At 40.6% G+C, this 264373-nt stretch overlaps 1 protein-coding gene across 2 annotated transcripts; it reads left to right on the plus strand.

The window, feature by feature from the left end:
- Window positions 1-89798: 89798 nt before the first annotated feature.
- Window positions 89799-228738, plus strand: LOC126253250 (origin recognition complex subunit 1). Of its 2 annotated transcripts, none has more exons than XM_049954453.1 (10): window positions 89799-89926; window positions 109199-110214; window positions 114698-114900; window positions 136597-136705; window positions 155059-155229; window positions 161315-161464; window positions 172655-172770; window positions 175227-175421; window positions 206764-206888; window positions 228453-228738. In XM_049954453.1, exons 2-10 carry the CDS (start codon window positions 109357-109359, stop codon window positions 228611-228613), a joined length of 2088 nt encoding a protein of 695 aa, XP_049810410.1. In that variant the 5' UTR covers window positions 89799-89926; window positions 109199-109356; the 3' UTR covers window positions 228614-228738. The 2 variants fall into 2 exon arrangements, with proteins under 2 accessions (XP_049810410.1, XP_049810409.1); XM_049954452.1 differs by lacking the exon at window positions 89799-89926 and adding an exon at window positions 102773-103235.
- Window positions 228739-264373: the final 35635 nt, after the last annotated feature.

Consider the following 264373-nt stretch of genomic DNA (forward strand, 5'->3'; position numbering starts at 1 on the left):
TGACTAAACTTCTCAACTTGTTTTGTATGCACTTTCTTACGTACACCAACAGCAGTTTCCCGGTGTCCTGCCAGTTAATCGACGTCTGCAATTTGGTATATAGTCTGTTCACAAGTAGATGAACAAATTCAGAAGTGGTGCAAGAAGTAGACAAAGCAAGCTCCACCAATTGACTGCCAGCACATTAGCTGCAGAGAGGTGGTTTCATCATGCAGTGCTGGCACTACACTTGTGATCACATATCAATCTATGCCGCAAGCAACGACAGGTTCTGATGTTTTCCCAGAATTGTCTTGGCAAAAATTGTGAATTACTCTCACACGACTGAAGATTGTCCTTTTGTATGTATCTGCTTTTCTCATTGGCTGAGAGAATGGGTTGAAGGACTCTTTCTTCAGCTCGCAGCAGTCAGCTACATCATTATTTTTCTAGCTCCAACCCATTAAGTACTTCTCCAAGGAGTGGAAAGATTATCTGTCCCTGCCTTTGATAGGCCAGGATCTTCTTCGCCACTCATTGACAGATGTATCATTTCGTGACACAAGACAAATACGCCTGAGCTATCACTTCACAGTGGCTACATACACAAAATTCTGTATTAGATAGCTGTCATTAGCAGTGGCCAGACACAAAATATGAGCAGCCTGAAGTCAATCAACTTTTACAGACCCAGAACTAGGTTTTCTCGTTCATCTCTTTGTGAACAGACTATACCATCAACTTAGCCTATATAAAATTCCGTTTGTAACTCAAGTGAATCTGTATGATATGAACGATTCCAGTCATATTAATAATATAGTCTAAGGCTACTACATTTTTACGTTTCGTGGAGTACATAACTTTCGTTTCATCTACACGTAGTTGCCAATCGTTGCATTTCGTGAAAATTAGTCTGTGTATTGATGATGATGAGTCCCATACTTCTTTACAGAGCGTAGGGGAGCGACGCGGGAGAACCGCGCCGCCTTACTAGGCAAGGTCCTAGTGGGGGTGGTTTGCCATTGCCTTCCTCCGACCGTAATGGGGATGAATGTTAATGATGAAGACGACACAATAACACCCAGTCATCTCGAGGGAGGAAAAATTCCTGACCCCGCCGGGAATCGAACCCGGGACCTCGTGCTCGGGAAGCGAGAACGCTACTGTGAGACCACGAGGGGCGGACAGTCTGTGTATTACCACATTACGTTACCTGAGCTACTTGCAAATGCTTAAGGGTGGGTGAACCATTTAAAAAAAAAAAAAAAAAAAAAAAAAAAAAAAAAAAAAAAAAAAAAAAAAAAAAAAACTGTTTCAGTGACTCGAATGGGTTAGTTGCAATGTCATATATTTGATAGATGATATGGTTCTTTATGAAAAAGTGCTACCAAATTTAGAATGTGGTAATACACAGACATTCTAAATTTGGTAGCACTTTTTCATAAAGAACTATATCATCTATCAAATATATGACATTGCAACTAATCCATTCGAGTCACTGAAACAGAAATTACTTTTTTTATTTTTTTTATTTATGGTTCACCCACCCTTAAGCATTTGCATGTAGCTCATGTAACGTAATTTTTAAAACAACTTTTACATTGGGGACTGGCATGTTAGAGAAAACATGGTTACCAGTTTATAGCAAAACATACTAATACTACGCTATTACTGTGTCGTTCATGACATATGGCTGGATAGACTGCACCAAAAATTACCAAACTGATATATGTAAATAATATTTAACAATACAAAAAATTATAACATTAAGCATTTTACTATACAGACATTTAATCTGCTATTGACCATTGGCCTTTCTGAAAGAGTCACTAGTTTTGGAGATAGTTCTGTAAATCCATTCATTGTCTTCACAGCAAAAAAATTCCTGTATGGAGTAGAGCAGACTTAATTTTAAATCCCTTGAAATTTTGTTCTTGAATCTCTCCCATGGCTGGACCTGCACTTCTATGGCTAGAGATCCAAACATTTTCAGGGCAATGATCAGAAAGCTACCTCTCATTTTGTACACTCAGTAGGTTGGTATGTTTATGCTCTCTTTGTTGCAGGTGTTGTTATCATGTCTGTCATGTCCCTTGCTGAAGGAATCTAGATTTTTCTTCATGTAAAGGAGACACAAAAATACATAATGACTACAAAAGTTATTATTTCCAATTTTCCGAATAATGGCCTGTAGTTCTCATGTCTCCTACTCGATGTTATGATCTTTATTGCTTTTTACTTTTCTTCTTTTTTTGAGTAATAATGCTTTCTTGCAGCTTATGGAGTGACCCCAGAGTAACAAGCCATGGCCAACTTGGCTGTGAAACAATGAATAATATGCAGTTAAGAGATACTGATTAGTTATCACGTTTCAATTTTCTAAGTGGGGAACTGGGAGGCTATTTAGGCTAGAGGCTCTCAGGAAACTACTGAAAGGGCGTCACTCTAAAAGGACGCAGGAAAAACACAAGAAAGAAGACATAGTATTGCAGTTGTAAATTGTTGAAGGTGTGTTGGAAAAGAACCAGAGCTCCAGTCGCTAATAAAATGCACTGAAGCTCAAGTTGTTATAGGTATGGAAAGCTGCCTAAAGCTGGAAACAAGTTCATCCGAAAATTTTATAAAGGTCCTAACCAGGTTCAGAAAGGATAGATTAAACACAGTTGATGGTGGTGTGTTTATTGGTGTCAGAAGTAGCTAACCTTGCAGTGAAATTGAAGAAGATAATTCCTGTGAGTTAGTAGGGTAGAGGTTATACTTGGCAACTGGAATAAACTAATAACTGGTTCCTTTTAGCAAGTTTCCCATCTCAGATGATAGTTACTGAGTAGTTCAAAGAAAACTTGGGTCTCTTTGAAAGTAAGTTACTGAGTAGTTCAAAGAAAACTTGGGTCTCTTTGAAAGTAAGTACCCCACTCATATAATTATAGTTGGTGGTGACTGCAATCTGCTGTCAATATGTTGGCGACAATACATGTTTAAAGTCTGAAGTACGCACAAAACGTTGCTTGGAATAGTTCTGAATGGGTTCTCAGAAAATTATTTTGAACAACTAATTCAGAAGCCCACTCGAAATCCAAATGATTGCAAAAACATACTTGACCCATTATCAACAAATAATCCTGAACAAATAGGAAGCATCATGATGGACACAGAGATTAGTGACCACAAGGTTGTTGTGGCGAAACTGAATACCATAAAATCCAAATTCACCAAAATGAAATGCAAAATACATACATTTAAAAAAAGTAGATAAAAATTCGCTCAACACCTTCCTAAGAGACAGTCTCCACCCTTCCAATCTAAATATGTAAGTGTAGACCAGATGTGGTTTAAACTCAAAGTAATAGTATTGACAGCTATTGAGAGACAAGTACAATTTAATAAGAGACAGTACTGATCCCTCACAGTACATAAAACAAGTCACAACACTGTTGCAGAAGCAACAGAAAAAGCATGCCAAATTAAACGCAAAATCCCAAGACTGGAGAAGCTTTGCAGAAGCTCGAAATGTAGTATGAACTCAAATGCGACATGTTTTTAGTACCTTCCACATTGAAATTCTGTCTCGAAATCTGGTAGAAAATCCAAACAGATTCTGGTTGAATGTGAAGTACACCAGCGGAAAGACACAATCAATCTCTTCACAGCGCGATAACAGTGATGGTGCTACTGATGACAGCTTCCCTAAAACATAGTTGCTAAGTACGGTTTCCCAAAATTCTTTCACGAAAAAAGATAAAGGAAATATTCCAGTATTCGAACCAAGAACAGCTGCCAACATAACTAACCTAGAAGTACATATTCTGAGTGTAGCAAAGCAGCTTAAACCATTTAATAAAGGCAAGGGCCCCAGCCCTGATTGTACACCAGTCAGGTTGCTCTCAGATATGCAACAGCTCCATATTTAGCGATCATATACAACCACTAACTCGTCAAAAGATCTGTACCTAAAGACTGGAAAGTTGCAGAAATCAGACCAATACCCAGAAAGGAAACATGAGTAACACACTAAATTACAGATCCATATCGCTAACGTCTATTTGCTATAGGATTTTGGAATATATTCTGTGTTTGAACATTATGAGTTCAACATTATGAGCCATAAAAAGCTTAACAAACAATGAAATTCAGTTGAAGAGAAGCCTAAAGGATTTATTGGTGGCCAACTCCTTCTACGCCATTGATGAATTTCTCAGTAGAACCAACTGCTTTGTGTATTTGTACACACACACACACACAGCAATTCTGTTATATGTTTATGACCTTATAAATAAAAAACAGATTTTTTATTTTAAATTCAGTGCATTACGACGATCTTAGTGAATGAGTGTTTGTAAAATGATTCTTTCATATAGTGTTCATTGAAAAAAAGACGATCATTCCACTTGGGACCTGTGAAAGGTACATTAGCTTATTTGTTTCAGTTCTAAATATTTGTCATATATTATTGTTTTTCTGACATGTTCTACATCCTGGAGGACCTCCTCACTACGGATCAGTTGGAATGGAAGTAAATCTAATCTAATCTCTAAAAAAAAAAAAAAACACAACTAGATCTTTATTCTCATGAAGTGATGGGTGCTTTAGACAGGGGATATCAAATTGGTTCTACATTTTTATATTTCCAGAAGGCTTTAGACACTGTACGTCACAAGCGATTTCTAATCAAATTGCATGTACATGGAGTATCTGTGGCTCGAGTCTCAATAATGCAACTGGATTCGTGATTCCATGTCAGAAAGGTCACAATTTTTAGCAATTGATGGAAAGTTATTGAGTAAAAGAGAACTAATATCTGGCGTTCCCCAAGGAAGTGTTACAGGCCCTTGGCTGTTCCTGATACACTTAAACATAGGCCTCATAGACTGTCATTTAATGTATTATAAAGTCATCAAACGATCAAAATAACTTGTGAAACGATGTAGACTAGATATCTGTATGTTGCAAAAAGTGGCAATTGACTCTAAATAATGTCAAGTGTGAAGTCATCCACATGAGCACTAAAATAAATCCGCTAAATTTCGGATACATGATAAAACACACAAATCTAAAGGCTGTAAATTCAATTAAATACTTATGGATTACAACTACGAATAACTTCAGTTGGAACGATTATGTAGATAATGTTGTGGATAAATAAAACAAAAGACTACAATTTACTGGTGGAACAGTTAGAATGTGTAACAGGCCTAATAAAAAGACTGCTTACTCTGTGCTTGTACTTCCTCTTCTGGAATATTGCTGTGCAGTGTGGGAGCACATCAGACAGGGTCGACAAAGGACATTGATAAAGTTCAGAGAAGGCCAGCTCGCTTGGTACTATCGCGAAATAGAGGAGATAGCGCCACAGATATGATATGTGGGTTGGGGTGGCTATCATGAAAACAAAGACTTTTTCATTGTGGCAGGATCTTCTCATAAAATTTCAATCACCAGCCTTCTCCTCAGAGTGTGAAAATATTTTGTTGGTGCCCACCTACGTAGGAAGGGATGATCATCATAATAAAATAACAGAAACCAGGACTCGCACAGAAAAAGTTATGTCTTCGTTTTTTCTTCCTGCTATTCGATAGTGGAACAGTAGAGAAATAGTTTGAAGGTGGTTCAATGGACCCCATGCTACACACTTAACTGTGAATTGCAGAGTATTCACGTAGTCTTAGATGCAGATGTATATGACTCACTACAGTTTTCCATACACGTGCATGTGTGGTATTGCCAAGGGAGTTTGCTGTACACTATGAACCACAGAAGTTTCAAGACACCTACACAGTTTAGGTGCCCTTTGTCACTGGGACTCATATCAATGTTTGCGTTTTTTGTCCATTTATTTTCATTTTATTTATAACAAACCATTCTTTTGTCACATCAAATAAGGCATCTGCTTCTTCTTGAATAAAAAGTTGCGCCAACCGCAAACTGCAAGAGCTGTCCATGAGAGATTAGGTCATTTACAAAATTTAGGGACAGGAGGGGACCGGTAACTGTCTCTGAGGCACGCCGTATTCCAACTTCCATTCACATGGTAGCCTTCCTTGGACTGGTATAATCTGCTTTCTGGTAAGATTTGAGTGTTGCCAGAACAGTGCCTCCAAATCCATAACTTATGAGGAATGCAGTCACACACCTTACTCATGCCACCAGGTCACAGCTAAAGATTTTTTTCCTTCAAAAATGTGCCTTATCCCAGTAACCAGATCTAGTGTTGTCGCTGTTGTAGATTTCCCTTTCCAGAAACCATGCTATACATCTGAGAAGATTTCATTAATTGCAACATAGTTTGAGATTCGTTCTTTCACTACAATCTCAATGGCTTTAGCAAAAATTGGAGTTATTGGGATTAGTCTGAAGCTTGCTACCACGCTTGGGTCATTTTTATTATCTGGTACTGTCCTTGCAAGTTTCAGAAAGTCCAGAAATACTGTGGTTAATGGTTCAGCAACATCAGGGATAGTTTCCTTGAGGATGTTAGCAGATATCCCGTATAAATCCTGACTTTCAGAAGGCCTATAAGATTTTGCTATCTTTATTATTTCATTCTTTTTATAATTTCCTCCAGTTCATCATGTTGTGCCTTTTCTCATTTCTTACATCAGCTGCACAGTCTATATTCAAGTCAGGGATTTCACTTATTGTGTTTCTCACAATACCAATAAAATAATTGTTGAAGCCATCTGGACTACACAGGCTTAATAAGGAGGTGGGTTTTTTCCTGTGTTTGTTGACCAGGAACCAGGCTGACTTGCATGGGTTGTCAGTTCCTTCAATGAACCTATAACTGCTTTTCTTACTAAACTATACGCAGCCAAATAAACAAATTCATACATATAAATCAAAGAAGACTACCCAAGAACAAACATATAATTTCTCAAAATAGGGTAAGTAACCTCTGCTGTTTTTCAATCACTTGGAATAGTTCTCTGTTAAAGAGATCAATGATAAATTATTAAAATTCGTTAACAAAATCTAATGGAAGACAACAGAACTTTCTTTGTATCTAGAGATTTTGATTAGTTTCATTAATTTCCACTGCTTTATTGTAACTCAGTTTTGTCATGCCACAACGAAATAATAATGGCAATATTCGTTCATTTTCTTTGGTTGATCGCTCTTAGTTCTAGTGATATCTACTGTTTTATCATAATAGATGTAGATGTAAGATACTCATTTTTGTAATGGCATAACAAAATAATTGTGGCAATATTCTTTAATTTTCTTTTGTTGATCACTCTTAGTTCTAGATTCAAAATACTAATAATGCTCAGTCAATGAGTACATTTTATAGTGGTTAATTGTGTTACTTTCCTATTCTGTATTATCTGTTGTTCATTTAGGACACTCTCTTTCCAAGCATTTATCCCAGCTTGTTGGGTCTGCTGTGTTATCAACAGATTTGGCGGGGTTAGTTTGTAGGGTGGCCGGTTATCCTTCCTGTCACCACCCACAAATGATGATGGTGATGACAATGATGAGGAAATGATGAGAACACCAGAAAAACAAACACCGTGTCATCTCAAGGCAGGTGAAAATCCCTGACCCCGCAGGGAATCGAACATAGGACCCCATGCTTGGGGAGTGATAACGTTACTGCAAGACCACAAGCTACGGTCTGCTGTTCATCTAAGACTATACTGAGAAAATTAAACTTTCAGTGCACTTAAATTAAATGTAGTTTTATTTGATTCAGTTCGAATAGTCACTGTAGACACTCATCCAGAGAAGAAACTGAAGATTTTACAGAGAGCCACTTATTACAGTAATGGATATTTACCAGTAACTCTTCAGTACTTAGAGAAAAATTTCAACTATTCAGCAACATATCACCGATATTGCAGTTGCATTAGTGATGAGCAAGACAAAACTTCCTACACATCACTTCTAAAATTGTATTCAGGAAAATATTTCCTCTTTTGGTTATAAGCAAACCATACTGCCATGAAGAATATCACACAATAAACAGTGTGGTTGGTCATGATTCAGTTGTGAATCTTAACAGCCACTCTACAAAATGTTACTGAAATGAGATATCAGCACTACTGTAAAATGGATTCACAGATGAATCTGCCATACAAAAGGTAAAAGAATTTGATCTTGATCAGAAACATGATAGAGCATAATGTTTTGGATGCTGGCGAAAAATTGATCAAAATTTGGAAAATCTGTACTCAGCAAAACAGTTGCTCTTCTAGTCATAATCTGTAATGCAGATCTGAAGCATTTCTACATCCCTGTCACTTGGCCTCGCTTTCAATATAACTGCAGCATCCCATATGTCCATATGTTGGACAACCTGTCTTATACACTTCTGTTTAGGCATGCTTCTCAATTTATTTGCTTCCCCACGATTTTCAGCAGTAATTGGCCAAAAAAACATCTATAGAACCAGTGGCTGTTACACTGTCTCTCTGGAATACAACTTTGTGTCAAAAGCATACAGGCTTCAAAACTAAAAAAACACTTTTTAAAAATTTCAAGAAATTTTCACTATTTTTTAAGACTGCCAAAACTTGTTCATGAAACAGCGAAATGAACATCGCACTGGTAATGCTCACAGTATACTACCGGGGAAAAAAATCGCAACACCAAGATGATGTCTATTCAAATTTCACTCCAGTCGCATAAGAGTGGCACTAGTAATGCCATTATGAGGATGCAAATCAGGGCTACTTTAAATCTATCCTGTAGCGATTGTGAGAATCAGTACCTTGAACTTGGATATGGTGAGTTAACGTTAGTCACGAATGTCTTGAAGGCGACAAAGACCTGAAAATCAACACCTCACTAAGTTTGAGCACCTTCAAATCAACACACTGGCACCAAGGCAGACTCAATTTTTCATCAGAAAACAAACATACCTCCATCCGGCCCTCCAATGGGTTCTCACTTGACATCACTAAAGTCGCAGATATCAGTGGTTTGGGGTCAGTGGAATGTATGCTACGTGATGGCTGGCTCAAAGCTAACCTTGAAGAACCGGTTTGTAATAGTTGTGTCGCTGCTGCTCAAATTGCTGCTCCACATGCAGTGTGATGCCCCAGAGCCATACGTAGAACACCCTCTTGGTAGTGCCATGTGGCCGTCTGGAGCCCAGTCTTCTTGCGACTGTACATTCTTGTGAACATGGCTGCCAGCAATCATGTGCAGTGGCAGCATTCCTGATAAGTCTTTCTACAGTATCAGAGAAGGAACACCCAGGTTCTCACAGCGCCATTACATGACACAGCTTAGCCTGTTTCTACATGGGTTGCAGAAGGTGGTAGATATATTTCCCTTCAACTCCTACTCAGTTCTGACTTAAATTGGAACGATCACATGCGTAAAGCCGGAGAAATAGCAGCAGTTGCAAGATGCTATCTAAAACGAGGTTGGAATTTTACTGTAGCAGATAGGTTCGAGAAAGGTAACTCGTTTCGAGGTATGAAAGTGCCGGAAATATGATTCACTAGTGGCTGTGATCAATAAAGGACTAATCCATAGGATCCAACACAGGTATGTACTTGAATGGGAGGACTTGGTTCCAAATCCCAGACAGCAATTCTAGCGAATAGTGTAGCACTAGAGCTCTGAAAAGCTAGTGTACATTTCTTACAACCTCAATCAGCACACCATCCACTGTTTGTGATCCTTCTCAATCAAACATCGCCTATAGCCCAGTCGATATATCACCGAACCTTTGACATGGCATCGAGACAGAATGCATTCCAAATACTGGAGAAATATCTAGCGGCAGTGGCATGATGGAGTTGCAAATACCGGTTTCATACCACATGCCTTAGCAGAATCACTTTCTAAGTTGTGTAATTTTATTATGAGGTTGCACCATCGCCAATGTGTAAGCACACTGTTGGTCTGATACTATATATTCCAGCGATCACCGTCTATATTCAGAGTTACGGTATTTGTCTGGACAAAAAATCAGCTCATTCAGAGGAAATGTTGTACCTCGATTTGTAAAGTGGGTATAGCTTTTAACATGGATTCTTGTATGCACCTGTAGAACCAAGACCGCTTGTGATGGTAATATGATTATGCTTTTTAACATCTTGCTGTTTGTAAGACGATTACGCGTCTCTTTCTAGGACAAAGCGATACCACTCACAAGAAAACTTATTGGACATGTCCACCCTTGGTTGATTTTCGGTCAGTATTATTTCGTATCGCCGGCAACCAGATATTGACGACGTATTATACTTAGTAGTAGGGCATCAGGCCTATAAAGTATGTTTAGACATGTGCAAAGGAAATGACTATGTCCAGTCGTAAGGAAGGTATGGATTTGACGTGGAATACAGTGATGGCGAAGAGAGGTGACTGTCAAGTCGTATGAATGGTACAGATATTTCTATTCCCAGAGCCATAACCGTCAGCAGGGCGTACTTCCGATACTTCGCTCATTGTCGAATGTCATTCAACTGACCGCAATCCTAACATTTAATTGTAAGCATAGCGATCAAATATATATGTGACCGATTTCGTAGGATGATTCTGTCTATGCACAGCCTGTGGTGGGAATGACACACGTTTCCAGCTAACGGTAGGGACCGTCCAAATGGAGAGGGCTGTTGCAGTGCAGGAATGTAGTTGACTTTACTGTCTTGTGCTCTAGATGGGCGAATAGCGAACTGATACTTAGTATGTGTTGGACAGCTTTCGTGGTCAAGAGGAAATTTGACGAGATTCAATATGGACGTGTATTTGCACTGGGCCATTATTCCCTCCTATGTAAATTGTTCCATTGACTGCTTCTTCGCATTTGCATTCTTTATTTAGTTGAGAGAAATTCCATTGTGGTGTGTGCATCTAGCAGGTGGAAGACACGTTTGTCAGTTCTCTAGATATGAGAAACACCTTATTTGACTTTGTAAATTATACAGATAAATCGGAATCTGTTACATCATTGACATCAGTATTCGCAAGTGGAAATATCAGATTGCTCTATTTTCGTTTTTCGAGTTTCCACGTAAAGGTCTTCGCAGATGGGATAAGTTTCTAGTTACTCTATGGTTTACAGCACGCTCTACCTAGCTAAAGTTTAGGGTTTGTAGAAAATTGTAAATGTAAATGCGGTGTAACTATGGCCTCTGTAATATTATTGGATTTAAGATATTTTGCATATGATATATTCGTCATAAAAGAAAAGGACAGCCAACGAGCTGTAGTTCATAAAGATGCTCAGCATCACAGGGCGAGAGTAAAGAGATGAAATATTTTTTTTTAATGTGCGCCTATACCATGACGCGTGTCCAGCATTTAAATACTCTAAATAAACACTATGACCCTCTGGGGGCAGATCTTAAAATCATTGCCACAGCGCTTGATAGCAAGAAGCTGCGAAACAGAAGAAAGAACAATCTATCTTTTGTCAAGAAATATTCTAGGGACTTCATTGCCCTTGTACTTTTGGTCGCCGACATGTTAAGACGTACCAAATAGCATTGCTATAATAAGTGTAATTTTATTTTGTCTAAAAGCTATGTGAAACGACGAATAAACGTTTTGGTAACTCGGGTGAAGATATAATGTACTTATGCACATGCAAGGACATTTAATTTTAAGAAGGAACGGACTGACCAAGCAGTGATTATTGGACTTCACCATGTACAAAAGAAATATCAGATGTAAGTCATGTATTTATTGTGTAGTTGTCAATGTCTAGAAGTTTAAAGCCCATTTGTTCACAATATATTAATATCTTATGATGCAGTAATTTTCATCTTATTCTTTTATTTCACTAACCAAAAATGATGTTCAAGTTGTATATGAGCTTTGTTACAGGTTCGTTCCTTATCGCAGTGTCTCGATTGTGTTTGGGAGACCACTAATGTGTTCACCTTCCGATCTATTAATCTTTCTCTTACGCAATTCCACTAATTTGCTTTCAATACCTTTTTTATATTCAAATAGGTCCCTTAGGTATTTTCATCAAAGATTCTGATTGCATGAAGGTAATCTGGGTCAAAAGGTCAATTAAGAAAACCCCTTCACATAATCAACCCGTACATCTCCTGAACACAATCGAGAATCGACGCATCAGTGATCAATTAATAATCTCTCTCTTTTTTTAATTCCTACTGCAAAACGGCCACACAGAATAGACATAAGTACGCAGTCTGGTGTTAGGTTGCATTTTGCCAGTAAATATTACCAACCAACAGTGACAGCATCACTATTATTATTTAGTAGTAGTAGTAGGACTAAGTATGTGTCAGTTCACTCTGCATTGTTGCCAATCATATTCAATATGGCGGCGATGGCGTCATCCAATATGGCGGCATGTAGACTTGGCAACAGCGAATGACGTCATTCAAGACGGCCGATTTCGGTGGGAAGATAGGCCAATTGTGCTATGTCCACTAATCTAACCCCAGAAAAAAATGGCGGTATTTTCAATTTTGGCGCGAAAATAGGTCAATTGTGCTATGTCCACCAACCTAACCCTCCAGAAGAAATTGGCGCCAAATTCAAATTCCAACAAGATAATGCATACAAAACTGTACTTGTCTTTATTATTATTCATTATTATTGACTATCATTTATTAACATTCATTATCATTTATTATTATTGGCCTAACTCCACTAGAAAATCTGCACCAATTTCAAATTCCAGCAGGATAATGTCTACAAAACCGTACTTCTCTTTATTATTATTATTATTATTATTATTATTATTATTATTATTATTATTATTGATTATCATTCATCATTTATTATTATGTATTATTATTATTGGTCTACCTACACTAGAAAATTGTGTCAAATTTAAATTCCAACACGATAATATCTCGAAAACTGTACTTCTATTTTTATTATTTATTATCATTTATTATTATTATTTATTCAAGATGTCCGATTTTCTCGGTGAGAAAGCCATTTGCGTTACATCCATAACAAAAATCTATCACAAGTACAAATGCCAACGCCATATTCGATCACATGTACGAGCTTTCGCGGTCACTTATCTTTTTTCACTGGTAACCTATCAAAATCGCGTCAAATAATAAAGTGCACTTATAGTAACCTAAGCCACGCCCTTTGATTTTGCAGGGGGAAAGGACTGAAGTCTTTTTATTTCAAGCAGGACAGTCATCACTTGTTCTCCAACACATTCAGTACACATCTTCGAGATCGCAGCAACGCCCAATGCAGTCGCCACGACGTCCACACTCCAACTGAATTAGTTCAAATCGCCGCCACCCCCTGGCCCCACCGGCCAGCGCGCGGACCACTGCCGACGCCTGTCACGTGCGGTGGGCGCTCGCGCTGGGCTGGCGGCGCGCTCCAGCGGCCGGTACGCTGGACCTGCGTCTCGCGACCCGCTGGTCGCGATGCTGATTGGCTGACAGTTACATTCATGACGTCATATACAGTAGCGAATTAGAAGCGCAGCATTGCAACCAGCGGGTCGCAAGACTCTAGTCGAGACGAAAGTAAATAACAGCCGCCATCTTAATTTCAAGGTTTCCGAAGTTGTTGACGTATTCGGTGTTTCTCGTATTGAAGCCTGCGATTTTGCGTATTACGAAAGTAATGATCCATCGTATTAAAGATCTCTCCAGAAAGTGCCATTTTTAATTCGGTCTTTCATTTGTGTATGAGGAAGCTAGTATTATTGAGTGATTATTGATAGATAAATTGTAGTTGCACATTCTACAAATGATTAAATTAATGCAGTGCTGGCGTTAGATTATATTCTCGTACTGGCATCTTCAGTGATCTTAAATAAAACACTTGGCAGGTGGTTTTCCGAAAGGAAGTAACAAGGTTTCTAGTAACAGTATAATTCCAGTCAGACTGTATCCCTAAATAAAAGAGATCGAATATATTACAATGTCTTATAGTGTATTTGTACGAAACATAACTCCAATATCTGTAATTGAGTAACTTTAACATTAAAGATCTCACACGACTTCACATTTTGATATACCAGGCCATATTACGTTGGGTGTATTGATAGAGAATGGTATTATTGTTTTACGTGACAGTTTGTCATATTATTTCCAAACACAGATTGTATATGCGAGATTACTGCGTTATTAACAGATGCAACGCCAGGCACATGTAACACAAAAAAATACGATGTTTGATAACCAACAAGAATAACGTTTACGTTTATGTCTCCCTAGATCATCTTACATGATGCCAGGTATGACAGCTTGAAACAAGCAAGAAAATCAGAGTTTTAAGTTACAGAACTGATAAGAATCGTACATATTTTTGGATACATATTATCAACATAATTTTCCCAGATTTATCACCACACCCAAATACTTAAATATAGCTACTTGTCTGTTGTAGGTATGTGTTCCCATATTTTAGGCTGATATTTTCAGTATAGGTATTTCTGCTGGGTTGGAGCTGCATGTACATTGTGTGTGTACCAATTATGAACAAACTGTTACTACTGAAATACTGGTTTGCATTTTCTATGTTCAGAGTAAATTTTTTTCTCCAGGTCATTGTAAGTGCTATCACTAGCTACAAAATATGTATTATCTGGATTACAGAAGCGTCCGATTCCACTCGCCTGCTTTGATTCTCACTAATATGGTGGAAACTGCCATTCTCAATATCTCCAATATAGCGCCTATAACGTCATTACATAAACACAAAAATAGATATAAAACCAACAAACACATCTTCCTCCAAAAATATTATCAAACTAACGAGATCAGTGCGGGAAATTTGGGGTTTATGGATGGGGACAAACTAAATATAAACACATACAGGCACACACAACGATCCCAAACCACACAAAACGACTACATAAAAACACCACAAAATAACAAATTCCACTACACTCACAATATCGACAGGCATTGGTCACTTCCCTTCACCTACATAGCTCAACTGCAGTTGTCAATACCACAAAATTAAAACCAACTACTCCAAAAATTATAATCACACCGCAACTATTAATACCACAAAACCAACACATGAAACAACGGGAATCGCACGCTTTCCTTGACCTATATAGGTCAACAGCAGCTTACAATACCAAAACAGCTATGACGACACATTGGAATCGGACACTTCCTTTGACCTATATAAGTCAACAGCAGCTCACAATACCAAAACTCACATAGCTACGATGACAAATTGGAATCAGACACTTCCCACGACCTATATGGCTCAAATACAACTGACGATGCCAAAAAACTTTGAATTGAGTTCTTCCCCTAAGATACATAAATCAACCAAGTGCCGATACCAAAACCTTAACTACCAACACATGCAGTAAATAACACCAACCGAACAACATATAAAAACTCCACCAAACATCATAACACGTTCGCAATAGACCCAAAACAAAGACTATTTACCCCAAAAAAGTTCTGGCACTACAAACTAGGTCAGCCACCCCAATCTCTCTCTCTCTCTCTCTCTCTCTCTCTCTCTCTCTCTCTCTCTCTATCTCTCTCTCTCTCACACACACACACACACACACACACACACACACACACACACACACACACACAAACCAACTCCCAACCCACCTACAACCAACCAACACCCCTCACCCAACCTTCACCCTCCCCCCAAAAACAAAAACCCACCAACAGTCCCGTGTCTGAGATGCCAGTACTCTGGATAATCACATATTCAGCTTGCATACGCCGCATTTCACTATCTCCACCACAAGCCCAAATAGTTGCAGAATCTTAATAAAGGACAATATGTCGTCCCGCATTTTAGGCCGCAGACGCACGCTATTAAACCTAGAAGTCATATCCATACCTAACAATAGAAGGCACAAATAATCATAAACACAACAGAAACTTAATTCTTAACGCACTGAAATCAATTTTCATTCCTCTATAGAAGTCATGACTGATAAAAGCACACTTCCAGCACCTTGTCCCAAATGAACCCAGTGTACACCACATAACATGCGGACCATACACACACTCATAAACTAAACCCAGCACCATAATACGTCACACACAACACCTTTACGTCATGGGCCAAAGCTGACGGGTGGGATTGGCCACCTCCATTGACCCATGTCATCAGCATATATAATGACATTCGGACCCTTTAGTGTACTCATATCGTTTATATAGAGAATGAAAAGCAGTTGACCCAATACTGTGTTGGCTTTGAAGCTCAGAAATTCTTTCCTACACTTGTTTATTAGAAACGTCAGTGGCTCCACTGGAAGCTCTGAACAATAATTAACTACTCTTGTACATATGTCATCGGGCCCAATTAACTACTCTTGTACATATGTCATCGGGCCCTATGGCATTTTTTTCTTTATTTTCATTTTGCAGATTATTTTTTATATTTACAGATCATTTGTGAGAAAAAGAAATAAACACTCTGCTACATTTACAATGCTTAAAGAAATATATTATTCTTTTTGTTTTGTTTTGTGGGATTTTGTCATATGAGATTTATGTTTTCATTATTGTTGGCACGTATTTCTTTTCTAACTGTGCTAATCAAAGTCCAGACAGTCTTTGCCATATTAAGTGGGTAATTGATTTCTTTCCCTCCCCCCCCCCCCATAAACCATGGACCTTGCCGTTGGTGGGGAGGCTTGAATGCCTCAGCGATACAGATGGCCGTACCCTAGGTGCAACCACAATGGAGGGGTATCTGTTGAGACGCCAGACAAACATGTGGTTCCTGAAGAGGGGCAGCAGCCTTTTCAGTAGTTGCAGGGGCAACAGTCTGGATGATTGACTGATCTGGCCCTGTAACAATAACCAAAACGGCCTTACTGTGCTGGTACTGAGAATGGTTGAAAGCAAGGAGAAACTACAGCCGTAATTTTTCCTGAGGGCATGCAGCTACTGTATTGGTAAATGATGATGGCGTCCTCTTCGGTAAAATATTCTGGAGGTAAAATAGTCCCCCATTCGGATCTCTGGGCAGGGACTACTCAAGAGGGCGTCGTTATCAGGAGAAAGAAAACTGGCGTTCTATGGATCGGAGCGTGGAATGTCAGATCCCTTAATCGAGCAAGTAGGTTAGAAAATTTAAAAAGGGAAATGGATAGGTTAAAGTTAGATATAGAGGGAAATAGTGAAATTTGGTGGCAGGAGGAGCAAGACTTTTGGTCAGGTGAATACAGGGTTATAAATACAAAATCAAATAGGGGTAATGCAGGAGTAACTTTAATAATGAATAAAAAAATAGGAGTACAGGTAAGCTACTACAAACAGCATAGTGAACGCATTATTGCGGCCAAGATAGACACAAAGCCCACGCCTACTACAGTATGCCAACTATCTTTGCAGAAGATGAAGAAATTGATGAAATGTATGATGAGATAAAAGAAATTATTCAGGTAGTCAAGGGGGATGAAAATTTAATAGTCATGGGTGACTGGAATTCGAGAGTACAAAAAGGGAGAGAAAGAAACATAGTAGGTGAATATGAATTGGGGCTAAGAAATGAAAGAGGAGGCCGTCTGGTAGAATTTTGCACAGAGCATAGCTTAATCATAGCTAACACTTGGTTCAAGAATCATAAAAGAAGGTTGTATACATGGAAGAATCCCAGAGATACTAAAAGGTATCAGATAGATTATATAATGGTAAGACAGAGATTTAGGAACCATGTTTTAAATTGTAAGACATTTCCAGGGGCAGATGCCTCTCACCTCTCCGATGTTTTTCCCATCCCAGATGATCCCCACTTTGATTATTCCCTCTTCCCTGACGTCATGGACCGTACGAATACCTCTGTTCCTCCCCTTGCTCCTAGCTTCGAGTACTTGGGCCACACACCACCATCTGAACTTAACACTCCCATCACTACACAGGACATCAGCCTCACACTCCGCACTAAATGCAACACTGCTCCCGGCCACAACTGCATTACCTACCTCCACCTCAAACACTGCCCTCCCTCCTTCCTTTCAATCCTTGCCACCCTCTACAATGTCATCCTTGCCACTGGCTTCTATCCCGACCTGTGGACAACCTCCCGTATCCTGATGTTCTCCAAACCCAACAAGCCTCCATCTGATGCCTCTTCCTATCGTCCTATCTGTCTCACATCGGTGTTCAGCAAGCTCTTGGAATCCATCCTTTCCCGGCGCATCCATCACCACCTCCGCCAAAACCACCTCCTCCCCAACACCCAATGATGCTTTCGACCTTCCTTCTCTGCTGATGACCAACTCCTCCGCCTCACTCATCTCTTCTCCCTCCATCTTAACTCCTGTCGCTCCGCCATTTTTGTCTCTCTTGACCTCGAAAAGGCCTACGACCGTGTCTGGCATCCCGGTCTCCTGTTTAAACTCCAAACCTCCGCCCTTCCTACCAACTACATCCGTGTGATGGCCTCCTTCCTCTCCCACCACCCCTCCTATTTTACCATCCAAAATGCCAATTCCCACACCTTCCACCCCTCTGCAGGTGTGCCCCAGGGCTCTGTCCTCCCCCTCTCCTCTACCTCCTGTACACGGCAGATATTCCCCAACCCCACCCCCTCCAGTACACCTCTTGCAATATGCTGATGACACCACATTCCTCGCCCTCGTTCCTACCCTCCAACGGTCCCAACGCCTTCTCCAGCATCACCTTGACCTTTTTGCTGCATGGTGTAACCAATGGCTCCTGAAAATCAATCCTTCCGAGACCCAGGCAACCATCGTAGTTCATACCACTCGCTCCTTCCGGCTCCTGGATTTCTCCCTTACTGTCTGCACCCGTCCTGTTCGCCTCACCCCCACCTACCTTGGCCTCACCATTGACCATCACCTCACCTGGATCCCTCATCTCCGCTCTATCCAATCCAAAGCCCACAACCGCCTCCGACTCCTCAAACTCCTCTCTGGCCAGACATGGGGGTTGCACCCCTCTACCATCCTCCACACCTACAAATCCTTAATCCATCCCATCCTCTGTTATGCCAGTCCTGCCTGGATATCTGACCCCCCACCCCCCAAATTCTATAAGTCCCTCCAGATCCTTGAGCGTCATGCACTCCGCCTCGCCTTCCGTATATGCCTCCCGTCCCCCACGCGGATCCTCTATGATCTCATTCCTTTCCCCCATCTGCTCCTATTCCTCGGACATATCCGCATCCTCTACACCTCCCGCCGCCTTGAACCCCCTCACCCCCTGGTTGCTCCTCTCCTCTCCCATCCCCGCCCCCTGCCACGTCTTCACTGTTGTGTCCCCCCCTACCCTCCATCTCTACACCCTACATCTCCTTTCCCAAGGTGGCTTCCATCAACTCCCCCTCCCGGATGATGCCCTCTCTCCCTCCATTTATCCCTCCTATCAACTCTGATCCTCACTCACCTTCCTTTCCTCTGCCCTTTTCCCGGGCTCCCTCCCCCCTTCCATCCTCTTTCTTCCCCACGTCCCCTCTCTTTCTTCCCCACCTCCCCTCTCTTTGCCCCCCTTCTCTCCCCTGAGTCCTTTTACATTTTCCTCCTCTGCCTCCTCTCATTCCCTCTCGCATCTGCCCTTCCCCCCCCTTTATTAGTCCTCTCCCTCCGTGGTTCCCCCCCTTTTTCGTTTTTTTCCTTCCTCCCTCGTTGTTCTTCCCCCTCCTCCAGGTCCCCCTCCCTCAATCTGCCTTTGGCTCGGGAGTGTCATCTTTGTGCCGTCACTTTCGTGCAGTGTTCTACAGTGACTGTTCTACAGTGCGTGTCTTACAGTGAGTGTTCCGTGTTGTGTTTTTTGGGTAGTGTTGCGCACGGCCATCATACTGTCGCTGGGTGTGCCTTTTATCTCTTGCGAACAGAAACCAGACTTTCGCCGTGTTTTTTAATTGTGTGTGTACTATGTTACTTATCTCATTCCTGTGTCGTTTATTAACGTTGCCAACCCCTTTTGCTTTCTGTTTTAACTGTCTGCCATTTTACACTTGACGTCACCGTTTTATCGCCTGTTTTTCTTGTTTCTTTTCTTTGTCCGTTCTTTAAAATAAAAGTCTGTAGGCTGTAGAGCAGCGTACTAAGCTGCTGCCAGCCCGGCCCCTTCGGGGGGGGGGGGGGGGGGGAATTTGAATATCAATAAAGGGAAAAAAAGGGCAGATGTGGACTCTGACCACAATCTGTTGGTTATGAACTGTAGATTAAAACTGAAGACACTGCAAAAAAGGTGGGAATTTAAAGAGATGGGACCTGGATAAACTGACTAAACCAGAGGTTTTACACAGTTTCAGGGAGAGCATAAGGGAACAATTGACAGCACTGGGGGAAAGAGGTAGAGTACAAGAAGAATGGGTAGCTCTGAGGGATGAAGTAGTGAAGGCAGCAGAGGATCAAGTAGGTAAAAAGACGAGGGCTAGTAGAACTCCTTGGGTAACAGAAGAAATATTGAATTTAATTGATGAAAGGAGAAAATATAAAAATTCAGTAAATGAAGCAGGCAAAAAGGAATAGAAACATCTCAAAAATGAGATAGACAGGAAGTGCAAAATGGCTAAGCAGGGATGGCTAGAGGACAAATGTAAGGATGTAGAGGCTTATCTCACTAGGGGTAAGATAGATACAGCCTACAGGAAAATTAACGAGACCTTTGGAGAAAAGAGAGCCACTTCTATGAATATCAAGAGCTCAGATGGAAACCTATTTCTAACCAAAGAAGGGAAAGCAGAAAGGTGGAAGGGGTATATAGATGGTCTATATACGGGCGATGTACTTGAGGACAATATTATGGAAATGGAAGAGAATGTAGATGAAGATGAAATGGGAGATACGATACTACGTGAAGAGTTTGACAGAGCACTGAAAGACCAAAGTCGAAACAAGGCCCCGGGAGTAGACAACATTCCATTAGAACTACTGACGGTCTTGGGAGAGCCAGTCCTGATAAAACTCTACCATCTGGTGAGCAAGATGTATGAGACAGGCGAAATACCCTCAGACTTCAAGAAGAATATAATAATTCCAATCCCAAAGAAAGCAGGTGTTGACAGATGTGAAAATTACCGAACTATCAGTTTAATAAGTCACAGCTGCAAAATACTAACGCGAATTCTTTACAGACGAATGGAAAAACTGGTAGAAGAGGCCCTCAGAGAAGATCAGTTTGGATTCCGTAGAAATGTTGTAACACGTGAGACAATACTAACCTTACGACTTATCTTAGAAGAAAGATTAAGAAAAGGCAAACCTACGTTTCTAGCATTTGTAGACTTCGAGAAAGCTTTTGACAATGTTAACTGGAATACTCTCTTTCAAATTCTGAAGGTGGCAGGGGTAAAACAGGGGGAGCGAAAGGCTATTTACAATTTGTACAGAAACCAGATGGCAGTTGTAAGAGAAAAGGGGCATGAAATGGAAGCAGTGGTTGGGAAAGGAGTGAGACGGGGTTGTAGCCTCTCCCCGATGTTATTCAATCTGTATATTGAACAAGCAGTAAAGGAAACAAAAGAAAAATTCGGAGTAGGCATTAAAATTCATGGAGAAGAAGTAAAAACTTTGAGGTTCGCCGATGACATTGTAATTCTGTCAGAGACAGCAAAAGACTTGGAAGAGCAGTTGAACGGAATGGACAGTGTCTTGAAAGAAGGATATAAGATGAACATCAACAAAAGCAAAACGAGGATAATGGAATGTAGTCGAATTAAGTCGGGTGATGCTGAGGGAATTAGATTGGGAAATGAGACACTTAAAGTAGTAAAGGTGTTTTGCTATTTAGGGAGCAAAATAACTGATGATGGTCGAAGTAGAGAGGATATAAAATGTAGACTGGCAATGGCAAGGAAAGCGTTTCAGAAGAAGAAAAATTTGTTAACATCGAGTATAGATTTAAGTGTCAGGAAGTCGTTTCTGAAAGTATTCGTATGGATTGTAGCCATTTATGGAAGTGAAACATGGACGATAAATAGTTTGGACAGGAAGAGAATAGAAGCTTTCGAAATGTGGTGCTACAGAAGAATGCTGAAGATTAGATGGGTAGATCACATAACTAATGAGGAGGTATTGAATAGAATTGGGGAGAAGAGGAGTTTGTGGCACAACTTGACAAGAAGAAGGGATCGGTTGGTAGGACATGTTCTGAGGCATCAAGGGATCACAAATTTAGCATTGGTGGGCAGCATGGAGAGTAAAAATCGTAGAGGGAGATCAAAAGATGAATACACTAAGCAGATTCAGAAGGATGTAGGTTGCAGTAGGTACTGGGAGATGAAGAAACTTGCACAGGATAGAGTAGCATGGAGAGCTGCATCAAACCAGTCTCAGGACTGAAGATCACAACAACAACAATTGATTTTCTTGAAGTACATTGTCTTTATTTCTTTTAGCAATCTGCGGTAATCTCTCTCTCTCTCACTCTCTCTCTGTTCGTGCAGTCTTCATTACTGGTTTGATTTTTAACATTTTTTGTGCCTCTCATATGGATGTTTCAGGTCCCCTCCTCCCTATGGAATGACTGGTGTGATCCATTTCTTTCTCATTATATTTTTGCTTTTCTTACAGCATGCAATATTTTTGCAGTAGCTTAAAGATGAATAGAAAGTTTCTCAATGTTTATCCATGGATTTTCTATAACCATGTTACTATTATGCTATGTTCTGGACTGTACTAAACTGGTAAATCAGAAGTGTATAAAGAATTGTATGGTAGAGCTAAGTGTAAGTATAAACAGGCAATCAATGAAGCAAAGAAACTACATAATATACTAAACATTGAAAAGTAAAAAAATAAATAAATAAATAAAATAATAACAGAAAAAATGCACATAACACTGCGCATCCTAAGTGGTAATAGGTGCTCCCATGTTTAAGAAGTTACTGGCCTCTAGGTTATTAAATCGGCAGCTGAAACTGCAACTATATAAGGTCATGATCAGGCCAGCTGTAACCTATGGATGCGAAACATGGACACTAACCAGTGTTGATGAGCAACAGCTCAGAATATTTGATCTACCTTTATTCACAAATTCTCACACAATACTGTATGCTGATGACACAACTTTTTGAAATAAAAGCACAGATCTAGCCATACTGAAAACATTGACCAAAAATTCCCTTACTTAATCTTCATTACGGTTCAGAGCAAATGGTTTCTTGCTAAAAGTAAAACCCAGGAACTTTACATTAGCTCGGAGATCCTTAAGCACCATGAACTAGAAACTGTTGAAATTTTAGGTGTTACAACTGATAACAAATTGAAATATATCAGGTAGACTTTCAAGAGTTATTTATTTAATTAGGAATTTAAAAAGATATGTTCCAGAGAACTATGTAAGATCAGCATATTTTGATTTCTTACAAGCATTTTATCATGTGGAATTTTATTGTGGGGTAGTAATTGTCACATAAATGATATTTTGCTTTTGCAGAAGAAAGTATTGAGAATAATTACTGATTCCAGTAAATCAGAACACTGTAAACCTTATTAAATTGCAATGTGTAACAGTAGTAAAACTATTCATTTATAATCTTCTGTTGTACATTAGTAACGATGTTTCAAAATTTGTATTGAGAAGTGATATTTATAGCTGTAGTACTAGAAACAGAACATGTGTAGACATGCCATGTCATAGACTATGTAAATCACAGAACTCCAATCTAGTCCTTGGACTAACGACATTTAACAGACTAAGCAAAGATTTTAAAGAATTACCTGTAAACGTTTTTAAAGTCAAATTGTATAAGCTATTAGTAATTGTTCCTTTTTACACTGTTGTTGAATTTTTTGAGGAAGGTACTGCTTGGTAACATGCGGTTTCTACTTTTGTCCATTTCACGCAAACTAAAATACAAGCTGAACGACAAAATTTTATTATTATTACTCCATTTTTCTGAGCTAAATGTAACATATTTATTTATTTTTACTGTGTGTTACATCCATAAATGTAAATGCATTGTGTTTTGATTTGTCAATTATTTCTATCAACAACTTGCAATGGTCTGAAATTAATATTTAATACATGAACTTTTTGCATAGACTGATGACATGATTTACCAGTGTTGCTAATGGTGGAACAGCAGCATGCCGTATAGTAGTATCTCCCCCCCCCCCCCATCAATTTAGGTTGTGAAGATCTGATAAGATCATATAAGTCTCTTGAATGAGAACTGCCTTCTAGTGTTTTTATACTATCACCTACTACTATTATTTAAGGGAATTCTCTGGTATCCTTTTCTAGTAGTACATGCGGTTACTTGAGAAAATGTCTTACCTGACGACTTGGAGATCAGTACTGCCCTAGTATTAAGCTCTTCTTCCTTTCTCTGTATGCTATACAAGACAATTTCTGTATGTTTCTGTCTGTCCACAAAGTGGTATCCTTTACCTTTCTGTTTAAATATATAGCAACTCTGCCTCCATTATGTCCCTGTCCACTGAAACATTGCAAGTCTCTTGTATCCAAAAATGTGGCTGGAATATTTACATTGTATTGTGTATTATAAAAGCTATGTCTTGGTTTGTCTCAATCTTTGACATCAATGCCATCTGGTGCAAGTTAAAAACAATACAATCCTCAAGTCTGCTGTCTTCAGTCCGACATGAAGCTCGCAGATAATATCTTCTGTTCCAAATGTTGCCTACCGGCAATTGCGTATGAGACGGTGTGTTTTTCTTGTATTTCTAACTCATATGAACCTGCCTAAGCATATTGTAGGTACTTGTACCCAGTATGTATTTTCATTCCTGATACTTTTGCCTCATAATTATTATGTATTAGCTTTCATAATTCGTCTTTAGTGTAAATTTGCCACAATTATCTGATGACGACTCAAAACCCATAAAGTTTTTAGCAATTAAGGCATTTCCATGGAATTACTACATGGAAAGTCTGAATGGTCACATACCTTACAAATAGAAGAATGTTGTACATCTTGATTACATTTTCTTCCAGTCCACTTTCACACAATCTCTGGTGTCTCAGAATCAATTATTACTTCTATTGCTCTCAATATACTAGCAGCATAGTGTCAATTTTGAAGTAAAATACTTACATTTGAAGCATATCATGTTGAGAAATATGTGTAGCTAAAAAAAGGAGGTAAGTGACAAGCATAGCAAATTCCACTTTCACTCTGGAAAATGTTCTAAAACTGCAAAAACAGGAATGAGGTGTTCTCATCAGTGAAGTGTGAACAAAAAAACAGGTGAAACATCTTTACTGTAAGTACAGTTACTGCAGCTCATACACATTTATTGTCTATTTAAAAAAAAGCCACTGACAACTTGTAAAGAATATTCAGTGAAAGAAAGCGCACAATTAAGATCCATGAAAATAGGATTACCTTTATGCAGTAATGATGAAATTCTTCTCTACATTACTGTAAAGTCTCTTAAAGGCCAACTTATAACAAATGCTGTAGTGACTAGAAAGAATCAGTTACAGCTTCTTCTGTACCAATAAAAATTGTGCGAATGACTCCAAAATAGTTTAGTTTTCCTCTTTGCTATCTAGTGGTTGGTAAATTCTGCCAACCAAGCATTGCACAGTATCAATCTACATAAAAACTCCTATTCTGAAAGATGAATCTCAAAAGGTACTGAAGACAAGTAAAGGTATATAAATCTAAAAATATAATTGCTAGATGTAAAGCACGAGACTGCAAACCCTAAAAATAATTCTAAAGCAGCTTGGAATGATACTGAAAAGGAAATTATTAATTGTTGTAAAGAAAATAGTGTCCCACTTGTCTTTACAATTCTCAGTATTCTGTAAATCATACTAACAGCACCACCCTGCTCAGTAATTGCACCTGTTTCCTCAGACTGAACACTGTAATTCTTTACCACAAATTTCCTTGGTCAATAATTACTGTAGGAAAGCACATACAAAATTTTTCAGGAAGTTGCTACATTCAGAGCCTTTAAATAAATATAAGGGAGTATCAGATACTTAGCTTAAGTGCACTGAATTTTATTCTGCTGAACTCTTAGTAATGAACCAAATTGAAATGTGATTCAGAAGTGAAAAATATCTTTTTAATTTTTATGCAAGCAATTTTATTTTGCAATGTATTGTTACAACAGACTTCAGTACATCATGTGATAAGGGGCTTCAAATTCATGCCACACAAGCTCTGCAGACGTCAATTTTCCCCACTAGTTAAACAGCAATTCATTTTAATGTAATCAAGTAGTATTTCAAATAAGGGTTTTAATTGCACATGCAAATAAAAGGATAAAGGTATCAACTGAAAGACAACACTGCAAAAAGTTTTTATTTTCTTTATTAATATCACTTGGGTTTCCACATCACCAACAGGGGTACCAAGCACGATGCGTTACTCTTTGTTTTACATGGAGAGTTTCCCCAGTAGACCCACAAACCATGGAATGTACAGAAGCACATACACATCTAAAACTTAGTACCGACAGTAATTATGGTCAGAATCTATGTGAACATTTAATATTTCACTTTCAGGCTGCCTCAGTGCCAAAACAATATTTGCTTTTTCAGCAAGAGTTGGTTTCTTCAAATTGCCCTTTGGCTGTTTGTTACATTTACCCGGTCTTCGTTGCACTTTTACCTTCTCGTTGCTGGGGCGTCGTGGAGCTTCCCTGCAGTCTGATTGAAAAAGTGACAGCGAATGAGCTGCATCCTTCTGTAGTGACTTCAGGATTTCTGTGGACACTTTACCTGAACCAACACGGTTAATCAAAATTTGGTATGTGGACACAGTTCTCGGGCCAGAGATGTGTTCTCGTGATCATCAGTATTTGTTTGCAGTGAACACAAAATGGCAGAAACCTCTTCTGTCACCGTTGCTTCACTTGGTGTAAATGTGGCACTTGAATGTAATGCATACGTCATTGACACTGCATGAATGTGCTTGCATATATTCAAATGAATTAAACTGTCCGCACAAGAACAACTGAAAGCATGTATACATATATTACATTTGGAGCACTTCAACTTGCACCCCAATTTACATTCAATGTTATTTAAAATCACAGTATGTGTTACACCACAATGTGTTTGGGATTTCACATGAAACTTTGTACCATCAGTATTGACTGTAATGTCATTCTCCTTAATACTGCATGAAGCTTTATGACTAGCCTCAATAAGATTGATTCTATATGAATGGCCACCCTTATACAGTTTAACCATTCGAGCACAGTTTGTGACGCACCAATTTCATCAACACAACAAGTAGTCTGTCAAGTCCATTGTTTGTTTTTCCCTCTAGATAACAATATTTTAAAACTCTATGCATTGCTTCAAGGTGCATATTTGTATTTATACCCAGATTGCGACGGTGGCAGTATGCCCACTGCTGAGGCCGGAATAAGTAATTTGACGAGAAATACACACCAAAGTCTCTTGTACCTTCATCTGCTTGAAGCTGCCCGACGAACGATTCCAGCAGCTCATTAAAATTGTCTATGTCCACTTCTTCTAGCAATGTACGAAGAGCTTTGTACACAAGTGCTTTCTTTTCTTCATTGCCATGGACTTTCTTCAAATTATTCTGCCAGCTGCGGTCTATGTGCCAAGCACACAGTAGATCATTTTCTGCAGGTCCCATGACTCGTGACCATGCACTACGGAAAGTATTAGTGTCGTTGGACATGAATACAGATGTTTTTATGATGCCAGCTCTGTCTTTCACAGCACTAAAGAAATGAGTCATTATGGAAGCAGTCTCCCGATTTGAAACACAGAATGCTACAGGCATACCTGAAAACACTATTCAGAAAGGACACTGTAGTTAACCACCCACAATAAAATAAATTCATGCAATATAACAGTTGCTAAGTACTTATAAACTAGATAGTTTAACAAATGGCTTAACAGTATATTCAGTGTACCCTTCCAACAGTACTGAAGATGCTATTAACACACTGAGGATGGGAGAATAAACAGGCCTGATAAAAGCACCTGTTGCAATGTGATATTGCCCAGTTTCAGCTACCAAGGCTATTTTCAAACGGTTACGAGGTCTACAAGTACATGTCAGAGAATTGTAACTGGTGTTTTTGTCTAGTCTCAAATCCATTATTGTAGTTGCAAATGCCCTGATCCACCATGTTTAACATGCTGGACAAAAAACAATAAATGTACTGCCTTTAGTCTACCCAGATGCATTAATGATCTATTCTTAAATAGATTACTATGACGCAAGCAATAACACAGGGCAACACATAAGTATTTCAGAACTTATTTCCACAATTGCATTACTGTAATGCATTACACCTGCTCACACACACACACACACACACACACACACACCTAAGTACATGGCATTACAGTCACCAATATTGTGGTCAATATGGATCACAACATCTCGTCTTTTACAACTGCTTTCATGCTACCATCACAAACTGTATTCATATGAACTGCCAATCGATATATTCACACCTTTTACTCCAGATCACATATCCATAACAATATTAATTTCTCAGCAGTAAAAATAAAAGTCAACTATATATAACTAAAAGCAAGCCTGACAATGGATCCTGAAACTTTCACGCCATATTTACTTGGGGATCACTGAAAGGCCAGCAAAATTCTACAATTAAGGTAATACTCACCAGCGATGGCTTCTCTATCAGAACCACTGAGATGCAGAAAAGCAATGTTCTGGTCGTGGCCGAAATGTGTTCTGTAGTAAATGACACTACAGATTCCACTTTATTCTTCGTGAAGCTCTATGGCAGCAATGCAATGGTTTCCCATCTTGCAAGTGCCCTGGGACTTACACAACCTTTTGCCACCTGACTTCGAAGAAAATGTACCACTTCTGTGGCATACAAAGGTGGTTTTTGCAGTGCCATCCTTTAAACGCTTAGTGCCATAACTAGAGAAAAAACTACTTTTTGTTTTTCTCTCCTCCTCAGACTTCCACTTCATAAAGTCTAAAACAAAAGCATCGATGAAAGACGGTTGCATACAGATTCAACAAGTGCAAAGTACACAGTAGGAGTAAAAAAAAAAAGGCTTGCACTGTTGGATACCCTCACGAGTTACTGGTGTGATTTTACTCATTTTAATTTGCAACAATTTAACCTATACTTAATGTAACGGACAGTAAGTTTATAGTTAATGTGAAATGCGTCTTTTCAGGCTTTCAAATAAGCACATGTTCTATTGACCAACAAAAACAAGATCAAATGGCCACGGGTCAGTAATGGTAATGGACGATATTAATTTAAGTAGGCAGTGTACACTTAACTTACCGTCCTTCGTTTGAAATTCACTAATTTCTTTTACCATCTCAACCATGTGCTCCTGCTCCACATCTAGGCGCAACTTAGTCAAAAAATTGCATTTAAAGCTGCAGTCACTTTTTGAGCACTTTATCGTACCTTCTTCACCTGGCTGAATTTTATGCACATTTCTCAAATGAGCATTCAAATGCTTCCTTGCTGAATATTCTCTATCACATACATAACGCGCAACAGAACCAGCCATTCCAACGAAATAACTCACTCTCACAAGGTGCAAGGATATTCGCTCACATCAACTGTGAATCAGATGTCACATATGCTTCTGATTGGCTACTGTATATGACGTCGTCAATTTAACTGTCAGCCAATCAGCATCGCGACCAGCGGGTCGCGAGACGCAAGTGTGCGCTGGGGGCGGCTCGCACTAGCCGCGGGCCCAGCAATCGCTCTCACGTCGTAAACATGTTTTCGCCGGACACTCTGGTACCTCCCAATGCAGACGTCACACAACGGTCGGTTCTCTGTTCACCACGTGTTCGACATAGAATGCACTGCCACACTTTTGGCGCCAAATTTATTTTCCTGGACAGGTTCGAACGTGTCGATGCTGACGTCACACAACGGTCGGTCAGTTGCCGATCCAGCACGTTGCCGACATAGAACGCACTACCACATGTTTGTCTTAAACATGTTTTGCTGCACAGGTTGGAACCAGCCCACGCCTACGTCACAACAGGTGGTCCAGCACGTGTGTTCGCCACGAAGTCCGTCTCTAAGTTAACAGGTCACGCGAGTCTCATTATTCAATCGACATAGTGCTATTACCTAATCCAAATTCGTCCCAAAAACACACGCGCGTATGCGTGAACCATCGCTTGCCCCAACCTACATACCTCCGCAATTTAACCTAACACAAAGTTCACGTCATATAGGTACGAAAAGGGGTTTGCTATGCTTTCAACTACCTAGTTTTAACTACTTTCCAAGGTCATCCAATGACCTATTTCCTCCATTCGAAATACAGATGACCTTGAAAAGTAGTTGAAACTAGGTAGTTGAAAGCTTAGCGAACCCCTTTTTGTACCTATATGAATGACGTGGGGTTCGCTGGCTGGGGGAGAGACACTGTTTACATGTCGAGTTGGAGATGAATGGGAGGATAGAGATCTGCGCTATTCAGGAATCCATTTGTGCTGTGTATGTCGTTAGACAATAGCTGGAGAGCAGGTATAGAGAGAGCCCACTTCGGCATGCTGGTCCTGGGACTGAGTGGACGGCTGATTAGATGGACAGATATGTGGCTTTGACATGCCGCCGCCGGCACTCGCATTTCCGCGAATGGTCAAGACAAGGTCCTGTTGCAGTAACTCAGGTCGTTCTGTTTCTAGACAGGCTGTAGAAGGAAATGGCTATGTCTTTCTCTGACTTAAACTGCAGATATCAGATGCACAAAGATCTGGAAATGGGATCAGTTGAACGATGTGTATGATGTGACTAAAGCCAAGTTGGAATTTTACTGTGGCATGCAGGTTCGGGAAAGGTGACACATTTCGCACTGGGTGCAGCCATCTTGAATAATGGCAATTGCGTAATCAACTGACGTGATGACAGAGCGCTCTGGTGGTTGTGATAGGAGCTAAACACAGTTGAACTTGGAGCCATTTTTGTTAGGTAAACGAATTGTATGATCTTCCACCAAAATTCAAACTCCCTACCAAAATTGGACATCTTGAATGAAGCCCTCTGCTGGTGGTATTGTGTACTAATCCAGTTGGACTCCAGACCTTATGGCGAACACATGCGCATGATATAAATAATAATAAGTAATAAATTATAATAAATAGTAATAAATGATCATAAATGATAATAAATAACTGGATCAGCTGTCCGAATGCAGAGACCTGTTGGAGTGTATCAATCTGTAAGAGTTAACTTTGATGTCCTCTCGACGACCGAATAGCGAAGTAATAGTATGTGTTGGGCAGCTTTGGTGATCAAGTCAGAATTTGAGAAGATGATTGATTTGGGTTGGAGTCTTATTCGATGGGATGAAGATTGTTCGGTTGACTACTTCTGCACATTTGCTTCCTTTATTTAGTTGAGTGAAGATCGATTTTGGTGTGTTGGATACATGGTTGTCTGTTCTCTAGACCTGGAACAGACCTTAGTTGACGTGTAAATTATAGCCAAGATCTCGTATATGTTACATGACTGAGACCGGTATTCGAGAGTGGAAATATAATATGCGTATGTTTGTTTCTAGTTAGTCAGTGTTTTACAGCATGCTGCACATAGATAAAGTTCGGCGTTTGTAGAGAATTAATATGAAGTCTATATCTTGAGAATTATGATGAACTAGTGATTGGTAGGGTGTAGTCTAGTGCATGATATTGAGAAGTACAGCTAAAATGGTGTAATACTATGGAGAAAGTACATGTGTTCTTGCAGTCTATGAGTCTGAGGATGTTTGTAGAAAAGCGAACAGACAAGGAAGGAGAGACAGTAAGGCGTTTGTGCTGAGAAGGGACAATACCGAATTTGTAAAAAGAGTTCTGAGGGTGACTTAGGTCCGCTGATGTAAGAGGGAAGATTAGCTCTGAGTGTCTGGTCTGTACAGAGGAAGAGCAGGTTGACGGTGCTTTCCTATGATTGGAGAGCATTGTGGTATATAGACACTGTAGGAATAGGGTATTTTTTTCGCATGCTGTAGAGATATACTGGATAAGTGCACTGTTTTGTGTCAAATGTGTATATACCGTATTGTAAAGTTAATGTGGTTTACATTGTGTAACGTTTGTATATATTGCATTGTAAAGTTACCGTTGTTTATGTTATGTGATGAGTAGAGAGGAAGTCATAAGGACGGTAGAGATATTTCCAGAGTAACAGGGTCAAGAGAGTGTATTTCCGATACTTAGCTCATTGTCGAATGCCAATCCATTGAGACCGCGATCGTAACATTTAACTGTAAGTATAATGACATCAACGACTTCGGTATTCGAGAGTGCCAATATAATTTTGTGGTCTTTTTGTTTCTATTTACTCAGTGGTACTGCTGTACTTCGAAAAATTTTGGTGTGTTCTTGCAGTCTACGAGTCTGGAGATGTTTGTAGAAAAAATGCGAGAAGTCAAGGAAGAAGATACAGTAACGCATTTGTGTTGAGGGGAAGCAATCACCGAATTTGTGGAACAGTTCTTAGAGGCACTTCCGTCCGTTGATGTAGAAGAGCTGATTACCGCTGAGTGTCGCGTGTGTAGAAAGAAAGAGCAGGTTCACAGTGCTTCCTTAGGGATGGAGAGCATTGGGGCATGTAGTCGGTATTGTCAAAGTTACTGTGGCTTACATTGTGTAGGCTTTGTATATATTGGATTGTAAAGTTACTATTGCTGATGTTCTGGGATGAGTAGAGAGGATGACCGTGTGTGTGTGTGTGTGTGTGTGTGTGTGTGTGTGTGTCAACACACCTTGCATTCAACAGCAGAGACGAGCGGCACCTGGAGATGTTTCGAATATGACACTGGTGTGCACGCTGTTGGAATGCAACTTTCACCGGTGTTCGCGGTGGCGGCTGGCGGGTGCGAGCTGTAGCTCCCTCACTTTGCGGGGATTGTAGCGCGGTGAAGCGTCAGTCAATCGTCACTTATGGTCCGTTAGAATCTCTAAGGGGGGACAGCAGGTTCTTCTATTGTGGAATGGAATTCTGAAGCGTCTTCGCCGGACCGCAGTTAGAGTGAGGAAGGGCGAACGCGCGCGGCTCTGCTTGGAGTGCATGTTGTGTGTGTAAATAAACGCTCGGTCATTAAGGGCGCCTACATACAACTTTGGCCTGCGTTCGGCTGAAGCTCGGGGTTGCACTCCCGCCCGATCACATCAGCACGTGTATGTAGGTGAGCACGTACTTGGATAGGAATTTCACAGGTGTTACGTATGAGGGAGGTGCTACCACTTCATGTTTGTGGAAGCCGAGCAGGGGCTGTGCGTGTTTCGAGATCTTAGGTATATGTTAGTTATCGCTGCCTCCTGTGTACTCAATGGACTGTGCTTTCGTGTGTTGATTGCATTATTTCGGGATCGGGTCGGTAGGCCTTCATATGCGCTATTTGAATAGTTTACGAGTACTTAGCGTGTCTACACATCATTGTGGTGTATTATTTAGGAGCAGTTTGCAGGTCTGCACTGAAATTAATTGCGAAAATTAGGAGTTGATTGGGTTCAAAAATGGCTCTGAGCACTATGGGACTTAACATCTGTGGTCATCAGTCCCCTAGAACTTAGAACTACTTAAACCTAACTAACCTAAGGACATCACACACATCCATGCCCGAGGCAGGATTCGAACCTGGGACCGTAGCAGTCGCACAGTTCCGGACTGAGCACCTAGAACCGCGAGACCACCACGGCCGGCCAGTTAATTGGTTGGGTATTTGGAAGTAAATGTCTTGCATTATTTATGAGCGGTTCGCATGTCTGTAGGCTGTGCTATGATGATTTTTAACTGTTTACAATTAACAAGCCTGTGTGTAGAGCGTTATACATGAGTTATGTGGGAGTGGTTTGCAGGTCTGTATGGTGTGGGGCATGTCAGATCGTGTGTTCTGTGATACATATACTCCATCTGCAAATAAATTGCTACCAAATAAATAAAGTAAACTCCTTCCTCCCTCCATCAGCCTAGTTTGGGCTGAGTCCTTTTACCAATTGCCCCCTAGGAAGTGGTGGTGGTGGTACGCATCGTTTTCAGCAATTTTCTTACATTGGTAGCGAAGATGCAAGTGAGCTTTGTTTACTGGCAGATTTCACACTTGGCGCCTGATGGTAGGAGGAAGTGGTGATCGGGTGGGTCAGGTTAGTACAAGTGACCTTTCTTTACACGCAATTTTCTTAGATCGGTCGTGAAAGCGTAAGCGACCTGTCTTTATCGCCAGAATTCAAACTCGGCGAGGGTTCCTAGGGGGAAGTGGCGGTCAGGTGTCTGAGGTTAGTAGAAGTGCCCTTTCTTCACGCGCAATTTTCTTAGGTTGGTAACGAAAGCGCAAGTGTGGTTTCTTTACTGACACAATTCAAACTTGGTGAGGGTTCCGAGGAAGAGGCGGCGGTCCTCTAAAAGTAGTTGAAAGTAGGTAGTTGAACACCTTTGCATACGTATATGAAATTGTAAATTGAATTATTTAATATGATTAAAACTGAAATGGAATTAAGTGCTCAGGTAATTGATAGGTTAGATGGGCGATGTGGGTGTTAGCATATTTACAGAAGACTATGTCCGCCGCGTGTATTGAGGGGGCTATCGAGGGTGTGTGACGTAAGCGGTTGGACGTCTTTGGGGCGCGTGTCTGGTTATAACATGCCCGCGAGAGAGAGTCAACTAACTTAGCGAGGAAATGTGCTCTTGTACAGTCATGGCAGATTGAACTGTTGAGCAAACTTTGGCGCCAAAAGTATAGCAGGGCGTTCGTGGTTGGATAATAATAATAATAATGAATGATAATGAATGATGATAAATGATAATGAGTAATGATGAATAAGAATTATAATAGATAATGAATAATAATGAATAATAATAAAGAATAGCTTTTTGTGGGTCATGTGATAGAACTTAACTTTGGAGCTTGTAGTAAACATCTCGGACTGCTGTGTGACATCAGGAAGATTGCAGTGTCCCGAGAAACAACTTTGGCGAGAAAAGTGATCTTTTGTCCGTGACTGAGACAAGTAGTGGAACGCGGACCAATTGGCGGGTGTCTGACATGAATATGGACCTGTTCGAACCTGTCCAGAAAAACAACTTTGCCGCCAAAAGCGCGAGAGTGCGTTCTCTGTCCATCAAACGGCTGGCCATTGTGACGTCAACCTCGGCAAGTTCCAGCGTGTCCAGTGATAACATATTTACTTAAGGTGAGCGGTGGGGGGGGGGGGGGGGGGGGGCTCTGTGACGCCGGTAGCCAGGGGCTAAAGTGGGCCGGGCCGAGCGTGCCGTCTCACATCCCCGCCGTAGGCAAGAGCCCACATGCTGGGGTCCGGTGGTGACGACGATTTGAACTTACTCAGTTGGAGTGCGGATGTCATGGTGACTGCATTGGGCGTTGCTGCGATCTTGAAGATGTATACTGATTGTGTTGGAGAACAAGTGATGACCATACTGTTTGAAATAAAGACTTCAGTCCTTTCCCCCTGCAAAATCAAAGGACATGACTTCGGTTAATGTAAGTGCACCTTATTATTTGAGGCGATTTTGATAGGTTACCAGTGAAAAAAGATAAGTGACCGCAAAAGTTCGTACATGTGATAGATTATGGTGTTTGGATTTGAACTTGTGATAGATTTTTGTTATGGATGTAAGGCAAATGGCTTTCTCGCTGAGAAAATCGGGCATCATGGATAAATAATAATAATAAAAAATAAAAAATAGAAGTACATTTTTCGAGACATTATTGTGTTTGGATTTGGCGCAATTTTCTAGTGGGGGTAGGCCAATAATAATAATAAATAATAATAAATGATGAATGATAAAGAATAATAATAATAAAGAGAAGTATGGTTTTGCAGTCATTATCGTGCTGGAATTTGAAATTGGCGCTAATTTTCTAGTGGAGGCAGCCCAATAATAATAATAAATTATAATAGTAATAACAATAAATAATAATAAATGATAATGTATGTCAATAAATGATAATCAATAATAATGAATAATAATAAAGACAAGTACAATTTTGCATGCATTATCTTGTTGGAATTTGAATTTGGCGCCAATTTCTTCTAAAGGCTTAGGTTAGTGGACATAGGCCAAAAGCCGCCATCTTTGATGACGTCATGCACTGTTGCTAAGTCTACAAGCCGCTGTCTTGGATGACGTCATCGCCGCCATCTTGAATAAATTTGGCAATGATGCAGAGTGAGCTGGCATGAAGGTTGCTCTACTACTACTACTGTTTCTTATCCAGAATAAGCAAGTTCCTAACGCCAGATGTGGCACCTGAACAGGGACTGTGACTAAAAACTACTCTGTTCTTTTTATTTTTCATGCTACCATCTGGAGGAAATTTGGAAGCACACGACAAAAGAACCAGTAAAAAAGGACGTATGTGCAGATAACCGCAGTACTAATCCAAAACAGCAGTAAATAGCAGCACGCAAAACAACTAAAGTGAGTACGACTTTTCATTACATTTGAAGCTTTGCGTACCGAGCATTCAATTGGCTAGTGGCCGGCCGCGGTGGTCTCGCGGTTCTAGGCGCGCAGTCCGGAACCGTGCGACTGCTACGGTCGCAGGTTCGAATCCTGCCTCGGGCATGGATGTGTGTGATGTCCTTAGGTTAGTTAGGTTTAAGTAGTTCTGAGTTCTAGGGGACTGATGACCACAGCAGTTGAGTCCCATAAAAAAAAAAAAAAAAAAAAAAAAAATGGCTAGTGAACATTCACTCTCTACGCTTCTTTCCTTTTCCTCACGCTATTTAATTCCCAATTTTCTCTTTTGTTTTGCTGTTACATCAGCCTCTTTTGCATCATTTCTCTTAAGATAGAAATAGTCAAAATTACCATTGTTGTAAATTTTAATGGTACAAAACGGCCGCTATCTACACCAGTTTCACTGCTGTATGGGTGTTTTTCATTTATTTTATCTCTCCAGTTGCCATATTGGCATCTTCGTGTGCTAGAATTTCAATTGTTCATAACGCGCAAGCAACATCTGAGAAATCAGGACGCGAAATCATTGGCGCGCCTGATAAGTTAAAATCATAATTATAGATTATCTTTTCTGGCTCGTGTGGTGTAACCAAGGAGGTATATAAACTTATATATAGGTCGTTGGGTGTAACTACGCTAAATTTAAGATGGTAGATGAGCAATCCAGACAACTTAGACCGCGCGCAGGTGTAAACAAACTTGAATCTCACAGTGAAGGAACAACAGACGACGAAGCGACACGCGAGGTGTCGGCGCCACAGTCCGCGTCGCAACCACGTGAATGCTCGTTGTCAGATGTACTAAAATTGTTTGCTGATATGAAAACAAGTTTTGAAGCACACATGGGACAGTTAACAAACAAAAGTGAGAACATTGAGGTTCACATAGGTAATCTTACAAGGGAACCTCCCCATCGCACCCCCTCAGATTTAGTTATAAGTTGGCACAGTGGATAGGCCTTGAAAAACTGAACACAGATCAATCGAGAAAACAGGAAGAAGATATGTGGAACTATGAAAAAATAAGCAAAATATACAAACTGAGTAGTTCATGCGCAAGATAAGCAATATCAAGGATAACATACGATTAGGAGCGCCATGGTCCCGTGGTTAGCGTGAGTAGCTACAGAGCGAGAGGTCTTACAGTACATGAAGATTTTACTTTCTTTATTTTCGTAAAGCTATGATCTGCCCGTTCGTTCATTGACGTCTCTGTTCACTGTAGTAAGTTTAGTGTCTGTGTTTTGCGACCGCAGCGCAAAACCGTGCGATTAGTAAACGAAAGGACGTACCTCTTCAATGGGAACCGAAAACATTTGATCGCAAGGTCATAGGTCAACCGATTCCTCCACAGGAAAACACATCTGATATATTGTATACGACACTGGTGACGGCATGTGCGTCACATGACAGGAATATGTTGTCGACCCACCTAACTTGTACACTTGGCGAATGGGTAAAAAGATTCTTCTACCTTGCCCGATTTAGGTTTTCTTGTGGATGTGATTATCACTCCCAAAAAAGTGATGAAAACATGAGAGTTTGTCACATAAACTGAAAATAAAAAATGTTGATACCAGATTACAGGATGTTGATCCCAGATTAGAGGATGTTGATGTCAGATTACAGGAACAGAACAGAGCTGTAGACAGCAGGTTCAACAGTTCAGAACTGAGAATAGAGGACACTCAAGTGCGTATGACCAATATAAATTCTGTTATTACCGACATCCAAACACAAATCAAAAGTTCGAATGACACCATGGAGGAAAAAATTAAAACCATTACCACTGCTTACGCAAGCAAGCTGAACGCAAGCGTACATGCAAAAATAGACAGTTTTCTTTCCATGGTGGATTCCGCCGATACCAACATTGGTAGAAAGCTTACAGATTTGCAGACCCAAGTCGATGTGTGTAAATCAACAGCGAGTGACTCTTTGAAACATTACAATGACGTTTCAAAGAGAGTAGGTCAATTGACAGAAGGTGTCAGCCACATTGGCGGGCAAGTAGAAGACCTTGCTCAGCGAATATCCGATGTCAATATTGACAAATGATCGAAGATGTCACCGCAGGAATAAGCACTACACTTAATGGGTAATTTGAAGAGTGGATACAAACCAAGGAACAGTACATTGAGAGTAAGGTACACTCTGATCTAAAAGGTGCAGTTAAATCCGCCACAGTAGAAATCCTAACCACTCCCAGTACTTCTGGAGACACTTTAACCAGTGAATTAGGCGAAATCAGACGAGCATTCAGTCACGATCTTCCGGAATGGAAGTAACGGCTGACCAATGACATAGATCAGCTGACAAGGCAAGTTATAGAATTGCAAGGTGACAATCAAAGCGATTATTCACTACCGCCAGAACAAGGTACTCGTCAATATCCCGAGTATCAGGTACAGTTCTCACCAACGGTAAATAATACGCGTGACAAAGCTTCAACGTCACGTAGTCATACCGATCAATTGACACTCGTTGAACTAATATGCGATGAGAGTGAGCTGAAGCACAGAGTTTTCCAGCCTGTTATATCTTCAAAACGAAATATACATCCCATGGTATTTCTAAAATCATTCACAGGTGCTTTTCCAGAATCATGGAACGACAGACAGCGAATATAGTTCACATTAGGATATGTACACGGCGAAGGATCAATTTTGAGTACTGAACTAATAGACAAATGTCACACCTATGCTGATTTCGAAAGGCATTTTTTGAATAAATTATGGACTTCTGGTATACAACAAAGACTCCGAAAGGAGGTCTACAACGCCGAACCTTTCAACACCAAGGGAGGAGGTTTGAGGCGTTATTTCGAAAAATATCTACATAAAATTCAGTATTGGGTCACGCCCATTTCAACCAAAGATGTCATCATGATCTTAAAGTCAAAACCTCCTGTGTCGATAAGGGAAAAATTAGTTAATGTGAGTGAAGAAGACCAAGAAGCCTTTCTTTCCGTTCTTGACAATTTCGATATGATCTATGAGGACGTGCATGCGAGTGCGCGAAAAAATTACAATAAATGACAACCCGCTTTGCAACAGCACGTAGCAAACTGTGCCAACGGAATGTCGTACCAACATAGCACGGGACAACCAAACGCTCAGCCTTACAGCAATCATAATAATTTCAACTGTCACAATGGAAAACCATACAATAAATATCCAAACCAGAATAGATACAACCCGATTTATCAAAACACACAGCGACAATACGGTAACTCACCAATAAATCACAACGGTAATTACTAGCATCCGAACAACAGGAAATATAATGGAAATCGTCGCAAGGGAAAGAAATCGGACAATTATAACGGGCCACAACAGTACAACCAGCCAAGTCACTTCACTCCCTTACATCAAATGAATTCTTTACAGCTTCAAAATGCGACATTTTCTCACAAACTCAACCAACAGTTCAGGAACAATAATCAGGACAATCCGCCGCATGCTTTTAACACCGCCAGTCATAATAGCCACGGAAACCCGACCATTTTTTACACACAGGCGAACCAAGCATCAAACGCGATGTCAAATGACACGCGATTAAGTGATGCACAGTTCGAACACAAGTTTTCAGCCTAGCATGACGCAAACTACTAGTCAAGTAAAAAATAACTGACATTTCAACTCCACCCAAGTGGAAAACCATTAGCAGCTTCTTTATGCCTCCACGGCGAAGCTGCGGAACAAAGTTACAACACCCTGAAGTGTCTGCAGCTCGTGGTCGTGCGGTAGCGTTCTCGCTTCCCACGCCCGGGTTCCCGGGTTCGATTCCCGGCGGGGTCAGGGATTTTCTCTGCCTCCTGATGACTGGGTGTTGTGTGATGTCCTTAGGTTAGTTAGGTTTAAGTAGTTCTGAGTTCTAGGGGACTGATGACCATAGCTGTTAAGTCCCATAGTGCTCAGAGCCATTTGAACACCCTGAAGTAAGGTTAGACGACAAGACAAGCTCTCATATCTTTAACCACTCATGCTAACCTAAGAAAAAAGGCGCATGACAATCACATTAGCAAAGTCTTATCGTATCGTATAAATGAACGAGTGCTATTAAAGACCCATTTCAAACCATCTTTGATTCATCATAAGAATCGCAAGTGGCAGCTTTTGTATGAAGGACCACTTATTACACTAAGAAAACCGCACATTGGTTGCTATCTATTAGCTGACCCTGTATCTGGACGAATAAAAGGATTGTTTCATCATGCAGACTTAGAGAAATACCGAGTCAACCACTGAAGATATAATTTATGTAAGCACCTGAAATAAAATACATTCATTGTAGGAGAGCAAGATTTGCCTTACATATAAGTTAGTTTTAAGTTAATTGAGCCATGAACGGCCACAGCCAGAGAGCAGACGAATAAATAATATAGTAGGGACATGCTAAGTGCCACCTGCTACCATTAGTTTTGAGTATAGCAAAGGTCTCTCCTCTTGAATGAAATAAATTAAAATGATCATTCGGACCAGAATGATTGCTCGTAAATAAAAGTTGATTAAAGGTCGCTTACTCTTATGAGGCAGATGTTATGTTATGTATAAGGAGTGTTTGACAACAATTTTTATGAGACCACCTGTGATAAGCAGCAGACAAAGGCAGCAGCTTAGCATATAAGAATCAAATAAATCAATAACGATCCAGCCGGCCGGGGTGGCCGAGTGCCGGCATGGTAGCTCAGCGTGTTCGGTCAGAGAGCCGGTTGGCATCTGTAATAAAAAACTGAGTCGAAGGATCAACCACCAAACTTGAACAGGATGTCTTGCGACGTCCGCAACGACCAAACACAGCGATCAAAAAAAAAAAAAAAAAAAAAAAAAAAAAAGAGAGAGAGAGAGAGAGAGGGGGTTAGCTGCCATCTGTATTAAAGAAACTGAGTTAATGGATCAATAATGAACTCCAACGGGCGTCAGGTGACGTCCGCCACGAGCAATTACAACGAACTATAACGAACAAAATGAGATAAAAAAAAAGTGGTTCTAGGCGCTACAGTCTGGAACCGCGCGGCCACTGCGGTCGCAGGTTCGAATCCTGCCTCGGGCATGGATGCGTGTGATGTCCTTAAGTTAGTTAGGTTTAAGTAGTTCTAAGTTGACTGATGACCACAGCAGTTAAGTCCCATAGTGCTCAGAGCCATTTGAACCATTTTTGAATAACGATCCAGATAGGAGGAAAGAAGTGCGCAGCTCAATTATTTTTATTACAGTACGGAGAAAACCGTAAGCGCACATAAGAATTTTACGGCACAGTGCAGCTGAAATACTTACAAAGATAATTTATAAGTAAACTAATTTAGTACCAGAAGTATCTATTTCAGGTCGTCGAGATACGACGACTGTTTCGTTTTTTGTTTTTTTTTTGTTGTTTTTTTTGGGGGGGGGGACCAATTTTACGATACCCAGAACAGAAGATAGCTATCAGACTCTGTTCACTGCTAATGCATGGTGTAAACAATTTTAGATATGCATAGAGAAATGCCTGGAGAGGTGGATCAGACGATACGGAGACTTCTGTATCGGTTTAATTACGCTAACTACTTGTCATGAATAACTAGTGTGGTAATGCACGATTTATGTTAGGCTCATCATTTCATACGTCATTACCATTGTGTCTTCAGATCTCTTCACTCCATAAAAGTCTATTGTGTTTTCCTCTAATCAGTATACTTACCTTCCTACCCCACCCAGTAGAGAACTGAATTTTACTGACTAATTGCATGCTTGATACGTACAGACTGTACATATAGATGGTCGTGACACATTGGTTTTCGACAGGCAATGCTTATTCTCCGCGAACCGCGAATTCAATTAAGGTTTGTTACGTGCAATTGCACGACAGAGAACACCAAGCTTCCCAGTTTCCCTAATGGAAACTTGAACATGAACTGTTCATCACGTAAACGAAGCCACATTGACTACGTCTTCAAATTAACGACGTAATTAACAGAGAGAAAATAAAAGAGCTGAACTTGAGAAAAGAGTAATTACTGCAAAAAGAAAAGAATACCAAGATTTCGAACAAGGTGTAAACCTAAAGTTACTTGGAAGCACAAATTATGAATAAGAGAAACGTTTTTTCGTCAGGCCTTGTAGTCACAGAGACTAATTTTTCTTTGTAAATAAATTTTAGACATAATATGTATACCGAATGTTAACTGTACTTAGTAGTAATAATGTAGCCATCAGTTAATGGACACATATATGCTGCTGCGTGTGATCCGACTGTAGACAAGCAATTAAAGGACACATATGAAAATGTAGCTTGTGAACCTTAAACAAGACGACCAAATACGTGTGGACAAAAAGTAATAATAAAGTGTGAACTGAAAGGGTGATAACTTTATGGACACGTGTGAAATTCCGCGTGTGAAGTAATGTTATAAGTACTTGTACCACAAAACCATGATGTAGAAAGCCGAATTGTGCAAGTGAATAAGTGTTGTACTTACCGCAACCGGTACTGTACGCCTTTCCATGGAAACATTCTTCGACACGGCTGCAGAAGTCGCCGCGTCTGGCTGCTTCTGTTAATTCCGAGTCTATGAAAAACTGTAAAAACTCACAACACGGCTAGTAGACTGCCTCTCGCAGAACACTGCTGCTAGCGTTGTGAAGCAGTCGAGTTACCATCACGTGACTATGACAAACGGGCAGAGTACGCTGCGCGCTCAACAATCCAGATTCCTTTGCACAACGAGCGCGGGCGCCAAATGTGTTTGGAATAGTTTCAATACAAAATCCGATAAAACCATGAGTGATACACTTATGTACCTTATAAAATCACCAAGACACTAATCTGAAAAGTATTAAACTCGACTTTGACAATTGCTACCATATTTAAAGACCATGCCAAGTAAAGACGAAAACGTGTCGACCCAAATAAAACCAGAAAAATAAATAAATACGAGAACTAAGCACACCTAAGAGAATGAGACATTATGTACATAAACAATTGTTATCGTTACCTATTCCACTTTTCTTTTAGATTAAGTTATAAGTAAGTAAGCACATTCTAATACAGATTTTCTCTGTAGTTTTCATGTACGAAAACATGAATGGAAGCTCGAACATGAGTCAAGTGAAATAGAGGCTCAACACGTTGCAGAACCAGTCTTCCAGATCCTGTTCCACGACACATTTCCAACGCACCATCACATCCAGACAACCACTTCAACCTCCACAGTGAAAGTGATGCCCTGTGAAAGTTCAATCAATTTCCCTCACTCAAGTGCAGTGCTACCATTTTTACACGAAATTCTGCCACTCCCAGTGCAAGTTATGCCTACCCAAGTGTAGTGATTTTTTTTTATTGGTCATGAAAGCCATAAATCAGTAAAGCGTCACGTGTCTACCACAAGAAATCTTGTCAAGACCACGACAAGAATATTCCTATAAATGTCCCTGACGGAGTGATCACTCCTCACGCGGGACGCAATGTAATATTACTGGATTTCAGAGACATTGCATATGAGGTATTTGTCATAAAAGAAAAGGACAGCCAACGAGCTGTAGTTCGTAAAGATGCTCAGCATCACAGGGCGAGAGTAAAGAGATGAAATATTTTTTTTTTTTCATGTGCGCCTATACTAAGACGCGCGTCCAGCGTTTAAATACTCTAAATAAACACTATGACCCGCTCGGCGCAGATACATAAAATCATTGATGCAGCGCTTTATAGCAAGAAGCTACGAAACAGAAGAAACAACAATCTATCTTTTGTTAAGAAATATTCTAGAGGCTTCATTGCCCGTGTACTTTTGGTCGCCGACATGTTAAGACGTACTACATAGCATTGCTACAAGTTGTATTTTTATTTTGTGTAAAAACTATGTGAAACAACGAACAAATGTGTCGGTAACTCGGGTGAGGATATAATGTACTTACGCAACGCAAGGACATTTAATTTTAAGAAGGAACGGACTGACCAAGCAGCGATTATTGGACTGCGCCATGTACAAAAGAAATATTGATGTAAGACATGTATTTATTGTGTATTGGTCAATGTCTAGAAGTTTAAAGCCAATTTGTTCACAATATATTAATATCTTACGATGCAGTAATTTTCTTCTTATTCTTTTCTTTCACTAACCAAATATGATGTTCAAGTTGTATATGAGCTTTGTTACAGGTTTGCTCTCTATCACGGAGTCTCGATTGTGTTTGGCAGAATACTAATGTGTTCAGTTTCCGATCTACTAATCTTTCTCTTAGGAAATTCCACTAATTTGCTTTCATTTCTATTTTTCTATTCAGATAGGTCCCTTAGGTATTTTCATCAAAGATTCTGATTGCATGAAGGCAATCCGGGTCAAAAGGTCAATTAAGAAAACCCCTTCGCGTAATCAATCTGTACGTCTCCTGCACACAATCGAGAACCGACGCATCGGTGATCAATTAATAATCTCTCTCTTTTTTCAAGTCATACTGAAAAACGGCCATAAAGGATAACCTTAAGTAAGCAATCTGGTGTTAGGTTGCATTTTTCCAGTAAATATTACCAACCGACAGTGACAGCTTCACTATTATTATTTACTATTATTTCTTATCCAGAATAAGCAAGTTCCTAACGCCAGATCTCCCATCGGGTAACCGGCCAGTGTGGCCGAGCGGTTCTAGGTGCTTCTGTCTGGAACCGCGCGTGCGCTACGGTCGCAGGTTCGAATCCTGCCTCAGGCATGGATGTGTGTGATGTCCTTAGGTTAGTTGGGTTTAAGAAGTTCTATGTTCTAGGGGACTGATGACCTCAGATGTTAAGTCCCATAGTGCTCAGAGTCAGTTTTGAACCCATCGGGTAGACCGTTCGCCTGGTGCAAGTCTTTCTAGTTGACGCCACTTCGGCGACGTGTGTGTTTATAGGGAGGAAATAATGATGATAAGGACAACACAACACCCAGCCCCAGAGTGGAGAAAATCTCCGACCCAGCTGGGAATCGAACCCGGGGCATTAGGTATGACATACCGTAGTGCTGACCACTCAGCTATCAGGGCTGGACTCAAGAAAAATAATTTCCAGTCTATATCTTTGGAATTATGTCACTAGTGATACTGCTATGCAAGCAATATTGCTATGTGCTTGACATCGAGAAGTAACGTGAAAATGGTAAGATATTCTAGCAAACCATGCGAAATTACATATGTTCTTGTAATCCCAGAGTCTGGAGATGTGTGTAGAAAAGCTAGCAAGCAAGCAGGTCCAGACCAGAAACAGTAACACGTTTGTGAAGAGGGGGGAAATGAGCCCGTCTTTGCACAACACTTCTGAGAGTGACTTCGATCAACTGAGGGCGCTCTGGTCACGCCTTGGGAGTGGATGACCAACCAATCTCGCGGGAAATATCTAGTGCTGCGAGTGTACCTATGGTGCATGTCCTTATGCTCTCTGTCTTCGCAGTATATGTACGAATGATACAAAAGGGGTGATTTTGTCTGGCACAGGATACGAATTGTATGTTTACTACATTGACACGGTATGCAGTGATACATTGCTGGTTTGTAGATCGGTTTTGCGCTCTAATATTCAAGCTCCTGTCCTCATTGGGAGAGCAGTGTAACTGAGTACATGTCTTTCCATATTTGACGACATGTAGGGCACTTTGCAAGGTTTCATTGTCGTTGCAGTATGGCGATCTGTGTAAATTAGTTTTTTGCCACTGAAATTCTGGTCTGCAGAAAGAAAAAAAAGGTAGACTGTGCTTCCACACCGGCTGCATCAGTAGTTTAGTGGGTAAATACGATAAGAGCCAATCATAATGCCCCAATGATTCGCAAGTCACCCTTTGTGTTGGGATATAGTAGCCTCTACATAGCGGTGAGAACATTTGCGAATGTTGAAAGCAGGAAAGCAGCACGTGGTGGACGGGGTGCCACATTAGGACTCCGAGGAAGAATGCATTCGACGTTATTCTGTGCTGTTTTTGTTAACAGTTTCTGTTAGGGCAAGAATTTCCTTGCATACAAGCTGAGACCTCACGAAAGCTCCTACAAAAGCAAGTGTTAAATATTTCTGGGTCACTATACAATTTCCGAGAGGTCGACTTGGTTCTTATTTTACAAAGCCATGTGACATCAGTATAACATTGAGAACCTTTTAGGTGCACTTGCGATGGTGTGTAGCTACGTGCACATTTTGCTGCGATGTGTCAGCCACGCTGCGCAGGTAAGCTTGGCTAGACACAGTTCGAATGTCCCGTTAGGATCACGAGGAAGAGAAAGCAGAGTGTGCTATTCTGGGAAGCAAAGGAACGAATTTCTGCAGTGTCTGCGAGGGTGAATCGCTCTGCAATTATTTCTCCAGTCTTCACTCCCATCCTCAGTGGCAGTGCAGTGTAATTGAGTAAGAGTCTTTCCATATTTTACGATATGCAGGACTCTTTTGCAGGATTTAACAGTCAGTACAATATAGCGATCTGCCAAAAAGAAAAATAATTTTTTGCCGATGAAAGTCTCACCTGCAGAAAACAATGGCGGACAGTGCTCCCACACCGGCAGCAGTTTGATGGGTAAATTCAGTGACGAACGGGCTGTCCAGTTAGGATCACAGTCGAATATATTTCTATAGCGTGACCTGTGATGTCAGTATAACATTGCGAACCTTTTAGCTGAAATGCACACATCTGTCTCAGCACTGAACACACACGCCGCTATGCATCATCGCTTCAGCAATGGTGCCTAGGTGAACATGTATTTTCGACAGGAATTTCTCGGGTGTCAAGTATGAAAGGGATGCCGCTGCCTCATGCTTATGGAACCCGAATGGACACCTGTGCGTGGCTCAGCAGCGGCGGTGGCTCATGGCGGTGTCAACATGTGTGTGCATTGGAGCCTCTGATACATGGCGGCTGAAAACGTTTTTTACGTGCACTGAGTGTTTGTGCAGTGCATTATTTTCGGCTGTTTAAGAGTTGTGAGTATGTTGGCAGAGCATTGTATATGCATTATTTCGGTATTTTACGAGTTGATTTCGTGTCTGTACATGGTAATGCATTATTCTGATAATTTCCGAGTAGTCTGCATGTCTGTGTGCTGTGTAGTGCAGCCGGCCAAAGTGGCCGTGCGGTTAAAGGCGCTTCAGTCTGGAACCGCAAGACCGCTACGGTCGCAGGTTCGAATCCTGCCTCGGGCATGGATGTTTGTGATGTCCTTAGGTTAGTTAGGTTTAACTAGTTCTAAGTTCTAGGGGACTAATGACCTCAGCAGTTGAGTCCCATAGTGCTCAGAGCCATTTGAACCATTTTGTGTAGTGCATTATTTAGACAGTTTAGAATTAGTGAGTGTGTCTGCAGAGCGTTTAACATGCGTTATTTCGGTAATTTACTAGTAGTTTGCGGGTCTGTAGGCTGTGGATTGTGACTCCAAGTATGTCAAAGCGTGTGTTTTGTATCAGTGTAATAAATAAACAACGTGAAATCTGACCCTAAATAAATTGTTCCAAAAATAAATAAAGTACACTCCTTCCTCTCCCCTGCAGCCCAGCACAGGTTGAGTCATTTTTGCACCATTTTCCCCATCTTGGATTATGTCACGGGAGGGATGACAGCACCTTCTGGTGGCAGACTGTGCACTAGGTCAGGTGGACTCCAGACCCCATGGTGAACACATTGGATGGAGGTACTGCCTCAAATTATTTAGATAAAGACAAACGTCCAGCACAGGCTGAGTCCTTTTCCTGCCATTCTCCCCCACCCCAGACCGCCATCTTGGATTACGGCATGGAATAGGCGATGGCACCCTCTGATGACAGTACTGTATACTAGGTCAGTTGGACTCCTGTCTCCATGCTCAACCCATTTGATGGTGGTACTGCCTCTAGTTGTTATAAAGACTGAAAATAAAGGCATATGTTCAGCACAAGCCAAGTCCTTTTCCCACCAGTTCCTAGGAAGAGGTGGCGGTCGGATGACTTAGTTTTGTGGAGGTATCCAAATGACCTATTTTCCCGCCATTTTCTTAGGTTAGTTGAGGTAGCCATGGTATGCTGCATTGTCCTGATGGAATTTGAACTTCCCACCATTTTCTGGGGGGAGGGGAGGCGAGGAGTTTATATTAGTGGAGGTAAACCTTTTTACCTATCTTCCCATCAAAATTCAAAGTTCCCACTAAAAGTCGCCATATTTGGTAATGGTACGTCAAGGCCGCCATCTTGGATGAGGTCATGCGCTGTTGGCACGTCTACAGGCCGCCATCTTGGTTGACATCATCACCACCATCTTGGATAACAGTACTTGGGACACACGAAATTTGTCCCACTAGTTATATATACAGAAACACTTGAAAGTTTCGCCTGTGCCTACCATCATTCAGTTTTCTTTTTTATCAATAACGATAAATCCATTCTGTGAATGATTCCAGCAATCACCACATATCTTTACAAAATCATTGAATGAAATGTCAGTTCCTACATGAGCCTGGTAAATAGGTTTCAAATTCAGATTGCGTTATTTGAAGGCTATTGCAAGGTTTACATTGTCCCTAACCAACTGTTTCAGGATTCTGGAACATGTTCAGCTTAGACAAAATACATCAGCACCCATATGACGACCAAAACAGAAATATTTTCAAATTTGGTTTTCCACAACAACATCGTCAAATATGGAGACAGTGGTTATCCTTGTTTTTTCAGGTGGGGGATATCACCACTTTCACTGAACATCTTTTACACCATGCAATATCTCCTGTAATAGCTGCTACTTGGGCTGAAGCAGTGTTTTTGAGAATACACAAACATGTTCAAATCGGACTTCATCTACATGCATTAACAGCATCATGAGGACATTAGTCTTGCCACGTTTGGATAGACCTACTTTTATTGCTTGTACACTATCAGGAAAGATTATACCATTCTTCTTCTTCTTCAGGTCTTCTTTCGCAACTTAGCAGGACCAGTCACCGACAACAAAGTCCTTGTGATGAGAATGTTTCACCCACCCTGCCATGGTGCTAACCACACCAGATTCTAACAAGTAATTGGCATATATAGGAAGAAACACTTGAAGGCACAGTAATAGTATGTGTAGACTGTATAGCACCATCACTTAACCAACTGACCTTTATTGGCTACACAGAGAAATTGGATATATATATATATATATATATATATATATATATATATATATATATGTGTGTGTTACCCATGAATAGTAACTTCATCATCCACTTTGTCAATGACTGATGAGGAGATATTTGGGATAATTGTCTGCTGGATCATTATGTGTGTAGCATTAAAAATAATTATATTAATAAGTGTAATACTTGGACATAAATCAGAGAGGTATGATATAAAACACAAACACAGTTTGAGATTATATATATGTATACAAACATGATTCATTTAAATATCAGATGCAGTACTTAAAAAAAGTTATCAGGCTCTTTCTCTGTCTTCTTTTTTGCACCCGTACAATATTTCCCAAACAAAGCTTATGATATGCAATAAATTACACACATATCTCCCTCAAGCCAATGGATACCTCATACTACGTGGGCTTTTCACATGCACACTTAATCCTTTTCTCTTTTTGTTCTGCGTTCATGTGCGAACAAAGTTACTGCTCCAAATCATCAACATGTACACTATGCACATGTAGGAAGTTTACAAAATCATTGTATGCAGAGTCTGTGCTCGGCAAGCAATGACTCAGTCTCTCCAATGCAAGGTGTAGTTCAGTATCCAGATCGTATAAGTTCATGACTGAGGTGTTCCATAGATAAACACACTTGTCACCTGATTTCACACATAGTGCAGAGTCATCTTACACTGTTGTAATAGATAATGTCACACCAGTAAGGCGAATGCACGTGGGGGGAGTATGAGTTGAGTAATAATCTGTAGTCATTTGCTGATTGATGTAACGCTCTGCACGAGATATTTCGTCCCAGTCGAACTCAGAAATAGGCACTTTAACACCCTTCGATGCATTTTCACTTTCTATTCTTGCATGCTAGCCCCAGTCATAATGTGCTTCTACACCAACATTTACACGTTTCAATCCACTGGGAGTTAAATTGTATGTGGAAATGAGAAGCATGGGTACACTTAATGCCTTCTTATCCAGAGTATCTCCACCCTCTGCCCGCACTAGCATAGAAATATTCTGCTGGGATGGGTCCTTTGTCAGTGGCGAGTACTGCCCTCCATCTTGCTGTTGTTTAGGACCACCAGCACCATATGGTTCAGACACACTGGAAGTTATTGCTGCCATGGGTCCAGAAGTCAGTGCACGTCTCGACAACATGGAGCTGAGGTTGTTGCAGGTCCGGAGGTGGCAGAGGTTGACATGGTGGCGCTCGCCCCTGCAGGCTTGAACGAGTCGAGGTTTACTGCTGAAAAAATAGGAGGAAGTGTTACATAGGGACCAAGATGTGAAAACAACCAATAATAATACTGCCAACCACAGACAAAGATGTAATATGGGGTACTTACTTTTCCGTTTCTTCCCGTTCTGCAGAGCTGTGCTGGATCATGACTGCTGTTGATGCTTCATGGTTCTTATCCTCTTCTTCTGCTGGCTGACTGAATGAGACTAAGGTCACAGTGCTGCTGAGCCCGCCCTGTACCCCCTTTAACGACGTTACCAGATACTGCCATCCTACTGGCTGAAGTCTAACATGTGACTAGATTCAGTGATCCTATTGGTTCCCACCTGTTTCTTCTAGATGGCCACCTCGGATTATGACACTGGTGGGATGACAGCGCCCTCTGGCGGCGGTATTGTGGAGTGCACATGGGAGTTTTTTAGGTTAGAGAATTCCCTCCCTAGGCCCGATAGGACGCCTCCTGAGACGCGGCAAGGTAGGAGTAGGCAAAATGCAACAGGGAATAACAATATTAATCTGCTAATAGTAAACTGCAGGAGCGTCTATAGAAAGGTCCCAGAACTGCTCTCATTAATAAACGGTCACAATGCCCATATAGTACTAGGGACAGAAAGTTGGCTGAAACCAGACATAAACAGTAATGAAATCCTAAACTCAGATTGGAATTTATACCGCAGAGACAGGCTGGACAGTGAAGGGGGAGGCGTGTTTATAGCGATAAGAAGTGCAATAGTATCGAAGGAAATTGACGGAGATCCGAAATGTGAAGTAATTTGGGTGAAGGTCACGGTTAAAGCACGCTCAGACATGGTAAATGGATGTCTCTATAGGCCCCCTGGCTCAGCAGCTGTTGTGGCTGAGCACCTGAAGGATAATTTGGAAAATATTTCGAGTAGATTTCCCCACCATGTTATAGTTCTGGGTGGAGATTTTAATTTGCCAGATATAGACTGGGAGACTCAAATGTTCATAACGGGTGGCAGGGACAAGGAATCCAGTGAAATTTTTTTAAGTGCTTTATCTGAAAACTACCTTGAGCAGTTAAACAGAGAACCGACTCGTGGCGATAACATATTAGACCTGGTGACAAACAGACCCGAACTATTTGAAACAGTTAACGCAGAACAGGGAATCAGCGATCATAAAGCGGTTACTGCATCGATGATTGCAGCCGTAAATAGAAATATTAAAAAAGGTAGGAAGATTTTTCTGTTTAGCAAAAGTGACAAAAAGCAGATTGCAGAGTACCTGACGGCTCAACACAAAAGTTTTGTCTCAAGTACAGATAGTGTTGAGGATCAGTGGACAAAGTTCAAAACCATCGTACCATATGCGTTAGATGAGTATGTGCAAGCAAGATCGTAAGAGATGGAAAAGAGCCACCGTGGTACAACAACCGAGTTAGAAAACTGCTGCGGAAGCAAAGGGAACTTCACAGCAAACATAAACATAGTCAAAGCCTTGCAGTCAAACAAAAATTACGCGAAGCGAAATGTCGTGTGAGGAGGGCTATGCGAGAGGCGTTCAATGAATTCGAAAGTAAAGTTCTATGTATTGACATGGCAGAAAATCCTAAGAAATTTTGGTCTTATGTCAAAGCGGTAGGTGGATCAAAACAAAATGTCCAGAAACTCTGTGACCAAAATGGTACTGAAACAGAGGATGACAGACTAAAGGCCGAAATACTAAGCTGTTTCACAGAGGAAGACTGCACTCTAGTTCGCTGGCCGAAGTGGCCGTGCGGTTAAAGGCGCTGCAGTCTGGAACCGCGACACCGCTACGGTCGCAGGTTCGAATCCTGCCTCGGGCATGGATGTTTGTGATGTCCTTAGGTTAGTTAGGTTTAACTAGTTCTAAGTTCTAGGGGACTAATGACCTCAGCAGTTGAGTCCCATAGTGCTCAGAGCCATTTGAACCATTTTTTTGCACTGTAGTTCCTTCTCTAGATTGTTGCACAGCTGACAAAATGGTAGATATCGAAATAGACGACAGAGGGATAGAGAAACAATTAAAATCGCTCAAAAGAGGAAAGACCGCTGGACCTGATGGGATACCAGTTCGATTTTACACAGAGTAAGCGAAGGAACTTGCCCCCCTTCTTGCAGCGGTGTACCGTAGGTCTCTAGAAAAGCATAGCGTTCCAAAGGATTGGAAAAGGGCACAGGTCATCCCCGTTTTCAAGAAGGGACGTCGAACAGATGTGCAGAACTATAGACCTATATCTCTAACGTCGATCAGTTGTAGAATTTTGGAACACGTATTATGTTAGAGTATAATGACTTCTCTGGAGACTAGAAATCTACTCTGTAGGAATCAGCATGGGTTTCGAAAAAGACGGTCGTGTGAAACGCAGCTCGCGCGATTCGTCCACGACACTCAGAGGGCCATAGACACCGGTTCACAGGTAGATGCCGTGTTTCTTGACTTCCGCAAGGCGTTCGATACAGTTCCCCACAGTCGTTTAATGAACAAAGTAAGAGCATATGGACTGTCAGACCTATTGTGTGATTGGATTGAAGAGTTCCTAGATAACAGAACGCAGCATGTCATTCTCAATGGAGACAAGTCTTCCGAAGTAAGAGTGATTTCAGGTGTGATGCAGGGGAGTGTCATAGGACCGTTGCTATTCACAAATACATAAATGACCTTGTGGATGACATCGGAAGTTCACTGAGGCTTTTTGCAGATGATGCTGTGGTGTATCGAGAGGTTGTAACAATGGAAAATTGTACTGAAATGCAGGAGGATCTGCAGCGAATTGACACATGGTGCAGGGAATGGCAATTCAATATCAATGTAGACAAGTGTAATGTGCTGTGAATACATAGAAAGAAAGATCCCTTATCATTTAGCTACAAAATAGCAGGTCAGCAACTGGAAGCAGTTAATTCCATAAATTATCTAGGAGTACGCATTAGGAGTGATTTAAAATGGAATGGTCATATAAAGTTGATCGTCGGTAAAGCAGATGCCAGACTGAGATTCATTGGAAGAATCCTAAGAAAATGCAATCCGAAAACAAAGGAAGTAGGTTACAGTATGCTTGTTCGCCCACTGCTTGAATACTGCTCAGCAGTGTGGGATCCGTACCAGATAGGGTTGATAGAAGAGATAGAGAAGATCCAACAGAGAGCAGCGCGCTTCGTTACAGGATCGTTTAGTAATCGTGAAAGCGTTACAGAGATGATAGATAAACTCCAGTGGAAGACTCTGCAGGAGAGACGCTCAGTAGCTCGGTACGGGCTTTTGTTAAAGTTTCGAGAACATACCTTCACCGAAAAGTCAAGCAGTATATTGCTCCATCCTACGTATATCTCGCGAAGAGACCATGAGGATAAAATCAAAGAGATTAGAGCCCACACAGAAGCATACCGACAATCCTTCTTTCCATGAACAATACGAGACTGGAATAGAAGGGAGAACCGATAGAGGTACTCAGGGTACCCTCCGCCACACACCGTCAGGTGGCTTGCGGAGTATGGGTGTAGATGTAGATGTAGATGTAGGTCAGTTGAACCCCGGACCTCATGTGACCACACTGGATGGAGCTACTGCCAATGACAGCTCAAATTGTTTAAATAAACAATGCATGCAAAATACTTACAGCCTTACTATCCAGCAGACCAGCAGAGACTGAGTCCGATTCCTGCAAGATCCAAGGAAGAGGTTGTGGTTGGATGAATTAGGTTAGTGGAAGTAGCCCGATTGACCTACTTTCCCCTAATTTTCTTGGGGAGGGAGAGGAGTGGAAGGAAGGGAGGGAGGAAATAGAAAGAGAGGGAAGAGGAGATGGGAGGTTGTTAGGTTAGTTGAGGTAGCCTAATTGACATATTTTCCCCGCAAAATTTGAACTTTCGGCCATGACATCACTGTGACATTGTCACATCCTTCGCCGCCATTTTGGTTCCGTTATCTTGACTAAAATTGGCAACAGTGCAATGTGGGGCGACACTCTCTGTTCCACTACTGATGCCTTCTATTTCTTCTTATGGGCCTCAGAAGGTGTACGCATACCCTTCTGGTCGTTTTCAGGGGGATATTTCCATTAGAGCGAAGGCCAGATGGCGGGCTACAACCAGAAGTCTGATGTCCCCTACGGCCACAGCTTCAGGTCCATAACAGCGTCCACACTTTTACCCCCCTCACATTGTCGTGCTCCTTATACGGCGACGGTTCGTCACTTTGAGTAGGGGAAGAATGTTAAAGAATAAAGTAAAGTGCCAGCAGTAGTAGGGCAACAAGGGCATCAGTGCATTTTGTTAGTGCGGGTTTGCCTACATCAGGGGCAGATATGCACTCAGGGACAAACGCATTGTTCTCCTTTGATCAACAAATGATTAACCTGTTGCTCTCTTAAGAACTTTCCTTTTGATTGACAGGTCCTTAAACCTATTGTTCCACCACACTTTCTCCTCTCCCCCCACCCTTCAGGAAACCTCCAACCCCCCTCTCCACCCAGTAGCCAATACAGAAAAACCTCAAGGAGGGGGTGCTTAAGTTATCTTGAGCTACCTTTAGTTTTACTGTAATAAAAAATAATCAAGTCTAATGCAAAGTTTAAGAAAGTTTTATTTAAACTGATCATACACATATACAAGACAATGCCACCTTATGATATAAAAAAGTTACAATTGTGGTTCTCTTCTTTAAAGGATAAATTCTATGCGCCAGTTCTTCCTGACAAATTGGTTAATTACAATAGGACAATCAATGTCAGGGTGAGTGTTCAGCAGAGCTAGGCCATTAAGTCGATCGTCCTTCATTGTCGACCTCAGCCATGTCTTTGAACGCTGCAGTGTTGAAAAATTTCTTTCTACTGTAGCAATAGACGCAGGTAGACACGCAAATATTTTGTACAATGTGTGCAAGTAGGATAGTCAGATCCAGGACAAACAGGCAAGGCTTGCATATCAGAATCACGATCTTAAAGGGCGTTTATGCTCGTTTGCTTCTATTGACAAATCTCTCCCATTAGTCTCTTTTTAATCTCAAAGGGTGATTCTTTTTCAAAGAACAGTAGTTCATTTAAGCACTGATTCAATTTATGTGCCAGATCATTACCATCGTGTTTCAATAGTTGTGAGAGCAAATGTATGTTGAATTTTAAATGGTGAATATTTTCTTCATCAAAACGTTCTCACATGTCAGCCTTAACATGGTCCAGTGTAGGAATAATAACATTTCGTTTCCAATATGTCATAGCATCATCATTATGCTCTCAGTTTTCCTTGTATCTTTGTCTCCCTATAAGAAGAGGAATACTCATCACCACGTCTAACTCTTCCATAACTGCCTTTGCCTCTTCAACAATACAACTCTCATGCTGTCGTACACCTTGAGTGTCGAATCTAATTTTGCTTTTGCGTTCGTGAAGGCTTTGGCAGCCGTTGTTCTATACCTCCAACACCATATTTCTTTAAGAACTTTGGAAACTGCTCTGAGATCAGCTGCAAACTGAGTAACAGGATTATGTCACTCAACACATCTCGTTTGACAACGTGACTGCAATGAGTGTTTAGGTGAACCTTCAGTATTGCGAACCGCTTGCTAGACGTTGTAAATAATGATACTACTTCTTCAATAGTACCAAGTAAGTTTCTCACAGTTGTAACTTCGCAAGAGCGATAGAAAGCGAGGTTGAGCTGATGACTTCAATACAGTGCTACTTGCCCACTGCGAGCTTTCTTCTTTCTTGTAGCCGCACCTCCTTTCAATTCTGACATATTAACTGAGCATCCATCACAGCCTATAGCCACACAGTTCTCCAGTGACAGAGAAAGGATTTCGTAGTACCTAACATTTCACCAGTAACGCTACACTCTTCATCTTGACTCTCTTGAAGTCCATCGTCAATGTTCCCACTACAATCATTGTCTTTATGGATGTCGACGAAACCCAAAAATCTTTGTGTAATTTGCCGTCACCATCAACATATCTTGCAGCTAAACTCAGTTGGGCAATGTGCGCTATGTCTGTAGTCTCATCGAAGAGTATGATGTAATAACGAGAATCTTTGATTTCCTCCAGTATTCTCGATAACATCACTGTTTCACAGTATGAAATAAGTTCGTTACACGTTGTTTTACTTACGTGAGTGATCTGAAGATGATGATTTGGTTGCAAGTCTCCAGCGTCAACTCTAAATCTTCGAAAAGCTCTAAAGTTTCCCTCGTTACTCATTATACTTTCACGAACATTTTCGGTTTCTAATAGACTCCAATCAGCTCTATACCTCGCAGAGGAATATTTTGCTTTCCATAAAATATCATTGTTTTTATTATAGGTACAAGACGGTCTCTGGTTTCCCTTATGCTTTCCATTCTGTGTCTTGACAATTGATTTATTACCTGAAGTTCGCGGTTGTCTCGCGTCACCAAAAATAATTTTGCATCTGCTGACGCTTCAACGTGGTGCTTGAGCTGAGAGTGGGTCTAAAGGTCACCATTTTTACCAGTAAGTTTGGCAAACTTTGTTAGTGGATCAGTTACAAGTTTCTTGGCGATAATGGATTTCTTTCCTCCAACCATTTTATTTTTCACAGTTAATGCAAAGAAGTCCCGTTTTAACTTGTGAGAACACCAGCCATGGGCACTGTTCAAAGTGATTATCGTGTACTTGTCTGCGTTCACCCCGTCCCCTCTTATTGTGCTCAGTAGTAGGAAAGATACAACCTTTTTCAGGTTTCCTTGGAGCTATGAGAAGCTTGTGCTTTATATCACTAGTATTTCCTGACGCTAATATATCGAAATACGAGGGCTATCCACAAAGTTCATTACGTTTTGGAATTAAAAATAAATAATGTATTGGAAATTTTTTTATTATATACAAATGAAAGCCACACTTAAATAATACTTTTCTACATAGTTGCCATTTAAATTAAGGCACTTATCGTAGCGATGGACGAGCTTGGAAGTTCCTTCGTCGTAAAATTCGGCCACACACGTGGCCAGAGTACCCACAGCGGACCAGGATCACTCTCTGTACTATTGTATGTTGGGTCGGTTCCCCTTGGCACAAAGGTGCTACTGTTTCTGATCCCCAAGCTGCTTGCTTGTTTGCTTTCTACACCCATCTTCCGCCTCTGGGATTACAAGAACATATGTATACTCACATGGTTTGCTAAAATATCATACCACTTACGCGATACTTCTCCATATCAAGTACATAGCAGTATGCCACCGATCGCTTGCACAGTATAATTCCGAAGATATAGACTGGAAATCATTTCTCTAGAAACCCGAAAACGTAGCGAGGTTCAGCGAAGTAGAGCATGCTGTAAAACATTGAGTAACTTCCACACGTCTTTCACCAGCTAGATGCACACAACACACACCATAATAGATGTTCTCTCACTCAAATAAAGGTGGGAAATGTGCAGAAGCAATCGACTGGACAATTTACATGGCAGGGATCAATGGTCCAGTGCAAACATACGTCATTCTTGAACCTTCCCAAATTTCCACGCAGAACATACACAATCATGAAGGCTGCCAAACACATACTGACTGCGTTCTTTATTCAGCTGTCTAGATGGGGACATGATTAAGTCAGCTACTGTATATTCCTATACCCCAACCAGCCTTTCCATTCAGACGGTTCCTGCTGTTAGCCAGGTAGGTGATTCATTCCCGTTACAAGACATCGCCGCTGTGCACTACGGACTGTCAGACTGAATCGCCCTGGGAAACCGACCGCACATATACACTCCTGGAAATTGAAATAAGAACACCGTGAATTCATTGTCCCAGGAAGGGGAAACTTTATTGACACATTCTTGGGGTCAGATACATCACATGACCACACTGACAGAACCACAGGCACATAGACACAGGCAACAGAGCATGCACAATGTCGGCACTAGTACAGTGTATATCCACCTTTCGCAGCAATGCAGGCTGCTATTCTCCCATGGAGACGATCGTAGAGATGCTGGATGTAGTCCTGTGGAACGGCTTGCCATGCCATTTCCACCTGGCGCCTCAGTTGGACCAGCGTTCGTGCTGGACGTGCAGACCGCGTGAGACGACGCTTCATCCAGTCCCAAACATGCTCAATGGGGGACAGATCCGGAGATCTTGCTGGCCAGGGTAGTTGACTTACACCTTCTAGAGCACGTTGGGTGGCACAGGATACATGCGGACGTGCATTGTCCTGTTGGAACAGCAAGTTCCCTTGCCGGTCTAGGAATGGTAGAACGATGGGTTCGATGACGGTTTGGATGTACCGTGCACTATTCAGTGTCCCCTCGACGATCACCAGTGGTGTACGGCCAGTGTAGGAGATCGCTCCCCACACCATGATGCCGGGTGTTGGCCCTGTGTGCCTCGGTCGTATGCAGTCCTGATTGTGGCGCTCACCTGCACGGCGCCAAACACGCATACGACCATCATTGGCACCAAGGCAGAAGCGACTCTCATCGCTGAAGACGACACGTCTCCATTCGTCCCTCCATTCACGCCTGTCGCGACACCACTGGAGGCGGGCTGCACGATGTTGGGGCGTGAGCGGAAGACGGCCTAACGGTGTGCGGGACCGTAGCCCAGCTTCATGGAGACGGTTGCGAATGGTCCTCGCCGATACCCCAGGAGCAACAGTGTCCCTAATTTGCTGGGAAGTGGCGGTGCGGTCCCCTACGGCACTGCGTAGGATCCTACGGTCTTGGCGTGCATCCGTGCGTCGCTGCGGTCCGGTCCCAGGTCGACGGGCACGTGCACCTTCCGCCGACCACTGGCGACAACATCGATGTACTGTGGAGACCTCACGCCCCACGTGTTGAGCAATTCGGCGGTACGTCCACCCGGCCTCCCGCATGCCCACTATACGCCCTCGCACAAAGTCCGTCAACTGCACATACGGTTCACGTCCACGCTGTCGCGGCATGCTACCAGTGTTAAAGACTGCGATGGAGCTCCGTATGCCACGGCAAACTGGCTGACACTGACGGCGGCGGTGCACAAATGCTGCGCAGCTAGCGCCATTCGACGGCCAACACCGCGGTTCCTGGTGTGTCCGCTGTGCCGTGCGTGTGATCATTGCTTGTACAGCCCTCTCGCAGTGTCCGGAGCAAGTATAGTGGGTCTGACACACCGGTGTCAATGTGTTCTTTTTTCCATTTCCAGGAGTGTATATTTGATCGCTGTACTTACAATTAAATATTACGTTTGCAGCCTCAATGGGACGACATTCGACAATGAGCGTAGCATCGGAAACACTCCCTTCTGACGACTGTGGCTCTGGAAATAGCAACATCTGTAACATTCTTACCACTGGACATAATTTTCCACATAAAATCTTTCATTCCCGTTGCGGCTATCGCAGTAATCCACATAAAACCCATTACAATTGGACATATCCATTTTCTCTGCACATGTCGGAACACACACGTATATTATAAGCCTGAAGCTCAATGAGAATCTATCACGCACCCACTACTACTAAGTATAATACTTCGCCAATAACTGAATCCAGGCGATACGAAAGAATACTGAGCGAAAATCAGTGATGGGTGGACATGTCTATAGGTTTTCTTGCGAGTGGTTCCAATGTTGAAATGTGTGTGAGTTCCTAAGGGACCAAACTGCTTAGGTCATCGCTCCCTAGACTTAGACTCTACTTAAACTAACTTATATTAAGAACAACACACACACCCATGCGCGGGGGAGGTTCTTGAAACTCCGGTGGGAGGGCCCGCGAGTGGTATCACTGTGTCTTAGAAAGAGAGGTGGAATCGTCCTACAAGCTGTCAGATGTTAAAAACGGGATCGCAACGACCATGTTATTGTCACAATCGATTGGTTCTACTGGCGCAGACAAGCATCCATGTTAAAAACTATACTGGCTTTGAAAATCGAGGTATGGTATTGCTTCCAAATTAAGTGGTTTTCCACACAAATACTGGAACGCTGAATATAGACAGTGATTGCCGGAGCATGTATTAACAGACCAGCAGCAGGGTTACACGTCACCGACGGTGTAAGCTCGTAATAAAATCACCGAATTTAGAAAGTGATTCGGCTAAGTAACGTGGTATGAAGCTGGTATTTGCAACTCCCTCATGCCGCCACTAGATATATCATCAGTTTTTATAACGCATTCTATCTCGATGCCGGATCAGAGGTTCTCGGCGGCCACTGTTGCCGAGCAGTTCTAGGCGCTTCAGCCCAAAACCGCACATCTGCTATGGTCGGAGGTTCGAATCCAGCCTCGGGCATGGATGTATGTGATGCGGTTAGATTAGTTAAGTTTTAGTAGTTCTAAGTCTAGGGGACTGATGACCTCAGATGTTAAGTCCCATGGTGATTCAAGCTATTTGAACCACCAGAGGTTCCCTGATATATCAACTGGGTTATAGGTGATGGCTGATTGAGAATAGTGACATACAGTAGATGGTGTGATGATTGAGGGCGTAAGAAATGTACGCTAGATTTTCAGATGTGGTTGAATGGAAAGACTTGATTCCAATTCGCAGACAGCATTTCTACTGGAAAGCTTAACAGTATAGATCTGAAAATCTAGTGTACATTTCTTACGCCCTCAATCAGCACACCAATTACTGTATGTCATTATTCTCAATCGGTCATCACCTATAACCCAACTGACATATCAGAGAACCTCTGATGGTTCAAATGGCTCTAAGCACTATGGGGCTGACATCTGTGGTCATCAGTTCCCAAGACTCAGAAATACTTAAACCCAACTAACCTAAGGATATCACACACATCCATGCCCGGGGAAGGATTCGAACCTGCAACCGTAGCAGCAGTACGGTTCCGGACTGAAGCGCCTAGAACCGCTCGGTTACAGCGGCCGGCGAGAACTTCTGACCTGGCATCGAGACAGAATGTGTTACAAATACTGGTGAAATATCAAGTGGCGGCGTGAGGAAGTTGAAAATACCAGCTTCATACCACGTTCCTTAGCCGAATCACTTTCAAAATTCGGTGATTTTATTACGAGCTTACACCGTCGGCGACGTTTAACCGTGCTGTTGGTCTGTTAATATATGCTCCGGCGATCACTGTCTATATTCAGCGTTGCAGTATTTGTGTGGAAAATCACTTCATTTGGAAGCAATACCATACCTCGATTTTCAAAGCCAGTATAGTTTTTAACATGGATGCTTATGTGCGCCAGTAGAACCAATCGATTTTGACAATAACACGGTCGTTGCTATCCCGTTTTTAACATCTGACAGCTTGTAAGACGATTACGCGACAGTGATACCACTCACAAGAAAACCTATAGACAAGTCCACCCATCGCTGATTCTGACACAGTATTCTTTCGTAGCGCCTGCATTCACTTATTTGCGAAGTGTTATGCTTAGTAGAAGTGGGTGCGTGATTTCGCCTTGAGCATCAGGCTTATAAAATATGTGTGTGTGTTCTGACATGGGCAAAGAATTGCTATTTCCAGAGCCACAGTCGTCAGAAGGGTCTATTTCCGATACTTCGCTCATTATCGAATGTCGTCCCTTTGAGGCTGCAATTGTAATATTTAATTGTAAGTACAGCGATCATATATATATATATATATATATATATATATATATATATATATATGGTCGGTTTCCCAGGACGCTTGTGTCTGATGGTGCGTTGCGTGCAGCAGCCATGGCCTGTAACGGGAATGAATCACCTTCCTGGCTAACAGCAGGAGCCGTCGGAATGGAAAGGCTGGTTGGGGTACAGGAATATACAGTAGCTGACTTACCCATGTTGCCCTCTAGACAGCTGAATAACGAACACAATCAATATGTGTTGGGCAGCCTTCGTGATTGTGTGTGTTCTGCGTGGAAATTTGGGAAGATTAAATAATGACGTGTGGTGCGCTCGACCATTGATTCCTGCCATGTAAATTGTCCAGTTGACTGCTTCTGCATATTTCCCATCTTTATTTGGTTGAGAGAACATCGATTATGGTGTGGGTTGTGCGCATCTGCCATGTGAAAGACGTGTGGAAGACACGTTTGCAGGTTCTCTAGGCATGAGAAACTTCTTAGTGTCCTTGTAAATTATAAAGACGATTTGTAATCTGTTATATCACTGACATCGGTATTCGCGAGTGGAAATATCAGTTTCCTCCATTTTTTTGTAGTTTTCACGTAAAGATCTTCGCAGACGAGATTAGTTTCTAGTTACTCAATGGTTTACATCATGCTCCACTTCGCACCACCTAGCTAAAGTTTCGGGTTTCTATATGATTCCAGTCTATATCTTCGGAATTATACAGTGCAAGCAATCGGTAGCATACTGCTATGTGCTTGATATGGAGAAGTATCGCGTAAATGGTATGATATTCTAGCAAACCATGTGAGAATACATATGTTCTTGTAATCCCAGAGTCTTGAGATGGATGTAGAAAGCAAGCAAGTAGGTCGGGGTCGGAAACAGTAACACCTTTGTACCGAGGAGAACCGACCCAATGTACAATAGTTTAGAGAGTGACCCCGGTCCGCTGTGGGTTCTCTGGTCGCGCGTCTGGCGTGTTCGTGCACTGCGACAGATGACGTGTGACCGCCGGCTGCGGTGGATGACCTACCGAGCTCGCAGGAAATATCTAGTGCTGTGAGGAGTGTATATGGTGCACGTGCTTGTGCTATTTGTCTTCCTGGTATATGTACCAGTGTCTGATAGTTAATAGCTATATGCGGGATTCAGAAGTGGTCATTTTGTATGACGCATGATACGAATTGTGTGTTTACTAAATCGACACGGTATTTGGTGATATCGTCGGGTTGAAATCGGTTTCACGCTGGAATATTCAACATGTCCTCGACAGCAGCAGAGAAGTGTAATTGAGGAAGTGTCTTCCCATATTTCATGACCTGTACATCATTTTTGCAGTGCGATATGGCGATCTGTTCAAAATAGTTTTGCCCCTGAAAGTCTCGCCTGCAGAAAAATAGGCGGACAGTGCTCCCTCACCAGCTACATCAGTCATTTGGCGGGTAAATTCTGTAAGAGACAATCAGAATGTTCCATTCATTCACCAGAAGTCCTTTTTTCTGGGACATAATAGCCTCTACGGACTGGCTCGAACTAGATGGGGGCAAGGTATCTATTGTGTGGGCATTTAAGAAATTCCATTATTATCTGTTTCGTAAGCATGTGCGAGTATACAGCGATTCATCAAGCAATAAGTTTTCTACTCACTTGTAGGTTGTTCCACAATCGGCTTGCAAAGTGGACACTGTTCTTACAAGCCTACGATTTTGAAATTATACATGTGAACGGTAAAGACAACGTAATTGATGATGCCTTAGGACGATTGCCTCACAAAGAGCACAATTTTATGTCCTCGAAGTCGGCTTAGCACTGTTGTGTCCAAATCCACTGTCTGTCCTTCTTTAACAATTCTAACAAAGCGGTACTATTTAGCAGGTGATTAGGTACAAAATGGCGGAAGAAAGAACACAAACACATGAACGCTTTCAGCTGCCGTTTTGTGCAAGGTACAGGAAAATTCTTTATCGGCAGCAACTTTTCAGGGTCAGGCTTTATTCCAGCAGGTGAAATTATGTGACCTAAAAATGTAATGTTTTTCGTAACAAATTTTGTTTTCTTAAGATACGCCGTTAGCTCAGCTGCTGAAAATCTCTGTAGTATTCTCTCTAATAATTCTAAATGCTCATCACAGGTAGATATTGCGGTTAATACATCATCAATGTTCACAGTGTGCTTGTCTAGGAGCTCAGGCCCTAATACAGTGTCAAGTGCAGTTATAAAGACTCTAGCACTAATATCCAACCCAAAAGGTAAAACACAGTACTGGTAGGATCTGTCTGCAAAAATATAGGCTGAGTACTTTCTGCAGGTGACAGTGCGATCTGCCAGTAAGAACGCCGTAGTTCAACACTGGACACATACTGCACAACATGAAACAGTTGTAATTGTTCCTCTAAATTTTCAGGACGGGTTGTTATTGGGACAACAATTTTGTCAATTTCCCTGGCATCGAGAATGAGCCTCACTGTGTTATCTGCCTTTTTTACCGGGAGTTGCAGGCTGCAGTATGGTGATAACGTAGTCTCAATACTATGCCAAGACAACATTCTTTTGATCCCCTGAGCTACCACCTCTCTTTGCGACTGCGGTGTGAAATATGTGTTCTTACAAAGCGTGTTGTGGGGCCAAATATCCATGTGGTACTGATACTTTCTAATAACTCCGGGTCTTTTATCAAATACATGTGCATATTCAAATAATAATCTTCTAAGTTCTTCTTTTTGTTGCGGACAAATCCCTGTGCACTTTTCTACCTTATTTTTGATTTCATCACGCTCCACTTGTTGGCACCACTATTCTGTAGAGTCATGGCAGTGAAACACGTTGACCTTCAAAATTTGAAAGTGTTTACTTTTATGGGGCTTACCAATCCTACCTTTAACCCTTGTTACATCTATTACACAGTTGTGATCATTGATAAACAGATGACATTCTCCACATTCTAAATCAATTGTAGCACACTGTTCCCTCAGGAAATCCAGTCCGAAAATACATCATCTTGTTAACTCTTCGGCCACCAGGAAAATCTCCACAATCTGTACTTCGCTCATGGTTTCCACTTTAATCAGCTTGGATTTACCACCTATGCCACCTCGTATTGGGATACGAGGTGCCATAGGTGGTAAATCCAAGCTGAATAATTTTTACTGGGTAGGTTCATAGGGCCTTGTGACTGTCAGTCTCTTTGGAAACAGCTTTCGATATCACACTAATCTTGGTACCAGTGTCCAGTAAGTTATTGGTCGGTATTTTTCCTACTAGCGCCTGCATACTTGCTTGAACTATGCCATCCTGCTCGTACAAACATGGTATTTCATTGTTTGTCAACACTTCACGTATGTCAGTTTCATCTTAGTATCTCAGAAAATTGTTATGTTGATTGTATGGATCGCCCCCACGACTATCCATGGCCAACATTGGAGGGCATAATGTGACAACGTTTAGCTTAACGCCACATTATTGTCGGTTGGTGTCTCATTTGTCACTTCCATAATGTTTACGGCCAGCGCGTTATTTATACGTTGCACATCTCGGTCATTATTTGCTCCTGAGTGCATAGGGATAATATTATTTTGTGCCTGAAATCGAAATGGTTGGTTCGTCTGAGCATACTACCATTGCGTATTTCTGGGATCGGCTAAGGTTTTATTGCTATTGTGCTGTTGTCAATACTGGTTATACATGTTTCCCCACATTTTATCAGATGAATTAAATACAGTACAATTCAATACAGTATTATTCATGTACTCATAGATGCTTAGATGAAAATTAGAAAATGGGTAGAAAAAAATCGTTATTAACAAGAATGCAGTAACAGCAGATTAGTCAGGCCCAGCTTGCTATGCTATATCATGTTTCTTCACATTAATGTGTTGCACAACATCAGATCGACCTCAATGGTCGAAGGAAAGAGTTGTTTTACACAAACTTCACAGTAAATTCAGACTTTGATGTTCTTAATTCAGAGTGGAAACGCATGAGGAGAACAGAGCAAGTGTCGTAGCCAGATTTCCCAGAAACTTTGCTTAGTAGGAGAGAAGTCAATATAAGTGAATACATTCCTCAGCTTATCCATAGACAATCGACCATTTCTAAGAAAACGATGGTCAGAGTTGTCGAGGTGCTTTATTTGCCTTTTAGCGTGTAAATAGTTCAACTGAAGTGGTGGTGCCACGGCTAGCATCCCAGCTTCACATGTTTGTGCCCCACACTCGAAACCCAGTTACTGTTTTTATTTTTGTTTCCTAGAAGATTACTGTATGATTGTTTCCCAATGTGTATTGAAATAACATTGTTGTTTTTATTTACTAGCTCTATCTGTGGAGAACGAATTTAAAAGAAAGAAGCAATAAATGAATGTAAAAATTATTTGAAATTATTTTTTGTGAAATTCATTAAGTGTGTCTTGATTCATAATCAATTGCAAGCGCCAGTCTTCAGAAAAGAAATCCGTTAAGCTTAGATTGCCTTGAAAGTATTGCCAACATGTGAAATCTTCAACAGTGTTAACAGAGTTTCTATCCCGAGTGATATTCTTAGAAGTGAATGTCACACACACTGCCGTTGTGTGTGTGATTCTCATAGTGATCAGAATTTCTAAGTTTCTAATGTTAATATGATTGTTATCATCCAAGGAAAATCACCAAATCTTTCCAAAGAATAAACGTAAGAATAAAATACAAGGATTAACTTTTGATATAAGAATTAAATATAAAGATATGAGAATTTAAATAGATTTTAACATCTAAAAATATCATACACACGTATATTGAATAATAAATTTATGACACTTATTATGAAACCCAGTTGCAGTTTTACAACTAATATAACGCCCTTGCACCCTCTAACTTTTTAAGAAACTTTCTATGGACGTGGGTACACAGGTGACAAAATAAACAAAATGAATAAAATCAGTAATTGGATTTTTAATATGGGATCAAAAAGTGAGATACCATGATGCTAGCCACTACTCCTACAGTTAGGCTGAGGTTATGACACTCTAAAAGACATCGAAATTATAGCTATAACTTTGAAGGTCATTTTCTCAGAAATGGTCGAGAATAGCGAGGAGGCCGAAACATGTGTTTGCTTATTTCGGCTCCTTTTCCAATGAACGAAGTTTCTGGGAAATCAGGTTATGGCACTAGACATTTTCTTCCCGTCAGCTTTAATTTTGTCAGTAAATACACACTTCCTTCTGGTATTTCTGTGACTAGTTGGCAGTATACCACATCAAGTATCGTAATTTGCGACTCTAATGATCTAAAACCACACTTCTAAATGCGCTGACCTTATGCAATTGACAGTGCACATACAACACTCTCCTCGTGTTGGCAAGATGTTTCCTGGCCTCTAATTGGAATAGAGTAACTGTACACATGAGGTTGCCTTTGCAGATGTGCAAATCTGTCACATCTCTCAGTTTTTCTGAAATCCACTAATCTTGCGCCATCTGCTGCAGTGGAAGCACTTGGTCGTGGGTTTGTACTGCAGTCGCAGAGATAGCACTGGAATAGTGATAATTTGAAGAAATACTTAACTGCTTCCTTGCAGTAATGAAAACACAGTATAATTTTTCTAATGGGAGCCATTTAACGATTCCTGCTGTTTTAATCACATCACAGTTAACTGCACACTAAATAACTTGCACAAAAAGAAATTGGCTATGAATACTTCTGCACTTGTGGGTAAATAACACTTTAATTACTTTCAACGCTCATCCTTGACTACGATATAGACCGGCCGACAACTGCAATATTTTTAATGATATTTCTCACCAGTTGACGAGAGCCATACCGATATGACTACACTGTGGACCACGCTCCCTAACTGCTTTTATAATGCAATAATTAACGTAACTGGCAGGAGCGACCATGGATACGACTGTTCACTGTGGTCCCGGCTAGCAGATATCCGCTACCAACCTGATCTTCGAGTTTCTGCCGCCACAAGGGAGCTTCTTCGTCGCTCAGTTCATCCAAGCCCAGCATCATAAATTTTTGTTACTATATTTACTGGGGCCTTGCTCGGCCAATTGCAAACTTCTGTGAGAGTGGTGCCATGATTATAGACCACATTACCCTAGTGCAACACTGTAACCTCCATGTCATACCACCATCATATGAAGTCTTAGATATCTGATATCTAACGTAAATGTCATACAGAAGGAAAACTGCTCATCCAAAAGCCTCGACCATACCAAAGTGGGGAAGTGAGGCAACTGTTCCCGAATTGAAACCGCCATTTGCAGAAATGTGTATGAATGTTGGCTTAGTGATTTGCAGGATATGGGAGACAAAAAAGGAAACTGGAGATCAAATAAAAGGATGCTTACTTCAGAGCTCCTACTGATTAATTCAGTTTTTCATAAATGAATGTCATTTACCAGTTTTATGTATTACATCTACTTCAAAAGACAGAAAGTTACAGATATTTATTTAAGAGTGTAAAGCTAGTTTCTCTCAAGTAGCTACGAAAATGCGGCATGTTATCAATTGAAGATTGTTGCGTGTAACGTACGAAGTAGCAGTTAGTGACATTATTTTATCATAGTTTTTCACTCTAGATTCTTGTTTAATATTTTTTGAAGCATCCTCTGTGTCTGTCTCATAAGCTTATATTTCGGTTTTTAATTTATCTTTATGTTGCACTGTTTGAACTACCTCCATTTTCATGTTTTTATCGAATTTTTCCTTCAACTACCTTGGACTACGATCGCTGTAATCGCCAACGTAACATAAACTAACCATTTCAATTTTTGCACTTGTTTGTAACATGGTACACAGACATCATGAACGATATTTGCAGATTTTTAAGTCATTATGTATACAAAGTTATATAAGATTTTTTACATAACTCACTAAGTGCAAGCACAGCGTTTCTCTACAAATGGTGGCTGCAGTATGGGACCACTACACTAGCACCAGTGAGTGATCTAGTTTTTTCAGAAAGTCTATGTGCTCACCATACGAAAGCATTACATAGGACCTACTAAAGTACTTCAGAAATCGTCACTCGTTCAGTTTTGTTTCATGAAAAAGTGATTTTTTATTCATCTTTGAGTATGACCACCTCGTTGTTTGGATTGTATTGTCCAGGAGCGAACACCGATTACCTCAATCGTTCCTGTACACAACGCAACCAATACTTAGAAAGAAAAGCGTGCTCTTATGTTTGGCAAGTTTCAGACATTTTGGTCACTCACAGCACACCATCGCCTTGAATGTATCCAGTAACATACTTAATTCATTTGCAGTTCGGACCATACCTTGTGTTACGTTATATATAAAAAATTATATATATATATATATATATATATATATATATATATATATATATTATTTTTAATTTATGAGCATGATTCTTTCTCTCAGGGATATTATCTTTTCTTATCACATTTACTTATTTGCATAAGTAAATATGAAACGGGTTCTTGAAGGGCCGCTGTTATTCATGTACGAACTTTAGATTTTGAACATGATGACTAAAATATAGTTGCCGTTGACTGAATTCAATGTAATTTTGTTAATTTCTATTTATTGATTGCAAAGCAAGGCTCGAGAGAATTTCTATTTCTGCCATGGAGTGGCCAAGATAAAACTTACTGAACTCATGGAATCTGTATAATTTAAAAAATTAGCCATTGAATTAATTATCTGTTCCAATGTAGAAAGGTTCTTACAATGAAATCTCTCGCATTTACAGTTTCTGTTAACACTTTGAAAAATAAATTAATACATCGGTGCGTAATGGCCGATCAGAGGCTGCATCAGAAGATGAGCTTCCCGCAGCGTAAATTACTGAAAAAAAATCTTATTAAAAATAATTAGCCGCTGCGACCATTTGAGGTGACAACTATTACAAAGAAATTCATTTTGTGATTACAATAATTAGTTTATTTTAGCAGAATATCTACATCTACATTTATACTCCGCAAGCCACCCAACGGTGTGTGGCGGAGGGCACTTTACGTGCCACTGTCATTACCTCCCTTTCCTGTTCCAGTCGCGTATGGTTCGCAGGATGAACGACTGTCTGAAAGCCTCCGTGCGCGCTCTAATCTCTCTAATTTTACATTCGTGATCTCCTCGGGAGGTATAAGTAGGGGGAAGCAATATATTCGATACCTCATCCAGAAACGCACCCTCTCGAAACCTGGCGAGCAAGCTACACCGCGATGCAGAGCGCCTCTCTTGCAGAGTCTGCCACTTGAGTGTATTAAACATCTCCGTAACACTATCACGGTTACCAAATAACCCTGTGACGAAACGCGCCTACAGATCCCACACTGATGAGCAATACTCAAGTATAGGTCGAACGAGTGTTTTGTAAGCCACCTCCTTTGTTGATGGACTACATTTTCTAGGCACTCTCCCAATGAATCTCAACCTGGTACCCGCCTTACCAACAATTAATTTTATATGATCATTCCACTTCAAATCGTTCCGCACGCATACTCCCAGATATTTTACAGAAGTAACTGCTACCAGTGTTTGTTCCGCTACCATATAATCATACAATAAAGGATCCTTCTTTCTATGTATTCGCAATACATTACATTTGTCTATGTTAAGGGACAGTTGCCACTCCCTGCACCAAGTGCCTATCCGCTGCAGATCTTCCTGCATTTCGCTACAATTTTCTAACGCTGCAACTTCTCTGTATACTACAGCATCAACCGCGAAAAGCCGCATGGAACTTCCGACACTATCTACTAGGTCATTTATATATAATGTGAAAAGCAATGGTCCCATAACACTCCCCTGTGGCACGCCAGAGGTTACTTTAACGTCTGTGGACGTCTCTCCATTGATAACAACATGCTGTGTTCTGTTTGCTAAAAACTCTTCAATCCAGCCACACAGCTGGTCTGATATTCCGTAGGCTCTTACTTTGTTTATCAGGCGACAGTGCGGAACTGTATCGAACGCCTTCTGGAAGTCAAGAAAAATAGCATCTACCTGGGAGCCGGTATCTAATATTTTCTGGGTCTCGTGAACAAATAAAGCGAGTTGGGTCTCACACGATCGCTGTTTACGGAATCCATGTTGATTCCTACAGAGTAGATTCTGGGTTTCCAAAAACGACATGATACTCGAGCAAAAAACATGTTCTAAAATTCTGCAACAGATCAACGTCAGAGATATAGGTCTATAGTTTTGCACATCAGCTCGACGACCCTTCTTGAAGACTGGGACTACCTGTGCTCTTTTCCAATCATTTGGAACCCTCCGTTCCTCTAGAGACTTGCGGTACACGGCTGTTAGAAGGGGGGCAAGTTCTTTCGCGTACTCTGTGTAGAGTCGAATTGGTATCCCGTCAGGTCCAGTGGACTTTCCTCTGTTGAGTGATTCCAGTTGCTTTTCTATTCCTTGGACACTTATTTCGATGTCAGCCATTTTTTCGTTTGTGCGAGGATTTAGAGAAGGAACTGCAGTGCGGTCTTCCTCTGTGAAACAGCTTTGGAAAAAGGTGTTTAGTATTTCAGCTTTACGCGTGTCATCCTCTGTTTCAATGCCATCATCATCCCGGAGTGTCTGGATATGCTGTTTCGAGCCACTTACTGATTTAACGTAAGACCAGAACTTTCTAGGATTTTCTGTCAAGTCGGTACATAGAATTTTACTTTCGAATTCACTGAACGCTTCACGCATAGCCCTCCTTACGCTAACTTTGACATCGTTTAGCTTCTGTTTGTCTGAGAGGTTTTGGCTGCGTTTAAACTTGGAGTGAAGCTCTCTTTGCTTTCGCAGTAGTTTCCTAACTTTGTTGTTGTACCACGGTGGGTTTTTCCCGTCCCTCACAGTTTTACTCGGAACGTACCTGTCTAAAACGCATTTTACGATTGCCTTGAACTTTTTCCATAAACACTCAACATTGTCAGTGTCGGAACAGAAATTTTCGTTTTGATCTGTTAGGTAGTCTGAAATCTGCCTTCTATTACTCTTGCTGAACAGATAAACCTTCCTCCCTTTTTTTGTATTCCTATTAACTTCCATATTCAGGGATGCTGAAACGGCCTTATGATCACTGATTCCCTGTTCTGCACATACAGAGTCGAAAAGTTCGGGTCTGTTTGTTATCAGTAGGTCCAAGATGTTATCTCCACGAGTCGGTTCTCTGTTTAATTGCTCGAGGTAATTTTCGGATAGTGCACTCAGTACAATGTCACTCGATGCTCTGTCCCTACCACCCGTCCTAAACATCTGAGTGTCCCAGTCTATATCTGGTAAATTGAAATCTCCACCCAAGACTATAATATTCTGAGAAAATTTATGTGAAATGTATTTCAAATTTTCTCTCAGTTGTTCTGCCACTAATGCTGCTGAGTCGGGAGGTCGGTAAAAGGAGCCAATTATGAACCTAGCTCGGTTGTTGAGTGTAACCTCCACCCATAATAATTCACACCACTTCTACTTCACTACAAGATAAACTACTACTAACAGCGACGAACACCCCACCACCGGTTGCATGCAATCTACCCTTTCTAATCACCGTCTGTACCTTTGTAAAAATTTCGGCAGAATTTATCTCTGGCTTCAGCCAGCTTTCTGTACCTATAACGATTTCAGCTTCGGTGCTTTCTATCAGCGCTTGAAGTTCCCGTACTTTACCAACGCAGCTTCGACAGTTGACAATTACAATACCGATTGCTGCTTGGTCCCCGCATGTCCTGACTTTGCCCCCCACCCGTTGAGACTGTTGCCCTTTCTGTACTTGCCCAAGGCCATCTAACCTAAAAAACCGCCCAGCCCACGCCACACAACCCCTGCTACCCGTGTAGCCGCTTGTTGCGTGTAGTGGGCTCCTGACCTATCCAGCGGAACCCGAAACCACACCACCCTATGGCGCAAGTCGAGGAATCTGCAGCCCACATGGTCGCAGAACCGTCTCAGCCTCTGATTCAGACCCTCCACTCGGCTCTGTACCAAAGGTCTGCAGTCAGTCCTGTCGACGATGCTGCAGATGGTGAGCTCTGCTTTCATCCCGCTAGCGAGACTGGCAGTCTTCACCAAATCAGATAGCCGTCGGAAGCCAGAGAGGATTTCCTCCGATCCATAGCGACACACATCATTGGTGCCGACATGAGCGACCACCTGCAGATGGGTGTACAGAATAACTTACATAAAGTATATGTAGCCACTCAATAGCTGCCTTCAGTATCGCGAAACAGAACAGTGTGTGTATCATAAAGTATGTCCATACAATCGCATCTCTTAGCGATCCTTTTTTATTTTCATAGACCTGTTTTAAATAATGATGCGACTTTTAAATTATCGCTGCATGTCAGTTTTTTTCAAGAACACTAGCTGTATCTTTTATACTAATTATGTTCATAAAATACGTTAGGTGTTTACAAATAATTTTTAGTTCAAAAAATGGTTCAAATGGCTCTGAGCACTATGGGACTTAACAGCTTTGGTCATCAGTCCCCTAGAACTTAGAACTACTTAAACCTAACTAACCTAAGGACATCACACACATCCATGCCCGAGGCAGGATTCGAACCTGCGACCGTAGCAGTCGCGCGGTTCCGGACTGCGCGCCTAGAACCGCGAGACCACCGCGGCCGGCATTTTTAGTTCACCCTTAACACTTCTCAATATTGTTCACTGCTTACAACCGATAAAAATGTCAATATTTATGTGACGTACCGTCACATGGGCCTCCTAGTGAGGGTGTACGTAATAAAGTCCACTGTTTATGTACAGACTCAATATGGTTTTATATTTAATTCAGTTTTGTGGAAGGGCAAAAGTTTATGTTTGGCTCACCTATTTCAATTCACTGTTCAATACTTTGTTTATTACAGAATTATGGATGTCATACAAAATTCCCCATCACAGGCGAGTATGTCTATCAGTCCCATCTGTCTTTCTGTTTTATTATGAATAGCAACAATTCGGTATCTCACAGACCCGAGGCACTTTGACTTACGCTCCCCCATTCGGGTTACAGGCATAAGGGAAAAAACGGTCCAAAAAAAAAAACCTCCTGGATCCTTCGGATTGTTGGTATTACGGTTAATTTTGCTTTTACATTGAATGTGTAGCACCTGCACACAAACTGACAGACAAACACATACATATACATTTACATTACAAAAATTCATCATTAAAACATGAAATTACATAATGTACAACAGTCTTTTTTCTTTTGCACATATAGTTATTTTAGTCTTTATGTTATTGAGTAATTATGTTTATTACAGTTTTACTTGGTGCATCAGTTTATCGTCGACTACAACAGTTTTGAATCTGATCGAAGTAAACGTTGCCGACGGCGGTTTGTTGCTGGTCTGGCAGTGTGTCACTGCTGGCGTAGACAGGCGAGCGTGACCGCTTGCTGAAGCCGGCGCCAGTTCGTTGACCCAAGCGGTGACATAGGCGCGAACAGTTGCCGGTCGGTCGGCGGGGCGCCGCGCCCGCTGCACGGACCGGTCAACCGCCGATCGCTCGCCGCGCCGCACAACATGTAAACATATCACCGAGTATCAATTCATCAGCATAATAAAGTAAATATACCTGCTATAAGTGCTAGAAGAAAAGTCATTAGTTTCCCAAACATTCCAGTCACTGGTGTTCACTGTTTATGGAATGCTTTGTAAGAATTTATGAACGAACGAGTTCCAAGTATTTAAATAAGTTCTGATTCAAACTCACACATTTTACACTGATTTAACATAACTGTAGTTTTAAGCTAAGTGTTCACTTGATTGCAGTACACACTGTCACTATGGTGAGTGTTCAGTTGAGTACGTCGCGGTGACACATTTCCCTTCATACCACTTGACCTGCGTCGTTTCTAGCGTGCAACTGCTGGTCTAGAAACCACAGTTCGCTGTGCGCTACCTATAGCGTATTGTCACAGTCCACTGCTATGGCTCCGTTTATCAGAAGTCTCAATTCTTTGCAGAAACATTTATCCACACTGAAATGAAATGTCATGTGACGAGGGCCTCCCGTCGGGTAGACCATTCGCCTGGTGTAAGTCTTTCGATTTGACACTATGAATGTCTATCATGTTTTGCATTAAATTGTTTTCTGCGAAAGGCACACCATTGGGGCTATTAATTTTTATTCTTTTGTTCACCATACTTTCAGAACAGTCTTCTACTGTTAAACACAGTCACACATGTTGCGGGGGTTGTTGCACAGTGAACTGTTCACACTTTTATGTCATTCCAATTCGTAGTTTACTATTTGACCGTTCGGATAGTCACTTTTAAATTGGAACATGGTTTATTGCATTTTACTGGAATTACATAATAAATATGCTTTCCATTTTACATGTTAATATATATATATATATATATATATATATATATATATATATATATATATATATATATATATATATATATATATATATATATATACACACATTGCCTGACCTTGTTGTCACCTCTTATTTATACTGGATCCGCAAGCTGGAATCAGTGTGGAAGTTAAGAGATATTATTCTGTTTGAAATATTTTATTACGCAAATTCTCGCATTTGTACAGCAATTCGCTGTACAATGCTTCTTCCCTATTCAAGGTTTATCCTGTGCAGAGCGTCCTTACACAGATTCATTTGCTAATCTCTATTCCGTCATGGCACTTGTTTAAGTGCAGTATTCTCCCTCTGTTGGAAACTCACTCATACATACACTTACCAACTACTCTATATCTAACAAGCACAAGTATAAAATCAGATAAACATGAAATAAATCTTACTAACTGGGCATACAACTCACATCTACCTTTACACACTACACATTTTAGACTTATACCCTTAAGTATCCCTGGATATAAACGCTTTTAAGTCCTTGTGCAGGAACATCCCTCTTATCTTTCCTGTGTCCGGGTGTGCCAGCAGGTAACACCCGTCATGTGGTATCTCTAAAATCCTGTTGTCCTGTATACAAGAGTTGCCACTTTGTTGATACTTGAGGACTTGGGATGACACTTGAGCATCGCCAAGTCTCCTCTGTTGTATGTGTAGAGTTTATTTAATGTGCGATCGTACTTCTTCTTCCTAATGGTTGCATTGTGTTGCATTGCGAGCAGGGCTTGCTGTAGTTTCTGCTCTCTGTTTACAACTCGTGGAATTCGTGGAAAACGGTTTAACGACTCCTTGTCGCATGAATCCAGTTTCATGAGTTCACTTGATGTGCACCCAGTGGATCCATGGAACATATTATTATGTATTTTCTCGAATTGAGGTACTAACTCAATCCACTTCGTTTGATGATTTGCCGCATATGTGCGGACAAACCTGATGAAGTTGTTGAAGCAATGTTACACAGGGTTCGCGCTCTTTAATAATAAGTGAGTCATTTGAACAAGCCAACTTCAGTGATGTACTTAGGCATGAATAGGTAAAACCACTACACAAAAAAGGATCAAAATAAGATATAGGTAATCCAGCCTATCTCTATCTTCCCATTCTTATAGAAAGTATTTGATAAAATAGCTGTAGTGCATATACCAAATTTTATCACCAAACATGATTTAGTCTCAAACACCAATATGCATTCCAAAAACTAAAAACGACGATTAATGCAATTAATGAATTCATTGAAAATCCAACTCATCACTGGACAAATTCAAGGAAGTGTAGTTATCTCCTGCGATCTTGAAAAAACATTTGATTCAGTAAATCACTCCATGCTGCTGTATAAACTAGACATCAGACAAGGTGCTCTCCAGTGGCTTGGGTCTCATATGACAAGCAGGAAGCAAAGGGTAATCATAATATCTAATACCATCAAGTATGCATCTCAGCATCTCAGTGGAATACAATTTCACAATTAGTCCCTCAAAGCTCAATGTTAGGGCCATTCTTGTTTCTCTTCTATGTAAATAATTTATCTCTCAAAATCATATTTGCCTATGATACATTAGTACTAATTGAAAAAGAAGATGCAGAGGAAGTCCAGACTGTGTCATAAACACACTAAACAGCCTGGATGTATGGTTTCAACAAAGTATTAGTAAACTTAAAATTTCAAGGACCTTGTTTACACATTTTGAAACCAAACAATCAAAAATGATTGACATCAGTATCACACAAAAAAGTAAAGGCATGTAAGAAGCTCAGTCCTTCAAATTCTTGGGACTAAAATTGGACAAAATTCTGAGCTAGCAAGTACATGTGGATTACTTTGACACTAAATTAAACAGCCTTGATCTGCACTTGACATACTAACTGGGCAAAAGGCATAAACAGTAGAAAAGTTTTCTGGGGCATTCAAAATACGCCATGAATCCTGCTGATTAAAGAAAACTCGTTAGAAAAAGCCAACAGTTTTTAATATTATGTTTACAGTGTCCCACATGTGGTGCGAGGAGACTGGCCCAGTACTTCGCTGCTCCTATGTTGGTGAACCAGTGGTGGACATGATGAGGTAAAATGGTGGCCCATCCTTGTGGACATTCGGTAAAGTGTAGGCGGTAGGTGGTCCAGGTGCCTGTGGGAGAAGGTTCTTGATCACACTGTTCTCCACTGAAGAATGCTGGAGAGGATCAGATGTCTTTCTTATTTTTCTTGATCTTGGGTCGTGTAGGAGTTTCCTGTAAGTATCTTCATCTAGCAGTGTGCAGATATTTGTATCAAACATACGTCCAACACTAGACACAAAGAAAAATTCATGCTTCCAAAACCCCACTTAAATCTCTACCAACAGACACCCCAGTACATGGAAATGAAAATATACAATAAACTAAAGGGTAGAGATATACTGATCATGAAAAGTACACTACTATTCAATGGAAGAACTTATGAATGTTGAGATGGTGACTTGACCAGTGTGACTGTTTAAAATCTTAGTGCTATGTATAATACTGTATTTATAAAACAATGACTGGGAAATTTAGACACTAAATACCGCATCATCAAAAGAAAAATAATTTAATAATATTATTGCGTTCAACACAAACCTATGCTTGTAAATACAATGTTAGAGAATTATATAACTGTGTGTATCATAAAACAAAAACTGACATATCTGTGTGTGTGTGTGTTTATGCGATCAGACCCTATGGACCATGTGCTGCTTTGAGAGATTGCCTCCACTTCAGCCTGTCTTCAGCTCCTTTCTGCCATTCTTCCAACAGTCCCACTCTATGAAGGTCTTTGGATACACAGTCACACGATCGGGTTCTAGGTCTTCCTACAGGCCTTCTGCCTGTTGGCTTGGTGTTCAGTACAGATTTTAGCCATCGGTTGTCCTGCAGTCAAGCAACATGCCATGCCCACTGGAGTCATTGTGTCTTCATTATAGCCACCATGTTCAGCTATTTGTAAATATAATACAACTCTGTATTGTGACAAATCCTCCATTTTCACTCTCATTATCGTAAACTGGTCAAAAAATCTTACGAAGGACTTTCCTTTCAGATATCATCAGTCTGTTCAGATCTTGCTAGGTTGTACTCCAGGTGCCACATCCATACAGTACTACTGGCTGTACGAGTGTTTTGTAGATGTTTATTTTGAAATGTCTTGACAAACTTCTGGTTTTGAGGAGAGCATTAAGGCCATGGTTACAGCGATTACCTGCCTGTAGTCTTGCCTGTATTTCCATTTTACTGGATGGTTCATCTCTTAATATTACACCCAGATATTTGAACTCCTTGACTTGCTGATAAGAACCTTCAGTTGTCTGTAAGGGTGGAAATGGTTCTTGAGTTTCATTATGTCTACAGTATAGAATCATGTATTCCGTCTTGTCACGATTGATTTGAAGTCCAATTTTCCTCGCTTTTGTTCCCAGAATGTCAGCCATTTCCCCTAATCCTTCTTGCAACCCAGTTAGTAGCACTATATCATTGACATATCCGAGGTATTTGATGTTCACATACCCAGTCCGGACTCCTCTCGCATTACCTTCTCTAATGCAAGACTGAGAAGAACATGTGATAGTCCATCGCCCTACCATAATCCAGTTTTTATTTTGAATGCTTCAGTCATCTTATTTCCAATTTTTACCTTTGCTGTAGTGTCCATCAGGCAAGCCTTCGTGAGGCTTACTAGTTGCTTGGCCAAACATATGACCAGATGATCTATAAAAAGAAAATGATCTATAGGTATTTTTCATCTTTGAGTATGACCACCTTTGTTCTCCATTTGGTTATGCTTGATTTTCTTCAAAGACACGCTGTTTCAAAACATGTGGGCTGATTAGTGAATAACAGGACATATACCTCCGATATGTATTTTGTTGGGATGAGCAGACTCTTAAGCTAATAAGAGACGATCCCATTAAGGATCAGTATGGGTCGTCTGATCGCCCTATCATAATTGTTTGCACTTCTTTTCCATGTCAATCTGTCAGTGCTGTTATTGTGCATGTCCTTTTTCCCTGTGCATTTTGTGTATATTTGGACAATATAGGTCCTTCACATGATTTCTCACTTACATAAAGAGCCAGGTTCAAATAAACTGGTGGTAAATTCAACCCAGTTCCAGTAATTGGCTCTTAATATGAACTGTAGTATTCAAAATATTTGTGCAGGCTTAAAAGAAGAGGTTCAGAATATTTCCACATTGCGGTTTCTCATCACTATAAGTATTCAATTCTGGTATGATGTTTAGGTCTCACCTTTCCACTAATGCGATTTCTTATTTTCTTGTTTTTGCAGATTTTATTGATTTTCATAACATCTCGCTATTATAATTCCTGTATGATTAGTGGATGAAGCCACATCAAATTGTTTCATTAAGTGCATCTCATTTCGCATTTCAGGTGTATTCACATATGTTTCGAAGTGAACAGCCGTTTTATCAACGTTATTATTATTATTATTTTATTTTTATTGCCAATGAACAAATACAATTCTACACATGTAAAGACTGCATAAGCAGTCTGAAGATATAAATACACTCTGAACATCATGTGACCACTGGTATAGAACTTTTAAGTGTTACAGGGTTTAGTTTAGCATCTCACTTTTGTAGATCAGAAATGGAGAAAGGAGGAGTTGCCACATTCATCAGGAACTGTCATAAATTTAAGAACATAGACATTCATAAATTTTGCCTAGAACAGCATATGGAAGCATGTGCAACAGAATTAGAATTTCACAAAAAATCCTTCATAATATTAAGTGTATATCGAGCACCTGCAGGTAACTTTAATCTGTTTGTCAACCACCTTGAAGCTGTACTGGCCCATTTAACAACCAAAAACAAAGAAATAGTGGTTGCTGGTGATTTCAATGTAGATTTCCTTAAAGACTCTCCCAATAAGAACTTGTTTGAGTTAGTAACACTATCATTCAACTTAATTCCCACAGTAAAGTTCCCCACTAGGATAGCCACTTGCTCACAAACAGCCATTGATAATATATTTATAGAAAAGTCCAATGAACAAAATTATATTACAAAACCAATAGTCAATGGCCTCTCAGACCATGACATGCAGTTCCTTCTGTTAAATGTTAATACTGAACAGGATATCAAATCTGTTAAATCTGAGCTCAAAAGGGTAATCAGTAAGCCAAAAATTGATTATTTTAGGACACTCCTTAGAGACATTCACTGGACTGATGTTTACAGCGTTCATGGTATGAATGAAAAATTTAACATTTTTGCTAATAAAGTGCTTACCTTATTCGAACACTGCTTTCCCCCAAAACTTACCAAGGTTAGAGCAAAGTCAACAAAGAAGCCATGGATTACTCGAGGAATAGGGGTATCTTGTAAAACAAGAAGAAAACTGTATCTGTCACTCCAAAACATTTCCAATGTTGATGCTATAGCACATTATAAGAAATACTGCAAAATATTAAAGACTGTAATACGGATGTCAAAGCAAATATATTACAAGGAAAAGATAGTCATATCAGATAACAAAATAAAGACAATATGGGAAGTAGTGAAGGAGGAGACCGATAGAACCAGACATGAAGAGGAACAAATAGCATTAAGAGTAAATGATACATTGGTGACAGATGTGTATAGTGTTGCAGAAGTTTTTAACAAACATTATATAACTGTTACTGAAAAGATGGGGTTGTCAGGTTCGGTAGATGCTGCTATGGATTACTTTAGACCAGACATTTCAAGTAACTTCCTTAATATGAATTTGACCCTCACTACCCCAACAGAAATAATGTCCATCATAAAATCTTTAAAATCAAAAACATCTAGTGGGTATGATGAAATATCAACAAAGTTAATTAAAGAATGTGATTCTGAACTAAGTAACATATTAAGCTATCTGTGTAACCAGTCGTTTATTAGTGGAATATTTCCTGAATGGCTGAAATATGCTGAAGTTAAGCCACTGTTTAAGAAGGGAGATAAAGAAATAGCATCAAATTTCCGTCCAATTACACTGTTGCCAGCATTCTCAAAAATTTTCGAAAAAGTAATGTACAGTCGTCTTTATAACCATCTTATCTCAAATAACATACTGTCAAAGTCACAGTTTGGATTTCTAAAAGGTTCTGATATTGAGAAGGCTATCTACACTTACAGTGAAAATGTGCTTAATTCATTAGACAAAAAATTGCAGGCAACTGGTATATTTTGTGATCTGTCAAAGGCATTTGACTGTGTAAATCACAATATCCTTTTAAGTAAACTAGAATATTATAGTATAACAAGAAATGCTGCAAAATGGTTCAAATTTTATATCTCTGGCAGGAAACAAAGGGTGTTATTAGGAAAGAGACATGTATCAAGCTATCAGGCCTCATCCAACTGGGAACTAATTACATGTGGGGTCCCACAAGGTTCCATTTTGGGGCCCTTACTTTTTCTTGTGTATATCAATGACCTTTCATCAGTAACATTACCAGATGCCAAGTTTGTTTTGTTTGCCGATGATACAAACATTGCAATAAATAGCAAGTCAAATGTAGTCTTAGAAAGATCAGCCAATAAAATATTTGTGGACATTAATCACTGGTTCCTAGCCAATTCTTTGTCACTAAACTTTGAAAAAACACACTACATGCAGTTCAGAACTTGTAAGGGGTGTCCCAAGAGTATATGTCTAACATACGATGACAAGAAGATAGAAGAAGTGGACAGTGTTAAATTCTTGGGATTACAGCTTGATAATAAATTCAACTGGGAGGAGCACACCACAGAACTGCTGAAGCGTCTTAACAAATCTCTGTTTGCAATGCGAATTTTGTCAGACATAGGGGATATAAAAATGAAAAAGCTGGCATACTATGCTTACTTTCATTCCATAATGTCATATGGGATTATTTTTTGGGGTAATTCATCAAGCCCAGCTAAAGTTTTCCGGGCACAAAAACGTGCAGTGAGAGTTATATGTGGTGTGAACTCAAGAACATCCTGCAGAAGCCTGTTTAGGGAACTAGGGATACTAACTACTGCTTCCCAATATATTTATTCCTTAATGAAATTTGTCATTAAAAATATATCACTTTTTCAAACCAACAGCTCAATTCATGGAATCAATACTAGAAATAAGAATAATCTTCACAAGGATTTAAAGACACTTAGTCTTGTACAAAAAGGTGTGCATTATTCAGGAACACACATTTTCAATAACTTGCCAGCAGCCATAAAAAGCTTAACAACCAATGAAATTCAGTTTAAGAGAAGCCTAAAGGATTTATTGGTGGCCAACTCCTTCTACTCCATTGATGAATTTCTTAGTAAAACCAACTGATTTGTATATAAGTACAACATAACTTCTGCACAATTTCAGTGCAGTAATGTGTTCATTGAAAATTTGTGTGTGTGTGTGTGTGTGTGTGTGTTAGTATAATCTAACTTCTGCACCATTTCAGTGCAGTAATGTGTTCATTGTAAATAAGTATTACAGTAGTTGTATTACCTTATAAATAAATAAAAAAGTTTTTTATTTTAAATTCAGTGCATTAGTATTTGTAAAATGACTCTTAGTGTTCATTAAAAAATGACGATCATTCCACTTGGGACCTGTGGAATGGTACATTATCTTATTTGTTTTAGTTGTAAATATTTGTCATGTATTGTTGTTTTTCTGACATGTTCCACATCCTGGAGGACCTCCTCACTACGGATCAATTGGAATGAAAGTAAATCTAATCTAAATCTAATCACACCAAAATAGTCAATTTTAACTATGATAAAATTATAAATAGGAACATTTAGAATTTATGGTTATAGAATTCTCCAGAATGTAAAAATTTTGAGTTAAAAAATTCTTGCAGAGTGCTTAAACTTCTTCAGCTCCAATCTCTTAATTTAGCTTGGTAGTTTGTGGACCAACTTATCTGAAGTGATATTAAAATGGTTTCCAGCATTAGAATAAAAACAGTACTCATTTTTATATAATTACATTGTCTTGTGTTATAGCTGTGTACATAAGAATTTACAGTAAAATTGGATATGTTTTTCTTGATGTATAAAAGACACTGATAGATATATATGCCTAACACCAAGCCTGATGAATAAATTTCTGCAATGCCCTTTAGGTGAGACTTTGCAGTTAAGTCTGACTGCTTTTTTGTGCTATAAAGAAGTATTTGGAGTAATAGCTGTTACCCCACACGATAGTTCCTTAGGTCAGATGGGAATGAATATAGGTGTAGAACACAGAAATAAGTTTTTTTTATATACTGTCTTTTCCAATTTTCTAATCATAAAAAGACCCCTCGAAATTTATGGCATGAAATAACTAATATGTCCCTGCCAGCTGAGGTTATTCTGTAACACAATGCCAAGGAGCTCAATGGGAAGCTCTTCATTGTCTAAGGTTCTGTTTTTGTAGGAAATATTTAATTCTTGCTTTTTTCTATATTTGTAGATAGTTCATTATCATTGCACCAGTCAGACAGCATATTTGTTTTGGGTATACATCTCATATAAAGTTTTGTTGCTTGGATGCACTGTTAACTATTGAAAGTTTTAAGTTTTGGCACAGCGATTCTGCCAGTATCTACATAGGCAGCTAAAACAGTACATTCATTTTTTTACCTCTTTGATTGTTCCTATGTGAGGACTGTCATGTGCCAGTAAAACGTCTGGCTGCATTGACGTTTCAAACCGGTAAAATTCCTCATGTTACTAGCTGCTGAATATGCCTGGCTGCAATGACACATGAACAGCTAACACAGAACACTATGCCCATGTAAAATTGATTGTATATTCGTAGCTGCTACTTCTCCTCATATTGATCCCTTAGTTATCTATGTGCACTAAACAATTTAGGGACTGTACTGAAATGGCTGACTGATACTAAAGGGAAAATATGGTGCTAATTACGTTTCAGTTACGCTTAAGAACTTTCACATGACAGAAAGAAAATTTATGATTGCTATTTTTGTACACATGTGTGTCACCCCATTCTAGAAGCAAACTCAAGATGAAACAGTGATCAACATTTGTTGTAATGTAAAGGGGCAAGTTAATTGTCATTGAGTGTTAAATATTGAAAATGTATTACAGTGTCGAACATTTTCTGACCAATTAAATATGAGATCATACTATACGTTACTGGCACATTTCAGATTACTTTAAATAGATTTATATAGGTATTTCAAATGCAATTATCACTCTATGTCAATAAATTATTTTAACACTGTGTAACTGTTGGTTATGAACTGCAGATTGAAACTGAAGAAACTGCAAAAAGGTGGGAATTTAAAGAGATGGGACCTGGATAAACTGAAAGAACCAGAGGTTGTAGAGAGTTTCAGGGAGAGCATAAGGGAACAATTGACAGGAATGGGGGAAATAAATACAGTAGAAGAAGAATGGGTAGCTCTGAGGGATGAAGTAGTGAAGGCAGCAGAGGATCAAGTAGGTAAAAAGACGAGGGCTAATAGTAATCCTTGGGTAACAGAAAAAATATTGAATTTAATTGATGAAAGGAGAAAATATAAAAATGCAGTAAATGAAGCAGGCAAAAGGGAATACAAACGTCTCAAAAATGAGATCGACAGAAAGTGCAAAATGGCTAAGCAGGGATGGCTAGAGGATAAATGTAAGGATGTAGAGGCTTGTCTCACTAGGGGTAAGATAGATACTGCCTACAGGAAAATTAAAGAGACCTTTGGAGAGAAGAGAACCACTTGTATGAATATTAAGAGCTCAGATGGAAACTCAGTTCTAAGCAAAGAAGGGAAGGCAGAAAGGTGGAAGGAGTATATAGAGGGTTTATACAAGGGCGATGTACTTGAGGACAATATTATCGAAATGGAAGAGGATGTAGATGAAGATGAAATGGGAGATAAGATACTGCGTGAAGAGTTTGACAGAGCACTGAAAGACCTGAGTCGAAACAAGGCCCCGGGAGTAGACAACATTCCATTAGAACTACTGATGGCCTTGGGAGAGCCAGTCATGACAAAACTCTACCATCTGGTGAGCAAGATGTATGAGACAGGCGAAATACCCACAGACTTCAAGAAGAATATAATAATTCCAATACCAAAGAAAGCAGGTGTTGACAGATGTGAAAATTACCGAACTATCAGTTTAATAAGTCACAGCTGCAAAATACTAACGCGAATTCTTTACAGACGAATGGAAAAACTGGTAGAAGCAGACCTCGGGGAAGATCAGTTTGGATTCTGTAGAAATGTTGGACACATGAAGCAATACTAACCTTACAACTTATCTTAGAAGAAAGATTAAGAAAAGGCAAACCTACGTTTCTAGCATTTATAGACTTAGAGAAAGCTTTTGACAACGTTAACTGGAATACTCTCTTTCAAATTCTGAAGGTGGCAGGGGTAAAATACAGGGAGCGAAAGGCTATTTACAATTTGTACAGAAACCAGATGGCAGTTATAAGAGTCGAGGGGCATGAAAGGGAAGCAGTGTTTGGGAAAGGAGTGAGACAGGGTTGTAGCCTCTCCCCGATGTTATTCAATCTGTATATTGAGCAAGCAGTAAAGGAAACAAAAGAAAAATTCGGAGTAGGTATTAAAATTCATGGAGAAGAAGTAAAAACTTTGAGGTTCGCCGATGACATTGTAATTCTGTCAGAGTCAGCAAAGGACTTGGAAGAGCAGTTGAACGGAATGGACAGTGTCTTGAAAGAAGGATATAAGATGAACATCAACAAAAGCAAAATGAGGATAATGGAATGTAGTCAAATTAAATCGGGTGATGCTGAGGGGATTAGATTAGGAAATGAGACACTTAAAGTAGTAAAGGAGTTTTGTTATTTAGGGAGTAAAATAACTGATGATGGTCGAAGTAGAGAGGATATAAAATGTAGACTGGCAATGGCAAGGAAATCGTTTCTGAAGAAGAGAAATTTGGTAACATCAGGTATAGATTTAAGTGTCAGGAAGTCGTTTCTGAAAGTATTTGTATGGAGTGTAGCCATGTATGGAAGGGAAACATGGACGATAACTAGTCTGGACAAGTCGAGGATAGAAGCTTTCGAAATGTGGTGCTACAGAAGAATGCTGAAGATAAGGTGGATAGATCACGTAACTAATGTGGAGGTATTGAATAGGATTGGGGAGAAGAGAAGTTTGTGGCACAACTTGACTAGAAGAAGGGATCGGTTGGTAGGACATGTTTTGAGGCATCAAGGGATCACAAATTTAGCATTGGAGGGCAGTGTGGAGGGTAAAAATCGTAGAGGGAGACCAAGAGATGAATACACTAAGCAGATTCAGAAAGATGTAGGTTGCAGTAGGTACTGGGAGATGAAGAAGATTGCACAGGATAGAGTAGCATGGAGAGCTGCATCAAACCAGTCTCAGGACTGAAGACCACAACAACAACAACAACAACTGTTTGTCTAAATCAAGTAAAGAAACTTCAGATTTCATAAACATTTCTCTGTTAGTGCTTTGTGTATTATACGAAACTCTCATATTTTTTAGGCATCTGTACCACTGGCGAAGGTGGTTCATAGACATATCCAAACAAGCGAAATTAAAAATATTAATATTTATTCAGTCTGAAAGCGAAATCTAAATTACTACATATGTAGCGTCATGTCTGTGTAGATCAAGTTTTTGTGATAGTGAGTCACCCAAAGTTTGTTTGCTTTTGGAATCAGATATTTTATGCATATAATGGTAATACAATTAATGTTTTAAATCACTGTGAAGTGAGGTTTGTATGATTCAGTCACTTAGTCAGTATTCTATTGATACCTCTGCTTGTTTTATTTTCTCACAAAGATACTGTTAGTTTGGAAACTGAAAGAGATAGGACCTGGCTAAACTGAAAGAACCAGAGTTTGCTGAGAGCTTCAGAGGGAGCATTAGGAAACGACTGACGAGAATGAGGGAAAGGAATACACAGATGAAGAAAGGACAGCTTTGAGAGAAAAAATAATGAAGGCAGCAGACTATCAAGTACATAAAAAGACGAGGGCTAGAAAAAATCGTTGGATCACACAAGAGAGAATGAATTTCATTTATGAAAGGAGGAAATATAGAAAATCAGTAAATGAAGCAGGCGAAAGAGAATACAAACATCTAAAAAATGAGATTGGCAGGAAGTGCAAAATGGCTACGCAAAAATGGCTAGAGGACAAATGTAAGAAATTAGAGTGTGTATCACTAGGGGAAAGATAGACAATATCTAGTGGAAAATTAAAGAGACCATTGGAGAAAAGAGAACCACACATATGAATACCAAGAGCTCAGATGGAAAGCGGTCCTAAGCAAAGAAGGGGAAGCAAATGGATGGATGGAGTACATACAGGGTCAATACAAGGGAGATGTACCTGAGGGCAGTATTATGAAAATGTAAGAGGATGTAGATGAAGATAAGATGCGAGATATGATATTGAGTGAAGAATTTGGCAGAGCACTGAAAGACCTAAGTCGAAGCAAAGCCCTGGGCGTAGACAATGTTCTGTTAGAACTGCTGATAGCCTTGGGAGAGACAGCCATGACAAAACTCTTCCATCTGGTGAGCTAGATGTGTGAGACAGGGGAAATACTCTCAGACTTCAGGAAGAATACAATAATTCCTATCCCAAAGAAATCAGTTGCTGACAAGTGTGAAAATTACCAAACTATTAGTTTAATTAGTCATGGTTGCAAAATACTAACACAAATTCTTTACAAAAGAATGGAAAAACTGGTAGAAGCCGACTTCAGGGGAGATCAATTTGGATTCCGGAGAAATGTAGGAACATGCAAGGAAATACTGACACTGCAACTTCTCATAGGAGATAGGTTACGAAAAGGCAAACCTACATTTATAGGATTTGTAGACTTAGAGAAATCTTTTGACAATATTGATTGGAATACTCATTTCCAATTTTAAAGGTAGCAAGGGCATACTTATAGAAGCTTTTGAAATCTGGTGTTACAGAAAATGCTGACGATTAGGTGAGGAGGTACTGAAATGAACTGGGGAGAAAAGAAATTTGTGGTACAACATGACGAGAAAAGGAATCGTTTGGTAGGACACATTCTGAGACATCAGGAAATCACCAATTTAGTACTGGAGGGAAGTGTGGGGGGTAAAAATTGTAAAGGGAGACGAAGAGAGGAATATAGTAAGTAGATTCAGAAGGATTTAGGTTGCAGTAGTTACTCAGAGATGGAGAGGCTTGTACAGGATAGAGCAGCATGGAGAGCTGAATCAAATCAGTCTCTGGACTGAAGACCACAACAACAACAACAACAACAACATGAATAATTGATAGACCAACGTGAGCTGGATGCTAGGTGCTTTGTGAAACAAGTTTTATTTCCTCAAGAATATGAATTTGCCCCCTCCCTCTGAAATTGCCACCTGGTGAAGACCACAACAACATACTGTTAGTGACCATTATAGTTTCTACAGAGATTAATACCAGGAAGAAAATTTTAACACAAGGAACTGGAAGCGTGTAAGCAATTGTTTTTGCTTACAATGGTTCCTAATTTGTGAAGGATGAAACCACTTTAAACAGCTTTCTATATACCTCCTGAGCATGTGCCCAACACGCCAATTTGAGATTATGGTGTATGACTAGCCATCTGACAGAGCATACTTGTTACCTCCATCTCTGATTTCGTGACTGAAAACGTAAATAGCAACAGCTTAAATGTTATTTAAAATATAGATGTCACCTGAAAAACAATTAAAAGTACCTGTTATATCTACTTCCTTTCTCACGTTAAATATGAGGCTATCTTGTGGGGTAATTTGGTAGCAGCTAAACGCGTTTTCACAACACAGAGAAGGCTGTTAGAATCATAAAGGACGTAATTATATAAACGCCTGTAAGTCCCTATTTAAGAGTTTAAGCATTCTACCTCTATCGTGTCTTTGAATCACGGAGACAAGTTTTTTAAACTAATGAAATGGGCAAAAAATAACAGACTACTTAGACAGTGACAACCATCTTCATAACAATGTTTTTTGTTGTTGCTGTTGTCTTCAGTTTGAAGACTAGTTTGATGCAGCTCCCCACACTACTTTATCTCGCGGAGTGCTCTTCACCTCCGAATAACTGCCGTAACCCATGCAATTTTGAACCTGCTTACTATATACATCTCTTTAACAGCATAAACTTATGAAAAGATATTAATTTCTAGTAGCAAATATAAAGAAACAAAAAATAACAAAGAAAGTAAACGAAATGAGAAAAAGCAAGCTATATGAAAGTAGGCAACCGTCTTAGCAGCTACTCTCAGAACGGTAAACAGGCACAATCAGGAGTTTTCTAGAGCTGGTTGAGTATGGTCACGTGATGTCAATTTCGTGTCCAAAGCGACAGTGCAGCCAGATGTTTTACTGGCGCGAGACATTTCCATCAAAAGTGGACTTACATCTTTGGTTGATTTATAACCAATCATTGGAATTTTGCGCGCGAAAATACAGTCGTCTGCTTCGAAGATAGCCATGTGTGAAAGTTGTGTAAAATTGTGTGATATTTAATGTTGTAGTGATCTTACTGTGACATTATTTACTATCATAGAGTGTTTGATAGTTGGATCAGGTACTATCGATTTGCTTGCAGGCCTTGATATTTAAAGATTAAAAAGCGAGCTGATTCCAGTTACGTGATATTGTATCTTCATTTTCACGCAACGTATGATAGCGTAACACTAGCGACATATATTTTTGAGGCAGTAGTGCTAATGTATACCTGCATTTCCGGAATTCAGCTTAAGAAGTGCATAAAATAACCAAATAAATTTGTTATGCTGTTAAATGATTCTGCCTTAATATTTTAATCGGTCGCAGTGGTTAGCACACTGGATTCGCATGCGAATATTTATACCGAGCGATGTGGTGCAATGGTTAGCATTTCGGATTCGCGTGCGAGAGGAGGACAACTAAAGTCCTCGTGTGCCCATCTAGATTCAGGTTTACCGTGATTTCCGTAAATGACTCCAGGTTAATACCAGGATCGCTCCTTTTAAAAAAGACATAGCCCCTTTCTTTCCCGATCATATGTAATCCCGGCTTGTGTTTCACCTCGAGTAACCGCGCTGTCAATCTTAAGTCCTCCTTTTTGAATATTGAAAACGGAGAAATAAATGTAGAGGTATACTGTTTTACCACAAATATCGCATGGTGTGTTGTGTATGGCGGTGGCGATGTATCTCTGTTGCGACGATGACTTGTGGTTACATACATATTTTATTATTGTTACAACTAGTTACAAGCTTAAGTGGCGGAAATTTATTAATTAAGTTATGTACCATGCACGTCTCAAATGTCAACTGTTATTTTAACGGTGTAGTTGTAAATGATATTTACTGAATACATCCTTGTTGTTATGGAATTGTTATGTTAAACAGACAATTTTGATAATATAATACAGATTTCTTAGTTAATGTTCCAACTATCCATTTTTTTTAAATACTTTGATTTGTCCATTTTTCTACTCCTATCAGAGTCCTTGTTGATGATAGGCTATAACTCAGTAGGCTATTTGGATCTGCACCTTTTATGAGTAATGCTCTCCAAACTGAGTCATTTGAGTGGCTCATTGTTACTTCAGATTCCATCAACCAAAGCTTATTTTCTGCGGTTCCAAATGTCATACAGCATTTCATACAGTGGTATAGAATTAACCCAATGGAAGAAAAGATAGTTATGAGAACAACTTTCCTTCTTCAAGCATTAGGCAGTTTTTTGTTGGGATATCCACATTTCCCTCAGTTATACTTCACTACCTCTCCTTGTAGGTTTTTATCTTGTGATATGGCTACTCATCTTTTTTAATGTGTTCATACTGTTTTGTGCCCTGTACTGGGCTTAATTGTAATATATGGGCTGAACTTCAGTTTTGCGGTGGAGTGACTGCTGACAGCTGAAGGTCGCTGGTTTATTTAGTGAGAATATGAGTATTGGAACAAATACATGCATACAAAATCCGTGGTTAGGAGGACGAGAAAGATCTATGGGGAAACAAAATTGAGGTTCTGTGTTTGGTGGTTATACTTGTGTATGTGACTATCCTGTAGATGATCATTAAAAAAAAATCAGAAGTATGACATTAGATTTCAAGAAGTGGTGGACTTCTATCTGGTACAAAGATAACTCAAAAATAAAGTTCCTAGTTAATTCGTTTATGTGCTCATTCAGTGTCCTGTCGTTCCCCCTTATAAAGGAGAACCATGACGGTCATAAAACAAAAATATATGGCTGAAGTTACATATTGGACCCACATGAAATCTTGGTTGTGGTGACAGACTGATCTCTAATGCAGCCCAAGGTTGCAAGGTGACAGTTTGATTGCGAGTTGGTGAAGCCAAACTAACTTAAAACTTCCTCCCTTGGCTCCTCTCCCAAATCCCTCCCAAACAGTATCACAGAAAACTGCACCATTACCCCAAATTCCAAACTACAATCACAAAACTCACATCTTATAATGTACCCTCCCCTCCTCAGCTCAAGAAACTAACTTTGGTCTATAAATTTTCCCCATAACTTTTAAGAAACTCTGAAAAGAAGTTGTACATCAGACACTTCTGTCATCAATATTCTTCTAAATGAGTGTGCAAGGCAGAAGACTGCCTTTTTCTCCCTCCCAAAAAAACAATAATTTAACTGGCCCCCAATTTCCCTCTTATGTTACTGCAAACCACAGTTTCATCATTTTTAAATTCCAGTTTATGTTTAACAGTCATATTTTATCGTCAAATCTCAAAAGGAAACAAAAATTTCAAAATAACAATTGACCCCTACCCTACCAAACCCAAAAGCATCCACAGGAGACTGTGAATGGTATGTGATGCAGCAACCCTCACCATTTTGATTCCTGTCCCACAATGGTTTCTCTTAATATAGTGTATTAAAGCACCGTATTATTGCTTAAAATTAATGGTATATGTTGTAGCAACCATTATCAACGACTGTTAAAGTTCAAAGCCATATCCAGTGTATTATCCCACAAAACAACCTCTTCTAAATCGCAACACAACCACTTTGCTGACATCAAAACTCAACATTAGAGTGTGCCACCCCAAGCAACACATCTGCTAAAAAGCTGTCTCTTCTCACATCCTATATTGACAATACACTGGCTGCTGTGCAAATTATTCTTATAGCATTGTATCACCCTTCTGATCTGTGTCTGTTTCCTCTTACTTTTGCATCATATTGTTGTCACATTCCCTTTCAATTGGGAAGAAAGTCAGCAGTCAGTCATGATTCAGTCTTTACTTTGGTGCTTGTCTAGATTTTAGCTACAGGATAATTATCATCAGGGCACATGTGCCTCACTTCATATGCGCTGGCGATTGCCATCTTGTAACAGAAATCTAGGTCTGCAATAAAGTGCAGATTGAATCACAACTGATTGCTGACTTCCTCTTTGAATTAAATCGCTCACTGTCCACAAAGGTTCCAATGAAATCCAACCCGAAGCAGTTTCCTTTCTTCATATAGCAATTGCAGATGTTCCTTCCCTCGTACAACCTTTCCTTCTTGGCTTAATACTGGCTTGTCAATTGAGTGCTTGATAGCTGTACAGCTGTTTCTCTTTTCTCCAAACTGAGTGGGTTGGTGCAGTGATAATCACACTGGAGTCGCATCTCACATTCCGGAGGACGATGGTTCAAACCCATGTCTGGCTGTATTGATTTAGGTTCTCCATAATTTCCCTAAATCGATTAAGGAAAATGCCAGGATGGTTCCTTCGAAAGGAAATGGCCGCTTTCCTTCTTCAGTTTCCCCTAATCGAAGCTTGTGCTCCCTCTCTAATGACCTAGTTGTCAACAGGACGTTAAACACGTATTATGGACTACTTATCAGTCTCAGTTTTGGATATCTATATTCCAATTTGTATTTCAGTTGCTTCATATGTGTTTCCACTTTCCATAAATTAATTTTAACATCTCCTGTATTGTTCAAGAGCTGCTGTTGAGCCTTTTTCTTTTTATGTGGTTTTTCCTGTGCTGTCTTTACTATTTCATCTCTCATAGCTGCCCATTCCTCTTCTATTACACTCCTTTCCCTGTTTCAGTTAGTTGCTGCCTAATACTGAAACACTCGGCCATCTCTGATTGCTGCAACTTATCCAGATCTCATCTCCTTAATTTCTTACCTTTTACTAACTTGTTTGCTATCTGGTTTTTTCAATTTTTCTCAAAATACCACTATGTATTCTATATGAAACTTTGTCGTGTCTCCATATCTCTCTTGCTCCTGTAAGATCTTTTGTCACGTTCCTGAAACCAAGGGCTTGTAATGATTATATAGTGTACTGTATCAAATTGTAACAAGTAACTTCCCCCCCCCCCCCCCCCCCCTATTATGTGTTACACTGTTTTTCTCTCTCTTCCTGCTATCAGGTTCAGCTCTCCATCACAATTAAATATCTCTCTCACAAACTGAGTAATTTCTTGTGTATCTTCATACATTAATTCAGTCTCTTCACATCTGTGACACTAGTAGGCATGTATACTTTTACTTCTATTTGCATTTGTCACTTTGTGTTTCTTTTGATTCTGGTAACCCATTAACTACAGTGTTTATAGTAGTGAACGCATGTTCTGCCTTTCTTGTTCTGTGATTGTGTTCCCTGCCAGACAAGATATTTACTGTGTGTGAGTAAGTATTGGCTGTTGTTATAAGTCTAGTAATGACAGCAGTGAGGCAGGACTGTTACACTGCTAACCATTAATGAGCTAATACTGTTTGCTAGGATATTTTAGGTTGGTGCATAAGTTTGTAGCGTTTTTGTTTTGTGTGTTGGTATTCTGGTTGCTAAGGGCTTATTTAGCAATTGTCATTTTTTATTTGTAATTCACTGTTGCTATTTGAGTTTACATATTGTCATTTTGTCATTTGGAGATACTGAGGGGAGCTGTGGATGCTAGAAAATGAAGTCCTAAGTGGAGAAATTGGAGCATTTCTGACCTATTGTTCTGTTTGAGTTCAATAAAGGGGTGACAGCTATGGAGGCAGCCAGAAATATTTACACTGTTTATAGGCATAATGCGATTGGGCAGAGCACGTCAAGAAAATGGTTTTCTTGTTTTAGGAAGGATTGTTTTGACATTAGTGACTCTTCACATTCAGAAGACCTTCAGTGTTTGTTGAAAATAGTTTAAATTTATTAATCCACTATGATCCATGCCGGTGTAGTCAAGAAGTAGCAAATGTGATGAACTGTGATCATTCCACCTTCATACAATATTTTTATGCAATGAGAAAGGTTCAAAAATCAGGTGCAGCAGTACCACATGTTCCAAGCCAAACTCACAGAAATTGTGGGTGGCCAAATGTACAACTCTGCTTGCTTGTCATCAGATGACTCATGAATAACACCGACCATTCTATCCTGTATCGTTACTGGTGACGAGAAATGATGTCTTTATGCTAATATAAGGAAAAGAAAATGATTGTTGAGTCCAAACAAAGCAGCAACTCCCATACAAAGACCTGCAAACATCCGCAAAAGATAATGTCTTGCATCTGGTGGAACAGTGATGGTGTGGCATACTACAAATTGTTCCGTGAGGCGAACCATCACTGCTGACATTTATTGTCAACAATTGAGATGTCTTGCAGACACAATCCAAGAACTGTGACCAGGAAGGCTGTGAGAAGTGATGCTACTTCATGATAACGCCTGCCTGCATCCTACTAGACTGAGAAAAAAAAACACTATACACAAGTTGGGTTGGGAAGTCATTCCACACCCACCTTATTCCTGGATCTTGTGCCCTCAGATTTCACCTTTTCACTTTCTGTCAAACAATCTTCAAGGAAGTTCCTTTCTGGATGAAGCGATCCGAACATGACTCGACGAGCTCTTCGCCTCAAAACCGTGTGATTTCTACAGTTGTGGAATTGAAAAGTTACCCCATCATTGGCAGACTGTCATAAATAGTGAAGCAGAATGTATTATTGGTGACTGAAGTCTGTTTTATGTGCATCTGCTGCGCTTATTAAACTTAAGCTATGAAAAATGCTATGAGCTTACATAGTAGGTAGGAGTAACACCATCTCTATCTTGTTTGTATGTAAAGATTATACAGTAGGTTTCTCATTTAGAAATTACATTTGGATGTTAGAAATCACATTTGGATGTTGCTTTGTTTGGGAGAAGATTGTGCCTCATGTGAGGAGGAGAAACATCTACCAGCATATGTCAGAAATACACAGTGACAGGATTATTTTCTGCTGAGACCACAGTTTATCATTCCACAATTTTGGTGCCCACATTGTGGGTCCCATGACTTGTCATTCAGATCTGGAATTGATGTATTTCTAATGCCATACTAGTACTTATGAACAACATCAATTTTTGTTCGGTCATTTAATATTGAACAGCCATACACATATCTTGAGTTAGGAGGTAGTTTTGTTTGTCACACCTCGTCTTTCCAGGTGTGTCTCAGTTCTGAAAAGCATCACATTGCATTTATCCCTCTCATATGGCAAAGCATTTGGTGTGGTGGAATGGGATGCCATTGGGTATGCAACACATTTACCTCGGATTTGCATACCGGTAGTCATTAATTCGGACAGCCAGTCATAACATTTGTAATGTGATGATGATGCACCTGTAGCTGTTGCCCGAGCTTAATTTCTCTTTATGTCCTACTCGATGTACAGCTGTTGAGGCTGTGAGAGGTAGCAGCTGTGTGTACTAAATTTCACTGTATAGCCCTGAATACCTGATATTACATTCATGTGTTGTTAACAGTGTACTGTATATATACAATAGGAAAAAATTATGTTATTTGGTGTCCTTTCTGCAGCTGCAATTTTAATGGCCAACCCCATTTTAAGGAGAAGCAGATTTTGCACAACTGAGAGTACATTTCAGGTAGTGTGTCAGTGAATAATGGAACTCTGAAGGGGGGGGGGGGGGAGATAGAGAGAGAGAGAGAGAGAGAGAGAGACCAACCAACCAACCAACCGTCCATCAGTGATTGCAGTTCTTCATGAAAACTCTAAACTTGTGTAGAATATAGTTTAGGCAGCCATGTTAAAGCTTGGGAGTCAGTCAGATAATTATTCAGTGTAGTTTCTTTTGCTGGGTAGGGGCTTGGTGACCTTGGGGTTCCTGAGATGAGGACTGGTCAGATCTGCCAGTTCTCTGTCACCATAAGCTCTGGGCATGCTTCAGCAACCACCAAGTTGTGTGTCACAGGGAATGGAGATCTTGGCTTGACTGTCCGGATCGTGAGATTTGTAAAAACCTGTGTAAAAAAACACTCAGTCTTGAGGTTCGCTGCGCTCTGATGAGATGCATGGGTGTTGAGGTGGAACAGTTGCTAGCAGGCAACCTCTGGGGAACCTGCCGCACCTCAGATGTTCGTGGGACTGAAATGGATCCTCTAAAATTTGCTTTTCCTCCTCCCAGCGGAAAGGGTGGACCACTGGAAGGTACCCCATCTAACAAGAGGGCTCCTGTAACAAGTCCTGATTGACAATTTCATTCGAAAAGTACAGTATCTAGTAACAGAGTGCATGCTGGTCTTCGGAATGTGTTTTTAGTAGTGAAATGGAAGGAGGGTACTTTTGAAAAGGTTTCGACCTTCTATATACAAAAGGGTTTGGAGGGGATCTACAGCTCCATATAATCAGTGAAGCATTTGCGCTGTGGGACACTGTTAGTGGAAACTTCCAATTCCCAGCAAGCCACTAACCTACAAACAGCTAAGTAGCTCGGAGAGTATGCAATAGACACTGAACTGCACACCACCTTGAATTATAGCAAAGGCATTGTGATGTTCAAGGATCTCATCGAGATTTCCAAGTAGGCTCCAGAAGGTGTAGTAGACATGAAAAAATCATGAAGAGGGTAAATGGGGGTCCTATCAAATCTGATTCTTTTATCCTGACATTCAGTAGCACAAAACTTCCTGAGCATGTTAAGGCTGGCTTTCTTCGCCTTAGCATGCGCCTTATTTCCTTAAGCAAATGCGCTGCTTCAAAAGCCAGTGACGTATGGCAACTGTGGTAAGGCCACTCATGGAGGAGTTGGTTGCTCGTCTCCTGCCAAATGTATCAACTGCTCTACCCTGTTTGGAGTAAGGACTGTGAAGGTTCTCTGTAGAGGATGCAAAGCACAGGAAATAAAAACAACCAAGTGTATCCCCTATGATGAGGCCAAAAAGATATTTAAGTCCATGCGGCCTCCCACATTTGTCACATCTTTTGCTTCAATTCTTCAGAAGCCTATTCAAAAAGCGTATGCCTCTACTCAAACGGAGGCGGCGAGTGTCAGTGCACTTTCAAGGCAGCAAGTGTTTCAGAGCCTGTAGTGTCCACTAGAACAGCAGACAAAGGTACAGTGGCCAACAAGGGTGAGTCCACAGCACCTCCAAAGGCTGAGGCTGTTCAAAAGTCCAGCACCGCAGCCATTACCCCTCCTACTGCAGCTCCAGCAAACCCCTTGAAACAGCGAGAAGCTACTGTAAAGCAGCAACAACAGATGAAATCGAGTAGTAAACCGTCGGACCATGTTGATATGATTCTACCTGATGTGTCTGCTGACTCTTCCCAGCGTTGATGGAGTATGTGGGGCAATCATCTCGCCCCATGACTGAACCTCCACCCTCTGCAGTCTCTCCCCCCCCCCCCCCCCCTTCTGCGTAGAGATAGGATGAAGGTGCTATCCCCTTGATAGATGGCTCCCATACTTCTGCGGAACTTGCAGGGTTTCAGGTTGCATGTGGAGGAACTTTGCCTACTATTTCAGAGTAGACCACTGTGTCTGTGTCTCCAGGAGACTAATTTCACACAGTCATACACCCCTGAGCTACAAGGGTATGTACTCCACAAGGACGGCGACCCAAGTGAGAGAGAGCTCGAGGAGATATTTTTGTCAGTACCGACTACCACTCCTCGCCTCACTCACTTACAACGAATTTACAAGCAGTTGCTATATCAGTGCTCATGTGTTATTCATTGACAGTATGTTCCCTTTACCTGCTGCCACATGATACGCTCAGTGAAGAGGCTCTAAACGACGTTACGCAGCTCCCCCACCCCATCATCCTCTGTGGTGATGTTAATGCACACAATGTGCTTTGGGGCTCTGCAACTACCTGTCCCAGGGGTGGAGCGATTGAGAGGGTTCTCGTGCCGTCATGTGCATATTTGCTAAGTACGGGAAAAGCACGTACTTCTGCGCTGCAACTGGGTCATTCTCTGCCATCGATCTGTCACTTTGATTTCCAGCTCTTGCTTCCCCTGCTCAATGGGAAGTGGTCGATGACTTGGACCCACTTCCCAATTTGGATTCACATGCCAGATAGTGGAACTAGAAAGGAAACCACCACAATGGGTGCTGGTTCCTCTGAAAGGGCACGGCCGACTTCCTTCCCCATTCTTCCCTAATCCGATGAGACCGATGACCACGCTGTCTGGTCTCCTTCCCCAAAAACCAACCAATCAACCACAATGGGTGCTCAGTAGAGCAGACTGTAAACTTCATGGACAGCTAGCACAGTTTGAACATTGTGTCAATGTTGTGGAATGGGTGGATCATATTGCCAAAGTGATCCACCATGCCACTGAAGCATCCATTCCACACCCCACGGGACTACCGAAGAGGCAGGCTGTCCCTTGTTAGAGTGACAAATGGCGCTCTGCAATCAGGACTAGGCGTGCAGTTCTGCTTAGGTTCAAGTGCCGATCAACTGCCAGAGAACCTTGCAGCCTTTTGGGTGGCGAGGGTGAAATGTCGCCGGATTCTTCGATAGAGCAAGAAGAGGTTGTGGTAGGTAACAGTTCCTGAACACCATTAATTGTTCTACAAAGTGTTCTGTTGTATGGGAGACCATCAGGAGAATTTCTGGGAGAGGAGGAAGGTGCCCCATGACTGCTGTAATGGGGAACAGAACACTCCAAACCAATCCACGAGACATTGCCCAGACTATGGCGGCCTATTTCGCCACAGTTACTGCAACAGCCAGACAGGATGCAGGTTTCCAGTGCCATAGAGCGGTTGTTGAGAGGTCCAGTTTGGACTACCGTTCACCACTGATGAAAATTACAATTGCCCATTTTCCATGTGGGAGATGGATTCTGCATTGTCTGTGGCTCATGACATGCCCTGTAGTCACAGCCAATCCATTACAGTATGCTGTGGCCCATCACAAGACGAAACAAAGATATCCTCCTTGCACTTCTTTTTAATGCCATATGGGAGTCAGGTCACTTTCCCGACTCCTGGCGTGAGGCAATTGTAATTCCTCTTTTAAAATCTGGAAAAGACCGTACATTCCCGACTAGTTACTGTAGTGTTGCCCTCACAAGCTGCATGAGAAAGTCCTTGGATTGGATGGTCAACCACCGCCTTGTCTGGATCTTAGAATCAAGGGAATTCCTTAATTGCTTTCAGTATGGGTTCAGGAGGTACCACTCCATCTTTGATGACCTGGCCCTCCTGGAAGTGGCTGTACAACAGGCTTTCCAGCACTGGCATCGTCTTTTAGGTATTTGATATAATCCATTATGGAGTCGAGGTAGCAGTTGTCGTTATACTGGTTATCACTGTTAGCATTCAACCGCGATTCTTATACATATTTTAACAACGCGTTTCAAGAGACAATGCTCTCATCATCAGGTTGTAAAATCTATGTCATGAAGTTAAACGGACTAAAAAGACAAAATACCATCACCAATAGTTGGTAAGTCCATAGAGTAAAACAGAATTAAAAGTATATTGGACTGTGGGTCCTCGTCTTACATTGAAGTTGTTGACACTAGTCAATGGCCGTCCCATAGCTATGGGATGACTTCTCTCTGATCTGCTAAAGATATTGGATGTGGTGCACCATGAAGGGGTTCGATTGGCCACTAGGGCATTCAGAACAAGCCCCATATGAAGCCTGTGTACAGAGGTTGGTGAACTGCCACTTTATATCAGATGACGGCTACTTATGCTGTGAAAGGTATATTAAACATTATACACACCGGCATACCATACTGTTGCCCAGCCTCCAATGGAAAGGCTTTTCATAACGGGCAACGAGGCTGTCTTGGATTCGCACACAGGATTGACTTTTAGAGATGAGTGTGGCCGGTCTTCATGTTTTACATCGCAGTTGGAGCAGATTTCCACCTTGGCTCCTCCAGAGGCCCAGACTAATTTTAGACTTATCAATTTTAAGAAAGATAGTACACCAGTTTTTACATTTCAATCTCTGTTTTTTTAATATTTTAGATATGCATCACGGTTTCACAGTAGTGTACATTGATGGCTCCAAACAAGGGAAGTCCCTTAGCTGCTCTGTCGTGTTCCATGACCATGTCACCAGGATTCTCCTTCATAATGAGTATATTGTGTTCTCGGCGGAGCTCCATACGATCCTGAAGGCACTGGAGCTGATGCGTCGTATTTAGGGCAAAAGGTTTCTCGTTTGCTCCAATTCTCGTAGTGCCTTACAGTTGTTACAAAATCTGTACCCAGCTGAGGAGTTGGCCCAGCTGATATGTGACAAACTGTACTTGCTCCAACAGCAGGGACAGCTGGTGCCATTCTGCTGGGTGCCACGTCATGCTGAGGTACGGGGAAATGAACAGGCTGCACTACACGGGATGTTCATGCAGTAGTGGGATGAGGAATGGCGGGCAGTAATGGACAAACAGCTGTGGCTGGTGAAGTTCCTCCGGCCAGTTGCTCAGGTGGGATGAAGTTACCCTCCCATGCCTTTGCATAGGGCACTGTCCTTGTATACATGGTTTTTTACTACGGCGCGAGGATCCCCCATTTTGTGATGCTCGGGGTGTACCCATCTCTCTGTGCCATATGTTAACAGAGTGCATTTTATATAAAGACGCAAGGGCATAAGCAGACATTGGTGGGGTTCTGACCTCTATTTTAGTTGATGACAATATGAGTGTGACTAAGGTTTTAAAGTTCTGTAACGTGTCTGGTCTCTGGCCCAAACTTTTAGACTGGAGGTTTTACTGTGTTGCAGAGAGGCTGGCTGCTCCTTTATAATTTTTGCGGTCAGCCAGCCACATCCATCTGCTATATTGTTTTAGCTCCTTATATTACTTTCTTGCTGTTTAGTTAATCTGTTGATATTGACGTGATACTTCATTCCATGCTTGCGTGTGGATACACACGTAGTTGTCCAACTTTTGTTACCTTTATTTCACATGCTAAAATATACTGTTTAGTGTATTTTACCAACACTTGTCTCAAATTGTTTTTGCATGGGCGCTGAAGACCTTGCCGTCGTGCACCCACACCAACATATCCAGCTGTCCAATCATCTATCTATCATTCCATCCATGTTCATTGTGGAAACTTACAGGAAGAGAGACAGTATACGACTGGTTATGGAATCTGCCTCTTTGACAATAGCATGTTGCTGCAGAATTTAGACACGCTGCTCTTAGTGACATTACTAATAGAGATGGGTTTATGAGGAGGAGTTCTGAAATATAGGCTTCTCACAATGGTGTCAACAGACAATCCAATTATTTGATGAGGCTTTTGGGGCTGATGCACTGTACTTCCATCATGTCCACACATCACAATGCTCAGACTGTGGTAGCTTGGAAATAGTTCATACGTGCAGCCATTTAAGATCCTCACAGAAGCTCTCTGCCTTCTATCTATCCCATATCTAACATGGAGAAACCTTTCCATTTTCAGCATGCTTAGATATCCACTATCTGCTGTTACTAATTCTATATTCATTCAGTCATTACAGTATGAACATTTGGCGTCTGCGTATGCCCACACATGTTAAACAGCTTTCAAATAAAATATCTGTAGCGCAGTAGCTTGTATTTCTCAAAAGTTCTGTTTAGTAAAATACGTTATTTAACAGAAAAAGGATTAAGACTCTATATCCTTCAAATAATGGAAGAAGTAAAGGCACATAATATACCGGGAAGAACGGATTTGTAAGGGGAATGAACAGAGAAAGTGAAAGACAACAGAGAGAAGCATAAATGTAGACTGAGTGAAGTAAGGGTCTTGGGGACAAAGTGGAGACAGGTGTGAGGCAGGGACTAGTAGAGATTAAGGCCAGGTACTGTGAGATCCCTGTCACATGTATACAATTCAGAGAAGCTGGTGTTGGTGGTGGAGATGATCCTGATGTCGCCACATGTTAAGCAGCAACTGATGGAGAGCATGTTGTGCTTAGCAGCATGTTCTGCCACTGAATGGTCAATTTGCTGTTGACCACAGCTTAGTGGTGGCTGTTCATTCAGGTGGACAGTCGGCTGATTGTCATCCCAACATAAAATATTGTGCGAAAGCTACAGCAGAGCTGATATATTCCATGACTGCTTTATTAAAGAACTTTTGGGCCTGCAGCCTTTCATCATTTATTACGCTGGGCACCTGCCAGTCACCTTCTTTTGAGCCATTGAGGACTGGAGAAGACTTCCGCCGTCCTGCAGTTTATTTATGTACTGTGGTATTCTGTACATGCGTTAAAATCATGGTAACAGGCTGACCACACTACAAAACAGGTAGCACCTTTGCTGGTGGAATTGCATAACTCAGCTGTCTTGAGGGTGGTTGCTCATGGTGGCCATCAGTGTACTCTGTTGCCTGTAAGGGATGATTGTTTTCACCAGTGACCCTGTTCCTGACTGCATAGGATATGCCTGTGATGGAATTGAAATTAGATGTGCTGGGAAGGGTGCATAGGAAAAGTGCTGCACCTGGGTCTTTCAAAAGGATAAGAATGCTGTAACAAAGGTTGGGAGTAGATGGGGCTTAAGGAGTTCTCATTTCACCATTCCAAGTGTATCCACATTTGTATCAAAGTGAACAATCATTCATCTGTTGTAACTTCTTGTGGATTGAATGCACTGTAAACTACTGAAATTGAATTTTGGCAGAACAGTTGCTGCTGGTAAGTAATGGCTAGAAATAGTAGATTAGAACATATTTTATCTATAGTGTCTGTATAAACATATCCATTGGAATTTCGCGTGTGAAAATACAGTTGAAACTTCCTGGCAGATTATCATATCAGCGCACACTCCGCTGCAGAGTGAAAATCTCATTCTGAAAATACAGTTGTCTCTGTCAGAGTGGTATTGGGTCATATACAAGTTTGTGATGTTTTATGTGGTTGTGGTTATTTTAGTGTGATGAAATTTGTTATCGTAGGATATTTGACAGCTGAATCTGGTGCTGTCTGTTTGCTCCCTGCCCAATGTATTCAAAGCTTCAAAAACGAGCTGACTCTAGTTATTGTTATTTGGATAACTTTATTTCCTTGTAACATATGGTAGCATAACAGTATCAATAGGTATTTTAGAGACACTAATGCTAATGGGCACCTTCAATTTTAGAATTTAGTTTAATAACTCCATAAAATAACAAAAAATATGTACATAAGTTTGTTGTGTTATGACGTTAAATTATTGTGCTTTATCATTTAAACCAACCAATGTGGTCAGATAGTTTAAATATTGGACTCGCATTCAGGACAATGCTGGTTCAAGTTCTCATCAGACTTTCCAGATTTAGATTTTCAGTGATTTCCTTAAATTGCTCCAGGCAAATGCCAGAATGATTCCTTTGAAAAAAATCTTGGCCGAGTAATTTCCCAGTCTTTTTGTAATCCAGGCTTGTGCCCCATTTTAAATGACCATGCTCTCGATCTTCCTTCCTGCTTTTTGAAATTTAAAATTGAGAAATGCATTGTTCAGTTACACCTTTTTCTTACACCTGTAGTTGCCTGTGACTTAATCATTCTTCTAGTTATAAAAATGTTGGCTTGCGGTTACACATCTTCTAGTAGCAGCTTGTTTTCAAATATCGTCCATTTGAACAAATGATTGTAGTTACCTAAAGGTGATAGTCATGGAAAATTTATTAATGAAATTCAGTATGTAAATTGAAAAATATCATGCATTAATAGTTGCCAGATGAAGAAAGATAAGCAAGAAGACTACGGCTTCCATCCTACCCCACACATGACTCAGCCATCAACTTAAAAGTTATTTTAGCAAAGTAGTCTGAAATAATGTTTACTGAATGCATTTTAGTTTTGATAAAATTGATAAGTCGAAGTAACTATTTTGGTAGTATACTGTCCAGTCACATTAATGTGACTACCTATCAAAAGCCTGAATAACCACGTTTTGTAGTGCAGACCGCTGCAAGACATACAGGAAGAGAGTCAATGAGGTTCTGGAAGATACCAACAGGGATGTAGAGCCATGCTGACTCCAGTGCTGTGGCCAGCTGTGCTGTGTTTCTCGGTTTGGAATTGATGGCATGAACACTCCTATCAAAGTGGTCCCACACATTCTCAATCGGGTTTCAATCTGGGGAGTTTGGTGGCAAGCGGAGTACAGTAAACTCATCCTGGTACTCTGAATCATATACGTACATTGCTTGCTGTCTGACAAGTTGCATTGTCCTGTAGGTAGATGTCATTATGCTGAAAAAAATATTCAGTAGAGGTGGACATGTTCCCAAAAGATAGGTGCATACTTGTGTTGATCCACTGTGCCTTCCATAATGACAAGATCACCCAGGAAATGCCATGAAAACACTCCCCAGGCCATAATGCTCCCTCCTCCAGCCAGGTCCTATCTGATGATTATTGCTTTCAGATGTTTCATACCACACATTCCAAAGGCCATCTGTCCAGTGAAGCATAAAACATGATTCATTTGAAGAAGCCATCTGTTGCCACACAGTGGATGTCCAGTTGCAGAATTGACATGCAAATTCCAGCCTTTGTTGCCGACGAATAGCAGTCAGTACGGGTGCATGAACCAGGCGCCTGCTACAGAGCCCCAAACACAGCAATGGTCACTGAACAGTCATTGAGGAGATACCGTTGGTACCCCCTTCGTTCATCTGGGCGGTCAGTTGCACAACAGTTGCATGTCTATTTGCCTGCATGCAATTCTGCTGCTGCTGTTACCCCTCTGCCATCTATGGCCTGTAGTGAACCGCAGTTGCCTCGGCACCGGTTTTGGATACTGCCATTTTGCCTTGCATAGTATACTTTATCTGTGGCGGCACATGAACAGTGTACAAACTTAACTGTTTTGGAAATGCTTCCACCCTTGACCTGAAAGGCAATTACATGCCTTTTGGATGTCAGATAAATCACTCCTTTTGTGCATTATGACGATGGCTACATTGTTTTCCCAGTCCCCTGACACAATTTATGTAATCCCAACTGCTAGTGCTGCCACCTGCCATCTGTGAGTAGTTTTTGCACGTTGACATTGAACATAGGTGGTGGCCATATTAATGAGACTGGACTGTGTGTAGTACAGTATTCTTAGTTATTTGTGAACCATTATTTTTAAAGAAACCGTGATATGTGTACTTTTCTACTCCTGTCGGAACCATTGCTAATGGTGATGTGTATGTCAGATCATGCTGTGTTAGAGCCCCGGCCTCTCTATGTGGATCTATACCTTTCTCCAGCCCCTGCGTCACCACCAGTGCAAGTGACGGTAAACTGTGTTCTGCCTCTGTCATGTAGGGTAGAAAAGTAGCAGTGAGGACATTCTCACAGCCCACCTATTAACTGTGAGGCATAGATCCTGAGTTTCTCAAGTTGTGCAACAGCAAGAAGTCAGTGGGAATTCCAACTGTAACAGCAGGAATTACTGTTACAACTATTGTCAGACCAACAATGCCATCTTGGCTCCCTGCCATCAAGGTAGTAAATACGCGGCCACGGTGTGTGAGCGGCATAAACAACGTGCTGCAAGTCACCTTGGCGGACAATAATATTTTGGGTAAACATTCCTCCTCTCTTGCTCTGTCCGTTTTGAATCTAGCCACTGATGACGACCAACCAATAGCGTTAGCAGGCATTTCACCAATAACCCTTCTCCAGCATAAGTATGGAATAGTGCCTTTCTATCCAGTGACAATGGTCTGCCAATGGTATCCACAGGAAATGAGCTTCCAATGCCCCTTCCTCTGCATCAGAGTGGGAATATTAGCCTATGACTATGGCCCACCAGTGGGGCCACTTCTATCACATCTCCAGCACGAACGCTCGAGTCTCCTATTTGTGTCAAGGCTTTGTTATTTATTACATGGATATCTTTTGTTTTGCTATCTGGTGTTTCCCTGTTAAGAATGCATAGATTTTATTCAGGTAGGGTAGTGTTTACTATTCTTCCTCCATTGTAAGTTGTGTTGGAGTGCCGTAACACCTATTTTGTGCGAATGTCTGTGCATAATAAAAAGCTTTTGTGCCTTGCATATCGTGCAATGTTACTAATGTGATGTACATATGATTGTATATTGAAGTATTGTGCATAGTAAGAGACTATGATCCAGTTGGTATATCCCCATATGAGTTCTACTGTTACCATGTAATTGCCACAATGTTGACTTATTTTGGTTACTTCAAATTATTTATGCAGTACTACTGTGACAGCCATCGGTATTTGGTAACCCTTAATTGCTATTGTTCCCAAAGGAGGTTGCTAGCACCTGAAGGAGTCGCACACACTCCCACAATGTTTCAGATATCTCATCCAAGGCATTTCCAGTTGTGTTAATTATTTAGATGACTTACTAATTACCTGGGCTACATGGGAGCAGCACTTGCAAAATCTACAGATGTGAGCGGCTCAAAGCCTGTGGTTTGCATTGTTGCCCTGACAGTTGTAGTTTCTTGGAGCCAAATGTAAAGCACCCAAGATGTATATTAAGTAAATAAGGGGCTCACGCCGACACAAGAGCATATGGATTTAATCAGTAACTTAGAAGTTTGCAAGAACCTCAGATAGCTACAGTCATTCCTGGACAAAGTTAATACTTATGCAAAATTCATTCCAACACAGTCCAGATGTCCTAGCTGCTTAATCAGTTGATTAAAAAAGGAGTTAAATTTGGGTGGTCAGATGTGTGTCACAAAGCCTTCTTACAACTTAAAAAGAGCCTTAGGTCGGCCATTTCTTTAGCAACGTTCAGTCCAGCAAACACTTGCCACTGAAGTCTGATTGTGTCATTCATGGATTACTGTTCCACAAGTATCCCATTGGCATGGAACAGGCGACTGCATTGGAATCTAAAACATTAAATGCAACTGCCAGGAGGAAGTCATTTTAACTAGGCTGCATATTGCCTTTTTAGCCATCGTCATTTGATAAGTGGTGCCCCCCCCCCCCCCCACCACCACCACCACCACTTTGTACACATTGCACCCAAGTTGTAGCTGTCCGCCACTTCCTGATGGAATGCCCATTTTTTAACCGTTTACGTTCCCGCTTGGGTTTGCCGTCTGAGTTATCGGCCATTTTAGCAAATGACACACGGGCTGTCAACCGTGTTTTACTTCATTATCTGCCAAAGCAATATGGCGAAGGCCATTTAAATTTTAGTTTTGGACCTCCATTTCTGTATGCCTTCATGTTCTATAGTTTTGACTTGGACACGTGTGACACCAGTTGTTTTTTGCGCCCTAAAACAAAACAAAACCAAAAATTAAACACAATGCAGTGAAATTACTTACAAATAGAGGAAGATGCATTAGGTATCACATATGGTGTCAAGAAGTTTCGTGTATATCTCTACAGTACTGAGTTTCACCTGATCACTAATCATCATTCGGTAACACTACTCACAAGGAGCTGTAGTGACCCCCTCCACCTCAGCAGTGAAGTGGGCATGGCTTATGCAGCCACACCCAGGACAAGTCCACTCAACAGCTTGTCTGCCTTGTAGGCACCAGCAGGGGTTTGCCGTGATCAGTGATGGGAGCCAATGGAGGTGAAACCACTACCATCTTCTATGTCATTTCTGGCTCACACCAATGCTCGAGGGGGAGATACTCTCACCGAGCAATTAGCAGGGACTGAGCATTCTCAAACTGAGATACCCATGGAGGCCTAACTATTGTCCTAATCTGAACCATGGCCAGCACTCCCTCCACTGTGGGTAAGAACTAGCAGTTCCTCAAAAAGAACTGATCAGCCAGCAAACCTAGACAGTGTCGATATTCAGCCCAACTGATCATGACCAGAAAATATTGCTTGAACCTTTGACAGGGGTTATAGCACTCTGTCTCCCCTTCTTTGATGGGTCGACAAGGGCTGGGCCATTTACAGCACCTACCTGCCGATTAAAATACATGGAGGGGGAGAGCGGGGAACTATTGGACAGTGATTCAGATTCCCCACCCAGCACAGGTATTGATATGGAGGAAAAGTCAGAGATATTCGGGCTTCTTATCAAGGCTGCAGCTTGTGCCAAAGGAGAGCACCCTCACGGGCATGTCACATGGATGCATACACTGACATGAAAGTGTCTGCACATACCCGTGGTCCCGCATCTATCTGGCAGTTTTCACTATTCTCTGAGGCCTTCAGTACTTTCCAGTAACAGTGTGATGAACTTTACCTGTAATAATGAATTAAGGATGGGTCTGCTTGTTTGGAAGTATACAAATTATTGTTTTTCTCTAACACAAAAAGGTGGAACCATCCTTTATTCTTTGTTATTTTTTGAAAGCACAGGAACTGATCTCAAAACTCCAGTAGGATAGACCTTGCCTGTGCTGACATTTTTTCTTTTGAGATAACTCCTTCGAATGTTTGCGTACGCACACTTATGACGACTTTCCTGTTGCTGTACTCTGGACTTCGCTTCTGGCTAGCTGTTCAGTTCTTGAGCTCTGTCATTCATTGACCACAGGAAGGGCTCTTTGTTCCATTGGTCTCCATATCACTATTGCAAGTGATCATAAAATGTGTTCTACCTATGCTTGGGAGGATAGAAAACTAACTCCCTGTCTCTCAGTGACATTAAAATCTAATTAAAACCCCCACACAATTGTCAGTTCATTGATGTAATGAAATACCTCTCTTTTTCTTCCAGGTGCTCTACACTGTGGCTGAAAATGTGGTGCTGAAGAAGAAATAAAAAATTAGTTGCACAGTCTTGTATATAGGTGACAGTAGAGGGTACTTTTTCACATAGCTGCAACACGGAAAGACACCTTTTGTATTTATATTGAAACATTTTACAGTGGTAAAATGCAGAATAGCATGTCACCTGTCTTGTCAGGAACAAAATATAAACTTTTAAATAGTCCCCACTCTAATCAAAGAAGGCACTCTCATCTAAAGAATGACAGCAGTGTTAAATACAGTGAAAACATGGAAAGGACCAGAGACAGAAGGAAGTGCAAGACTCGTTTATTTGATGAGTCACTTGACAAGTTAAAACCAGAAGAAATTTCCAAGCTAATTAATAGGGAAGATGATGTTTCTTCAGAAAAGAGCTCATTAGATCGTAATCAAATAGACAGTTCTTGTTCTAATGTAAATGAGACGTTATCTCCATCTAGAAAAAATACTCCTCGTTCTTGTAAGAAACGTAAGTGTATTTGTTGCATCCCAGAAGGAGGAACTCCTTATAAAGCTGAGATAGAAGAGAGAACAGTTTCTGAACATAATAATTCCTCAGTTTTGGAGGTCACTGGAGCTATGTTTTATTCTTCTCCAACAAAAATTAATGTTAGAATGAATGAGAGAAGCCCCTCCATAAAATATAATTACCATAATGGGGACAGTTCAAAATCTGTTTCTAGTCCTGTTAATATGAAATCAAAGCGTGTAAAAAATAATATTGAACTAAAGAAGTGGAAGTATACAGAAGATTCAAATGAAAATGAAGAGGTGAAAGTACAGAAAGATTTCCAAGAATCCAGTTGTGCTGAATTAAAAGACATGCGAATCTCTCAGAAAATATCAGATGGGTCACCGAAATCTTCATCCAAAAGTCAACGACTGAAAAAAAGAAGAACTACTACTCATCGTGACCCCAGTTCAGATATAGAAAACTCTGACAACATAGGGGAAGCAATGAAGGAAAATATTACTGTTGGAAAAGTAAGTGCTTCAACAAAGACAAGAGTTATTACTAATATCAGATAATCTTACTAATCATCTTCCTCAAATACCTTTATATGTAATTACTGGGCACTCATTAGTATAAAGTTTCTTTTCATTGGTATCTAAAGTCTGGATTGTGTTTCTGTGTGACGTCCAGTACTTTTAATCAAAAAATTCCTTCTGCTAGTGTGATAAGTTGTATTTCTCATAAAACTCGGCACACAATTGCCATTACAACACTACTGTGGGGTTTCAATGGAATATCCTTAGGTTAACGAAAAATCTCACATATGCCTCAGCATTCTCATGCTGTGCTTGGCTGCTCAGAGAACATTCTTGACACAAGGATTGGTAAAAATCATGGGAGATTTCTGATTTTCTTTGTTCACTTAGTGACACTGTAGAGCCATGTACTGCCAGAACCATAACAGTACATATATTGGGTCTGTCTTGTTGTAGACAGTATCACAACTGAAACCGAGTTCATTGCAACTGATTCATTTAGATAGTTTTTGGGGAGGACATCCACAACTTAGAGACATTGTGAATAACAATAAAATAACTCTCAACACTCATTAACCATTCAAATTATCATAAAAATTATAACAATTAAAGTCCAGAATGATTAGGTGTTTCCAGAAGCCACATAGCTGTATAAAGGTGCTTTATTTGCAAATATAGGTTTTATGTCAGTATACATGCCTCTTCAGGTCTAAATCTGCCAAGAATACAAACCACTGTGTGAAATTTTATGAAATGGGAGAAATACAGAACTATAGATATTTTTGGCCATTCAACAAAAAACAATGACAAGTACACCCAGTGGTTATATTTTCATAATGTAGAGGGACATTTATGGAGTCCCAGCATTTGGGAAGTTCTACATGCTAAGAATCAAATCACATTGTCATACTAAAATTGAGTATATACAAAAGATGTTTGTCAAACATATACAAAGAATTATCGCTCAGTGAGCCAGGTGTAGAAAAAATTGGGGAAGAAACTAATAATGACCTGGGGGCCAGTAATGCGAACGGGGATAAAATGTCTAAACATTAACTAGTGTCTAGGGAAAGTACTATTTGCACATGGCAAGATCTCATCTAAAAATTAATACTATTGTGTGAGTCTTGTAGTTTAAAACTTTGATAATTCTGGCCTGAGATGAGATTAATGATAACCAAATAGTTCACAACTTCCTTAATTTGATAAGAACGTGTGACAATTCATAACAGGCTCACTTAACTACTTGGCTTGAAATTACCCACAAAGTCATGAGATACCTCCTAAAATCATGTTGGAGCTCCTTTTGCCCGGCATAGTACAGCAACTCGACATGGCATGGACTCAACAAGTCACTGGAAATCCCCTGCAGAAATATTGAGCCAAGCTACCTCTATAGCTGTCCATAATTGCAAAAGTGTTGCTAGTGCAGGATTTTGTGCACGAACTGACCTCTTGATTACATACCACAAGTGTTTCATGGGAGTTGTGTTGGATGATATGGATGCACAAACCATTCGCTCAGACTGTGCAGAATGATCTTCAAACAATTGCAGTTGTGGCATGGCACATTGTCATCCATAAAAGTTCCATTGTTTTTTGGGAACATGAAGTCCATGAATGGCTGCAAATGGTCTCTAAGTAGCTGAAGATAACAGTTTCCTGTCAATGATCAGCTCATTTCAAATAAACACAGCCCACACCATTATGGAGCCACCACCAACTTGCACAGTGCCTTGTTGAGAACTTGGGTTCATGGCTTCATGTGATCTGCACTACACTCGAAATGGGCTGTCAGCTCTTACCAACTGAAATTGGACCTTATCTGACCAGGCCACAGTTTTCCAGTTGTCTAGGCTCCAATTGATGTGGTCACAAGCTAAGGAGAGGCACTGGAGTGGATTTCGTGCTGTTAGAAAAGGCACTTGCATCGGTCGTCTACTGCCATAGCCATATTTTGCCACATGCATTTGTCATACATCCCACATGGATTTCTGTGGCTATTCCATGCAGTGTTGCTTGTCTGTTACCACTGACAACTTCAGACAAACGCTGCTGCTCTTGGTCATAAAGTGAAAGTCGTCGGCTAGTGTGTCATCCGTGGTGAGAGGTAAGGCCTGAAATCTGGTATTCTCGGCAGAATTGCAGAATATTGAATTCCTTAACTGATTCCAAAATGGAATGTCCCATGCGTCTAGCTCCAACTACCATTCCACATTCAGAGTATGTTAATTCCCGTCATGTGGCTATAATCATGTTGGAAACTGCTTCATGTGAATCAACTGAATACAAAACATAACTCTGCAATGCACTGTCCTTTCCTACCATGTGTACGTGGTACTGCCACCATCTATATTTGTGCACATCACTATCCTGTGACTTTAGTCACCTTGGTGCACAGCAAACAAATTACTTACCAGCAAACATAGCATGTCTAAAATGTTCCATCAGCGTAGTGATCCATGGATTATATATATGTAGTTCTGATTAGTATCTTGCCCAATATGCTGATATGCCTTCATAGACAGTCACTACCATACAAAATTAGTCCACTGACATATACTGCTGGCCATTTAATCTGTTAAATATCCTGACTCATCCTTATGCCACACTTACCTCCGACCCCTTGCCACCTACTATATCAATATGGAAAATTTAAAGGCAAGACCTGCCCTGTACATCCCCACCCAGCACAATTTATTCCAGTCCCATATCATGTAGATCCTACACACATAACAGAATTCTGAATTATGTAGATAGGAATTGTCATTGCAGCACATCCTTCCATTGCTCAACCATCATGACCCCAATCTCAGTCAGCCCTAATTGCACACCAACTCCATCTCTGTCATCATGCTTCCAAATTCTCTCTCATAATCTTCACTCCTGCTGTGTGATTTGCCACTTCCTGTGGTCTCTCCCTCCCAGTTCTAATACTTCGTGATCCATGGATAAAAGTAATAGAAACTGGCACCAATTTGTGATAGATTGTCAGTGTGTGAGGTGTTAGGTTATTTTTAATACAGTTCATCATTTATGAAGTGCCAATTCTTCCAAAGAAGAAAACCAAAGTTCACACATAATTTGCCTTTCTTCTTCGTCATTTCATGCATAATGCAAATTGCCTCAGTTCTCCATCATTTGGATGGTCATAGTACATTTCTCCTTCTAGTGTATTAATACTGTTTTAGTAGTGCCTGGACCCCTACAGTCTACATTTTCCTCCCATTGTCTCCCGTTTTCCTTTACTTTTCAATTTAGGTTATATAGACCTAAATTCTCCCTTATTTCTTTCATTGTCTTCTCTTTATTCTTCAACTTTTCTTGTAAACCTCATTTTCTGGAGCCTGTATTCTACTCTGTTGCTTCACTTCCATAAGTAAGGGATGGTTCTGCTATGGTAAAACTTCAGCTGGCTTTCTTATACCTTCTGCAATTTTTTTAGGATCATACCATGTATGGAAGTAAATTTAATTTTGGATCCATGTCATGCTTATGTTCACATGTGATGCTGCATCCTATATATTTAAAACATATATCTTATTATCAAAGATTATTTTTGATCTTATTGGTTGTATGCTCTGAAATGCTATCACTTTTGTTTTATCTACAGGCAATCTTAGATAGTAATTTGAGGGTATCTGCTGCAACTGGTGGATGTTATCTGAAGTTTATCTTCATTCTTTGCAATCAAGAGTTAGCTCATCTCCGTATAAAATGCACATGTTTAGTATTACGATCTAAAAATACTCCTTTTTTTTTCTTCAACATTTTCCATTTACTGATCACTTCATCTGTGTATATATTGAAGAGTGTTGGAGAAATGTAGTACCCTCGTCTTATCCCTTTGTCTTCATCTTATTTGTGATTATAGTTCCCATTTCTACAACAGTTTTGGGGCTTGTGTATTTACTTTTAATAGTGTTTATGAGACAAGATAGATAACATTATCCAGCCATTGATTCTGTAGCACTTACTGTAACTGTTATAATTAATGAGTCATTCTAAATGTTAAAACAATGTTTACTGTTCTCTGTTTGCCCCCTCCCCCCGAGTACATTACACTACCGTAAAGTAAGACTTAACAAAACTATTTGCCTGTAGTAGATCTGTTCATAGTTGTAAAAAAGTGTTATATATGTCTGCTGAAAGAAATGAGAAAGAGAAAGGTCCATTTGTTTTGTGTATAAGAGTCCATCGCTAAGATCAGTTTGAAGTACGATGTTTTGTTCTAATAACATTTTCCAGGATATGTAGTTTTATATATAATGCACTGTTTTGTTGAACACATTGTACACAAGTAAATCTGTGGTCGATGTTCATAATGTGCTGCTGTATGAACTGCCAAATTTCTTGTATTTGTTTTCCCATTTCCACTCTTTTTGATCTTTTGATGATGTATAGTGATGGCAAAACTTAATAGTGCTTTCTGTGTACGTTTTGAGAATATTATGGAAATCTGTTCTTTGTATGTCAGAAGCCACCGAAGAAACGCCGTCAGTCAACACATGTGCAAGAAAATCTGGTATGCAGTGATGTGTCATCTCCAAGCTGTACTCTTAAGCTTGCTATGAGTCGGCTACATGTTTCCTCAGTTCCCAGGAGACTGCCCTGCCGGGAAACCGAATTTGATAATATTTATCGATTTGTGAAGAGCAGACTCAGTGATGGAGTTGGAGGGTATGTCACACTGCAGCTTAAATTTGTAGCTATTGAAACAAGGATGTTGCATTTCAGCTTTCTACACTTTTATTTCTGTTTCATTTCTTGAAAATACACCTACCATTTACCAAACAAATTATTTAGAAACACATTGTTACCTCAAGACATGATTTCAAGAAGCATTATTGAAATATTATATTTGATTATACACTGTAACTAAAAACTGAAAATGGAATTAGTTTCATACCCCTGAGAAGGAAACGGAAACTTATGCCATGTATAGCTAAAGATATGAAAAGAAATTAAATTGAGGTGCAATGCACTGGAGAAATACCGCATGTAATATGAGAATGAAGCAGAAAGCTGTCGACCATCTTAAAAGAAAAAAAAAACCTCCAGGCAAGTTAGGGAGGTCCAGACCCTACCACCCACTGGTTTTGACAAGCTCTAAGAAACTAGCTGTGAGAACCACTTGTAAGTAATTAGTGTGAAAGACTTTGTCATTAAACGTCTGTTTTCAAAAAAAAAAGGTGAAGGGTCATGAATACAAGACCTATATTGGGTCATATGGAATCATTAAAATCCTCAAAAATAAAGACTTCTATTTATACACATCAGGCACACAGCTTAATAGTTCTCAAGAAATGAAAGCTTTAGTGAGTTTTATCGTTAGGCCTGCTTGAGAAGAAAAGCCCGTGCAAACAAGGCTGGTGGCCATGTGCTATGAACCTTGCATTCAGGTCACATTCAACGTCTGCATTTATAGGCTCAAATTGTGTTTATTACTGTTTGGTGAGAGAATGAAACTGTCACGAAATTTCTCTTCAGGAATATATTGAAAGCTGTCATAATTTTTTAAATTTTTTGAATAAAATGAACTTTATTGTGAACAAGGGAAAAAAGTGATCATCATGTGTGAATATGAACTTTGATAACATATGTTTAATTCTTGGTGCTGATTGCATGTTTTTATGTGGAATAACTTTTCCTAAGGAAAAAACATACTATACTTTGTGACAAAAATACAGAAAATTACATAAAGTCTCTTTAAAATAACACAAAACAAATTTTGTGAAAACTTTCATTCTCTTGTCAAATAATACAAAATAGTCTAGTAAATGTTATTCAAACTCCCAAATACAGAAAGTGTCTGTGACATGTACAGTAGCCTCAGACTGCTTGGCTATTGCTCTTATTACCAGTGTTTTGTCCTCAAATATATCTGTAAAGATATGAAACACCAGTTCTTGCAGGCTTCATACATAAAACAAAATTTCAGTATTTTCAAGTGCTTGTAACCATTACATGTGATCTGAAACCGATCCTAAGCCATGACATTTGACCCCAATTATTTGAAAAAGTGAAGTGCAATAACCTAAATTCTTTCACATTATTTATTGTTATAGAATTATGCACCAGAATATAAAACTCTATTCTAAACCCTAAACAAGGACACACAATTTTTATGGGAATTATTTTGTTACTTCTAATGTTATTGTTATAAAACCCGTTAGAGAGTTTATGTGAAGATATTTTAATAGTGAACTAATTAATTATTTAATTGATTAATTAAACAATGGAAAGTAGCTGTACAATGGAAAGTTCTTTATTTCATTCTGAAACTATACATTACCCAAGAGATAATTAATGTGCTCTAGCATATTTAGAGTATACAGGTACATGTAGCTTTCTACTTGACTTTTTTCTGTACTACTGTTACGTCATGAAGTCTTTGTATATACTGTTTACAGTCCTAGTGTCATACTGTCATGTCATAACCACATTCAATTCCAAATCCAACATCAGGGTCCTAAATGAAATGCAACACATAGCACTGAAAACACATTTATTATGAATACAGCCAGAAGAAACTGGTTTCCTGTACGGAGAGTGAAGCTAGTTCTACTAACATTGAATATTCCAGAATGATGGTGTTTATACAAACATCAAATGTTCCAGAATATGCATAATTACAAACACAATAATTCAACGACCTTGCAGAAATTTTAAATAATAAATAACAAACAGGTGTTGGTGATCATGTTTGATCCATTAAAAGAGAGAGAGGGGGGGGGGGGGGGTGTCTCTGCAGAACATTTTGAAAGTAGTCTTACAGTATAAGTTTATCTCTGTAGGTGTACTGCACACAGATGAGTCATTTTTCCACAGTTTGCATCACAGTGAACATTTATTGCAGCCTCACAACAGAAAAGTCAAGCTCCACAAAAGATAATAGTGGCAGAAAATGATTGTCCTTGATCTAGTATGAAAGTGGCGAAATCAAAAGTATATTGTGACCTGGCCCATGACGTAATCGCTGCTGCACGACTACATTGTAGCACTGGGGCCCAGGGAGAGTGCTGGTGGATTTTGGGTGGCACAGCAGAACAATGCAGCATACTGGTCCCAAGTGGCCTGGAATGGAGCGGCAACTGCAACTGGCTAATGGAGATCGCACTACAGCTTAAGTATGCCATGGTGGAGGGATATTCACAGGCTCTTATTAAGCACATGGCACGTGGATGCAAGGCAGTCCCTGATAGCAGTGCCACTGTTGTTGCTGGGATACTGTCTGTGGATGATGGTAGCAGCCCCCGAAGGTGCTTGCTAGTGTTGAGCCTCTAACAGTAGCACTGAATCCAAACGTGGAATGTACTGGCAAGAAGTGTAATTGGGTCTGAAGGAGGAGCACTTGTTGGGATAAGGAGCGGCAACCCGCTGGGCACAGTAGTCATGACAGAAAGACCCCCCCCCCCCTGTGGGTCCGGGGCTTAGAATAGGCCCGAGGTATTCCTGCCTGTCGTAAGAGGCATCTGAAAGGAGTCTCACATGTTTTGGCCTTTATGTGATGCTCCCCTGTAGTGTTTGACCTCTGTCTTCCAAAATTTTCCTGAAGGGCAAGCCAGTTGGGGAAGGTTGCCTTACATGGTGCGTAGTGTCCATCATGCGCTGACACCTCTTGCATCCTTCGTCGACGTGGATCTGCACTTCCGCTCATTCTCCAGCTGTTGGGAGAGGTCATCCTCCATCATCTGTGCAGTATCGCTTTCTGCACTGTCGACGTAATGGACTTCTTAGCTCGTTTGCGCCTTATATGGTAGGCATGATAGGCAGTCCGTTGTGGTGGGGCCACCATGTACCCTGTTGGTTGTAGCCCCCTGACCACACAGGGATTGCTCTGCTGATGCCCGTGCCATTAACTCCCCACGTATGCCAAGGAGTAGATGCCCATCACCCTGTGGCATCAGGACTCCCAGCAATGGCCATCCTGCCAGGTGGCCTTTGCTGCAGCTGGATGGCACCTGTGGGGAGGGCCCCTGGTCGGAGTGGGTGGCATCAAGGCAGATGACACACCATGAAGCTTAGTACGTCATCTCTTGCTGGTGGTCAAACACCAGCAGTCTCTAAGTGGTCAAGGTCTAACTTCAATGCTAAGAAATATGACCCCACATTGTTCCCCCCTGGCCACACCATGGGAGGAACGCCAGGCTGGCAGCATAGCTTATTCACCCCGGTACCTCGTATGTACAAGAGTTGATGAGGAATCTTTCTTGTCAATGAAACCTCAGTTTTTGTGGAGCATTTAGAGGACAAGTTTGGGGAGGTGGAGGGCTTTTCCAAAATGCGGTCAGGGTCAGTCGTGATCAAAACAGCATCCTCTGCCCAGTCACAGGCACTATTCGCTTGTGACTAGCTGGGGGATGTTTCTGTTTCCATCACGCCCCATAATAGCTTAAATATGGTCCAGGGTATCATATTTCACAGGAACCCTGTTTTGCAGTCTGACGATGAGCTGCGTTTCAGTTTAGAGTGGCAAGGTGTCCATTTCGTCCTGTGCGTTCACCGGGGTCCGTGGGATAATCAGGTTGCCACCTGTGCCTTCATCTTGGCCTTCAAGGGTGACACATTACCCAAGAAGGTCAAGGTGATGGTCTACCGTTGTGACGTAAAGCCATATATCTTCCTTCCTCGATGCGGTGCTTTAAGTGCTGGAAGGTCAGCCATATGTCTTCCCACTGTACTGCCAGCATCAGCTGTCAGGATTGTGGACATCTTTCACATCCCAATTACTCCCTGTGCTTCACCTCCCATCTGTGTCAACTGCAGAGAGCACCATTCACCTTGCTCACCAGACTGCAGATTCTTCAGAAAGAAGGAAAAATAATGGAATACAAGACCCTGGGACAACTGACCTACACAGAGGTTAAGGGAAAATATGAGAGGCTACATCATGTTCATATGACGTCAACCTACAACGCCACTATGACAACAGTTCTACCATCTACTGTTCTGCCGCGTATAGTTGGCTCTCAGAGCCATCAGACTCCATCTGCCCCCTTGATGGTGGGGGGGGGGGGGGGGCACTTCCCTCCCTGTTACTTCTGCACAACATACTTCAGGAGCAACCCCAACCACCGGAGAAGTGCAAGTTGTCTTCGGCTCCTCTCACCAGAAGGGATCCCTTGGGTCACTCCCTTCCCAGGTTCCTACCAGTGGAAAGTTGACAACCTCTAGTGGCTGAAGCAGCCACAGGTAGCTGGTTGTAGGGCTTCAGGGTCCTCCTCAGTCCCTGAGACTGAATCAGTGAAGCCCTCCCAGCCAGACAAACCTAAGGAGCAGTGAGAGAAACCTAAAAAGAAAAGGACCCTCAAGAACCAAGGCACTGCGGTGGCACCCACACCATCACTACCTAAAAGCACTGTGTCTGAGGATGAGGTGGAGATTCTGGCATCCGTTGAGGACCTAGATTTTGCTGGGCCATCAGACACAATGGATGTCGATCGCACAGGTACTGATCTGGTGGCAGCAGGTGACCCTGAGGCGTAGACTGCCTCATTGAGTGTTTCATGCTTTCCCAGTCTCACGATCACATAATCCTCCAGTGGAATTGCGGCTGTTTTTTCCACCACCTGGCTGAGCTACAGCAACTGTTAAGTTTTACACCTGCTTTCTGCATTGCCCTCCAGAAAATCTGGTTCCCGGCAATGCGGACCCCTGCCCTCTGCGGCTATAAGGGATATTATAGGAACTGTATAGTGACTGTAATAGAGTGTCTGGTGGAGTTTGCGTCTATGTCCTGAACTCAGTATGTAGTGAACCTGTGCCCCTTCAGACCCTCTTGAAGCTGTGGATGTCAGGATAGGACGACACAGGAAATAACTGTCTGCAATGTATATCTTCCTCCAGATGGTGCAGTACCCCTCCCATATTGGGTGCACAGAATGATCAACTCTGTAAACCTTTCCTACGTTTGGGAGATTTTAACTCGCTTAACCCCTTGTGGAGTGGCGCCATGCTTACTGGCCAAGGTAGGAGGGTCGAAAATTTATGGTTACAACTCGACCTCTGCCTCTTAAGTACAGGTGCCCCAACACATTTCAGTGTGGCACATGGCACATATTCAACCATTGATCTCTCAGTTTGCAGTCCTGGCCTTCTCCCACCTATCCACTGGAGAGCACATGACGACCTGTCACTCCCCCAGCGTCATGCCCACGGACACCTACCCAGATGGGTTTTAAACAAGGCAGACTGGGAAGCCTTCACCTCTGCTGTCACTGCTGGATCTCCCCCACATGGTGCCATCGATGTTGGTGTTGAGCAGGTCACTACAACGATCGTTTCTGCAGCGGTGCCCCCCGGCGAAAGACAGTCACTGAGGCAATTAAAGAGCTCTCTGCAGCATCGCATGCAGCACACTTCCCTAGAGCACCTAATAGCCTTTAAGCTGCTCCATGTCCGTGTTCGCCAGCTTATAAAACGACGGAAACAGGAGTGTTGGGAGAGGTATGTGTCGACCATTGGGTGCCATACGTCACCTTCCCAAGTCTGGACGAAGATCAGATGTCTTTTTGGGTTCCAGACCCCAACATGTGTCCCTGCCATTAACATCAATGGCGTGTTATCTACCGATGCAAATGTGATTGCCGAGCACTTTGCTGAGCATTATACTCGAGCCTCTTGAGTCGGAGAACTACCCCCAGTCTTTCCCACCCTCAAACGGCGGATGGTAAGGAAAGTCCTCTTGTTCACTACACACCACAGGGAACCCTATAACGCCCCATTTACAGAGTGGGAGCTCCTCAGTGCCCTTTCACATTGCCCCGACACAGCTCCTGGACCAGATGACTAAATATCTCTCATCTGACTACAAGCGACATCTCCTCGTCGTGTTCAACGGGATCTGGTGCGATGGCGTCTTTCCATCACAGTGGTGGGAGAGCGCCATCATTCCGGTGCCCTAACCTGGTCAAAACCTGCTTGATGTGGATAGCTACTGTCCCATCAGCCTCACCAACTTTCTTTGCAAGTTGCTGGAATGTTTGGTGTGTCAGCATTTGGGTTAGGTCCTGGAGTCACGTGGCCTACTGGCTCCGTGTCAGGGCAGCTTCCACCAGTATCACTCTACCACTTATAATCTTGTGTCCCTCAAGTCTGCCAGCCAAGCAGCATTTTCCAGATGCCAACATCTGATTGCCGTCTTTTTTGACTTATATAAAGCATACGACATGACCTGGCGACAACATATCCTCGCCACATTGTATGAGTGGGGTCTCCAGGGCCCACTCCCAATTTTTATCCAAAACTTCCTGATGCTCCGTACTTTCCATGTCCAAGTTGGTGCCTTCCACAGTTCCCCCCGTATTCAGGAGAATGGCGTTCCGCAGGGCTCCGTATTGAGTGTGTCTCTATTTTTAATGGCTATGTTTAGTAACAGCTGTGGGGCTGTCGGTCGCACCGTCTCTGTATGCGGATGACTTCTGTATTTTGTACTGCTCCTCCAGTACCAACATTGCTGAGCAGCACCTACAAGGAGCCATTCACAAGGTGCAGTCATGGGCTCCAGCCCAGTTTTCAGCGGTGAAGTCATGTGTCGTCCATTTCTGTTGGCGTCGCACTGTTCGTCCAGAACCAGAACTTTACCTTAATGATGATCCACTCACTGTAGTGGAGACATATCGATTCTTAGGAATGGTTTTCGATGCCCGGTTGACTTGGCTACCTCACCTTTGTCAGCTTAAGCAGAAGTGCTGTCAGCACCTCAATGCCCTCCACTGCCTGAGCAACACCAACTGGGGTGCAGATTGCTCTATGCTGCTGCAACTCTACAAAGACCTTGTTCAATCCCGCCTTGGCTATGGGAGTCTGGTTTACGGTTCGGCGGTGCCTCAGCATTGCATTTACTCAACCCAGTGCACAACTGTGGCGTTTGCCTAGCAACAGGAGCTTGTAGAACAAGTCCGGTGACCAGTGTCTTGGTGGAGGCCAGAGTCCCTCCATTGATGGTTAGTCGCCAGTTATGTTGCACACATTCGTAGTTCTCATCCGAATTACTGTCTCCTTTTCCCAACCATGGCGGTTCATCTCTCACATCAGCGGCCCAGGTCAGGGCTTAAGATCGCAGTTCACATCCGATCCCTTCTGTCTGAAGTGGAGTCCTTCCCATTACCACCTCTCCTGGAGGTCCATTCACATACACCACCATGGTGTACACCTAGGCCGCAGATTCTTCTGGACCTTTCACGTGGCCCTAAGGACTCCATTAACCGTGCGGCTCTCCACTATCACTTCCTCTCGATTCTCGACATGTACCGAGGCCATGAAGTGGTTTACACTGACAGCTCAACCCCTGATGGTCACATAGGCTATGCGTATGTTCATGGAGGACATATTGAACACCACTCCTTGCCAGATGGCTGCAGTATTTTCACTGCAAAGCTGGTGGCCATATCTCATACCCTTGAACACAGCCGCTCATGCCCTGGCAAGTCATTTATCCTGTGTACTGATTCCTTGAGCAGCGTACAAGCTATCGACCAGTGCTACCCTCGCCATCCTATGGTAGCGTCCATTCAGGAGTCCATCTATGCCCTGGAGCAGTCCCGTCGTTCAGTGGTGTTTGTGTGGATCCCAGGCCACATCGGAATCCCAGGCAACGGACTTTCCAACAGGCTAGTCAAACAGGCTACATAGAAACCACTTCTGGAGGTGGGCATCTTCGAAACTGACCTGTGTTCTATCTTACGCCACAAGGTTTTTCGGCTTTGGGAGATGGAATGGCAAAACAGTATGCACAACAAACTGTGTGTCATTAAGGAGACTACGAATGTGTGGAAGCTTTCCATGCAGTCCTCTCACAGGGAATCAGTTGTCCTCTGCTGGCTCCGCATTGGCCATACGTGGCTAACACATGGTTATCTCCTCTGTCGCAAGGACCCAGCTAGGTGTCACTGTGGCTCACAAATGACGGTCGTCCACCTCTTGCTGGACTGCCCACTTTTAGCCTCTCTGCAGCGGACTTTTAACTTTGCCAGCACCCTACCTTCGGTGTTGGGTGACAATGCCTCGACAGCAGCTTTAGTTTTATGTTTTATTCATGAGGGTGCGTTTTATCATTTGATCTAAGTTTTAGCTTATGTCCTTTGTATTCTCATGGTCAGCCAGCCATGGTAATCTCCTCTCTTATTTTGATCTCTTCTAAATGTTTCTTGCGTCCTAGTTTTCTTGTCTGATTTTGTCCATTGTAGTGTTTGTTGCCCTTCTGCCATTCTTTTGGTTTTCTCCTTTCTTCCAGCTGTGTTTTGTACGTCTCAGTTATTTTACTCCCACCCTTGTGGAATTATTTTAATCGGAATGAGGGACCAATTTGGTCCCTCCCCTCCCCCCCCCCCCCCTTTAAACCAACCAACCAACCAACCGAAAGAGAAATGACCAAGAATGCAGGGGCATACCTGTGCTTATAAGAAAGTCCTCTCCCTGCAGACAGCGCAGCCATCGTAAGATAGGTCCCCACAAGTAAGAAGGCAGACAGCATGAAGAGTGGCTGCAGCAGCAGAAGAAGAGGTGCCATGTCATCGTCTTGGAAGGGCAGCCAGGCTGCCGATTGCAGCAGGAGAGTCAAGGACAAGGCTCGCAATGGAACTTCCATGAAGGCAGCACTGAAAGTGCCAGAAAAAGCTGCTGGTGGCTAGATGGAACCAGCCAGGGATGGTGGCCAGGCCACAGCTGCGCAGTGTGAGGACCTGTAGAAGGTGAGGTGCATGCTGGAGACGCTGGAGAGTCACCTGTCAACAGGAAAAAAATAGAACATAGGATGTGATTTGAAAGTGATGGTGGAGGATGTGAGTGCTTGTGACACAGTAGCCAGAGGACACAAGGAAAGCTCGGGCAGCGTTTGTGCATGAGACGGAGTGAGGAAACTTGTGGAGTTGTACGTTGGCATGTGGGAGAAAATTGTGCTGCCCGAAGGTACATGGATACAGGCTGCAGGGCCGGCCAGGTGGCAGCAACTAGGACGGTGCTGGTGGTGTCAGGGCTGACAGCAACCAGGCTGGTGCGGAGAATTCTCAGGGGCTCTGCATTCATTTGCTGGGTACAGCCTTGGCGACCCCGGGGTTCCTGATCTGGGGACTGCTAAGTGCCACCAATCCGCTATCACTGCAAAGTCTGGGCGTGCTTCAGTGACCACCGTGCGGCCCAGTGGTGGAACATTGTCTCTCTCAGAAAATGGGGATCTTGGCTTGACCTCCCAGAACACAAGGACGGAATAAACCTCTATAAAAAACCCTCAGTCTCAAGGTGTACTGCACACTGATGAAATGCATGGCTGTTGAGGTGGATCAGTCATTAGTGTCCAGCCTCTGGGAAACCTGTAGCACCTCAGTTGTATAAGGCTTACTAACTGACCCTTACTTCCCTAGCTGCTAGTGGGACCGAAATCGATCCTCCGAAATCTTCTTTTGCTTCTCCCAGCGGAGAGGATGGGCTGCTGGAAGGCTCTAACACCCAGTCTATCAAGAGGGCTCGTGTAGCCAGTCCCCCTGACTCCGGCACTTCTTTGACGAGTCCAGTCTTTAGTAACAGAATGCATTCTGGTCCTCAGAATGTGTTTCTCATAGGGAAACAGAAGGGGGGTAGTTTCGAGAAGGTTTTGCTCTTCTATGTACAAAAGGCTTTGGAGGGAATCTGTGGCTCCTGAAAATCGGTGAAGCACTTGTGGAATGGGACCTTGCTAGTGGAAACTTCCAATTCCCAGCAGGCAGCTAACCTCCAAACTGCTAAATGCCTTGGGAAATATGCAATAGACACTGAACTGCACAGCACCTTGAATTATAGCAAAGGTGTTGTGACATGCCAGGACCTAGTCAACATTCCCAAGGATGAACTGCAATGTTAGTGGGCTCCAGAAGGTATAGTTGACATGCAACATATCATGAAGAGGCTTGACGGCAATCTTATCAAATCCAACTCCTTTATTCTGACCATCAGTAGCACGAAACTTCCTGAGTATGTTAAAGCTGGCTTCCTTCGTTTTAGGGGTCTTATTTCCCGACCTCAATGCGCTGTTTTAAATTCCAGTGTTTTGGGTATACCACCTTAGGGTGTAAAGGCGAAGCGACTTGTGGCAACTGCAGTAAGGCCGCTTATGAAGGAGTTGGTTGCTCGTCTCCAGCCAAATGTATCAATTGCTCTGGAAACCGCCCTGTTTGGAGTAGGGATTGCCAAATCTTTTTAGAGGAACGCAAAGTCCAGGAAATAAAAACAACCAAGCCTATCCCCTATGGTGAGGCCAAAAAGATCTAAAAGTCGATACAGCCTCCCATGTTTGCAACATCTTTTCCGTCAATGGTTCAGAATCCTGCTCCAAAAGCAGATGCCTCTACACAAACGGAGGTGGCGAGTGTTGGCACTAACACCTCCAGATGTCAGTGCACTTGTGAGGCAGCAAGTGTTTCACAGCCTGTAGCCTCTACTCAAATGGCAGACAAAGGTACAGGGCCAACTTGGGCCAGCCCCTGGCACCTCCAACAGCTGAGGCTGTTCAGAAGCCCAGAATGGCCATTACCACTTCCGCATCGGCTCCACCGAAGCCCACCAAACCGCAAAAAGCTCCTATGCTCCTATAAAGCAGCAACAGCAGGTCAAATCATGTGGTAAACTGTCTGATCATGTCAATGTCATTTTACATGATGCTTCCTCTGACTCTTCCCCAGAGCTGATGGAGTATGACGAGTGGAGGGCAATCATCTCGCCCCACGACTTCCCATCCACCTGCTTCTGTCCCCCACTCTGTCAGAAAACAGGATGAAGGTGCAACCCCCGCCATAGATGGCTCCCATACTTCAGTGGAACTTGCAGGGGTTCAGGACGCATGTGGAGGAACTTCGTCTACTCTCTCAGGGTAGACCAGTGTGTATGTGTCCCAGGAGATTTATTTCCGTCCCTCATACTTCCCTGCACTACAAGGCTATACACTCCACAAAAAGGACAACCTGCGTGGAGAGAGAGCTAGAGGAGACGTAGATATTTTCATCAGGACGGACTGCCACTCCTCGCCTCTCTCACTTACGACGACTTTACAAGCTGTTGCTGTGTCCGTGCAGGTGCGTCATCCAGTGACTGTATGTTCCCTTTACTTGCCCTCACATGATGCAGTTGACGAAGAGGCCCTCACCGACTTTATTACACAATTCCCCCAGCCGTTCATAAACTGTGGTGATTTTAATGCCCAGAATGTGCTTTGGGGCTCTGCAGTTACCTGTCCCAGGGGTAGAGCAATTAAGAGCCTTCTCCTGTCATCCTGTGCATACTTGCTAAATGCAGGACAGAGCCCTCACTTCTGCACAGCAACTGGGTTGTTCTCTGCCATTGATCTCTTGCTTTGCTCTCCAGCTCTTGCCTACAGTGTTCAATAGGAAGTGGTCGATGACTTACAAGGAAGTGATCACTTCCCGATCTGGATTCACCTGCCAGATGGTGTAGGCCCCAAAAGGAAACCACCGCAATGGGTGCTCAGTAGAGCTGACTAGACACTTCATAACCAGTTGGCCCAGTTCGAACACTGTGCGAATGTCGAGGCATGGGTGGATCATATTACCAAAATGGTAAACCACGCCACTGCAGCATCCATTCCACAGTCCACGGGCCACCAGAAGAGGCAACCTGTCCCTTAGTGGAGTGCTGAATGCTGCTCTGCAATCAGGATCACGTGTGTGGCTCTACGTAGGTTCAAGTGTCATCCAACTGCTGAGAGTGTTGCAGCCTTTCAAGTGGCGAGGGCAAAATGTCGCCAAATTATTTGAGAGAGCAAGAAGAGGTTGTGGCAACAGTTCCTGAACACCATTGGTCATTCCACCAAACGTTCCATTGTGTGGGAGACCATCAGGAGAATTTCTGGGAGAGGAGGGAGGTGTCCCATGGCTGCTGTAATGAATAACGGTACTCTCCACACAGATCCATGAGACATTGCCCAGACTATGGTGGCCTATTTTGCCACAGTCACTGCAACAGCCAGTCAGGATCCAGGTTTTCAGTGCCATTGAGCGGTTGCTGATAGGTGTAGTTTGGACTTTCAGTCCACCTCTAATGAAGTTTAAAACTGCCCATTCTCCATGTGGGAACTGGATTCTACATTGTCTGCAGTTCGTGACACATCCCCTGGTCACGACAGGATCCATTACAGTATGCTACAGCACCTCACAACGCACAATAAAGATATCCTCCTCACACTTTTTAATGCCATTTGGGCATCAGGTCGCTTTCCTGACTCATGGTGTGAGGCAGTTTTAATTCCTCTTATAAAACCTGGGAAAAACTGCACATGCCCAAGTAGGTACCATAGTGTTGCCCTCACTAGTTGCATGGGAAAGACCTTGGTGCAGATGGTCAGACGCTGCCTTGTCTGGATCTCAGAATCCCAGCAACTCCTTAGTCGCTTTCATTATGGGTTCAGAAGGTTTCGTTCCACCTTTGATAACCTTGCCCTCCCCTCCTGGAGGTGGCTATTCAACAAGCTTTCCTATGCCGTCATCACCTTCTAGGTGTATTTTTTGACATCGAGAAGGCCTATGATAGTACTTGGAAGTGTCTCAACCTGGAGCATCTTCATTTCCCATTTTTATTCAGTCCTTCCTCTCAGCACGTTATTTTAGATACCGACTCGGTGATGTCCTGTCTGATCGCTTTGAGCAGGAGAACGGTCCCGGTCAAGGCAGCGTTTTAAGTGTGACTGTCTATGCCATAGCTATTAATAGCATTACGTTCATAGCGAAAAGTCCTGTCCAGTGCTCCTTGTTTGTGGATGATTTCTCTGTGTTTTCCTCTTCTTCAAGCCTCACAATGACAACACATCAGTTGCAACTTAATCTTATACATTTGGATGAATGGATGCAGAAGAGTGGTTTTAAGTTTTCCACCATGAAGTCCGTGTGTGTTCTTTTTCACTGTTCTCGTTCAGTTTTAACCTTTCCTGAATTGAGGATGAGGGACACTGTCCTTTCTTTTAAGGACACAGTGAGATTTCTAGGACTCATTTTTGACTCAAAGTTTACATGATTACCTCGTCTTAGAGACCCGGAAAAACAGCTACTTAAGGCTTTAAGTATTTTAAAATGTCTTAGCCACAGTACATGGGGAGCAGACAGGACTTGTCTGCTGCAGTTTTACAGGGCATTTGTGCAATCTCGGCTCGGTTATGGGTGCATGGTGTATGGGTCTGCAAGACCTTCTAATTTAAAGATGTTGGACATTGTGCACCATGAAGGGATTAGGTTGGCCACTGGGGCATTCAGGACAAGCCCCATACCTAGCCTTTGTGCAGAGGCTAGTTAACCACCACTTCATATGTAGCGATGGCTACTTACGGTGCGCCAGGCATTTAAAACTATATCCACACCATACACGCGTGCGTACCATGACGTTGCTCAGCTTCCTTTGGCACAATTTTTTCATAACCGGCAACGATAAAAGAGGTCCTATGGGATTCGTGCACAGGATTGCATTTCTGAGATGGATATGGCTGGTATTAATGTTTTACGTCAAGGTTGGAGCAAATTTCCACCATGGCTGCACCAGAAACCCAGACTTATTTTGGATTTGACTAATTTTAAGAAAGATAGTTTGCCAGATTTTACATTCCATTCTCTATTTTTTAACATTTTAGATAGGCATCACGGTTTTACTGTCGTGTACACCAATGGCTCCAAACGACAGAATTTCCTTGGCTGTTCTGTGGTGTTCCCTGATCAACAGGATTCGCCTGCCTGTTGAATCTACCATTTTCACAGCAGAGATCCACGCGATCCTGAAGGCACTGGAGCAGATGAATCGTATTCGGGGCATTCGGTTTCTCATCTTCCCCGATTCCCCTAGTGCCTTACAATCGTTGCAGAATCTGTATCCAACTGAGGAATTGGTCCAACTGATATATGACCAAGTGTACTTGCTCCAATGGCAGGGTAAGCAGGTCTCATTCTGCTGGGTGCCTGGTCATGTAAGAATATGGGGCAATGAACAGGCCGATTGGGCTGCCAAGGAGGCCTGCAGAGAGCAGGATGTGGCGCAGTGTCCTATTCCTTTGCTGTGTGTCATTTCTGCACTCCACAGGAAGTGCATGCAGTTGTGGGAGGAAGAATGGCTGGTGGTGACGGCCAGTAAGCTGCAATTGGTGTAGTCAACAACTCGGCCGTGGCGCTCCTCCTGCCAGTTGCTTAGGCGGGAAGAAATGATCCTCACACATCTTCAGATCAGGCACTGTCCTCTCACACATAGCTTTCTATTACGGTTGGAGGATCCCCCATTTTGTGATGCCTGTTGTGTGCACATCTCTGTCCGCCACATTTTAATGGAATGCATTTTATACTGTGATGCGAGGGCAGAAGCAAAAATTGGTGGGTATCTGCCCTCTACTTTAGCTGATGACGAGACAAGTGTATCTAGGGTTTTAAATTTTTGCAGTGTGTCTGAAATCTGGCCTAAACTTTTAGGCTGGGGGTTTTAGTGTATTACAGAGTGGCTGGCTCCTCCCTTTTTTTCCCTTGCGGTCAGCCAGCCGGTTCCATCTGCTATATTGTTTTAGCTCCTTCTACCACTTTCTTCCTGTGTGGTCCATGTTTTATTGCTGACGCCATGCTTCATTCCATGCTTTAGTGTGGGTATGCATGTACTTTTCCAACCTTTGTTACCTGTGATATATGTTCTGTTTTATCTTCCTGTTCTGGGTATTTTCTTGACACCCATCTGAATCTGGTTTTGAGCGGGCACTGAAAACCTTGCCATTGTGCGACCATACAAATCTCTCCATCCACATGGTGCAGAAGAAGCTACTTCTGTGGGAACCAGGCTGGCGTCTGAGCAATGGGGCAGGCCGTATCAGAGACAGGGTGGCTGGCTGCAGTGGAGACCAAACCAGGAGAACAGGAGGCAGCCAGCATGGTGATTTTGGCAAAGGAAGACGCAGAAAGGAAATAAATGAAGAAGCAGAGAAGAGGTGAGAGATGGTGGCTGAACGGGGAGGCCAGAGGCAACGGGTAGGGTGTTGCTGTGGCATGTGTGTGGAGCATGATAACGAGGCAGTGTGGAAAGATGCAAAAAATGTAAGTTGTGAGGAGCAGAAGGAGAAGTGAGTGCCAAAAGAGTAGGGCGCAACCTCTGTGAAGGAGGCTGGCCATGTCTGCATCTCAGAGGCAAAAGAGCAGGAGGCTGGGAGCAGCTTTGGGCTGCAGCCAGAAGGGCAGCAGCTGGCGGTCCACTGCCGAGAGGCTCAGTGGCCGGGCCAATGGTGTTACCCAGGCATCTATGCATTTTAAAGATTAGTTGATAAGCGGCACTTATAAAAAAAAATTTTAAGCTGATACTTTGTATTGGAAAAGGTGTTTTGCAACACTGCTTCTTCACAGCTGAGTAAGCAGGTTGAAAAAGCTGCTTGAGAATTAGGGGAGAGTTATTAGTGGAAATAAATTGGACTGTAAACACAACTTTTACATTTTTAATAAGATCAATTCATGGAGTAGTACATAATAAAAATAAAAGAAAATGACACTCATGTTTAAAAGTAAATTTTGAAATAAAGTATAGCCTATGTTAAGTAGCTAGCCTGTAGGTAGTATTTTTACTTATATTATACTAGTGTAAAAAAAATTAAAAAGTTGTTCTCAATCACTATCCAAACTCGAGCAATTTTTTCAAATTATGAGGGTACTTGAAATACTTTCCCATGTGCTTTTCCATTTTGTTAGAATGTGACTGTGTATTCCTTAAAACGATATTTACAAGATTTTTCGTTTTGTTAGAATGTGACTGTTTGTATTCCTTAAAACAATGTTTACGAGATATTCCTTTCTTTTTTTCTTAACCATCTTGCAATTGTTCAATAGCCTATTCTCTACAACGCCATAAATAACACAGAGACGAGGTTATGTTGCTTCTCATTCAGCCACATACGCATGAATGACTGTCAGATGGCCAGACCATTGTTGCCATTTCCAGTTAACTAAGTAACCACTGAAGGCTGTGGCCAAAAGCTATATGTGATTGTGTTTTAATTGTGCTTGTCTGTAACTTGACATGTCTTCTTTATCGGAAGTAGGAATCTGTCTTTTCCTACATTGTTGAAATTTTGACCTACTACATATTTGCAGTGATAGTTGTAGCACTGATATATACTTAGGATAACTGGAATGAGAGTAAAAAAAGTTTATCCCTAATGATTTCAGTTAGGGATGTGTCATGTACTGATTCTGATTCCACAATTCCAAGAGTTGTGGATTCTCTAGCAATCGACAAGTATCAGAATCGAATGATTCCACCATTTTGGGCATTGATTCTTTGTTATTAAATCTTTTTTATGTTAGTGTTCTCATTTTATCTTCACAGCAGTGTAGTCGTACAAAAGTTGATAAAAAAAGGAGCAGAATACAAAACTATAGTCTGTCTATAATGTTGTTACATGTGACGATAAACTTTTTGTTTTCCCACTGACAGTAGTTTAACATTTAAGAATACGTTTATCATCAATGTTTAATACATTCTGTAATAATTTTTTTATCATTAATCATTCTTCGATAATATTCAGAGATTTGGTACAGACTATAAAGTGTGTTAAATTACAAAGAGACAACCTTAGGACAAAGTTTTTTGTACCGACTTATCACTACGCAACTGTTAAATGCTGTGTGTGTGTGTGTGTGTGTGTGTGTGTGTGTGTGTGTGTGTGTGTGTGTGTAGGGGAGGGGGGGGGCGGAGGGGGGAAACTAGTAAAAATAAAGAGGACATTATAAATGATAAGCAGCTGTCTGTCAGCAACACGCTCCCTTCCTTGATACAACAAGCTGGAATGCTTTCCTTTTTCTTAGTTATAAAGGCAAGAGTAAACATTTACTAACTTTTAATATGGGGAGTATCATCTCTTTCCTTGTTTTAATTTTAAGTTATACATTCTAGCAGTAAAAACTTTAAAAGGTACTTTTTTATAATTGCCTGGATTTTGGGCATTTAAAACTGGTTTTGGCAAATTCCCATTTGTAAATGTCCTGCCTACCAATCGTTTGCCCATTCCACATCACTAAATAACACCAGAGCTGGTGGCATGTGTACTGGTGGCATTGGGGTCAGCAGGATGGAGGTGGCGTTGACTGGATAGTGATGTATCGACATCACGAGGAGCAGCACTAACTCCTTTGAGAGCTGCCTGACCATCTCTCTTTTACTTTGTTTTAATTGGTTTTTGATGCAGTTAATCCCTTTTTCTGCTTCACATTATTTTCTGTTTTAGGGATAGTACTCTAATGAATAGTGGATGCTGTTATCCTTTTTAACTCTTTGACTGTAATAAAGCGAAAGCTCCAAAAGTAGTCGCAATGAACGTAAATGTCACTTGGCAATGGCAACTAAGCTGAGACGGGCCTGTCATGTAAAATATTGAATACATTACCCTATTGCATCTAGTTTTGGAGGTCTTATTTGCCCTATGTCCTATAATGATATATACCAGTGCTTGATTTCAAGAAATTCTGTTGTAGCACGTCTCAAAATTTAATAGCATAGATAAAAAAATCTACTCACCAAGTGGTGAAAAACACACACATTAAAGAAAGTTATAATTAGGCAAGCCTTAGGAGCCAGAGGCCCCATCTTCTGGCAGAAGGATTGAAGGGGAAGAAAGAAGAGCGAAGAAAAAGGACTGGAGAGGTCTAGGAAAAGGGGTAGATTTCAGAAAAGTCACCCAGAACCACTGGTCATGGGAATCTTACTGGGCGGGATGAGAAGGAAAGACTGATTGTTGGTGACTGCACTGGACGATTGCAGTCCCCAACAATCAGTCTATTTCCTAGACCTCTCCAGTCCTTATCCTTCACCTGCCTTCCTTCTCCTTCGACCCTTCTGCATGAAGGAGGAGTCATTGGCTCTGAAAGCTTGCCTAATTTTAACCTTCTTTCATGTGTGTGTTCTACTGCTGCTTGGTGAGTAAATTTTTTATCTATCCTATTACATTACGTTGTCAAAAATTGATTGTTTTTGTTGTTACATCTCAAAATTTGACGTTCTGATCTTTTTCTTCAGAGGTTCTGGTACGGAGTACTGGTGCGTACTGCCATAGATGAAGCACTGCTGTAAACTTCACTGCAGGCCCAACAGAATGTGAAATCTTGATGATTGTAATCAGTCGGGGATGGAATAGCTGTGGGAGGGACAGGCACTCACCTGGCCCCAGCCATTGCTGACCTATTTCTCTAACCTTGTTTTATTATTAATGGTCCAATTGATTTCAGTTAAATTCTTCTTACTTCTACTATTACATTTCTCCCTGGTAGGAGGCATTTTTTACTCCGTAACTGCCCTAAACAGACTGGCAGGGGCTTAGATGTGGGTGCCACGGGCTAGCTCTGAAAGCCCCTCATCTTCTCTGACTTACATACTGGTGTGACCTGTATACTTTACCTCTCCTGAAATTATTATTCAGCTCTGGCATCAATATTGCTTTCAGTGACTAGATTTTACCACTCCTACGTACCATCATAATCCAATCACATTTCTGGTGGACATCGCTAACTCCAAACGAACCACTTCTGGACCAATGGACTGATGTGATCTCTTTGGCCAGTCCCTTAAATTCCAACCAACTAACTAGACAAATTTGTCGCTTTATTGTCAGTGGGTACAGGAAAAAGTGGTTTTCTTTTGACCAGCTTCTTGTTATTTTATGCCAATTTTGGTTTTAATTTCTGACATTCTATTAACTTTGCAACCATAAACTTTTGAAACTTCAAAAGAAAGCATTATCAGAACTTCAAAGTTATCTTCTGAGACATTATACCACTGATCCATCAACACTTCATTATTGTTTCAAAACAGCTGTCCAAAATCTAAATTTGAACATGGAAAACCACAATGCCTTCAGCACACCACTAGACATTTGACAGTATTAGTATGTCCTGCTTGCTTTTTTCACTAAATTAGGAAGGGATTTGTACTTTTTCAGAATATCTTGCACAGCCGAACTTGCCTTTCTTGGTACATGTAACAGGCTCTTTGGCATGTCACTATTAATAGACTTCATTATCATCCAAGGGTTGAAACAAGTGCTGTGAAGACAGATTAAATGAATCTGTGGCCATAAGGGTTTTTAACCTAATTTGAAGGTGCAGCCCAGTGTGTTTGTTCCCTTTACCTTGTGGAATCTTAAATTAACTTTGTTGTTTTGTGAGAATTGTCAGTCTCTGCTGCTTGAAGGCAATAGTCAGAGACACTGAACATACCTATTTTTAGTGCTATCAAAGTGCAATTGTTACACTGCTTCTAGTTATGAAATGTATGAACAATTATGATGCATTACAGACTGTGTCAATACATTGCAGCCAAGCCACACAAAGAAATGGGAAGAGGGTGGGGGGAGGGAGGGAGAGAGAGAGAGAGAGAGAGAGAGAGAGAGAGAGAGAGAGAGAGAGAGAGAATCAGATATCAAACTAATCAAATTCCCACAATTCCGTACAATAATATATTAAAACCTTGGTTTCTCAACAGTTTGCTGGTTTAATCATCAAAATTTCTTTTTTTTTTTTTAATGAGGCAATCTTAAATTTTAACTAGGAACATGGGTAATGGTTTTATCCTGTGATGTCAGATTTCCCAGTATTTTTGTGCAACACGTTGTACCAAGAACAACATTGTTTGGGGAGATGGTGTGATGCATCAACTGAACTGCATGTTTTTGTAGTATGCAAGTAGAAATATGAAAATCACCAGATACGTCACTTAAGCCTCACAAACACACAAATCAACACGTTGCCTGCTGAGTTTGGTTCTATCAGCTGAGCAGAGAATTGGACACTTGATGTCACACAGATATGTTTCTGGCAGTAAAATAGAACACTGAGAATGTTTATTTCAGTATCATTTCTACTGTTTTCTGAATGATGTTTATGGTGATAATAGACCTGTTGTATAGAACATGGCACAGATTATTTTGCAAGGTAATCAGACGACACGTTGAGTAATGTGTTTGCATGACTAAAGTGAAGTATTTCATGTTTTTCATATCTATACTTATGCACTACGAAAATATGTAGTTCATATGATGCACCACATTAAAGATGGCACAAAGGGCATAATTTTTTTGTATGTTAGGTTGAACAAAAGTGTCTGGAAATGCCAACGGAGCCAACTAAAACTGTTACTCAAATGGAAATTGTTGAAAGTAGGATATTTTCGTTTGATGTCACATCAGGAGCCATAGTTCTTTGTGTGGGGAATCAGCTGTCGTTTATAGATTACTCGGTCCTCAGCATTGAAAGAGAAATAGTCAAAATCCGATTTCAGCATTCAGTAATTTTCAGTTATCAGTGTTAATAAACTGCCGCACCAGATTTACAACATTTTTACATGCAATAAGGGAAAATGCTGAATTTCATGAGATTTTGCAAAATGCTGATTTTGCATTATGCTGGTAAAACAATCATGTTTGATGTTATACATTGCTTTATCATTTATAAAAAATTTTCCTGTTTGTAGCAATAAGTTCTGGATGCTCTTTTCAGGAGTTATCCCCAGTAGGTTTTCGATCCACTTTCAACAGTTTATCAAATTTTCCATACAAGCTCTGGTTCCTGGGATCTTAATCAAAATGTGTGGTTTGTAATATGCAAACCTACAGAAAACTGACACTTCTGGTTTGTAGTGATCACTTGTGAAACATATCTCACCTGCTTACAAAATCTTAATAACGTGGCAGCTTGTGCAGCTACTGTGTGGTTCTGTTAATATAACCACTACCCTTCTCATTAACTACCTGAAGTTTCCCCAAATCTTGCTCCTTTCCTGAAATGTTGACTATCTGTTTATTATGCTTTTATTTTCCCTGTCTTATTGCACCATATGTACAAATGTATATTTGTCACCATTTCAGTCATACAGATACCTCTCCCCAACATCAGTGCATCCAGACTCCAGGGACAAAAACTGACTGACACAGGCTTGGCTCTCCCTCCACTCGCACATTGCTTAGCTCCAGCTTAAATTCCTCTTCTTTGTTCTGCAACTTCATTACTTTTCATTTTTATGTTTACCTTCTATGCTATGTCTACTGTACGTGCTCTTGATGGTGTGTTTTGAGCAACTTTCTCTTGTCTTCAGGAGCTTTACAGCCATTTTCACCTATTTAATATCTCTATATTCTTTCTATGAAACAAGCGCTTTAATAATTTACAGATTTGATATCTGTTTGTTCTTTAATTTTTTCGTTGTGACAATGCCAGTTTTCTTGAAATGGGCTTATATTTCACTTAATTTTTCCTTCCTGTTATTTCATTTAATTAAAGTGGTAAACAGTGTCCATCTCTATTGGAATATGCCAATTTAAAAACTATGTTGCATATATGTCAACCACAATGATAAGAACATCAAAAAAGAAGTAAAACCAATCTATATTTTTCTTTTCAGGTGTATGTACATCAGCGGTGTCCCAGGTACGGGCAAAACAGCAACTGTACGCTCTGTGATGAGAGAGCTACAAATGGAAGCTCAACGAAGCAAACTTACAAACTTTAAGGCAAGTCGTGATAAAGTGTTCCAGTTGTTAATTTATTGTAGTTTATCAAACTATCTATCAAGAATTTGTTGTCTCCATTCCATTCAGTTACGTTTGAAGTTTCTTGTGATAATTACCTGAAACAGGGAAGTACATCTACATCTATATGGCTATTCTGCAAATCACACACAAGTGCCTTGCAGAGGATTCATCAAACCACCTTCACACTAATTCTTTATTTTTCCACTCTGGAACAGCGTGTGGAAAAAATAATCACCTTTATCTTTCCATGCAAGTTCTGATTCCCCTTATTGTATTATGACGATTGCTTCTTCCTATGTAAACAGACGTCTAGAAAATATTTTCACATTTGGAGGAGAAAGTAGGTGATTGAAATGTCTTAAAGATCCCACAGCAATGAGAAACTCCTTTGTTTTAGTAATGTCCACCCCAAAACTTGTATCATTACTGGGACACACTCTCACATATTTCTGGATAATACAAAATGTGCTGGCCTTCATTGAACTTTCTCAGTGTACTCCGTTAATCATATCTGGTAAGAATCACACATTGTGCAGCAGTACTCCAAAAGAGGAGAAACAAGCATAGTGTAGACAGTCACTCTTGGAGAACTGTTGCATCTCCTAAGTCTTCTGATGGAACGCCTGAGTAAAACATTTTATGATAAGTCTTGTTTTGAAGTAAGGAAACTTACTATGTATATTATTTTGCTGATAAGTTCTCAGTGTTTGATTATAAGTGAATTATTGAAAGATGACAGATACTGAAAGATACTGAATTGGATTTTCTCTTCCTAGATTTCCTCGTTGGTGTTTTGCTGTTTTTGTTAATTGCAATCAAATAAATGAAGGGGGAGGATGGATGAGTCTTCTCACAACAACAACAGAATAGTAGATACATGTGTCATTATCATATTTTCCCCAGGTTGACTTTCTTTGTTCAGCCACAGTTGTATTTCAATCTGCAAGTGAATAGCACAAGTTTAGGCATCATGTTACTCATGTCAGTGATCACAGTTGTTGCTATAAAGATATTAGTGGTACTGCGTATGGCCTACAGTTGCAGCCAATATGTTGCTGGTTGTAATGGTGGGATGATGCAATCTTTTCTTCTCCGCCTCTGCCTGCACTCCCCTTCCTGCAACTTGCCAGTTTTATATGAGGGCACAATGTCATAATGTAATACATGAATAATTCATGAGGTAATATTTTCTGCCCTACATATTTCAGTACTTATGGTTTCGAAACAGGTTGTTAAAAGAAGTGTTCATTACTCTCAGATATGACTCATGAAATCAAGTGAGGCTGAGTTAATTAGGTTTCTGCATACTATATGGATAATAACTTGTCATTGTTTATTAACTTGTGTTCTGTTAGATGAAGGGAAAAACTCTTCCTTCACCTTTTCTAGATGAATATGTAACCATAGATAAAGACCATCCTATAGTGGGAAATGACACTAAATTAAAACTGATAATTTTGAGAAAAATGAACTTCAGAGTTTCATTTTGTATGAAAAAATTGGTTTTGTTTTAAATGAGAGTCTGATACTTTTATTACATTATACATGTGGTTAGATGCATTTTAATTAACTATTTACGATACCTCATGAGTTCTGATTCTCTTATCTATTTTTTGCAGGCAAAATCATCACTGTTAGTAAAACGTAGAAAAGGGTTTTACATACTGATTTTTTTATGGAAACATATTGAATTGCTTGTTTTGTAATTGTATTTACTTACGCATATATAATACCAATTACTGTGTTTCTGATAAGTTACAAAAAAGATCCTAACAATTTCATAATGCCGGAAGTCATTAATTCTCAGGAAACTGAATGTGCACAAGTACAGTATAATTCCACTTTTATGTTCCCAGAATTAAGGTTTACCCGCTGTTCACTGCATTTTTTATCACTCCTGTCCAGTTTGCTATGTCCACAATCTTAACTCACACCCAGTTTTGCATCAACATGTTTTTTATTTTCCCACGATTTACGGTATATGTTTGTGGAGAGAAAACTGGCGTAAAATTATGCTGGCATGACATTGGCCACCAAATAGTGTTTGTAAACATAATGTGGTTAAGTTTCTTAACACGAGGGTGCTCTGCTCAGCGTATTTGGAGTGGAGAATGTGTAAAAGTTGGAGCAATTCATGCAGTATCTCCTGCCGCTGCCAAGCTCTACTCAGCGTGGTGGCTGATGGGAGTAACTAGCTCCCCATTTACATGGTGCTCCCAAAATCAGATTTTGTAAACCAATTTCCCAATAATGCTTCTGGGTGGTCAAGGTTTGTTCGAATAAAGATATCATGACCTATTATAACCATTTCCAAACTGTCTCTACTGTGCGTGTGTAATTTTGTGATTGTTATGATCGTTGGCCACCTTTGTCGAATCATATTTGATGTGTTTTGTCGTTTGGCCACATGGAGCATTAATGTACATCTCCACTCCCTTTGCGTTGTTGTAATAGTTCTGGTTTAAACATGGTGCCAATTGTGTATTTTTTCATGGGCGACAAAATGTGAATTTATTCTCATTGTCAGGTGCAGTATTTACACATGTATTTTTTGTGATGTTACACAAACAATGTACACCATAGTTTGCATGTGTTGGGGGGTTCATCTGCATAATTGAGGAGGCACAGTACCTGATGACCTCAAAAAGACAAATACATTGCAAGAGACTATAAAGAGACTATAGAACAACACATATACAAATGCCACACAAAATACTTGTGTAAATATTTGACATTGACAACGTGAAAAAATTCTCAAAGCGTATCGAGCTAAGCATGAAAACATACATAACTACAGCAGTGTTTCATTATTTAAGTAATAAATGATGGCTGCAAGCTTGCCAAAAACATCGATTATGACAAATGAAATTAAGTTAAACCTTTCTACTTCCCAGACAGTCATCAGTTACCATTACATCAGTGATTTTTACCTGATAATAAACAAGTCCTTGAGAAGGATTTTGATGCCTATTATGTAATACAGTGCGAAAATGAAAGGGGCCATCCTATACGTAACTTTCACAGAATAAAATGTTATTTCCCACATTTTACATTTTCCTGCATTTTACAACATTTTTTTGAAGTCCTTTGAAAAGTATAAAAGTGGGGTTGCACTGTATTTTCAGATATCATCTTGCACTCAGGAACTCCCTGTAAGCTGAATTCTCACTTATGAATATTGATAGCCAGTCTCGTGTGCTGTAAATATGGATATATATATCAACATTTTGTATTTAATTGATCACTACTGATTTATGAAATTATGAGGCAGAATTTCCGGCCAGTACCTACCTGTCTTCAGGAGTCAAAATTCTTAGTACTCCTTATAAACTTATATGAAAGTACAAGACACCAGTTGAGCTTTCAGAATTAATAGTTTCTTGCTCAGGGAGGAGAGAGGTACAGGTTGGTTAAGGTTAAAAAGGAAGGACACATCACTCAGATCTCTGGATGAGAGGGACCCATTGTTTTAGCTTGAAATTGATTAAATGGAAGGAGAGGTAGTATGGAAGGTAGTATAAATCAACAAAAATGATCAGCAGGCAAATGATTGGCAGGAGAACTCACGTATAAAGGTATTACAGTTTGCAAGCTTTCGGAACCATTGGCTCCCTCTGCTTGAAGGGGAAGAAAGAGGGGTTAAGCAAAAGAAATGGTGAGGTTCAGGAAAAGGGGTAGGGTTAGGAAAAGACACCCAGAACCAAGGGTCAGGGGAAACTTACTGGACGGGATAAAAAAGAGAGACCGGTTGTTGGGGATTGCACTAGATGAGATTTGAAAACATGAGAGCTTAAAGGTGGAAGACATGGTAATACTTCTTGTAATTTCTTGGAATCTCTAAATACATTTTCCCAACCAAATTTCACATGATCCTAATCCGAATCCCATGCCACTTTCCTTAACATTGATATCATTGTCAGTGAAGGTCAGCTACACACTTCTGTTCACATTAAACCTACTAACAAACAACAGTAATTAGATTTTGACAGTTGCCATCACTTCCATGTCAAGTATTCCCTTCCATACAGCCTTATCATTCAAGGCAAACAAATTTGTTCAGATGCGCATTGCTTACAGCAACACACCACTGTTCCACTTCAGCCTTCACTGGACGTAATTATACCACCAGCAGATTTTCCAGCAGGCCATCACATCCAATCCTGGTACTGCTTATTCTTAAAATCATGCACTGAAATGAGGTCCATTCTGTCTGGCATGGTATCCACCACACCTAGTACAGTTTTTGTCGCTTTTCCAATCTCCACAATATCCTCATCAGATCCCTTGCCCATTCTGCACCATCTTCCTATCCTGTGGTTCCTATCCCTGTGACCAGTCCTGCTGTAAGACTTGCCCTATCCACCCAACTACCACCTACTATACCAGTTCTGTATCTGGCAAAACATTTACTGTCAAGTGGAGAGCCAACTGTGAAATGATAAGTCATATATTAGCTGTTATGTAAACACTGTTCGACCTTTTATATTGACATGACTGCAATCAAACTTTCAGTTAGGATGAATGGGCACAGGCAGAGTGTGTGTATTGGCAACACACAATATCCTGTTGTGGAGCATACTCTACAACATGACAATCGTGACCTCAGTGCCTGTTTCATTACATAGTCATCTGTATTCTTTCTCCAGACATGAATTTCTCAGAATTTCATAGGTGGGAACTGGCGCTACAACATGTCATTGGTTCTTGCCAATCATCTAGCCTTAATTTGCGTTAATTCCTTCAGTCTCGGCATTTCTTCAAAGTAACTACTCCTATCTTCACCCCCTTTTAGTTTTCTATACCTTACATTTTCTGACCGATCTATTTTTTGCCACCCACCTCAGCTCTGTCACATACAATTAACTTAGCTTTCTGCTCCTATTAACTCAAGCACCGTGTTTGGCTTTAATCTCTGTCGTGAATATCACCCTGTCTTCCACCTTTAAACTCTCAGGTTTTCAACTCTCATCTAGTGCAGTCCCCAACAGTCAATCTTCCTTTCTCATCCTGTCTGGTAAGTCTCCCGTAACCCGGGGTTCTGGGCGACTTTTCTGAACTCTACCCCTTTTCCTAAACCTCACCAGTCCTTTTCCTTCACCCCTTATCCTTCCTCTTTAATCTTTGTGCCATAAGAAGCTGCCACTGGCTCCAAAAGCTTGCAAACTTTAATACATATATATGTGTGTTCTCCTTCCATCGCATGGTGAGTAATTTTTTATCTATTCAATTACATTAGAAGTTGGTTTATGTTTCTTAGATTACATCTCTTCCCTTCTTGAAGACATACTTTCTCACTGCTTTCTGATATGCGTGAGGACCGGAGCTGCAGCCAATACACAGCAGTTCTTACTCTGAGGTCTGAGTGACATGTCCTTCCTTTTTAACCTTTCCCAGCCTATATACCTCTTGCTCCCTCCACAAGGAACTAATAGTTCTGAAAGCTTGAATAGTTTCTTGTGCTTTATATATGTCTATTGGCAGTACTAAGAATTTGATCTCTTTCAGCTAAGTGCAGACCAAAAATTCTCTCTCATTTTGTAGTTTCCTAGGGTGAATTTTACTTAATGAATGTACATTTTCTAAGTGCTTGCATTTGATGACCTGAAAGAACAGTCAGTATAAATATAGCTACTAAGTGTCGATTGCAGCTCTGACCCTCACACATATTAGGATACAGTGAGACCTCAAGAATGTGTTCGAGAAGGGAAGAGAATCAGTTTAACTAATGTGTCACCCCTCCTTCCATTCAGTTATTTCAAAGCTGAACAGTAAGTAGAATTTCTTTTGTGAATCATATTTATACATGTATTGGCCAATTGTAGGTGCATAATCTTTTGCCATAGTAAAAGTTGGCTCACATATGAAAATGATATTTGCAGTACGGATTGCGAATAAGAAGCTGCTGTTATGAAACTGTAACTGATTTTTTGTCTTCTGCTTTATAAAGATTTTCTTTTCTTTTGTGGTGTTTATAATGTTTCTTCTAAAGCAGTAACTTATCATTGTTTGATGCAATTTGATGTTTTACTACTCAAACTACAATGGTTCTTTATAGATTCATAAAATATATAGTAATCTTTTTAGCAATTTCCCCTGTATTCTATTTGCAAAGCAGTTTCTTTCCTTGCATTTTCACATATTTAGTTGGGCAAGCTGTACATTGTTGCAGTGTTGGGTCAACTTTCAACATACAAACATTTGATTTTTTCAACATTGTGATTCTACTACTGGAAAAGATTTAATACTTCTTTTAATGCCCTAAGTGAATTATAGTTTTGGTTTGTTAGCAAAGGGATATTTTCTTCTGCGATCCTCACCATCAAAACTGCCACACTTGCCTTTAAGGGTTAAAAATCAACCTTAACTTGTCATTAATATGAAGAGTTTTTAGGAAAAATTCCTAACAACTCTAAATATGTTTCCTTCTTTTCCAAAGAAATAACGTTTGGAATCTTGACAGTGCCTACCATTGTTCACAGAAATTATTCTTCCTGAAGTACTTCTCTTGCAGAGACTATAACATTTCTGTCTGTGATCATCATCTAGTTTCCAAGCCGCATGGAGTGGCCGCGCGTTTAGAGGCACCATGTCACTGACTGTGCGGTCCCTCCCGCCGGAGGTTCGAGTCCTCCCTCGCACATGGGTGTTCGTATTGTTCTTATCATAAGTTAGTTTAAGTATTGTGTAAGTGTAGGGACCGATGACTACAGCAGTTTGGTCCCTTAGGAATTCACACACATTTTTATAGCTTCCAAAATGTGCAGCAGATTTGATGTCTGTTTTTCTCAGGAAAATGTTTGGTGTATTTAAAAAGCTGCACTTGCAGTTCAAATGTTTTGAACAATTTACATCATGTGGTTTTTTATTTTCTGTAGTAATCGTGGTTTATTTTTTTCTACATTTTGGTTCCAATTGATGATATTACTTCCATCTGTTTCCTTTAATTTGTGGTGCTTGTGCTGAAGTACCAGATTGATCTGCAACAAAAGAATCATTGTGATTTCATCGGATTTATAGTGTCAGAGTGCTCGAGAAACACAGAGGTGTGACAAAGTAATTACCGTCGGCTCAGTTTCCGTTGTAGTGGATAACTATCTGCACGTCCTTATAAACCTACAATCCATTTCACATATTCATCTGGAGATATTTTGCTTATTTTGTGTGAAAAAGATATGTATGTTTTGTGCATAAGCATACCATTTTTTGATTAATATTCTTGAATATTCAGGATCTGTTGGCTACATGCTCACAAAAGAATAGTTTAATGCATATAGTATGGAAAGTTCTGGCAGGATGTTGCTACTTTAGGCTAAAAGAATCATATTTTGTACACTTTTCAGTGACTGTGAAGTATTCTGTTCATTGCACCCTAAAACATTTTCTGCCTGGAAGTACCTTCAACAGTCCATAATACCTTTATATGTGTGTTCACAACTTCTGCATTATTTCTGAATGATAAAACCATTTTAAATATCCACCATAGGCAGCGCTGATTGGAGGCCCAAGCGGTGCTTGTTGCACCAAGCTGAGAGGGCTGCCCTAGTGTGAACTTTTTACACAGAGAGTGACATAATTTACAGGAAAAACAACCGGTTTCCATGTGCCGTAGATGTAGATTTATTTTTAAAGGTTTTACCAAGAGCCCAAAGAGTGGCAACTAATGTATGAGGGCAGGTGGGAAGGGAAAGGGGGGGGGGGGGGCATCAAATGATGTGTCACTTGTATGGAAAAAATCAAAAGGGGGGGGGGGGATGTTCTCAAATTGGCCATTACCATAGGCTGTCAAATTCTTTCTACAAGATGACTATTGCATTGTGTACTGTACTACATTACTGGCCAGTGTTGGCTAGCAGTTATTTTCAGATGCTTTTGCATTGATGAGTGTGTGCTATGCGGGATCTCTCTCTCTCTCTCTCTCTCTCTCTCTCTCTCTCTGTGTGTGTGTGTGTGTGTGTGTGTGTGTGTGTGTGTACAATAATCTGTTTCCACATAGCACTAAATAGTACATGTCATCAATAAAATGCATTTGAAAGTGGCCACAGGCCAAATCTGGCTAGTAATGTAATATGATACCTGATGCAATACAATTCATATACTTAAAATGCTTTTATTGTAACATATTTTACAAACTGGTTGAGTAAGCACTGACACGTTTAATTCTTCAGCATTTTGAAATTTTATTACATAGCTATTTTAGTCCAGTACCGAAATATAACCTCAAACTTATTGTGTAATGCTATTTACTAATTTTGCTATGATCTGCATGTCTCTGTAGAATTATTAACTTGCTAGAAATTACATCACTGTTTTGTTGCTTCCTTTATGTCCTAATACAAGGTGGCACTGTCAGTTGAGTATTTCATTATTATAAGTACTATACATCAAAATCACTGCTCAGCACTCTAAATAACAGTACTGCCATTTAATAAACACTTAATTATTATTTAATAGAATTGAAATTGGCACATTGTACACTGACACTTATTATCTCATAGTTTACAGAACAAAGTTAACTGCTTGAAAACACAAAGCACAAAATGCAGTTAATTCTTTTTCTGTGGCATTATTTTGAAAATATGAAAGATATGGTGAGCCCTAGGATGTAGTGAATATTCCCTGTAGACAATGATCTATAGTTTATATCTCATAATTCAGTTTTTGCATTTTTGACTTTTCCCAATGTGACCATGCTCTGTCAGAAAAAATCTATCAGACTTATTGCAATATGGGTTGAAGGGAAAGAAATAGGGACAGATGAAAAGGACTAGTGAGGTTTAGGAAATGGGGAGAGTTTGGAAAAGCCATCCAGAACCCCAGGTCAGGGGAGACTTGTTTTTTTCTGAAAATAAATCATTAAAATAGTATGAAAGCAATTTTGAAGCTACACCTATGAAATCTGATATTTGACTTTAGTTAGAAATTAAAAAAAAAAATGTGTGTTTCACTGATTTGGGAAATTCAACTCCTAAGAGGGTGAAATGGGGCCTGACTCATTTCACTGACTCATCATCGCCCAGCCCAAACCACTAAGGATAGAAACTTGAAAATTTACAGAGGTTGTTGATCGTATACTGTAGTAATCATTTAAGAAGAAACTTTTTGAAATTCTACTTCTACGGGGGTGTAATAGGGGATGAAAAGCTAGTTGGAAATATGTTGCTCTTAGGGCAATTTTGAAGGTAGAAATAAGAAAATCGGTATTTGCTTTCTCAGTCAGAAATTTAAGAAAATATGTATTCATCATTTTTGGAAATTTGACCTTTAACAGACTATAATAGTGGGAGAAACAGGGTGAATAAGAAAATAGTGATGCGGGTAAGCTACTATGAACAGTATAGTGAATGCATTATCGTCATGAGGATAGACACAAAGCCCATGCCTGCCACAGTAGTACAAGTTTATATGCCAGCTAGCTCCACAGGTAATAGAGAGATTGAGGAAATGAATGATTAGATAAGAGAAATTATTCTGAATAAAGAAGACGAAAATTTGTGATGGGTGACTGGAATTCGATAGTAGCAAAGGAAAGAGAAGAAAAAGGAGTAGGTGAATATATAGACTGGGAGAAAGGAATGAAAAAGGAAGCAACGTGGTAGAATTTTGCACAGAGCATAATCTGATCATTGCTAGCACTCGGTTTAAGAATAATACAAGAATGTTGCATACATGGAAGAGATTTGGAGACATTGGAAGATTTCAGATTGATTATATAATCATTAGAGCTTTAGGAACCAGATTTTAAACTGTAAGACATTTCCAGGAGCAGGTGTGCACTCTGACCACAATTTATTGGTTACAGACTGTAGATTTAAACAGAAGAAATTAGAAAAAGGTAGGAAATTAAGGAGATGGGACCTGGATAAATTGAATGAACCAGAGGTTGTTGAAAGTTTGAGAAGGATCATTAGGCAACAGTTGACTAGAACAGGTAGAAGATATGCAGTAGAAGACAAATGGGTGGCTTTACATGATGAAATAATAAAGGCAGCAGAGGATGAAATAGGTAAAAATACAAGGCCTAGTAGAAATCCTTGGATAACACAAAAGATAATGAATTTATTTGATGAAAGGAGAAAATTTTAAAAATGCAGCAAATTAAGCAGGCGAAAGGGAATACACAGCTTTAAAAAATGATATTGACAGGTAGTGCAAAATGACTAAACAGGAATTGCTAGAGGACAGATATAAGGATTTAGAAGCATATTTCACTAGGGGAAAGATACGAGGATGGTTTCAAAAGTTATTGGAACGGAATAGGGAAAAAAGTACTTACATCACAGAAACTTCTTTGATTTTTCAATGTAGTCTCCTTGTAGATTAATGCACTTGGTCCAACGATGTTCCAGTGCCTTGATCCCATCTCGCAAATGAATTTCCTCCAGGCCTGCAAAATAATTGTCAACTCCAGCTATCAGTTCTTCATTTGAAGTGAATCTTCGTCCACCAAGAAAAAGTTTCAGTTTTGGGAAGAGATGGAAGTCTGACGGAGCCATATCAGGTGAATAAGGCGAGTGTGGCAACAATTCATACCTTAGTTCATGTAATTTTGCCATGGTGACGGCAGGTGTGCGAGCAAGCATTGTCTTGATGGATGATGACTTTCTTCCTTGCTAATCCTGGCCCTTTGTCACGTATCTTTTGTTGCAATTTGTTCAGGAGGTTAGCATAGTATTCTCCAGTAATTGTTTGCCCAGTGGGGAGATAATCTACAAAGAGCATGTTTCCACTGCTTTGACTGTTGTTTTGTCTCTGGGGTATAGTAGTGCACCCAAGCTTCATCAATGGTCACAAACCGGCTCAAAAAATCTTGTTCGTTTCTCCTAAAACGGGCCAAACATTGTTCTGATATGTCCATTCTCATGCGTTTTCGACCCAGCGTCAGGAGTTGCGGCACCCATCTTGCAGATAATTTTTTCATTTCTAATTCTTCAGTTAAAATGTGATATACCCTTTCAGATGACATCTGGCAAGCTTGAGAAATTTCATGCACTTTGAACCGGAGATCCTCCATGACCATTTTGTGCACTTTTGCAATGATTTCTGGAGTAGTGACACATCTTAGCTGACCATTGTGGGATCGTTATCTGAGCTCTCCCAACCAAATTTAAATTCATATGTCCACTTGCCAACAGTTGAATATGAAAGAGCAGAGTCCCGCAATGTATTCTGGAAATTGGCTTGAATGTCCTTTGCTTTCATACCATTCTTTACAAAGTACTTAATCACTTTTTTTTTCTTCACAAAGCACTATGTGGGAACAACAGAGCCACATCACCGCCACAGCTCTCTTCCAAGAGCATTGTCATGGCACGTGTTTACAGGCAACAGTCCAATGAATATCACATGAACAACTCATTGCAATAGTGCTGACCTCTCATGGTGATTCCGAGAACTTTTCAAACCACCCTTGTAGATATATTCGAAAGGAAAATTAAAAGGGCCTTTGACTAAGACAGGAGCAGCTGTATTAATATCAAGAGCTGAGACAGAAAACTGGACCTAAGCAAAGAAGGGAAAGCTGAAAGATGGGAGGAGTATATAGAGGGTCTATACAAGGGAGATGAACTTGAAGGCAATGTTATAGAAAGGAAAGTGGACACAGTTGAAGATGAGGTGGGAGATATGCTACTGCTAGAAGAATTTGACAGAGCTCTGAAAGATCTAAGTCAAAACAAGGCCCCAGGGGTAGATGATATTCTGTCGGAACTACCGGTAGCCTTGGGAGAGCTAGCCATGACAAAACTCTTTCCTCTGTTGTGTAAGATGCATGAAACAGGTGAAGTACCCTCAGGCTTCAAGAAGAATGTCGTAATTCCATTTCCAAATAAATTAGCTGCTGACAGGAGTGAAAATTACCGAAGTGTCAGTTTATTATTATTTTTATTATTATTTTTATTATTATTATTATTATTATTATTATTAATTTTATGGCCTTCATTGGACCACTCTAGTCAAAAATACAAAGTTCTAAACAAGTTGTTACATAGGGATACAATTTGCTTCAACAATAACTTAATATGATATTTAGGCAATATAATTATTAGTCTATTCTTATATGAAAGGTGTTTTGCTCTTCTGTCTGCCCAATATTTCTTCATTCTTTCAGATATTTTCTTTCTTTCTTCATCTGAGACAACTCTTCCTGTACTCCTTTTATTGATTTTCATTTGTAGTCTGGTTTGCGGGTCTTGCAGTATTCTGGTTTTCTCTGTCTTGTTTTTTAGGTCATCTACTGTAATTTGAAGTTTTTATATCTTCCTTAATTTCTGTGATCCATTTAATGTCGCTCTTGCTATTCCACAATTTTTGTATTATTTTTTTACTAATTCTGTTTTCTGGAGTTCTCATCAGATGTCCAAAGAATGAGATGCGTTTCTTCCTGATTGTGCTCATGACTGGTTCTATTTTCTTATATACTGTTTCATTTGATGCTATTCTCCAATGTCCATTTATTTTATACTGTTTGTTTATACATGTCCTAATTATTCTTCTTTCTATTTTTAGTATTCTGTCAATTTGTGCTGTATTAGTTGTTTTGAAGATAGTTTCAGCTGCATACATTATTTCTGGTTGTGTAACTGTTTTATAGTGTTTCAATTTTGCATCTATAGATAGGCTTTTTTTTGTTGTATGTAGTTTTGGTAGTGTAATTTGCATAGTTCAGTTTTTTTATTCTATTCTCTCATGATGGCTTCTCATTTAGATTGTATGTTATTATTTTGCCTAAATATTTAAATTTATCAACAATTTTGATTTCCTGTTCTCCTATTGTAATTTTGTTTGCAAGTGGTGGATCAGTTAGCATAATCTCCGTTTTTTCAAATGATATTCTAAGACCTACTTTCTCTGCTATTTCTTGTAGTGATTTCACTTGTTGCCTGGCTTCTTGAATGGTGTTGGCTAGGAGAGCAAGATCATCAGCGAATCCCAAGCAGTTTAAGCTAATATCATCTTTTGCACTTCCAATTCTTATCCTCTTTGGATTGTCCTTGTACCATTCTCTCATTATGTATTCCAGTGCACTGTTGAACAGTAATGGTGATAGACAGTCACCTTGTCTTAAGCCTGTTTTTATGAGGAATGGTTCCGAAATTTCTCCTCTAAACTTCACTTTTGATTTGGTGTTGGTTAGAGTGAGTTGTATTATTTTAATTAGTTTTGGATGGAGTCCTAGATTTCTTAAAATTTTTAATACTGAAGGTCTGTGGAGACAGTCATATGCCTTCTTAAAATCTACAAATGTTATTGCCAGAGGTTTGTTCCGTTTCTTGTAGTATGCCATGATCAATTTTAAACTAATTATCTGCTCTGCACAGCTTCTCCATGGTCTGAAACCTCCCTGATATTCCCTTACTCCTGTTCTAATTGCTCCTTGATTCTTTCATATAGGATCTTGGATAGAATTTTGTATGTGCAATCTAGGAGAGAGATTCCTCTGTAGTTGTCTGGGTTGCTCTTATCTCCCTTTTTGTGTAGTGGGTGGATGATAGCTGTGGTCCAATGTTCGGGAAATCGTTCTGTTACCCAAATTTTTGTTAGAGCCATGTGTAAGGAGGTCTTGACTGTGTCACTTGCATATTTCCACATTTCAACAAAAACCTGATCTTCTCCACATGCCTTATAATTTTTTTGTTCTTTAAGAATTTTTTCTACTTCTTGGAAAGTTGGAGCGTCTATTTTGTTAGGTTTGGTTTTTATTGGGGTATTTATGTTGATTTGTAAGGGTTCTTTGGGTTCCTCACAATTCAGAAGTTTGTTAAATGCTTTTGCCATGATTTCTGCATTTTCCTTGTTACTGTGTGTCATTCTTCCATCTTCATCTTTCAATATTAGTGTAGGGGCCTCATACTGTTGTAGTTGTTTCCCAAAGATTTTTTAGAAGTTCCTGGAGTTGGTTTTATGTTAATTACCTTCTATAGAGTTTATAATATCTTTATGAAATCCTCTCTTGATTCTTCTAATATTTTGAGTGGATTTTTTGCTTTCATTTTTTAGGTTGATGGCATTATCTTCAGTTTTATGTGTTTGAAACTTTAACCATGCTTGGTGTCTTATCTTCATGGAATTTGTCACATTCTGATGTCCACCATGCATGTTTCCTTCGTGGGTTCAAGGGAGCTAGATTCTCTGCTTCTTTTTTAAGATTAGGTACTAGTTGTTCTAGATCATCTGTTAATTTGATGGTTTGTGTTATTTGTTGGTACTTATTATTTTTAATTAGTTGATGTGGATCAAACCTCCTTTTTATTTTATTAGTTTTTCCGGTCCCCTTCTTTAACAGAGTGAATTTGATTTTAATTTTAACCATGTAATGGTCTGAGCCTGTGTCTACTCCTCTCAGTACTTTAACATTGTGGATCTCCTTATGAAAATTTTGGTCCATACAGACATGGTCTAGCTGACACTCGCCCTTCCTCCAGTCTGGATGTTTCCATGTTTTAAGTTTACTTGGCTTCCTCTTAAAGTATGTGGATTTAGATATAAGGTTGTGTTCTCTGCAGAGTTCTACAAGTCTTTGACCGTTTTTGTTTGTAAATTTATGTGGACTCCATTTTCCAATTATATCTTTATATTTCCTTTCTTTTCCCAACTGAGCATTGAAATCTCTCAATAAGATTTTTACATTCTTTTTATTTACTCTGTTCAAAAACCCTGTTTCAAACTGGGGACATTGTTTCATTGCCCTCGGTCCTGGTTTCCCATTATAAATTCTGTATCCTTGTAATTCGAATGGGTCCTCTGTGGTGTTTCTCATTTCTTGGATCCCTGTTATTAAAATTTTTTGTTTATTTAGTTCATCTGTGAGCTCCTTGAGTTTTCCGGTCTGAAGTAGAGAGTTTATGTTGTGTGTTGCTATATAATTTATTTGCTCATATTTAATCTTCTTTTTGTGTTTTAGTGTGCATTTGGATGGTTGCAAACGCTCCAATTCGTTGCTGTCTTCTAGTTGACTACCCACCGAATCCGATGTAGCCTTTTCCTGCCTTTTTGAGCAGGACGGTGGAATTTTTTTCCTAAAAGACCTTTCCATTTTTGACTTTCCAAGGTTGTCAACCTTAGTTGGAGCAAGCTCCGATTTACAACTACGGTTGTTAACCGCAGAGGGTGTGTTTGGTCCGCGAGAGCTATTTTATTTCACTCAAGTCCGCCAGTAAACCGGTGAGGACTTCCCTATCCGCCACCTGGGACGCACCACGTAGGAGTATCACCTCTCCTCCTAATAAGTCATGGTTGCAAAATGCTAACACGAATTCTTTACAGTAGAATGGAAAAGTGGTGGAACCCGACCTCAGAGGAGGTCAGTTTGGATTCCAGAAAAATGTAGGAACACACGAGGCAATACTAACCCTACCACTTATCTTAGAAGATAGGTTACGGAAAGACAAACTTATGTTTATAGCATTTGTAGACTGGGAGAAAGCAGAGAAAAAGGCCATGTACAACTTGTACAGAAACCAGACAGTAATTATAAGAGTCGAGGTGTGTGAAAGGGAAGCAATTGTTGAGAATGGACTGAGACAGGGTTGCAGCCTGTCACTGATGTTATTTAATGTATACATTGAGCAAGCAGTAAAGGAAACAAAAAAATATATGTAGTTGGCATTAAAGGTGAAGGAGGAGAAATAAAAACTTCAAGGTTTGCCAATGACATTGTAGTTCTGTCACAGACAGCAAAGAACTTGGAAGAGCAGTTGAATGGAATTGACAGTGTCTTGAAAGAAGGATATAAGATGAACATCAACGAAAGCAGAACGAGGATAATGGAATGTAGTCAAATTAAATGAGGGGATGCTAAGGGAATTAGATGAGGAAATGAGACACTTAGTGGTTTGTGAGTTTTGCTATTTGGGCAGCAAAATAACTGATGATGGCCAAATTAGAGGGCATATAAAATGTAGACTGGCAATGGCAAGAAAAGCATAGGGAGTCTTTTCCGACGGTATTTAACCATCACAGGATCACTAATTTAGTATTGGAATGGGGGGGGGGGGGGGGGAGACAGAGAGAGAGAGAGAGAGAGAGAGAGAGTTTTGGCGGGGGGGGGGGGGGGGGGTAAAAATTGTCGAGTATTTGCTTGTAGCTATGCTATAATGTGTATATTAATTTAAAACATTAACTTTTCCTAGTTGTTTTTTCACACTACTTAAGTGTGATGTTGCTATTGGCTGACTACATCACGTGTCCTATGCTCTAAATATCAGTTTTCATTGGCTGGCGATATAACATGACATGAGCCATGACTAGCTGACAAAAGCTGTGTTTCGTTTCCTAAAGTGCCGTCAAGTTCTACACTACTGTATAAAACTTTTACCCTCCAATGTATTGATAAGTTTTACAACTCTGAGGGAAAATGTACTGTCACTTAACACGAAAAAATTGTGTTTTCACCTGAGAAAAAGTGTATTTTAACCGAAAAATTTGGTAATTATTTTTATTGACCATGTATACACCCTGTGAAAGATTTTTTTCTGACAATAAATTATTATCAAAGAACTGCTGTAGCATTTTAAAACTACATCTATGAGAACTGATATTTGACGTCTCAGGACCTGTTTCATTGTCTTTTAAAATTCAACCCCTAAGAGAGTGAAATAGGGACAAAAATTGGTCTTTCATTTCTTGTTTAGTGGTAACAGAGGATGAAAGTGTCTTAGAAAGTATCACCACAAGAACTCAAAAGGCAGGATTGGAAAAAAAAAACTCTGGCAGCAGCTACCAGAATTGCTTTTTGATCAGAGGTATATTCGAAAAAGACCATGGTTCTGTGGTCTCAATTAGAGTGAGTAGATTAGAAGGTGCTGCAGTTTGTGAACAGCTTAAAAGTTCCAATAAAAAAAAAAAAGCAAAACAAAATCTGTGCAGACCACGCAGCCCACACGAATGGAGCAACGGGTGCACAACTAGTTACATTATGTTTTGAAATTGATTATTTTTGTCGATATAAAGTTATTGCAGTATGTTTCTTAGGAAAAAATGTGATCTCATTTACTTAATATCGTAGATTTTCAAATGTTTAAAATATTAACTTTATGAGGGAACAAGTCTTAATATGTTACAGTGATACAAGTACTACATTATTCACAGTGGATAATAAAATTTGTCCAATAATAAATAATAACTTTTATAATAATAATGAATTATAAAATAATGATTAACAATAATTAATACAATTTAACCAGAATAATCCTACTTAAATAAATTTAGTGTTGCAAAAAATTCACAAATGACTATGAATAATCTCTAAAAATAGAGAATTAGAAAATGCATTGAAACCTTGTTTTAAAATATTTCCTGACATTAATGCTACAGCCAATGTTAAATGTGCTACTTCCTTGATTAACTTTTCGTGCCAAGATTGAAAAATCAAACTTGGAACCGTAAAGTGTACATGGTCCACCAAACAAAATCCGTTTGTGTTTAACTGATACTGTAATGTATTTGGAATCTTATGATGTGTTACATTAATACACCAGAGCTTGCAGTTCTTTCAATGCAAATGACAAGTACATTGCTAGTGGTGGGACTGATGAGGGGGAAAAAAACTAATAAATGTACTATTTATGAAATAATGATTACTTCTTAATCGTGTTTTGAGTATTTCCTAGGCTTTCCTAAGTTACATTTTATATTGCATTTAAGAGTTTGTTTCCTCAGGAATACATGGACTGATTGCTCTTGATAAACAGAAGTTACCATAATTTAATTTTACTTGTTTTCCCAAGACAGTGTTCACTATTTTGCAGATATTTGCACTTTTGATTGTTTTGCTTGTTGCATAATTGCTAGGCATTGTAAAAGGATAGCAGTATGATGCAGCCGTTAAGTTTTATACCAAATCTATGGTGTAGTTGCAGGCTAGAACTGTACTGTTCTCTAGGTTCAAAGGCTGCTAAGTAAAGCTAATAGCTGCAGTGGTATATTATGAATGCTGGTCACTGGCAGCAGGGAATTACCAGTCTCTCAAAAATGTGTATTTTGTAGTAGGGAAACAGCACATTGACAGCCATTAAAACCTAGTCATTGTTTCACTTTTCCTCATGTTTTTCTGTCCTCTCTGGCCCCCATTCCCTCCTCTGTTGATTTGTCATTGTCTTCTACTTCCTCCTTGTGAAAGCTGAGTACTATCTTAAAACATTTATAAGTTTTACTTGCTTAATAGAAAATAGTTTTTTTTCCCTTGTGAAGTGTAATTTCCAGTGCCTTATTGCTGCAGTTAATTGTGGATTCATAGAGTGATTAGAACGACAATAATGTGGTGTATTTTGATAAATTTTGTGATGTCACACATTTGTTGTTCTTTGTTGTATTGACATGAGGTAATTTTCTTGCAGTTCATTGAAATAAACGGACTTCAGCTAACAGAACCAAGACAGGCATATGTTAGAATTTTAAAAGAGCTGGGTGGTGAGAAAGTGACCACACAAACAGCTCAAGAGATACTTGAAAAGAAATTTACAAAACCAAGCAAGAAAGACTTGCCAACAGTTCTTTTAGTTGATGAGGTAAGAAAATGATATGCTGTTTTACTGTATGTCATAGGTATTTACTTCATAGAGTATCTCTTAGTCCAACTGTGGTTCACTAGCCTAGACATTTAAAAAATTTCAAGTAATATTGTTTAGGTGCTCCTGCTTTATGTTTATTATCAAGAAAACTTAAGTACATGATAGTCTAGCATAAGAATTAATGTCTGCAACATTCTTTGGCTAAAGGGATAATTCTGCTTTCATTTTTAATTCTGTTTCATACTGATGCATTGATTACGACAGCCATATAGCAAGTTATGCTAAATTTGTTTCTCTCTCATTAAGTAACGAAAAGTACATTTTGAGGGTTAATTTGGGAGTAAAAGAATTGTTGAATGTTATCTTCTGTAACTTTTCTTTTTAGGATGGTGACTTTGGAATCTGTGTGTGATTAACATATCAGAAGTGTTTGGAAATTTGTAATTTTGGTATTTTTAGTAAATTTAAAGGTGCTGTCATTGGGTAGAGAAAAATTACAAAGAACTATTACTTTCAAGAATTCTGAGTATACACATTATTCTTTGGAAGCACATTATTATTATTCTCAGACAGCTCCATGAATGGATGTTTTGTAACACCTAATAATCTATCTATAGTTCCTTCTTTGTTGTAGATTTTTGTTTTATACTTAGTTATAAAATTCTGACGGACAATTATGTGCAAGAGAATGGTGTCCCTCAAGACTGCTATGTTTCAGATGTGATTGTCTTTATTCTATTAATGCTGTAAGATCCTTTGTTGAGTCCCATAGTGCTCAGAGCTGTAAGATCCTTTACAGCTCTTGTTCTAGACAATTTTTCTGCACTGCTCCACTTTTGGCTTTTCGGCAAGAGTAACTCAAGAATTGCACCTTATAAGAGAGAGACTGGTTTACTAGTGTATTATTATTTTTGTTTTAATGCGTGTTTAAAAAGTATTGCATTCATTTCAAATATATGGTTGTTTATCCAGTTGAGGGATGCTGTTCTGACATTTTTTTTTAAAAAGATTTGTTGATGTATTTTGCCTGATAATAAATTATTTTGGTTATAACATCTAAAGCCTGATTTACTCTAGAACACAAGCAAACACACAGCGAACAAGACTGCTCCTATACGGAAATGGCAGGCGAGTGCAAGGGAATGGCATTTGGTTCTCTCTGGTTCACAGTCACAGTTGGTCACTCTTGTTCCCACAGTGTTTGTATGCTTCAATATTCATTCTATCATTTTCTGTTGTGTTCCTTCCAGTACAAACCCTTGTTCACAGGTACAAGGGAATTATGATGAACACTAGCAAGTTGTTCTGATAATGCTCACACACCTTTGTTCACTCTCATTTGTCTCAGTGCAAAGGTGTAAAGGATCTAAAAGCATGAGCTTGCAAGGCACCAGTCAACCTTAACAGCAAGAATTATGACACTCCTCACTTGCTCTGACTTTCTGCAGTGCTTGTATCCAGCAGAAAATAATGTTTAGCTTTATGTTGAAAACTTCTTTTATATAATTTTTCTGAAGCATTCATGGATGTAATTTACAGAAGCCGGTTAGCAAGCCTGACACTTGCTGACAGTGGCTTCACCACTTTCGTGTTAAGTTGCAATCACTACCAGGCGGAAGGCATGTGTCAGTTGTCTGACTCTGATCAGAGTGATCCCCTCCCAGAAGTCCAACATAACCTCCAGTCCCTGCTTAAAGCCTTACCCCCTTCCCAGAAACTCTCCCCCATATCCATTTCTCTCCTCACTCCACACACGATGCTCCCAAAATTCGCAACCTAACAATTCTGAATGCCCCATTGTAGCTGGTCATTGTGCTCCCAATGAAAGGATCTCAGTCCTCATTGACCAAAACCTCCAACCAATAGCTCATAATCTAGCCTTCCACATCAAAGGTACCAACCACTTCTTCAGTGACTCTCCACCATCCACCCTTTACCTCATGGTCACTGTTATTGCCACTTTCCTATACACCAGGGCTCAACAACTGGCCGGTTTTGAGCGCGAGTACTCGTGTCTGCTCAGGCATGTGCTCGCGAGCAGGTGCAAGGTCGCTGAGTCGGGAGGGAGGAGAGAGAGGGGAAAAATTCGTGCGCACGTTTGAATAGGGCCGCAGCGTGCCTATTGAATTCGCGCCGACTGTGTTAAAGTACTACGATCAGCTCTAACAGTCACTTCGCTGGTTAAGAATCATGTCAAGTCGCCGTTGTGTAACCCCGACCATGCTTTCGCAGTTCAATCCCCATTGGGAGGAATTTTATCTGTTTACAGAAAAAGATGGTGTTGCAAAATGTTTAGTTTGTCACAAAACGCTGAATTCTTTTAGGAAATTTAATTTGCAGCTACATTATATGTTGTACCACGCGAAAGACTACGGAAGTGGAAAATGTGATGGACCAGATCGTGCACAGGAAGTTATTAAACTTAAAGGAAGCTATCCGAAGAAGATCTGGACGACGAAGAAAAATCAACTGAGGCAGCTGTCAGAGTGAGTTACAAAATTGTTTTGCTTTTAGCAAAATCCCTGCCCCCCCTTCACTGATGGCAATTTAATAAAAGAATGTTTGGTAGTTGCAGCAGAACAGTTGTGTCCATCTCAAGTTGAACAGTTTCGGATTGTGCCATTATCTAACATGACCATTATGCGTCACATACAGGACATGGCAGACGACGTCCAAAGCCAGCTTGCAAATATCTGTAAAGATTTTATGGCATATTCTCTAGCTCTGGACGAAAGTGTTGATATCATTGGAACAGCGCAGCTTGCCATATTTATTAGAGGTGTTAATAGAGATCTTCAGGTGAGGGAGGAGCTCCTCGATGTAGTAGCCATGAAGAACACTACAACCGGAGGTGATATTTTAAGTAGTGTTGAAAATATAGGACTGTCGTGGAATTCTTTAGTGTCTACAGACAGTGCACCAGCAATGACAGGGAAAAAATCAGGTTTCATTGCGCTGTGGAAGGAAAAAATGCAAAAACTGACCGTGCCGAATGAAATAAGGGACGTTCACTGTGTGATCCACCAGGAAAACTTGTGTGCAAAGAGTATCACTCTAAAAAATGTGATGAGTGTTGTTGTTCGTACAACCAATTATATAAGGAAGCATGGGCTACAACACAGGCAATTTAAAAGCTTTCTTGAGGATGTAGAAAGCCAGTATGGTAGCCTGCCTTATTACAGCGAGGTCCGCTGGCTTAGTCGTGGCGAATTATTAAATCGATTTTTTTTACCTATTAGATGAGATAAATACGTTCATGGAAATAAATAACGTGTGATACTGAATTGAAATAGCCTTCATGGAAATGTGATCTCGCATTCTTAGCAGATTTAACTAGCCATCTGAATGCTTTGAACATTTCGCTACAAGGTAATGTAAAGATCTGCTAATTACTCATTTCATAGATCGAATATGAGCTTTTAAAATGAAATTGACACTTTGGGTGAGTCAGCTGGAAACAGGAAATCTAGCTCATTTTCCTAAATTATCATCCATGCAAGATGTTCACAAAGACTGTGAACATTATTCACATAGTTTAGTTGCCCTTAAGGAAGAATTTGATCAACGATTTCAAGATCTGACAGCACTAGACAGTGATTTTGATCTGTTCTCCTCTCCATATTCAGCGAATATTGAAGAGATTCGTTCTGAGCTGCAACTAGAAATTATTGACCTGCATTGTGACAGAGAATTCAGAGACAAATTCAGAACGAGAAAAACATTTTGGAATTCTACAGACATTTCCCTCAGGACAGATTTTCTCGTTTGCACAAACTGGCGGCTACAATAATATCAATGTTCGGTTCCACGTATGTTTCTGAACAACTGTTCTTTGCAATGAAATGTAACAAGACGCGCCTGAGAAACGCATTGTCTGATCGAAATTTAAACTGCACGCTGCGCCTACAATGCACAAGAACAATTACTCCGAACATAGACACAATTGTAAAGGGCAAAAAGTACAAGATAACCGAGAATCCCACACTTCAGTGACACCTTTTATTGTGTAACAGTTAACAAATTAATACGAATGTAGAGGCATATTCTAAGCTAATAAAATTATGTGGCACGTGTACATTCTCCTTTATTTGTTTCATTTGTCGCAGTAATAATTCGTGAGTGATATCCCTGCAGGTGCCCGCGGATTTACATTGACTGGTGGCAGCTGTTGTGTGCCCCACGTGACTCTCCCCACTCTCCGCTCTGGTCCGGTAGTGGGGGTAGCGTACTCGCACTGCTCCGTGCTCGCACCTTGCTGCTCACAGCTTGCTCCGCAAGCACGTATGTTGTGAAGCCCTGCTATACACCAACATCCCTCATGCCCATGGTCTTGCTGCTGTCAAACAGTATCTTTCCCAGTGTCCTTCAGACTCCAGACCCACTACCTCATTCCTCATACACCTAACTAACGTGATTATAACACATAATTACTTCTCCTTTGAAGTGGAGGTGTATAAGCAAATCTGCAGCACAGCCATGGGCAACTGTCTGACATCACCATGTGCCAACCTGTTTACGGGCCATCTAGGGGAAACCTCCCAAAATTTCAAACTCCTGGTCTGGTTCAGGTTCATTGATGATATCTTTTTGATCTGGATTTAGTGCCAATATAATCTATCCTTATTCCTTCACCACCTCACCTTCTCTCCCATCCACATCACCTGGTTCTCCCCAACCCAGCCTGCCACATTCCTGGATGTTGACCACCTCCTGTCTGGTGGTTCCATCAACATCTCTATCCACATTACACCCACCAACCACCAATAATACCTACATTTTGACAGCTACCATCCCTTCCACACCACAAAATCCCTTCCATACAGACTGGTCATTCAGGGACAGTGTGCCTACAGTGACGAGAACTCCCTTGCCCATTATGCGGGAAGTCTCACTAAGGGCTTCGCAGACAGGCGCTATCCCCTGTACCGAGTCTGCAAATAGATTTCCTGTGCCATTTCCCCCACACACTCATAGCCCTCCTATCACCCCAAGAGCCAGTTACAAATGAGTGCTCCCTTTGTTACGCAGTACTACCCCTGAGTGGAACAGCTGAACCATGTCCTTTGTCAGGGCTTTATATATTGTCATGCTTAGAAATGAGGGACATGCTTTCCACCCCTCCTGAAGTGGTGTTCCATTGCCCACCCAACCTCAACAACATCCTAGTCCATCCTTATGCCACTCCCAATCTCAACACCTAACCATAGGGAACGCATGCCTGTGGAAGACCCAGGTGCAAGACGTGTCCCGTCTACCGTCTCTTTCAGTAGTGTCACAGGTATATCTTAGCCCGTCAAATGGTGGGCCACCTGTGAAATTAGCCATGTTGTATACAAACTGAGTTGCAACCATTGCACATCTTTTTATGTTGGTATGATTGCCTACCAGGTGGCCACCAAGATGAACAGCCACTGCTAAACTGTGTCCAAGAGCAAAGTAGGTCACACTGAGCCACAACATGCAGCTGAACATAACATGCTTGATTTCAGTGGCTGCTTCGCAACATGGACCATCTGGATCCTTCCTTCCACTTTTCTGTACTGCGCAGGTGGGAGTTATCCTTACAACACATTCTCCACTCCCAAAATTATCATAGCCTCAGCGCACAGTGACCTTCTGTCTTCCACACCCTTCACTCAACAGTTCCCACCCCCTCTGTCCTATCACCAACTTGCTTTTCACGTCCCCTCAATCTCATTGTGAGCCACCCTCTGCCAATACACCTGCCTGTCCTTTCCCCTTCTCTGCTCCTCTCCTCTCCCCTCCTCCCTCCTCCCGCCTCCCGCCTCTCCCCTCTTAAGTGCCTTTCTTTTTTTATTCTCAGATTCAGAACTTTGCCCTAATATAACAAGCTGAAAATTAAGTTAGTTAGGGAAGGTCATTGATACTGAGCTATTACAGAACCAAGAATTAATGGTAGTGATGGGCATGTGTGGCAGTTAGTAGACAATGTAAAATGGGAAAGGAGAACAGGTCTCAAATTGCCTCTTCTTTCATCATCGCAATCTCTTAATCATGTTAATAAATTTGCCTGCAGAATTTCTGATTTCTTGCCAAGACTATATTACTTCTCTTCATACAGTTGGACATGCTCTGTACCCGGAGACAGGATGTTATCTACAATATGTTGGAATGGCCTTCTGTAACTGGTTGTCGCCTCATAGTAATTACCATAGCCAATACCATGGATCTGCCAGAGAGACTTCTCATGGGTCGAGTTACTAGCCGCCTGGTGAGTCAGCAATGCAAAGTTATTATTTTTCTTTTACAATAAACTTGTGAGGCGAATCTCTTTCTTTTTTTTACTCAGTATAAAAGTTAACAACCACTCATTGTTAAGTATCTTATTTTGAAGAATTTTAGTATTTAACAAAAGTTATTTCACAGTTTTGTGAGTGTTGTTTTTAATAGGTTTGTGCTTATTGATGAATCTGGCCGTCCGCGGTGGTCTCGCGGTTCTAGGCGCGCAGTCCGGAACCGTGCGACTGCTACGGTCGCAGGTTCAAATCCTGCCTCGGGCATGGATGTGTGTGATGTCCTTAGGTTAGTTAGGTTTAAGTAGTTATAAGTTCTAGGGGACTGATGACCACAGTAGTTGAGTCCCATAGTGCTCAGAGCCATTTGAACCATTTTTGATGAATCTGCATAATTAGTTACTGAAATTGTAGTGTGTCAGTTTTTACCCATCTGTCTTTATGTGTAGGTTATTTGATTTTTTCATTGTATATAATTCTTCTCAGCCATGTTCTTTGTTTATTAATTACACATAGCAAAAGTTGACTGAAATGTAATTGTAGACGTGTGTTCTGGAGCATCAAGAAAATAAAGTTCTTTAGGTGGGGGAATTTTCTGTTCTATATTCTCACATGATCTGTTGGTCAATAAGTTAACAGGAACATTACACTGTGAATTAAAATATAAAGTGTACTATGTATTGTGAAAATGTAGCTAAAATGTTAGTGTAATTATAGTATTCATTTTCATTGAAATTCAATATCTATTGTCATTAAATGTGTGCCTTTGCCATACGTTATTAACTGTGAATAGTAGTACATTGCAATGCCGTGAGTTTCTTGACCGATTATTACTTCTCAAGCATGAATATGAAGTGTGTATATTGTAGTTAAAATGTGTCCTCCAGAACAAATACTTACTAAGAAGCCTGCTGTCTTGAGATGAATGTCCCACATAACACTGTGACCTCTGTATAGGCACAGCATGGTGAATGTGCATATGCATTACAGTGTCTGTGGTATTTTACCCAGCAACCTCACTTGAAGCTTACCTCTCAGCTGCTGAGGGAGTTGGTGCAGTGGTAAGACTCTCACCTTGCTTTCAGACGGACAGCATCTCAAATCCACATCCATCCATTCAGATTTGGGTTTTCCATGATTCCCTTGAATCAGACTAAGAAAGGAAAAGGACAAGCTGGTTTGCTTCCCCATTCTGTCCCTCATTGAATCTTGCGCTGATGCTTTAATGACCTCAACGTTGACAGGAGGTTAACCCCTAATATTCTTTTTTTCCTAGCTATTGTAGATTTTAAAGTAGAGAATATAGTGATGCAGCTGACGATATTCATAGAGCAATGCTCTTAGTTTGTTTGCAGATGATGCAGTCATTTACCATTAGTAAAGTCATCAGAAAATCAAAACCAGTTGCAAACTGATCAGACAAGATATCTGTATGCTGTGAAAAGTGGCAATTGACTCTAAATGATGACAAGTGTGAAGTCATCCATGTGAGTACTAGAAGAAATCCACCAAATTTTGGTTACACGATGAAGCACACAAATCTGAAGGCTGTAAATTCAAGTAAATACATAGGGATTACAATTACATATAACTTAAATTGCAACAATCACATAAATAATGTTGTGGGTAAAGCAAACCGAACACTGTGATTTATTGGCAGAACACTTAGGAGGAGGAACAGATCTACTAAAGAGAGTGCTTACACTACACTTGTCTGCCCTCTTCCAGAGTAATGCGGTGCTGCGTGGAATCCGCATCAAAGGGGACTAGTGGAGGACATTGAAAAAGTTCAAAGAAGGGCAGCTCCTTCTATATTATCATGAAATAGGGGAGAGAGTGCCATGGACATGATACGTGAACTGGGTTGCCAATCATTAAAACGAAAGTGTTCTTCACTGTGGCAGGATCTTGTCATGAAATTTCAATTGCCAACTTTCTCCTCTGATTACGAAAATATTCTATTGGTGCTGCAACTGTGGGATGAATAATGTGGCTAAATTACAGTTTTAAGATGGGTTATGATAATGAAACAAAGAATTATAGCTCATGAATTGTCTCCTGTTCTCTAAGCTCCCATATGCATTTCGCACGAATAATGTCCAGTACACAAAACAATAAAGGAAGATGTGAAGCAAATGTTACATGCTAAGCAGAATGCCTCCCCATTGTAAGGCTGGAATTCAGTAAATCTGGCTTTGCTATCATCTATTGGGGCCAGCACAAACATTCGTCATACACTCCTGGAAATGGAAAAAAGAACACATTGACACCGGTGTGTCAGACCCACCATACCTGCTCCGGACACTGCGAGAGGGCTGTACAACCAATGATCACACGCACGGCACAGCGGACACACCAGGAACCGCGGTGTTGGCCGTCGAATGGCGCTAGCTGCGCAGCATTTGTACACCGCCGCCGTCAGTGTCAGCCAGTTTGCCGTGGCATACGGAGCTCCATCGCAGTCTTTAACACTGGTAGCATGCCGCGACAGCGTGGACGTGAACCGTATGTGCAGTTGACGGACTTTGAGCGAGGGCGTATAGTGGGCACGCGGGAGGCCGGGTGGACGTACCGCCGAATTGCTCAACACGTGGGGCGTGAGGTCTCCACAGTACATCGATGTTGTCGCCAGTGGTCAGCGGAAGGTGCACGTGCCCGTCGACCTGGGACCGGACCGCAGCGACGCACGGATGCACGCCAAGACTGTAGGATCCTACGCAGTGCCGTAGGGGACCGCACCGCCACTTCCCAGCAAATTAGGGACACTGTTGCTCCTGAGGTATCGGCGAGGACCATTCGCAACCGTCTCCATGAAGCTGGGCTACGGTCCCGCACACCGTTAGGCCGTCTTCCGCTCACGCCCCAACATCGTGCAGCCCGCCTCCAGTGGTGTCGCGACAGGCGTGAATGGAGGGACGAATGGAGACGTGTCGTCTTCAGCGATGAGAGTCGCTTCTGCCTTGGTGCCAATGATGGTCGTATGCGTGTTTGGCGCCGTGCAGGTGAGCGCCACAATCAGGACTGCATACAACCGAGGCACACAGGGCCAACACCCGGCATCATGGTGTGGGGAGCGATCTCCTACACTGGCCGTACACCACTGGTGATCGTCGAGGGGACACTGAATAGTGCACGGTACATCCAAACCGTCATCGAACCCATTGTTCTACCATTCCTAGACCGGCAAGGGAACTTGCTGTTCCAACAGGACAATGCACGTCCGCATGTATCCCGTGCCACCCAACGTGCTCTAGAAGGTGTAAGTCAACTACCCTGGCCAGCAAGATCTCCGGATCTGTCCCCCATTGAGCATGTTTGGGACTGGATGAAGCGTCGTCTCACGCGGTCTGCACGTCCAGCACGAACGCTGGTCCAACTGAGGCGCCAGGTGGAAATGGCATGGCAAGCCGTTCCACAGGACTACATCCAGCATCTTTACGATCGTCTCCATGGGAGAATAGCAGCCTGCATTGCTGCGAAAGGTGGATATACACTGTACTAGTGCCGACATTGTACATGCTCTGTTGCCTGTGTCTATGTGCCTGTGGTTCTGTCAGTGTGATCATGTGATGTATCTGACCCCAGGAATGTGTCAATAAAATTTCCCCTTCCTGGGACAATGAATTCACGGTGTTCTTATTTCAATTTCCAGGAGTGTATAAACGTTCCGTTTGTAGTCAATAAATTTGAATTTTATGTATATAAAGTGCTGCGAGTTGCTGACTAAAAGACCAACACACTCACACGAAATGTTTCTGTGAATAAAAAGGTTTATTTTTTACTTTCACGTGAAAAAGTATTGTACCAAGAAAATCAGATTTAAGACACCAAGGGCTTAAATTTTGCAATAGCATTCATGAACGCACAGTTAATTTTTTTTAATAGATCGCAAAAGGAAGGGTGATATTAAGAAACTAGTGATGCGACCGAAACGCAAGTCCCCACTATCGCACTTATCAATAAATCACAAGTCTAGTTGACTGAGTGGATCCAACACCATGAAATAAAATCAAAGTCCACAAGCGTGGTTCAAGACAAAACTAGTTCAACTTCATCTCACCATAGAAATATTCTAAGTTCACCTAACGAATCTTGGCAAAAGTTCAAATAACTGTCTGAGTATATCCACAGAAACAATCAAATCCACAAAAGCAGGAAAACGCAAAAAATGTTCCAAGTCCAAACAACCTCTAAAACATCTTAAGTCTTGAAGTAAACTCGGCAAATTTCTACAAGTTAAGTGTACTGGCAGCGTGTATTGCTGAAAAATTTTAAATCGAGACCATGAAACTTGGTGGAAAATTAAAAGTCAAAAACTCAATACTCAGAAAAATTTCACCATACGTACACTGCAACTTCTGAGCCGCAATCTGACACTAATCTTATCTCAACAAGACTTGAGATCGCACAATCCCAATCCAAGATGGCTGCCGCCTGTTTAAGCCCTTGGTGTCCTACTGTGCGAGTCAAGCAAGACACTTAATGTAATTTAAATACAAAAATCACCATTTCAACATTTTATACACATATAATACATGAATTTATATGTAAATTTTCGTAATGTTCCTTACTCATCTCCATTAGTGTACTGCCGCTCCTTTTGTTTATTTAATTTTTATTTAGTGAAAAAATAAATTTAAAAAACTGGGCATCATAATCATAATTCTGTTATGGTGATGAGATAGAGCTCGACAAGACCATCCTACAGATATATTAATTTTTGCAATCGCATGTAACTGAAATACAATTTTCAAAGTTTGTACATTATCATAATTATTCAAATGTCTCTAATGTAAAAAGTGTTTATGGTAAAGGTTGTGCATCTCAACAGTCACCATTGGCAAAATTTTCCCTTTAAAGTGAGCCTGCTGGCTCTTCTGTACTTTCATTGCTTCTATCTTTATTAATATTTGTAGTGTTGTTCTACGTGGCAGTGGATGTGCACTGGATCTGCGAGTTGCCTCCATTACCAAGTTTTAACAGCCAGAATTTCCCCAAGCTGCCAACAACTATGTAATCACATTCTGCCAGCCCACGTCCTCACTCTGACCTGGGACTGTCAAGCACTCAGCAGTTCACTGTAGGTTACCCTGTCCTTCACAGATGGTACATGCCTTGTTATAGCTCGACTGGTCATCGCCAAATGGGTGGTACGCTCACAATGCCCACATACGTAGGGAAGAATGATCATCATAATAAAATATTAGAAATTGCAAGCCATTCGGGAGTGGAATGCTAGGGATATAGCTTGAAGATGGTGTGAAGAAACCTCTGCCAGGCACTTCATTGTGAATTGCAGAGTAATATAATGTATATGTAGACATGTAGATGTAGATAAATGACATGCTGTGATGATGTATTGATGCATCCCAGGTGGGCTGTCAGTTTGCTGTAGGACAGAAGGAGCCTGTGTCATTGGAAAACTGAGGGGTTGGAAGTCTTATCATTGTAATAGTAAACAGTGCGTGGCAATTATCTTACCAGCCATAGTCATGGAAGGAAGTAATACTTGCCAAGCTAAAAATAAGACAATACCCACTGACATGCAGTTTCCTCCTCTAGCAAATAGATTAGTCAGTATATAGAACTAGTGCAATACTACTATCGGTTCAATACACTGTGTGTAGAAGCATTTTATTTCCTGACAGGAAGGCAACCCGCAGCTTATGTATTTAAGAAAATAATGAGGCACATGTAACACACATTTTAAAAATTTATTAAATCCCAGGCGTTCCCTTGTTGTGCTCTTAGAGAAGTTCAGTAACCATACTTCTCTGGGAAAAGTGCTGTATAACAATATGCTTTTAGGTTTATCTAGCTAATCCTTATTTCATTTAGTAGTACATTATGTAAAGACAATTTTAGTTTTACTTAATTAAAAGGACAACACACCCACCTGCCCCCTCCCTTCACACACACACACACACACACACACACACACACACACACACACACTTTGTTTATTCTTCATTTCGGTCAACTATTGACCATGTCAATTCAGCTGTCTCTTTTTTTGCGAGCTTTAGTTACTGCACAGTGCTCCTTCAGTCAATTCCAATGTTCTTTTCTCTCATGGGTACACACCTTCTCTGTATTCAGCTTCGGCTTTTTCTGGAAACCTTTATGTATTCATAATTATTCCTTAATGCTCCTACATTTCCTTGGGACTAATTTCCAGTTTTTTTTAAATCTTTTCGACTTCTGTGTGCCATGACGTTTTGGTTTTCTTATCTTGAAAGTATGCTAGTATCCTTTTAGTTGTCCTTCCTGGGCTCATTCGTGTCACATAGCTGTTAAAAGCAGTCCTTCTTTTCTGAATTGTATCACTTACCTTCTCCACGTGTTCATGATTGTGATGCCTTCTTCTGCACTATCTTTTTACTTTGATGGAACCCAAAATCTTCCTTTTTTGCCTCAAGTTTCTCCAGTGGATATTTCTTGTTGACTGTAGGTCTCTATCACTTATAGGGCTTTTGGTGTAATAACATTGCAGTATTGTCTAACTTTGTTCTATAAGATTATAGATCTCTTATTCGGGATGCCTTTAGTTAGTTGATAGGCCGTTTTCATTTTTTCAATGCATGATACAAAGGCTTCTTTCTCTGATAGGTTAGGCTCTATCCATTCATATCAGTATTTAAATTTTTGTGCATGCTTAATTTTTCCTTTTCTGAGCTCCAGTTCTTGTGGTGCTGATTTTATGTTTATCATGAAGTACATCTTCTCAAAGGAGATTTGAAGCCCGCCCTGCTGTACTGCCAATAATTTTATTTCATTAAGCTGTTTTGCTGCCATATCTGTGGAGTCTGAGAATATCACTAGCTCATATGCAAAGGCTAAACAGTCGATTGTAAGATTCATGTATTGCATTTAGACAAAAATAGGGAAACACTGTAAAAAATGCACACTTGAACATAAATGCAGACGATAGTCAAGCTTTCAGATTGTGCTGTTGTATTTGAACATGAACGGCAACTGTGCAGTGCCCTCAATACATTACAAGTGTCAGTTGAGGTCAAAAAGTGTTCTGTGTAGTTGCAAGTGAATTCAAACATGGACAAAATGTTGGTGCTTCTGTGGTGGCTGCTTCCATAACCAAGGGAGCTGAAGTGTCCAATGTTTCAAGAAGCACCATGTCCAAGATTTATATGGCGCACAGGGAGAGCAGACAACCATCATCCTCTAAGTTCCAATAGGACAAAAGTGTATGTTGAATGATCATGATGGATGGGCATTGAAGAGGATTGTGACAAAAAGTAAGAGGATGTCAACTACAAAAGTCATTTCAAAACTGAACGTTGCACACGCAAACCTGGTCAATACCAAAACAACATGGAGCTCTATAAGAAGAGAAATGTGGTGCAAGCTCAATTCCAAAACCACTCATCAGTGATGCAAATGCCCATAACAGGAAAACATGGTGCCAAAAAAACCTGGAGTGAAACACAACATAGAGACGGTGATGATTTGGGCAGCCGTATCATGGGCCCCATTGTTACTCTGCAAGGTCATATTACTGTCAAAAGTTCTGTGACTATTTTAGCTAGTCCACCACATGGTATAAGGTTTGGTGATGCTCTGTTCCAAAATGACAGGGCACTTGTTCACACAGCTTGCATCTTCTAGGACTGGTGTTATGGCTTCTAGGACTGGTTTTATGGCCACAAGGATGAATTGTTGCATCTTCCCGGGACACCAGTCAGCAGATCTCAATATTATTGAGCCTCAGTCATCTGCTTTTGAGAGAATTGTGCATGATTGCTATCCACCTCCAATACTGTTATCTGAACTTGCCCCTATTTTGCAGTAGAAATTATATAAGATTCCCTTGAAAACCATACAGGACCTGTATTTGCCAATTCTGAGATGACTAGAAGCTGTCGTGAATGCCAACAGGGTCAGCAGCTCGTGGTCGCGTGGTAGCGTTCTCGCTTCCCGCGCCCGGGTTCCCGGGTTCGATTCCCGGCGGGGTCAGGGATTTTGTCTGCCTCGTGGTGACTGGGTGTTGTGTGATGTCCTTAGGTTAGTTACGTTTAAGTAGTTCTAAGTTCTAGGGGACTGATGACCATAGATGTTAAGTCCCATAGTGCTCAGAGCCATTTGAACCATTTGAATGCCAACAGGTTTTCTGTATCATATTAGATTTGGTAATGTGTTGTGCTTGTGGTGTTTCCATATTTTTGTCCAACCCCTGTACTTGCTACCTACTAGCCATTACCTCATTTTCTGTCTCTGAATTGTTCATTCCTTTCTGCCATTCTCAGATGACCTTTTTTAAAACACACTGGAAGAGCAGTGGTGATAGTTCATCTCCTCGTCTCATTCTTGTCCTGATTTCAAAGACACTAGACACATTTCCTCTGAACTTCACTTTGGATATGGCATTGATTAGGGTACCATATTAGATTTGGTAATGTGTTGTGCTTGTTGTGTTTCCATATTTTTGTCCAACCCCTATACTTGCTGCCCATTAGCCGTTGCCTCATTTTCTGTCTCTGAATTGTTCATTCCTTTCTGCCATTCTCAGATGACCTTTTCTAAAACACAATGGAAGAACAGTGGTGATAGTTTGTCTCCTCATCTCATTCTTGTCTTGATTTCAAAGACACTAGACACATTTCCTCTGAACTTCACTTTGGATATGGCATTGATTAGGGTATGTTGGATTATCACTTTTGTCTTGTTATCTAAGCTAAATGCTTCAAGGCTTTGAAATAGTGTGGTTCCATTGACTGAATCGTATTTCTTCCTAAAATTGATAAAAGTTACCACAAATTCCCTGGTCCTGAGTTTCAGATAAAAGATAGACATCAGATTCATAATTTGCTCGGTACACAAATGTCCCTTCCTGAAACCCCCTTGGTATTCCCCCAGTTGTGCATCGATTTGTTGTTCTGTCCCATCCTGTAGAGCTAAGAGGGATGCTTCAGTAGTTGTTCGTCTGTCCTGTTCCCTTATGTAGTAGAGAAATTACTACGGAGGCACTTCCATGTGGAAATTTTTTGCAACAAGTTTATGGATTGCCTTATCGCCCGCATGATTCCATAGTTCAGCTGTCGTCTGATCTTCACCCAGTGTCATGGCCTTTAGTGTTTGGATGATCTTGGTTTCTTCTTTCATCGGTGAAGACAAATCTGGATGGATGTTTATATTGTTTTCAGAAATGAATGCAGTCTCTGGAGTCTCACAGTTGAGGAAACATTCAAAATGACTTGTTAGAATCTGGCAGTTATCTTCGTCACTGTGGGTTAATTTCCCTTTGGAATCTTTCAACTGCAAACCTGGGTGGCTGTGTTTGTCCAAATTGTGCTTGAAGATCTTGTAGAAGATATTATTATTATTATTATTATTATTAGTAGTAGTAGTAGTAGTAGTAGTAGTGGTAGTATTAGTATTGATGTCTGTAGCAGTGTATTGATAGGTAATTGCAATTTAGATTCACTTACCAAGTGCAACGAAGCTCCTGTTTTAAACTTTTTTTATTAACTGGAGGAAAATGTGAAAGGTGGGAAATTCCTTTTTCGGTACATGGTTTATAAAACACCAGTAAACCATTTTATTAATTGCACTGGCATTTAATTGGGCATCAGTAGTCTTACTTAAATTTGACATATGAACACATTTGTAGATTTTTCACCAAAGATCCAAAATTGTCCTGTTTTAACATCTTATGGTGAAGTTTTTTTTTTATGATTTAGATTTCATAAGTACAGTGGAAAGTTTTTCTGTCCACGTCTGCAGCAGAAATAAGTTTCTTCATCTTCACCGCAGCATTTAAATCAGCAATGCAAAATGCTCCACCATTATCGCCACTATCACTGTGGTCACTTCCCCTTTTCCTTGCATATGATAATAGATCAAATCTTCAACTGACACAATTTTTTAGTAGTCAAAATATGCTCGTCATTGTAGAGGAAATATTGCACTGGATGTTCCAACCGCAGCTTTTCCCTTTATGAAGTGATGATACATTAATAACAGTCTATCTTTGCTACACACATTTGGTAGGCTGAATTCATTTCCTCACCCTGTTTTGAAAAACCTAGCCTTCTTTAACATGGTGGCTAGCTCATCTGTGATTTTGGTAAGTGATCAGTCAGCCACATATTCCTGTGAATCTATTTTAGTTTTCCTCTTGTGTTATTTAGATTTACTTAAGTTTTAGGACATCTGTGTGATTTTAACACTATCTTCCATGATGGTGTGTTGTGAAGGTGATCATTGGTGATATTGGATGTGATTTTTCTTAGATTGCTTTTTACCTGTTTGCCACATTTTTTTTCCATTTTAACCACATTTGTTTCTAATAATTTTGTATGGGCACTGATGACCTCATCATTGAGCACCCCAACCTACAAACAAGCACATATATACTAAGAATCTTCTATAGTGTGTTTTAGGGAAATGTCCAGATTAAAGGGTTGCAACTTGCTGAATCAGTTCAGTGGCAAGAACTCTTAACTACCCATTTCATAAGTTCACACGTTTTGGGTATGCCGGACAGCGATCAACAAATTATAGAATTTTTCTGTTGCATGCTCCCATTTTTGCACCTAGGCTGTGCTTGTGTTTTTCAAAGAGTTCTGGCATCATCCATTGTTTATGATTGACACTGTAGTTTATAGGCAATTTCCACATTTTTAAAATAATGTGGTTTCTTTGATTTGCCAGTCAACTTTTCAGAGCCATCATCGTTGATAAGAGACCATGGTTTCTCATGCAGCTACTATTCTGTTGTCATGATAATTCAAATTCAGTATTTTAAATGTCCTGCTCATAACTAAGTTTGCAAATGATGTAGGTGTCTTGCTGCTAACATTTAGGGAACACTATTAGGTTCTGCCTTGCATTACTCACAGACTCATATAATTTCTTATACTATGATAGTCTTCCAGATATGAATGAACGAATCACTGAATTATTGCAGATAACTACAGAAAGACATTAATTTGAATATTATAAATTGAACCAATTTTTCTGTGGTCTTCAATTATTTTCAATCAGTTAACAGTTCAATTTTTGTAATATTCATTTCATGATTGATTTTGTTTGTGTATTAGCGCAGTGATTATGATACAAAAATGTAGACACTTTTGATCATCGTGTCTTGGCTGACACTAATGCTGAAGTTTATTTATGTTACTCTTGTGATTTATTTATATTTTAAGGGCCTGACGAGACTCACATTCCAACCGTACACCTACAAGCAATTAGAAGAAATTGTTAAGGCACGGCTTTTTGGTGTGGATGCATTTGATGCAGATGCTGTTCAGTTTGTTGCCAGGTAAGCCATGTACATGTTGCAAAGCAGTAGCTTGTGTTTTTTCAAATATACAGAGGCGTATTTGATGTGAAAATGATTATTTGGGAAGTTCAACAGCAATATGGAAATGACAGATTGCTGCTCGTCATATAAAGGAATTGTTGAATCATAGGCAGGCACAATGGAAAAAGACTGCTAAAGTGTTTTCTACTGCAGGAGAAACATTTTGTCTGAAAGCTTTAATATTTTAGCAGTATTTGTCATTGTACTTGCTGCTACTTGACACTTTCTCTAGAGGCTGAATAGCAATCTATCCTTTCTGTATTGTTGTTATTCCATCCTGGATTGTATTATGATTTGGAAAGTTCAGTGTGGAGAAAGCGTACTAGTTTTTATTTAGTGCACAAAGGTTGTGTGGAGACCTTAGATATCAGGTGTAAAGAGGAATTTTACAAGAAAATATTGATTTTCTTTTGAGTTAGAGGTAAGCTATCATATAATAGAAGGCTGTATCTTCAAATGACAAGAACAATATTGATGGCACCACAGCAGAAGTGTAGTAAAGCTTATGATTCCCATACTGACAAAAGTATTGGTGTTAGAAGTAATAATAGTAACAATTTAGAAACAAAAAGAGTAGAATTGTGCTGGAAAAGTGAAAATAAGATTGGGAATTTGGTATTTTATCGAGTATCAGGATCCCCCACATAACTGGCTGAGGAACAAAATCCTCAGATCAGATTGTAGCCAAAGGATGACATATCTGAAAGGGCAATGCGTAGTTAAGACAGTGTGATGTTCAAACTTATCATTGAGTCAGTGAGTAGATAAATTACCTAAGAATCATGGACGTCATTGGGAGAGCCAGACATGACAAAACTGTTCCACCTTTTATGGAAGATATTTCCTCAGGCTTAAAGAAGAGTGTAATAATTCCAGTTCGAAAGAAAGCAGGTGCTAATATTGCGTGAGTACTACCGAACAATCAATTTAATAAGTCATGGCTACATAATACAGATACAAATTATTTGCGGAGGAATGTGTAAGAAGCTGACCTCAGGGAAGAGCAGTTTGTATTTCAGTGAAATGTAGGAGTATGTGAGGCCATACTGACCTGACGACTTACCTTAGAAGATTGGTGGAAGAAAGGCAAACCTACATTTACAGCATTTGTGGATTCAGAAAAATCATTTGACAGTGTTGACTGAAATACACTATTTGAAATTCTGACGTTAGCAGGGATAAAACACAGGGAGTGAGTGGTTATTTATAACTTGGACAGAAACCAGACTTCAGATATGAGAGTCGAAGGATACAAAAGGGAAGCAGTGTTTGTGAAGGGAACAAGAGCCTATCCGCAATGTTATTCAATCTCTACATTAGCAAGCAGCAAAGGAAACCAAAGAAAAATTTGGAAACTGAGTTAAAATGCAAGGAGAAATAGTAACAACTTTGAGATTGGCCAGTGAGATTGTAATTCTGTCAGAGATAGCAAACGAGTTCGAAGACCAGTTGAATGGAATGGATAGTACCAAAAAAATGGAATTCTAAGATGAACATCAACAAAAGTAAAACAAGGGAAATCAATTAAATCAGGCAATGACGAGGAAAATTGTTACCACTACAAGTAGTAGATGAGTTTTGCAAATTGGGTAGCAGAATAACTGATGATGGCTGAACTAGTGAGGATATAAAATGCATGCTGGTAGCACCAAGAAAAGCATTTCTGAAAAAGATAAATATGTTAACACTGAATATAAATTTTTGAGTGTTACAGTGCCTTTTCTGAAGGTATTTGTATGTAGCTTTGTACGGAAGTGAAACATGGATGATAAGTAGTTCAGACAAGAAGAAAATAGAAGCTTCTGAGATGTGGTGCTACCGTATAATAGTGAAGATTAGATGGCTGAGTTGAGTAACTAATGATGTGGTACTGAATAATGATGTGGTACTGAATCAAATTGGAGAAAAATGAAATTTATGCCACAGCTTGACTTAAAGGGATCAGTTGTAAGACTACAACCTGAGGTAGTGTGGAGGGGTGCATCAAATCAGCCAATTGGACCAATAACATCTTTCACAACTGAGTGTTATTCTGCTGCACCTAGTATCTTTTTGTAATTACTCTTCTTCTATTGTTGAGTTGGCATTTGTCCTGTTTACCATTGACAAAAGTTTCTGAAATTTTCAAAAATTGTCATATTGCTTTCTTTTTCAGTTTAACATGTTGATTGAATCTATTTTAGTAATACAGCATCTTATTCACAATGACATTATGGTTCAAAGGAAAGCGAATTAGTGGCATTTATGCAATAGAAAAAAGTCTCGTATGGTTACATGGTGTCAATTCTTATGTTTTGCTTGAGACGAGTGAAAGTACTTCTAGTTGAAGGTGTAAAAATGTTGATTACTACCAGTGTTTTATGTATGTGTTAATGTAGGCAGAATCAATATGGCCATCCACTGTACTCTTTCAGGAAAGTGGCTTCAGTGTCTGGTGATGCAAGGCGGGCATTAAACATATGTCGAAGAGCAACTGAGATTGCTGAATCTGATATTCTGCTGACAACATGTACAAATAGCCCAAGAAAGAACAGTTCTATGGTAACTATGAAACACATTGACAAAGCACTGCAAGAGATGTTTTCTTCACCTGTTGTTCAAATAATAAAGTAAGTAACAATAAATTTAGTAACTAGACAAATCATACATAGTGACACTAACTCATTTAGGATGTAAAGTTCTTGCACAATGTAAATAACTTAGGAGTAAAGGTAACACTCAGAGAGTAACAGAGTCGTTAAGTCATTGACAGGCTTACAAACAAGACCAGAAACTTTGTTAGCTTTCAGACAAATTCTTTTTTGAGCTAGAGTATGCATACATACTTTTGTTGGTAATGTCTCAGACAGATATTGGTTTCATCATAAATTCCAGATAAGAATGACTTTATCAGAAGCATAATAAACATTTCAGCCAAGAATACAGTAAGTCTTTTGAAAACAAACAAGTTTTTTACTTACCTTTGCTACAGAATACAAGCCAAGATCTGTTACTGAGCATTCCTATTCAGTTTTGATAAATTCCACATGCTCATGCCCCAAAGTCTAACTACATCAAAATTCCAAACAAAAATAAACATCTCAAGGACTGCTTTGCCACAACACTCAATTATATTAAGAAAACCAAGAAATGCAATTCATATCCATGTATACATGGCTGTAACTCAAGTCATCGAGGGAGAGTTGCTTCTCCTGGATGTCTTCAACAGATCGTAATCACTAATTTTTCTACTTTTGGAAAATAATTGGTAATAGCCTCAATGTGTATGCATAAAGTTTATGTATTTTCAGGGGTCTAATGATTGTACTTGGTCCAAAACAGTTCTTGTGTCATAACTGTTGACCTCCATTTCTTGGAAATTTAAAGTCCGATGATATACACACATTTTCAGTAGTTACTTTATAGTAGCCTGTGACTAGTTTGATGAAGATCAGCAAAATCATTGGGTCACTGGGTCAATCCTCCTCTTATTAGTAGAACAATGTTTGTTAGTAAAGAGCCAAGGAGCAGTCCTGTTTCCCAATCAGTCAGAGGATAGTGATGGAATATACATCGGCAATTGATTCCTTTTCTTTATCCGGGGTCACATGACAAACCTTGTTCATTGTTCCTATTAATTATGTTTTCTCTTGTAGCTTCTTAGTTTGGTGAAAAGAGAGAATTTTTTTATCTACTGTCATTTTCTTCCTTAGTCTAGGAATGGTTCTATAAGGTACAGGTCAATGTACTCTCTTCATGGCTTATTTTTCAAATGTGTGTTCACCTCACCAAGGTATGACCCCCCCAAGATTGTTCACATCTCTTTTATGAGTGCTTGTCTGGCCACCACAGGTCCCCAGTCCTTGCAATGGTGCTTTCCTGCACATGCTGCAAATCTATTTTTCTACTATTCTTTTTTTGTCTCTACATTTCCATTGTGTGGACTTTTTGGTGCTGATTGTGTTGTGGACACTTTTTTTTAACCTTCTGGCCTTCTACACCTTTTCATTATTAAATTATTTGGTCCCCTTGTTGGGTGCGATTTGATACTTCTCTTCTAAATTTCAGGGAAGAGCGGACTGTGCAAGGAAAATCGGACAGCATGGCGTATTTGCACTTTTGTGCCTTTCTCTCTTTGCACACTTATTTTTTGGAACAGTACTAGGCCCAAAACCCAACACAGTAGTCATTCCATTGTGGGGGCTCGTCAAGTACTTGCACGGTGGTAGTCCCATGACCATGCAGGAATCGCACTGTTGGTACCTGAACTAGCCAAGGAGCATTTGACTGTTATGGCTGGGACACGGGGACTCCAGGCAGTGGTTTACTGGCCAGATAACAGTTCTGGTGGCACATGTGGGGAGAGGCCTCATTCAGAGTGGGTGACACCATGGCGGAATATTCACACATGAAGCGAATTAAACTTTCTTCCAGTGGTGGCTGCTCCCATATGTTCCCTTCCCTGGCTATGCCATGAGTGGAACATAGGGATCAGAGATGAGGCGAGGAATACTCCACCCAATACTTGGTTTGTTCTAGGACATTGAGCATCTTGAGGACAGGTTTGGGGAAGTGGCAGTGATTTCAAAAATGAAAAGTGGCTCCATTCTGCTTAAAATAGCCTCCCCTACTGAGTCACAGGCACTGCTTGCCTCTGACATGCTGAGTGATACACCTGTCACTGTAACCCCCATGAAAGTCCTAATATGGTAAAGGGAATCATTTTCGTTTGAGATCCCCTTTTGCAGACTGAAGACTAGTTGCACGCTAATTTGGGGCAATGATGTGTGCATTTTGTCTGCTGTTTCCAGTGGGGACCAAGAAGACAACAGAGTGAATACTAGAGCCTTCATCTTGGTCTTTGAATGTGACTTACTGCCTGAGAAGGTCGAGGTGACAGTGTACTGCTGTGATGTCAAGCTGTATATTCGTCCTCCCCTGCAGTGCTACAACTATGTGTGATTCGGGCAAATGTTTTCATGTTGCAACACCAGTCTAGCCTTTGGATTGTGGCAGTCAGTTGCACATGATCACTCCTTGTGCCCCTCCTCCCACCTGTTGGCTGTGAGGAGCACCATTCCCCCTGTTCACTAGACTGCATCATTTTCAAATGTGAAAAGAAAATCCAGAAATACGAAACCCTTGACTGCCTCACATATCAAGAGGCCAAGAAAAAATACAATCATCTACACCCTACTTATATGACAATGAAGTATGATACTGCTACGACGACTTCGTCCACCGTAGTGGCTGTGCCATCGTTTTTTGTGTCGGGCCCTCGGAGCCGTCCAACTACACCCACTCCACTGGTGGTTGGAGGTGCACCTGTTACTACTTTCCCCAAACCCTCTTTGAGAGTGTCAATCATATGGCCATGTTGGTACCTTGAGTCTCCAGGTCTTTTTTCTTTGTCCCAGAGCAGTTTTTTCCAAGGCTGTTCAAATGCTGATGATTTGGTCTGCTTGGAGTCTGCTATTGGACCAGTTTTTGCCCAGTGTCAACATAATATCACTTTCGTCTTTGACAACACAACCTGGCATCACCACATCCTCACTATCTTACATGAGTGGAGTCTCTGGGGCTAACCCCTGATTTTTAAGCGGAACTTCATGCCTCGCTGTACTTTCCAGATTCAAGATGGTGCTTCCAGCAGTACTCCTCATATACAAGAGAACGGGATCCCACAGGGCTCTGTATTGAGTCTGCCCCTTTTTCTAGTGGCTATAAATGGTCTAGCTGCAGCTATGGGATCTAATAGTGTCACCCTCCCTGTATGCTGACTTTTGTATGTACTATTGCCCCAGCTGTGGGTGTTAGTGAATGCCACTGCAGGGTGCCATAAGAAAGGCACAGTTCTGGGCTCGCACCTATGGCTTCAGGTTTTCTGCTGCCAAGATGTCATGCACTTCTGTCACCATTGTACTGTCAACCAGAACTCTACCTTGAGGACCAAATGCTCAGTGTGGTGGAGTCTTCTCATTTTTTGAGATTGGTCTTTGATGTCCGGTTGATATGATTATTCCATCTTTGCTAACTTAACCAGATATGCTGGTCACACATTTTATTACTCTCTGCTATCTCAGTAACACCAGCTGTGGTGCAGACTGCTCTATATTGCTATCTCAGTAACACCAGCTGTGGTGCAGACTGCTCTATATTTTTGCGGCTCTACAAATCTCTGATGCTGTCACATGCTGATTATGGTAGTCTGACATATCACTCAGCATCACCTTCAACATTGCGGATGCTGGATCCGATACACCATTGTGAGGTCTGACTTGTGATAGGTGCCTTTCGGACCAGCCCTGTGAACAGCCCAATTGCGGAGGCTGGCATCCCTCCCCTATGGATTAGGTGCCAACAACTGCTTGTCAACCATGCAATACACATTTGCTGCTCATCTGAGCATCCGAACTACTTTTTCGTGGCAGGGAGATCTACCTCCTACAACAGAGACTAAGGCGTGGGGTCATAATGACAGTACGTATACAGAGCCCTTGCTCTGAACTCCATCTTTCCCCACTTTCGCCTCTTGTCAGGGAGACATTACAAGCGCCCCCATAGTGTGTGCCCTGACCTCGGATCTGCCTTGACAGCTCCTTCCAACCAAACAACTCAACAGACCTTATGGTTTTTCATCATCTATTCCTGTATGTGCTTGACACATTTACAGTTTCAGGTATGGTATACATTGTCGGTTCTATGGTCAATGGACCAACCGGTTTTATCTACACACATTCAAGATGCAGTGAACTATGCTCCCTGCTGAACAGATGCAGTGTGTTCACTGCAGAATTGGTGGCCATTGCTCAAACCCTCGGTCACCTTCATTCTTGTACTAGCGAGTCATTCTTAATCAGCAGTGACTCCTTGAGTAGTCGTCAGGCTGTCGATCGGTGCTACCCTCTACATCCATCGGTTGTGACTATACAGGATCTCGTGTATGACCTCCAACATGCTGGACAGTTTGCCATCTTTTGTCTGGACCCCTGCACATATTGCGGTCCCAGGAAATAAACATACTGATTGGTTAACCAAGTAGCTAGCCAGCAGGATGCCGACTTGAGAGATGGGGGTACTAGAACTGGACCTTTGGTTGACTGTGGCGACAGTTGTTGGAGGCTTGAAATGTGGATTAGTGTGCCCTTGTTTCTCTGAATAAACTGCAAACTATAAAGGAGGCCAAGATCATGTAGCATGGTAGTCTTACCTTCATGATTCGCACAGGCAATATACTGTCCTTTGTCGGCTTCATGTTGGCCACACTTGGCTGACCTGTGGCCACATCCTCTTGACATGAGGATGCAGCCCACTGCCATGTGTAGCCCGTCTCATGGTGGTGCACATCCTACTGCACTGCCCTATTTGGCCATCTTATGGTGAAACCTTAAATTTGCTGACAACCTTTTATGTTTTACCCATGAAATTGGCTTTCACTTCCTTCTGTGACCTAGGGCACATTAGCCTCATTGGTTGATTGAGGGACTGGAGGGATGGGTGCCCCATCGCCTGCTGCGACCCAATGGGCCCATTGTCATCCTTGCTTGGTGGTGCAGCCTGGCTCCTGCCCTTCCCAACTTTTTGATTCTTCTTATTCTTCTACATCTGTCATTGGCTGACAGACTCGTAATCATTGTTCTCTTTCCTCAGATTTTATCTTGTCCTTGCAGCTAGATTTTTCCATGGTAATGGAGTGTGTGGAAGCACTGATCAGATGCAGAGGGTCTCTCTCCTCTCACATAGTGTGTATTGGGGAACTGCAGCTGCTTTCTGGGTGATGCAACTCTCCCACCTTTATCATTTTTCCCCTCTCTCACTTCTACTTGCTTCTACATCTTGGCTTTTTTGAGTCTCAGTTACAATTGAGTCCATTGGTATTTGTCTCTTGTGCACTTCCTCTCTGCGTACTCTTCCCAGCTTGACTTACAAAGGATTAAAGGACCGATGACCTAGTAGTTGGGTTTCTTCAACCCCATCCATCTGTCCATCCTTCCATATTTAATGAGGTATGGATACATGTTGCACACATGCTCTATCCCTACACCAGAACCAACCCAGAATTTGAAGTATATTTGGCTGATATGCTGCATGTAAATTTGCTGAACCTGTACCATTTTTCCCATGAGAGTAACAGTCATGAATGGTTATGTTACCTTCAAGGTAATAACTAATAAAACAATTTCCAACAAGCGTCTTCCAAACTTCACACACACAAGTGAACTTATTTGCTGCTAGTTGTTCATTCAGATTTGTTTTTCACCAAAACAGAAGAATCTTAAAAGTTCCTGAAATCATTTTTCATGAATTTAGGCTTCTAAGTCCATGACCCCAGAGAGATCATCCATTTAAGTGCCTTTTGTAGAAATGACCCTGTTGGCATATATGACGACAACCTTTTTTGTCCCAATCACCTCACACTACAAAGGCCAATCTCTATTCTTTAGTTCTATTTGAGCATTTGACTCTTTGCATTTTTCATAAGTTGTGCTATCAACTCATCCAAAAGGACTAAGAACAAAGTCATTAACATTTTTGGCAGATGTAAGTAATGGCTCCTCTTCACTCTTTTGGATTGTTCACAGACAACCTGCTTTATTCCAAATGACAACAATCAAGAGTTGGAAGTTAAGCATGCTGTTTCATTTGTAACTAGCAATTATGCTCAAATGCTCGACTGAACCTGTTTGCACGACTGGGCTGTGTCCAGAATTGCATCTGTAAATACATCCTTCTGTAACAAGATTTGTTCATTCACACATTCTTTGTCTTCACTAGTCTCTGGCACCAGATCACTGTCACTATGTGAACACTCTATTTCTGATTAAACTCCCACGAACACAAGCAATGTCACAACCCTGGTGTGTTGTATGTCATACCTTGCTTTTGAGCTAACGCCCATGTCCAACACGGGATATGAAAATTTGTCTAAGTTCAATAGTCACCACTGAAAACTTCTCAAAGTCCAAAAGTGTAGTGCTGAGTAGGGCCTGTCCCCAGAAGTGTGACGTTAAAGGGAGACAGGATGGCAACAGTGGTGGGGAGTTTGGAGATGAACATCAATCTTCAGCGGTGTTCGACTTCTTGTTGTGGTCCAAAGGTCGGCTGCTGGTAGTGCAGACTCGTGGGAATTTAAATGCAGCGGCTTGCAGACAGTCAACTGACACTTCAGAGGCCATGCCACAGTACATACCATGGTAAATCATGTGGAGCATTGGCTTAGAGGGGACTGGGCTAATGGAATTTCTCCCCAGGTCACTGACAAAGGTCATTCATAGTAGTGCAGAACAGTGATTTAGCACTGAACACATGGCGACCATATTCGTCAGGAGTCCATGCTTTCTTGTCATGGCATCACCCCAAATACAGTCGTTTTTCTTGTGGTGTTAGCAGCAGTCTGTGCATGTGACAGTAATTCCCTAGTCCAGTTGCTGCTAATCTCTGATCAGTGATGCAGAATGACATAGAATGTTGCAAGGAGTCTATTGTTCTTGGATGGTGTTGCAGGGAGTCTATTGTTTTTGGGTGGCAGGGGGCACATGTTAAGGAGTTGCAATATTCTTGGTGCAGAAGTTTTATATGTTGCAGAAACTACAGTAATTAGAGGGCCAATGAAGGTGTATGACAACGAGAAACAAGAACTGAAAATTCTAGGAAAATTCCCTGATGCTGTTCTCCCAAATGGAGTTTCTGTGACACAACATACAAAAGAATTCTGTGAAAACACAGACAATATCACAGTAATTTAGGAAAAGACACCTACAGGTCTATGAACATCTGTGCTGGATGGATGAAAACAGACTAAGAACATTTTGAACATCATTAATGCAAGTAAATTAGAGACCAGTTGGATGAAAGAAACACACAAAGACATGGAATGACAGACAATCTCAAAAGAAGAAATTAAGAACAGAAAACAAATCAAAAATAAAGTGAGAAACAAGAAAATTGAACAAGTGTCAAGAAAAGACACAACAGGGAAAAAAATGGAGAGAAGAAAGGAAGAAAAAGTGCAGTGAATAAATGAAGGCTGTTGGTAAGAAAAAAAAAATAGGTAAAGGAAGTGAAGGTGTGAGTGGCTTAAGTTCACCTAAAGGAGAATAATAGAAAATAATACATATAACAGGGTTGGCACAAGTTTTGGAAATCAGAGAATTTCAAACGTGTCAGGGAAATTTGAAAAACAAAAAGGAAAGAAAAGAGAAAAAAAAATGCCGGAAAAATTTAGTTTTTGTTTCAGTAAATGAAATGGTTTGTTTACTGAGATGTCATGCATCATCACTGGCTCGGTGCAGCTGAGTACGTGAGCTGCTTCCCTACTCCCTCATTCTTATTGCTTCTTCCCTTTCTGCCACTCCTCTCAGCATTGTCAGTCCTGCCACCACTTCTTGCTGTTAGCCTAGCAGCTGCCGACAAGAGGCAGGGAGGCGTGAGGAGAGGTTTGTTTGGATCTGATTCTGAGTCTTTTTATGCAGCTGCCAGAGACAGTTATCATGTGTGCATGTACTGTGTCTGAATGATTGTGTGAATGTGTGTGTGCTCTCGTGTTCTGACAAAGGCTATGGCCAAAACTTTAGTTGTGAGAGTGTGATTGTCTTTTCTGTGTGCCTGTGTGCAGCTCAGTGATCATCTGTATGGTGACTTGCTACTTATTCTCATTAGTATTGACTTTCAGAGTATTCACACTAGTTATCCGTTGTGTGGATTGATCACTGTGTTCTCATTTAGTTAATATGGTGTCTGTGGCATATAGATAGCTGGCCACACCAGTGGACTTCCATGACAGGCCAAAACCACATGTCATTTCTGTGGGTATCTCAAACAGATCGGACCTGCCAATGTGAAGCCCATCATTTCCCACTAAATTGTAGGCCCTGCCTGTTGGATATAGTATCACTGATCTGCCTGCAGGTCAGGTCTGTTTGTTTGTGGTGTAATGCAGCAGATTTTCATGGACGGTCTCACCACAACAACATTGTACAGCGCAGCATTTTATAGACATTTTATTTATTCTATTACATTTTGGCACTTTGAAAGTAGTTTATATATTAGAAAATACGGTTGATAAGAGGAAGAAAATAGTGGCAGTCGTTGGCAGTTTGTACACTATGTACTCACATATTTCGTGAAAGAAAAACCACACAATACCTGTAAAATAATAGACAAAACACAGTGGGCAATAACCGACAATAACAATGATAGTAGAGCCAACATTTTATTGGCAGTCACCTATTGTGCTGGTTTACACAACTCTTCCGTGCCCTATACATTTCTTTCAAGATGCCTACTTTTTTCTGATATTATTTCTGAAATCAGTGAAGGCATTTTAAATCTGTCTTGCGATTCCAATGAAATACGTGTTTTTGTCACCAAATGTGTTTCGTTTTATTGAAATAAAATAACATCTGTGGTCTTAATGAAACACATATAACATTTGACTTGCTTTCTCCTTCTAATAACAGTTCATTGCAAAAGATGTTGATGTTGCAAGGTTCGCAGGCGAGCTTCTGTAAAGTTTGGAAGGTAGGAGACGAGGACGGGGTGTGAGTCGTGCTTGGGTAGCTCAGATGGTAGAGCACTTGCCCACAAAGGGCAAAGGTCCCGAGTTCGAGTCTCAGTGCGGCACACAGTTTTAATCTGCCAGGAAGTTTCATATCAGCACACACTCTGCTGAGGAGTGAAAATCTCATTATGTTGATGTTAGTACTTAAGATTTTTGCTCACATGTTTAGAAATACAGAAGTCTTTGCATTTTTTGTCAACTTATGTCTTTACTTGCACTTGAGATCTCAGAATTTGTCACCCTAGGGGGCCAACAACTCTTTGGTGGGTACGTGTGTGGTGAGCATGGGTCCCTGAGCTATTGCAGCCTTTATTCTTTTCTGGCCTGCTTTCTCTTCCTCCTCCTCCTCCTCCTCCTCCTCCTCCTTCTTCTTCTCCTTCCCTGTCCTCCTTCCTTTCCTTTTGTCCCTCCATTCCTTCTCTTGGTGTTCTTCTTTATGTCGGCCTGGGTGTCCTCATGACTTTGCTTTGTCTTGCGGTTTTGGTTCGTTGCTTTTCCTCCTCCTTTTTGGCTTTCCTTTTTTTGTCCCCCCCCCCCCCCCCTCAGGCGTTTGACCTCCATCTCCAAATCTGAAATCTGTAGAGCGAGCCAGATGGGTAAGAACTCCCTCCCTAGCATCTTTGGCATGGATTCCTCTCCTCCTCCTCATCCCCCCTCCCTCTCCCTGTTTCCCTCTCCCTTTTCCCCCATCCTCTCCCTCACCGCCAAAGCCCTTTTGCCTCCTTGATAGGTCACCAGCTCAGTAGCCAGTCCATGTGGTGAGACTGTTATGTACCCATCTGGCAGAGCCCCCTGATACCACAGGGATCACACTGCTGGTACATGTGCAAGCCTAGGTGTGGTTGCCCATCTTTTCAGGGCATCGGAACTTCTGGTAGTGAACGTCCTGCCTGTCAACCATTGCTGTGGCTGGGTGACGCCCACAAGGCGAGCCCCTGTTCAGTGTGGGTGGTACTAGGGGGGATGTTTGGCACATGAAATGTGTTAAACACTCTGGCCGCTCTACTGCAGCCGTGCCTCTTCCTTAACGTAGTTATGTCCCAGTTCCTGTTTCTGCCTTTCCAGCCAGACCCTCCTTGGATATGCCCTGGGAGGAGGGCCAGACGTGCCAGCTTGGTGTGAGACCCTTTCTATGGTTACTAGTCTGTACTAGGACTGACAGGAACGCTTTTGCTACCACCAAACCCCTTTTCTTTGAGGAACATACTGAGGACAAGTTCAGTGAAATTGAGTCATGAAGCAAGATGATCTCTGGCACTCTCCTTATAAAGACAACTTCTGCCAGTCAGCCAGTCTCCCTCTGTGCCTGCGACTGTTTGGGAGACAACCTGATGGCTATTGTTCCTCACAAGTCACTTAGTATAACGCAGGATGTAATTTTTCATAGAGACCTTCTTCTCGAGTTCAATGAACTTGTGGCTAATCTGGAATGACATGGCGTTCATTTCATGCAGCATGTCCAGAAAGACCCTAAGGTACTTTCATCATGGCATTTGAGAGGGATACCCTGCCTGAGAAGGTCAAGGTAATGGTGTACAGATGTGATACACCACCTCCAATGTGTTGCTTCCATTGCCTCGAATTTGGTCACATGTCCTTGTGATGTGATGGCATTCCCATCTGTGGTGACTGTGGCCACCCTCTTCAAGTGGGGAGCCCTTGCACCCTACCCTCTAACTGTGCAAACTGCTCTGGTCTCCATTCTCCCCACTCACCAGTGTACATGAAGGAAAAAAGAATTCAGGAAATAAAGACCGTTGACCATCTCAGCTACTTTGAAGCCTGGAAGGAATTTGATAGACTTCACCCTGTAAATCTCTCTTCTACCTATGCCTCAGTTACACCTTCCCCTCCTCACCCCTCTCCCTTACCAACATCTTGCCCCCTTCTGTTTCCTCACCCTTGGCAGCTCCCGTCCCTTCCCCTCCAGGAACTCCTCCTCCTCCTCCTCCTCCTCCTCCTCCTCGGCCAGGGGAAACGTCTTCTTCTCTGGCTTCTGCTAGGGATGAGGCTCCATCTCAGAACACCCCTCCCCACATTCTCAGGACAGGAAGCTTGCATCCTCGGGCTAGAGGAGAAACCCACGTTGAGGGCCCCAAAGCTCCACTCACTCTCTGTCCAATCCTGACATCACTGCCACCTATTCCCTTACTGATAACACCTCCTCTCTCCCTCTGAGGAAAAAGAAGAAACAGCACAAGTCGAAGGACGAGGCTTCTCCAGCTACCTGAAGGGCTTTGCCCTTCCACCTCATCCCAAGTCAGACCCAATTTTTATAAATGTCAACCCATCCTCATTTTTGAAGACCACCGACCAAGTGACTTGACCTCCCCTCGGCTTTTTTTTTTTTTTTGTCTCACCTGGATCCTCACCACACGATAATCCAATGGAATTGAAATGGATATTATTGCCGCCTCCCAGAATAACAATGTCTTGTTTCCTCCTATTTTGTGTTCTGTTCTTTTCTTCAAGAAACTCACTTTTGTGATGACCACTCTCTAAAGTTTTGTGTGATTGAGCATTCTGTCAGAACCGTGCCAGTCCCAAGATAGCTTTTGGAGGGGGTCTGGATCCCTCTTCATACCAACCTGGAAGCAATAGCGGTTAGAGTGCCGATGAGTTCGCCAATCACCATTTGTAGTGTCTACCTCCCTCCAAGTAGGCCACTTCCTTATTATGTTGAACTGTCTGCCTTAGTACAGCAACTCTCGCCTCTGTATCTCCTCCTTGGGGACTTCAATGCACACCACCCCTGTGGATAAGTGCCACTTCATTTAGGTATGGGTCTTCTTCTTGACCAACTTGCTACAGACTTTGATTTGTGTCTTCTCAATGACAGTTCCCCTACCCCCTTCAGTGCTCAAATGGCTCTGAGCACTATGGGATTTAACATCTGAGGTCATCAGTCCCCTAGAACTTAGAACTACTTAAACCTAACTAACCTAAGGACATCACACACATCCATGCCCAAGGCAAGATTAAACCTGCAACCGTAGTGGTCCGCGGTTCCAGACTGAAGCGCCCAGAACTGCTTGGCCACACCGGCCGGCCCCTTCAGTGCTGCTCATGGAAGCTTTACTGCTCTCGATTTCACAATCTCCCCCCCCTGCTCTTGTGGCTTGCCTACATTGGTCACTCCGTGATGATCTTTGTGACAGTGACCACTTTCCTGTGATTCTGTCATTTCTTGCGGCTACCAGGCCCTTACAGGCCACCATGTTGGGCATTCTGCAGGGCCAATTGGCCTTTATATATGTATGCTATGCACTTCGACACCCCTCTCTTGAACTGCATTGATGCGGTCATGCACGGTATTTCTGCCATTATTCTTCATGCTGCTGGCACTGCTGTTCCCCTATCCACAAGTCCCCCTCATCGTCGACCAGTACCATGGTGGACCAAGGACGTAGCAGTCGCTGTCCTGGACTGCCGACGGGCACTGCAACAATTTAAATAACACCCTTCACAGACCAACCTCCTCACTTTTAAGTATCTCTGTGCTAAGGCTCGTTACCTCATTAAGCGGAGTAAAAAGGAATGCTGGGAGCACTGTGTGTCCTCCCTGGAGACATACGGCTCTTCATTGCAGGTTTGGTCCAAGTTCTGTAGCCTTCTGGGCCACCAGTGACAGTCAACTGCCGAGGGGCTTATCCTCCAAGGTGCTCTGTCTGTCTACTGATCCATTGGTCCTTGCAGAACACCTTGTGACACAGTTAGTGATAGCATCAGCATCCTCTTCCTATCCTGCCACCTTTCTCCGGCAGAAACACAGAGTTGAACAGACCCCCCTTCTGTTTCCACCCTCACCAAGCTGAACCCTATAATGAACTCTTCACTGAATGGGAATTCTTGCAGGCTCTTACCTCTTCACAACATGGTCACAGGTCCAGGTTCCATCCACAACCAGGTGATCCAGCATGTGGACATTACACAGAGGCAATATCTACTCAGGGTCTTCAACCACATTTGGCTCATGGGTGCCTTCCCCTCACAGTGGCGAGACAGTATAGTTGTCCCCATCCTTAAGCCTGGGAAGAACTCAACATTTCTTGACAGCTACTGCCCAATTAGCCTGACAAATGTACTCTGTAAACTGCCTGAGAGGATGGTTAGCATCTGAGTATGTTGGGTACTCAAATCTCGGGGCCTTTTGTCCCCGTATCGGTGTGACTTCCGGGAAGGACGATCTCCAGCTGACCATTTACTCAGATTTGAAACTCAAACACACACACAAAATTCAAGCTTTCGCAACAAACTGTTGCCTCATCAGGAAAGAGGGAAGGAGAGGGAAAGACGAAAGGATGTGGGTTTTAGGGGAGAGGGTAAGGAGTCATTCCAATCCCGGGAGCAGAAAGACTTACCTTAGGAGGGGAAAAGGACGGGTATACACTCGCACACACACACACACATATCCATCCACACATATACAGACACAAGCAGACATCTCACAAGCAGACATATTTGAAGACAAAGAGTTTGGGCAGAGATGTCAGTCGAGGCAGAAGTGAAGAGGCAAAGATGATGTTGAATGACAGGTGAGGTATGAGTGGCGGCAACTTGAAATTAGCGGAGATTGAGGCGTGGTGGGTAACGGGAAGAGAGGATATATTGAAGAGCAAGTTCCCATCTCCGGAGTTCGGATAGGTTGGTGTTGGTGGGAAGTATCCAGATAACCCGGACGGTGTAACACTGTGCCAAGATGTGCTGGCCGTGCACCAAGGCATGTTTAGCCACAGGGTGATCCTCATTACCAACAAACACTGTCTGCCTGTGTCCATTCATGCGAATGGACAGTTTGTTGCTGGTCATTCCCACATAGAATGCATCACAGTGTAGGCAGGTCAGCTGGTAAATCACGTGGGTGCTTTCACACGTGGCTCTGCCTTTGATCGTGTACACCTTCCGGGTTACAGGACTGGAGTAGTTGGTGGTGGGAGGTTGCATGGGACAGGTTTTACACCGGGGGCAGTTACAAGGATAGGAGCCAGAGGGTAGGGAAGGTGGTTTGGGGATTTCATAGGGATGAACTAACAGGTTACGAAGGTTAGGTGGACGGCGGAAAGACACTCTTGGTGGAGTAGGGAGGATTTCATGAAGGATGGATCTCATTTCAGGGCAGGATTTGAGGAAGTCGTATCCCTGCTGGAGAGCCACATTCAGAGTCTGGTCCAGTCCCGGAATGTTTCCTGTCACAAGTGGGGCACTTTTGTGGTTCTTCTGTGGGGGATTCTGGGTTCGAGGGGATGAGGAGGTGGCTCTGGTTATTTGCTTCTGTACCAGGTCGGGAGGGTAGTTGCGAGATGCGAAAGCTGTTGTCAGGTTTTGGGTGTAATGGTTCAGGGATTCACGACTGGAGCAGATTCGTTTGCCACGAAGACCTAGGCTGTAGGGAAGGGACCGTTTGATGTGGAATGGGTGGCAGCTGTCATAATGGAGGTACTGTTGCTTGTTGGTGGGTTTGATGTGGACGGACGTGTGAAGCTGGCCATTGGACAGGTGGAGGTCAACGTCAAGGAAAGTGGCATGGGATTTGGAGTAGGACCAGGTGAATCTGATGGAACCAAAGGAGTTGAGGTTGGAGAGGATATTCTGGAGTTCTTCTTCACTGTGAGTCCAGATCATGAAGATGTCATCAATAAATCTGTACCAAACTTTGGGTTGGCAGGCCTGGGTAACCAAGAAGGCTTCCTCTAAGCGACCCATGAATAGGCTGGCGTATGAGGGGCCATCCTGGTACCCATGGCTGTTCCCTTTAGTTGTTGGTATGTCTGGCCTTCAAAAGTGAAGAAGTTGTGGGTCAGGATGAAGCTGGCTAAGGTGATGAGGAAAGAGGTTTTAGGTAGGGTGGCATGTGATCGGCGTGAAAGGAAATGCTCCATTGCAGCGAGGCCCTGGACGTGCCAACGGTCCCTTCCCTACAGCCTAGGTCTTCGAGGCAAACGAATCTGCTCCAGTCCTGAATCCCTGAACCATTACACCCGAAACCTGACAACAGCTTTCGCATCTCGCAACTACCCTCCCGACCTGGTACAGAAGCAAATAACCAGAGCCACCTCCTCATCCCCTCGAACCCAGAATCCCCCACAGAAGAACCACAAAAGTGCCCCACTTGTGACAGGATACTTTCCGGGACTGGACCAGACTCTGAATGTGGCTCTCCAGCAGGGATTACGACTTCCTCAAATCCTGCCCTGAAATGAGATCCATCCTTCATGAAATCCTCCCTACTCCACCAAGAGTGTCTTTCCGCTGTCCACCTAACCTTCGTAACCTGTTAGTTCATCCCTATGAAATCCCCAAACCACCTTCCCTACCCTCTGGCTCCTATCCTTGTAACTGCCCCCGGTGTAAAACCTGTCCCATGCACCCTCCCACCACCACCTACTCCAGTCCTGTAACCCGGAAGGTGTACACGATCAAAGGCAGAGCCACGTGTGAAAGCACCCACGTGATTTACCAACTGACCTGCCTACACTGTGATGCATTCTATGTGGGAATGACCAGCAACAAACTGTCCATTCGCATGAATGGACACAGGCAGACAGTGTTTGTTGGTAATGAGGATCACCCTGTGGCTAAACATGCCTTGGTGCACGGCCAGCACATCTTGGCACAGTGTTACACCGTCCAGGTTATCTGGATACTTCCCACCAACACCAATCTATCCGAACTCCGGAGATGGGAACTTGCTCTTCAATATATCCTCTCTTCCCGTTACCCACCAGGCCTCAATCTCCGCTAATTTCAAGTTGCCGCCACTCATACCTCACCTGTCATTCAACATCATCTTTGCCTCTTCACTTCTGCCTCGACTGACATCTCTGCCCAAACTCTTTGTCTCCAAATATGTCTGCTTGTGAGATGTCTGCTTGTGTCTGTATATGTGTGGATGGATATGTGTGTGTGTGTGCGAGTGTATACCCGTCCTTTTTTCCCCCTAAGGTAAGTCTTTCTGCTCTCGGGATTGGAATGACTCCTTACCCTCTCCCCTAAAACCCACATCCTTTCGTCTTTCCCTCTCCTTCCCTCTTTCCTGATGAGGCAACAGTTTGTTGCGAAAGCTTGAATTTTGTGTGTGTGTTTGTGTTTGTTTGTGTGTCTATCGACCTCACACACAAAGATGTTGTGACTTACCATACGAAAGTGCTGGCAGGTCGATAGACACACAAACACACACATTCATACACACACAAAATTCTAGCTTTCGCAACCAATGGTTGCTTCGTCAGGAAAGAGGGAAGGAGAGGGAAAGACGAAAGGATGTGGGTTTTAAGGGAGAGGGTAAGGAGTCATTCCAATCCCGGGAGCGGAAAGACTTACCTTAGGGGGGAAAAAGGACAGGTATACACTCGCACACACATGCATATCCATCCGCACATACACAGACACAAGCAGACATTTGTAAAGGCAAAGAGTTTGGGCAGAGATGTCAGTCGAGGCGGAATTAAAGAGGCAAAGATGATGTTGAAAGACAGGTGAGGTATGAGCGGCGACAACTTGAAATTAGCGGAGGTTGAGGCCTGGCGGATAACGAGAAGAGAGGATACACTGAAGAGCAAGTTCCCATCTCCGGAGTTCTGACAGGTTGGTGTTAGTGGGAAGTATCCAGATAACCCGGACGGTGTAACACTGTGCCAAGATGTGCTGGCCGTGCACCAAAGCATGTTTAGCCACAGGGTGATCCTCATTACCAACAAACACTGTCTGCCTGTGTCCATTCATGCGAATGGACAGTTTGTTGCTGGTCTTTCCCACATAGAAAGCTTCACAGTGTAGGCAGGTCAGCTGGTAAATCACGTGGGTGCTTTCACACGTGGCTCTGCCTTTGATCGTGTACACCTTCCGGGTTACAGGACTGGAGTAGGTGGTGGTGGGAGGGTGCATGGGACAGGTTTTACACCGGGGGCAGTTACAAGGGTAGGAGCCAGAGGGTAGGGAAGGTGGTTTGGGGATTTCATAGGGATGAACTAACAGGTTACGAAGGTTAGGTGGACGGCGGAAAGACACTCTTGGTGGAGTAGGGAGGATTTCATGAAGGATGGATCTCATTTCAGGGCAGGATTTGAGGAAGTCGTATCTCTGCTGGAGAGCCACATTCAGAGTCTGATCCAGTTCCGGAAAGTATCCTGTCACAAGTGGGGCACTTTTGGGGCTCTTCTGTGGGAGGTTCTGGGTTTGAAGGGATGAGGAAGTGGCTCTGGTTATTTGCTTCTGTACCAGGTCAGGAGGGTAGTTGCGGGATGCGAAAGATGTTTTCAGGTTGTTGGTGTAATGGTTCAGGGATTCCGGACTGGAGCAGATTCGTTTGCCACGAAGACCTAGGCTGTAGGGAAGGGACCATTTGATGTGGAATGGGTGGCAGCTGTCATAATGGAGGTACTGTTGCTTGTTGGTGGGTTTGATGTGGACGGACGTGTGAAGCTGGCCATTGGACAGATGGAGGGCAACGTCAAGGAAAGTGTCATGGGATTTAGAGTAGGACCAGGTGAATCTGATGGAACCAAAGGAGTTGTGGTTGGAGAGGAAATTCTGGAGTTGTTCTTCACTGTGAGTCCAGATCATGAAGATGTCATCAATAAATCTGTACCAAACTTTGGGTTTGCAGGCCTGGGTCACCAAGAAGGCTTCCTCTAAGCGACCCATGAATAGGTTGGCGTACGAGGGGGCCATCCTGGTACCCATGGCTGTTCCCTTTAATTGTTAGAAGTGTCATCAATGGTTACAAGGATGGTTTCCGGGGGTAACAGACTGGGTAAGGATTCCAGGCGTTCGAGAAAGTGGTTGGTGTCTTTCATGAAGGATGGGAGACTGCATGTAATGGGTTGAAGGTGTTGATCTACGTAGGCTGAGATACGTTCTGTGGGGGCTTGGTAACCAGCTACAATGGGGCGGCTGGGATGATTGGGTTTGTGAATTTTAGGAAGAAGGTAGGGGTGCGGGGTGTCGGTGGGGTCAGGAGGTTGATGGAGTCAGGTGAAAGGTTTTGCAGGGGGCCTAAGGTTCTGAGGATTCCTTGAAGCTCCGCCTGGACATCAGGAATGGGATTACCTTGGCAAACTTTGTATGTGGTTTTGTCTGAAAGCTGACACAGTCCCTCAGCCACATACTCCCGACGATCAAGTACCACGGTTGTGGAACCCTTGTCCGCCGGAAGAATGACAATGGAACGGTCAGCCTTCAGATCATGGATAGCTTGGGCTTCAGCAGTGGTGATGTTGGGAGTAGGATTAAGGTTTTTTAAGAAGGATTGAGAGGCAAGGCTGGAAGTCAGAAATTCCTGGAAGGTTTGGAGGGGGTGATTTTGAGGAAGAGGTGGTGGGTCCCGCTGTGACGGAGGACAGAACTGTTCCAGGCAGGGTTCAATATGGATAGTGTCTTGGGGAGTTGGATCATTAGGAGTAGGATTAGGATCATTTTTCTTCGTGGCAAAGTGATATTTCCAGCAGAGAGTACGAGTGTAGGACAGTAAATCTTTGTCGAGGGCTGTTTGGTTGAATCTGGGAGTGGGGCTGAAGGTGAGGCCTTTGGATAGGACAGTGGTTTCGGATTGGGAGAGAGGTTTGGAGGAAAGGTTAACTACTGAATTAGGGTGTTGTGGTTCCAGATTGTGTTGATTGGAATATTGAGGTTTTGGAGGGAGTGGTGCTGGGAGTGGGAGATTGAGTAGATGTGAAAGACTGGGTTTGTGTGCAATGAGAGGAGGTTGAGGTTTGCTGGAAAGGTTGTGACGGGTGAGTGAGTTGCCCTTCAGTATATCCTCTCTTCTCGTTATCCGCCAGGCCTCAACCTCCGTTAATTTCAAGTTGCCACCGCTCATACCTCACCTGTCTTTCAACATCATCTTTGCCTCTTTACTTCCGCCTCGACTGACATCTCTGCCCAAACTCTTTGCCTTTACAAATGTCTGCTTGTGTCTGTGTATGTGCGGATGGATATGCGTGTGTGTGCGAGTGTATACCTGTCCTTTTTTTCCCCCTAACGTCTTTCCGCTCCCAGGATTGGAATGACTCCTTACCCTCTCCCTTAAAACCCACATCCTTTCGTCTTTCCCTCTCCGTCCCTCTTTCCTGATGAAGCAACCGTTTGTTGCGAAAGCTTGAATTTTGTGTGTTTGTTTGTGTGTCTATCGACCTGCCAGCACGTTCGTTCGGTAAGTCACATCATCTTTGTTTTTAGATATATTTTTCCCACGTGGAATGTTTCCCTCTATTATATATATATCCCACCGGCTCTTCCGGGTTCCAGTTGGCACTCCACTCAGCGTTCCTCAGATTCAGGAGAATGGTTTCGCACAGGATTGTGTATTAAGTGTCACACTCTTCCTCATAGCCAGCAATGGGCTTGTAACCTCCATTGGCCCTCAGGCTACAGCAGCATTTTATGTCGGCGATTTTTGCACCTGGTGCAGCTCCCACTCAGTAATGCCTACTGAGTGCTGACTCCAAGGCACCATCCAATGGACCTCTGCATGTGCTGTCTCCTATGATATCCAATTTTCTCCTTCCAATTTTTTTTTTATGAAAACCTGATGGCTTCTGCTTCATATTCGCCGCCTGGAGACTTCATGCACATGGAAGCTTAATGCTCTCCGCCTCCTGGCCCACACATCTTGGGGTGCTGACCATGCTATTCTTCTCCATCTTTACAGTGCTCAGGTCTTGTCCAGACTAGATTATGGAAGTCAGGTTTATGACTCAGTGGCTTCTTCCACTCTGGAAATACTTGATCCTGTTCACCATTGTGGGGTGCGTCTGGCTATTGGTGTCTTTCGCACTAGTCCCATTGACAGTCTCCTCACAGAAGCGGGGATTCCCCCTCTACAAATATGACATCTGGTGCACTACTGCTCTCAGTAATAAACTCTGCACAATCAAGGAGACGGCTGCACTTTGGTGATCTTCCTGCCGCTCCTCTCTAGAAGGAGTCCACTGATGCGCTTTGGTGTTCTTCCTTCCACTCCTCTTGGAAGGAGTCCACTGCTTTATGCCATCCACACATTGGTCATGCCAGGCTCATCCATTGTGTCCTGTGTAATGAACCATCGCCACAATATGCTCGTGGAACCAGACTGACGATATCCCACATATTGGCAGAATGTCCCCTTCGTGCCAAGTATAGTCTTCCTTAATTTTAATATTAGCAGACAATCCACAGATGGTTGAACTGGTCCTCAATTTCCTCTGTGAAAGTGGTTATTTCCAGATGTAAGGTTTTGCTTTACTCCTGGAGCAGAAGCAGGGTGGTTGTGGTTGGGGCCTCTCTTCACATTTTCTCGGTCTGGGACTCCGTGACCACTCCCACTTGGAAAGGTCACTCTTTTTTTCCCATTTTTAGATTTGTTCTAACCTTTTATGCCTTTTACTGTGTGTGTTTTAACTTCCATGTTTTATAGTTTGACTCTCCTTACTGGATCCCTCTACTTCTAGCTGACCGTCTTTCTTTTGTGAGTAAGTTCAGAATCGCGAGATTGACGATCTCGCCATTTTTTCAATTAATCAATCAATCATTCAAGCTCAGAATTTATCAGGGGAAAATGCTAAAATGTGTCTGGAAATCAGGGAATTTCACTTGGGGAGCTTGTGGCAACCCTTATATAATGAGTGGATGTAGTGACACATTTTGAGTCATTATAAGTCATTTTCCGTTCAGTCCAATGATGTTTCCTGGAGAAATTATTGCTATTAACTTGTATGATTTGATTGCAGCTGTTGGAGACTTGAAACTAGTTGGATATGTTACTTAATCAACCAGAAATTGCTGTGTGTTATATCATTTACTTGACATAGGTAATGAATGAACATTCAAAAGTTATCCAGAAATAAATACAGCTTTAGCAAATATCGAAATTCACAATTAGGATAGAGGGAATAGTTGTCACTAGGCAGCATTAGCAAAGAGTAATAATAGACAAAAGCTAGTCTCCAGTGATCTGGATCACAGTTCACTAAAGCGGCTTGTCTCGGTGAACTGTACTGACATCTCTAGTAATCAGGTTCCTCATACTGTCTGACGGGCCCTACACAGTTTGAACATTTGTGGCTGACAGTTGACATGTGAAGCAGTACTCACTATTACAAAGTATTAGCATATTGCAAATGGTGTCAAGACAGTTTGACATAAACTAAAATGCTTGTTTCTTGTGACTTGGTCAAGACTGAAAATCTCCTCTGTAGGAATCAACATGGAGTCTGCAAATGCCAATTTTCCAAAACCCAGCTCACTCTATTCATCCACAAGACCCATAAGGCAGTAGTTACTGTTGCCCAGATTGATGCCTTGTTCCTTAATACCTGGAAGGCTTTTGATATAGCTCCACACTGTCACCTAATGAACAAAATAACAGTGCACAGAATATCAGACCAGCTTTCGTGCGCTTTTATTGCCTGTCATTCTTAATGGAGAGTTATCTTCAAGTGTAAAAGTAGCTTTGGGTGTACCCAAAAGAAGTGGTGTGGAACCAGTGCTGTTCACAAAATAAACTGACATAGTGGATACACCTGTGCAGCTTTTCACTGTTGGTGTTGTTGCATATAGGAAGGTGCAGTGCTAGAAAATTTTAGCGAAATCAGGATGACACGCAAAGGTTTATGCTTCATACAGTGATTGACAATTGATCCTCAACAGAAACAAATGTAACATTTTGTACGTAAATATGCAGAAAGTCGTGCTATTGTTTTGATTATGTGATTGCCAGTCAGTTGCTGGAAACAATCAAATCCATTAAATATCTGGAACAATGCTTATAGAGAGATTTGAGAGTATATGAAAGTTTTCCAGTAGTTTGTCTTCACTTAACATGAAAGGGTGTTAGTGACAGTGATGAACACTATAAGCTGCCTTGTGGATTATAGATGTAGAATTTGCTGGATAGGAGAAGTACTGATTGGTGAGTCAGTCTTCCTATTGTTTTCAGCAAGAAAATGAGTTTGTGTGTTAGGAATGCATGAAGCAGCTTGCAGGCTCTACAGCCCTCTTCTCACAGTTAAAACTGGAGTTGGCTCAGTAGTAGTATAATTACATTTTATACTGTCCTATTGGTACTGATGTCATGTGCATGTAGCTTTATCACCACCCTCTTGTAGCCCAAAGGTGATTTGTTAATTTTGAAGTAAATTAATAATTTAGGCGGATGGTCACATTTTCACAGCACTTGCACACTGAGCTAGTGACACAACTACAGAGAGAGGTGGCAAAGGTAGAATTTCAATAAACAGTTTTCATAATTCTCATCTTTTATTCTTCTTCATTGTTGTAAGTTGTAGGCTTGAGGCCCTTCTAAAATGTAACTTTTTATATTGGTCTAGAGGATGCTTGGCTTCATTCTATTAAATAATATGAACACTGGTGGACTTTCTGGTGTTGATCGCCATAACCAGTTTTATTACTGTAGGCACAACGATTGTGGCAACACTGAACATCTGCAAATTATTTGGGTGGAAGAATGAGTGAGGAAGAGGAAGATTCTGGCTGCAGGAAGTTACGGTGTCATGTGGGGCAAGACAGAGGTAGAGAAGTGTTGGGCACTGCTGCAACTGAGAGCCATCTTCCTCCAACCTCTGCTAGAAAAGTAGGCACCTGGTACCATTTTATGATCTTTAAAGTGGGCTTTTCACCTTGCCTATTATTCGTCTGTAGGTGAGTGGTTGATTCTCTTCAGTTTTTGTTTGCTAGTTTTGTCTGTGTGATTCAGTGATAATAGAAAATAACTTTGCCTTTGTCAGTAAGTGGTTTCTATGCCATTGGATATTGTAATGTGTCTGTGGTTAGTTGTAGAACAGATAAACCAATGCAGATTTTCTCTCCTATCATGTTAAAATATGTAAGTGCTGAATTCGCCTGCACAATCCATGAATTGGGTGGATCTATTACATGATAAAAAGAGAGATTGGTGTGGTATTTGGTTTCTATCTTGCTGCAGGTATAGTCACATTTAGTAAAGCTGTCCTCACATGGTATGAGATAGCTAAAGTCAGAAGACGGGAAATCCAGTCTGATGAGATACAGAGCCTACGTCACATGTACATTTTTTTATAAAAGTGGACACAAGTAATATTACTACTTTAGCTGTATTAAGATGCACATAGCCTCCCTTGTCCGTATGTTAATCATGTTGTTCTGTTTAATACATAAATGAAAAATTCAGTCAGAGTGTATGCACCCTGGGCTAAATGAGAAATCCGGGAAAAATCTGGGACTTTTTTTCATCCAGGAGAAAACCGGAAAAAAACCAGAAATTTGTTAGAATCCTGGTAATTTTTCATTGTTTTAGTTTTCAGTTAAATTTTTGTAATTTTGATTGACAAAAACTCATACTCAAACAAAAAATTTTACTTTAACCTGCTACTGCAGAATAATACTCGAGCAATAGAATATAAATGAAAGAAAAACACCAAAAATGAAATGTAAACGGTAATGAAAATGTGCCATTTACAACAAAATGCATTGCACAGCAAGCGTCCGATGACAGCAAAATTTGTCAAAGGCTTTAGGACAAAAACTATGTAATACTACATAACAACAAACCGCTTTCGATGAGCGTGACATCACAGCTGTTTACATTAGTTTCATTTGAACAGTTACCAGTGGAGTCATACATCAGAGTTGAAGTCTCTTATGAACTGTGCCTTCTCCTGCTTCTGGCTACATGAACTGAGGTGTTAGCTATTTGAGCAGCAACAGCAAGCAACCAGATGTTAGCCAGAAAGATTTTTCTGGCGCACCCAAGCTGTTATATTCATGCATGTACAGAGCAGTGTGAGTTGTGATGGTGGTGGTTTCCACATGATCTGTGTTTGTTTCTTGATTTTCCTGTTTTCTCTTCATTTACAGCTCTCACATTAAGTGAAAACAAAACTGATTTTTCTGGCTGGAAGCTATCAAATGAATTAAGATACATTCATGTAATTATGAAGACTAAATGTGTTGCTAGTTTGTTTTCTGATTTTATTTCATTTCCACTTTATTGGCAAACAAGCATTAATTGTCTTGCAGGGAAATGAAGTTATTTTTGTTGATTTGCTAAAGAAATTTGGCTTTTATTAATTTTTTCCACATAGGCAGCCAATTTATTTGAAACGAAGTGTTTCATTCCACTCTATTGGCTAGTTCACTGAATTTCAAGTGCATGTTTTCATCTTCTGCCACGTATGGCGTAGTCCATAATGAAGAACCAAATATGAGATGGTACAGTCTGCTTCATTGTGAATCTGGACATATAAATGTGCACTTTAAGCCAAATTATGCATTTTAGTATAGTTTATGAAATTCTAATTCTGTTGTAGTATTCTGATACCCTTTTTCTTTTATGACATAATGTAAGATCTGTTACTGATATATACATACAAACATTGAACATTTGTAAACGTTTGTTTGAAGATGACTGAACAGCCAGATTTCGTCAGTAGTATTGAATTAAAATGTTTTGTTTCAAATATACTGAGCTTTCGCAGACTTTTACAAATCTACCTTCTGTTGAAACACAATGTTTTTTGATCTCAGGATATGTTTTAATGCTTGTCTGGTGGTACTTCCTCTAGGCTTGACATTATTTCTGAAATTGTGTTGTTTCCATCTTAAATTTACAGAACGCCAATCTTTGGTAAATTATTGACTGGCAGGACACTCCCCACATAGCATTATATTTACTCTCGGAGCAGAATATAAACTGCCAGTTATACAGTTTCTTAGCTTCACAGATAACCTTGCTAATTTTTTGCACAATTTGAACAAGTTATGAGAAAGTTATTGCTCTTAGTTCTGGCATGTGCAAACAAAATTTTTTTCTTATTTTTGCAAGAAATTTGTATTCCTTTTTTGCAGTGCTCTGTGAATCTAAACCTGATTGGAAATGCTAGATAACAGTATTAATGAACATGAATAAAAAAGAGTCTATGTTACAGTAATCTTACAGCAAAATATTAGGGTGCTGTGAGATGTAGAGTCTAGTTTTGAAACGAATATTATGCAAAGGGCTGCGTCCTTATTTTGTGTTCCTTATCTGGATAAGATGTGATAAAACAGTTGCCCCAAGTACAATAACTACCTTATCCCTTCCGAACAACATGTCAGCGGTGCTGCACATGGTCACGCGATGCCCCAATATGCATGAAACAAGCAGAAATGAGGTGAAAGGCTTATGAGCAGAACATGCACACTTCCTGCATCATTGTAGCTGTGTATACACAGTAACGCTATTTTCTGGTGCCGTCTAGCAACTGTTCAAACAAACCTATTTCTAACAGGTCATGAGAGAATATTGTGAATGGTGATTTGAAAAGCATTACTTTCAAAGTAAATTTGCTTTTATGAAAGATTAATTATGTTACATGTGAGAATACGTAATGAATTTCATAAATCACAGAGTGTTTGATTTAAATGCAAAACTCAAAACTTGAGGACCAGCCACTTACAAGGGAAACTCCCCATCGCACCCCTCTCAGATTTGGTGGTAAGTTGGCCCATTGGATAGTCCACCAAAAACACAATACAGATCAGACATGAAAATAGGAAGAAGGTGTACTGAACTGTGGAAAAAAGAAGTAAAATGGAAACAGTGAATGGCCCAAATTTAATTAGTGCAATATTGATTAACATTACTGACTGTGGCATCGTGGTTGTGTGGTCACAGTGTTAGACTGTGAAGGGAAAGATTCGGTTTCAGATCTCTCTCGTACACTGTATATATCTATATACTCCCCCCCTCCCTACCCCTCCCCACACACACACACACACACACACACACACGAAATTACAAATTGTGTGTCTGGTCATTGATGTGTGTGTTCGCTGTATCAAATTTGTGTGTGTGTCGTGGCATAATGTCCGTTTGCAACAGTGAGGTGTAATGAAGGGATCTCCAGATGTACATACCTCCTATTTGTTCTACATGGGTGCCACATGTTATGATTCTCACATTCCGTTTTGGAAGTTTTGACTCTTGAATTTCTTTGTTGTAACATCGTTCATACCCGTTTGTTTGTTGTTTGCATTTCTGTGAGAGGTCTAAGCGGCATCTCACCTGCTCTCATTATTCATCACATTTACTTGCAACAGTGATATATTCTTAACACATGACTCATATTCTATGATGAATAGTGAGAGCAGGTGAGTTGCCATGGGCAGTTTGTAATTTTGTGGGGGGGGGGGGGGGGCGGCATGAGGGAGATTTGAGCCTGGATCTTCCCCTCACAGTCCAACATCTTGACCACACAACCATGACACTATGGTCAGTAATGTTGCTCAAAACTGCACATATTAAATTTTGACTGGCCACTGTTTCTATTTTACTTTTTTTTTTTTTTCCACAGTTCAGTACACCTCCTTCCTGTTTTCATGGGACTAACTTACCACTAGACCGGTGTGTGTGGGAGGGGGGGGGGGGGGGTAGTTTCTCTTGTTAGAAAAATTTCAGCTCCAGAAATCAACAATTTATGGCATTATTTAAAATTTTGCTGGAACATTTGTGTTTGATATACCTTCAAGTGTAATACACGCGTATATATGAATGCTTAGCTTTGCTTGTAGCTATACTGTATGTGTGTTAATTTAAACCATTAATTTATTCCTGTATATGTGTTTGTGCTGCTGAACAGTGATGTTGCTATTGCGATCTTGATTTAATTGCTTTGCAGACTAATGTGCTGTATTTGATGGAATTTGTATTTATACTTTCGTAATAAGAAAATATGCCATGTATATGTTGCTGCACATCAGAGATCTCTTGCAAAGGCACCCCCCCCTCCCCTCCCCCAAAGCATCAGGAAGCTCTACACAGGTGTATAAAACCTTTGCCATTCAAAAGATTGATAGGTTTCACAGCTCTGTGGGAAAGTAAACTGTCTCTTAACATGGAAAAAGTGTTTTCACCTGGGAAAAATGTATTTTTAACCAGGAAATTTTGGAACTTTCTTCTTGTCTGCTTATACACCCTGTTCAATCTCCATGACGTGTTTTAAGATAAGAAGGGAAGTCCCATGTCCAGTAAGGGCATCAGCATATAAAACTTCACAAAATCGGACAAACTCAGAAGCCAGTACACTTGTATTTATGTAACATTAAGTATTACAGAAAGTATTTCTATTCATTTAGTAAGAAAAATCCACCACATTTTAGAAAATATGAAGATAAAAAAATTAGGACACTGCAAAAGGCAAACCTGCTACAAATTGTTTTCATCACTGGGTGCCTTTACTAACTCCTCTGTGCTGAATTTTGAAGTGTATCAAACGTTGTTCTATTGCAATGTGTTTCACTCCATGTATAATCATTCACCCAGTTCATACATGTGTCAACTTTTACCGTACAAATATCTTGTTGTCACTGTTTTTGAAGTTATTCAATGCAGTGGACTTGCTGTGACTTCTTCACGTTTTGTAATGGATGGGTCCTGAAAGAGAGCTCCGATGTATTCAAGCTAGTAAACTTACGTATTCAGTTTGGCGATAGCTCTTCCGTATTATAATCATGACATTTCTACTGTACAACCTCATTTATGACTGTGGGTGAACAGATTGTTCTCAACTTACAGCTCACAGTAGATTACAACATGTGTTCGTGTATCGATTTGATATTACAGAATGACAGTTCTCGTGTTTAACCTAGTCATTCCAGTGTTGACGTTATCACTGCTGCCTTTGCTCCATGATGTCCAAGGCACTGCCAAGGTGCAACACCAAAGCATAAACAGGCCTGCTCAGCAGGTGGAGATGCACACTCACCATCGTGCGTTGTCGATGTTTTAAGCTGACATCTTTTGCACCCAATCTGCACATACAGCAAACCAAAGCATGAACAGTGAGATGTTCCACATAACCACCACCTAAAAAACATTTTCAGTTTCTGAAAACCTATTTAATCAGCCTGAGTGGTTAGAAGTGGAACATGTTGTTCCACAAAATTGACTTATTACACCCCAGCTTCTACACCAAATTACCTTATGTTATGATCTTCTGAAGGCTATAATTGCTAATATATTATTTATGGATATTTAATTACTATAAATACTACAAAGTACAATCTTTTTTTGGTGGATCTACAAAACGCTGTTTCCCTATAATGGGTACTTTCGTAACAGGTAAGTCATGACATGAAAATAACTGTTGTTGTTGTCTTCAGTCCTGAGACTGGTTTGATGCAGCTTTCCATTCTACTCTATCCTGTGCAAGCTTCTTCATCTCCCAGTACTTACTGCAACCTACATCCTTCTGAATCTGCTTAGCGTATTCATCTCTTGGTCTCCCTCTACGATTTTTACCCTCCACGCTGCCCTCCAATGCTAAATTTGTGATCCTTTGATGCCTCAGAACATGTCCTGCCAACTGATCCCTTCTTCTTGTCAAGTTGTGCCATAAACTCCTCTTCTCCCCAATTCTATTCAATACCTCCTCATTAGTTACATGATCTACCCATCTAATCTTCAGCATTCTTCTGTAGCACCACATTTCAAAAGCTTCTATTCTTTTCTTGTCCAAACTATTTATCGTCCATGTTTCACTTCCATACATAGCTACACTCCATACAAATACTTTGAGAAACGACTTCCTGGCACTTAAATCTATACTCGATGTTAACAAATTTCTCTTCTTCAGAAACACTTTCCTTGCCATTGCCAGTCTACATTTTATATCCTCTCTACTTCAACCATCATCAGTTACTTTGCTCCCCAAATAGCAAAACTCCTTTACTACTTTAAGTGTCTCAGTTCCTAATCTAATTCCCTCAGCATCACCCGACTTAATTCGACTACATTCCATGATCCTCGTTTTGCTTTTGTTGATGTTCATCATATATCCTCCTTTCAAGACACTGTCAATTCCGTTCAACTGCTCTTCCAAGTCCTTTGCTGTCTCTGACAGAATTACAATGTCATCGGCGAACCTCAACATTTTTATTTCTTCTCCATGGATTTTAATACCTACTCCGAATTTTTCTTTTGTTTCTTTTACTGCTTGCTCAATATACAGATTGAATAACATCGGGGACAGGCTACAGCCCTGTCTCACTCCCTTCCCAACTGCTGCTTCCCTTTCATGCCCCTCGACTCTTAGAACTGCCATCTGGTTTCTGTAAAAATTGTAAATAGCCTTTCGCTCCCCCTGTTTTACCCCTGCCATCTTTAGAATTTGAAAGAGAGTATTCAAGTCAACACTGTCGAAAACTTTCTGTAAGTCTACAAATGCTAGAAACGTAGGTTTGCCTTTCCTTAATCTATTTTCTAAGATAAGTCGTAGGGTCAGTATTGCCTCACGTGTTCCAACATTTCTGCAGAATCCAAACTGATCTTCCCCGAGGTCAGCTTCTACCAGTTTTTCCTTTCGTCTGTAAAGAATTCGCGTTAGTATTTTGCAGCAGTGACTTATTAAACTGATAGTTCGGTAATTTTCACATCTGTCAACACCTGCTTTCTTTGGGATTGGAAGTCTGGGGGTATTTCACCGGTATCATACATCTTGCTCACCAGATGGTAGAGTTTTGTCAGGACTGGCTCTCCCAAGGCCGTCAGTAGTTCCAATGGAATGTTGTCTACTCCCGGGGCCTTGTTTCGACTCAGGTCTTTCAGTGCTCTGTCAAACTCTTCACGCAGTATTGTGTCTCCCATTTCATCTTCATCTACATCCTCTTCAATTTCCATAATATTGTCCTCAAGTACATCGGCCTTATATAGACCCTCTATATACTCCTTCCACCTTTCTGCTTTCCCTTCTTTGCTTAGAACTGGGTTTCCATCTGAGCTCTTGATATTCATACAAGTGGCTCTCTTTTCTCCAAAGGTCTCTTTAATTTTCCTGTAGGCAATATCTATCTTACCCCTAGTGAGATATGCCTCTACATCCTTAAATTTGTCCTCTAGCCATTCCTGCTTAGCCATTTTGCACTTCCTGTCGATCTCATTTTTGAGACGTTTGTATTCCTTTTTGCCTGCTTCATTTACTGCGTTTTTGTATTTTCTCCTTTCATCAATTAAATTCAATATTTCTTCTGTTACCGAAGGATTTCTACTAGTCCTTGTCTTTTTACCTATTTGATCCTCTGCCGCCTTCACTACTTCATCCCTCAGAGCTACCCATTCTTCTTCTACTGTATTTATTTCCCCCATTCCTGTCAATTGTTCCCTTATCCTCTCCCTGAAACTCTGTACAACCTCTGGTTTAGTCAGTTTATCGAGGTCCCATCTCCTTAAATTCCCACCTTTTTGCAGTTTCTTCAGTTTTAATCTACAGTTCATAACCAATAGATTGTGGCCAGGGTCCACATCTGCCCCTGGAAATGTCTTACAATTTAAAACCTGGTTCCTAAATCTCTGTCTTACCATTATATAATCTATCTGATACCTTCTAGTATCTCCAGGATTCTTCCATGTATACAACCTTCTTTTATGATTCTTGAACCAAGTGTTAGCTATGATTAAGTTATGCTCTGTGCAAAATTCTACAAGGTGGCTTCCTCTTTCATTTCTCTCCTCCAATCCATATTCACCCACTATGTTTCTTTCTCTGCCTTTTCCTACTCTCGAATTCCAGTCACCCATGACTATTAAATTTTCGTCTCCCTTCACTACCTGAATAATTTCTTTTATCTCATCATACATTTCATCAATTTCTTCATCATCTGCAGACCCAGTTGGCATATAAACTTGTACTACTGTAGTAGGCATGGGCTTTGTGTCTATCTTGGTCACAATAATGCATTCACTATGCTGTTTGTAGTAGCTTACCCTCACTCCTATTTTCCTATTCATTATTAAACCTACTCCTGCATTACCCCTATTTGATTTTGTATTTATAACCCTGTATTCACCTGACCAAAAGTCTTGTTCCTCCTGCCACCGAACTTCACTAATTCCCACTATATCTAACTTTAACCTATCCATTTCCCTTTTTAAATTTTCTAACCTACCTGCCCGATTAAGGGATCTGACATTCCCAAATTCTTCAACCACTAGTGTGACATTTCTTGTCATGTTATTACAGCAAATCACACCAATAATAATTTTCGAGAGCGCGCCATTTATGGACTTAAAGCGAAAACGAAAAGTCACATTTCTGCTTGTGATGTAGAGCATATTTTTGGCTTTCATTGGTTCAGCCTTTTGTAGCATGTTGCCAAAATATTGCATACCTTATTTTCTGCTTCACACAATATAATGGATGCTCATTGTAAAATAACAGGAAGTGAAATCATGATTCTCTTACCGCTCCATGTCACCATTAGTTAACTTCTCATATGTGAAAATGGGTTAAACATTACAATAATTAGTTTTTAAACATTTAATTTATAAGTAAAATAAGCAGACAAAATCTATTAAACTATATTTTTATAGACTGATCTCAGTTTTTATCTTAGGTTGATGTTTCTCTGTCTGAAGTATAAACAATTGAAATTTTTTCACTATATAGTACCTCTTTTCCTTTCAGAAATCTTAGTGTGATGGAGCAGTTATTATTAAAATCTGTGGCCGCTGTTGTGCAGGACACAGGCATTGAAAAATGCACCTTCAAGAAAGTTTACACCTATTTGAGAACACTCTCCACATTTGATGGTAAGTCAGAACGATATGATCACCAAATTAAAATATGCAACTAGTAGTTACAAAAGGCTAAAATATCACAAATTCCAGGGTCCATCCAGTCCTTCATTTGGACTTTTTTGTATATCGATACCAATGTGGCATTTGAAAAGGAGAAAAGCCAAGCACAAACAATGCATTGCCTCTGTTTAAATCACACCCACTTTCGTCAGCAACATTGTGTCTTTTCTGTGGCCTGCTGACTCACATTTATTTTTTATGTTACAGTAAAGTTTCAACAAGTTTCTCATAAATCTGAGCCTCATAATAATAATAATAATAATAATAATACAGTGTATCAACCATCCATTCATTTCCCTCACCTGCTCATAGTGTTGAACCACTCTTCCCCCTTAGTTGTGTGACACTACACATATACTTCTCCAGGTTTTTAAGTGTTTACACAAGCAATCCCTTCATTGGAAGTGGTATTTTAGGTGTTTTTCATAGTCATTACAGTACAACATTGTTTTGTTTTCTTTTTTATTGTTTTTGTTTGTACCCCTTCTAAAAATGAGTGCTGCAATGGAAAAAATGAAATTTGTGTCTTTGAATGTTAAGTTAGAAGGATTGAAACAAGTTGACAAAGGAGAAACGATAAGGAAAACTTGCTCTCAAATACAGGTCAACAATGTCACTGTTGTTGACTAGTGAAGAAACTGACTTAGATTGGTACAGTTTTCTTCAAAGAAATGCTCTGTAAGCTCTCTTAGCCAAAATAAAAATACTGTAAAGAATAAAGAGCTTGCAAAAACAAGTAAGGCATTTTTAATTTGGCATATGCAACAAAGACAAGACAGGAAAGGACTCTGATTTGTGGCCCAGTCTCGCAGGAGGAACCTTTGTTTGTGTGTGTGTGTGTGTGTGATTTTGAAGGAAGATGACTGTTTTGCCACTAATGTGGGTTGGCTCAACAGGTGAAAGAAGAGGTATAGAATGTGTCAAATATATGCGGAGACAAATGCTCTGGTGACTGAGGCCATTTTGGCATGTATTGTATAGTTTTTTTAAATCATAACTGAAGAAAATTTATCTAATGAACAAATTTACAACTGTGTCAAAACTGTTAAACTTCAAAATGTTGCTGGCAAAAATGCTTGCTTCTCATGAAGAAAAAAGTACTCCTGGGCACAAAAAAGTAAAGAGCAGCTCACAGTTATGGCAGCATCAAATGCAACAGGAAACAAAAAAATAACACTGGAATGAGATTTTCACTCTGCAGCGGAGTGTGGACTGATATGAAACTTCCTGGCAGATTAAAACTGTGTGCTGGACCGAGACTCGAACTCGGGAGTTCGAGTCTCGGTCTGGCGCACAGTTTTAATCTGCCAGGAAATATCAAAAAAATAACACTGTTTGTGGTGGGTAAGTCTGACAAGTCAAGAACATTCCAAGAATGTCACCATGGCAGCTCTTCCACTTACCTACATGCATCAAAATAATGCCTGGATGAATCAGAAAAACTTTAAAAATTGGTTTTTGAACTTATTTGTACCAGAGTGCAAAACCGTTTTAACGGGAAAGGGTTGTCATGAAAAGCTATTTTGACAATGGATGATGCATTCTCACCTGCAAGTGTGGAAGAACTGTAGTGTGACAGAATCCACATTTTGTTTCTCCCATCAAACATTACCAGTTTGATTCAGCAAATGGATGAGGGTATTGTAGAATGCCTGAAGAAAAAGTGCCATGAACGATTGCTACAATCAGTTTTGCATTTGGAAGATAATGAAAGCATTGCAGGACCTTTAAAGAAGTTGACTGTAAAGGACATTCTGTACTGGATCATTGAGTCTTGGAGCAAGATAATCAGATAAAGTTTCTAAGTCATGGAGAAAAATTTTACAGGAAAGTAGGGCTAACACAGAAATGGAAAGTTTGACAATGAGGGCGATCACCGATTCTGCGATTCAATGAGAAGACTCTTCTATAATTGACATGATGAGGCCAAAACTGTACCAATGATGGGTCACTCCTATGGCTGCTCTGCATGTGAGGCCACATGCGCTATGTGGAACAGCAGCTTGAGGTGACACCAACCGCAGGAAAATGTTGCAGATTCACCAAGCAAAAGACACTCCTCCATTATGGCATGAAGTAAATTGTTAGCAGACTTAAGTTATAACCTTTATTTTGCCAATGTAGACACCTACATAAATTATATTCTTTTCAGCATCATTTTGTTTCTTTTTCCCCTCATAAATTTATAGTCCACGTTTTCAGTAGTTTGAAGTAGTTCTATTCATCTCAAACTATTGAGACTCAGCTGCACTTTTCTTGTATATCAGATTTAATGCATTCAAATAAGTTTCATGAAAATATTTCCATTAGTTAGTTGACAAAAATATATCTTTTACTTTCTTTGCATCAGTGAGTAATACTTTGCTTTAGTGTAACTTTCAAGAAAGAAGTATCCTGAGTAACACACACACACACACGCACACACACACACACACACACACACACACACACACTTCCAAGTGATTGAAACATGCCTGTCCTTAGATATTATGCTAAGTCAGATTGTAATCTAATCTAATTGTGTCATTTAGGATGGATTCTTAATTATTTCTCATCGAAGTAACTATCTTAATGCTGTCCTCAATGCTGCGGTAACTTTGCTGGGCATGGTCCTATTGTTGGAGGTTGTATACGCTTGCCTTCCTCTGACATTTGAAATGACATATCCAGCGAGTTACTGGGGGATTGTACAGAGGTGTCCAAAATTAAAGCAACAAACCAAAATTTTGTAAGGTTGCATTTATTTTGCCACAAAACAGTATAATCAGGTGATAGTAAAGTAGAAACAATATAAAGAATACAGAACATAAGCAACTGCAATATACATAACAGTAGACAAAAATGTTCTTCGTTTTTTCCAACTTAACAGATTTACACACTCATTCCGACAACTGGTTAATGCACTCATTATGGGATGTGAACTCTATCAACAATACAAGACTGACAAATTATTGGGCATGCTCTGAATGAAGTCATCAATCTTATGTTGAGGCAATAACTCCCATTCTTCTTACAGCGCTGCTTGCAAGTCTTGGAGAGTGGTTGGTGGATGCTGACGTGATGCAACCTGTGTCCCTAGTGCATCCCAGATGTACTCTATGGGATGCAAATTGGGAAGAGCAGGCCATGCCATGTGTGCAATATCTTACATTCCCAAGAAAACATCAACCACGTGTGCTATATGAGGTTGAGCATTATCGTTCAGCAATGCAAAGTCTGGACGCACAGCACCTTGCAACAGCTGCACATGAGGTTCCAAGAGCTCGTCACATTAGCTGACAGCAGTTAAACCTTGCCTATTTAACCATACAGTTTCATGAAGAGGTGTTTGAGTGGTTAACGTAATCCGTGCCCACACCATTAGGGATCATCCTCAAATCATTCTCTTTCCACAATGGTTGGGTCCCTAAATAGTGTTCCACATTCCCTTCAGATGCAAATCCGTCGAGAATCATTGTACAGACCAACAGACCAAATCAGGACTCATCTGTGGAAAGAACATTGGCCCACTGTCGGACTGTCCAGGTGGCATGTTGGTGGCTCCACTCTATATGTTCCCTTCTGTGAAGATGCATCAGAGGGACACATTCAGCAGGTCTGTAACAACAAAGGTCACTCTGCTAAAGCCTACTGTACACCATTTGCCTTGCTACAACATGTCCAGTGGATGCTGCGAGGTCAGATGCCAGTTGTCATGCAGTACTAAGGTGGTACCGTCGTACCCTTACTGCCAAATAATGGTTCTCTCTTTCTGATGTTACACATAGTCGGCCCTGCCCTGATCTTCAGTATACAGTTTCAATCTCTCTAAACTGTTGCCACATCTGAAAAAACAACAGAACCATTCACATTAAGCCATTGGGCCACACCAGTTTGTGACTTTCCTGCTTCCATTTTTCCCATGGCCTCCCACTGCAGAGCACCTGGTAGGCATCTTCTCTGTGCAGTACTGCCCTGTCTGTGACTGTGTACACAGCGATTGTGGATGTGGGACTACCCAGCAAACACTATCCCGTTTGATAGATGCCCCAACGTCATCGTTGGCGTGGTTTTCTGGTGACCAGAATACTATCTTTTGTGCAAGACACGATTGCAGTTTGTATGATTATATCGTGAATTAGACACAGGACAGAGAGAGTGGTTTGTTGCTTTAATTTTGGAGACCGGTGTAGTTTAACATGAACTCTAAATGATGGTGAAGCTGGATGTTTTTCACATCAGCAAGTCATTGCCAGAGACAAAAGAAGTTATATGTGACTGAAAGAATCATAGAACTGATAGAGGACTCAATCCAGAACTTTGGTTTTTAGCCTGGCTCCTACCCACAGAACTACATACCATGCAAAATAAAATGATGAGGCCATGTCAAGTGAGCGAATAGTATTAATATTTCTGTTCATTTGTGAACCTTTAATATGGCTTAAGACAAGTGTTCCAATTGCTTTTGATAGTTATCACAGTGTGCCTCAAAAAATGCATATAAAATGGATGAATTGTGATCATTCTGTTGATCTCTCTCTGTGGTCAGTTTTTAACTTCAGAATACATTGACGATAAAATAATAATAATAATAATATCACTTATTTCATTTAGACACATTGTCATGTGGCAATTAGAGTTTGTTATGGCATTTATATTATGAACTATCCTCATATTTTTCAAGAAATGATTAAGGAGAATTGCAGATCATTTTATTGGGGATAGTAGAATGAGGATTTGATGTACATGCACATCATGCTTACATTTTTCCAATGAAATAGATTCAGTATTTTTATTATGTTTCTGACATGCTTACATTTCTCCAATGAAATAGATCCACTATTTTTATTATGTTTCTGACATCCTATGCATTTGCTGTATACACAGAGTTGAGGGATTTGGCATGGAGGTTCATGTGATAAATTTTTATTTGAGGGGGAACAGGACTCAAAAGGCTATTGGACCAACTTGATTAGGTTTCTCGTGGTTTCTGTAAATCACTTCAGGTGAATACTGGAATGCATAATACAATAAAATGAACACTGATTCTCTCCTATTCTCTGTTCTTCAATTTTTCTATTTAGTTAGCATTCCATATAGGTGAGTTCAGAGTGAATGATACACCCACCTCATATTTTCCAATTAATTCCTTCTTCCATTTCAGCCTATATTTATGATTATAACTAAAAGTTTGAGCAACATTTACTTTCTATACCATAATATGTGCTATTCACACCGGTTATCTGAACTATACTGAATAGTAACCATCAGTAGTAAGTCCCTTTGTGCCACAATGGCCAGTGATAATTGCTTATGATAGCCTTCTCCACTAAAGTCAAACGATGCAGATCTCAGCAATTATGGTTGTATGTAACGACACTGAATGTCTTTATACACTCCTGGAAATTGAAATAAGAACACCGTGAATTCATTGTCCCAGGAAGGGGAAACTTTATTGACACATTCCTGGGGTCAGATACATCACATGATCACACTGACAGAACCACAGGCACATAGACACAGGCAACAGAGCATGCACAATGTCGGCACTAGTACAGTGTATATCCACCTTTCGCAGCAATGCAGGCTGCTATTCTCCCATGGAGACGATCGTAGAGATGCTGGATGTAGTCCTGTGGAATGGCTTGCCATGCCATTTCCACCTGGCGCCTCAGTTGGACCAGCGTTCGTGCCGGACGTGCAGACCGCGTGAGACGACGCTTCATCCAGTCCCAAACATGCTCAATGGGGGACAGATCCGGAGATCTTGCTGGCCAGGGTAGTTGACTTACACCTTCTAGAGCACGTTGGGTGGCACGGGATACATGCGGACGTGCATTGTCCTATTGTGGCTAATCATCTAAATACCTTAATTCCTGTAGGTACAGCAATAATTATTGTTGCTGATGTAAAATATGCTCGTGTGTCTACATCCATTCCTACTGTGAATATATGGTGGGGAACAGCAAGTTCCCTTGCCGGTCTAGGAATGGTAGAACGATGGGTTCGATGACGGTTTGGATGTACCGTGCTCTATTCAGTGTCCCCTCGACGATCACCAGTGGTGTACGGCCAGTGTAGGAGATCGCTCCCCACACCATGATGCCGGGTGTTGGCCCTGTGTGCCTCGGTCGTATGCAGTCCTGATTGTGGCGCTCACCTGCACGGCGCCAAACACGCATACGACCATCATTGGCACCAAGGCAGAAGCGACTCTCATCGCTGAAGACGACACGTCTCCATTCGTCCCTCCATTCACGCCTGTCGCGACACCACTGGAGGCGTGCTGCACGATGTTGGGGCGTGAGCGGAAGACGGCCTAACGGTGTGCGGGACCGTAGCCCAGCTTCATGGAGACGGTTGCGAATGGTCCTCGCCGATACCCCAGGAGCAACAGTGTCCCTAATTTGCTGGGAAGTGGCGGTGCGGTCCCCTACGGCACTGCGTAGGATCCTACGGTCTTGGCGTGCATCCGTGCGTCGCTGCGGTCCGGTCTCAGGTCGACGGGCACGTGCACCTTCCGCCGACCACTGGCGACAACATCGATGTACTGTGGAGACCTCACGCCCCACGTGTTGAGCAATTCGGCGGTACGTCCACCCGGCCTCCCGCATGCCCACTATACGCCCTCGCTCAAAGTCCGTCAACTGCACATACGGTTCACGTCCACGCTGTCGCGGCATGCTACCAGTGTTAAAGACTGTGATGGAGCTCCGTATGCCACGGCAAACTGGCTGACACTGACGGCGGCGGTGCACAAATGCTGCGCAGCTAGCGCCATTCGACGGCCAACACCGCGGTTCCTGGTGTGTCCGCTGTGCCGTGCGTGTGATCATTGCTTGTACAGCCCTCTCGCAGTGTCCGGAGCAAGTATGGTGGGTCTGACACACCGGTGTCAATGTGTTCTTTTTTCCATTTCCAGGAGTGTGTGTGTGTGTGTGTGTGTGTGTGTGTGTCTATATATATATATATATATATATATATATAAACTTTACAAACAATGCTTGAAACTTAAACACACTTGAGAAAAGCCATAACCTAATAATCATTCCGTATCTTAATGGTTTTTCTTGCAAAATGATCCATGGGACATGAAACTAACTGACTAATCTTATCTGTCAGTTACCTAAATTTCTGCTGTTTCAAGTTGCAGTTGTCTGTTAATTCAACCTGCTGTAATGTACCTGTGTGTAACGTCTCAATATATGTAGTCTTAACACTTCAGTTTGTATACTTATTCAGTATTTTTCTCTAGTGGATAAATCATAACTGGAAAGATTGTAATTAGAAATTAGAAAAATACAAAATGTTCAGGTGTTATTCTAATTGCAGAGAGAAGAGGTGAAAAATGTGAGCTTCATATAGTGGGATTAAGAAAACCAAGAACAGCTAAACTGTATCTTGTGAAATTAACTTTAAGAAAAAAAACAAAGATCCTTATGTTCAAGTCATTTGGAGTGTTCTGCCCACTTATCAATCAGAAGAATAAGTTCTCAGTAAAAAAACTAAAACAAAGAATAAGCCTATTCTCGTTGATTAAATTGTATGTTGACTTTAGAAGATAAAATTACAGTGACAGAAAATAAAAGAAAAATGGAAATTAAAAAGTTGTGATGCTATAGAGAAGTAATTAACAGGACATGGTCACATGAAGAGGCTACTGACAGAGAAGCTGCCACAAATACATTGAAAATGCATTCTTGTGATGAAAGTAACTGTATAAAACAGGGAAAAGATGGATGGAGGGTTGCTATAACAAGAAGCAGCTCACAGCAGGATGACTGGCAAAATATGAAGTTGTGTCACTTAAGATACGAGAAATGACCTTTGATGCCATAAAAAAATAGTCCTCGGATAAATGTGGTTCACGTATTAAATACAGCATTCTCTCTAAAGAAGCATTCATGAAAATAAAAGTTTTTGGCTTTCAATAACTTACTACTTCCAAATGATAAAAATTTATGTTGTACACTTCTCTCTCGCAAACGTTTTAGAAAGTTGCAAGCATTACATAGATCTATAAATGAACAGTGTTTATCTCATTTTCTGAAAATGGCATTGAAGTGGTAAAAGGGTAGTAAAGAACAGAACATTATAAACCTGCATAGTGTTTTGATACTTTATCTATATTAGTAAACTGCTAACAACACCCAGTCATAGTTGCAGGTTGCCTAGCTAATGACAACCAAAACCAACATAAATTTGATTTTCAGTATATCATATAATTTCTGACTGATTTTAAAAATTTAAAATTGTGCCATAATCTGCATATTAAGAAGTGCACTCTTACATTAAAGGCTTAACAGTATAAGTAAAGTATTAAAATTAGAAACTGTATGTATGTATTGAGAAAATGTAACTCATGATGCACTCAGAAAATGTGACTCATGACGTGCCCCTACAAACAAACAAACACACACACACACACACACACACACACACACACACACACACACGATAAAAGTAAAAAAGTTTGTTTCTGCTGCATTTTCAGTGTTAGTGCAGTAAAATATCAGTATCAGACCCGACAATTTACTACCAATGCTGTTCACAGCACATTTTGTACAGCATTCTCATATACCACTGAACATACCTGCAAAATTGTATCATTGTACGGCACATATTTCTGGTGATATGATGTCATAAAATGGGGTGCACATGCATAACTTCATATATTTAACACATTAATTCATTTGCAAAGTAATCGGATGTTTGAAGCTGTTTTGTACATTGCAGTTCGCCTCTTTAAAGAATCCTGCATGGGTTATGGGTGAAATACTAACTCATCTGTTTACCATGTTGTATTTGTTACTAACCTAAAGTGTTTATTTTGTTTCCACTTATTTACTTAAAACTGCCCTATTGTGGGGTATATAAACAGGCCTATAATGAGGAAAAGCTACCTGGGTTTGGTGCATAGTGGTTTTAATTTATTTTCTTTTATCTTCATTTATCTCAGTTTCTGTGGAAGGAACCATTCTGCTTTATATCAGACTCATTATTTATTCAGTACTTCTGTAGTTTTCCCAGATTTTAATGTGTAACCTTACTTTCTTAACAGGAGAAACAGTGATATTTGTAATTTACTTTCTTAGGTGTTTCTTGTCACTTATAGCTTTTTTCTCGTCTGTAAAATATTTGTGCATGTGGAAAATGCCAGTAGCCCCATGGCATGTGATCCACGTTAAGCTGTAAGTTCTCTTATAACTGGTTGAAGACAATTCAAAGGGCAAAGGAAGGAAAGGGCACATCACATGTGACAAGATGATGCCTATATTCAAGCTGGTATACGATGATCTCTGACAACTGCAGTGTGCTGGGTGCGGCAGCATCGCATGCCTACGTCAGACTATCACATTATACAATTTTGTAAATGTTACGATAGCAATATCTCAGTGTTGCCAGAGTTCCATGTAACTGTTTCTTGTTTTCAATCAGTGTTAAGCACATATTGTTAGGGAGGTTTGCGTATGTTTATTACGCAGATTGTGTAACTGAGTTTCTTGTCATTTATTGAAATAAGGGCTTCTTTTAGTGCAGGAAAGACTAAGTTTGGAATAGGCTTTATGCTATAAGATCCATCATGCTGATTTATATTCAGATTACATGCTTACTTTGAAGGAATAGCGCAATGGTTCGTCCTTTGATAGCAGCCAGTAACAATATTGACAGAGCAACGAAAGCTCGAATTGCAGCACAGTCACACGCCTTTGAGCAACGTTGGAACTATTTGCTATGGCACCTTGTCAGTAAGAGTGGTCTGCCTCATTGAGTGATTGTATTCTCGCCGAGATAAGGCAGTTGCAATATTACCTTTGTTTTAGTATCAACGATTCTTCATTCATTAGACCTAAATTTACAGTACTTATATTTGCATCAGTGCTGTGCGACTTTATTTAATAATACTTGTCGAATAGGTTACAACGCAGTAAAAAGTTTGTACGTATAGTGAATATGCTTTCCAAACAGAGCAAAAATGCCTCTAAAATGGCAAAATGCAAGCATGTGATGTTGACAATCCACCAAAAACTGGACTTCATAGGAAGAATGGAAAAAGGTGAGAACCGAAACAGTATTAAGAGTGAATGTAATATTGCATCTTCAACTATATATGACATTGAAAAACGAAGATAACAGCTAGATACATTTGTGTCACAAACTGCTTGAGTTAAAAGTCTAGATGTTAGGCAAACCCTAAAAAACTGAAATTAGAAAGTCTAGACGAAGTTTTGTATAAGTGGTTCAGTACTAAAAAAGCAGAAGGAAAGCCAATAACAGAACCTACGCTAACTGAAAAAGCCCAATTTTTTTCACGAGGAATTAAATCTCGCCTACAGTAGTTTTTTTGTTCTCAGAAGGATGGCTCGTAATTTTAAAATTTTTAATGACATCCATAAACTACTCTGAAGAGACAAAGAAACTGGTACACCTGCCTAATATCATGTACGGCTCTCGCGAGCATGCGGAAGCGCCGCGACACGATGTGGCATGGACTCGACTAATGTCTGAAGTAGTGCTAGAGGGAACTGAATCTTGCAGGGCTGTCCATAAATCTGTAAGAGTTTGAGGGGGTGGAGATCTCGTCTGCACAGCAGGTTGCAAGGCATCCTAGATATGCTCAATAATGATCATGTCTGGGAGTTTGGTGTCCAGCAGAAGTGTTTAAACTCAGAAGAGTGGTCCTGGAGCCACTCTGTAGCAATTCTGGATTTGTGGAGTGTCGCATTGTCCTGCTAGAATTCTGCAAGTCCATCGGAATGCACAATGGACATTAATAGAGGCAGGTGATCAGACAGGATGCTTAGGTATATGTCACCTGTCAGTCGTATCTAGACGTATCAGGGGTCCCATATCACTCCAACTGCACATTCCCCACACAGAGCCTCCACCAGCTTGAACAGTCCCCTGCTGACATGCAGGGTCCATGGGTTCATGAGATTGTCTCCATACATCCATCTGCACGATAAAATTTGAAACAAGACTTGCCCAACCAGGCAACATGTTTCCAGTCATCAACAGTCCAATTTCGAAGCAGTGATCAAGGGTACACAAGTGGGCCTTCGGCTTCGAAAGCCCACATTGATGTTTCATTGAATGGTTCACATGCTGTCACTTGTCGACAGCCCCGCATTGAAATCTGCAGTAATTTGTGGAAGGGTTTCACTTCTGTCACGTTTAATGAATCTCTTTGGTTGTCGTTGATAGCGTTCTTGCAGGATCTTTTTCCAGCCACAGTGATGTCGGAGATTCAACATTTTATCGGATTCCCGATATTCACAGTACACTCGTGAAACGGTCGTACAGGAAAATCCCCACTTCATTGCTACCTCGGAGATGCTATGTCCGATCGCTCATGCGCCGACTATAACACCCATTCAGACTCACTTAAATCTTGATAACCTGCCATTGTAGCACAGCAAACAATTTAACAACTGCACCAGACACTCATTGTCTTATATAGGCATTGCCAACTTTAGAGCCATATTCTGCCTGTTTACATATCTCTGTATTTGAGTACACATACCTATACCAATTTCTTTGGCACTTCAGTGTATATGTTTCTGATGAAATAAAGTCCATTGATATGACTGCTGCAGATGAGTGCAATACAGTATTTCAAAAACTTGTTGATGGGCATAAGTTGTCTCCACACCAAATTTGCAGCGTTGATGAGACTGGCCTGTTATGGCGTCATTTGCCAAGTTCAACCCTAATGTGACCTGAGAAGTCCAGAAAGAAATGACGGCAGAATAAATGTCTCAGTGTGTGGAAATGCTCTGGACAGCCATAAACTGTAGAAAGCATTTACTTTATACTGTTTTTCAAGTACAACCTTAATCACCTTCAAAGTACTCTCCATTGGCATTAATGCACTTGTCCAAACATTCATTCCAGTGTTCGAAGCACCTTTTAAATTCATTCTCTTTGATACCTGCTGGCACCTTCATGACATTGCATTTTGCATCTGCAACATCGACAAAACACTTCCCTTACAAGTTTCTCTTCATCCTTGGGAACAGGAAGAAAACCAAGGGTGCTAAAACTGGCGGATGGGGTACGTGGGGCAAAGTAGTCATCTTCGTTGAGGCTAAAAACTGGTGAGCACTGAGAGCTGTGTATGCATTGATCAGATCAGAAATTTTGCTGATTTTGTCTTCGCTTCGAGCAGTTGAAGGATGACTGGAATGGGGCTAATCTTCAGTGACCGTTTCTCCCTTTTTAAACCAAGAAAATCATACTTACACTCGATTTTTACTAAGAGCATGTTCTTTGTAACCTGTTTGCATCAGAACTACAGTTTCTGCTGTGTTCTTGCTAAGTAAGTAACAAAATTTCACTGCCGTCATTGCTTGTAAGAAAATAGCCTCTTTCTCTTGCCATGTTTGCACTGTATGTGCACTCGGAGGACTGCCAGAGAAACCACACCTGTCAGGTGACACTGCATGGCGAAATAACTCTTGGAGAGGTCCTGCAACAATATTGTGGCAGTGCAACCTGGTACTACAAGTACAGGATGTGCAGCATCACAATTCCAATTTGTTTTGGGTCCCCCTTCATATGCCAGTTGTTTACAATGTACACACTGATGCCTGGGTAAAAGCAGAGTTGTTTAGACTGGTTGTTTCACCACTTTGTTACAGCTGTAAAAAAATAAATAAATAAAAATTCGAAAGATAGGCTGACCTACAAATTATAAGGTGGTTCTCATCATTGACAGTTGCCAAACTCACCCTCCAGACTCGAAGCGTCTGTCAGGAAATTGTTTTCACCTATGTTCCTGCCAAAGTAACGTCACTAATCGACCCATGGACCAAGGGGTCATACTTAATTTCAAATGCTGAGCAGAGGAATGTTTGTACAATAGTTGCTAAGCTCGGACTGAAGTGCCAGAGTGTTCCAACAAAGTTTTAACATTGAAGACACTCTTTTCTTGGCTGCAGTTGCTTGGGCCTCTGTGAAAATTAGAACATTGTGCAGGGTCTGGAGAAAAATGTAGCTCAAAGTGGTCGAAGGCGCAGAGATGGAAAGCAATGTAAATGATGATGAGTCGACAGCTCATCACTCTGAAATTGTAAGAGTGATAAATTCTGTGTCTATAAATGAACTGCAGAGTGCATTGTCAACAGAAGAAGTTGATAAATGGATCGACATTGACAGAATTTAGCTATCGAAGAAGATCTGACAGATGATCAGAAACTGAAAATGATGAAGAAGAAACATCTACAATTTGCGTCTCTTGGGCTGAGGCTTCAGAAGCCTTAAACATTTTTGTGAAATTCACAGAGAGTAGCCAAAAACACAATGCTCCTGAAGTTATGAATCCGCAGATCATACAAATAATTTGTCAGAAGAGAGGTAAATCCAAGAAACTCAGTAGCATTTCTACAGAGTTCCAGAGGCCTCAAGATAAAACTTCAGATAAACTATTGGTAGTAGTTGTCCCTACATATTCCACACCAGATATACGTGTTATTCCTAAAGATAGCAGTTACAATTACATTGCTCCAAATTCTTGATTACAGTTTTCATTAACCCCCAGGGAGCTCATGGTTCTTTCGTTAGTTTGTGTGTGGTGCCCCCAGAGCTCTGCACTATTGGAGCCCATTCTACCTTCATGGGCAAAATTTCCTTCCCAATGACCCTCCCTTCCCGTCCTCGCTCCTTCCCCACTGCCCATCCTTCCCCTCTCGGTGTTCTTACTTACATCGACCTGCCTATCCACCTGGCTTTCTGCATTCCATGCAGTTTTGTTCCCCTTGCCTTTTTTCTTTCATTCTTCCTTTTGGTATTTTTGCTCTCCCTTTGGGGTTTGACTTCCCCTTCTAAATTTTCTCTCCATCGTGTGAACCATTTGGGGAAGAACTCCCTCTCTCGCATGTACAGCATGGATTCCTCTACCCCTTCCTTCCCCCTCCACCTCACTAGGTTACCAGCACATGTAGCCAGTCCAAGTGGTGGGACTGTTACATACCCATCTGACTGAGCCCCCTGACAAAACAGGGATCATACTTCTGGTACCTGAGCTGTTGCCTCCCCAGTTATGCGTAGTAGTGGTTGCTTGTCGTCCCAGAGCATAAGAACTAATGGCAATGGCCCGTGCTGTGGCTGGGTGGCACCCATGAGGAGAGCCCCTGATCGGAGTAGGTTTTATAAGGGCAGATGCTTTGTATCTAAAAAGTACCAAGATCAAAAAATGTGGCCATTCTTCTATGACTGTCTCTTTGGTTGGTAATGGATCAGTGAATGCTGCTTCTTATGACTCTGCAGACTCCCTTCCCTGGCTACACACTGGGAGGGGGGCCAGGCTCTCCGAATTGGGGTGAAACTCTTTCCCCACTACCTGGTCTGTACTAGGATGGACAGGCACACATTCACCACCACAAAGCTGTTAGTTTTTGTGGAAAATATCAAAGGCAATTTTGGTGAAGTGGAGTCTCTCAATAAGATGCAGTCGGCTTCGCTGTTGATCAAAAATTCTGCTGGCCAATCTGCAGCTCGTTGTACTTGTGATCATGTTGCCAATGTCCCAGTATCTAGTATGTCTCACCAGTCTTTAAATATGGTCCAAAGAGGCATTTTTCATAGGAACCTCATCCTCCAAACTAATGAGGAACTACGGGCCAATCTGGAATGACAGGGCGTTCATTTTGTCTGGCATTTGCAGAAAGGTTGCAAGGACAATCACAGTGGCCTTTATTCTGGCTTTTGAGGGAGATACCCTCCCAGAGAAGGTCAAGCTTGTGTTATCGGTGTGATGTGAAACCATATGTCCCACCACCCATGAGGTGCTTTCAATGCTTGTGTTTCGGGCATGTCTTCCCAATATACAGCAGTCCTTCTGTGTGGTGACTGTGGACACCCACTCCATGAAGAGAGACCCTGTGTTCCACCACCTGTGTGTGTTAATTGTCATGACCATCACTCTCCCTGCTTATCAGATTGCTCGGCTTATAAGAAAGAAAAGAAGATACTTTCAGTATTAGTCCCTGGATCACTTATCTTACACTGAGGCTTGTCACAAATTTGACCAATTTCATCCTATGTCGATGACTTTTATTTTTGCCTCTGGTACATCCCTTCCCCATACTCTCTCCCCCTTATTCCTGTCCCAACCCCCTCTCCTCTCACCCTCCCCTGTGGCTCCCATCTCCTTTCCTCCAGGTGACCCCCCCCCCCCCCCCCAGCGAAACTAGTTCCCCCCTTCTTTGCGCCAGCCAGTGATAGGGCCCCTTCCCGGGACCCATTCCCCCAGTGTCTCTCAGGCCAGAGACCTGCTACCACAAATCGGTCACAGGACACACAGTCTGTGCACACCAAGGTCACCTGCTCTCTTTTGGTTTTGGGTCTTGCAGAACCCTGCTTTCTCTCTGTGCCCTGCCCTTCTCAACTCAAGAAGATGACACAGGTCAGCAATGCCCCCCAACCCCCCACCTGTGCCAGTACCCCCAGAGGTGCCATCTCCCCCTTGCAACATGAGCCTGATCTCATATTTATGGATGTCATCCCGTCCTCATTTGTGACCCGGCTCCAGCCCATTCAGTTGCAGTCCCTTATTGCCTTTGATCCTTTTGTGGGTTCCGTGCTTTGTCTGAACCAGGTCAGCCATTTGAGGACGTTCTATGGCATCTGCACATTGGTCCCTATGGTAGTACATGGATCGTATTTCGAACCCCATTGGAAGCAGTTGCCACCGAGGTTCACTTGGACTCTGCGGCCACAGTTTGGAGTCTCAGACTCCCTCCTGAAGGGCCATCAACATCTGCTGCCCTAAGTGCCCTCCTTCTGCAACTCCCCCCCTCCCTTCCTTCTGCTTGGGGATTTTAAAGCCTGTTACCCTTTGTGGAGCAGTGTTTTCTCATCTAGCCAGGGGCTCCTCTTGCCGACCATGACCTGTGTCATCTTATGGTGGTTCCCCTATTAATTTTAGTGCTGCATATGTCTTGTTTGGGTCCTTGAATCTTGGAACCTTTTATCTCCTTACCAGTGTGGCTTTTGGGAAGGACAATCTCCAATTAATCATTTGCTTTGATTTGAAACCACAGTTCAGCAGGCTTTTTCTCAGCACTCTCGGAGCTTTTTTCAATCCTTGTAAGGCCTACAACACAGCTTGGTACCATCACATCCTCTTTACGCTGTATGAGTGCGGTCTATGCCCCTCCCCCTCTCAATTTTTATTTTCCAGTTCATGTCCCACAAGTCATTCAGAGTTCATGTTGGCACTGTTTCTTAGTTCTCCGGGGACCCTGCGAGGCTCTGTATTAAATGTCCTTTTTCTCATGGACTTGTGGCCTCTGCTGGACTGTTGGTCACCTCTCCTCCCTATGTGAATGATTTCTGTATTTGGGCTAGTTCCCACTTGGTGGCCTCTTTGAAATGGCAACTCCAGGGTGCCATCCAACGCTCTTTCGTGTGCAAACTCTCGCACGGTTTTTGATTCTCTCTCCATAAGTCAAGAGTGGTGCATTTCTGTTGCTTTACTATGGTGTATCATAATCTGGAGCTTTACCATGACACCCAATGTCTTGACTGATTCTCTCCAGTTCTGTTTTCGTTGTCTTTTCTTTTTGAAAACAAGCTTACTTGGTTACCCAAGGTTGGCTGTTTTCACAAACTCAATGTTTTTTGCTTCCTTGCCCACACCTCTTGGGGTGCAGATCATTCAACCCTTCTCCACCTTTAGTAGGCATTAGTTTTGTCTTCTCTGGACTAAGATTGTCTAGTTTACGGATCAGCTGCCCCTTCCACCCTGCTGCCCTTGGACCCAGTTCACCATCATGGTATCCACTTAGCCATGGGTGCCTTTGCAGTCTTCTGGTTGACACTGGAACACCTCTCCCTTCGATTTGGTGGTACCAGCTCCTGGTTTGCTGTGCCATCACTATTCGCTCTTCCCCTGTTCACCCTTCCTATTCTATTCGTTTTGCGGATTCGGGCCATTGCCCACCCGCTGCCTGCCCTTGGGCGGGTTTGTCACTTGGGCTACACTTCGCCACTCTCCACTGTGACTTCCATCTCCCCTCCCCCACATTCTCTCCCAACCACACCCCTTTTGGTTAGTTCCTTGGCCCCGAATTCGGATGGACCTCTTCCAGGTTCTGAAATCCTCCACGCTCCAATGGTGTTCGATTGTTTGTTCCAAACATTCTTACAGGAATTATGCCATTGTTTTTTTTACACTGATGGCTCTTATGTTGGCATGGAACGCTATCTCTTGTCTGCCATGTGTGGGGTGTTTACTTCAGAATTGATGGCCATCTATTGGCCGTCTGCTTCATTAAACAGTCCTAATTAACTCGAGTTTTGTTATGTATGGACTCAGTGAGTGGCCTTCAGACTATTGCTCAGAGTTTTTCACACCTCTCCTTGATCTCTGCCATGTATGACTTTCTTGGTGATGCTGGTTGCTGAATTGATTTCCATTGGGTTCCTGGCCACATATGTATCCCAGGTATTGAACTTGTTGATCTGACTGGGGGGATTGCCACCTACCCCAGTTCTCGATGATCCCTACAGGGGCAGATTTGCTGCGCTCAATCATGTGGCAACTCTTGGGGGACTACCCCCCATCTAATAAACTTCACACCATCAAGGAGTCTCCCACCATGTGGTGTTCTTTCCTCTGCCTCTCCCAGTGGCAATCTAACATCCTCTCCCATCTTTGCATCGGCGATATAGATATTTCACTCTACAGTGAGTGCCTCCCCTCCCCCCCCCCCTCCTCTTTGTAGGTGCAGGGTTCCTCTCATGGTGATCCATATTTTGCTGGACTGCCTCCCCCCCCCCCCTTTTGGCCCCCTTACAGTAAATGTACCCTCCTACAATTATCACGAAACAATGGGGGCCAACACCAGGGAAAGATGATGTTAGCAGACGATCTTCGCATGGTTGTGTCTTGGTTATGTCTGTCCTCGGCTTCCTTTGTGAAAGTGTCTTGTCCTCTCAGAGTATAAGTTCTTGAATATTCCTCTGAAATTTCAGTCCCTCAGTTAGTGTGGGTATTGGTTATGGAGATCTTGACTTTGCCTCCATACCATCCAGGTCCTCCCTGCCTTTTCCCTATATTTTGTCTGGTCTGATGTGCTGTCTTGTTTCCACTTTCCGTGTGTCTTCTTTCCCTGGTGTTGGCCCCATTGTATCGTGATAATGGTATGGTGTGGGTGTCGGGACAGGTCGATGGCGGTGCTGGTACCCCATCAGCCGTAGCATTTCTGGGGGCACCCTTGCTCTCCCCATTTCCATCCAACTCCTCCTGTTCTTTCCTCTTCCTGCTGCCCTGATGTCCATTTTCCCTCTTCATTTGCACATTATCCATTCTCCTTGACTGGACTGTATTGTTTGTGTTATTCCTCCCTTGATTTCTGCCATCCTACATCATGGGACCGATGACCTGACAGCTTGGCCTCTCTCTCAAATCAACCAACCAGTTATCATTAATTAGCTTGTTCTTGATATTTTCAAATCAGTGGCACTTACGTTATTTTGTTACTGGTGTACAAAAATTTATTTTTGTCTATTGAACTTTTCTAACACTTTGAGCCTTAAAACTAGTTTAATAAGCAGTACAGTAATCTCCTTTTAATTGAATTTTGTGTTTACAGAAAAGTAATACATACTTTTAATTTTTTGATACTTTAATCTCACCAGTTGTGTTTAATAAATAAAAGTTACATGTTTTGTATGTTAAAACTGTAGGTTTTGCTTGTATCCCTTTTCTTAAACCAGGTTTTTAAAAATAACGATAATTCAGCACCGAAAGATTCCCGAGCAGGCCAGGTGGTTGAGGTCTGATTGTGTATGCATAGTACAGCAGGAAAGAGTTGTTGTTGTGGTCTTCAGTCCAGAGACTGGTTTGATGCAGCTCTCCATGCTACTCTATCCTGTGCAAGCTTCTTCATCTCCCAGTACCTACTGCAACCAACATCCTTCTGAATCTGCTTAGTGTATTCATCCCTTGGTCTCCCTCTACGATTTTTACCCTCCACGCTGCCCTCCAATGCTAAATTTGTGATCCCTTGATGCCTCAAAACATGTCCTACCAACCGGTCCCTTCTTCTTGTCAAGTTGTGCCACAAACTCCTCTTCTCCCCAATTCTATTCAATACCTCCTCATTAGTTATGTGGTCTACCCATCTAATCTTCAGCATTCTTCTGTAGCACCACATTTCAAAAGCTTCTATTCTCTTCTTGTCCAAACTATTTATCGTTCATGTTTCACTTCCATACATGGCTACACTCCATACAAATACTTTCAGAAACGACTTCCTGACACTTAAATCTATACTCGATGTTTAACAAATTCCTCTTCTTCAGAAACACTTTCCTTGCCATTGCCAGTCTACATTTTATATCTTCTCCACTTCAGAATACGCTACATATAAAATCTTAATAGTTCCACTGTCCGAAAGTAATTTGTTTACTACGGGCAGTGCGACAAGCCTTTCTATTGTTTTAAGAAAAATTGGCATCAAACCAGAGAATATAATATGGATGGATGAAACATGGGTTTATGTGCATCTGCAAGATCAGACTAATGGACAGACAACACATCACATAACAATGAGTGTGCCTAAAGGGAAGGGTGAATGACTTATTATTGATCAAGAGGTCTCTAATTGGGATTTTATGCCTGGTACTAAGTTCCTTTTTCAGTAAAAAGAAAATAAAATAAAAAACTAGATTACCATGAAGAAGTGACTGAGGATACATTTAAAGAATGGTTCATTACTCGCATGCTACCAGATCTCAGTTTGGTTAATGTTTTTGTAATATATAATTCTCCATACTGTTCTGTTTTTGTTAAATTAGGCCCCTTGTTCACAAGAGAGGAGAAAATTTGGGGGGGGGGGGGGGGGGTGGAAGGAAAACAGTAAAGATACAAATCACAGAAAACACCATATGCAATTGATTCAGTAACACAGAACATGGGCTACTTCAATGATACTGAACTTATCTGGGATTAAATTAAAGGACATGTCACAGAATGAAATAAAACATTTACACTGTGGGACATGGAGAGACGTGAACGGGGCTGTCACACAAATAACCCAAGATAAAGGGAAGAAGATTGGGAACCAATGTGGAATGAGGCATAAGTGAAAAATCAGCATTGAATATAGAAGTTTCTCAGATGATGAAGACAACAGTGAAGATAGTGATATCAGTGCAGTTGTAACAAAAATGCCAATCTGATTAAGACACTTGTGATGTTGACATTCTCTCATTGTTGTGTGTGTGTGTGTGTGTGTGTGTGTGTGAGAGAGAGAGAGAGAGAGAGAAGCCCTTCATTACGTACGTCAGATATGCCTGTATTTATATCATGACCATTAACAACCATTGTTTTGACACCACCATCACGCAAACAGTATTTCCCCTATGTATTTCACTGCTTTGCAGTATCATTCCCAGTTCTCAAAAGTAAAAGATTGGGAGTGTATACATAGTTCCTTATATTTGTGGCATATGAACTTCACTGATTTATTGCACTCTCCAAAATGGCTTTAGATTGCAATTAGAAGACGAAAAGTGGACAACATTGGGGCATTCACTTTGAGCAAACAAGCCAACAGCTTAAGACTTCTTGACAGGTTTACCTATATGAACGAATATTAAGATAAAAGTTTTTGTGGGGGGAAATGTATATGTTGCAGGCACTCAACCGTCCACACACTAGTATCAAACATTGGGGAGTTTCTGCAAATTGTTTCTTATTGTAAGGTGTGTTATAAATTGCAGTAACACAGCAGACAACTATTGCTACCACACCCAGTTCTGTCACCTATAAGTAAAGGCTCAAAAGTCTTAAGAATGCTCACACAAGTGTATTCCATAGTGCCCCATACAAGATACCATCAGCTTGCGTAGTCATTATTGCACAAGACATCAGAAAAACAATCACTTTGCCAGTCGCAGGCAGCACGGACCTTTAATACAGGCAGTTGAGATTGAAAGCTGGCAACACCACTGCTAGCTTTCAGGATATTCTTGTGCGGATTTGACGATAATGAAGCATTCCAGTGAAGTTTGGGGACAGATTTACCTTACTGTACATAGATGATAAAGCCAGTCATTCAGTTTACATAAGCTTTTTTCTCACTGATCAAATATTATGTTCATTTGGGTGTTCATTTTTCACAGCAGCTGTTATATGAAGTGTTATATTGCTTTTCTTGTCCTAACCATATTACGAACCAAAAAATATTTTCAGTAATGCGTTTCACTTAATTGGTAAAGCATCCACAGAATTGAGTGGTGTTAACTAACCCTTTTTACGTGTTGTGATGCCAAGTGTTTTCTCTTTTTTTATTCCCCCCCCCCCTCCTCCCCCCATAAGCAGCCATTGTTCTTTACTTTAGGATCATCAAATTAATTCTGAATGGATATTTCTTTCCAAACCTTTGTTACTGATACAGCTACAGGGATTCGGACATAATTCTTCCTAGGAACATACACTTGATGACTCCATTTTTACTCTGATAGAATGTTGCCTGCTATTATGATACAACAATAACTTCAGTATTTCTTGTCTTTTGTTTTCAGGGATATCAGTGCCCTCCAGCACGAAGACTTTATCAATTATAGCCAAACTGGGGTGTTATGGTCTTCTACTGACAGAACACTCGAGAGCAGACATTTTTCAGTCGGTTATGTTGAATATCAACTCAGATGACTTGCATTTTGCTCTTCAGACCAATTCTTAATATACCAGTTAAATATAAATTGGCTATTGATATTATAAAAAAGAAAATGGAAGGCTCTGTTGTAAATTTGCTGTGAAATTTTATTTTTTGATAACATTAGTTTTACTGTTTTATATCATTTATTACTGTGCTAAAATAAAATTGCATTTTGCTGGAGATATCCTAGCAATTATATTAATCTGAGTATGTCATTCTGGAGTCATTTACTTTTATCCTTGATGCCCTCACTGCCAGCATAATGCCTTCCTTTGATTGTTTTATTTATGTCTGACTTAAGAAAAATGTTATTAAATCATGCAGCCAGGGAAGATGGTTCAATATTGTTATTTATTCACTGACAAAACATCCCTCACGGATTGTGTCTTATGAGCTAATGGAAGTGACATGCACTTTTAGCAAAAGTGTAAGCACTGGTAATCCACATGGAACCTTGTCAACTCAAAAGCACTTTCCAAATCAGAGATCAGTAGGAACAGTGCCTGGGAGAAACACATAAAGGTCAGCAACACCTCCAGCATTGAAATCAAATGACCCTAGGAACCTGGCAAGTACCATGTGAAAGAGTACATTGAACCACTGTGAAGAAATTCAGCCTTGCACTGTTCACCTGTAAAGAATGATAGCAGACTTGCAGGTACGCATTCGTCTTGTGTAGACATATGAGGTGATTACCCTCGCAGGTGTAAACTACATCTTGCATTTTGAGAGTGTTGTTTCGGAGGTTTCCTCACTGTGTGCAACGATTTTAGTGATTTTGTCCACATTCATTTCTTTTCAAACATGTCAGGGCACTGATAACCTCTCTGCTGAGCGTCCATAAAGTTAAAAGAACCATTTATGTGACTTCTACGTGTATAGTGTTCAATGGGCTGTACCTGTGTCCAAGATAATCACTGTGACGGGAAAGATACTAATGTGCAATAGTAGTTTCGTACATTAGTGTGAAATGTTTGTTTTGGATGCATATTGTCACTATTATCATCTAGCACTAAATCAGTAAGCGAGTTCAGGCTTGTAAAATGTCTCTAACAAGAGAAATAGACCAGGGTTTTGTTTTTCAAACAAAGCAGCTATATAGAAGACGTAATGAATTGAGGTGCTTTGTATCCCTCCAGAGAAGTGATGTGTATCCCTGGTATACTGACGAATGATACTCATGAGTGAATGAAAACTATAAAGTAAGATATCGTAAGTATGAGCACCGATATTGTGCATGGTCATTATTTTTCTTTGCATGTGGAGAATCATGCTGAGGGTCGATACGTGTCTTCGAGGTGGGACAGTGATCGCAGTAACTTCACAGGCGGGAATACCTGCTGGGATGCAAAAAATATAACTTCTGGTGATTCATGACCTGCTTTGAAGAGGTATAGTCCTAAGAGGATATATGTAGAAACTTTTTGATAATGAAGTATACCCTGCGTTGGAAAATAAATGAAACATTTTTTTCATAAAATAAAGGAAAGGCTACCCCTCAGCTATAGCAGACGGACATGTGGAGCACAGATTTAAGATACAGATATGGGTGTCTGCGTAGGTTGTATGTGTGAATGTGGCACGAGCTAGAAAGCTAGTACAAATGCTGTTTTGTTGTGTGTTTCTTTCCTCCACACATCAGTATCAGTCCGCTATTGGTTAGTTGTTGTCTTTATTTTATGTGTTGTTCCATCTAGAAATTTCCTTTATTCTTATGAAAAGGTTCTTTCAATGTTCATTCGATATTTCATGTGTAGGCTCTACAACTGAACATTAGCATAGACAAGAGGTTTTCTTATAATTTTTGTGACACTGTATTCTTGAAGAGTCAGATAGATAGGCTGTGAATTCAGCATTGACTTCTTATGTTATTTAATGGAACTTTCAAATTGTTGTATAGCTCCTCTAAACAGTAATATAAGTGCAGTTGGCTACAAGTCCATCACAGCTGTACAAAATGTCATGGTAAAGAGCATTAAACAGTATTGAAGAAACTACATTAAATAATACAACATCCAAATCCAAAGGAACATCTCATTTGCAATGCCTAGTGCACGACACCATCAAATTATTGCTGGAAGTGTAAAAACTCAAGACTGCGTGTGAAATTTATGGATGCCACAAAGAGTGATAAAAAAAAAGCAGCATAGATAAAAAGCAATAAGAATGATTATTTAATGAAAATATTTGAGGAGAATAAACTATTTTACATTAAGAATTGTCATGAAATTGTACTGTTGCTCTCAGCAACAAAATAAATACCAAACTGACAAAAGGAAGTGAACATGCACCGAAAGGCAAATATTGCGAAGAAATGGGTTGCTATTGACATACTATTAAGTGTTCTGGCATTATAGCCTAGACAGAGTTTTTTAAAGACATCAAAACCAAAGATCAACGGCCACATGTTTTGATGGATAATGACTGACTGTGATGAGTAAATGGCACCTACATGTCGTCACAGAATTAAGTTAGAGCATTGCAGTCGAGATTCTGTTAACTGTGTGTTGCACTGCAGAGCAGGGTGCCTTTACTTACTGCAGAAAAACTTCTATATTATTTTTTTATTATTTTAACTTCTTTTAAATTTTTATGTCTTACCTAATATTGTGTGGCGAGAGTCAACAGAGTTGATTTTTTGTTGTTGTGATTTCTTAAACAAGTGTTAGTAATTGTCACGTATTATAGAAGTACTCAAGTATCACTACTTTTACTGTATGCTACTATTAACAAGAAAAACTAAAGAAATCTTATGAGCTATTTCTAATCTAAATGCTAAAGCGGGACAATTAAGTATTGATATAAATGGTAAATTAGGCACAACAAATGATAAGAATAGGACAGACCAATCTTGACTCAAATGCCCAGAGTATTAGGTTTGAAAAATGTCTTGCTGAGGCAGATGCTACTGATGGACCATTACCTATTGTACTAAATACTAAATTAGAGATAAAAAATAATAAAAGTAGACAGACAAGCAAATAAGTTAGAAGAATATTTATTTTATTAAAAAATAGTTTTTACTTGATTAGAAAATTCATGCAACATAAAATTGGCGCAAATAAATAATCAGGTTAATCAATTATCAAGTGGACATTCTAGATTGTAATTTACCCATACAAGTGCTAGAGGAGTCTTGTGATCTATTTATTTTGACTGAAGCAGGTTCTTCTGCATTATATAATTAAACTATAAATTGTTCCAAGTAGGAAAAATATATCTAAAAACAAAGATGATGTGACTTACCAAATGAAAGTGCTGGCAGGTCGACAGACACACAAACAAACACAAACATACACACAAAATTCAAGCTTTTGCAACAAACTGTTGCCTCATCAGGAAAGAGGGAAGGAGAGGGAAAGACGAAAGGATGTGGGTTTTAAGGGAGAGGGTAAGGAGTCATTCCAATCCCGGGAGCGGAAAGACTTACCTTAGGGGGAAAAAAGGACGGGTATACACTCGCGCGCACACACACACATATAGGGAAACATTCCACATGGGAAAAATATATCTAAAAACAAAGATGATGTGACTTACCGAACGAAAGCGCTGGCAGGTCGATAGACACACAAACAAACACAAACACACACACAAAATTCAAACTTTCGCAACAAACTGTTGCCTCATCAGGAAAGAGGGAAGGAGAGGGAAAGATGAAAGGATGTGGGTTTTAAAGGAGAGGGTAAGGAGTCATTCCAATCCCGGGAGCGGAAAGACTTACCTTAGGGGGAAAAAAGGACGGGTATACACTCGTGCGCACACACACATATCCATCCACACATATACAGACACAAGCAGACATCTCACAAGCAGACATATTTAAAGACCATGTCTGCTTGTGTCTGTATATGTGTGGATGGATGTGTGTGTGTGTGTGTGTGTGCGCGTGCGCGTGCGTGCGCGCGCGTGAGTGAGTGTATACCCGTCCTTTTTTCCCCCTAAGGTAAGTCTTTCCGCTCCCGGGATTGGAATGACTCCTTACCCTCTCCCTTAAAACCCACATCCTTTCGTCTTTCCCTCTCCTTCCCTCTTTCCTGATGAGGCAACAGTTTGTTGCGAAAGCTTGAATTTTGTGTGTATGTTTGTGTTTGTTTGTGTGTCTATCGACCTGCCAGCGCTTTCGTTCGGTAAGTCACATCATCTTTATATATATATATTAAAAACAAAGATTCCATGACTTACCAAACGGGAAAGCGCTGGTAGATAGACATTGTTTGTATTTCATTATCTTATGTGACAAAATAATGTACATATGTATGTATAATGACGACATCCATACAAAGAAATTTGTTTACGGTTGACTAAATAAATAAATAAATAAATAAAAAGAACATATTATTGAATCATGTAAGGAAAAACTGGAATAATCATAAGATATTAGAGTTAAAAATGACGTCGCTAAATATACAAGGCAAATTACGTTCTGAGATAATTAAGCAGTGAGGTCTAATGAGAAATACAGCAAAAACAATTTGGAGAAGTAAACATAGATGTAAATAATATTACAAAATTTACTGAACAGGAATTTAGCAAAGTACATGAACAAATTTCAGACACTACTGTAATGTTTAATGTTTTAGAACAAAGTAAAGATTCAGATGAAGTACCATCACAGGTTTCACTTTCACAACACTGGACAAACTAATAAGTGATTCCACTGAACTAAAGGTTCGGGAAAAGACTGAGTCATCTCTCAGTGTACTTCATTTGTCAGATGACCTGGGAAAACAGATGTGGAAATTCAAAAACTTTGTGAAGAGCTATTCCAAATTAAAGAACAGGTTCAAAAACTTATGACATGCTATTCAGAATTAAGGAACAGCTTAAAATAAACTGAACTAATGGGAGTTGGGGCTCCCATATAAATATTGGAATAATTTTGTTTGGAATTTGTGACAAATTTAAACAAAAAAAAATCCCAAAATTTAAACCAGAAGGAGATATTCATCCTACATTTTTTGAGAATTTTTAAAAAAAACTTTTACCCAAGTGTTCAGATGACACGGAAAAAGTAGATTTTGTTCTGAGCTATTTCGAAGGAGATACTGTCGATTGAGGAATGGCTCATCCAGAAGAATTTACTTCATAGAATGACTTCAAACAAAAATTTAAAAAAAACAAATACTGATCATCTATCACACAAGATAAGTTGGCTGTTGAGTTATTGAACCTTTATTATTATAACAACAGTTACATATAATGACACTTACAAGGGCAAAAAGAGAGATGGCATCATGGTTGGAAAAATGTAAATGAATTATTAATTTTTATAGAAGCAAATAAGTTAAACAAAAAAGAAATAAAGACCGAGGAGACTATGCTCAAGGGAGAACCATGATTTGGATAATAATAGTGAAGATCTATATCTTCCTCGATTTCAATGTAAAAGTGTGACTAGGTACTGTAAAGTTAGTTAACAATAATAGAATGAATAACTAACTTTGTGAAAGGAGTCAAACAGTTCAAGAAATAAGAGCAGTGAATATCTGAATAGCCTGACAGACAGCCCTTTTCCAATCCAATTGTCAGAAAACTGCATTTTCTGGAGGAGAGGCCAAGCTTCAGAACAATTAGTGGAACTTTAGGCCTTTGTATAGAAAAAGAAATGGCACTCACATACCCAGGATCTACTTTGGAGTGGTTACTGGAGGAAGAGAAGATGGAATCTGAAAAGGAGCAGGTAAGATCTATTTTATCTGGTGAAATTTTAAGAATAAAGATGGATATTCATTTAGATTTTGACAGTGAAATAACTATTAATGTTGCAGATTTGGCTAGCAGCAGTATGAAAAAATTTACATGTCCTGTGCTACCAGCAGTGAAAAATGTGTTGTTGGAATTACAGGAAATAAAGATGGAGGAAAGGGGACGCATGAATAGTTTTCAGTCATCAGATATACTGTCTACCAAACAATGATTTTAGACAGAACTAAAGTTTCTAAGTAACTTTTTAGGAGACACATATTAAAAATTTTAGGCCATATTATAGGAATTGCTGTAATATAACTTGATCCCAGCTATCAAGGATAGTCCTGAACCTAAGAGTATGAAACAGTTATGATAATTTTTAGGTCAAGCTAGTTCATATAGAAACTTTATAAAAGGGCAAGCTGTGAATGATCCAAGACTGTTAAGCTTATAAAACAAAAGGCCAGATGAATGTGGGAGGATGCTGCAGTGAAACCTTTAGCAAGCACTACTAGGAGCTAAAATTGTCCGTCATCCCAAAATGAACCAAGCGTTTAAATTAGTCACAGACACTTTGGAACAGGGTCATGGATGCGAATTGTCCCAAGGAGAATGGGATCCAGAGTGAGGTGAACATCAAGCAATACCTTTTGCTAATCACAGTCACAGTAAACGCAAGTTGAATCATTTCACAACAGAGAAACAACTTATCTCTATTGTCAGGAATCTGGAAGAATTTCAGACTCGTGGGGGCTCTAAAATAATGATATACAGGGTGTTACAAAAAGGTACGGCCAAACTTTCAGGAAACATTCCTCTCACACAAAGAAAGAAAATATGTTATGTGGACATGTGTCCGGAAACGCTTACTTTCCATGTTAGAGCTCATTTTATTACTTCTCTTCAAATCACATTAATCATGGAATGGAACCACACAGCAACAGAATGTACCAGCGTGACTTCAAACACTTTGTTACAGGAAATGTTCAAAATGTCCTGCGTTATGGAGGATACATGCATCCACCCTCCATCGCATGGAATCCCTGATGCACTGATGCAGCCTTGGAGAATGGCGTATTGTATCACAGCCGTCCACAATACGAGCATGAAGAGTCTCTACATTTGGTACCGGGGTTGCGTAGATAATAGCTTTCAAATGCCCCCATAAATGAAAGTCAAGAGGGTTGAGGTCAGGAGAGCGTAGAGGCCATGGAATTGGTCTGCCTCTACCAACCCATTGGTCACCGAATCTGTTGTTGAGAAGCATACGAACACTTCGACTGAAATGTGCAGGAGCTCCATCGTGCATGAACCACATGTTGTGTCGTACTTGTAAAGGCACATGTTCTAGCAGCACAGGTAGAGTATCCCGTATGAAATCATGATAACGTGCTCCATTGAGCGTAGGTGGAAGAACATGGGGCCCAATCAAGGCATCACCAACAGTGCCTGCCCAAACGTTGACAGAAAATCTGTGTTGATGACGTGATTGCACAATTGCGTGCAGATTCTCGTCAGCCCACACATGTTGATTGTGAAAATTTACAATTTGATCACGTTGGAAGGAAGCCTCATCCGTAAAGATAACATTTGCACTGAAATGAGGATTGACACATTGCTGGATGAACCATTCGCAGAAGTGTACCCGTGGAGGCCAATCAGCTGCTGATAGTGCCTGCACACGCTGTACGTGGTACGGAAACAACTGGTTCTCCCGTAGCACTCTCCATACAGTGACGTGGTCAGCGTTACCTTGTACAGCAGCAACTTCTCTGATGCTGACATTAGGGTTATTGTCAACTGCACGAAGAATTGCCTCATCCATTGCAGGTGTCCTCGTTGTTCTAGGTCTTCCCCAGTCGCGAGTCATAGGCTGGAATGTTCCGTGCTCCCTAAGATGCCGATCAATTGCTTCGAACGTCTTCCTGTCGGGACACCTTCGTTCTGGAAATCTGTCTCGATACAAACGTACCGCGCCACGGCTATTGTCCCGTGCTAATCCATACATCAAATGGGCATATGCCAACTCCGCATTTGTAAACATTGCACTGACTGCAAAACCACGTTCGTGATGAGCACTAACCTGTTGATGCTACGTACTGATGTGCTTGATGCTAGTACTGTAGAGCAATGAGTCGCATGTCAACACAAGCACCGAAGTCAACATTACCTTCCTTCAGTTGGGCCAACTGGCGGTGAATTGAGGAAGTACAGTACATACTGACGAAACTAAAATGAGCTCTAACATGGAAATTAAGCGTTTCCGGACACATGTCCACATAACATCTTTTCTTTATTTGTGTGTGAGGAATGTTTCCTGAAAGTTTGGCCGTACCTTTTTGTAACACCCTGTATAGAGACCATCAAATTTTAGCATTCTTAATGGAAAGGGGTTACTACACAGTAGATGAATGAGATGGTATTATTTTTATCGGAATTCAAATTTGAAATTAATCACAAAGGTTCACAAAATGTTCTCTGAGGCACATTCTTGTTTACCATAAGGTATGACTAGTGAATTTATAACTGAAGGACCTGGAGTCAGATTTAGAATAAATTTCATGCACATATGTTATTACAATAACAATACGATAGTTAGCGTGGAAAATAAGAGGAGGACTGAGATCTGATTAATATTTTGGTCCTATTGTTACATATTGGGCACAAGGAATCTTGTCTCAGAAAGATAAAACCAAACAGATATTATGGGAAGAGAATTTATTTTGGAGAGTAGAACAACACTCACAGCACTATAGAGTATAAATTCCTTCAATACCAATTGAAGATCTTGTGCAGCTCATATACAAAGGTTATGGACAATTCAGGTTATATACGTGTCTTACACACACTATTCAATTCTGCTATTCTAAAAATTGTATTGCAAAATGTACGCAATAATACCTAAAGAATCAGATGATTTAACAGCAGCAAATCAGACTGTTGTGTCCAATTAAGGTAGCAAATATTGCCACACAATACACTTCTTAAAAGATTACTTTACAATGTTGGAAAATGTAGATGATTACTTACTGACAGTGGTTTGCAATTCTTTATCAATTTTAAGGAATTTATAGCTTGGGAACAAGAAAATAATGTTACAATTTATAAAAACCACCCTTAATCAAATTCTTCTGATACTACCTGGGTACCATTAATACCTGAATGAGTTCTCGTTTAACTACTAGTGCACCTACTTAGCGGGCCCGGGTTCGATTCCCGGCTGGGTTGGGGCTTTTCTCCAATTGTGGACTGGGTGTTGTGTCGTCATCATCATCATCATCATCTTCTTCTTCTTCTTCTTCTTCTTCTTCTTCTTCTTCTTCTTCTACCGTTTTTAAAATTATTCAAATGGCCAGAAAATATAATTCGGCAAAGGGATATTTCTTCTTGATCTGTCAAATGGAAAGGATGAAGGACTATATAAATTTTATATGAATAACATATTTGTAATTTAAAAGACGGACATCGAGGAGTTCTCAATCTGTGAATTTGTAGTTATGCCTACAAGCTCCTAAGTCATTTTTTTCCCACGTTTTGTTTATTTGTACAATGGTCCTACCCACTTACCTTTTTGTTTATAGCTTCTGTGATTATCAATATGTACCTTCAAATTCTTTCATTTATACTTTAACTTAAAGATATATCTAAAAACAAAGATGATGTGACTTACCACACGAAAGTGCTGGAAGGTCGATAGACACACAAACAAACACAAACATACACACAAAATTCAAGCTTCTGCAACAAACGTTTGCTTCATCAGGAAAGAGGGAAGGAGAGGGAAAGACGAAAGGATGTGGGTTTTAAGGGAGAGGGTAAGGAGTCATTCCAATCCCGGGAGCGAAAAGACCTACCTTAGGGGGAAAAAAGGACAAATGTCTGCTTGTGTCTGTGTATATTAGCACACTGGACTCGCATTCGGGAGGACGACGGTTCAATCCCGTCTCCAGCCATCCTGATTTAGGTTTTCCGTGATTTCCCTAAATCGTTTCAGGCAAATGCCGGGATGGTTCCTTTGAAAGGGCACGGTCGATTTCCTTCCCCATCCTTCCATACCCGAGCTTGCGCTCCGTCTCTAATGACCTCGTTGTCAACGGGACGTCAAAAAACACTAACCTAACCTAACCTGTCTGTGTATGTGCGGATGGATGTGTGTGTGTGCGAGTGTATACCTGTCCTTTTTTCCCCCTAAGGTAGGTCTTTCCGCTCCCGGGATTGGAATGACTCCTTACCCTCTCCCTTAAAACCCACATCCTTTCATCTTTCCCTCTCCTTCCCTCTTTCCTGATGAAGCAACCGTTGGTTGCGAAAGCTTGAATTTTGTGTGTATGTTTGTGTTTGTTTGTGTGTCTATCGACCTTCCAGCACTTTCGTGTGGTAAGGTACATCATCTTTGTTTTTAGATATATTTTTCCCATGTGGAATGTTTCCCTCTATTATATTCTTAACTTAAAGATACATGTTTAATAGTAACTGTGACTTTGCTATGTGTGGAAACGTTTGCAAAAACAAGAAACACTTATGCCTATGTAATGATAAAAAGTCAGGAGCATTTCTTAGAAGGGAATGTGTAATCCACACTGGCTGAAATAAATCGTGAGGCCCTCCTTTTCTCCACTGCAGCTTCAGTTCTAATTTTGAACATAGCCAGGATTACTCTTTCTCCTGGAAGAATGCCTCACATTGACAAGGGAAGTTATGACATATTAACATAGATATTGAAGTAACAATTATATGATGTTGACATGATTATTAAAATAATCGTATAATGTTTATGGAATGCTAATACAATTTTATAACAAGTAACTTAATGGCAAGGATTTCTGTCAAGAATGATATAGATGAGTATTTGGAAGACTATCTAGAAGAATACAGACGCTTATTTAGGGGACTAAGATAAGTTAAAAACGTGCAAACAGATGGTTTAATTTTGCTTTTGCAAGGTAGCTGTCTGAGTTTAAGATAGATGTACAGGCACATTATTACTCTTGTACTTTAGTTACTACAAATATTGGGATATTTATCATGGTATGTAGAAAAGTAAAGGCACATTCTTTCAATTATTAGAGAGTTGTCATTGTTTTATCTTGGCCACCTTCATAGAAGTGATGAGGTTCGCAAATGGGAAGCACGTTACTCTCCCCATATGATAAGTGTTATTAATTTTATAAAGTATCAACAATTAGAGATATATTACTATCATACAAAAACTTCAAAATGGTACAAATTTTACACACGGAATAGGGAAAGTAGACATATTTACAGCAGGATCATGAATCTAAATGGGGGGGGGGGGGGGGGGGAGGGGGTGATGTTTGGTGATACATACCAACCCAGAGGATTGATTTCTACCCCTAAATCTTACGGATGAATGATACTTGCAAATGAAAATTATCAAATAAGGTATCGAAAGTAAGAGTACAGATATTGTGCAGGATTATTATTTTTATCTGTTAGTGGCAATTCATGCCGAAGGATGACAAGCATCTCCAGGATGTTGCAGGAATCACAGCAACTTAAGGACCGGAAATAGCTGCTCAGATGCAAAAATGTAAGTTCTGGGAATCACTGACCTGCCTTGAAGAGGTGCAAAAGCCCTAAGAGGATATATGTAGAAACTTTTGGCAATGAAGTTTACCCTGAAGTTTCTATCAACATTCATTTGATGGTCCACTCTGGACTCAAAGATTGAGCATTCCTATTGGCAAGAGGTCTTAATTTGTATGAAAATATATGCTATAAGAGTTAATAAATGGTCTACGAATTCCAGGAGGACTTCTTATGTTACTTAATGGAAGTTTAAAATTGTCATATTCAGGAATTTGACAAAAATATGGCAACATCGCAGCAAGGGCTTGCTTGAACATAAATGCAGATGCTATCCAAGCTCGCAGGTTTCACTGTTGCATTTGACCGTGAACAGCATCTCTGCACTGTCCTCAATATATTACAAGTGTCAGTTGAGGTTGGAGCAAAGTGAATTTGAATGTGGGAAAATAGCTTGTGCTCATGTGGTGTGTGTTGCTGTAACCACGATAGTCAAAGTGATGGTGTTTCAAGAGACACTGTATCAAAGATTTATACTGCATACACGAAATGCAGAAAAAAGTCATCCGCTAAGTCACAACACGGACGAAAGTGTGTGTTGAGTGACTGTGATGGACAGTTATTGAAGAGAGTTGTGATGAAAAATAGGACGACAAAAGTTGTGAAAGTCACTGCAGAACTGAATATCATTCTCATGAACCCTCTCAGCACCAAAGCAATGTAAAGAAAGCCCCATTAATCAAGAACTTGCAGGGTGACCTGAAATTCCAAAACGACTCATCAAAGATGCAAGTGCCCATAACAAGAAAATGTGGTGCTGAAGCCTTAAAAACTTGACATTGTAGCAATGGAAGGAGCTCGTTTGGGCAGATGAGCTTTGTTTCACACTGTTTCCAACTACTGGTTGAGTTTACGTCCCAAGAACAAAACATGGTGGGGTTTGGTGATGGCGTGGGCAGCCAAAATTGTGATATTCCATGGATCCCATGGCTAGTGTGCAAGATTGCATTACTGACAAGAATTATATGAGTATTTTGGATGATCAGGACCATCCCATGGTACAACATATGTTCCCCTATGGTGATGCTGCATGCCATGATGATAGGGCTCCTGTTCACATAGCTCGCATCATCCAAGACTGGTTTTGTGAACACAAGGATGAATTGACCCTTCTCCCTTGTGCACCACAATCACCGTCTCTCAATATTATTGAGTCTCTGTGACCTACTTTGGAGAGCAGTGTGCATAATCTCTATCCACCTCCATCATCATTACCAGATCTTGCCACTGTTTTTCAGGATGAATAGTACTTGATTCTCATCAAAACCATACAGATCCTGCATCTGTCTATTCTGAGACAAATGGAAGTAGTTTTGAACTCCAACAGTTTTCCTACACCATGTTAGGCAATGTAATGTGTTGTGTTTGTAATGTTTTCATATTTTTGTCCACCTCCTGTTAGTTTCTGCAATAGCAGTGTAAATGCAGTTGGATAAAAGTCTGGTACATTCACACAAGATGCCACAGTAAAGAGCATAAAAAGATAATGAAGAAACTACATTAAATTATACAATGTCCACTGGAACACCTCAGAATGTTAAAATTTATAGAATTGGCATTCTAAGAATGGCATGCAGGTGTCCTTAGTGAACTGTTTCATCAGTCATATTTGTTATTCAAAATGGAACAGCAGGCACTGTTGCAGCTACATTATTCTTTTGTTGCAGAGCCTACAAAATATTATTTTCAAAACTGTACGAGTAGTAATTTCTCTTGTAAATGTTATTTCCTCATCTTTGTGTAGAGTGTTTTTACTAGGATAATTTGGAGCATTCTCTTGCGGACTGAGAGTTGATATGCTATTCCACATTGCCTTACATCATTCTACTATCATATAACCATGAAACAAACTTGCAGAAATAAGGAATACTAACAGCCATAATTTTTATAAAGTATATTAATTATGCAACTAGTTTCGACACAACATTAGCCACAGTCCCAGGAACACTTCAGTGATGGATCATTATTTTATTTATTATTTTGAGCTTTTCCTCATTACAGAGGCTTATCTCCAACATAATAATTTACTCATAAATTACTATACAAAGAATAAACGTTCTTAAACTATATTTTCAAAATATACCTCCATGTGTTTCAATCTTGTGTGTCCACTTCCTCTGCGCCCATTCTCCTCATTGTGTGCTGTATATTTTGGAGCCAAGTAGTCATAGGTCGTCGTCTTCTTCTTCTCCTCCTCCCCTCCTGTTCCGAGTATCAATTTTGGTATTCTGGCTTCCTCCATTTGTCGTACATGCCCGTACCACTGTAATTTCTTCCTATCCATTACATCATATATTCTTTTTTTTATTTCCATTCTCCTTATTATTTCAGTGTTCCTTATCTTCTCTTTCCTGGAGAGTCTTGCCGACCTTCTCCAGGAGTCCATCTCTAGAGCTTGTAATTTTTTAATGTGCTTCAGGTTAATTGTCCAGGTCTCTGTTCCATACAGAACCACACTTTCTAATATAGATTTGTATATTAATTTTTTAGTTCTGCTCATTACATTCCTGCTCCATAAGATTGAGTTAAGCATCCCAATGTCCTTCCGTCCGCTACTAATTCCTTTATTGATTTCTGACTGATTTTCCCTCAATTTCTAAAATGGATCCCCAATAACAGAAAGTGTTTATCTTTATGATTTTCTTTCCTTCAATGTATAGCTCATCTGAGTCATTAGTCAAGTATTCTGTTTTTTGGTAAGTGATCTTCAAACCCCAAGCTTTGTATGCTACTGCTAGCTGATTGCACATATAGTTAGCATCCTCCCCATCTTGTGCTATGACTACTTGATCATCAGCAAACAATAAATGATGTAGGTAAACTCCATCTCTTATTTCTAAGCCCATAGTATTACATTTATGAAACCATGTTCTAAGGCTAATATCTGTATAGGATTTAAATAATGATGGTGGGACAGCCCTGTAAAAGGCCTTTGCTTGTTCTAAATTTCTGTGAAAGTTTATTACCAACTATCACATGGCAGATGTTATCTTTATACATCTGTTGTATTATTTTACTCAATGAAGGGTTTATGTTTGCCATATGAAGTGCTCTCCAAAGTAATTTTCTTGGAACAGTATCATACACTTCTTCTAGATCTATAAAAATTAATCCTATATTTTTTGATTTTTCCCTATGTTTCTCCAAAAGCTGCCATAATGTGAAAATATGGTCTACATGTGATCTCCCAGCTGTGAAACCACATTGTTCTTCTTGGGTTCTAAATTTTTTTTCCAGTTGTTTTTAAATACTTTCACAAAAATTCTCATTAATGTGTTTGTAACACAAATTCCTCAATAGTTTGAACAAATTTTGTGATCCTCTTTCTTAAATATGGTATTAATGTAACCTAGCTTCATCTCGTTGGGTATTGAATCTCCATGTATCATTTTGTTGAAGAGCCGGTTATCAGTTTCACAATTTTGTCACCACCATATTTCAGACACTCCAGATTGATATTCCCGGCCGGCGTGGCCGTGCGGTTCTAGGCGCTACAGTCTGGAACCGAGCGACCGCTACGGTCGCAGGTTCAAATCCTGCCTCGGGCATGGATGTGCGTGATGTCCTTAGGTTAGTTAGGTTTAATTAGTTCTAAATTCTAGGCGACTGATGACCTCAGAAGTTAAGTCGCATAGTGCTCAGAGCCATTTTGAACCAGATTGATATTGTCTGGTCCAGGTGATTTACCATTTTTTCCTGTTCTCAACGCCCGAAGTACTTCACTTTCTAAAATCTGGATCTCATCATCTTCATGTCCATTTTTTTCCAGTGTTCCTTCTTCTAGATATTCTTCTCTGTCCTCATTTCATAATTTTTGGAAATACTCTTCCCATTCCTTTTGTGTTATCAGTTAGAGATGGGTTTTGATTTTTGTAGCCTGTCGAAGTCCTTTTAATTGTGACCATGCTTCTTTTGCTCTCCCAAACCCTAATTTGCTATTAACCTTGGCACATGTTCTTTCCCGTGCCTTATTTTTTGCCATCCTCATTTTTTTCATCACTTCATTCTTCTTTTCTTTGTATATTGATCTTGTTTCTTCTGATTTATCATCCAACCACTGAAGGAATGCATTTCATTTTTATCTAACGAGGACCTCTATTTCCTCTGACCACCACTCTGCTGCACAGTTGTGGTTGTTATTTTTTTTACCCAACACCTCTTTTGCTATGATTTTCGCTTTAGTTTTTATATAGTCATATATATCCTCTGTACTTCCTTCAAATGATTCAACCAGTTTCCTTTCCATCCTGGCTGCAAAGAGTGTTTTGGTAGTTCCGTCTTGTAGACTGTCAATATTAAAAGGTAAATTTTCATCTTTCTCAGTCTGGTTAATTTTATTTATATTACTTGTATCATTCCTTGCATTCTTCCATGGCCAAAAAGATTTCATTTTTACTAAATAGTGGTCTGATCCACACTGGGCTCCTCTATAAGATCTGATGTGTACTGCCTTGAAACTACTTGTTTGCCTAATGATAATATAATCTATTATAGAACAAAGTTCTTTAGTGTTCTGTTGCCAAGTATATTTATGAATGTCCTTGTGGTTGAAAAATGTGTTGCTAATTTTTAGATCAAATTGTTCACAAATTGCAATCAATCATTCCCCATTGTCATATTCATCCTCTCCATGTTTTCCTACTATTATACAGGATTCTCTAATTCCTACCCTTCCATTCATGTCTCCCATGATCAATCTGTTCCTTCCTTCTTGGGATTTTTTCAATAGTCTCCCTGAGGGTGGCCCATACGCCAATAATCACAAGTTCCCTAGCAAATAATGTCATTTCAACAGTTATACAATGTTGATTGATGAATGTCCAATTTATGATTCTTTTTTTCCATGATTTTTTTCCCCATGATTTCTTTACCATAATGGAGACTACTGCTTTGGCTCTTACTGCTTTTGATACCCCAATCCAGATATGTACATAATTATTCAGTTCTTCTTCTCCTTGGCCTTTCTTCTTTGTTTCAGAGAGTATGACAACATCCATGTTGAACATGTCAAGTTCTGCAGGTAGTAAATTTATTTTAGTGGAAATACCTTGCACATTCCAGCATCCAAACATTTTTTCTGTTTCTCATTGCCAGTGCCTCGTCCAAATTTCCAATTTTTCCTGGGCATATTATTAGATTTTTTTAGCGTTTTTTGGTTTTTATGTGAGTGAGGAGCTGGCCCACTGCACAACCCCCAACCTGGAGGACCAAGTAATTTTTACTCAATGTTTTCTTCCTTTAGCCTTTGATAAGCCTATATCATACTACAAGGCAGCAGTTGATAGTTTTGGTCTGCCCCAGGTATTTTATTTCCCCAGTACCCACCATATCTGGTGAGCATTCCCCTATCTGCCACCTGGGGAGGCGCCCGATGGGAGACCAGCAAACTCCACACGGGATGGATCATCTAAAACATAAAAATGAAATGAAGTGGTCTTGTCGAAGATAAAATTAAGTCCCATTACTACACAAGAAGAATAGAGCTAAAATGTTTTATTATATAATTTCCAGTAAGACAAGGGAAACTCCATATTGTGATGTTACAGGCTTGGCAATGTGCAGTGACTGATATCTATCTCATATTGTCAGACAGACATTGCATTCACAGAGAAGCTCCATTCTACATATGCAGTCCTACAGTGATAGTGAGGAAATCATTTGAACTGTATAGTTTGAAATATTTGTTGTTCAGAATACTTCCCAGAAATGATTTAACAGTTTTCAGCATGGCTATAGGTTCTCAGTACATCTGTTACTCAAGAGCATTTTGTGGACCTTTCTTACAGCATCACATATGCCACTACAAGACCATTTCATGCCCATAAGTACTGAAAGAAGGTGGTACAACTATTCATGGCTCAAATCAGAATTCGTTCTAATCACATCGAGATCAGAACTATTTACTGTTTCAATAAACAGATGACTTGGCAGATTTTGTAGTAGTATTATGCAGATGTATATTCAAAGTAATGCTGTAAGCTTTTCTAGAAAATTGCAGCAGTTCTTCTTTGTCTTGGTTTTTAACCATGTTAAGTCTCATCCAGATATCAAATCACAAAGAAAGAAATTCTGCAGGCTGTTAGTTAATGTAATTTTGAATAGGCTACATAAATCATTCAGTTAAAGTTCTCAAAATCAATGTTGAAGTGTGTGGGAACTGTGCTGCTGTTCAAAGAGCATATTTTCTTGAGATGAATGTCTGATGCCATTTCACTCGGCATTTCACTCAATCTTGTTCCTATTAAACAGGAAGCAGAAGAATGTCAAACAAATGGACTAGAACTGACTACCTTCTGTTTTAATTAGAATCTTTTGATACATAAATCTACAGCTATCTTTTGAATATGCAAGAGTAAAATGTCCAGGTTCACAATACTGTGTTCTGTACAAAAATGATTTTGTGTTTAGTAGTATATAAGTATCTTTTGTTTTCTAAGAGTAGATTTTGCATTTAGTGGGATATAAGTATCTTTTGTTTTCTAAGAGTAACAAACTGTAGAAGAGTACTAAAAGATGCGATGATTATCAGTGAATTTAAAGTACAGGAATACTGTTAGATTTGACATGGAAATCAGAAAGAACAAATTAAGAGCTGTGAAATACACGATTTGTAAAGGGGACAGAGAAACTATTGACACTGTGCAAATACATTAGACTAAAACATTTACTGACATTAAACTTACAGTGACTCTTAAGTAATCGTCATTTCCTCACGGGGAAAGTCCTTTTGCTTCCCTATGAAACAACTGCTACATATCTACTCTTTGTTTAGAGAAAAAAATAAAGCTGTTCTCATCCTGAAGGTGGTTTTCAACATGAAATTGCTTTATTAGGCCTCTGTTACGTTCTTCCCTTCTGACCTTAGGCTTTGGCTATAGTGGAGTGGCATGGCACAACCAGAGCAGCAATGGCAAAACAAACTATTGTTGTTCAGTGCATGTGATTACAGTGGCACTGCAAGCAAAGTGTTTCTGAACAAAACAAACTTTTGTTTATGAGAGTGGCAACCAGAGCATTCGAGTTATCCCAGCTGCGGTCAGCTTTCATAGCAGTTGTTTTTACTTGTCATCCTATATGGTAGCACCGAAACAACTATCTTCACAACTGATTCATTTTGGACAACTTATTTGATGAAGCGGCAGCAGAATTGCAGACTACAGGTACAGTAAACATTTCAATAATGTCTTATTTCTTTCATTGTGTTAAAACAAGGGGCAATTAAAAAGTTGAACCAGCATAGCTGAGAAACACATGAAAATTGTGTTTTATAACGTGACAAAAAGTTTTCAAAACTGTCTGATTTGGACAGCTTCATTTGAAGGTCTGTTAAGGTTTCATCCTGTCTGATATACGTCTCACATAGAACGCTCGATGTCTACTGTATGTTGCTCATCCTTGTAGGTCAACGACAGTGTTGCGGAGAACATGTACATTTCACAATATCATCAGCAAATTCTGGCGAAGTTTCTATTGACTTCCAAAATATGCTCCACTTAGCACTCATTATTCCAAAAGCATAATTTATTAATCGTCATGTTCTGAAAAAACATTTGTTGAGATATTCATTCCATGGGCCTAACCCATTGAGTGTAATATTTGAAAAATGCCTCAACAATGGATATGACTAATCTCCAAAGAATACAAAAGGCAATCCAACTGGTGCATTTAGTAGTAGAGAGCCTGGTGGTATATTAAACTCCCCTACTTGCGAAATACAGTAAAAGAATAAAATCTATCACCTTCCCTTTCCTTCCCATATCTTCCAACATCAGTTATAACGAATTTCCCCTGAGGATCTGGACCTGCTAGTAGTAAGATTGAATGAAACGTTTTATAACTATAAAACAGTGTACCAGAATTTTCTGAGCATTTTAGACGAATGTATCTCCTGCCAACATCACCGATTGCAATTGGAAAGTTCTGTATGTTATATAAATCATTTACAATGTTGTTCAGTGACAGGTGAAAATCCCAAAACACTTTGGTGACTCCCCATACTTACAATGGCTGTGAATCCTTTTATGAATGTCTGAGCCAGGTCTTGAAAACTACTACTGATTTCTAGGAACCTGTAACAATTCTTGTTTCCAGAATGAGAAGTTTCAATTCTTGTTTCGTCAGCTATTGATGGCCCTTAAAAAAGTTATTTTTTCATTGGATAAATCTGTAGTGACTTGAATATCAGTTAAATACGGAAGTTTTACTGATTAATTATATGGCAAAACTGTCTCCTCTTTGTGTACTGTCATTTGTCAAAATCATGTTCTGATATCTCCATCAATTTATGACACATGAGGAATGTTGCATATATTTCATCTTGGCTTTTTTGCTGGTGCGTGAGTTAGAGAGGGATGTGATAGTTAGATAGGTGATAGATAGTGATATCCTTTTAAGTTTAAAGAATAATTCGGGATGTTAACTACATTTCATATGCGCCACCAAATACAAATTCATAGCGACCCCTGTTTTTCAATACAAACTTTTCAAAATTCTTGGTTACTTTATTTTGAAATATCAAAATAACTAAGACCATTAACAAAATGATAGGCTTTTCATCATGAAGCTGACTAGTAAAGCTATGAGGTGTGCAAGAATCAGATTTTTTCACCAAGTAGTTTCTTTAAAATCGTTTGAGAAAGATTGCAGATGAGCCAATGTGCATGTTTGCTGTCCACGCAGTCAAGCCAATTGCTGCACCATCACTAACCCCTAGTGCATCTGGGCATGAAGTAGCAATTTGGCAGCTGCCAGACATGCAGCTCCAATCTACACTGTTGTGCTGCTCCACTATAATGCAGGACTTAGAATTGACTTACCTGTTCAATGTAGGTGCTGTACCACAATGCAGCTTGGCATTTTTCACACTAACAACACATTGCTAGTGTTGAAAGAAGTGATGAGTGACAGAAAAAATTCCAGGATCAACTGAGGTCTGGCTCTTTCCTACTGAAGCACATTGCTTATTTGAGAAAATGCTGTCTTATGCCACACAGAAAGTTTACAACAACAAACACTGCACAAGTTCGAAGCACACTAAATGATAGCTCCGCATTCACTGGCTGCTTTTGGTCTCGCCTGCTGTGTTTGCTCTGGCTATCCTCTCTCTTACTCCTGCAAACCTCTGAGACAGATATCTATATGATAGATACCATCTTCATATAGATAAGGCTTACCGGCCATTAATCTTCTTCAGTGCAGATGCACTCACATTGCTCAAACTCTTACAGGAATCGGTAGATTGACTGCCACAAGTAATGAGTATAGTGGGCAGGGGCACTACAAATATAGTGTGTGGACAGTAAGCTGGAAATATGGGTCTCACAGGGAACGTGCCAGAGATAAGTCTCAGCAGTCACACCATTCTCTGTGTCCTCGATGGCTCAATCAGATAGAGCGTCTGCCATGTAAGCAGGAGATCCCAGGTTTGAGTCAAAAGGTCGGGGCACTCATTTTCAACTGTCCCCATTGATATTTATCAATGCCTGCAAGCAGCTAATGGTCAGGATTTCATTGTAATTTCATTCTTCAAGAGCTGCAAGATCACCAATAGTATCTGTTCTTTTGGACATGTCCGAATGAACTGATACTATCTTCAGATACTAACATTTATGTTGGAGGCACTATGGTAGCTAATGCCACCACTATTATGTAGGCTTATCTTCTGTGCATGCCCTAGTCAGCACAAAACCCTAGTATTTTACAGTTTAGTTATTTTCAAGTGATCTTTTTAACCTAAATTAATAAAGGTTTGAACTGAGTTGTGTTGTAATTAGCAAGAGTGTGTAATGTAATTTTCATCTGAGTGAACTATTGTTGGACTCAGTGACTCATGTGATGAACTAACTGTAATGAATCACCAGAGTGTAATTGTCTTTCTTTTAGTGTCATCTGAAATATGATGATGTGTACATCTTTGAGCAAACACCATCCCGCACTCATTTAAACTTTCAGTTTGGAGGTGATCAAGATTGTTGCTATCAAGAATGAGACTAGGAAATTGAGGTCAGTTTTGTGCATGTGATGCCCTATGATTTCAGGGCACTTTGCAGTGAAAGCATCATGATAAAGAACTCACACAAGACAGTGAACTCATAAACAATTAAAAGCAACCGTGAACTATTTGATTACAGTGATGAAGCAAACTGTTAGACAATTTTAATATAAATTTGTATGGTTGAAAATGAACTGAGACTACAAATAAACTGCAACTGGGTCAGAACACAAGAGAAATTTCTAGGAAAGTGCAAATTTTATTATTTGAAATATGATGTGAAGCAGACACCAGTACATGGAGAAAACTTCAACCGATGGGTGAGCAGGACTGCCTGACATCACAACTGGTGCTATTTTGGACAATAGCCAGTGAGGAAACAGCAGGGCGGCCTTTCAGGATGTAAGCAAAGCAACAACAAGGCAGAATTACGAGAAGGCGCAGTGAGCTGACAGCAAATTCCAATAGCGGCAGCACTTAGTGTGGAAATAATCTGTAGATAAAGTATTTTTGTTATTTAAATGTGACTGTTTCCCAAAGTGAGTGACAAGAAAGAAGGAAACATTGCTTCTGAAAATGATAAACAGGTGATAAGCATTAAGAAAGAGCCCTGTGATGAAGATGTGATTGAAGGTAGGGAAGAAGAACTAAAATGTATGACTGAATATAAAGCAGTCAATAAAAGTTCATTGGATGATGGCAGCAGAGTAAAATTAGAGGAATCTTCTTTTTATGTTGCTACCACTAGCCATATTCTAGATGAAATGTGAAAGTTTCATGTACTGAATACTGTGATGACAAGGTAGATTGCCTTAATATGAATCTCGTCTTGTGCGGAACCATATGGTGAGATACATCCTCTTGATTTCATTAAAGAATTTAATAACTTACCTGGAAATTGGGGTGATAAAATGTCTTTTGTGTGAGGTTTTTAGGAAGGTGATTCGTATAGTTGGGCAGCTTAAGTTACAGAATCATGTAAGTCATGGGAAGAGTTTAAAAAATTATTTTTGAACGAGTCTTGGTGTAAACATGAACACAGAGAATTGTGAGTGAATTTTGGGGTGACGATAAGTATGATTTGAGAAGGGGTACTATCAAAGATTTTTTTCAGTAGTGGATTAATAAACTTAAACATCTGGACAAAGAACTGTGTAGTGAACCCATAATTATGAAATTATGAAATAACCTTCATAGAGTTAGAGAGTTTCTTTTCCCCACTCCTACAAATAAGATTAATATTTTTTTCACTATGAGGGAAAGGGGAAGAGAATAAAAACAGCGCCTGAGGAGAGTAAAAGTAATGTTGGCCATGGAAGCCAACCAAGAAGGGACTATCAAGTTAAAAGAGTGAGAAGAACAGGACCTAGGTGAAATAGCAATAAATGCAGGGATAATTGGGGATCAAATGGGCATATAAAAATAGAGAACAGCTGATTAACCAAGCCTTTGAACACAGTGACAGTAGTAGTGATCCAAGTACCACTTCAGATGATAATGAAAGTAGTGAAGAATTTAATTTAGAGGAGAAAGAACAGATATTTGAATTTGTCTATGATAGTGAGGACAATATGACAAGCAAAGAGAAGATAAATGTTGTGAGTGAGCAGAGTAATGGTGAGAAAGAGTTAAGAGATAATGAAGATGGAAATAGGGAAGAGTGTCATACCATTTGTCACTTTACCGTAGCTGAAAATAAATTTGTTGATCAAGATGATTTGTTACAAGAAGGGGACACCATGGTAAGTAGTAATAATGTATGGCGTCCTGTAATTACAGCTTATATCCAGGGAGTACCTGTTGAGAGTTTACTGGACAGTGGCAGTGAATTAAATGGTGGTTCCCAGGTATTTTTTGAATCAGTTAAAAATAGAGGAGGAGTAGTGATAATGCATGTTTCAGGAATCGGAATTATAGGTGCTACTGGAGACATATCTAAAAGTATTATGCAGAAAATGTTATTTATGGGATATGGATTATGCGTCAGGGGTATGGGTTATAGGTTATTGGTGACATGTTATAGGTTATGTAATTTTTTGCTGATACTTGACCTTAGCATAAAGGTTATTTTGGGCAGAGAGTTTTTGTTTAAGCAGAATGTGAACAATGATTTTGATAGCAGACAATTTAGTTTTATGTGCAGTGAAAACATACGAAGTAGTATTTTTGGAAATTATTGGATACTAAGATGCACTTACTGAGATACTTAACCACAGGACGTGAAGGAGTAGGAGTAATATGATTACTACTCATAAGGTAACTGATGGCATTGTTGAAGAAGAGGGGATGGTTTTCATTAAGTTGATGAAAGTAAATAAAAATGTGAAGAAGTGTCCAAATCTACCGTCAGTACAAGGTCAAATTATGTTCATAATTTGGTTACTGAAAGTATTCAGCACAAAACCGTCAGTGAATTATATAATAATAGTTTTCTAGAATGAAATTTTCATTCTGGAGCGGGGTGTGTGCTGATGTGAAACTTAGTGCCAGATTAAAACTGTCTGCTGGACTGAGACTTGTGACCTTTGCCTTTCATGGACATATGCTCTACCAACTGACCGTGGCTCATGCATGACCTGTTCTTACAGATTTTCTTCCACCAGTACCTCATCTCCAACCTTCACAGAAGCTCTCCTGCGAAACTTGCAAGACTAACACTCCTGGAAGAAAGCATATTGCAGCGACATGGCATAGTCACAGCCTGGAGGTTGTTTCCAGAATGAAATTTTCACTCCGCATCAGAATGTGCTTTGATATGATACTTCCTGACAGATTAAAACTATGTGCTGGACCGAGACTAGAACTTGGGACCTTTGCCTTTTGCAGGCAAGTTCTCTACCAACTAGAACTACCGAAGTATCTGGCACAAAGTTTTAATCTGTCAGGAAGTTTCATATTAGTGCACACTCTGCTACTATTGGAACATGGAAATATCCCCCAGGCTGTGGCCAAGCCATGTCTTCGCAATATCCTGTCTTCCAGGAGTGCTAGTCTTGCAGGTTTCGCAGGAGAGCTTCTGTGAAGATTGGAAGGTAAGAGATGAGGTGCTGGCAGAAGTAAATCTGTGAGGACGGGTCATGCATCACGCTTGGTTAGCTCAGTTGGTAGAGATGTTGGAGACAGACCATTTAACTGCTCAATGTGAAAAAAATGGCAGTTTTATGCCAAAAAGTTTATCATCATTGATGGAAGGAAATGTGCAGGCAATTTTTTGAATTATGTAAAAGTGAGGTGCGAATGAGTGAAAATTTAACTGGATTTTTTGTTAACTTGCGTGATGATGATGAGGAAATGACGCAATTTCAGAGACTTTACTTGTCTCATAAAGATAAGGTTTTACATGTATAGATTGAAGCAATGAGTGAAAATCTGTACTAAGGACAGGAATCGAACCTGAGTCTTCTGCTTACTAGGAAGGTGCATTAGCCACTAAGCCACCTTGGCACAGTGGTTCAACCAACTGCACGGATTACACTGGCATGCCTCCCTCCTCTACCCAAAAAGTATTCAATATAAATGTACAGACAGCAATTTTTAGTGTATTTGAAATGTTCATTGCTTCTGTGTTTGCTCGGGACTGAACATTCAGAATTTTTCTTGTGTTTTGCACTAATCTGGCAACTGTTTTGAAAAGTAAGGGTGAAAATATACCCCATGTTGCAGAAATAGATGATGCGGCAGAGGCTCAGTTTAAGGGTGAATCCACCAACAGGTGGGGGTCCACTGCTCTGTAATGGATACACTACATAACACATAATGCCTCCCCATGTAATGCCTCCCCAAGTGAGGCGATTTTATTCCTCCCCTTTCCTGAATCACTCAACCTTTTCTGCTATCTTGTCAATAGCTTGTAAAGGAACAGTAATTATCTTCTGCTTTGCTCAGTTTTTATGTGTAACAGTTTCTTATTTCAGGAATTGGTTTTTTGAGTTTACATAGAAGCAGAAAGAGAGAAAAACTTAATTATATTACATGTTTCAGTACCGTTTGTGGAAAAGGTCCATCTTAAGTTGAAACCTGTCATATTATGGCTCTTCAGACTTTAGTAAGAAAAACAAAGTTAGTATAGTTGCCTATTATATTAATGTTTATGGAACAAAGAAAAGGGTTGTATCTGTGTTGCATTTCAGGCCTCCGTTCAGAATAATGTATTGACATAAGGAAAGGTAATTTATATTGTGAATTGTGTTTTATTCATCTCATAATGTACATTTGCAATCCATTTGGTTTGCGTACAGGAGACATATCAAAAATTTATAAAACAATTACAATTATTTTTACATTAATAAATAATAGCACTATAATAAATAACACCACTATAAGGATAACACATTGTAACCAGCTCAAATTTCCAGTTTGTGCTGCATGAATTCATCCACTGAGTAATAACACTTCAGTGTCAGTACCTCATATAGTTTTCTTTTAAGTGAACCTAAATTCATCTGCATCAACTTGTTCCCTTTTAATTTATTACAAATTTTCATTCCCATGTATTGATGTCCCTGGGCATAAAGTCTGAGGCGGTGGGTGGGGAGCATAAAATTTTCTTGGTTTCTGGTATCATGTGAATGGACAAAATGGTTTCCCTCAAATAATTCATGTCTGGTGCACAAAAATATAATAATCTCATATATGCATATTTGCATATGTCAGTTGCAGTTGACAATATTTGCATTGCAAATGCAAAGCTGCTCAGTTTGTTTGCCAGGTATTCAATGTGTGCCTGCCAGCTCAAGTTTTTATCTACATTTAAACCTAAGAATTTGACTGAGTCAACTTCTTCTATACCTTGGTTGTTGTGTACAACCTAAATCTGCTCACATTTTGACTGTTTGGTTCTGAACTGCATCATGTGAGTCTTAGATATGTTTAGATTCAACCCATTTAGCTGAAACCAAGTTTCTAAGGTACTGATCACAGATTTGGGAATCTTCAACTAAGACAGAAGTATCATCTGTGAACAGAACTGATGGGGAGCTGATATTTAATGGTAAGTCATTAACATAAAAGAGAAATAGAACTGGGCCTAATATGGATCCTTGTGGAACACCCTGAGATATTTTTTTCCAGTCAGAAAAATAATATGTGCCATTTGAAGACATGCTAACTCATTGCTTTCTGTTGGATAAGGAGGAGTTAAGCCATTGTAGGGCACTGCCGCTAATGCCATACTGTTCAAGTTTGTAAACAAGCAATGCATGGTTTATGGAATCAAATGCCTTTGTTAGGGCGCAGAAAATTCCTGCCACCTTATTTCTCTTGACTAACAATGAGCTTATTTTCTCAATGAAGCTGTTTACTGCATCAATGGTGTTTTTACCCTGCTGAAAATCAAATTGATTGTTTAGAATAACAGAATATTTTGCAATGATGTTTTGGATTTGTGCAACAGCAAGTTTTTCAAATATTTTAGATAGGACTGGGAGAATGGAGATAGGACGATAATTTCCCATGATCTCTCTTGATCCCTTCTTGAAGAGTGGTTTGACTTCAATATATTTCAGTACCTCTGGGAAACAGCCCTCTTCAAAACATTGATTTATTATCTGAGCTGGTGGGTTTGCAATTATATTGTGTACCACTTTTATAACTTTGGTGGGTATTCCATCCCAACCTGCAGATTTTTTGTTTCTTAATATTAGAATAGCAATTTGTACATCCTCCACAGAAACTTTTGAGAATTTTGTAAAGTTTTCAGAGTTTTCGCCTAGGCCAAAGGGATTTACTTTGTTGTGATAATCTCTTACATCTACCTCAGACTTTGCTACATTTATAAAAAATTCATTAAAGTACTCTGGTATTTGAGCTGGATTTACAATAGTATTTCCTTCAATGTCAACTTTTGAAATTTCTTGGTTACAGGCTTTAACACCTAACTCAGATTTAACGACAGACCACACAGCCTTTGTCTTATTTTTATGATTTAAAATTAGCCTGTTATTTGCCAGTTGTTTTGCTGCCTCGACAACTCTTTTAAATATTGTTATATAGAGTCAAACATATTTAAAGAAATCAATATCTTTATTATATTTTAGTTCTCTGTGCAGTTGCCTTTTTCTTACACTGGAAATTTTTATGCTCTGGGTAATCCACTTTACTGTATTTGTTATTTCACTGCTGCAGAGTCTAGGTGGAAATGTTTCATTAAAGTCTCCAAGAAAACTGTTTACGAATTTCTCAAAGTTTTCGTCACTTGAGTTACAATAATCAAAAGGCCATGTTTTATCTCTTAGTGTCTCACTAAATGTTAGCAAGTTTTCTTTGCTAAAGTTCCTGCTCATATGGGTTCTCATATGTGAAATGTTCCTGTCTGTCTGTGGCAGCTCAATGAACAATGCACAATGATTTGAAATACCTAGATCTAGACAAAATTTATACACATATTCATATACATATGATTATAATAGAGGGAAACATTCCACGTAGGAAAAATATATCTAAAAACAAAGATGATGTGACTTACCAAATGAAAGTGCTGGCAGGTCGACAGTCACACAAACAAACACAAAGATACACACAAAATTCAAGCTTTCGCAACAAACTGTTGCCTCATCAGGAAAGAGGGAAGGAGAGGGAAAGATGAAAGGATGTGGGTTTTAAGGGAGAGGGTAAGGAGTCATTCCAATCCCGGGAGCGGAAAGACTTACCTTAGGGGGAAAAAAGGACGGGTATACACTTGCACACACACACATATACGTATATGTGTGGATGGATATGTGTGTGTGTGCGCAAGTGTATACCCGTCCTTTTTTCCCCCTAAGGTAAGTCTTTCCGCTCCCGGGATTGGAATGACTCCTTACCCTCTCCCTTAAAACCCACATCCTTTCGTCTTTCCCTCTCCTTCCCTCTTTCATGATGAGGCAACAGTTTGTTGCGAAAGCTTGAATTTTGTGTGTATGTTTGTGTTTGTTTGTGTGTCTGTCGACCTGCCAGCACTTTCATTTGGTAAGTCACATCATCTTTGTTTTTAGATATATTCATATACATAATTATTTATAACATTGTCAATGCATGTTGCTGATTGCCCATTGTCTCTGGTAGGTTCAAAGAAATTCAATTTGAAACCATATTTCCTTACTACGTCAGTGAAACTGGACGCGTGGCTACTATCACAGGTGATATCAATATTAAAATCAGCAGCTATTATAACTTTTTTCCTTTTTTTCTCTGCAAAGCTCTTCTAGCATAATTTGAAGCTTAGATATGAATAGTTATATTGTCGACATCCCTGGAATTCTGTATATTGAGATTATTATAACATTTGCTAGTGAGTCCACTATTTCTACACAACAGCTCTCGAACACACATTCTTCATTTAAATAATTAAAACAGTTTCTGATCTCATAATTTATATCACTGTGTAGAAGTATACATGAGCCTCCACGTGACTTGTTTCTTCTGCAAAAGCTACTTGCTAATATGAAGTTCCCTGTTTTGTTTAGAATTTTAATAGTGTCTTCAGTAAACCAGTGCTCATTTAAACAAACAACTTTAATATTTGCACATTCTGATAATGATTTCCAATTCATCTATTTTGGAGTTTTTATTGTTAGAAGCATCAATGTTTAAGACATTTACATTCCAGTGGATAACATACCTACTATGACTATCTCTTACAGGCTTTAGCACATTTCCTGCCAGATAATGCTTTGGTTCTGTCTTTCTTAATGCTACACAAGTTTTTTCACCCCCATCAAATTTTTTATGATCTGGTAAGTATCTACGAATATCTTACTGAATATTTTTGAGCCCAACCTATGCAGATGTAGACCATCTTTGACAAGACACTTTGCACTTAGAAATTTGTTGGGATCAATGAAAACCACTCCTAGTTTATTGCACTGTTCTTTAATATTGCTGTTTATTCTCTGCACATAGTTGTCACTCACCAATCTTCTGTACACAATGCCACTTATTATTATTCTGGAATTTGGGTAGAGTCTTCTGATCTTTCAAATTCTGAAGGTGGCAGGGGTACAATACAGGGAGCGAAAGACTATTTACAATTTGTACAGAAACCAGATGGCAGTTATAAGAGTCGAGGGACATGAAAGGAAAGCAGTGGTTAGGGAGGGAGTGAGACAGGGTTGTAGCTTCTCCCCGATGCTATTCAATCTGTATTTTGAGCAAGCAGTAAAGTAAACAAAATAAAAGTTTGGAGTAGGTATTAAAATCCATGGAGAAGAAATAAAAACTTTGAGGTTCGCCAATGACATTGTAATCTGTCAGAGACAGCAAAGGACTTGGAAGAGCAGTTGAACGGAATGGACAGTGTCTTGAAAGGATGGTATAAGATGAACATCAACAAAAGCAAAATGAGGATAATGGAATGTAGTCGAATTAAGTCGGGTGATGCTGAGGGAATTAGATTAGGGACTGAGACACTTAAAGTAGTAAAGGAGTTTTGCTATTTGGGGAGCAAAATAACTGATGATGGTCGAAGTAGAGAGGATATAAAATGTAGACTGGCAATGGCAAGGAAAGCGTTTCTGATGAAGAGAAATTTGTTAACATCGAGTATTGATTTAAGTGTCAGGAAGTCGTTTCTCAAAGTATTTGTATGGAGTGTAGCCATGTATGGAAGTGAAACATGGATGATAAATAGTTTGGACAAGAAGAGAATAGAAGCTTTTGAAATGTGGTACTACAGAAGAATGCTGAAGATTAGATGCATAGATCACATAACTAATGAGGAGGTATTGAATAGAATTGGGGAGAAGAGGAGTTTGTGGCACAACTTGACTAGAAGAAGGGATCGGTTGGTAGGACATGTTCTGAGGCATCGAGGGATCACCAATTTAGTACTGGATGGCAGGGTGGAGGGTAAAAATCGTAGAGGGAGACCAAGATATGAATACATTAAGCAGATTCAGAAGGATGTGGGCTGAAGTAGGTACTGGGAGATGAAGCAGCTTGCACAGAATAGAGTAGCAAGGAGAGCTGCATCAAACCAGTCTCAGGACTGAAGACCACAACAACAACAACAACATAACTTACAGCACTTCTGTGAGAGGGAATGAACTGAAATATTAAAATATTGATAAAGTGCTGAATGTACATGATTGCATATTTAGGTTTTCATACTGTGCAAATTTTTTGTTTGTAGTAGTGTTGCTGATTTCTCAAATAATGATGTGCTAGAGAAAAATATTTTGCTATTTAGTTAACTGCAATAAATGAAAAGTATCGTGGATATTCTGACAGGATTTAACACAGGTATGATAGTAATTTTGATAAATGTTAAGTAACATTTTGAAAATTTGACTTTTGGGTTCAATAAAGCAAGTAGGATTCTTTAACAAAAGGTATACAGTGGTATGAAGTAGATTTCATTCACTTTTCTGTATTGTAAATATTTTTCATCATACTGTGTGTGTGTGTGTGTGTGTGAGAGAGAGAGAGAGAGAGAGAGAGAGAGAGAGAGAGAGAGACTAGGGGACAGGGCTGTGCTTGAGTTTGCATGTGCATTGAAAATTGTAAGGAACTCATCATCTGGACAATGATAAATGGTAAGTAAAAGGGTATATATGTAGATCAAGCATGTGACCAAGAAGTCCCCATTTTCTATAAATCAAAATAATATAAGTTCTCATAGTAAAATCCAACCGAGCTGAATTTTAAAGCATTATGTTGTTTTCAGAATAATGGTCTGTTCCTATGCCAGTCTTTATAAGACCATCTCAGTCCTAAAATAGAGCTCACAGTTTGACAGCTTACGAGTAACATATGTGGTGGAGGCACTCTTGTTGCTGGCTTACACCACTATTATGTAAGGCTGTCTTCTGTATGCGCACTGGTTAGTGTGAACTTCCATATTTTAATGTTTAATTATTTTCAAGTGACCTCTGTGACCTAAATTAATGAAGATTTGAGCTGAACTGTGCTGTAATTAACGAGTGTGTGTAATGCAATTTTCATTGGAGTGAACTACTTTTGGACTTGGTGATTTGTGCGGTGGACTCACTTAAATGGACCAATAGAGTGTAATTGTTGATAAAAGAAGCTGTACTAAGTGCGAACTGTGATATTTTCATGTAATTAGGAACACTGTTTTTGTGTTACAGTTAATCATTAAACTTCATCAACGGACTGTTAGTGCTACACATTTTGAGGATATTGCTTGGAAAGTTGTACTAATAATTTGTTCATTGTGTTAGAAACTGGTCACCATAATTTGTAACTAACTTCTGAAGGGAAAAAGTGTGTTAATGGTATCCAAACTATGGTGAAGTGAATTTCTTTAAACAAACACCATTCCACACAGATTTAAACTTTCAACTTCAAGGCTATCATGACAATGATTCATTCTGGAAAACGATGAAATTACAAAATTCAGGTCAGTTTAATCACATGTTAACCTTATCTATAGAAAAACTCTATGGTGAATCTTCGGACCAAAATTTCTGGAGAAATGGTTCCCCATTAGATAAAATAATGAGTTTAGGACTCAACAGTAGATGGTTGAAAATCTTTAGGACTATTTTATAGCTTTAAAGTAGCAGAATAAGAGAGCACTTAATGAAAACTACCATTCTTAGCCAACTGAAGTGTGTGATACCATCTTTTGACATTTATGTGAACCTTAATTAACTGGACATATATTGCAATGATATTAGTCGAATGTATTGACGAAGATCAGTAATCTGGAATATGTCTAATCACTAACTGGAAATATGTAAAAACCACTGTAAACAAATGTCACAACCAGTATTTACAAAACTTTGTATGTAGAAAGTAATAGTAATTATTATTCAGTAATCATAAGGACACAGGATTCATATTAGTATCAAAATCAACCATGTATTACTGTTTAAAAGTTTTTAATGTAACATGGCCATAATGATCATGATATTTCAGCAAGTTAACTAATTTACAAATGTTTTAACGTATTATAATAGAACCAAATTTTGTAACCTGTTTTGGAAAACTAATCAAATTTGAACTGTAAACTTTAAAATATCTGTTTAAAATAATGCATATTCTTATATTTTGATTGTTAAAACACATATAAGGACTTGCAGCAGTAGCCTTGATATGGCTAGTATTGCCCACTTGTAGATCAATATTACATCATCTTTGTGATATAATAAATAAGGTTTTGAAGCAGTTAACTGTTTTGGCCACATCACTTTGGTTTGATTAACCTGAGGAGTAGCTTCTGACATACAAAGAGCCCAGACTTTCTCACAATTGGAGATAATGCAGCCAAGACGTACTCACCCATTTCAACTTCATCGAAAATCAAGAAGTTAAAAAAACAGTGTGGTTTTAATTTGGTGGACTGAGCTGGGACACACTGAAAGTCATCAGGGCAGTCTTCTTAACGATTTCTAAGTTTCGAGCACATGGGCGCAGATTATATGTACCTGGCACACCAATGCCTAAGGGCTTCTCATGTTATTACCATGCGAGTTCAGTTCCAGCCACCCCTAGCAATGGGGACTGAGGCTTTGACAATGCCAGGCACTCATGCTGGTGAACCATCAGAAAAATTATCAAATAAGTGTTGGCCGAAGAACACGAGACAGAAGCCAACAGCCAACTTGTCAACATGGCCATGGAAGCCTTAATAATTTTGTACTATGCCTCCGGGGGGGGAGGAGATTTTCTGATGTAGCGAGTAACAATGGAAGAAGAAAGCACAATATGATGTCCTCTCTCGCCATGCTGGCAGGATGAAGGGATAACACCAAAGTTCTTGAAATGTAAGTGCCATATCACCACCGCCCAAGCATATCGTATCTATGACAGAATGGAACGAGCTTTCCTTCTTGAATGAATTCATTAAATGTCGAGATACTTGGCATCTGTTTGCACAGTATGAATTTCATGCTAAATTTTGTCTATGTTGGGAATAACTGTATTTTTGTGCTGACACCTTGTAGTAGTTCATCGTTTTTCATCCTTGTTTTGCTTTAGTCTGTATGACCAGAAAGGTTCCCTAATAGTTAAAGTGGTCTTTGCATGGCTGCTTTGCTCATCTACCATACCCAACTGCATAATATAATTTCTTTTAAGCGTCTTCGAAAACATTTCAATGTTGCACAACATTTCAGATAACTGTGGTTTGCTTTCAGTACTAACTGCAGACTTTTCCACTTTGTGGTTGAAAAATAGCAGCAGTGCTGCCAGCTCTCAGATATCTTCTCTTATCATACAGAGTACCGATTACCATGCCACGGCTGGCCAGAGTAGCCGAGCGGTTCTAGGCGCTCCAGTCTGGAACCGCGCGACCGCAACGGTCGCAGGTTCGAATCCTGCCTCGAGCATGGATGTGTGTGATGTCCTTAGGTTAGTTAGGTTTAAGTAGTTCTAAGTTCTAAGGGACTGATGACCTCAGAAGTTAAGTCCCATAGTGCTCAGAGCCATTTGAACCATGCCACAAACAACCTTGCGTACAACCAACGTTCTTAAAATGACAATTATGGCATTATAAATATCAAAAAATTCAGAACATGCCTTCCTGTGTTTCTCTAGAAGCAACAAAAAATAAAAGGGCAGGTGCCACATCGTGCATCTATTTCCATTGATTATTTGATTATCAGTACTCTATTAACATTGTCACTGGCAGATTCCTAATTCACTATCTCTATTTATTACAGTTACGTTTTCATGGCATTCCACAGTCTCTCAACAAAGTGCTATAGTGGTATGTTACTACAACTCCATTTATAACCATATTAGTCACATTATGTAGAATCTTGTTGTCAACAGAGATAAGCATCTCTATTAATTCTGGGGGGGCTGCACTAATGCCTTCCCAAGAAGCACTATCCCACATCTTTTTCTCATATTTTATTGAATTACAACCACTTCTCTGAAATGCATGTTACAATTTAATAAAGTGTTTTTTTTTCAGTCATGCTTGACTATGACTGTGATTTGTTAACTAAATACCACAGGAAGCTGAACATTGTCAACCACCAAGGCATAAGGTTGCTAACAGGTTCTTACAAGTAGTAGTCCCATTCCCAATGCATGACGAAAGCCTCTTTCTAGCAGAAGGCAGCTAATCAAGGTGTAACATTTATACAATGTGTAGTCGACATCACTGCACACAATGATTTGACCGCCTGTTGACTGCATGTACGTTGCTCATAGATGAGCAAGCGGGCCATTTTTGTCCAAACAAATAAGTAACTGTATCTGAGGCAAGTCTAATGTTTTACAAAACTGGAATGAGTTTCTATTTTAGTTATTAATGAAGCCTTGTGTGATTTTTAAAATTGATGAGGTATAAGAAGACTTGTACATCTCATATGTTTTTAAACTCATGTTTACTGTATTTCAGCTGGATGCATCATTTTTAGTTTTACTACTGGACTAAACAAGGGGGGCTTCTGGATGTTCTGTCATTTTTCCTAGCTTCACCTGTTTGAATTAACAGTTTTTGGTGTGAAGATGGATGCACTGTGGCAGGCAATGGAACAGTTGAGCACTGACTGAAGGGGTAAGTCTCTTACATAGGACTACTCAATTTTTGCTGAGTGCCCTACAGACAATAACACACATACATCCAGAAGAGAGAATTGTCCAGGATGTTCCCCACCATTTACAACAAAAATGGAAAGCAGACTCATTGTGTTGTGTGGCAGGGCACGTGAGAGGCAACAGACAAAAATGAGCTGTTATAGTGGCCGAAGAGAAAAGGCACAGAGATCACTGTTGTAAAAAATACCCTCCACTTGCAGGCAATTGCCTCAATTTTAAAGAGGAAGGTCATTTTTCAGGCTACTAAACAACAGATGAAGAGTCATAAAACAAACTGTCCAGCTTTAGAGAACATCTCCAATCCTAGATAACATCCTCCCAGCTTCTCACTTTAATAAGATTCTGAACAGAGTACTGCTTCCCTAACACATGACTGCACTCTAAGGCAAGAGCATCCACCAGTTTGCTGTGCTTGTGTCATACAAGGTTCACCTCTTGCTTTTACGAATGTCCCACCAGATGTTTCATTGAGTCATATGACACTACTATTGTTTTAAAATTTTTTATTGTTAAAACAATGGTAGCTCAGAAGCTGCCTTAGTGGTTTGTGTACATTGAGCATTTAACGAAACAGTGTTAATAAAGAAATAAAAATTTCATGTGAAGGCTTTCATTGGTCAATGCTTTTACGATATTTATGTAGATGAAACTTAACAGCAAGTCTCAGATCACTATATTCAACTCCTGGTCATTAATCTCCTTCAGAAAAGGAGATGACTCTCTTTGGTACAAAAAAGACTTTATTTGTTCTTGACTGGTTTCCCCAGAATATGAGCCATATATCATATGTGAATGGAAATATCCAAAGTACACAGATTTGATGGTTTCCAAGTCACAAATAGATAAAACTGAGTGAATGGCAAACCTGCTGAATTCAGTCTTTTACATAGGTTGATGATGTGAACTGACTAGTTTGTTAATGTGTAATCCCAGGAATTTGGAAGACTCAACTCACAATATTTCTTTGTCACTACATTTTATTTCAATATTTTCCAGTTTTTTGTTTC

The sequence above is a fragment of the Schistocerca nitens genome, chromosome 4, assembly GCF_023898315.1.
Source record: "Schistocerca nitens isolate TAMUIC-IGC-003100 chromosome 4, iqSchNite1.1, whole genome shotgun sequence".
NCBI lineage: Eukaryota > Metazoa > Arthropoda > Insecta > Orthoptera > Acrididae > Schistocerca > Schistocerca nitens.

What these genes read in the sequence shown, in the direction of transcription:
- LOC126253250 (XM_049954453.1), top strand. Translation starts at nt 109,357, where the DNA reads ATGCAGAATAGCATGTCACCTGTCTTGTCAGGAACAAAATATAAACTT. An exon ending in GCAAACTTACAAACTTTAAG is followed by an intron (nt 136,706 to 155,058) that starts GCAAGTCGTGAT and finishes ATTTTCTTGCAG; the next exon opens with TTCATTGAAATAAACGGACT. An exon ending in GCTGTTCAGTTTGTTGCCAG is followed by an intron (nt 172,771 to 175,226) that starts GTAAGCCATGTA and finishes GTACTCTTTCAG; the next exon opens with GAAAGTGGCTTCAGTGTCTG.